Consider the following 285,799-nt stretch of genomic DNA (forward strand, 5'->3'; position numbering starts at 1 on the left):
GTAACTGCTGGGAGCTTCTACCCCAGGACAAAATCTTTTTACCAGGCTTGGTACCCCCGAGTCTGCTGGCTCAGGAGATGTCTTCATTAGTGGGACGGCACCAAACCCATTCATCCTTTTCCCTTCAATGTACTCCTCCAGCAGCAGCTTTTATGCCATCCAAATTGCAATACAATATCCAGTGTTCCATTGCAGAAGTAACTCTGTGAACCTCTAAAAGTGAATGATTTGGTGTTTACTTCTCTCTGCTATCTTCAGTCCTGCATGCATAAGCAATGCACAGCACAGTAAAGCCTCATAGCCCACAAGTGGGATGCACTGCAGACCCCTGGGTGAGCTGACTTTCCCCCAGACTCTACTGCTGCTAAAATACGGTCCCACAGGGGACCAAAAAGCATTGAAAAGAAGTTAAAAAGAAAGATAGGATGCTAGGAAACTCCCAGAGCAGACCCGAGACCACCCAGCATGAGCGGTAGGGGAACAGGAATGCAGCACGGCTGATGGGAGCACAGCAGGCAGCCCGACTCTGGCAGGGGAACTCCAGCTGCCACACGAGAGGAGCATCCTTCCCGTGCCATCAGACCATCACCCTCAGGAATTTCAACACGAGAGATCCCACTTAGACAAAAAATGCTATGAACTTCTGGTCCAAAGATTAGGCTCTGGCAAAAACAGGCTTTTAAAAAAGATTATAATTTTGAAAGTCCATTTGGATTAACCTTAACTAGCTTAACTATATATATTATTAACTATATATATGTATCTCCTCGCCACGTTCGCAACCCACACACAGCATTCTGTGGTGCCAGCGAGCTGCATCACGTGCAAGTGAGCGGAGTAAAAGGTACCACAGGCTTGGAAAAAAGCTCTGGGATGAAATTATCCTTCATTGTTGCAAGTGGCACAGGAGATGGCAACGGCAGAAGGAATCAAGAATAAAAATGGAACTCTCTTGTTTACCTTGTCGGCTTTGTCAAAACATTTTGACAACGCTTTGCATGCAGCCCGCTTCTCTGTTCTGCTACCAGAAATTCAGATCCTTTCACCTAGCTTCATATGTTACAGAAGAAAGCCAAGGAGAGTCAAACTTTTAAGGAGATAAGTGCATGTGCAAAAACTACAAAGCCCAGCATGAGATCTTAAAACTACGATAGACTCCTCTTCCAGAGAGTCCAAACACCCACATGGACAGTGACCCTTCAGTTACACAAACTGAGTTGTAACAAAGAGCATGCAGCCAGTGAAGAAGGATAGTAAGAAAATAAAAGGGAAGTTTGGGTAAGCCTGACAAAAAGCAAAGGGGGAGAGGGAGGGGGGAAGAGAAAAAAAGAAGAAAAAAGGGTGCAAATCAGTATTTTAAATTTGCAACTAAAAATAACCCCATTCTTGACAGAGTCGTTTTAGCAGAGAAACTGCAGTGCTTTAGGCAGAGCCCTGCCTCCCAGCAAGCAGTCCCAGCCAACAAGAAGCAGCAGGTTTCTGAATGAGCAAACTGCACACTTAGGGAAGAACTTGCTCTCGCTGCCTGCTTTCCAACACACCCATGAGAGACTCGCTTCCTACCCGCTGGACTAGCAAAACCCAATAAACTGGTTGGTCCTAGTTATACTTTGAGTTTTTGGGTTTCACAAGAGCCCCCTCCCAAATGTAAAGCTGTTTTAGCATTCTTGTACATTAATGTCATGATTCTCCAGTTGTAGCTCCCACAACTTCTGCCACAGACAAGTCAATCAGATTTGGTATATGCCCTGATAGGGGAAATGGGAGGTCTGGGTTTAAAGCACCTGTCAGTGCTCTGCAAGGTGTTGGATCCAACCTCGGTGGATCTGCTGAAGTCTTCAATCCAAAACACTTGGTGATTTAAATTAAGGTAAAAAAGAACAGTTTAACCTATTGAACTTAGAGAAAAGAAGGAAGTGGCAGATCTTTTAGGAAGAGAGACAACGTGTGCGGGTGCAAAAACGTGATGTGCTGTAGTTCACCACCTTAGGAGTAATTAGAGTTTTGCTTGGTTTGGGTTTGGTTTTCTTAAGCACTTCCCAAAGGGTGGCTCGAGAGTTTACGGGCACCAAGGTGGAAGCATGAAGTGAAGACATGCCAAAAACGTCAGGTTTTCATAACCCCTTCTTGAAACAGTGCACCGTGGTTCTGGTAAAAACGCATATCTACCAAATCTCCACTGACCGCGGGCCACTCGCGTACGGAACGCCAATTTGCAGCCTCAAAGCTGACGTTTTTGCCTTCTCCTTCCACCCACCTCCCCAATCTTTTCGTTCCTTGGGAGACATACAGCGCCACTGCATTAGAACGTACAAGAAATGAAAACAGTGAGTACGACTGATATAGATCCATTGACTTTTTATTACAAATGTAGTTGATCACTTGGCTTCAAAAAAGTTTAAATCAACCCCTGTTTTCTGTACGCCAGTACAAAGTAAAATCTATTTTACAAATTAAATACCTAAAAATTTGACAAAAATATTAAAGTTTGATGGAAAAAACAGTTATAAAAATCTTAAATCCCCCTTTAAGAAGGTAAGAGATAACATCCCCTCCCAACCCCCACAGTCCTGTTATACAATATTAATAATCATTTTTCTTTTTAGAATAGGTAGGTATGTTATATCTTGCTGTTAGCATACAAGTCACTCTAATAGCTTTATCTGTATATACTCCAGTTAGTGCATGAATGTCATCTGATTGAATATAATCAACTATCTTTAACTGATCCCTAATTTACATTTCATAGCTTGCATAGTTTGAAGGGACAAAGGTTATACTACAGCTAATCATAAAAAAAGGTGGTTACAGTGCTATTTGTAAAGGCAACAAAGTAATTGCTCCCCCCCCAAATAAAAGAAGATACCAGTCGGCTCTGGGCAGGGGTTCAAGTCACCGGCCGCTCTCTCCCTGCTGCATGGGACCACCTCTGCCTCGCACCCTGCCCGCACGGGCAGCCTCTCTGCACCTCACCAGAGTCCCATGGCAGGTTGCGAACCGCGTTCCCACCGAGCACATTTCAACCCCTGCGAGGGATACGCAAGAAAGTGACACTGTCAAGTATTTATTTTGTCTTTTTTTTTTTTCTTTTTCCCATTTTCCTTTTTTTATCGATTGGAATTTTCCAAAGAAGCTCTCCTCTGCATTAGGGCTACACTGTGCTGGAAGCCCAGCATCCTGCCTGTTACCCCACTGCTGAGCTGCTGACCATGGGCATTGGACCCTGGCCCCAGCGCCCAGGATGGGTCCCTGGCAGCATCCCGAGAGGGACCATGATGAAAAGGCAGGAACCAACAGCAGCTCGTTTTGGTTCTTTTTTATTTAACTTCTCAGAGACAGAGCAATTTTCCTCTTTTTTTTCTTTTTTTGTTTTTTTTTTAACAACAACCAAAAAAATACTTTAAATTCAGAGGACATTTCTCCATTAGCACAAAACCACTTAAAGGGTGGTTGTATCTCAACGGTAAATTACTTGACAGTGTCCTTTTAACTTAAAAAAATAAAATAAAATAATGTCAGTATTGCAATGAATTTCAAGTTTTCTTGCACGTAGTCATTATAAAGTAGTTTTTATCATGCTCTTGGACCTATTCTACAAGACATTTAAAAGCATATCAGCAAGGAAAATATAAGGCATACTTCTCAGGAATTAGGTATCTTGGCACATTTGAGCATACTGTCTTATTTTAAAACAACACATATGGTCAAATATACCTTTCTTCTTCTAACATTAAACAGGGTTTTCTGTACTTTGTTTTAAATACTGATATATTAGAGCCTTGGTAAAGTACCGAGCACCTCTGGGAAAAACAAATAAAAATAAGCAAAAAAAATAAATCAACCCAAAAAGAAAACCAGGAGCGAAATCCCACGAACCTTTACAGTCATTTTGTCTTTCAATTAGCATCATTCATCAAGTCCTAGAACATACATAACGTGCGTTGAAAGAAGTAACAAAAAAACCCCTACGAAACACGCAGAAGAAACCCAAAACGAGACAAAAACTGACCACAAGTTCTCGGACAGTGTTCACAGAACTGCCAGGGGGCTGTACTGGTGGGACTGGTTGGACTGGAACCGCGCGGCCCCTGCGCTGCTCGAGTCAGCCGGATCCCGGGCAGGATCCGGGCAGCGCGGGCCAGAAGACCCCCTCGGTGGCCATGGGAAGCTACGGGAGGACACTCGCTGCGCTCTCATCGCCTCCCGCTACTCATTGCTGGGCACACACCGCGGCGGCGTGGAACTACGAGCACCGGCCCGTGTCCGTCGGCAGCGCGACAACTTTAGGGAGGGCAGTGAACAGCAGGACCGAGACAATCAATCAGTCAAGTAGCAAAACCAAAGCAATTCATGTCCTAACTACGTCTAGCAGCATGGAGAATGCAGTCCCGCACACATCACAGTTGAAGTACAATTAACCGCTGGAACTGCCCATCCAGAGCCTCCGATTCAAAAGCAGGTTATCAGACAAATGTTTACATGCAATTGAGAACCATGTCAAATGTCACATTATGCACTCTGAAAGCTTATTTTACTACTGGGAAAGAGGAAAGTGCACATTAAAGCAATTTTAAACATTTCCAGTGATTGTTTAAAAGAAACAGAAACACCTCGCTACCGGCAGCTTATAGTTAACTTTCTGTGAACACCAACAGCAAAACTTCTGTCAAGGGAAATAACGCAGGGTACAATGGAGACAGCTTGTTTGGACACTTACAGTACATCTCAAAAGGAAAAAGAGAAAGGGAATTATAAAATCAAATGGGAATAAAAAGACAGCAGGAAATAAAATTCCTTAAAACAAACTTCTTTCTGTTTTTCTCCCCATCCTTCTGACACTCCATCCTTGACCACCAGTAAAGCAGCGCAGCCGCCAGGTCTACCAACTTCCAAGACCATTAAGAAAAATAATTGCATCCCAAAAAAACTTTTGAGTGGAACTAGACCCTAGTTTCTCTGAAATGCTGTCTACTGAATTCCAGCCAAGAAAAGGAAAGAAAAGAAAAGGAAAAAGAAACAAAGAAAGAAAAAAAAAAGTTTTGTTTTCACTGTTTAAGGCATCTTTTCATAACATTTTCTCTTCACTCATAACGATGATAGTCATGCAGCACTTTAATGATAAAAATATATTACTATTTTACTATACAGCAGCAAGTTAGTCAATTAAAAGCACACCGACTTTTTGAAAAGAAAAAAATAAAACAAAACCAACAAAAAAGAACAACCTGTAGAAGTCTATTATTATCATCATCATCATCATTATTATTACAAACAATTTCAATTTGGAGAACACACCTGGACAGCTCAATGTTCTGACAAATCTGCCTTTCCCTACCCTAGGCTTCGAGCAGAGCCCGCAAGCGCGCACGGAGCTGCTGGGACGGGGAGGGGAGGGCACGGCCAAGGCTCGCCAGGTATGTAGCCAGTAATAACTAGCACCAGAGCTACATGGAAATCCGTTACAGACACACACCGGCTTGGCTCCCACTTTCAAAACCCCGCGGCTCAGTGGGGTTACTCTGCGATGGCACCGCTCTGATTTCTATCAGCCTGCAGAAGTTAACAACACTGGCAGGGGGGTCCCAGCACGGGTTCAGACCTCGCACCACGTTAGGAGATAAGAGACAGTGCTCATGCCAGTGGCGACACAGAAAGACTTGCTACCTGCTGCCCAAAGACAGGTCGACTGGAAACCGCTGCACGTCAGGTTAAGTACTTTTAAGTACACAGAATAAAAAAAATATATATTATGAACAATACAAGTACATCTCATATACACAGCAATGACAATAGGCCTACTCAGCTGTAAACCAAACAGGTGCAGAAAAAAATTATTACGGGAGGAAATCCTTTCCTTTTTTTTTTTTTCTCTCTCTCTCTTTTTTGCCTTTTTTTTCCTTTTCCTTTTTTTTTTTGTTTTTTGTTTTTTGTTTTTTTTTTTTTTTTACTATTTTAATAACTTTGGTTCAAACGTAAAAATCACAAGTTAGCAAATTTCATTTAAATGCCTTTTTTAATAATTTTTCTTCATGTTCACAGAAGTTTCACTGACCATTTTTATATGTTTAAGGTCCAGATGCAATGCATATTGTATAAAAGAGAGCACTTATTGTTTACCTTGCATGAATTAAACCTACGTACCTTTTAACTCTACAAACTTCTGCATAACATTTAGACAAAGCTCAGACACACAGCATGCCTAGCCCTCATATATATATACACATCTCTAATCACAGGTATATAGGGTGTCAAATATACTATAGTAACCTCCATGTAAGGTTCGAAATTTGGTAACAAAATGAGAAGAAAAAACTAAAAATATTATTTTACGTGTTCTAAAATATCTCTTTTTTTTTTTTTGTGCTAAAGTCAAATGTTAGCTCAACATGAAAAGGACTTTTTTTTTTTTATATAATTCAGCAATATTATAATCTTGACCATTTTTGCAAACACTTTTAATAATAATAGCTTAAACGTGTACAAAAGTTCTCGGTTAATTAGGGAAATAAACACTCAGTTCTTTATATTTTTAATCAAGTAGGAAACACAGTTCATATATAATGTTATTACTTTTTTTTTTTGACTCTTTTTTTTTTTTTGTGTTTTGTTTTGTTATTTTTTTTGTTTTGTTTTTGTTTTGTTTTAGCAGCTGCTTACTGTTTGATACGGTGGGTAAAGTGGAGGAACATCCAGCGATGGGTGGCGGGTCGGAGGCGCTGCTGCCGGGCGGCGGGCGGGGGGCGCCGGGCGGGCGGCGCTGCCGGGGGGGGCTCCGGGCCGAGGGGAGGGCTTCTCGCCGCCGCCCCCCCCCCGCCCTCCCGCCGCCCCCCGCCCGCCCTCCCGCCGGCGGCGGGGCCAGTCCTCGTCCCGGGGGGCGGGCGGTCAGTCCTCCTCGGGCTCCTCGGCCTGCAGCAGGGCGCCGGGCGGCCCGGCAGCGGCGGCGGCGGCGGCCTCGGCCTCGGGGGCGGCTCGGCCCCGGCGCCCGCGGGGGGGGCGGCGGCGGCGGCGGCTCGCTTGTCCCGCTGCTTCTCCTGGATCTTCTTCATCTCGTCCGAGTACTTGCAGAAGGTGTGGCCGAACTTGGCCCAGACCTTGTAGGGGACGGTGATGGAGTTGCGGTAGGTGGGCTTCACCTCGCTCACCCGCATGAAGACGCCGTACTTGTTGGAACCCACGTCGAAGAAAAAACGCTTGTTGTCCACAGTCAAGGAGGTGCCCTCGGGCAGCTCGGCCGGCTCCTCCTCCACCCCGTAGTCGTCGATGAGCTTGGCCAGGGCGTCGCGGAACTCGATGAGGCCCTGGGCCGGCAGGGCGATGGTCTGGCCCTGCGTGGAGCCCAGCCCCGGGCCGCGGTTGACGGTCTGGCGGACGCGGAGGAAGCGCCCGCGCTGGTTCTCCTTCAGATCCATGTAGTACTTGCGGTTCTCCCGCACCAGGAACTCGCTCTTGAGCGCCCGCCGGGGCTCGTCGGCCGCCTGCGCCAGCTCGGGGGGCTGGCTGGGCCCCAGTTGGGCGTAGTGCTCGATGAAGTCGCCCAGGTAGTCGCGGAACTCGACGGCCACCGACATGGAGAGGGTCAGGCGGCTCTTGTTGCCGCCCGCCCCCACCTCGGCGATCTTGAGGAAGCGGCCCTTGGCGTTCTGCTTCACGTCCAGGTAGAAGCGCTTGTTCTGGATGTCCACCCGCTTGGAGGCCAGCTCCTGCGTCTCATGCTGCAGGCCGCCGCCCGGGCCCCCGCCGCCGCCGCCGCCGCCCGAGCCCGGCCCCCCGGCGCCCGCCGCGCCCCCGCCGCCGCCGCCGCCCTGCTCGCTGCCGCTGTCTCTGTCCGCCATGATGCCGCCGCCCGCCGCCGCCGCCGCCGCTCGGCCTCGGCCGCCGCCGCTTCTCTCCCGGCGCCCCCCCCGCGCCGCCGCCCGCGCCGCCGCCGCCGCCGCCGCCGCCTCCTCCTCCTCCTCCTCCTCCTCGGCCGCCCCCGGCCTCCGCCCGCCGCCGCCGCCGCTCCGCCCGCCGCCGCCGCCGCTGCTGCAACAGCCCCCGCGGCCACCAGCCGGCCGCTCTCGCGAGATCTGCGGGAGCGAGGAGAGGGCGCGGGAAGGCGGCAGAGAGCGGCCCCCGCCGCCGGCCGCCCCGCCGAGCCGGGCAGCAGCGCCGCGCTCCGCCACCGCCACTGCCACCGGCACCGCCGCTGCCACCGGCACCCGTGCCAGCGGCCCGCCGCGCCTCCCGCCTCCCGGGCTCCTTCGGGAGGGATGCTCCCGGGAGGAAACCGCACGGGCGACCGGGAGCAGCGGGGTCCGCCAGCCCGCCCATCCCGGTGCGGCGATGCCTGTGCCGGGGCAGCGGTCAGCCTCGGGGTACGGGGCGGAGGGGCTTCCCGGGTGGGAGCGCGGAGTGGGATGTGTATTTATTCGGGTCTGCTAATGAAATTCACTAATACATCCACGGCGGGGACCGGGAGCGCCGGACCTACCGGAGCGGAGCGGGGATGGGGACCGGCGTTGAAGGGGCAGGTCCCGGCGGGCAGGGTACCCGCAGCATCACCTCGCAGGATCCCCCCCCCAGTATTCCCTCTCAGCGACCAGTTGGCTTTTTATTAAAATGCTGCTCTCTGGGGCGGTTTGGAGATCTCTGAGCTTCCAGTCCTTATTGCCAAACCCCGGATCCCAAATCCCGGATCGCAAGGCAGCTCCAGACCAAGTGAGGATGCTTCCTCCCTGTGCTGCGGGCCACCGAGCAAACTGAGTTTGGCTGAAAGACCCTTCCCAGCCTGCTTCCGTGCCTGCTGCTTCCAGGACACCGAGCGCTGACTTGTGTGGAAGGCACTGATTTACCTTGAGCATCCCAAACCCCTGCAGGTGTTACACAAGGTAGCCCTGCTACCGGGCAGGTTTGGTGGTGGCCCGCGCAGGGCTCTTCCCATTCATCCAGGAGAAAGTCAGACACATCTCTATGTTTTAGGTGTTGCTTAGGTATCATGAGAGGAACCCTCAGTTTGCCCCATCGTAATGATTAAAGCCTTAGTTATTAGTGACTCCATGGGTAATAAAAAAAAGAAGGAAAGCAGCTTCCTTTCCGTCCAGAAGCGATGTTTCAGAGCTGCAGTGGGTTGCAGCTCACAAGCTGTCAGCAGCTGTATGTTGGCTGGTAGAAATGCCCCAAATACCTGGGGGACACTGTGCTTTTTTGCTTTTCATCCCTCCCGGACGCAAGACCTCTCCAGGTGGGTCCATGGTGTGGGAATGGTGCAGCCAGGCCAGGGCTGAGGGCTGGTGCTCTCACAGTCCCTCACTCTTGATTTCATCTTGAAGACAAATGACATTAAAGCACCTTAATTGCAGCCTCTTGCTGACGCCAGCAAGTATCCTTGTGGAGCCCAGACCGCTGCCTTATTTATACAGTAGAGCTGGGAAATATATAACTGCTGAGGAAATGCATTTGGGGAAAACCTGGCACCTAGGAAGCACTGACTGGTCTGCCTCTGACTGCAGTGGGGTGAGAATTGCTGGTGGTGACGATGTTGGTCATGTGCAGCCAGCAGCAGAGGTTATTTTCCCTCCTCAACAGCAATACCACAAGCCAGTGTTGCCGCTTTCAGAATGAATGCACTCCAGTTGGACAGTGGTGATTCCAGAAACAGACCTGCCAACATTTCTCCTTTGGTGGAATGGTGTTGGTGAGACCCTGCTCGCCCAGCGTCATTCTGTGTTGCCAGTCATGACAGCTAAGCAATACTCTGGGTTTGAGTCTGAATTTGGCTTGAATACAGGCATTTGCTTATTCAGGTAAACAGAACAAAGCAAACAATGCATTTTTTTCTTCCCAATAGGTAATCTTTTTTAATAGGAGTATCCTGGGTGTCTGGCCATGGCTGTCATGCAGCATTGGTCAGCCCAGTGCTAAAATGAGCTCCTGTGGCCAAGGAGTGTCTGCTTGAATGAGGTGAGGGGCAAAATAGGATGCATGAAGGCAATGGACAAATGCAGGAACCAGGGGAATCTCTTCATACCTTGTCCAGGTCCCAATGGCCGAAGGCTGGATAGGGATCTTGCAGGGACCTCCTGGGTCACACACTGCCCCCCCCCTTGCTTTTGCAATCATATCATATGTTTAGCGGGCTTCATACTAGGCTGCCTCTGTGGGTTCTGCTGAAACCCATCCCAGACCTCTTTGCTCTGAAAATCAGGAATGTTTTCATCCCTAGCCTACATATATCAATGTCTTTATAGCTCCACAACTTTCAGCTTGGAGCTTTCACGAAGTTTTCTCATGCTTTTTCCCCTTCCACGTGTCGCTCAGTAGCAATTATATCCCCTTCAGCCCTTGTTCTGGTAGTCTAAGTTTATCATAAGATAAATCCTCCTTTCTTTGACTGTTGTAGTCATCCTTTATCACATCAGTCTCAGTTCCTCTGAAAGACAAGGGAGAAGGATTTCAGGGTAATGGCTGGGATTTCAGGCTTAGGATCAATGGGACTTTTGTTTGGAAATCCAGTTTGGAGGGCTTTTAAGAACATATCTGATCGTTACAGCGAGCATCTCAAAGTTTGGAGCCCAAGCCTGTTATTCAGCTACAAAACAACAACTGCTGACTCCAGGAACTTGTATGAACATTTATAATCACAGGAGGGAATCTAAGAGCCATTCAAACAACAGATGCGATTAGTAACGAAAGTGGCTGGGTTGCAATTGTTATTGTGCAAGTCAAAGAAAAGGCTGTCACACATGGGGTATGCTGCCAAAAAAGATGCATTTGAGTCGCTGAGCCATTCTTCTCCCATCCGCTGTCCGAATTCTCCTGCAGCCTCTCCAGATCTATTCAGGCTAGTTGGGTGATCAGAGTTTAGACTTGCCATGGGACACAGCTTTTTGCCAGGATGTGTCAGATCTTTGCCTTGGTCCAGTTCTTGTTCAGTGCTCCCACCGTGGAAAAGGGATTATATTCTGGTTCAGAGTGTTTCCTGAGCCATGATGGAGCTTAGAGCAACAAAGCAAAGCAAAGTTGTCATTACCATCTCTTGGAGCCATAGAAATTAGAAGGCAGTTACAGCAGTGTGGGGATGTCTGAAGCTGCACAAAGGCTTAGACCAACCCCCAAACTGGAGCGTGTAATTGGATGGTGAAACCTTCCTTTTGCTTTCCATCTGGGTCCTCTTCAGAGCGTGCCTTTGGAGAGGGGAGTCCAGCATGGCTTGTGCACTGTCTGTGAGGCACCGGTTGCCCTGTGAACAAGCCTCATCGTGTGCAGTGAACAAGAAACCAGCACACCACATCTGTAAGTCATTTACGAAGATGGGAACGATGAGCTGTGCACACAATAGAGTTGCTATTGGGCCTGTCGATCCTAGTTAAAAAAATACTTCTCAATGAAAATTATTTATAAAAAGAAATCACAGTGACCCTAAATCAAATTATTTGTGAATGGTTTTTAGTCTCCCAGATCAGCTAAAACTCCTGTGTTAGTCACTGGACGTCATCCAAACTACATGCTGAATGAACAACATGTCTGCCAAATTCCATTTTTTTTTCACCCTCGCCCAGTTTGGCACAGGACAGTTAAAGCCATTTTTCTGAATATCTTTCAGAACATCAAGCAACTGTGAAATAACAATGGAAGAGCTTGGCCACAGTTAACTACAGCCCTCCAGTTGTAACCGCTTCTCTCCAAAGAAGTCACTCCAGTTCCTTTGATGCTCCGGTTGAGCACTGAGGCAAGGTGCCCCCATGGGTCACCCTTCCTGGAGCCTGGCTTCCAGGTCTTCAGCAGTGGGGCACAGCTGAATCCAGGCTGACCCTGGGTACAGGGTTTGTGTCTTTCTGGCCACCTGCTAGAGACTGGTATCCTGAGGACATACCAGCCATTCCTTGTCCACAACGGTAGTTCCTATGGTGAGCTGTACAGATGCCTCTTCTGCTTGCTCTTCAGGAAAAAAACAGGAGGGAAAAAGGGAATCAGTGACTGCACAATGGCAGAACAAGTTCTTGCTTCTTGTGTCTGCAAAGATAAAGTGCTAATTCTTCTAAGCACCACATGAAATCCCATCCAGGTGAATGAAGTTTCGGACTGTTTTCATGATGGCTTGTTCCAGTTATGCAGTGTTCTCTCTTTTCCCTTGGCTGGCCTGCAAGTCTCCTTGCTACCCTTTCCTCAGCAAGCTGGCTTCCCCCTCATCAGCTCTTTCTCTTTTTGGCCATGGAAGACTCTGTGGTGTCATCACCTTCAGGGAGCGAGGATCCTGGCCAGTTCTTGGTTCTCCAGCTCCCCACATAAACCAGTAGTGCTGGCTGCTGTTCTGTTGAAAACTAGCAACAAATGGCCACCAAATTTTAATCTTACTGGTTTTCAGTGACAAAGATTTACAAAAAAAGGGCTCTCTGCTCCTTGCCTCCTAAGGAGGAGTAAGGAGTAGAACCCAGCATCGTGTACAGTAGTTAGCAACGGTTATGCAACCTCTAAATGTTACAGTGCCCTGGTCCAACATCAGCAGACCTATTCCCAGATGGACTGGGGCTATACTCACCCTGCTTTACAGCAACTTACCTCCCACATCCAACTGGCTTTCTTTTCTCTAGTTGAAGCGGTGCAATGCCTGCTGCTGCCCTTCACTCTTCCCATACCCAGGACATTGGGGAAGGTACTCCTCCCCCAGAGGTGTCCAGGAGGAAGTGCATAGCTGGCTTGGTGGGAGAGCTGGCTCTGGCTCCTGATGCACAAGTTGGCTCATCCTTCTATTAGGATGGGGGCACTCCTGTATTTTTTGCTGTATGATTCCCATTATCCTCATGTTGCCTTCCTCGTTTCTCCAGAGCTGTGCCCAGATGGTCCTGGGATGCTGTTCCTACAGCCATGACTACAGGTCCTTGTCTTGTACAGCTGTGCAGCAAGGCAGCTGAGAGTCTTGCTCTTCCTTCTGGGCTTAGGGAGATCCTGGGGTTTGTGGGCTGTGAATCTATCCCCATCCATCCATCCATCCATGCATCCATCCATTCATCCATCCCCTCCCTGATACAGCTTCCTGCAGGCTGGTGATTCTTTCCCACTACTTTAAACTACATTTTCTTAAAAAAAGCATGGAAGGATGTTGGCAATTCCCAAATCATGGACTAGATATTTTACAGTCCTTGGAAATGTCTTGTGTGTTCTTGGGTCCAAATAACCTTCTGCAGCATTCAGACACCCTGCAGAGAGACATGCAAACCCATCATTTCACCCACCACCACTTTAATCTCTGGATGGTACCCACGTGCCAGCCCAAAACTACTGATCACATAGGGTTTCTTTCCTCCAGTTTTTCTGTCCGCAGTGTTGTCTTGGCGGGAGCATAGGGCGTTAACCTGTCATGTGTGGCAGAAGTTTCCTGTATCGGTGCATGTCCTCACGTCCTTGCTCTGCTGTGCCCAGGGCAGGTAGGGATGCCAAGGTGACACAATTTGTTTTGTAAGAACGGCTTGTGGTTGAGCTTGTTGTTCAGCTTTCTGCCTGTGTAAGTGGAATTTGACAGGTGGCTGCCCTGTGGAGACCTCTCCCTGGCTGGACCATGGTCTGTTGCTGGTAAAACCATCTCTTTAGGTACTCTATTGATGAGCCTGTTGGATGCTTTGAGGCAACTGGTGCTGGAGGACTGGTGTAGCTCTGCCACAGCTCTCAGTCAGAGCTGTCATGCTTCATTATGGCCAGGGAGGTGTGTGGAAAGGACCTTTGTGCCCTGCGGCTTACAGTGGCCAAGCTCCCCATGGGGCTACCTCATGCACCAGGAACATTGAAAAATAGACAGATTTGTTGGCCCTCTGTGGCTCTATAATGAATGCTCCAGGCACCATCCCTGCAGTGAGTTTGTGATTTCCTTGCTAGCACTTTCCAGGCCCCACCACCTTGTCCCAAGCAGTGGCATGTTTCCAGTTCAGGAGTCAGTCTTCCTCATGAAGACTGCTGTCTCCACACACTGCTTCCCATTGCCCCACTGAGAAACTGCCTCTCCCATCTCCTAGCTGGCACGTTTCCAATGTGATGCTGCGCTTGAGCAGGTAGAGATCTAGAGGCTACAACCCTTGGGGGTCCAAAGCTGAGACAGGGCTGCTTCCCCACTTCCATCCCTCCTTGCTTTTCAACAATGTGCATGTACACACAGAAAATGCAGAAGCAAGCTGTCAATAAAGACCATCATCTGGGGCCTCAGTGCTGGGGGCATTGTCCAGATCTTGCCGCTGTCCAGATCAGCAGCCCATTTATCCCTTACCCAATGGCTTCTCAAAGTACCAGCCAAAGCACTCCCTTAGAACAGCTGGGATTTATGAGGGTACAGCAGGAGGCAGAGCTGGGCAGTCACCCTGCCTGCCCTGACCTCCTCAAGTCCTTTAGCGCATGCAGCCCTGTTCACCGGGAGCAAGGTTGCTCATGGGGCTGGGGCAAATGTGTGGCCTTGGAGTTGTCTTAACTGTCTATTTCCATTTGGGGCCAAAGAAACCCCAAACATTTGCAAGTATGAGAAAGGAGATGTAGAACAAATTGCATTTTTGAACTGAGATTTATTTTTGCAATTTTCAGGAAAAGGATGCTTTGACTTGTGGGATTTTTTTGGGTTTTAGTTTTGGGGATTTTTTTTTTTTTTTTTTGGTCAGATTTTTCTTTTTGGTAGTTTTTGGGTTTTCTTTTGGTTTTTTGGGGGGTTTTTTTTTTTTTTTTTTTTTTTTTTTTTTTGGTTGATTGGTTGGTTTGTTTGTTCATTTTTTATTCCAAAATAGCAATTTAGCAGCTCTTCCCCCAAGTTCAACCAGAAGGGATGTTCCACAACTGTACAGGAGCTGTACAGCATCACAGCCCTCCCTACAGAGGCCATGCAAAGGATGCTGTAAGACGGGATGCCAGCCCCAGAGGCTTTCTTTTTCCTTTTAAAACTCTGGCTTTTAATGCATCTTTTCCTTTCCAGAGTAGCTTTGGGATATGCCCCATGTGACATGTGCCACGAAGGAGACACAGGCTCTGTTGCCTCTGTACCTGCCCTTCAGGTAGTTTTTGGCCACCATTAATTCAGCCTTTAGCACCCTCTTAGCCAGACTAAAAGAGACCACCCCATCATCCCCACTCTTAGTCCCCAACCCAGTGAGCATGTTTGTGTGACCCTTTATTCCCAGCATTCCATGACAGGACAGAGCAGGCAGTGACAGCATCGCCTGGCCAGGTAAGCGGTGCTGATGTCTGTACACCATCACTCCTGCAGCAAGCAGCGACTCCCACGGAAGCATCTCTCTTGGCAGACCTGGCTGGGCAGCTTTCCCAGGCAATGAATTTTGGATTAGGAAACACAAACTGTTGTCCCTGACTTTGCAGGGTTAATCTGTGTGTGGTGCTGCTGCCTGTGTGCTCATGCTCGGCTCCAGCCAGGACGTGCACAGCAAAGGGCTGAGGAGGGAGCTACAGACCGGGAAAGAGCCCGTGGCCATCACTCCATGGATATGTTGGGGAATGTCGTGAAGTGCCAGTGGAGGGAGGCTCTGGCACATGCACATGTGTGCCCACGGATCGTAGCAGATGAGCTGCTCTGTTTGTAACCTCCCACTGCTGTTGAACAGACTTTGAAGGGAGGAGAGGGAGCTGAAAATGGAGCTGAAAACTGAAACTTGAGGATCAGATGCTTGGAGGGGCTTAGGAGCCTGATTCAACCCATCGCTCCCCAGCACAGCAGCAGCTCATGTGTCTCTTGGGCCTATTTTGCTTTCAAATTCAGCACAGAGTGAGGCTTCCATGCTCCACCTTGGAGCCAAAATCATTTTCACTAACTCATTGAGAAAAGGAGACATAAGGACACAATTAAACTGCAGAGTGCAGGATTACATTGTGATATGAACCAAGGAAAGAAAGAGGGAGGAGAAGGAAAAGCAACTTGGTCTTTATTTTTAAATTTGCATCCTTTTACCTGTGCGAGGACAGTGGCAGTGTCATGGTGTACCCTGTGGGTAGGATCCAGCTACCTGGGCATCAGAGCAAGGAGGGTACATTCAGGACCTTACTACCTAAAAGCCTGATGTTCTGGGCTGGATAGTCCAAGGACTCCAGTGGACTCCAATGGCTCCAGCCTGGCCCTCCCTGGGCGGTGCAGGGTGAGAGGCTGGTGTACAGGGCTCAACCAGGTCTTGTCTCCAGGTTTTCCTGCCCCTTTCATGCAGCAGCCTGGGCACAACCCACCCCTCTCCTGATCCCAGCTCTCCTTGCGAAGGGCAAGATGGTGAAGTGAGGGATGAGGCTTCAGCACCCCTTCAGTCCTCTGGCTTCCTGACCAACCTGCTAATTAAAGCATCAGTTTCATCAAGTCTGTTTTCTAATGTGAAAACTTTTCCATAAGGAACTGGTCCTGAATCCACCAACTGGTGGTGTACAGGGTATAACTGTGGTAGTTATTTAATACACAGGGTGGGTGTAAGGAGGTTATGCAGACAGAAGGGGAGAGAGGGAGAAAAATCAGAGGCTGGCAGAAAAATCCCGTCCTGGGGGAGAATCACTGGTGGCCTGGAGGCTGGGGGCTGCAGTACCCAGGAGCTGAAGATGCACCCTCATGCATCCCTGGCAGTGTTCAAGGCCAGGTTGGACAGAGCTTGGAGCAACCTGGTCTAATGGAAGGTGTCCCTGCTCGTGGCAGGGTGTTGGAACTGCATGAGTTTTAAGGTCCATTCCAACCCAAACCAGTCTGGGATTCTTTGCAGGGAGCAGAGCCATTTTGCATCCATGTATCGTCTTTTTGCTGACGCACCACAGTGCCTGGCCAGCACCATCCTTACGGGGGACAAGAAGTGTTGTCTCCTGACCACCAGCTTTCTGCTGGTGTCTGTGTCTGCCTGTGTCGCACGAGGAGTCCTCTGGCCCAGGCAGGGTGGGCAGCAATGGCACTGCAATTGCTCTTCAGAGGCAGGCTCCCCTCCATCTCCTCCATCCTGAGTGGTGTGAAACCCTCCCAAAACTGGAGCTGCTGATAAATGTATTGCGTGCAGATGTACGTATCTAAGAAACAGAGTGCGTGAGAGGCACCGTGAGCCAAGGCTGCACAGGCATGCCATCAGAGTGATCAACGGGCCAAATTTGGGTGCTAAGGCATGGACTGAAACATCTGATTGGAAGGTTGGGAGGAAAAAGGCAAGGCTGAATTGTTTACATTTTGTTTTCATTCATCATTCCTGGTCGTGTGGGTGGACAAGGAGTGAATGAGTTTCTTGCGGAGGGCAGCAAATAAGAAACACGCAATTCCTCGAGAGATGAGTGGGGTTTTAATTCCTTGCACCTAGGTTAACATGGCACAAAGGGGCTGGAAGGAACTCTAATAGCTTCTCTGCCATGTGAAACCATGTGATCTTGGCTTTTCTTCCCTTTGATTGGCATATGCTGAGAGAGAGCAGGTTTCTTGGGATGGATTTCATCCCTCTAGTGAGGTACTGGGTTGTCTTCCAACAGCAAAGGGGCACAACTTTTCTTCAGGCTCTTGAGCATCTCACAGAAAGGCAGTAGGACAATGTTCTCAGAGCTCAGGGCAGGAGGGGAAGCTTAAGCATGCCTCCATGCCATCATGGTGTCTTTCTGGGAGAGGCAGCACTGGTGACTACAGCTACATCCCTCTGTCCTGCCTTCCCCAGCTGGCACTGCTCCAGGAGGTGACATGAATAGGCAGGAGATATGGCAGCACAGCAGGGCAGGGGTAAACCAAGGAAACCACTGAGACCATGGCAGCACTGCTAGTGGAGGACTCGTGGGATGGGTCTTGGTTTCCTTTGCTGTAGTCATGCTGCTTGTTGGAGCCTTTGACAGGCCAGTGGAATAGATTTCAGAGGTCTCTCTCCATCCTAGTCCTTACCTACCTGGAAGGACTGCCAGATATGGTTTATTTTGATCATGGTCCTGCTTAGTCAGTCTGCAGATTCCCTTGTAGAAGAGCTGCAGGGTTCCCTGAGGTAGGGAGGGACACTGGGACCTTTAGTGGCATCTCCTGGGACACTGCCCTTTGTGACATCTGTCACCAGGCAGGGCTCTGTGCCAGGAACTCCTTTGGCAGAGGGAAAGAGGCCTGAGAGGTGATTTGTCTTGCAAGCAAACCTGTGAAATTGGAGGAGCAAAACTACAGGAGATAAATGAAAAACCAGCCCCTGCAGCAGTCGTCTGAGGGGTATAAACCTCTTGGGGTCCTCCAGGCAGGGTGGAATCTGGGCTAAGCTCAGATGCTCCATCTTCCTTTCGTGGTATAAATATGATGGGTTTTCACAGCAGGGAGGTAGGGGAGAAACAGGCTTTGGAGAAATTAAAGCAGCCAGGGGATGAAACAGTTGTTTTCTGAAATAATGGCTCTTCATGAGGGATCCCAGCTGGTGCCTGAATGCAGAATGAACTGACTTTGCTGGTTGACAAAGGGAAAACGTGGAAGATGAAGAAATAAAATCCCAGAAGGGAAGGGGTATGGAGGGGCCAGAGACACAAATATTCAAGAACTGCATCGAGACGGTTTGGTGCAAAAAGGTCTGGCTTCTGGTTGATGACAGACACAAAGCCTCCTTACTGAAAAGCGCGGTGGATTTTGCAAAAGAGAGAAGAAGCTGGGAAGTGTTTAAATTTGACTGTCCTTAAACAGGGTGAAAATTGGAAAATATGTCAGCCTTGAGCCTAAGCAAGGATGATGTCAGATAACAACCACTATGATGGAGCTGGAGAAGACTCTGAGACCAAATGAGTAGCACAAGAGGTCACAAAGATGTGATAGCTGGTGATGCAGGCACAGTGAAATGGCATTAAGGGTCCCTACCCTGAGGAAACGACATGGGAGCTGCAGGAAATGCATCTAGAAGCAAAGGGTGAGATTTAAAAAGTTCTATTTGGCAAACTGGCTGTGGAAGCCAAAGGCTTTTGTTCACCTGCCTGTGCAGAAAAAATCAGTGCAACTCTCTGACCTACAACAAGGCACAACACTTGAACCCCAGCACTGTTGCTCATCTGAGATCTTTCTAGAAAGCTTTGAAAAGAGAGGTGGTGGATGCACCATGCCTGGAGACATTCAAGGCCAGGCTGAATGTGGTTCTGAGCAACCTGATCTAGTTGAAGATGTCCCTGCTTATTGCAAGGGGGTTGGACTAGATGAGCTTTGAAGGTCTCCAACCCAAACTGTGATTCTATGGTGATGCATGGTACAGCCCAGAGGCAAAGGAAGACCTTTTGCTGATCACTGCCTATGCCACCAGGCAATGCCAAGCCTGGGGAGAGATGTTAGGGAAGGATGTGACTCAGTGTCACCAGTCCATGGACATGCTAGATGTAAGCCATCACTCTTCACTGCGCACTTTCCTATCAGCAAAACCACACTACCTCCTGCCTGGTTTTGCTGCCCTTACTGGGTAATGGTCAGCCTTGTCCCTGCACATGTTGGGCTGCTCCCTGTGCATCCCCAGCATCCCCCCTGAAACACAGCCTGCAGCCCTGATGGATGAATTAGGACCTTCTCCCTCCAGCTGTCTCTTTGTGACCCACAGTGAACTCAAGCATGGCTTGCAGGTGAGGATCAGCCACCTGAAACCAGTATATTGAAGAAGTCCTTTGGCCCCTTGCTGGTCTTCACGCTAATAAGCAGAACCTCTCCCAGAGCCTGCAAAACCTGCTCTATGGCCAGGGCACAACAGGCAGTGTGAGGGAAGGGATCCCTCCCCTCTCTGTGGTGTTTGGAAATCCCAGCTGGAGGTTGGGTCGAGTTGGGACTTTCCAGCTAGAAAGACATTGACAGACTAGAATGAGAGCAGCAGAGGTCAGGGGATGGAAGTCGGGAGATCTGGGAAAAGGCTCATTGAGCTGGCTTTGTTCAGCTTGGAGAAGAGGAGGTGCTGGTGACCACCTCAGAGAGGGGGTAGAAGGGCAGAGCCTCTCAGATGGAGGTGGGTAAGACACGACAGGCACAAGCTGAAACACAGGGAATTTCCATTAGAGATAAGGAGAAGCATTTTTCACCATGAAGGTGGTCAAAACTGGAAGAGGTTCACTGGGAATGTTCAAGCCTGTGTTAGGCATGACCCAGAACGACCTACCCCAGCTGGCCTTGCTGTGAGCAGGGGCTTGGACCACACACCTCCTGAGGTCCCTGCTCACCTCAGTTAGCCTGTTTCTGTGAACAGGGTTAAGTCTGTGAGGCAATTGAAGAGTATGTTATTTAGGCTTCATTCTCTCAAACCAGCGTTCAGATTGGGCTGGTGACTGCACCCAGGGCCTTGCCTTATTCATTTCATATGTCAAAATACCCAAGGACCTACAGAAAAGAATGATTTTCCATTTATGTGGGAGAAGCAGCAGGGAATTGTAGAAGAAATGCAAGCATTGCCGGTGATGAAGACTAGCTGTCTTCACAAGAGCTAGGCTGAACAGCAGGAAAAATACTGCTACAAGGAGATGTGGCCAGTGTCCTTTTATGAGACCAAGTGTCCTTGGCTCCAAAATGCCCCAGAGACAGAGAAACCCCTCACTTTTCAGAATTGCCCCAGAAGCTTTGCATTTATCTTGTGCCGGATTTCTCTCAGTGATTGAACCACTGTGGTCCATTGGGATTTCAACCTGCAAACAGGGAGAGGACAAGGATTAGCAACTCAAATGCCTGGGCATTAATCCATCTTTTCTGGTGAGAGGCAGGGTAGAGCGAGAGAGCTTCAGATCCATTTGTGCTGTCGGGTATCTCCTTCCCTCTAAGACAGAACCTGTGTTGCTCTCTGAGCAGTGTTAGGGACAGGGGAATTTCCACAGGGATTTGTGTCAAAAACAGAGAGAGGTCAGGTGGTTTCCCTACTCCTTCAAGCAGCTTCCTGAATCCAAAAGGCTGTCCTTTCATCTGCCATGGGAAACACTCCTGGTCCCTTCTACCTCCACCTGTGTTCCTCTGCAGTTTTGCAATGTCACCAAACAGGGGAAGAGAGGAAGCTTTCAGAAACGTCTGAGAACAGCCATAGAGAATCACAGTCAGCAAGAGAAAATGCACACATGATATGCTCCCCAAGCCCTGCCATTAACACACTGTGCTGCTTCTGGTGCATCACAGTCCTGCAATGGCAGAGCTACTCAGAGAGCTGTTATCCCCCTTGGAGAGGAGGAAAAGCAGCTGGCTGGCAGTGCCTGTGCTGGGCACAGAGCTCTGCTCTCTTCCCATTTTTTCCTGATGATTCTGGCTGTACTATGTTAAATGGAAAGCAAACCCTGATCCTGCCTTCTGTGCTCCTCTGCTCTCCCTGATGCACTCAAAGAGCTGGTGCTTTTGGGATGTGCTGAGGGATTATCTTGAGGCTGTAACGCCACTGGGGCAGGAGCCGTGTTCCTTCTGCAGGCTGTGCCCCAACCCTCTGCCTCAGGCTAAACCCGGCCTTCTGCCTCCAGGTCACCTCCACCGCGGTGGGACTATGGCCGCTCCCTGCCAACGCAAATCCTGTGCAACAAAAACTGTGAAGTCCTCTGCTGCTAATTTAGCATCTCAGATCCCTTCCACACCGTAGCATCTGGGCGGCGAGGCTTTGTCAGTCCAGATGCTTCAGGATCAACCTCGAAAATAAACTGAAATAAGCCACTTTTTGGAGATTAAACTGACTCCTCCTGGAAATCACTGCAGGGGAAGAGCACTTGTTTATTAAAAAGAGACAGCAGGCATCAGGGCATGAAAGGAGGCTTTGTCTCCTCGGCTATTACCTTACTCCTTTTGTCTCTGTGTTAATGTCTTCAGGTGCACAGGGAATCTCAGGCACAAATCTCCCCACTCCATAAAAACATCGGGAAAATAGGACTCCCCTCTGGCTCCTGGGCCCTGCAAATCACACACCTGCAGCCGCCCCCAAAAGCCTGCATCTTTGATGGTATCTTGGGCAGGCGGCTGGGGGCTTGGCTAGGGGCTGGCTCCACGGCTGAGATGGAGGCAACACGATCTGCCTCCATCCCCGGGACCCCCTACCCTGCAGGAGGCGGGACGCAGGGATGCAGGGATGCCCTCTGCTGCAGCGGGCATCCCCAGGGCGGGGGGAGTCCCGGGCGGGGAATCACCGTTTTGAGGGGCGGGTGGGGGTCAGCATCCTGGAGGAAGGGGCGGCGGTGAGCGCATCCCACCTCCCTCGCTCGGAGGAGGATCCGCGCCGCGCCGCGCCGCGCCGCGCCGTGCCGTGCCGTACCGTGCCGCTCCGCGTCGTGCCGCTCCGCTCCGCCCCGCCGCGCCCGCCGCGCCGCAGCCCCGCAGCCCGGCCGCCGCAGGGCCGGCGGGGAGCGAGCGGTAGCCGGCGGCATGAGGCGCGACCCGGCGCCCGGCTTCTCCATGCTGCTCTTCGGCGTTTCCCTCGCCTGCTACTCGCCCAGCCTCAAGTCGGTGCAGGACCAGGCGTACACGGCGGCGGTGGTGCTGGAGGGCAAGGTGCAGTCCGTGGGCCCCCCCGCCGGCGGCGGCAATGACAGCCGCGGAGCCGCCGGTCCTGCCGGGGGGGTTTTGGTCAAGGTGCTCGACCTGTGGCCCCTCAACAGCGGCGGGCTGCAGCGGGAGCAGCTTATCAGCGTGGGCTCCAAGGCGCCCTGCTTCAAAGTGAAGCGCAACCACCGCTACATCTTCTTCCTGGAGCCCACCGAGGAGCCGCTCGTTTTCCGCACCGCCTTCGCTCCGCTCGACACCAGCGGCAAGAACCTCAAGCGGGACGTGGCGCGGATCCTCTGCGCCGACTGCGGTACGGGCCGCGCCGCGGCGGCGGGGGGCGGCGGCCGGGGGACGCGCGGGAGCGGCGGCGGGGTGCGGCCGCGGGGCGACGAGTCCGTACCCCCCGGGCTGGGAAGGGGGTGCCCGGCGATCACCCCCCGCCTCGCCGCCGGCCGGCACCGGGGGCCGAGCCTGCACCGGGGGACTATGAGCTCCGCCGCGCCCGGCCGCCGCAGCCGCGCTCCTTCCCCCGGGCTCCCGGCTCAAGGTCCTGCCCCAGCCCCCCGGCGCCGTGCCAGTAGCGCAGCCCCGAGCCCCGGGGACGGGCCCGCAGCCCGGCTGCCGCTGCGCCCGGGGCTGCCGGCTGCCCTTCGGGCGGTAGCGCGCCGGAGTCCTCGGTCTCGGCGCTTTTCTAGCGTCCCCCGCCCCGGCTGCCGCTTCCCCCGGTTCGCCCGGGTGAGGGCAGGCGGCCCTCGGTCGGAAGAGCCGGTACCGGCTTGCGGTGGTGGCTCCGTTCGCTCTGCGCGCATCGGTGCTGCCTGATGCGCTCCTCGCCCCGGGGCATGTTTACTGATGCGGAGAGAGGCCGTTTCACGGGGGTGCAGGGCCTGGGGCAGATGCTGGCTCTCGAGGTGTGCCCTGAGTGCCGGGAAGTTTTGCCTCCTTCAAAATAACGGCCTCACCGTGTGAAGTTGGGTTTCTTTTGTTCGTTCAGCGCGTTTAGATGTCTCCCGACAACGCACTGGCGCTGCTCTCCTGTTGTGTGCATGCTGTGTGCTGATCCTCCACCACCTCCGTGAACGCGGTTATGAAATGACTTCCACCGGGAAGCGTTACTCTGTTTGCGCCTGGGTTTCCCTTGCTGTCCTCCTGCACGGCGAATACCTACGATGGGCTGGGCGGTGGGGGACCGCGCGAAGACAATGACTGCATTTTCCCAGGGTTAGGATCTGAGCTGACAGAAATGCCAGGCTGGACCCTGGTCCAGCTTGAACGCTCAGATACTGTGTCACAGAATCCAGAGGAGGCTGGTGTTAACCCGGGCAGTTCCAAGCACTGCGCCATGCCATCGGAAATGGATTTGAATCTCTTGTATTTAGTGGATTGCGGGGATATGCCCCATCCCTGGCAGTGTTCAAGGCCAGGGTGGACACAGGGGCTTGGAGCAACCTGCTGTAGTGGAAGGTGTCCCTGCCCATGGCAGGGGGTTGGAACTTAATGAGCTTTAAGGTTCCTTCCAACCCAAACCAGCCTGCGATTCTGTGATTGTGTGATATACAGGGCATATCTCCAGGGAATCCAGGTCCCTCTCTCAATGACAGTGCGCTGTACTTCCTCATCAGGTTAATTGGCCTTTTGCCTCATTAAAAGCAAAGGGCCTCATCAAGTTATACTTAGCTCTGTAATGAACACACGTGTGTTGTGGTTGTTGTGTTAGTAAAGTAGGTGTTTCTGGGGTGAATACTTTGCCATCGAGACTACTGTCCCCAGATTTTGAAAGCCAGACCTGTCTCTTTTTCTAGTTATCCAAAAGATAAATTTAGAAGATTGTGTTTCCTGGGAGAAAGGTGGAACCTTGCCTATCATAATATGTTGTTGAGGAAAATGGGCTAGGACTGCATACGAGAAAACTAATTTGGGAGACACTAATTTCATGTGCATCTGTATGTGGGCCATCGTGGACATAGAGAATTTAGTGAAGTGGCCGTTGCAGAGTTACAAGAAGGGAAAATGAGGGAATTTCTTGGGACTGTGGTCTCATCATCAGGTGAAACCACAGCACAAGGTACGTGGCTTTTATTGTTTGGGGTTTTTTAAGGAAGAAGGATTCCGAACTTGCACATCTCTGAGCAGCAGGGTGCAATTTTAAGAGGAACAGAGGCTGCTCCGTTGCTTCCTGGATCAGGCCCAGAGTGTTAACATGTAGGCTGATGTAACAAGTTAAGGTATGTCGTTCTGCCTGTGACACCCTCTCGGAGTTGATGCTTTTGTCTCTGTATTGTTGATGGTCTGAGCAGGGTCCTGGGCTGAGGGGCTCTTGCAGGTTGTTGTCTCAGCAGGGCTCTATGGCAGATTGCAGAAGGTAAATAAGAGCTGGTGGTTGGGAACTGTCATAACTGTGGTTTGGTTCAGTGATGAAGATGAAACGGGAGCCTCAGCCTGCTGAACTTGTGGTTCCCTGAGCACTTCATGCTCTCGGTTCAGCTGGGAGGTTACTGCTGAAGGTGACATTCCTGGCAGGATCTTCTGATTTGTAGCACCCAAGCTGCTGGAAAGGTAGACTGGGAAACCAGGCCACGGTTGCCCTCTTGCTCCTTGGTTTCTGCTGGGAGGGGAGATCTAGAGGGGTGCAGGTGGCTGAGAACAGCTCCAGAGTTGGAAGGCGATGAAGTGTCCAGGCACAATGTGAGCTCTGAGGGACAGCCAGGCTGCAGCCTTGTGAGGGATATTGTGAAGCCAGGGGGACAGATACCCGGTGGACTTCTGGGTGGGTGGAGAGGGACCTCGTAGCTCTGATCACTCCAGTCCCCCCACTCCGAAAGATGGAGGCCTCACAGGACCATCTTCTCCCTACTCTGGCTCCGTGCCTGGGTCTGTTTTCAGTGATTCATCCCGTTCTCACAGGCTAAGATGCTGTGTGTCCTCTGCTCTAACTGCTTGCTGAGGTCCAAGATGCGTTGCAGGATTAGGCTTGTGGTCAGAGCACCTGTGTGTCCCTCCAAGAAACAGTCTCTGCTGCTTGTACACCTTACTTGGAGGGGAGAAAGAGGGTGGTGAGGCTCTTCATGGGACCCAGACCCTTGCTGGACAGAGTATGGAAGGCTGGAGAAGAGGAAAGGGCAGCATGGGGAGTGGGAGGCAGAACAGGAAAACCAGTCTGTGCAGCTGGCCTGTGCTGGTCCCACCTGGACCGCTTTGTGTCTGTCCCCCTGTGCTGAGATCCAGCCATGAGGATTCTCGCTTTGACCAGCCCACTGCTGCTGGGCAGGCTCTGGAGGCTGGAACTTCCCTACCTGCCACTCCCCGAGGCACCTCTGCCCAGCCATGGCATCCCGCTGGCACACAGGGATTCTGGGCCCTGGAACCAGGATCCTGTGGGTCTCACCACCCACTTGCCCATCTTAAAACCTCTTCTGCACTGGGAGTATTATGGGTTTTTTTCTTACCGTTATATAATGATGCCTGTTATTGCTTCTCCTCCTGTCTCTTTACATCTTTTAGCTCCCTAATTTTGGATGGTCTTTTATCTCTTTTGTGCCTACATGCACAGATCAAGGTGGAAGAAACAAGTGCAAGGCACAGCGCTGGCTCTCACTGGTGGGGTGGCTGTGTGTTGTCTGGTATCCCTGCTGGGACCCCTCCTGATTTGAGTCCAGAAAGGGAGTTATGGTCCTGACCCTCCTGGTCTTTAAAGGTCGCTTGTGTCATCATCTGCTTTCCGTGAGTCCATGCTTCCCGTGCGGAACATATACTTGCATATGTTTTGTATACAGGAGGGGCTCTCACTGGTGTGGATTTAACCTCTTTGGGCTCTGATTTCTGCTTTCACAGAGGAGCAAATGTCTTCCTGCCTCCATATGCAGGAAGTTGGAAAGTAGCTTTAATTAGAGCTTGTGCATCTCCTAGAGCACCTCACCAAAAACACTGAGGAGTTCCAGGATGGAGTATGCGACCTGCCTGTAGGATTAGCTAAGCTTAGTCTGGGCATGTAATCTGCTGGTGGCAGATCCCCAGGAGGATTTGCAGGCAGAGGACCTGTTGTTGCGGCAGGTACTTCCTGGGAGATGAGGTGTTGGGGTTTGTTTCAGTCAGAAGGTGCTGTGGTCTTGGTGGGATCTAAGAACATGCTGGGGCTGTGGCATTGAACTGGGTGGCCACAAGATGTTGGGACCTCTTTATCTGTTGATTCTGGGAGGGAGATTGCTTACAGCTGGCTTGTGAGGAGAAGAGGGAAGCTTGATTTTGAAGTGCCCACTGGAAAATACAGCCCTGTGGATTACAGTGTAGGTGTTGCTGCCTGAAATAGCGCCGGCAACTTTGGTCCAGCAGCTTATGCAGAAATATCCCTCTCCACTGCCCTACACATCACTGGGCTTGCTCCAAGCCAGGCAGGCACAGGGGAAGGGTGTGTGTGGGCTCCAGCCACCTATGCTGGTGCTCTCCCTTCATCCCAGGACAGCTGTGGAGCAGGGAGCAGCAAAGCTGGATTTTCTCACGTGCCACCCTGCTAATTGGAGCTGTCTGAAGCTATTTCTCACCACCTTCAGAAAATCACACTTCCTTAGGTTCACAGAAGAGTGAAAACTGGCTCCCTTCTTGCCTTGAGTTTCTGCAGATGGGGAACAAGCGGTCACTTTGCTGTAGAAAGCTTTTACCCCTCGCAGGGATGGCACACATCTGTACCTGGAACAACAGAGGTTGTCCACTCCCAGGCACGTGCTGTGCATGGAGCAAAGCCTGGCTAATTTCTCAGTTGCCCCTTTCAGAAATGTTTGACTAAATAAAGCATCTCCCCAAGGATCTCTATGAGTAAGAGGAGACGAAAAAGGCTTCTGTGTGATCCCAGCAGTGCTGGTTTTTATATATAGGGCCTCTCCATGCACAGCCCCTGGACACCAGCTGCTGCTCGGTTGCTGTCTTTGTGCTCTGTTAGCTAATAACTCTTAGATATGGGCCCTGAAGCATAATGCCCTTTCCAAATCAGAGGCAACACCTTGGCCTGGGTTTGGATCTGGATCAGAAACTGGCATGTACTTAGGACCATAGAGGCAATACACTTCATCATTAGGCAAAAAGGGAGCCATGTTCTCCCGCAGCCGAGCTCCTCACTTTATTTGGGCTGTGTTAAGGCAAAATGCACAATGGTCACTAGGGCCTTGAGCCTTAAAGCAGGCTTAGGTGAGACCTTATAACAGTCTTCCAATACCTAAAGGCGGCTGTCAAGAAATCTGGAGAGGGACTTTTTAGAAGGGCCTATAGGGATAGAACAAGGGGCAGTGGCTTTAAACTGACAGAGGGGACATCAGGAGATATTAGGAACAAGTTCTTTATTATAAAGATGGTGAGGCCCTGGCACCGGTTACCCAGAGAAGCTGTGGTTGCCCCCATCTACTGCGAAGTCCTGCAAGGGATCGCCTGTAAGCTGGGCTGAGGATGCCTCTCCCAGCAGGATCCAACGGGTTTGCCAGTTCCTGTGAGCATTGCAGCATCCCATGAGGAGCAGCTGCTGCTTTGCCAGGTTTAAGGCATTGGATGCTGGTGCTGGAGTTGCCTTGTCTCCATTTGTCCTCCTGAGCTATGCTGTGACGTTGCTGAGAGTCGATGAGAGCTGTACTGCCTGAGAGCAGTGTGTAGGCTTCCCCAGCGAGCTGTGACGACCTTTGGCAGGCAAGAGTGTGGATGCAATGAGCAGGGCAGAGGCGAGCGGTGTGTGCTTGGCCAAGAGGAGCTGCAGGAGGTTGATCCTTGGTGGGGAGCAGGTCTGTGAGGCTGAGAGCCTGTGAGCAAATCTAGTTGTCTGAGAAATTCTCACTGCAGAGGAGCCCGAGTGATAAAGTGCTGGGGAGTGATAAAGTGCCTCCTCTGAGCCAGGAGGTGCTGGGGGGGTCTGGTAGTTTCTGTCAGTCCTCCTGTGCCCGCTGGGTGCAGCAGCATGGTCAGTGCTGGTGGGGAGCTGAGCTGGGAGTAGCAAAGATGTCAGTAAACCCCGCCTGTCTCTGCTCTCCTGCTGATCCAACGAGGCTGCCGGGATACGAGCACACCGCCTCCCAAACTGCTGCACCGCTCTTTCATGCCCACATGGTGCTGTTTGACCGCGGAGGGTCTGCCCTGCTCCCGGGGGTGTTCTCTGCTCTGTGCTCTGTCCGGTGCAGATGGTGGAGGAGCTGGGGCGGGCGCATGCGGCGCAGGGAGGCTCTGGAGGAAGCTCATCTCCCTGGCAACTTTGGCAGCCAGGCATCTGCTCGCCTACTGAATGGGGTGTGCAGCAGCCGAGCCCCTAAAGGGTGCCAGCACCTCACAGCTCCTGTCTTCTGAGGTCTGGGGGGTGGGTGGGGAGGTCTGCCAACTGCCAGAGGTTGTAGGGATGGAGTGTTGAGTCTGCAAGGGTATGCTAAAGATCAAAAGGAAGATGAATCACTGCTGCTCCTTCTCTGCCGAATGACCGTGCTCCCAGGGCTGGGCTGCTGCAGCTCGGTGCTGGTTGTATGCTGCAAAGCCAGTGAAAACGGCTTTCCTTTAATCCCCACAGCCCAGCTCCATCCTGGATAAGAGGGTGACAGGTCTGGAGGAGGAAAAGGTTCCCCAGAGCATGGGGTACAAGAGGGGAGCAGATGATTTGCAGCTTAAATGAAAATGATTTGTGTAACTCCAGGCAGGGAAGCCTGGGATGTGGTCAGGTAGGGGGAGGATCACCTCTGTGCTCAGAGGATTTGGGGAGAAATTCCGGATGGAAGTTGCAGCAGACAGCACTGAAGCTGTTCAGGGGAGGAGGAGAGTTCATGTTAGGGAATTAAAAGGAAATGAGAAAATAAGAGATTTGGTGTGTCAGAGAGGGACAGGACATGCTGCCTTGGAGACCCAGGGCACTGGTGTTCAGCTGAGCAGAGGTTTCTTGTCTCTGTTCACATTAGGGTCAGCCAGCTTTTGCTGGGTTTGTAGCCATGTCTTGACATTGCTGGCTGACTGCCTGTGCCAGGGAATCCTCAGGTCTTTCCTGTCTTGGGGTCTTTACCCCAAGCAATTGCTTCCTTAAGGTATCTCTGCAGTCCAAACCATGACCAAAGGATGAACTCCTAGAAGTGCTCCCCAGTATGAATCAAGGATTGGAACTGGGCCAGGCCTCATGGTGGTGGCATGGGCTGAGCATGGTGCTGGTGTGGCACCTTGGGTGGGCTGATGGGAAGAAGTTGTGTGCAGAAAAGAGGCCAGAAGATGGCAACAGTTCTGACAAGGAACAGCAAATCAGAGGTACCTGCCCTTCTGCGAGGATTTATCCCCTTGTCCTTCATAGCTCCGTCTGGAGCTGGCTGAGAGCTACTAGCAGAGAGAGTGTTTTGACAGAGGGTGGGCAGACACCCATCAGGAATGACCCTGGCATGGGTGACCTCCGTGCAGGCAACAAAGTAGCCTGCTCAGAGGATCTGAGACTAGCGACTAGATAGGTGCTTAGGTCCGTTGTCTGATGTTGTAGCCCAGGGACAAGATGCTTCTACTCAAAGCATCTCTCCCTGGTCAGGACAGTCCTTCAAGGTCTCTGGGCTGGGGTTGGTGGCTGCAGTGTTCTCACTTGTCCCTCCACCTGCCCCATGACCCGTTGTCTGCAGCAGGACAGTACCATCCTTTCCTGTATTTCTGTCAGTTGTTGTTTGCTGGCCCATGGAGGGCAGCTGAGTTCATCCTTGCAGGCTGGAGCACGTGTCCTGGTTTTGCAGGAATGCTTCACAGTGGTGGCCTCCCGGAGGAGAGCTGGCTGCTGTCTCTGGGCACATCTCTCTGGGATGGGACACACATGCTCAGTGAGCGGGTTTGTGTCATGCTCATGACAAATGCCCACCTCCCACCCAGCTGACCCTCACTTTCACCTTGTCCTCATGTGAGGGAACTGTCCTTTGCCCTTTTGAGGAAGGTGAGGGCTCTGGGAAAGCCTTCCCAGTGGCATCAGGTGTTGGAAATGAGCCTGTGGGATCTATGGGTGGGAGCTGGGCCCTGGGTCTGTTGGAGAGCATATCTTGGATGTGATGGTTTTTTAGGGCAGGTCTGGATGGGCAGTGCGGTGTGTGATGGCTTGTGGAAATGCTGGGGAGGATGGGAAGGCTTTGCAGAGCCTATGGAAGGACATGCTGTACTACTTAGTGGGAGAGCTAGTCAGGTCCTGCCAATTTGGGGTCAGAAGGCAGGTATTTGCATTCATTATAATCAATCGTTGCTCATCCACTTTTCATAATGGCTCACTAGTGCTGAAGTGCTGTTCAGGATCCTCTCGGTGGTCTCAGGACAGGCAGATGGCTTGGCAGGAGGGTGGGCACTGGAATTAGGTCTTCGTTCTGGGCTGTCTCAAAGTTGGCAGCAATGCACCAGCCCTGGCTGCTGCACTTGCCAGAGCCTGTCCCCATCAGACCCTGGCTCCCTGCTGCGGCACCGTCCACTTCAGCTGTGCAGGGTGGGCTGCACTGAGGTCAAGCCAGGGGGAGGTCAGGATCAGACATGGCCTCTGCTAATATAATGTGGCCTTTCCCAGCATGCAGAAGTGTGTGGATGTGAATACATTCATTAATATGAGTGGGCTGTCAGAATGCCTTGCTTGGGGGCTGGATCTTCCTGATCCAACATTGCCTAGTAACTGCAACGATGGGAACTGGTGCTTCTGGCCCCTGTCTGGACCTGCTGCTCTGGGTGTTCCCATCTTCCCACCTCCACCCCTCTGATATTCCTCAGCTTTCCTTCTGCATGGCTTGGTGCAGAGGAGAGGAGGAGTGGGGACTTGGGTGGCTGAGTCTCCCCTAGGCTGCTGTCAGCCTCAAGCCAGGCTGGTGGTTGCTGCTGGGAGTCCAGTCATCAGCAAGTGGAGCCCAAGTCATCAGCATCCCTGAGATGATCCACTGCCATGTGGGGCCTCATCCGCCTTCTCCCTGTGTCCCTGCTGAGAGAAGGAGCTGTCTTCTCATCCTGACTGCTGGGTTGCCTCTTGTGCTGCTGGCCCTGAGCTCAGAGCTGCCTGATGAGGCTGGTACAACCTTCAGCAGTTGCACATTTATGTTCTGTGCTGGAATGAAGTGGAGATTCCTGTCCTGGCAGGATCAGGTATGGTGGGCTGTTACCTGCTGGCTTTAAGGAGACCTGGAAACCCTTTCTTACAGTGCTGGAGAGCCCCAAATCTGCAGAGCTGAGACAGCAAGGAGCTGGAGGAGTCTCCCTGACAGGTCCTTGCTGTGGCTCCTGGCTTGACTTGGCATGCTCCATATACATGGCAGGAGGAGGCAGTGCCCATTCCAGCCCTTCTCCTCCAGCCTCTGGCAGTGCTGCTAGGCCCCAAGCAGATGGGGCAGGCATCAAATGGGTGTCCCACCACCCCAGTGCTGCCCTGATCTTTAACACTCCCAGAAAGATGCCTTGATGCCAGGATGCAGCCGGAGTGGAAGTCTGTGGTACGGAGGTGTCCTTCTTCTCTCTCACACTTTCTTCCTAGGTTGGTGATTTAAGCTGGTCTTCCTGGCATGGGGGACAAGAGGCTGGGTCTGTAGGGTCTGTAGGATGACTTTTGTTTCTCAAATGTTCAGCCACAACAGCAGCTGCAAGCCATGGCAAAAGCTGTAGGAGCCCCAGGCCTGATGATGCCCTAGAGCCCAAATGGGCTCACAGGCAAGGGGGGGAAAACCTAGAGGGGGTGAGGTGTTCTCGTGGGTTTGGGGGGATCAGATGCAGCTGAGATGCTGGGAAAGACCCTGAGGTTTTGGGACACTGGGTAGGATATAGCAGTAGATGTAGAATGGTTTGGATGGAAACTAGGAATTCTTCTATACCTAAAACACTAAAGTGCTGCAAAGCAGCAGGAATAGGGTCACCCAAAGAAGCTCTTTTTTCATACAGTGCATCGCTGCAGAATCTGCTGGGGCCACAGGGAAGAAGGATCCCAGAGGCTCCCAGAGGCCATGCCTGTGTGTACAGCATGGTTGGGGTGCACTTGCTCATTCTGCATTTTCCCAGATGCCTCATTGCCAGAAGGAGCAGGGAGAGGCACCGTATGGAGCTGAGGCAGTGCTGTGGTTATAGCCCCAGGAATGTGTTGCTCTGCAGGGAGGCAATGACATGTTTCCTCATTTATTGATCTTTAATTCCTCTGTGGAGCCTGATCTCCATTGCCTGGAACATGCTCCAGAGAAGGAGTTTTGTGGAGTATCTAAGCCCACTTCTAGCATCCAGGCATTCTGCGTGGGGGTGCAGCACACAAAGCCATCTACATGGATTGGTTTCAGCCCTTTCCCTGTGCTGCTGTGCTGGGTGCATGCACTGCAGAGAGGTGTGTGTGTGGCTTCATGCTCCAGAGGGAACTGATGCAGGCAAGGGGGTTGTGCTTGGAGATTTGGTTGAGTTCCCATCTGTGCCACTGATTGTAGGAAAGCTGCTTAGCATCCCCACACTGTGATTCCCTGCCTGGCAAGCAGGAAGGATGCTGCTTTGCTAGGGAGCAGGTAGTATGCTGGGTTCATATCAGTGTATCAGTATTGGTTATCAGCAGAAGTGGTAACGAAACCCTTCCTCCCTCCAGTGCCTTTCACTGATGGACCTCGGTGGCAAGGGACCTGCCTGGTACTGCGCAGCAGCATGTGGATTCTCCTTTGGTGGCCATCTAACTCTGAACATTTCCCAGCTAAGCTTGGCTCACAGGAGTGTTAGATGCACAGAGACATAAACCTGTGGTCCCCAAACCTACCTCTGATCTGCAGTGCCATGCTCCATCTGCGCTGGGGAGCTGTGACATATGAAGAGATGATTTCTGTCAGTCCATTGACATGCAGGCTGCTGCCATCCAGGCTGTTTTTCTGGTGCTCAGAACTAGCTAGGAGTGCTGGGGGCAAACACGGATCCCCAGGGGCACTTGATGCTTCATGATGGTGTGGAGAGAGGGTTTCCCAAGCTGTTAGAAGGCTAAGCAGCTTTGTGGTGCAGGCTGTGATGGAAGGATGCTCGGGTGAGGCTGAGCGGCTGGTCTGATGCTTACAAACTTCTTCAAACCTGTAACTGCTGCATGGAGCTGAAAGATTAAGGTTGTGTTTTGTGCGGCTTGAAATGACCCTGCTCTTGGGGATGCTGTGTGTCAGTAAATGTGACTGGAGGTGATGCAAACCCAGACAGGCAGGTTCTGTGTGCATGTTTACTTCTGCAGACTCTTCCCGGTGAGAGGAAAGACAACTGCACTCCCTGCCTGTGCTGAGACAGCTAATCTGGGAGCCCTCCTGCCTTGGGTCACAGACGGTTGCAGGCCTCTCCTTCCTTCCCAAGCACTGCAGCCTGAGTTGCCTTCTGCTCCATGTCATCAGAGCAAAAGCACAGAGACCAGAGCTGTCACACCAGGACAGTGCAGGTGCAAGGAACCGGAGGAAATCCTGTTGATACACCTATAGAAAAACCAACTTAATTTGCCAAGAAAGCCCATGCTGTCAATGTAATCAGATTGGGAACTGTGGATAAAGCTATGGGCATTGCAGGAAGGAGGCTCTGCATGGTTCTTTGAGCAAGGAGAGAAAATACCTTTCTGTGGTGAACTTTGAAACTGGCTGATGGCTGATGGTTGATGGGATGAGCAAACCTCGTATTTAGATATTAAAGCATCCAGGAGAGGAGCCGGTAACTGCCAAATCATAAAGACATGAAGAAGCTTGTTCAGCCTGGAGAAGAGAAGGCTCAGAAAAGACCTTATAACAGTTTTCCAATACCTAAAGGGGCTACAAGAAAGCTATAGAGGGGGGTTTGACAAGGGCCTGTAGGGACAGGACAAGGAGGAATGGCTTTCCCCCTTAATGTGATTTTAAGGTTCTGGCTTCAGAATGGCAGATAGGCACATTGGAAGGTGCCATTAGACCTTTTGAAACCTTCCTGCTGGGAGAATAGCTGTGGTTTTCCTGCAGTGGCTGGTGCTAAGGCAGCCCTGGGTGTCTGCAGGACTGCAGCTGCCTGTTGCTGTGTTGGGTATTGGCTGGCTGCAGGAGCTGTGAGATGCTGATGCTGAGCTCTGGGCCACATTTGCCTGCAGGAGCTCCTGGGGCTGGCGGTGGCTCCTTGCGTCATGGTGCAGGGCAGCTCTGCAACTAGAGAGAGGTCTTGCTCAGCCCTTTGCTCCTGTGCACAGTGAGATGTATGGCTGTGTGTGCTCTGGTGTGGGTTGCGGTCTGAGAGAGGTCACTCAGCCCCTGTCCCTGCACAGATCCCTGCAGGGCTCATGTCTGGGAGGAGGGATGCTGACGCTTTGTGCATAGGGCTGATCTCCATCTGGGACGTTCCCTTATGTTGCACAAAATTTACCGAAAGCATCATGTGAACCTGCTGGGAAGGGATGTAGAGTTTCCTTTCCCATAATCTCTTTTGTAATTCAGTGCCCTTTCCCATCACTCTGCCTTCAGGGAGTTTCCCACCCCTCACATTTGCCTGGGGATCAGGCTGAGTCCCAGAGCCAGGAGAGCAGCACTAACCCTTTCCTCCTCTGGGTAGGCAATAAAGTCCTTGGCACTTTCCTTCCCATGAGATGCCAGGTTAAATCTGACCTGAAGCACAGCACAGATGAGCTCTGCCGAGCCTCTGATTCTGGCCCAAAGACGCTGAAGAGCACTTTAACTCTAGTATTTATTAAGCAGACTGGTCCAGGGGCCTTTCCAGAGAACCCAGCAGTGCTGCTGTCTCTATCTTCTTTGGGCTGAGGGTGTAAGGAGCAGAGTCAGTGATGCTCCATAAGGCAGCAGCTCCTGCAGCTCTGCTGCCTGTTGTTGCCAGAGGCTCAGGTCCCCAGACACTGCACCCTGGCAGCCAGATTTGAGGAGGGAAGAGTGGTCCTGGTGATGGGCAGTGCTTGCAGGGGAGAACCATGCCCTTGAGTCCTCCTGTTGAAAACTAAGGTCTGCAACCTGCCAGGCAAATGATGTTCCCAAGAGAGTTGTCAGATGGGTGGGAAGGGGGTGAGTGTGGAGCCTGTGGAAAACGCACCATGTCCCTGCAGCAGAAACCTGCCCAGCAGTGGAGGTTTGGAGATCTTTGCTGTAACAGACACACACCTTCCAGCAAGTGAGGCTGAGAACAGGATTCTACGTGGAGCAGGTTTATGCTGGGCTAAACTCATCTTTTGTTGGAGGGTAGGGGAATTACATACATAGGGGCAACTTCCTGGCTCAGTATCTGAGGGAATCCCCCCTCTTGAATTCCTGCTTTCATGGCTGATGTTCTTCAAAATAATGGGATTTTTTTTCTCTCCTTCTCTGTGTAATGGATGACACGGGAAACCCTTCTGCAAGGAAATAAATTCTGCCTGTCACAGTGGCTTTCACTTGGCAGTGTTGAATTTCCTTCCATGCTGCTGTTGTCTTTCTCTCTTCCCCTTCTCCTCTCCTCCCTCCCACATACACTCTTCTCTATTGTACATCCTCAGCTTTCAGAGAAATAATTGCAGTTCAGCTAAGAAAACCTGAACATGTTTTTAATGACGGCTTTGGCTCCTTCTTCTGCAGTGTTCTCTGAGGCTGCACTGTGTTAAAAAGCTTCAAGGTGTTTCAATGACCTTTTTTTTCCATTTAGACCAATTTTTAAAGGAAATTTCCTGGAATTTCAGTATTCAGATGAGAAGTAGGAATATGGAGTTGTCCGGTGACATGAAATACACAGAATGTGCAGGCTGGACCTCAGCATCCCTTCTAGTGCTGGGGAGGGGGGTGTACTTAAAGGAAAAAATACCCTTGGGACAACCTAGGAAACAGAGAAGCCACCAACAGCTGGAGCTCTACAGTGTTGGGTAACTGCTGTTCTCCCTCGGGCAGTCTTGCTTGGAGGGAAGCGGAGCACTCGTGCTCAACCTAGAGAGAAGGCTCCTGAAGGGGAGACCTTAGAGCAGCTCCAGTGCCTAAAGGGGCTACAGGAAACCTGGAGAGGGGCTTTGGCAAGTGCCTGTAGGGACAGGCCAAGGGGAATGGCTTTAACCTGCCAGAGGGGAGATTGAGATGAGCTCTTAGGCAGAAGCTCTTCCCTGTGAGGGTGCTGAGGCGCTGGCACAGGGTGCCCAGAGAAGCTGTGGCTGCCCCATCCCTGGCAGTGTTCAAGGCCAGGTTGGACACAGGGGCTTGGAGCAACCTGCTCTAGTGGAAGGTGTCCCTGCCCGTGGCAGTTCATTGGAACTGGATGAGCTTTAAGGTCCTTTCCAACACAAACCACTCTGATTCCATGATTCTATGTTGAGACACTGCACTGAGACACTCAGCAGCATGTGCTGTGTGCCAGAAGCTGCACACTGCATGCGTGGTTGTTTATGGCAGGGACATGAGGCAGCTTTGCCACTACCTGTTCCTAAACCATTTCTAGTTCCACCTGGCTGCTTACCCAGCCTGCAGCGAGGCAGGAACCATGCCTCCTGCCTGTGGATGTGGGGACATTTCCCTCCCCTCCCCCTGCAATCAGATGCTTGCAGAGCAAAGCTTGCAGCAAGCCAAGCATCACTTGCACTCCATCAGACGTGGGTGTCTATAAAAAGCCTCTCTGGGGTTGCGATTGGGTGGGTTGGCTGAGCCACGTGGTCCCTCGTAAGGCCTGTGTTGCTGAGCAAGTGGCATCCCACTTATTTTTGGCACTAATAGTCTTTAGTTAATACATAAATTCAGCTTAAATTCTGGATGGAAGATAAATCCCAAGTGGAGGCTCTGCTAATAGGACGACAGACGCTTCGGGGAGCCTGGGACACCTGGCAGCCAAGCGGTCGTGGCTGCTGAGATGTGAGAGCAGCAACGTGCACAGGCACAAGGTCCTTAAAAGTTACCATGAGTTGTGCGACCAAATTACAGAGGCATTAGACGTACGGCCAAGGTCAGCTCCAACTTGAACTGCTGGAGCTGAACTCATTGCAGCCAATGCCCCAGTGAGATCGCCAGTCCCATGCTGGCATGGTGAGAAAAGAGAGTTGAAGCATCAGTTTAGGCCTGACCACTGCAAAACACCCTCTCCTCTAACAGCCTGCCAAAAAGCAAGGCTGGTCTTAGGTCCTCTGTTCTGCTTCTTTCTTGCTAACCCACTGCCAGTCACCCCAGAATGCTTCCTCACATCCTGACTGATCTCAGAGAACTCCAGATCTGGGTGGGCTGAGGGCTGCATCTGAATGCCTATGTCTTTTCAGTGTATATGTGCCCGTGAGCCTGACTGGGGATACCCAGGCCATGGTGGCCAAGCCATGGAGAGTGTGAGACCTTGGAGATCTGAGCTTAGACTTCGCTCCAAGGGTTGGTGCTGTCACCCGAAGGAGGGTCTGGCTGGGAGAGGACATCCCAGCAGCCTGTCAGAGTGTTTTGTGGCAGCATGCTCTCCAGTGCTGGGTCTTGGGAAAGTGTCCTGATGACCAGGCTTCAAACCCAGTGGCTAACAGATGGATGAGGTCCTGCTTGCCGCCTCCTGACAGGGTTCTCATTGGGTTCTCATGAATTTCAACTCTTCCCAGAGTTGGTAAGGGACTGGAGGTTAGCCAGGGTTTAGGAGAACACCAGTTCATCCCAGTCTCTCCTCTGGCCTGCCTCACCTTGTGCACAAGGTCTGCCCCTATGCGCTCAACATATTAACCCCTTGTCAGGCAGCAGGCAGAATTTTAACATCATTTAGGCTTTAGATCCTTCTGGGGAGGTTCATGTCTTTCAATCATGGTCAGAAACAATGGTACACCACCAGCCTCATGAAGTAGGGACAGTCTGAGGTAATTTCTTTCCCCAGGATCCTTGCTGTGGATTTCCACCAGACCCTGCTTCTTTCCTCTTCAGTTTCCACCCAAAAGAGTGTCAAGGAAAGGCTCAATTGTTTTGTTTTTGTGGGCAGTGGTTTGCAGTCACATTGTTTTCCCATATTCTTGGTACAGGGGAACGTGTACCCTTCTGGAGCCCCTTGGGGCTGTATTTATTGCCATAGTGAAAGACCTGGCTACTGTTACCAGTGGGTATCCCTGATTCACAGCACGAGGTGGTGAAGTCCTAGCTGCAGCCTGTGGGTAAGCTGTAACAACCCTGAGGCTCTGTGTGGGAGCTGTACGTGGATGCAGCTACTCTTCTCCTCTCTGATCCCCCACATCTGTGTATCTGTGTTCTCATCTGGGACCTGCCTCGGGGACACATCATGCTGCAGTGGAAGCATGATGTGGGTGCCACCATGCTATACTCCTCTCTTGGAGCAGGGGCCTTGGGGAAGTGACTGTGTGTATGTCAGTGTGTTTGTGCCAGAGGCTTCCTTTGGAGACAACAATGATCAGTGCTGGATATTGGTGGGGCGGAGAAATCCCAGCATCTTCCTACCCAGTATCCAGCAAATAACCTCTTGGGATTGGTCGTTGCTAAGTGCGGGGCTGGCCAATGAGTGAAGAGTGGTCCACGCATGGGCCGGGACATCCCGGCTGGGACTTGCAGTTGGGTTGTGGCTGTGTCCAGAGTGGATAAGCCATGGCAAGGGAGAGCAATACACTGGAATGAGCATTTCACATGCAGTGGTGAGTCCCAGCTGCCTGAGGCTGCAGAGATTTGGCTCAGCCCTGCCAGGGTCTGTGTCCCGGCCCTTTCCCTCAGCTGCTTCTTCTCCCAACCCTTCACTTCCCTCCTGTCTTTCTGGCCTCTTTGTACTTCAGGTGTCTCCTGAAGGCCGCTGAACACTGGCCCTGTGTGCCTTGAGCCCTTGTCCTGCATGCTGCTTGTGCTCATCAGGAAAGCTCCCTGCCTCTGTTCTACGCCAGGCAGGGGGGAGCTGAGAGCCAGTGCTCAAGAGCAAAAACCCAACAACTGTCTCAATGAAACAGCAGTTTTAATAGGACAGAATAAGGAGTGTATATATACATATATATATATACAGAGAGAGAGAGAGAGAGAGAGTAAATCTTAAGTCCCATCAGATGCTGGGTACCATGCATTTGCACAGCAGCAGCAGACAGACCCTGAATGGGTTTGTCCCATGGCTCAGAGCAGTTCACATCAATGGAGAGAAGCTCTCCCCTTTGGTCACTCGAGACATTATATGATTTTCTTACAAGAAAACAGCTCTATTCCTAGAGGATGTTCCCACAGGAAATTCTTGCTGTGGTTTGGGAAAGGCAGGGCTCCTCCGTTGCAATAAGCTGGTGAAGCTTTCCCTGTGACCCAGGGATTTGTGCCCCGCCTGAAGAACACCCTGCACTCAGCACAGTGCAGGTATGAAGGTACTTGGGTCACAGATGCGTCACCAACTCCTAGATGCACAGTGGTCTCCTGGTCAGGATCAAGCTGCTCCTGTTGCTGAAGCACTCCTGAAATGTGGGGTGCCTTCCTCCAAGCACCCCTGGTCACCCTGTTGGTGCAGCTCGGTGCTCCAGGCTCCAGCCCAGTGTGATCCTGTGCTTGCCCATCACCAAACTTGGGGCTTGCCACGTAGCTTGGACTTATCCTGGCCTCAGCCTCAGCACCTCAGTTGTGTAATGCAGAGGCAGAAGCCATGGCGTGTGTCCCATGTCCCACATGCTGAGCCATGGTGCACTGGCATCGTTTCCCTCATGCACAATAAGGGATGGAGTGGAGAAGGCTAAAAACCCTCTGTCGTGTGGAAAGCCTTTCCTTGCTGCTATCCCCACAGGTGTTTGCCAGAGCTCTGCCTGGAGGTGGTCCTGTGCTCTGCTCTTAGCACTGGGAATGTCTCTGCTCTGCTTCCTGCAGCTTTTCTTTGGGAGGAGATCACGAGACAGGAGGGAAGAGGACAGCACATGTGAGGAAGTAGCAGAGAGAGGGGTGTAGGAGAGCTGGTGGAGACGTGGGGGGCGGGGAAAGACATGTGAACTCTTTGATTATCTTATTTATGCAAATGATTCCCCCTGATCCCACAGAATGGTTAGCCAAGCAGTGGCTCCCCTCAAGGTCATGAAGCAAAGGCTCCCTTGAAGGAAGGGCTGAAGCCACTGCAGTCCTAATGTGCTTCTGGGCATCTTTGGCTGAGCTCAGTGCAAATGATCCTTTGCTTTCCCCAGGCAGGCTCCACTGAAGCCTTGTGTCCAGCACAAAAAGCCTCTGACAAAGCTCCAAGGTGACAGAACAATTTGTCAGTGGCTTTGTCAGATGCTGAGGCGTCATTCCACTGAGTAAGGATTTTAGGCTGCAATGTGCATTCAGATATGCATTTAAGTGCCAGCTCCAGCCACCTGTTGTTTTCCTGCTGTTGTGAGGGATGGACTGACCTGTGTTTTATTTGATCTACTGAATTTTTTAATGCTTTATTTGCTGGAGATAAAACAAACTGAGGCAAGAATTGGGCTGCCCAGTTCCTTGTTTCTCTTGTCTGCAGCACACGTGGTTCACAGCACTGTGGGAAGATGGGGAAAACTTGGCCCTCCTTTCCCACTGGGTGCTGGACATCTCTTGCCATGGCCCATCTCTAAATCCCTTGGCTGCATTTCTGTTCTCTGTCACAGATACCAACATGCAGCCTGTGTCCATGCTACTGAACACAACCACTGAAAAAGGGTTACCTATAGGGAAGCTCTGGAACTGTGACCAGGCATTGTTTTATCCCAGATAAAACAGTGTCAAGTAGCCTGCATCAGCATGAGAGTGCAGATGCTCATGTTATCCTCATGCAGTTTAATATACTGGTATTGCTATATCTTAGTGTCTGGTTTTCAAGAGATCACAGCTAGTAGCAGCAGCAAGACTCCATGATGCTCAGTGATGTAGCTCTTCAGCCTTAGGGCTTGGATGAACATTCTTTAATGGTCAACCTTTTCTGTCCTGTTGTGCTTGTAACCCAGCAAAACCCCCAGACCCCAAAAGTATTCTTTAGGGAAGGCAGGGACACCCCATAGTGGGATGGCTGTCTCAAAAGGAGCATTTATCAAACTGTGCCCTTCTAATCCTGTCATAGGACATGATGGGTGCCGGGAAGAAGCAACAGCCTCTACCACCACCAGTCTTCTGGGCTTCCTGGGAGAGGTATGGGAAGGCTGTGGAAACTTCAGACTGGGTCTGCTCTGTTCTTCATGGCACAGGGCTGCAGGAGGTTGGGAAGCCATGGCAGGGCAAGGTGTATGGAAGGGTTTTCATAAGATGGCTTCTCCTTGGTGAAGGCCTTTAGCGTCCTTCCCTTCAGAAGAAGCATCCCTGGGAGGGACCAAGCTCTGCCAGCGGGCTCTGCAGAAGGAATGGTTTAGTGTGGCCAAGACAGAGCAGAGGCTTAAACTTGCCTTTGGTGGTGCTGTGAACTGCCCCGAGCAGGAGCGAGTTCTCCATTGCATTCAGCAAGCTCTTTGGAGCTCACAACTGGAACATGCTGTCCTAGAAAACTGCGTGTGTTAGTCCCAGAGTCTCAAAGGCTCTCACTACCATACAGTGACATCCAGTCACAGGAAAGTGGGACAGGAGAGACCTGGTGACAGCTCTGACGTGGTGCCAGCCTGGCTGGGGAGGAAGTGACGAAGTCAGCCAGCTCCCATAGAGTTGCTGGTCTGAGCCTGACGTGGCTTTTCCCCATGGGCTTGGAAAAACATGGAGGGGAAACCAAGATACAGAGGATGTTAGGTATCTTCTAACAAAGTGACTCTAAATATACAGTCCTTTCCTTGCAGGCAATTAGGCATTGCATGAAATTTTTGTTGTGTAATGAGATATTTAAAACATTTTCTACATTGAGATGAGCTTTTAGGCAGAAGTTCTTCCCTGTGAGGGTGCTGAGATGCTGGCACAGGGTGCCCGGAGAAGCTGTGGCTGCCCCATCCCCGGCAGTGTTCAAGGCCGGGTTGGACACAGGGGCTTGGAGCAACCTGCCCTAGTGGAAGGTGCCCCTGCCTGTGGCAGGGGGTTGGAACTGGATGAGCTTTAAGGGCCCCTTCAACCCAAACCAGTTTGGGATTCTATGCCTAAAATTTTTACAGATCCTAATTAAGGACTGATTAAGTGATAGCATGACCCCTGTCTTAATGAAGGTTAATAGGCAGCAGCCATTACTAATGGTGGGCCATGATGGTCTTCTGAAATGCTCCACGTCAGCTCTAACCTCCTTAGGTGAAGCCTGTACTTGCCACAGTGTTGTGGAGAAATCTGCCTGAATTGAGATATTCAGCTGCAACACAGCTACCACTTTGCATTGAAAGGGACTCTTAGATTAAAATATAATTGGAAATAATAATGCGTTCCCTTGTGTTCGTTTCTAACGGCACAGCTGATGAGGTGAAGTCAGGCAACGTTTAGAAATCAAGTGCACTTGTCCTTGTTTTCATTCCAGCCTGTGGTACTCCCTCATCTCCCAGTTTGGAGGAGGTGAGAGAAGCTGTCAGCTTTGGTGCTGCCCTGTTAGTTTCCTGCTGGTTCCTGGCTCCTGCAGAGCTGGCTGGGCATGCTGGTGCAGGATCTCCTGAGGCCCCAGTTGCATCTATGAAACTGGTCTGGGATGTAGGAGCAGCCTGGGAACAAGTCTGGGGCCTCTGACAAGTCCTGTTCCTATTCTGCATGCTGAAACAACCAGGATACATTTCGGTTGTTATACACATCTCTAACTCCTCTCATTATCAAAGGATTATTTAAGTTTTACAAATAGAAGCTGCCCTTCAGCAATTTGGATGGTGTATTTATATGCACAGTACTGTTCATTCCATCACTTTCAGCCCAGCTCTACTTTGGCAGAGCTGACACTAAGAAACCAAGGCTTTCTTTTTTGCTTTGCCGCAGGAAATGGTTGGACACGCAGCTCTCTGCTTTGTGGTCATGCCTGGGTACACACTCATGTGCAGACCCCATAAATATACATATTTTAATAATCATAAGCTATGTCTCCAGGGAAAGCTGCCGACACTTTCCTTCTAAAATCGTGTTTTTTCTCCTTGTGTGATTCCAAAGAACTTCCCATGGAGTTGTTTTCCAGGGGCAGGGAAGCCAATGACAGGCAGCTGTCACTGTGCAGCATCGGCAAGAGCTTACTGCAACTCCCAGTTGATTTCTTGCATACCTGCCATACAAAGTGGTCTTTTCTGTCTTGATCTCCAGGCTGCAGAGATATCCATGCAGCGTTGCTAATGAGTGGCTTGATAAAAGACAGTGCTCAGATAAGTTGTGACAGCAGTGGGTCTGGGCACTTCTGACAAGGCTGTAGTGACAGGGAATGGCTTTCACCTACCAGAGGGGAGACTGAGATGAGCTCTTAGGCAGAAGCTCTTCCCTGTGAGGGTGCTGAGGCGCTGGCACAGGGTGCGCAGAGAAGCTGTGGCTGCCCCATCCCTGGCAGTGTTCAAGGCCAGGTTGGACAGGGCTTGGAGCAACCTGCTCTAGTGGAAGGTGTCCTGTGCCCGTGACAGGGGGTTGGAACTGGATGAGCTTTAAGGTCTTTCCCAATCCAAATCATTCTATGATTCTATGATGAATCTTTCACAGAGGCCTTGAAGGAGGGCCATCAGAAGGCCTCAGCTGTCTGGAACTGTTTGGTCTGACCCTGGTGCTCTGTTCCAGACCTGCCCCGGGGAATGGGCTCCATCCTCCTTTCCTGTCCTTGCTGGCAGTCCCTCTCTGCCAGAGTTCCCCTGCTCTGGCTGCTCAGCACAGTCAGGAATTGCCTGGGTTTCAGGCAGCAGGACGTGGCAGCCTTCCCTGCCCTTTTCCTGCCTGGAGTTGCCAGACACAGAGCAGATGGTTTTATCCACACCCAGACAAGGCTCTGTCTACGGGTCTGACATGGGACGCAGAAGAGATGTGTGAACACTTACACATTCCCTCTGTCATTGCCTGCTTTCCCACCGCTGTGCTGTGGCTAGTTGAGACTTCTGAGGAATGAAGAGAGGGGTCAAGCTGTGGGATGGCTGAGCACACGGAGCCCCTTGGTCCTAGTCCAGGTCTTTGGAGGCCAAGCGCCGGCAGAGGAAGAAAAGGACTCAGCTGTTGTGTATGGGGACTCTTTTTGCAGGGGTTACCAGTTACACACTGACTGTGGTGTTCGCCAGCTTCCAAGGGAGGAAGCAATCTGTGTCATCTCACAGCGGGCTGCTTTAAATCTCGGCCTGATTAAGCGGTGGCAATATGGGCTGCTTGATATGAAAGAGCCTTCCCTGAAAGGGCCAATTTTTAGTGCAGAAATAGCCTGTTTGTTTGCATTGCTCTGCAGTTGAAGGCTGGTGGCACATGAAATCACCAGGTTCTGGCTCCAGCTGAGTGGGAATCTGGAGATGAATAGTGTCCATCAGCTGCTGGCGTTGGTTTGGGTACAGATTGTCTGTTTGCCATACACCTGGGAAAGCTGTGTTTGAATACTCGGGATTCCTCAAGATGTCTGAGGGATTTTGGGAATATCCACTGAGCTTTTGACCTCTTGTCTGTCCTTGAAAATGCAGCATTTTTGCTTTCCATGGTGAGGCTATGGGCTAAAATATCCATGGAGTGCACAGAGAGATGCTGAGGCTTGCAAGGTGGCAATGCTATAGAAAGAGGAGGTGGTGTGGTAGGTCCTTGGAACAGTTTCTCCTGGATTCATGTGCTAGATTTTAGACACATTTGTGAATGCAGCCAGTGGTTTTCCATCAGCACAGTTGCCAAGAGCTGTATCAGGGTACGTCTAGAAAGGGAGTTTGATACTCAAACATCTCATGAAAAATTGCTGCGTGTGGTTACGTCAGTTATTTATTCACTGCATAGAGATAAAAGCTTTTTTGATACAGTGCAGTCATCTTAGCTTGTGGCTGTTGTTTTTCTTAGTTTTTTGTGTGTTTTGGGGATCTAATTAATTACAGGGAGTGACTGATGCTCAGGAAAAACACAGTGCAAGCTGAGCTGCAGTTTTCTTCATGTTTCTTTACCCAGAAAGCAGTGAGCTGGGGCATAGCTGGGTAGCAAGTCCTCAGTATTCAACAGGCAAGAATAAAATATGGTCAACTGCAAGTTTTCTGAGGTAGTTTGTGCTAATATACAGGCAAACGCTGGTGCTTCTGTGGTTTGTGGAGCAGAGAGCTATTAAGGAGGTGTAAAGGCCAACTACTCTGCTCCCCATCTGGAGGTGGTCTACTCTTCATTTGCGGGTTACCAGAACTGCAGAGAAAAAGGTGGGACAGGTTGGCATCCTGCTTGATGCTGGTTAGAGGTAACATTAAACTTGGAGATATTTATATGCAACTTCTTGTTGAAAAGCTTTGAAGGAGGCCTCACCATCCTTTACAGGTGAGATATGAAGGGATTTCTCAGTCCCTGTTGAAAGGCAGAAGTCAGAATGTGTTCTCCTGAGCAGTGCTGTTGGACATCACAGGGCAATGACAATCTCTAGCTCTGGTGGGCTGAGGAGCAGCGTGCAGGCAGCTGGATGGGCACTGTCAGGAGTGGGATCACTCTATATTCACCTCATTTCTTATGGCCTTTGCCACATTGCCTGCCACTGCTGGGGAAGAGCACTAGTCTTGGCAGGCAGTTGCTCTGACCCTGTACAGATAGGTCCCTGCGTATGGGACAGGTACAGATGTGTTCTGGTTTTGGCTGGGATAGAGTTGCTTTTCTTCCTAGTAGCTGGTGCAGTGTTGTGGTTTGGATTTAGTATGAGAACAATGCTGATAACACACTGATGTTTTAGTTGTTGATCTGTGGTGCTTACGCTGATCAAGGTCTTTTCAGTCTCATGCTCTGCCAGTGAGGAGGGGCACAGGAAGCCAGGAGGAAGCAGCGACAGGACATCTGACCCAAACTAGCCAAAGGGGTATTCCATCCCACAGCACAGCATGCCCAGTATAGAAACTGGGGGCAGTTAGCCGAAAGGGCAGATCGCTGCTTGGGTCAGAGTGTGTATCGGTCAGTGGGTGGTGATCGACTGTATTGTGCATCACTTGTGCTTCTTGGGTTTTCTTATTCTCTCTCTTTTTCCTCTTTAGTATTATGCTTTGCGTTATCTCAGTTGTTAAACTGTTCTTATCTCAGCTCGTGGGTTTTACCTTTTTCTGATTCTCCCCCCCATCCCGTGGGGTGGGCAGGGAGTGAACAACTGGCTGTGTGGTACTTAGTTGCTGGTGGGTTAAACCATGACAAGATGCCTGAGCTTCCTTCAGTAGTGAGAACAGAGCTTCGGCAGCTACTACCAAGGGATTTTGTTCTATGAGCAGTGCCTGACTCCCACCCCACATGATGAAGAGTGGCTAAAGTCCACGGTACTTGTGGATGAGCACTTCCTGTCTGTCCCAGCTATTTGTCTGATAATCATTGCCCTGGACTGCTTGGGCAAGTAGGTCTGAGAAGACCTCAGTTTCCATGGGGAGTCTAGTTTGAGACTCAAAACTTATTTTGATGTAGGGTATAGGATCTAGAGCCACTGTCTAGCAGCTGAGAAGCTCCTTGTCCTCTCGAATCATGTTGGGGTTACCTGCTTCATTCCTCAAGACCATTAAAGCCCCTCTAGAGCCAGCTGGCAATGTTAATACCTTTCTTGGGATTTAGATGATGATATATCTTGATGAGGGACCCTTTCCTAATGCAGATGCCAGCTGTCACATGCTGAGGGAAGCAGGGCTTGTCTGAGTGTGCAGCAGGTTTACCTGGCCTGGAGGTAGTGTAAAGCCACTCTGGCCTCACATCATTGTATTTCTCATCATTCTCTCTGCCTTAGGGCCAGGCTCTGCACCAGCCAGGGCTTGATTGCTGTGATCATTTGCACTGTGCAGAATCCAATGGGTCTGACTATCCCTGGGTTCTTTTAAGATAATTGCACCCCCAAACACACCTCTCTGCAGTCTTCTCCCCTCTCCTGGTAACAGTGGTGGCCTTGCTATGTTAATGTCTCAGCCTCCTCCTTCTTTCCCCATGCTGACCATCCGCTCCTGTGCTGAGCCTGGCTGCCCTCACTGCCTGCCCAAGTCTCTCTGCAGCTCATTACCACTAGTGTGTCCTGAGAGGTTGGCAAAGTCTGCAAAACGAAAACATCATCTACTACATTTTTCAGTTTTGCCACCAAATTTTGACAGAGCCAAGAGCCTGGAGCTGCTTCTGCTGCCCTGCGTGTGCTCAGTGACCCAGAGGGGATCTAGCCAAGTCTCTCCTTAGCAGTTCTCAAGCTATTCTTTCTCTCATGTAAGTGTTCTTTAAATAATGATCTGGTCCCAAGCAGCTGGAGAAGCTCAAACTGAGAGTGATGTTTGCCCCCATCTTTTTCTTTTCTTTCAGGCTGTGCTGCTCCAGGAGGAGAGGGCAGCTCCTGGAGGACACTAGGTGTGAGGAGGCCTGTTGGACCACCACAGCTCACTTGACTACTCTGATCCCAGATTCTGCTGGTTTTAAAATAGGCAGTGGTCTGACGTGTGAGAGCAGAGGAGGTGAGTCCATGGGAAGAGGACAGCCTTCAGTTTAAGTGCTTGGGGACCAGCAAGGGTTTCACTGGGATCCTGCAGGGGTTTTGCTGTAGGTGAGAAGGGGATGTCATAGGGAGCAGGGGCTCAGGAGAGTGGGACCTCGTAGGGATGTCATTTGCCTTTCTGGACATATCTGAGCTGCTGATCTGTCTTGGCTTTGTACTGTGTTCATGTTTGGAGAGACGTGCCCAGCCCATTAGCTTGGCTAGGACTTGGATTGTACTGATGGCCTTCTTAACGACTGGACTTTGTTAGTTCCTTTCCTCCTGTTGCCTTGAACCCTGTGGCCATCTCTTTTTGAACGTATTTCCTCTCTCCCCATTTGTCTCATGGCAGAAGAGTTTGGGATCCAGCCTAGCCGAGATCCTCACCATGATGGGCCTGATTTTCTAGCCTCTCCCTTTGCCTTGATTTCAGGGTGGATCATGAGGATAATAGAGCATCTTGCAGCTGATTGAATTTTTGCAGGGATTTGAGTTCCCTGGAAAAACTCCCTGGAGAGACGCTCAGCTTAATCATGATTAAGGCCAACAAAAATCTGATAGCTGATCCTCTGAGCAAAGAGGGGCTGTGTTTGATCAGTAGGTGAACCTGGAAACTGATAGGTTTTTTGAGCCTTACTTGGTCTGTTTTCACTATTTGGGCTGTACTACACTGGGCACACCTACAGGGTGACACACCAGTATTCATGAGGGTGCCTTTATCTGGGGAAGGCTCCATCTGTTCCACAAGGTGTCATGGTTTTCTCTTTAATACCCTAGGGATTGTTTTCAGGCTGAGGATGTGTGAGGAAGGAAGAGGCTGAGGATGCAGATGGAATGGAAGAAAATGCCAAGTGATTAAACAGCTGTAGATGAGTGGAGATACGGCTTAAGAGATTGAAGGTCGCCTGCTGGGTGGAGAGATGGAAGGAAAGATTGCGTTCACGTGCACCAGGATTGCAAATCCACTCCCTCCCCCCATGTTACATTGCACTTGTTACTCTTTTTAGCATCCTCATATGTAAACTTTCACATAGCTCTGTACTGCGCTTTTATGGCAGTGTCAGCTCTTTCCATCTCTCAGAACCTCTGCTCTGTTTTGGGGGGAGAAAGCCTACAAAATAAAACTTGTGCAGTCACACAATCTGGTTGCTGTGCCAGTGTTTTCTTTGGCTGAGGTATCTGTGATGCGTTCTTGTACATGCATGACTGTGCGTCAGAGTTAATGTGCACAGATGAGGGATAATTCAGAGGTAGCTGTGCAGATAAAAAGAAATGCATCTAGCACCAGTGTGCACCTCAGAAGATGTAATACTCTTAGGGGCCTTTCTTGAAATGTCCTCTTACAAGAGTGGCTCTGATGCTTTCTGGACACTACAGCTCATGGGCAGAAGCTCTGGATCTCTGACCAGGTTTCTCTGTGCTCACCCCGTGCATGATGGACACTGCAATCAATTCCTCTGTCCCTCCCATGACAGTGCTTTAAACAATCTCCAGGACCCAGGGTGAGGAATGGTGGGAGCAGAGCTGGCAGGACATGATGGTGTGTGGGGTCCCAGGCATGGGACTGTGGTGGCTGCTGGAGGCAGGGAGGTCTGGCCTGCCTGGGGAAGGTCTGCTGTCACCCAGCTCCCGGGGATGGGTGGCCCCTGAGCCTTTCCTGTCCCCCACTAGGTGGCACTGGGTCCCTGCTATGGTGTCTCTGTCCCCCCAGCCACGCAGCCTGGCCAGACCTTGCACCCCTCCAATGCCAGCACAGCACCCATGGCTCCTCTGGAGCGGGAGCAATTGCACAGCAGCTCTTTTCCACTGGAGCTGGCATGTCATTTAGGAGCTAGTGTCTCTCACAGTGCCTGTTGTCCTAGGAGCTAGTGCTTCACATGTCAGGCCAGGAGTCTGTGCTTCACACGCTGATCTGGCCACACTGGGAGTCATTGCATTGCATGCGTCTCACTGGGAACTGGTGCACTGTGAGTGTCCTGCTGGGAGTCACTGCATCACAAGTGTCCTGCCATTGCATCACAATGTCCTGCTGAGACTTGGTGCATCACCAGCAGGCTTTGCCCTGCTGGGAGTTGGTGCATTACGTGTGTCCTGATGGGAGTCGGTGCAGCACACACACTCTGGTGAGATTCTGTGTGTCTCGAATTGGCTCTGCCTTGCTGGGATTCAGTGCATTTTGCATGTATTCTGCTGGTAGCTGGTACCTTGCACATTGGCACTGCCCTGCGAGGAGTTGTTGTGTTGCCTGTGTCCTGCTGGGAGCTGGTGTGTCCCACTGAGAGTCTTGGTGCTGCACATATTCTGCTGGGAATCAGACAGTCCCTTGTGTCCTATTGGAGCTGGTGTATCTTAGGAGGCTCAGCCGCACTGGGAGCCAGCAGTGTGCTGCTGGGGGTCAGTTCATCGCATGCATCCTACTGTCAGTCAGGGCATCAGTGGCTAGCTGGTGCATCGCTCGTTAGCCCTGGCTGGCTGGAGTTGGTGTGTCACACATGTCCTGCTGGGAGCTAACGGGACCCACGTGTCCCTCCAGAAGCGTGCACATGCCCTGCAGCCCTGTCCTGCTAGGAGCCAGTGGAGTGTATGCTGACCTTTCCTCATTAGAAGTCAGCGAGTCTCACATGTCCTGCTGAGATCTCGTGCATCACAGGTGTGCAAGGACTCTGTTTCTTGCTCTCCTGCTCTGCCTTGCTAGGAGTCAGCATTTCACATGCTGGCCCTGTCACTATAGCGGCCAGCACACGGCACACAGTGTCCCTTCCTTGTTTGGTCTCCTCTCACCTAGTCCAGTAAATGTGATCTCCTGCTCCCATGATGAATATCAAGCACACCTGGCTACAGCTTGCTCTGCTTAAGACTTCCTATCTGCAGTGGGCAGAGGGATGCCATAGGACTGTGACTGATTTAATTAATTCATTTTAAACATCTGTTGTAGTGGGAATTAAATGGCATTAAATAAGCCCACCTAGCACCCCACCATACTTTGCTGCAGTTCTCAGAAGCAGTTGTGGGTGATAGAAGTCTTTCCATCCCTGTCTCTGTGCTGGTGTCTGTTTCTCCTGTTCTCTCTGACCTGCTATGCCAGCCTTGCTGTCCCAGCCTTTCTGCCCCAGCCTTTGAGGTCCTCTTCACCTCCACTGCTGGGCCCAACACCCTGTCCTGCAGAAGCTGTGGTGGGAATGGCTGTTGGTGGCGCAGAGCTGCTGGCCTCTGTCTTATCCTCTCAGTGTGAGGGTGCACAGCTAAAGCATGATCCTGGCTATGCAGTAAGGAGGGATGCCATCGCTGAGACAAACCCTCTCAACCCAGGCTTGCTCAGAGTGCTCAGTGGGGATCTGTAGTACTGTTACCCCCCTCTGTATGCGCCATTCCAACAGAAGGCTTGGAGGTGTCCTGCCCTTCTTCTACAGCTCTCCAGGCTCCATGCCCTTCCCTTAGGGCTGTGGGACCTTCCCATGGATTCCTTCTCTTCAGCTGTTTGCTTCTTATTTATTGGAAAACAGGTATGAAGGACTTGTGCAGAGCTGTTCTGCTGCCTTCATCAGGGTCTGTGGAAGTGAGGTGCTTGCAGTCTCTGTGTACATGCTACTCCTGTTCAGCTGGAGCCCTGGGTCTCTGTGCTAACTGATGGTCTACAATTAGTAGAAAAGCAATGATTGTAACTCCATCTTCCCTTCATTTGTTTCCTTTACCCAGCTCAGTTGTTTGCCTTTATCCATGAAGGTGTCATATCTGGTTTTGTTTCTAGTTTATGGTGACTGGTCTTGGGTATATCAACCTTCTGCTGTCCCTGGAATGAATGCAGGGGCTGGAATCTGGCTTGAGCTGTGGCTGTTCTGTTGCGTAGCTGCTTCTAGTTCCAGAACTTGCCTGTATTTGATCAGCGGGTGCCAATGGCAGCGTGCACACATGATGACCCTGCCCAGGTGACCGCAGCACCCAGTGCTTTTACCTTGAGGTCATGCTCAGCTCAGACTAGACTTTAACTGAGGACTAGTGAAGCTCTGCAGATCCTGGTAGCAGCCTCTTGAGCTTGGAGAGACCTGTGCTTGCAGAGCAGCAGCCTCGGAGACAGCAACTAAGGTAGGTTCAGATATGCCAAAGGCATGAGAGAAAGACTATAGGTGGCAGAGAGTGGGTCCTGTGTAAAAAATGTTGCCTATTGTGCCTAAACCCAAGTATTGCAATAGCGCTGTGAGTAGTGGCCAGGCTGCTTAAATGTGCTCAGGTTGTCACTAGAGGGAGCAGAGCGTGATTTTTCCTTAATCTTGAAAAAATGATATGATGCAGAGACCCAGCTGCTGGAGTGGTTTGGCAGGAGGCATGTAGGAGAGATGCTGCAGTCCCTTTGGCTTCATAAACATAGGTGTTTATAAAGGGACTGCAAGGGAATCTCTTGTCCCGCTCAGCCAGTGAGGTCTGGGGGGAGAGGAAGGAGCTGAATGCCTGAAAGAGGTCAGTTTGCTAAGCAGGAGTTGCTTTCTTGACTCTCCTTTTGGCTCTTGATAGTGCAAAGTTTTGAGGAAGGACAGGCCTCTGCCGTGTGCAGGCAGTGTATGCTCTGCAGGGGAAATGGCTGGAATGGGATAGGTGTTGGACTTAGTTGGCTTTGCTACTACTGAAATTAACTGGGCTTGCTCTGTCTGTAATGGGCCTGGTTTGAGGCATGCAGCTGCTGGAGAGCTCATTCAAAAGCTCTATTATCCAGATTCTGGTACCATTACCACTTGCATGGCTGGACTGAGTAGTGCTAAGTTGCAACTCTGTTCCATGCTGTGCTGCAGTAGACACGCTCAGAGGTACCCCTCCAAGCCTAGAATCTAAACACAAGATGAGGAGCAAGGGAATAGAGACAATGCAAGGAAACAAACAGACCATAATGGTATCCTGCCTTGCCTGGAATTGGATAATTCCCCTATGACTAGTTGGTGGGCAGTGGATTACTCAGTGGGAGGAAAGGGGTCTGGAGTCAGTCCTGTGAACTTCGTTCCCTCATTTGTAAAATGATGCTGTGAACATCTGGCTCACACATGGAGTGTGACACTTGGCTCACAGAGGCATATAAATGTTTTCAGATCCTTGAATGGCTGTTGCTGAAATGCGAAGGATCATCATTAATGAAGTCTGTAATAACACTGACGGAGCATTTGTGTTTGCTGCAATTTGTAACTATGTTCTAACACTTGTTAACGAATGCTATTGTGGGTTGCAATGCGACCAAGAACACTTGAGGATAAACATGACCAAGTGGTTGTTCCTGGTTTGTGCTATTTATCACTGCAGGTGTTGAAACATATCATGTTGTGCAGCAAGGCTTTAAATGGGTGAATAGGGTAAGAGGGGAGACTTAGCTACCGCTACTTCCTTTGTGGTTTTTTCCATCTGCTCCACTTACATAGCAAACATAGGCAAATGCCACAGTTGTCTCATATAAGAAGATATGTTGTGATGCAGAGCTGAATATCCATGCGACATCAGAAAAATCTATGTGATGGGGTAGAGGTTGGTTTTAGACAGCATGGCTTGGAGTGACAAAGCTATTCGCCATCAGAATACCCAGGTGGGGACCTGAAGAAGTAGTAAATATTCATACGTAAGCCAAAGTTGAAGAGAGAATTGAGATTAATTAAGCAAAGGCCTGCATGGATGAGCAAAGAGCTCATAACTGAACTCAGACATATAAAGGAGCTATACAAGAAGCGGAAGCAGAGACAAAGTGACCTAGGAGGAGTATAGTATTGCTGTCTGGTCTTGCAGGGATAGGGTGACCTGCAGTCGAGGACTGTGCAGGGTGACAAGAAAGGATTCTGCAAATATATAAACGGCAAAAAGACTAGGGGAAATGTGGGCCTATGCTGAATGGTGCTGAGGACCTGGTAACAAAAGATATGGAAAAGGTTGAGATACTTGGTACCTTTTTTGCTTTAGTCTGGACAAAACCCCGTTTTCTGCTGTAAGAGTGGTCAAACACTGGCACAGGTTGCCAAGGGAGGATGTGGAGTTTTTTTCTATGGAGATATTTAAAACCCATGGCACACATGCTCCCTCCCTGCAATGCCTATCAGTGAGCATGGGCTCCTGTGCAGGTTGTGGCCCACAATACCTTCTAGATCCTTCTCTGCCCCTTCTGTGTCTGTGGGGCTGACTGCCCTGCTGAGCTCCGGCATGGTGTATTCACACTGACTCAGTTGTTTATTTCTTTTCTGACTGCACCTCCTAAGTTCTCGAGATTGGTTTGAATCCAAAGCCTGTCCTGTGATATACTGGCGGCCTCTTCTGTGCTGGCATCATCTGCATGATGGATAAACCTGTTTCTTTTTTCGTTATCTGGCTCTAAGTAAAAAGGCTAATTAAGATTGACCCAAACCCCATCTCTGTGAATCCTCACTTGATGCATCTTCCATCAGATAATAAGCCATTTATGACTACTCTTTGAATATGCTTTTTCTAGATCTTCTCCCATCATACTGTCATTCGAAGCTCTCTTAACTTGCTTAGGAGACTATTGACAAACAAATACCAAAAGTCTTACTAACATCAAGAGATCTCTGATGCTTTTCTGCATCTACAAGGGTCTTTTGCCTGGCTTTCCAGAGAAGGTGTGTTGGTCTGAAGAGGTTGTGTTAGTTCCTGCATCTTTTTTTGCTTGCCTCCAGTGCTTATGGTAATGAAAACTAAGCTAGTGGGTCTAATCGCCCATACATTATTTTCTCCCATTTTGTCATGCATCACTTCTTTTGCTCTCCCTGCGGCCTTCTAAGGCTACTTGGTTGTATCTGGAGCCCAGAACCCAGCAACCTGCATCAGTGCCTTGAGAGAAGGCTTATCAGGCACATCTCATTGGAACCTCTTCACATAGAAAAGTAGTCCTTAACTCTGCTCTTGTCTTACCTGAGGGTTAAATCTTATGCTTTTGTAGTTGATAATAGCTGTGCTGCATCAGCTGCTGCTTTTCTCTCACACTGGGCTTTGTGACCTTCAGCATATAGCTAAGACAGCTGATAGCTTTCAGGCTTTGAACAGTGGACATGCCATGTCTCCCTCTCAGGGTTGATGGGCTTAGAACAGTTTCTTGCCTTCACTGTTCCTGCAAAAGCTACTGTCTTGGCTCTTTAGCTTTGTCCTTTTGTGCTTGTGAGATTGCTTTTACCTGCTGCTAGGTAAAAATCTAACCTAGTCTCGGTTCCTCCTTCTGAACTCCACAAGAATCTCATGATTCAGCCGTATTGGTCCCTTCACTTTCTTCCAGCTTTTTCCCTGGCAGCAAAAGTGATTGCTCAAGGCCAGCTTCAGGAAACTAGCAGATCTGTTGCTGCTCTTTGTTTCTGTAGTTCAGCCTTCCAAGATATTCCTACCAAAGCTCAGACTTTATGGTGCCTTGTCTTTCTGAAATTGGCATTTCAAACTTTCTGGTACCTTTCTGAAGACTCCCCAACCCTTTTGGGTCAGCCACCCTCACCCATGTTGCCTTCCCTATTTGTGTTCTCCTCAGTTGTCCACACTGAGTCACTCCTGAGCGTAAAACTATCACTCGCCTGCACTGTTCTTGTCCTCAGTATGTTCCAATTGCCCTTGTGTCTCCAAAGCTGCTGCTTTGCACTGCTGGGACTTTCTGTAGGTCTGAGTTTTCCATTCTCCATGCACCCTATGTCCTTGAAGCACACAGTGTTGTTTGTTCTTCTGGAACAGGCTGATACTTTTCTGGGCTCGGTTTGAGTTCTCCCAGACAATCTGTTGCACCTAGTAAATCATAATTCTGGTCATTTATAAAGCCTTCCTGTTTATTTTAAGCTAGCATCTCCAGGGCATTTGGCAAACTGATGCAAGGTTCCTTGTGCTCCTCTTATGGCAACTGTTACTTCTCTATTAGCTTCTTCCTGGATACTGTTGTCTTGACCCGTTGTACTTTTGCTGTAGCCACCCCTGCAAAATTACCAGTCTGTTTTTTAGGAAGAAGGTTCTTAATCTCTTTTTTCTCTTATTATCAGTTGAACGTGGGATGCATGGAAGTTTTCTTCTTCCCAGTTTACCCTGTGGCATGTAGTGGCTAGCTATATAGTTGGTATACATCACAGAGCAAAGATGACCTTGCAAGTGCTCATTCCTATAGTGTTGCTAGATCTTCCAGAAGCATGGTCAAACTCAACCAAACTATGGTCCTCCCACTGTGTCGATGGATGACCTGAAGGGTACTTTGGGCTTTTTGTATGCATCTTCTTACCACCCAAGAGGCTGTTGACATCTAGTTTGTGTCACTGAAGGCTTCTCAAGGTCCCTCTAACTGAGCTGGGGGATTGCAGGGTGCTTGACATGGAGATATCTAGATCATATAGCACAAGTACCTGCTACCCCTGGCTGGCATGGAAGGGCTGTGGTGAAACCCTTTAGTCAGGAAATCTTTCTAAAGCCTTTTTCCTGCACTGGTGCTCTTGTTTTTCATTCAGTGTAACGGATATCAAGTTGGAACGAAATGTGCAGCTCTGTGGGATTAGAAAAGACACTAGCTGTTCCGCTGGTGTTAGTGGATCAGAAAGACTGCTTTATTATATGGGGAATGAGTAGAGACAATCTTCTGTTGAAGGGCTGGATGAAATCTTTCTCTTTTTCCTACCTGTATAGTTTACTTTGAAAACCTGCTGATGCTCGGCTGGGCCAGGCCAGGATACACTGTGAGGGGATATCCAGGCCAATAGATGCAGTGGTGATTATAGGGCATCTGGTAATTTGCATTGTGAATACAGTGGCAACTGAAATAGTGGTGGGGACCCTTGTGCTACCAGGATGCTACTACATGCAGTTCTTGTGTGCCAGCAACTCATTTTGGAAGTCCAATATCCATTACCATAGGAAAAGACACACAGGAGCTGGAGCTGACTGTCCCAAGGATGTCCATCTTCCTGCCACTACCTTGCTTTTGCCAGAAGGCTTTACTTCCCTTGAAGTTCTCCTGCGGACCTTGTCTGCTTGCTGTTGAGTTTCCTCTTATTTCATGATCGCTCAATATCATTCTTCTTTCTAGTATGCCAAGCGAGTTTCAAAGTATGCCCATTTTGCTTGCTATGATAACTCAATCCAGTAGATTTTTCTCTTATTCCGTTAGAGCATTTTCCCCTTCGACCTTTTCCTTTTCCTTGATTGAAAGCTTCTGCACTCCTCTTGCAGTTTTCAGTCCTTCACTTGCTTTGTCTCTGTGTTGCGTCCTGTTCACTGTGAAGGTGCTAAGTGCTAGGAAATACAGTCCTTTAGATCCATACATCATGGGCTGGTGGGTCTGACCTTGATATAAATCCAGCATAAAGAGAATTTCTGCCATGTTATTTCCTGCTCTTCCTCTGAAGCAGCTGCTTACTTTCAGTACCCCTTTGGCTGCATACAGTCACTAGCTTCCTGGGTGTGAGATCATGTACTGATGACAATGAACGTGTAAAACATGGCTAGTATTTTAGTGTTGGTGTAAGCAATGAGCAATCATTTGGCTCTCAAGACTGTTAGGAGATGTAAAGTGCTGTTCTACCACAAGCCATAGAAGTCTACATAGAAATAACTGCCCAAGGCCAGAAAGGAGACTGTATCTGATGGAAAGAGACCACCTGTAATGCCCAGGTTGGAATACAATAGAACAGGCATTCCCCAGCATGTCTGCAGCTCTTCACACTGCGTACTTGAGAGCAGATGCTCTGTGCAGCACATCTTGAGCCTGAGGGGTTAATGTGATAATGTGAGCTACCCTAAGGCAGTATGCATGGCAATACAGTCAGCTCTGCTCCTGACGTACATAACCATAGACTTGAGATCAGGGCACCTTCCCTTTAGTCAGACATAGGGATAGCTGGTACCAGTCACAAGTTATAAACTAATCTTGGCAGTTGGCCATAAAACTGCTCCTTTCAGTGAGACACAGAGGCGTCTGGTGTCAGCCTGACACAAACCATTTGACCAGGGAAAGGCCCCTCTCCTGGTGGGATTGCAGAAGGGCTGATGCTGTTAGCAAAGGTAGAAGTACAGAGAGAGGGGCTCATAACCCTGCTCTAATAAATATTAAATGCCTGTTATCAGGCCTGGAGTTTGCTTTGTGGCCCCAGCTTTTTAGCCTGCTTTGGTGGTTATCCACTGAAGGCAACAGGTTTATCAGCAAGTTCAAGCATGTTTGGACTGCAAGGTCTCTCCTGGTGTCTGGCATGTGAAATTATCCTAATCTGCCTTTAATATCCCACTCTGTACTCAGGGTGTCATGACACACAATCTCTGCCCTGCACCTCTGGTTTGGGTTACGAGCTGCTCACAAAAGGCTTTAATCCTCTCTCCATCTCTGTAAACACTGCAGCATTCTTATTTTACCCCATCAATGCAAAAGCATGGCAGGGTGCCAAAGCCTGTGGCAGAAGAGACTGGAGCAGCTTTCCTGGGAAGCAGGGTGGGCTATGCTTATACGGTGACCAGAAGTCCAGCAGCGAGCATGGTGGTTGTTCATCCCTGTGCTGCCCAGACTGCCATTCAGTGCTGGTGGCAGATACATGTGGAGCTGTGTCCTTTCAGCTTGAAGGCTCTGTATGCCTTTGGCTTTTTCCCCCGGAGGGTGGGTCACCAGTGAGGTGGGGGATCTCCATCATTGGGGATGCCTGGGTAATGGGTGCAGGAGGTGCAACAAAACCATCTCAATGGTGAGGCATTAGAATTAAATGAGCAGATCACAGAATGGAAGGGACTTTCAAAAACTCATCTAGTTCCAACCCCCTGCCATGGGCAGGGACAGCTTCTACTAGACCAGGTTGCTCCAAGCCCCATCCAACCTGGCCTTGAACACTGCCAGGGGTGTTGTAACAATCTTCTCTCAAATGGTCTCTCTTCATCTCTGAATCACCATGTGTTTGTGGATAATGATAGCATTTTTTGCTAGGACAGAAAATGGAGGATCAACCTTCTGATCTCTTGGCTTTCAAAAGATGAGTGTACACTCTGCTCAGCCTGTTCATTTAACTGTATGCTCCCAGGGAGTTCAGTTTCACTTCCCATATCCAAAGCAGGAGTTAAGAACAGGGTGGTAATTGTTGTTGGTCCACCTCATTTCAGCAGCCTTAGAAAAGGAAACCAGGGAAAAAACATCCTATTTTTGGTAAGATTTTTTTTTTTTTTCCTGTCTTGCTGGCACAGGAAGCCAAAACAAACCAGCCTGGAAAGAGGCAATGTGTCGTCTTAAAGAATCAAATCACAGAACCCCACCAAAGCTAACAGGTTGCTAATAAAGCTTCCTCTCTGAACGTGATTGTTCTTGTCTGTAGTAGGGCACCTAGAAAGTATTTTCATTGTTTTCCTTCTTTCCTCTGCCAGGTATGTTTGTTTCTCTCCATCTCAGGGCGTGAAGCTCTAGGAATGCTTGGGAGAGCTCTCCCCCTGCTGTTAACGCAGTAGTGGCCATTACCATCTCAGCTGACTTGCCCTTTTGACTGGCTGACTGGCTCCTAGGACACTTCAACAGAAGCAAATGTTTCCAGATAGGTCAGTAGCCCACTAGGAACAGACTGAGCCCGTTAAGAAATGATGCTGTTCAGTTTGGGTAATTACAGCAGGTCATTAGAGAATAATAGGAATGGAAAGCACAGATTAAGCCACTGCTATTTCTACTGTATATACCTAATGTAAGCGGGGAATATAACAGTGCCACAGGGACTTGGGTGGAAAAGACATTTCAGACTGGCTGTGGGCAGCAGAAAACTTGGACAGAACTGCTCAGATACAGTTTTGGTCCCAACAAAGGGTTATTTGGAGCCGGTGAGACTCTCTTCTCCCCAGACTGTCAGACTTTACCATTGCTGTTTATTCCAGGAGTCAAACTTCAGCTATATGAAGGATTACAGATACAGTTATGTGGTTGTTTAGCTGTACATCCATTCCCAGTCTGGTAGAACAGTGTCATATGTCTACAAGCTGGTTATCACTGTGCTCTGAATATTTGCTTTAGTCCCCTCCTATGACCTTCTCTGCTGCAGCATGTTCTGGGATCATCACTATGTAATTGGGGATGCGAGGAGGGGCTTTGGGTCCTGTGACTCTCCCTGGAGTAAAACCTGAACTGTGTGGATTAAAGAAGGATGTGGTTGTCTTGAATGGAAAACTGCAGGACCAGCATTAAGCACTTCATAGCCTTCCAGCAAGCCTTCTTGCAAGGAAGCTTAGATTTATCCCAACCTAAAGTGTAGCTCAGCCATTAAATTATATACCAGAAACACAGCCAAGGGCCTGAGGAACATGTTTATACGTGCTTTGATTGATGGTATTGGTGCTTAGGTAAAAAACTTAGGTATGTAGACTGCTGTGTGCTTCAACCCTACCAGCTCACCCTTATGCAAGACCCATGCACCTGCAATGGTGTAAAACTCTTCTATATGTCCTTAGTCCTTGTTTCCAGGCCTGTCTTTCATTTCTGGCTCCTGGACCCAGGAGCTTGGAGGAGAACACCTATCTGTTTGCCTGATGTGTCGATGTGCTCTTTCCAGAAGACCTTGTGTTCATAGAATCATAGATTTATGGAATGGTTTGTATTGGAAGGGACCTTAAAGCTCATCCAGTTCCAATGAACTGCCACGGGCAGGGACACCTTCCACTAGAGCAGGTTGCTCCAAGCCCCTGTGTCCAACCTGGCCTTGAACACTGCCAGGGATGGGGCAGCCACAGCTTCTCTGGGCACCCTGTGCCAGCACCTCAGCACTTTCACAGGGAAGAATTTCTTCCTTTATATCTAACCTAAGTCTTCCCTGGTTTGGTTTGAAGCCATTCCCCCTTGCCCTATCACTGCAGTCACTGATGAAGAGTCCCTCTCTGGCATCCTTATAAGCCCCCTTCAGAAACTGGAAGCTGCTCTGAGGTCTCCACGCAGCTTCTCTTCTCAAGGTTGAACAGCCCCAAGTTTCTCAGCCTGTCTTTGTATGGGAGATAGATAGTAAGAGGCTGCTCAGTAGCCTTCTTTCTCAGCAGTGATGTTGATTTGTTTCTGCTTCCTCAGAAATTGTTAGGTCCAAACAGTCCCCTTCTGCACAAGCCTGACTGTCTAGCAAGTGCATGCGCATGGGTGCCTGACTCCAAAATGTTACCCAAGCTGGGTAGAAAATGCAGACATCAGAGGAGATGCTCCCATTGAGTCTAGAACCAGAAAGAGGCAGAAGACTATCTCATTTGAGGATATTCCCAGGTCTTTTAATATAGTGTAGATGCTGTTACCTGTCCTGCAGGTCCTGTGAAGGCTCTCTGGAAACAGTCATGGAGAGATGATGTAATTGTTTAGTTTTCTGCTCTGTCTGGGTGCAGATCTGGCTACCAGTTCCCCAGGCCATCAACTTGTCTGGGAAGAGTAATGGAGCTTGTGTGGGCTCTGCAGAGGCCACATAGACACTGGGTTAGCACTGAAGCAAGCAGCACAGTTGTGAGCTGCTCTGTGATGTAGCGGGGTGGACTGTCTCATTTTGCTGCAGCTCTGGGCTAACAGGTTTGCACTGACCATGCTAATTTCTTTGTTGTTCCAGCTGTGAGCCCAAAACAACGTCTAAATGGCATCTCTCTTCCTTGCCTCAGCATCCCTCTCCCTGTGCCTGCAGGTCTGTCTTGTTGGTACATCTTCCAGCTGGCTGCACAGAGTTGCAGTGGTTACACCAGCAGATGAGATTGTTCTGCACAAGTCCCTTCTGTTTCTCTGACTTTGGTGTGTTGTGTAGGTGGTGGTGTGCGAAGAAAGTTACCCAGACATTTGTCTGAGAAGAATCTGTTCGTGAGTGTCCTTTGGGTTCTGCAGGTGAGGGATCACCTCTATAGGCTACTTCTGCAGCAGTGAATACCATGGTTTGGGTGCCTGGTGCTCACTGAATTTGAGGTCAGGAACCTAGAGATGAGTAAAGGTAGGCACATCATCTCCAGGGAAAACTCCTAATTAACAGCAAATCCTACTGATTTGACACAACACAGCCTTTGCCTTCAGACCCTCCAGTAAATACCATGACATGGTATGATTTGCAAAAACTCTGATTTTATTTTTTTTTTCTTACTCCCATTAAGGGTATTAAGTAACATCATAATGACTCTATACAAACTTCCAGAAATGGAAGGAATGTTTACTGCTGGCTCTCCTGTAATGGTATCTGATCCATGTTGTGGGTTCTCACCTGTAGGAGGTACAGAGAAAAGAAAACACCTCTCCTTTGGCTTCCTACACTATCTTAGAAGGTAAAAGATGGCAGAAAGGCTTTTGCCTGTGTTGCTGATTGCCTCCTAAGAGGTGAGCCTGTGTACCCGCCTTGGCTTGCTGTGTGAAGTGTCCTGAGTGACCACTCAAGTGGTCCTTGCCCAAGTGTGCTAGTGATGCTCCAGCTCACTTCCCAGGTTGCTCCCCAGGACATGGCCTATGTGAACAACATGTGGAAGAGCTGCAGTGGATGGTGGTACCGCAAGGTGGTTGTCTGAATTTGGCTGGTGGAGCCACTTTAGTTAGAGTCCCCTGTGGGTGACCTCTGGGGGCTGTTAGAGGAAGACATGAGTAAGAAAAGATAGGAAACATGCTGGAAAATATTCTGAAGTAAACTGGTGTGCAGGGAAAAAGACCTGACCTGGACAATGAGAAGCACACACTGTGTAGAAAGTGATATGCCCGCAGTTTTCTCTGGTTTCTGGGCAGTAAACGGAGCGAACTGAAGGGGGCAAGCTTAGAGCTTGGCTTCACAGTATGAAGATAAAGCAAAGTCCTGGGTAGAGAAGGGCCTGGGAAAGAGCTTTCTAGGAGGAGGGGAAAAATCTTGCCACAGTGAGTTGTGCTACGGAAGAAAGCCGAGGTTTTGAGAAGATCTTTAACTCATTTCCCGTTTGATAATTCCAAACGTCCATCTCTTTTTTCCAATCTAAATTTTAAGCTGCCCATATTTAAGTATCCAGGCTTTGGATAATCTCTTGCCTTAGTTTTGGAAAACACCAAGGCCTGTGCTGCTTTCATCAAATCTTTCTTTTATACCACTGTGGATACTTTGCTTCACAGATCTCTAGAGTTGTCTAGACTCTAGAGCATAGCCGGAGTTCTAGAGCTTCTAGTGTCTAGAACATATCTAGAGTTCTAGAAGATCTAGAGTCTAGAACATCTTCATGCTGTGTCCCTAGTGACCTGAAATCTGGCCTAGGCACTGCATAGAAGACCTCTATTCACATCAGGGAGCCACTAGCACTCTTGAGGTAACACTGAGATGGATTTTACTGCCAGGCCTAATAATTTCAGTGATAGTCATTAGTAGATATTTCTCTTTGGGGTGACCCCTTTTATGCAGGGTTCTGTTTTGCTGCAGTAGCTGCATGGGTTCCCTGCCTGGGCTGCAGAGGTCCTAGCTGTCATGGTTCTGACACTGCCAACCTAGTGATGTGCAGTTCAGCAGTGCCAAGGTGCCTTCCTCCATCAAAGCAAGTGGCTGAAGCACTCTTGGAAGTCTAACTGTGGGTTAGAGCTATGGTTCTCCCAGAATGGACCCCACAGCTGGAGGGTCTGGTGCCTGAGCAGAGATGCTGAGCAGATTTTTGGGCCTGCATCATGGGATGCTGATGTACCAAGCAGGGCTGAGATCTGATGCAGAACTGACTCAGTATGTGCCTAGGGCACCACATGAACCTTAATATTACAGTGCCACAAGATGTAAGGGGCTAATCCTGCCACCCTCACTGCAGGCGCAGGATCTTGTCGCTATGGCTGTTGACCTGAAGGAATGAGTTTTGCTGGTACCTTCATCTACCCTCATTTAGCACTGACCAGGCTTTTCAAGGCAGCTGTTGGAGAGGGTCTCTAACTCCGGAGGAATTCCTTTTGTTCATAATCCTCTCCCAAAGGAGCCCGTTAAAAAAAGGAAGAAGCTACAAACAAGTAATTAGCGCTGCTGAGCAGAGCTGTTAAAAAGGCTGGGTCTAAGCTAAACGGCTCTCCTTGATACAGCAGAATTTTGTGCCGTCAACCTCTAAAAGTCTAGTACAAGATTCCCAAACCTCTGCGAGAGAGTCTTAATGGCTAAGTAAAGCTGCTCATTTTCTGCACACAAATGCATTGATATAAAGCTAGCAAGAGGCTGTGCTTTCATTGGATTATTTGGAAAATCCAGTCCTAAGCCCTTTGAGGGCTATGAAGCGATCTTGTTTCTGCTCTCTGTATGCAGGTAACTGGAATAGAAGTAGAGGAACAAAATACAGAGAGAACCTTGCAGAGGGAAGAGGCTTTGGTGTATGAATGACCAATGAGTGCATCATAGTGCTAATGATGAATGCTTGTGTCTAACATCTATGCACACCTGGATCACGTTCAGCAACGTACTTCAGTGCAGTAAATGTATCTTGGCAACTTGCTTTATTTAGCTACAGCATGCAAATGTGAGGCTGCTCCTGCCTGTCACTCCTCATATGTCAGTGTGACTTTGAAGTGACAGATTTCCCCAAGATATGAAAGTGTCAGTGTGCCTTGAGCAAACAGCCTGGAGCTCAGATAGAGCTGGAGGTGGTGATTTTTCTCTGCATGCATTTTTCTGACTGCAGAGAAGCATTTTTTACCCTGTTCAACACATGCTTTTGAAACAGAGGTTGAATGTGATGCTTTGGGATACCCCCTCCTTAGACAGGTGTGCCTCTCCTATGCAGGTAACAGTCTCTGCCCCTTTCATTTTATATCTCCTGTGTCAAATCTTTCTTTGTCTTTCAGTGTCTCCTAATGGTGCTGCTTGCAGTTGTAAGCCATCATCTTTGCCAAATTCTGTGATTGGGGGCCTGACAAATGGAAGCAAAGAGATTTTTAGCCTTGTTGCCCTGGCTGGAGGTGGAAAGGAGCCAGAGACCTCTCCCAGGTTTAGTCTTTGGGTGGCTTCTACCAAGATGGAAGCTGGAGTTCGCCCAGCAGCACTGACACTCGTGCTGCTAAGGTGGCTTGTATGGGAGCAGCAAGACACACGTGCTCTGCTATGTTAGCAAGGTAGGCTGGATGGGACATGCGCTTCCAGGCACAAGCTCCTGCTTGCTTCAAGGCACGGGAATGTTCCTCTGTGTGGAAATGGCCCTTCTTTGATTTCCCAGCCCTCCCCTGCTGCCTGTCACGGAGGCTGCCAGCTCCTCCAGTCTGTATTGCTCCAAGGAGCCTGCTGGAGGAGGCAGCCTGGGTAGCTTGGCACCAAGGCAGTGGGGTTAGCAGTCGCCTTGCCAAGTGCTTTGCTTTGTCTCCATGGCTCGGGGAGGTGGTGTGATTTGTGCTCTCGGTCACTGACAGGTCTCAGCTGACAGCTCCCTCCTCCTTTTGTAAAAATTACTTGCAGAGCAGCTAGTTGAGACATGACAAAGTTTTGAAAGAGGGAATTTCATTTCCCATACGGTTTCATGGGAAAGGTCACTGTTCCATCCCGAGTGCCACTCTGGGTAAACTAAACACACACAGCTGTGCTTGCTGCGTGGGATAAGACTGATGCTGGTTATGGATGCCAGGGAAAGGGTTGGTACCTGGGGCTGGGAGAGAAACCTGGGGCTGGTGCTGCTGCTTTGCAGTGTGGCTTTGTGTAGCAGCTCTGGGCAGGACTGCAGCAAAGACATCAGCTCTGCAGGGCATTGTGTACCTCTGGAAAGGCTCCACGCTGTAGACTGAATTGCGCTAGATCCATGTGGTGCCCTGGCTGTGTGTAATGAAGACTTCACCTGTGCAATAGCTCAGTTCAGCAAAGAGTCTGGATGCTTCTCTCTCCTGGTTGCTTCATCATCACGCTTTGAGTTCCATAGAAGCATACCCATTATGAATGACTGTAACAAAAGAGAAGAAATGGGCTCCGATGGTGTTTGGCTCATTTAATGGTCCTTTACATCAGCAGATGTCTGCCAGTGTAAATCAGAAAGTGCCTTCAGCTTATACATGCAAACAATGCCACTTGTGGGGCTCTTAGAGGTCATCTGGTACTGCTCTGCACCACAGTGGCTCACAGTAAGCAGATCCTTGCCTTGTGCATAGCTGAAGTGGCTCCCAGAGATCAATTTGCCGTCAGTAGTGGTTACTCAGAATGACTCCGTCTGGCATGGAGTGAGTGACGGCTGCAGCTCTGGGATTCCCATTCGCTAGCAGAAGTGGTTCCAGCATGTATGCATGACATCTCCTGGGATGCAACCAGGGCATCCATCCAAGGCAGCAGAGAGACTTTGAGTCGAGGTTCTCCCTGGCCAGGAGGCCACTGCTACAGAGACCTCAGGGTTATGGCAGTAAAGTGACAACCTTGCATCTGGGAAAGACCTGTTTTAATATGCTACCCTGCTTGAGAGAGGAGGGGATTTTTGTATCAAGCTGCTGCCTCCATTGCAAACCCCCAATGGCTGCAGTGCTCTATGCTGGTTCTGGATTCATGCATGCTGCTTTTCTTGGTGGTGGCACCAAGAACAACCGCATTAACTCCAAAATGACTGCAATGTGCCTGCCTGCCTGCCAAGCCCCATCCTCTAATACTTTGCTACAAGCCTGTGGTCTCTGTGATGGTGTGGTTTTGGGCCTGTGGTGCTTTTGTGTTCATTGTGCTCAGAAGCATTTAGATTCTGTTTGGCTGGAATATAAGGAATAACATCACAGGCTTTGCTTGTGAATTTTGTTAAAATGATGGTTCTCAGATGCTCCTCTGCTCACCGCTGCTGCCTTCCTCTTGCTTCCAGTTGCTTGGTTGCCTTAAAAGGCAGAAGAAAATTCTCTGTGCTTTCCCAGTGGCACATTTTCCAGGTAAAATGTGCCCAGAGGGCTGTTAGCTTCCTGTGAATGAAAACGAAGGGAACCACTCCAATAAGAAGCAGATACTCTCTGGGAAGTCCCATTGATTCAAAAGAGGTTGGTCTGAGAAACCAGTCACTGTGAACACGTGTGTGTGTGCCCTTTGCATTGTTTGCTCTCTTGTTGAGGAGCAGGAGCTGAGATGAGCATCATGGCTTTGTTGCTTTGAGCATCAGCTGTGTTCCACAGCTGGATACTAAGGTGCTGTGATGAGAAATCTGTTCTGTGTGCTTTGATCCACGGTCAATTGAATGCAGTTATGTTTTAGTGGCTGATCCCAATGCAGATTACCCAAGGTGATTTCTGCCTCTTGGTGCATGCAGCAGGTCAGGTTCTCTTATGGGGAAGTTCTTGTAAGGAGAGGAAGGAGGTGAAATGTGAATAAAATGTTGCTTGGCTCCTTAAGCAGGACTGGAGCTCAGGGATCACATTCAGTGACAGCAAATGGCATATGTGTGAATCAGAGCACTCTGCCCAGGATGTCAGGATTAGAAGTGTTTTTTATGCGAAGAAGATGACTCAGGTGTGTTTGAATGATGCGTTCAAAATTGGTTTTCTTCCCTATTGAGTACTGGTGTTAAAACATAGCATGACTTTAATGCTGTCACCCACTTGTGAGCTGTACAAGCATGCTACCCATACGACATTATTGTCGTCTTCACTGGAAAAGCCTCTCTGGTTCTTAGAACCCCAAGGGTTGTTAGGACTCAAATGCAGGTCTGAGACTGACATTGGCTTCCTCCAGGAAGAAAAGTCTGTTAAGACTTCTGAGCTGAAGCAGCACAACTATTGTGTCTCTGGGTTGTAGAGGCAGACATCTCCCTGTTCAGAGGGGCTGCTGAGCTGCTCTGCAGCCTCTGCTGGGTGCTCTGTACTTGTGAAGCTGCTGTCATGTTGTTAGAGCTGGACAAACAAGATCAAAACCTGAGTATCTGACTTTGTGTGTCCCCCTTTCTCACTTAAACAGCTCTGTTGAGTAAAGTCCTGGGAGAGTTCTCTGCTTTGGATGGTGGAAGAGAGATCTCATTGTTTAGCAGGCTGTGCCAAAGGTACCAGCTCAGCTCAGCAGCGCAGGTTTGTGCCAGGGGGAGCTGATGCCCACTGGGAAGAGCAGGGCTTGATGCTGCAGCCTGTGTGTCCTCCTCAAACACAGCTAGTGGGCACACATGCCTCCACGAACCTGGGTGCTGAGTCAAAGACCTGCTGACCTTTGCCAGCCAAGTGGGAGCAGATGGGAGGTGGCTGGGCAGAGCTGTTGTCACTCAGGTGTGACGTTATGTGGATTGTGTGGGCATCTTCAGCTCCTGCTGGGCATGTTTAGGCAGATGGAAAAATCAACTAAAGACAAATGAAATTCCACAAGAGTGTATAAATCACAGCACGATCCTCATAAAAACAAGCTCGGCAGCAGTGCCCCCGGACCTGCTGCTGCACGGCTGGTGATGCTGAGCTTTAGCACTGGAAGCCTTGTGGAAGACAGTCTTGGAAGAGTCAGTGATCTTGAACGTGCCATGTACGCTCCATTGCACCTCGTACCTGGGGCTTGGGAAGCCTGAATGTTATTAACATAATCTGTAACTTATCATTCCTTTGGAAAGGAGAACTGTATGTGTGTCAAGGGGTGAATGCAGTGATCCTGATCAGGAGCCACTGTGCATGGAGAAGTCAGTGATCCACATCAGAGTGACCCTAAGTACACTCAGGTCTGTGCTTAGTGCTGGGCTATGCTGAGTGTCCAGCATGGCCTTCAGGCTGTGCTGCACAGATCCCATAGCTGCAGAACAGATTCTGACAGCTTCTGGTAGCAGCTCTCACTCGATACTGGCAATGACTCCACCTCCATGGCCTTGCCTTTAACTGTGCAGTGAGAAGTTCTTATGTGAACATCCTTTCTGTTTGACGTACACATGGTGAATAGAGTTGGTTTTTGGTAAGAATACAATAGCTCAGATGACCAAAAATGAGATTCTGTCCAGGGAGAGGATCTGTGCAGCCTTGTAGGAAGATTCATCTGGGGCCTGTCTGATGCCACACGAATGCAGGGCTTCCAGCATCTGAAGGGATTTGCTTGCTATCAATATTTTTCTTTAATTCTATCTTATTAATACAGCTGTTTAATTAAAGGATTTACTGTTGGGCTTTTCTTACTGAGATCAAGGAAGAGCCCTGGACTAGCTCTTCCTCTCTCACCTCATGTGGTGCAGAACTGGTTTTATAAAACCCCAAACAAGAACCCTATCTTTATATTTTCCTGTGTGATCTGAAATCTGTTTGCCAACAAGCTTAGAGGGTTAGCATGCACAAAGGGGTTGGGGATGGCTCAGCTCTGGCACTGGAAAGTATGTGTTAAGAGTCCTGGCTTTTCAGAGGATTTGGCCATGCAAATGGTGGAAAGAGAAACTAGATGAGTTTGGTTGAAATTGGGCCTGGCATTGCCCTTTGCATAGGGCATGCATAAACGTCATCTAGCTGGAAGAGCCTGTTAGGACCAAGTTATGGTCCCCCGCGGGAGGGAGAGGAGATGTTCTCCTGGCTGGCTGCCGAACTGACTGGGAGCTTCAAAACCTGGTGGGAGGGCAGATGGGACCTTTGCTATCTCTAGGAAGTTCTCATTGGAACAAGAAAGTGTTTCAGTTCCATTTAGTGAAAGGAGATGGCCTCAGGGTCTTTTTGCAGGCTGCATCCCATGTATCTCTGTGGGCCACCCAGCCTGCCCACCCTCCTGTCTGTATAAATCACTTGGGCCTCTTGTTGTGGTATCCAGAAATTCCACTGCCACTTACACAGCAAAAACTGTGCCCTGCCTCAACTGACCAGGCTGGGGTTTTTCTCTCAGTCATTTGAACTGCAGAGAGGTCATAAGCCTGCAGAGAGCTGTGATGATGATTCTGGAAGAGGTCTGATCATCAAACCATCTCTAGCTGCAACTTGCCCTGTCATTTACAAACTCTCCTCTGTGTGCCTGGGGAAATAAGGCCACAAGTGACACAGGTCCAGAGAAGCAACCTCCCAGACATACATGATGGTCATACCTCCAACTCACTACATGAATCAGAGTGTTTCAAACAGGCACCCTAGAGTCTTTTCAGGCTCTAGAGAAACCAGCCTGCAGGACCACCTGAGTCAGCATTGCCTACTCAGTCCCATCTGGAGAAAGGCTTTGGGCACAGCTGCCTAGATGATGTGCTGGGGATGGAAACTTCCTGGGGCTGCTGGTGTGAGGTCCAGTGCTGCTGTTGCTAGTTAGTTTGACTGGCTGGCTGCGCTGAGTGACTCTCCTGCTCATTAGTGGTTGCATCTCTGTGGTGGCCGGACTTCTTTGTGGAGTTTGTAGGCTGCCCTACAGAGAGAAGGTACTGGCAGGACTTTTAAGTCAAGCTTGATTTGATTTACACAAAGTTCCAGATTGGCTCTGTAGCTGGTAGGGACTGAAAATGGATTGTGCTTCCCTCATGTGCTAAACACAGATTCTCTCAGCCAAACTTTCTAACTCCTCATTTGATGTCCCTTCTACCTTCACCACCTAGTGCACTCATGCTCTCACTATGGATGAGGATGCTCGATTCCCAGCAGGTCTACAATGTACTTGCATTGTCAGGGCAGAAGACTTGGTGGGACTCAAGCATCCACATTCCATGCTGAAACAACACTGATGACCTGGGACTAGGCATACCCTGCTGCCATTCCTCCCCTCCAAAACACAGGCTGAGTCCATCTTTCTTCTGCCTTGTCTGTTTTTGCTGTAAGCACGTTGGATCTACACATGCTTAGATCCACCTGAAATCAGAGCTCCTTTGAAGCTAGATGTTCCCATGATAAACCAGTATCCTGATAACAATATAGCTCTCTTCAGAAATTATTGCTGTGTCCCAAGCTGTTTCCAGCAGGTATATTTCCAACCCCACTGATCAACTCACTTTAAATCTGTTTAAGTCTGGGTTTCTGAGTCATCTTGTGATGTAGTAAAATAGAGGTCCAGGAAAGGTACCTTCTCCCTGCTATGCTTAGGCACACATGCTGCTCTGGCATCTGAGCAGGTGCTTAAACACTATGTGAATAGAGACCAAGGGTGGCTAAAAAGATGTTTTCTACTGTCTGCTCTCAGTGGATGCAGCCCTCAAAGTCTGACCCCACGTGGCAATATTTCAACTTGTACTGATTGCTGTTACTGCTTTCTGTCACAGAGAAATATAATAGAAAAAACATCAGGCTTCTTTCTGTAACTTCTTCATAGTTTCCTCTTCATAATGCTATTGTTAAAATTAAACCCCTTGCTATGACAAATTGACATGGGTAATGAAGGGGAGCTTTGCAATGGCTTGTTGCATCTGAAATTCATTAGAAGTTCTCATCTTTTTGCACAATGAAATCACCTCGGTCGCGAGGTGCTCCAAAAGAGACAAACCCCTTAAGACTTATGAGGCATAATACAGTCCTTAATTCCTAGTGTTTTCAGAGAGCTGCAAACCATGCAAGACTGGGGAAGGGACTGGCAAATTCCCAGCGCCAGTTGAAAATCATCCATTCAAACATTCCTTCTGCCCTTTGATGCCAGGGTGAGTGCTCCAGAGGCTCTGCAGCCTTTGGCTTCATGCTGGGTGGTGAGGCAGTGGCAGAAAGGCTCTGCCTTTTTAGCATAGGGACTTGTATAACATATTCAAGTTCGTATGTGCTTCCCACCCTTTGCCCAAGTAACTGCGCTTAGAGAACAAGTGCACAAGTGCATAACCTCTAGGAAGATGCTCTGGAAGAGATTGCTGTCTTTCAAGGTTGGTCTGCACTGGGAAGCAATTAGATATGCTCTTTATTGATCTTTATTTCATAACCTTTCCTGGGATCACTGTTCTTCAAGCTTATTCTTCTGGCATCCTGCAACTGGTGTTGCAGCAAGGAATTGTGGTGTGATTTGCAATTATCACTTTTCCTCGTGTTTTTTCCTTGTTCCTGGGGTTGATGAGTTTGTGGAAAGATGGATTCTCATCCCGAGTGAATCTCAGCAATTCCCAAAGTGCTGCTTGAGAGGTGAAACCAAGTTGCATGACATTTCCTGGCAGAAAACTAGGTAGGGTTTTTTTCTTAATCTTGGCCGGAGCTGATCTTTGGCTTTGTAGGCTTAAAGCAGGAACTCAGCTTTCCAAAAGTGTTTATAAAGTACTAAATGAGCCCCACTGGGCTTTGCCTTGCACTAGCCTTCCAGAATTACCCATGCCTCCTCATGGGGATTAATGGAGATGATTGAATGATGCAGTCAATAATGGTTACAGCAGGACAATCTGGCTTAGCACCATCTGTGAAGAGACAAAGATGTAAGTCTCTGAATGCTTTTGCTAAAAGAGAAATAAATCAGCCTCTTGAATCCAGCATATGCACTTGCTGCTCTTCGTTTTGTAATACTCCGTGCTTCTTTCTGTTCTCTGTTCACTGATATCAAGAGCTGAACTCAGCTTTCCAGTTAGGAAAACTGTTTTGCTCTCATCCTAGATGATTAAGCACATGAAACTTTTGAATGTTTGTTGTCAATATCTTAATATTTAGCTACATAAATTGAAGTGGCCTGGCTGTCAAATGCTGAAAATGCTGGTTACAGCTAGTGCAGTTCAACACCTCTGAAAAACTGGTTGTATTGATCTATGTTAAAGTGAAATTGGCTTTAGATGCTTGGTCTGATGGAGACCAAAACCCAAGATGCTTGACCGCTTCCAAGTTCTTTGGGAAGGTCTGGCAGAACTGGGAGTTGAATGCAGGCACCATGGTCCTCCTCCTGTCTCTAATACTCCTGTGCACTGCAGCTTTGGGGAAAGGAGGTAATGTTTGCTCATGTTTAGATCTGCAGAACTCGTTCAATTTTACGTAAGAATAGAATAAATATTGTTTGTTTGAACAAGGCAGAATGTCTGTTATTCCGGGAATTCAACGGGGGGGAGTGAAAAGTGCTGTGGTCAGTTTAAGTGGCTGGAGCCATGTCTGGTGTATTTGTCATTGGTCTGAAACACCCTGTGACACATTTTGGCTTTACTTGTTTACCTGAATGAATTCCTGTAACTTGATTGTACTTTCTGATAGGGGCAGATTTGTAGATCTTCATCCTATCAGATCCCTTCAAGTGTTTTAGTGCTGGACTGCTCATCTTAGCCTTATCTCAGATGAGGCATTGAGAAGCAGCTGATCAAGAAATCCTTTAAGATCCATTTGTCATTGCTTCAGTTTGTGCAGGAATTTTGTGTAAGGGGGAATTTCCAGCACATTTTCCCCATAAAAGCAGATGAAGGAGATCTTAAGCTGCAATAATCAAAACCTTCCCCATAGACGAAGCAGCAAGGAAAGCCAAATTGGCTGAGAGAAAATAATGAAGTAGCTGAGCTGTGCAAGAGTCAAGTGACCCATGAACAATTTTAACCATACTTCATGTGTCATTTTGTCTAGTCTAGATTTCTTGGCTGAGACACTGTGGAGATCCCCAGAGTCCATTGAGAACTGACCTGGATTTGTTTGCATTACTCGTTTTGCAAAGGTTCCTAAGGTAATATACCATAACAAAGGAACTGAAAAATGACTAGTGATTTTTGGGTTGTTCTCCCCCAGCTTCAAGGGGAATCTGATTTTCATAACTTGGTGAGGCTGGAGCAGAACTCCTTCCAAAGCAGAGTGGTAGGATGGTGAATCTCTTTGGAAAGCCCAGCTCTAACACATAATGTAGATGAGGATGTCATTTGGATGAACATCTCTGCTTCTTTTCATTGAACTGGCCACAGTGCTTGAGATGCTGATAAAACATCACCCATCTGGTAAATGATCTCTGCCAATGGATTGCCTGCAGTTGATCTTAGCCCATGGAAACAGCTGCTTAGCAAGAGGTTGAAGGATGAACTGGAAAGGACAGATGAGATGACAGCTTCCTACAGCCAGTACAGTGGCACTCTGGGCACTTCTGTGGATACTGAGGCAGGGAGTGAAGTGTGGGCAGAGAGGCAGAGAAAGGTGATTGCTCCAATCTTGTTCTGAGCTCACTGCAGGGGAAGGAAACCAGCAGTGCTTTGATAGGCAAGTGTGTGGAAATTCAGGTATATGTAAGAGCAAAAGAGCTATAAACCCAAGAGATTAGAGACATTGCAGAGATGACAACAGAGATCCATGCCTTGTCTTGGTGTAAACTTGAGTGAATGCTAATTGGGCTAGACAGTAAAGTTGATTTAGAGGATGGGAGAGTGGGATGGAAAGGGGCCCGCTTGTCTCGAGAAAGACAGTTTTTATGAAGACACCAGATTCCTAGTTAATTGCTCTCCCACATGTTTAAGGACTGGGTGTCCTGCAGTGTTTGGTGTAGCAGCAGGGTGGGAGGGTGTTGGCTAGGAGGGTAGTTGGGCATAGGAAATGCCCATTTAGCCTTAGGGACAGGGCTGTTTACAAGCTGCCGGTGTCGGTGGATTGTTTCTTTAGGTCATGGTGTGCCAAGTATTGTTTAGTTTAATAGTCCTGTTAATAGGATTATATTTGCCTGGACTATTACGTGAAGGAAAATGATTCCTTGTTTGAAAGGAAAAGACACTTCAGTAGGGATGTTGCAAGACACACATCTGTCGTCAAATGCTGCTGCTAAGCTCAGATGTCTGTGGATCAGTGCCAAGGTTTCTTCTCATGCTTTACCACTTGGACCAGGGAGGAACACACACGAGCATGCAGACTGTCGGTAGCTCTGCATGCGGGCTGGTGCTAGGGGTGTTGAAGGTCTGTGCAACTCCATGGAGATGTCCTCGAGCAGGGGATATCAGATTGGTATAACAAGGCTACAGTCAGCAGATACTGGGGTCCATCCAAATGGCACTGGTTGCCCAGGTAAAGCTGAGCCACTCTGTACTGGTGAGCTTTGTGGATCAAGGCTTGATTATGGTGTCTGTTAGAGCTCCTCCAGGGCAAGAATTTACTAGTCCTTTTGAGAAGGTCCAAGGAGCACAGCTGGGACTTTGGTGCAGTGCACAGCTCTCTAGCTTGAAGCTGCCAGTCTTGTGTTCTTTCTCCATCTCTGCCAAGAACATCTCTGTTCCTTTAGACACTTGGCTCCACATTTCCTCTGCTTTGCTCCTGCCACCACCCAAGCAGGGTCAGACAGCTGCTGGTAAGTGTGAATTGTGGCAACTTGACATATGGGGTAGAAAGTGCAGTTAGCAGAATAAGAGCGTGAGAGAAGTGGTTTTCAAGTGTGGAGCTCTAAAAACTTGTTCCCAGTAGGACTGTAGACTCCTGAGCAGTTTAGCTGCTCAGCCACGAAGTCTGGCTCTCTGGGCTATCTGCAAAAGTTCAGAAATCAAACATGGGTAATTCCCCAAGAAGCAGCTAGAAGAATAATGCATCCTGGGACTTTGTCACTGATTTATGCCTAACCTTTAGAACCAGAGAATGTGCAGAAGTCGTTACCAGGTCTTCAGCAGAGGTGAGCCATTGAGAAATGTGACTTCCCAGCATGAGGTTGACCTGTTATTTTCTCTGTTCAGGCAGCAAAAAAAAAAAAAAAAAACACCCAAAAAAACCAGTTAGGAACCAATAATAATGATAAAATCCTACTGCAGGTTGCACTGTCCAGCCTTACTCTATAGAAAGGGACTGATGTGAAGCACTGTAAAGGCTGGCAAGCAGCTGGTATTTCTGGATGGGTGAGAGTTTGTCAGTTCCCAGAGAGGCATAGGGCATGCAAATAAAGAATGAAAAAAGACATCCATGCCCCTTTTTTACTTCTAAGGGCTTTTCCTTCTGAGAGCTGGAGAAGGGTAACCAGGCTGAGAGGATTTTAAATCCAAGCCTGTTCATCCTTCACTACTACAGTGAAAAGTCGCAGATGGAATCATCATTTCGGTGAGTGTTCAAACAGTGCTGGTGGAAGGAGACCAGATGCCTGGTATGGGCACCCAGGACTGGCTTCCGCTCTTGAAAATACTTGAACTGGACTGTGGGCATAATCAGAAATATCTATGCCACGCATAAATCCTCCATCTAGGCTAATATGTACATGGTTTTAATATCTTCCCTGCTGTCCTCCAAAAAATTCCTGAGTTTTTCCCAGCCCAGAAGTCCTTGCTACTCCTTCTGTCACTTCCAGTCGCTCTGCTTGAGCCAGTGAACGAATGCTAGGTGACTCGTGTACCTCATGCCTTCGAAGGAGGGCTCATGGCCCTGGTAGGATAATGCCACATTTGGGATTTTCTCCTAATATCACCTTGGTTCCCTGGACTATGAACTGGGCTGCTGTGGTAGAGGTGTGGGTAAGCATTGCCTGCAAAACATCTGCCTACTCCTAACCCTGCTTCTGTCTCAGAGACCATGGCTAAGCACTTTATTTTGCCACATCCTCTAAGAAGGCTGTGCCCTAGGCCCTTCCTCCCCCTAAGAGACAAGTATGTCCTGAGGATGATGTGAGTTTGAAGTGGCTTGACTTGCCCTTTGGAGTGGCCAACGTGGACTTTGTAATGAATGTCTCTGAGCTCATCTGACCTGAGGACAGTCATCATCCTTTAACTTCCCTACTAGTTTCCAGCTGCTAAGCTGTGTATTGTATGGCTTTATACAGTAAAGGCCGTTGTGATTCAAGCTGAAAGTGCAAAGCACTTCTACACAAGATCTCCTCTGAGAAAAATTCAATTGGAAAGCACAGTTCCTGGGTGTAGAGGGCTTTGTGAGGGGGCGCTGAGGTCTGGGTTCTGTGGCTCAGCCACCCTGTCCCAGGAGAAGCAAAATCAGATGCTGGGACTGAGAATGTGATAGGCAGGAAGAGTTGCTGTCTCCAAGACCAGGGTCAGTGGGAGCTGGATTTTTTTGTCAGATATTTCTGAATGCAAGAGTGCTGGGGAGGGGGAATGTCAAAGGGCTGAGGAATGCAGGGGCTGGTCTCTATGGTTCCATCTATCTACCTTGATGCATGTGACTGAAAGAGTCAAGAGGGACAGCGACTGCTGTGAGCTGTCTCCTGTCACCTCGTGCCTCTGAACGATGGGGATCTCCCTCCTGATTTGGGACACTGAGGGGAATACATGGGACTCTGTTTTATGTCTCGGAGCAGGGTGAGGTCTTGCGTTGCTTATGGACATTACTGACTCGGTCATCTGCACTGAATTTGCCTTTAAAATCACTAGCTTACCTTTGGGAAATCCAAAGGACAAGACTGAGTGGTGGGGTCACTCTAAGTTTTATGCCTTAGCCGAAAAGAGAAGCAGAACATCTTGGCCATGCTCTAAACAGAGGCAGATGGGACAAGCATTTCCATTGCTTATGGATCAAATTATTCAGGGTCAAATAATTGCCAGAGAAGATCATTATCATTTCATTATGGCACAGAAGGCAGAAAAAACACCTCATTATGTTAGACCAAAGAATTGCAGACAGAGTCCTCAAGCAAAGACTCTGATTGGGAATGTTGGAAAGGGAAAGAATTTTCTCCCCACAAGTGGGGGGAATGTATGGGATAAAAACTTGTTATTTTGCCAGAAATTCTGCCATGTCCGCTTTATAGAGGAAGATACTAATTTCTGTGTACACTTACCTGATTCAACAGAACTCTGAGATGAAGACTCTTTCATCAAGATAGGGGGCATTTAACACCATAGAAAGGTGCAATCACTGCAGCGTGCTCTCTGAATCTTCAGTGTGCCAGTCTAAGGTCCTCACTTGTCCTTATGCAGCACTTTTCCATTGCCTGAGCACTTGAATCATGCCTGTGGTACATCATAGGCTTTCACTTGAGACCCAGGCCCTTTCCCTAGGGTTCCCTCCAGCTTGCTTCAATTTTAGCTCTGCTGAAGGAGGTATATTGCAAAGGGCCTCCATCATGAAACTTCCCTTAGGGCTGAATGAGGCCACTGGAGATCAGGCAGACTAGTCAAGCGGCTCATTTCTCTGTGGTGCTACCAAAGGCTTAGTCTAAGGTAGTTTGTCGGCAAAGGCCAGACAAGGTTGGCTGGGCTCTTGGGTGCCTCCTCTGATTTCTTGAGCATTGCATTTGCCAGAATTATAGGTTATCATTAATGGGGCTGTGCTTGGTGGTTAGGGGAACTGCTGGGACTTGTGACTTCGCTTTGCCTAGCACGCAGCCATCTTGAGCAGGAGAGATGTCAAAGTGCTATGTCATATAACGCAAGTTTATGTACATGAAAATGATAGCTGCAGGGGAGTCGGTGCGAGCCTGGGTAGCACAAAAGCAGATATGTACTGTGTACTTTGGCTTCCGGCTTGTCCTGAGCTCTCTCTTAACTGATGCACTTACCTGTGCTGGTCAGATAAAAGCCCAGAGGCTTATGTGCGTGATTGCAACAACTGTATCTTTGATTGCTGTGTGGACATAATGCAGATCATAACGCATGACCTGCGTCAGCCTGACATTTCTTCCTGTAAACTATTCAGCAGATGTTTATAAATGTATTTGTAATCTTTAGCTGGTAAGATCATCTGAGAAACGGTTTACAAACAGGAAGGGATATCTAGTTCTTCAGTGGATTTATTTGCAATGTATAATTCATCCACATGTATGTGTGAATGGTCTCCTAGCCTGAGAAGCCCAAGATACAGCAGCCTTCAAACTAGTTCTAAGAAGTTCATCCTGTTAATTAACACAGCATTCCAGAAAAAAAAATCTCTTCTCTCCTTGTGGTTTGCTATGAGAAGGATTTTTCTCAGCTTTAATATCTTCAGGGGGTAGTTACAAAAGCAGTTGGTTTGTCATTAAAGGAGGATGGAGGAGTCTTGTCCGACTGAGCAGCATGTTCATTCTCCTCCATTAAGTCTCTGCTGAGGTCTACAACTGAGCTGACCAAATGGTGTCAAAGTGAGGTTTTTTTCAGTGTATTCTCCTCTTCTCTTCTTGTGAAGTCTTATCAACTCTTGGTTTACAGTGAGGAAGCCAGAACAGTAAAAGGAGAGACTGCTTTATGAAATGTCTAGACTTAATGAAAGCAGAGAGCACCAGGTCTCTCATGGGAGACCCCCTTTCAGCAATATCTAGGAGAAAGATGGTTAGAATTAAATTTTATAGGGAAATTTAAATTCTCCTGTGGATTACTATGACAGAGATAACCCTGCGTGAAGCTTAGTAACACACTTGGTCTATTATGATGATCAACAGTTGTAGCAGTTCTTTTCTTGTGGTGCTGTGTCTGTGGCACAAGCCAAATCAGCCAAAAGCTGTACTGGAAATTCAACAGGGAAATTAAGCCTGACATAAGCTTCCTCTGAATATCAGTGATAGTTAGACTGCCCAGGGTGTCCAGCTCTCAGAAAACTCCAATTTACCCTTGTAGAAACATCCCTTAGGTCTCCTCTGAGCCCTTTCCTTGGGTTGTTGCTGATAAGAGCAAGAATTGGGACTATTGCCATGAGCTCTGGCCTGCATGGTCTGCTGCCTAACTCTGGGGTGAGAAGTACAGGATATATAGGCACTGCGTCTGGCAGAGAGGAAGAGAGTACAAAGATGTATTATGTGCCAAATGACCACTTAGGCTCATTAGAGCCTGTCTGTTGCATCACCATCCCTGTCTTGCTGTGCTCTGCTAACCCACTTGTGTGATGCACAAGGTACAACTTTGCCTGTAGGTTTGCTCCCAGGACCCTCCAAGGAAGGGAGGTCATGTGTGGTGCAGAAGGAATGGAGGCAGCTGGGGCATGATGGGTGAGGGACATGAAATGAAGGAGTAGAGCAGCTGCAGGTTCACCTGATTTCATCTCTATGTGTCTGGGTGTCACTTGGCATCTTCTGGATGTGGCTTTCCAAGGATCTGTGATGGTACCTCAAGTCTCTCGAGATAACTTAGGTATTGCTGCAGCAGCTTCTGCTGGTTGCCTTGTGCAATATGTATATCTTACAGCTGAACTCTTACTCTGACCAAGGACTTTCTCAGTCTCGTGCTCTGCCAGGGAGGAGGGGAAGCTGGGAGAAAGCAGAGACAGGACACCTGACCCAAACTGGCCAAAGGGGTATTCCATACTACAGCACGTCATGCCCAGTATATAAACTGGGAGGAGCTACCTGGAAGGCCGAGATTGCTGCTTGGGTCAGGCTGGGTATCAGTCGGCGGGTGGTGAGCAGTTGTATCCTCTCCCCTTGTTATTTCCCTTATCATTATTATTAATTGTGGTAGCAGTAGTGGTTTTGTATTATACCTTAGTTACTGGACTGCTCTTATCTCAACCCGTGGGAGTTACATTCTTCTGATTCTGTTGCATTCTTTTGATTCTGTAAGTCCTTCTGGGAGACCAGGTGCACGGTGCAGATGTGCTTCTGGCAGGAGTGTGTTGGCCCTGTCTTGCCCAGCCCTCCCCAGCTCTTCCAGAAGGGTGCATGAGTCCCTAACTGCATGGATGAGTCAGTCTCATCGGAGCTGTTCTATGCCTTCAGCCTCAGTGTGTGCTCAGGGTATGGGTGTCACAGGACCAAGCTGGGTGCTTGGAGCTGGGAAGGAAAATGCAAGGGAAAAGCATCAGCAAGTTGAAAAGAAACTGACAGTCTGGTGCTGGGAAAGGGCAGAGAGGATAATGAGGGGCTGGGATAAGCCAGGAAGTGAGGCTGAACGAATGGATCAAAATTAAAGATCAACCCCACCATTACCACCAAGCCTAAGCATCATTTTGCTCATTCTAAATGTTCCTCCAACTCCCAGCTGACCTATGGCCATTAGCCTTCCTCTAGCTCAGAAAGTCCAGACTCGGAGGTCTGGCACTGACCTTGTCCAGGCATGCTGGTAGCCACATCAGGCAGATGAAAGCAGGGGATGGTGGTTGCATCCTAATGTGTGTGGGTTCCTTCTCTCTGAAGGGGGGTGTTCCGATTTCAGACCTACTGCATGCTTGTGGCAGGAAGCAGAGTCTGAAGAACAGGCCTTAGTTGGTGCTTAATTTACTGACGGAGTCTGGCACCAGGCAGAAATCCTGTGTGATGCAAAGAGCCTGCCTGTCTGCTCCTTGAGGGATGGACCGTGTAGCAAAGAGGCAGCAGTACGTACCTGCTGCAGAGGGCAAGGTGTGTGCACCCTGCATGCAGTCAGCATGAGACAGCACACTTCCCTTTGCATATTGAGGTCCTGCATGGCCAACCCTCATGGATCTGAGCACATTGTATGGGAGAGAGTCAAGAGCAAAGGCACCTTTGCTGAACTGAGGCAGCAGGGGAGCCTGACCCAGCCCCAAGACAGTGCTAGACCTGCTCCTGACAAGAAAGGAGGGAGCAGTTGAGAAAATGAATACAGTGTTTGCAAGGACTTCAGGAATTGTTCCCTTGTTAATAGAACTGCAATTTGTGGAAATATGATGGAGGGTGAAGGCCTGCAAATACTTAGAGGAATAATGAGCATTGTAAGCAACAAGCACCACAGGGGAGTATGAGAAATAGATTGTACCAGACAGGCCATTTCTGCATAATTACACAATTAGTGGACTGGGGAAGACAGTGGATAACCCTTCACAGTGTGCTGTGGTGCGGCGTAGACCTTGCTGGAGACTGGAGTGCCAATTAACTGAAATAGCTTGCAATATGGGGAAAAGATTGATGGAGGAAGGAGTGGCTGCACCAAGCACTGGTGAGGCAAGGGCGAAGGGGAGGTGCTGCCCAGACGTATAGTTACTCCCCATGCCATGTAACATACTGGTGGTAACATGGGGGATCCAGTGTGGAAAACCCCAATGTTGGGTTCTTGAAAGGCATAATGCACATGAGAGGAAAGAGCAGAGAATAAAAGGCGAGATGGAGGGTTTTGACAGTGAGCAGAAAAGGATAATCTTGGTTATGATCTGTGAGAAACACAGCTAATACCTTTGGGCAAGAACAATTATAGGCAGAATTATGTCATGAGGAGGAGCTGTTTGGGAAGCAGCAGTTCTGAGAGAGCCCCGGCTGCATGAGCAGATGATAACTTCAACACAGGCTGTAATACAAAGCAGTGCTGAGCTCTCTGCTCTCAGGCACCTGTGCGAAGAGGTGGCTGTTGGTGGTACCTCCTTGGTATCGAGAGGTACTGAGCTGTGGCCTCTAATGTTCACCTGTGCATTAGTGAACAAGGCAGAGGTGAAGTGACAGTGACCCTCCAAAGAGCATGGGCTGCTGGGTGAATGGAAAGAAGCTTTCCTTTAGCTTGAAGAAGCCAAATAGACAGTGGCTGTGAGAAGGAGGAGTGACTCGAAGTCTGGAGATGGCTCTTGTGGTTTGTGCCCTCACACCTGCACAAGAGGGAGCCTGTTTGGGAGGACAAAAATAATAACATGGATTTGCTGCTGCTTCTTCCCTGCTACGAAGGTGCAGGCCATTCCCCCAGGCTGTTTTGTCTCTGGATTAGAGAAGTTATGCAAAGAAAATGCTCACTGCATAGCCTTGATCCTAAGGCAACGTAGAGCAAGGCACAGATTAGCTCACCCATGTCCCTGTGGGATAGAGGGCTGCCTAAAATCCATGCAGACTGATCTTACCTGGCTGAGTAGCTGGTGTTGTCAATTCAGGTCTTTTCATGCTGAGCTATTTCTGGGAATCACCAGGGATCCCCCCTCCACCTTTTTCTCACACATCCTGGAGGAATCCCTTCTGCAGCCTGCTTTCTGTTCTGAGCTTTACCTGGCTGCTTGGGTCCCTGTGCAGGGAGAGTATGGAACTATTCTCAGGGCTGCCTGAGCTCCCTATTTCTTTTTTCCCATGGGCCGAGACAACAGCAAATGCTTCAACTGCCCATCTTCTCCCTGGAGCAGAGGAGCAGAGCTGGCAGCTGTGGCCTCGCTCCATTGCTGTCCCCAAAGCATGTAGCAGTGCAGATGGCTGCAGTGTCCGTGCCAGCAGACCCCCTGCACAGGAGGACCATGATCCCTAGAGTTGCACAGGCATGGGGAGGAGACATGAAAATCAATACCCTCCCCGAATGGGCTCTTTGATACTCTCCTGCACTGGGCCTCGCTAGGAAAGAGTTGATTTTCTTCATAGCAGCTCATATGATGCTGCGTTTTAGTGTTTTGGCCAAAACAATACTGATAACACATTAATGTTCTAACTCTTGCTAAACAGTTTTTGTAGAGCACCAAAGCCATCTCTGTTTCTCACTCTGCCCCTCCTGAGGATAGACTAGGGGGGTTGTTCAACAGGTTGTGAGGAGACACAACCAGGCAGGTGACCTGAACAAAGAGATATTCCATACCATGTAACATCATGCTCAGCAATGAAAGGGTTAGCCATCTTTTGCTTGGGAGTTGGGTGGGCATCAGTCTACTCATGGGAAGTGATGACTGATTGCCTTTGCATCACTGTTTTGTTTTGTTCTCTCTTCGTGTACTCATCCTTCACTTAGAAAGCAGTCAATATTTTCTAATTTTTATCTTGACCCCCAGGTTTTCATGCTTTTATTCTTCCTTTCCTCTTCCCCCATCCCACTGGGGGTGGGAGGGAATCAGCAAGTGGCTGTGTAGTACTTTGCTGCCCACCTGGGTTAACCCACAGCATCTGCCCCATTGAATCAAATGCAGCAGATGCAATTACTCAGTTGCTTCAGGCATATTTTAACCAGGCAAATACAACACAGAACAGCATCTGCCCTGCATAATGTACTTGTCCATCTGATCACATTCTCCACCCACAGCATTGCAATCAGTGATGCTGTATCTGTTGTTCTTGGTCTGTTAAGGTTCCAGAAGAGGTTTCTGGGGAAGAATCCTTCTCATTTAGCTAGAGATATAATCTCGAATTGCTTTTTTAAACATTTCTGTAAGGCAGAGTTTAGGTGTCCCAGTTGCTATCCTTGCAGAGCCTTTCCAAGTAGTGAGATCCAGTGGGTACATCGATAGGACCTGTCACATGCAGTCTTTGGTGCTTGCACAGAACCAGAGGTAAGCTGGACCCATGGTGAGATGAGCCTCCGAATCCCCTTGCTCCAGGGAGCCTTGTGAGCTCTTACACATCTGAGGTGTCCTATATGCAGCCTCTCGCCCAGGATCAGATCTCTAGAAACTACAAGGGCAGCTTCTGATTGTTCTTGTTCCAGGTGGTCTCAGTTTCTCCTGTCCAACCTTTCTTCTGTCCAAGTTCTCTTCTGAACGGGGGAACTAACACATCAAATGTGCCTTTTCTGTCCTTGGCCATGTGGCTGAGGCTTTGGATGCATTTCATCTTTGTAAAATAGCACCCGGGCCTGGGCAGCAGCCTTTAGGCTCTAGATCTGAGGCACTAATGGATATATGGGTCTTGTGACAGGAGAGGGGTAATGATGGATCATTAGGGGATGCACAAGTTAGAGTGATCACGTGTAAGCAGTACCTCCTATCAACTTCTCTGGGCTGTGCATGGGTCTGGCACAGTGCTTAGCAGAGGATCACTCTTAGACCCACTCAGATAAACAACTGAGGTGTTAAAATGCCTCTCATTACAGGGTCCGCACAGGCTCTGCCTTCACTTCCACTCCTCCAGCACAGACTGACCCTGTGTGCAGGTGAAGGGCCGAGGGGGAGAGGCTTTGTGCTATCACTTCAATATAAACATTCCTAAAAGCAACCTTCTTATTTCTTTGTAGGAGGCTCTAACCTGCTGGGGCCTTCAGCACTTCAGCAGAGTTGCATCTAGAGAAAAAAAACCATAAAAATTCATGGAATTTTCCATAAATCTTCCTGGCCTTTTCTGGTCAGATGTACTTGAAAGGCTTCGGATGTGAATGGAGGATGCTCTGTTCATGGGTTTCATGTGAAAAATGCTGTTGATTGCAGGAGGAGGGAATGGAAATAAAGAGGAAGTTTTGAAGGAAATGGCAGATGTCTCTAGCTGGTATGAAAAGTGTCCAGGAGGGTTTCAGAGACTCTGAGGGCTCAGCATGGAGCTCACTTCTGCTTTTAAAGGATCAGGGCATCTATAGGCATAGACATGATAATTAACTGGAGCTGTCCAAGACTGGTTAGTGAGTTTGGGCTGGTTCACAGCAGGGTTCTTCTGACTGGCCCCAGAGGCTCAATTTGCAAGAAGCAAAGGATAAGTCTGTGATTTAAAGCCCGTCACTGAAGACAATCAGCTGAGGCCTGTCACACACAAGCCCTCAGTGCTGCTGCTTGCAAAGCGAGGACAAAACATGTGTCCAAGCTCAGCACGTTCATGGCTGTGGTAGGCCAGGAGCACCCATGGTCACAAAGCAGCTGATGCGCCTGCTGTGTGAGGGCACCCAAACACCAAAGGGCACCAGTGTGAGGCACCCACAGAGACACCCGATATAGCACCCGTCATCTCAGCAATGGAGCTTGTCTAGCCCCAATTTGGACCAGCATGGAGCAATTGCAAACAAGGGCTGTGATTTATCAAAGGCGGCAGTGACTCTGCTACCATCAGTGTCAGGAGTGCAGAGGCCATCTTCAGGAGGCAAATCAGTGGTGGCTTCCCTGTCTTCCTGCCTGCTTTCAGAAGCTAATTTAGCTGGGTTTCAATAAGAGTGGATAACGTATGTTCAGTTCTGCGAGCAAAAATGTATATGGTTATTAGATGTAACAGCTATGTGACAAATCATGTCAAGGTGAGGATTTCATTTCTTAAGGATGAAAAGGCAAAGAAGATGTAACGTGAAATATCCCACTGGTGCTGGTGGGGTCAGGTGCCTATCAATCAACCACAAAACCTGTCCCATTTCAGAGCTGTGTTTGAATGTGCAATAGGAGATAAGGCTGGACTTGGGAGATTGCAGATGTGAAACATGAGCATGTCAATGTGCCATGTGTGCAACAGAGGGATATCAGGTGATGGTCAGATGGAACTTATTCGGGCCCTTACTGGACAAATAAATAGCTGTAGTTGTGTGTTTTTCCTGTTTTTCAACAAAAGATATGGTAAAGAAGGTGCAAAAAGAAGGATGGTGTTTTCAGTTTAAAAATATCTTTCCCAGCTTGCCAGTTCCAGCAGACAAACCTGTTGTTGAGCTGATGATCCAGCAAGTGCCAACATCTTTTCTTCCGGCACAAGATGCTTGTTGTGAGGAGATAACCCTGAAGATCTGGCTTTTACCCTGGCTCTAGAGGGGCTGTCTGAACAGCAATGACAGGAAAGATGTGCTGCTTTACAATAGTTTTGCTTCAGAGAACCTGCTGGTAGGATTCTGTGTATCTCCAGCTCATGGTGGGTCAGGAGCCTGAGCTTTGCTGCTTTCAGAATGCTGTAGTCTTCCTGTCAAACCTGCAGTGTTTTGTAGGAACAGGGTCATGGAGAAATGGTGTCTAGCAGATTACCTTGATAAGCCAAAGGGATGCTGACAGGTACAGTACTGCTGTGTCTTCTTTTATTCCACTTCTCTAGAAATAACGTGCAAGTATTTCTGGCTACCACCAATTTTGGGTTGACTCCACTGTTAAAGAGGAGCTGCCAGTTCTAAGACAGACCATATAATGTGACATAGAGGTTCCCTAGAAGCTGATGGCCACTTCCTGGTGATGCCAGTGAGAGCAGAGTTAAGCCAGTATCGAGAGCTTTTGAAAATGCCAGGATTTAAAATGGGTCATTGTGCTCCCAAGATTGCTGCCATAAATACAGCCTCGGAAGCGCATGGAGCATGCGTGCATGCCTCTGCTTCTGAAATTTGGAGGCTGGAGGAGCTGGAGTGGGCTTGCCGTCTGGGTTTCAGCGGATATCAAGTAGCACTCATAGGTCAGCGCTGGTTTTTAATCTCCATCAGGCCGGGGGATGTTGTATTAATAATTCTTTTCCAGACGCAGACCTTGCCGTTGCAAGCTACACTGCTTTCCCCTGCCAAGCGCACTGCTCTTCTGCATGGGAGTGGTGCCTTATATCCTCCCAGACAAGAAGCCAGGATGCAATGCAGCAGTGTGACTCTTAGCTGCGGACTCCGTTCTCCACCGAGCCGATCTGGGATTTTTGTTCGAAGAAGTAATTTTACAGCCGCTGACTGCAATGGATACTGTGTGGGGGAAGAGGTAGGGAGGTTCTCCTTCACCTGATCTCGGTTCTGACCTCCTGGGCATTGATTATTAAGGAGCCCAACTTGTTAGGTTGGCATATAGGCAAATCCTAACAAGGGATAAGGACACTTTGCCTCGTAAACTCACTCTGCTGCTCGCAGTGTGTTGTAAAATCAGTGTGCTGGGTTTCATTCAAGAATTAGCTGTGCTTGTGGTATGGCTCAGTCTTTTAAATAATTACATGTCTCCTTTCTTTAAGCTTAAAGCTGCACAGGAATTGTGAAGACTAGAAAAAAACACAGCTTGGTAGTGTTTTAAGTTATAACTCTCCATGAGACTGTTTAAAGCAATGAGCATTAAAAGCTATTTCAGAATGCAGTATTAAATGACTTGTGAGAGCACAGCCTTTAAAATACATGCCCCACCAGATGAGGCACCTGGGACACCAAACTGGAATATCCTTCACATTGGTAGTTTTTATTATATCAGTATTATTAGCTCCTATGTTTGCGCATCGGGTTTGTTCAGGAGAGAGCATATTCCACACATCTGTGATGCTAAAGCTGGATCTAGAGGGATGGATCCCTGCCCTGGAGAGGGGCCCGCCAGTTGGAAAATATATCAAGATGTAGGAGACATACACCTGCCAAGGCAAAAAATAATTTGCATATAATATTCTTCATCTGCCACAGGTGAGACCATGATTGCTGCCAAGGTACAGAAATACCCACATCCTGTGTTGCTAGTGCCATTTCTTCCCATCACATGTTCCAGGCTGTTTAGGACAACGTGGTCAAGCCAGATGCTACCACTTTTGCTTCTTTGACTTCGTAGTTTTAATTTTGTGATGCTGAAGCGGAGCTGTGCATTGCTGTGCTCAGCTTCACCCTCTGAGCACTGTCTAGCAGTAGGGAATGTTGATTATTTATTAGAGGGGGAAAATGCAGTAGGGCACTATCTGAGCTGCAGTTGTTAATTTTAACAAATCTCCACTAAACTCAAGCGCTTTAGACAGATGATCCCAAAACACAGACTTTGTGTCTGTAACAGGAACAAAGGCACTGATTTGCTGGAGAGGAGGAAGAGCTATAGTTCAGAAATGGGGTGGGGGGAAGCAAAATACTGCAGCCTTCATATGAGGGTACCCATGGTAAAGGTATTTCAAGATGAAAATAAAATTGCGAAAGAAAAGAGGAAGAGAAATGTGTTTTTCATGACACATCCATTTGGGAGACACATGCTGGCAAGGGAGCTATCGCTAGCAGTAAAACATCAAAGATCCTCAAAACTCTGTAGATTTAACACTACGTTAACATACTAAAGCAAGAGAACTCAGTTTGGGCCTCATTATTGATTTGGATGGCTGAATTAATCACTGGTGGTTGACATGGGGCCAGTGACCATGATGAGTTTTCATTCATATGGGCTAGCAGATGAGAGTCCTAATTATAAATAAGACACTCCTGAGTCTTCAAAGGAACTAATTTCCCAAGGCTGAGGAAAACTGAATGAAGTTGATTTGGTGTTAAAGTATTCACAGGAAAATTTGAGTAAGAACCAGGAGCTCTTTGAGCAGAGGCCAAGAAAGTTGAGATTTCATTCCACAAAGAGGACAAGGTTTAGCTAATATTCATCCTAGCTTGGTAGCAGTGAAAGCAACAACTGGAAGCAATAATAAGGTTAACATATTTAGAAAAAAGAAAAATAGGTAGCAATCCATGTGCATCTGGAGTTATGGTGTGTAGACAACAAGCTAAAGACATCTGGAGGGAAATTGCCTATCAAGTACAACTCAAGTACAGAAGTAAGAGACTCTAGAAAGATATTAGCAAAGAGGACTATGGTTATGAGCCAAGTAGTGGAATAACCATATGGAAATTGTCATTCATAATGACATAGAAGACACTAACTGGTCAGTAACTGCTATTATCATGCATTTGGAAAAGAAACAGAGTGATGGGCTACTACTGTACACAGATGGTATTAAAGCAATGTATATTAGGCTCAAACTCCAAATCAGCAGGCTTGGTAGGTTTTATCTAATAATTGAAAGCAAGTTTGCTTAGGTGCTCTCCAGTGCATGCCTCCTAGCCTTTTGTAAGGCTATGTATAAGTTATTCAGTGTGGTGATGTCCTCTGGAAACTGCCCTTAAACTGGAAAATAAGTGTTGCAAGCTCTCCAATGTACCTCATATACAGGCAAAGAACTGAGTGACTAGCACGTACTGAAAAGTCATTGCTGGCAGGCAGTTACTAGACTTTAGTGAGATTGTTGTCACCAGAAACCTGGAGGTGAATGAACATGCTCATAAAATTAACAAGGTGACACAGAGACTGATGGAGTTTTAAGCATCAGTGGGAAAAAGAAGCTGAAGTGGGTAATCTGAGTGGCTTGGCACACCATGGCTCTTTTAAAACAAAATGAACCTTCACCACAGAGAGTGGTACTATGAAAGAGCAAGAAATTCCTCCTAGTTAGAGAGCAGGGGTCTATGTCTGGCAAAGCAGGGACTCGGTAGAAGCTGCAGTAGAAACACAAAGGAACAGATTTTCCTCACGAAGCCCAAGTGTCCGAATGTTGCTCTTGGGGGCTGGGAATGGGTGGCAGTAGGGATTTTGCTTCTGTATTTGCCTCTGTATGCAAAAGACAATGGCATACTGCCTGGGTTTTGTATTCTTAGCTTAAGTAGGATATTGCAAAATGGGATAGCCACAGATAGGATCCCTGAGCTGGAGAAAATGCCATACAGCAAGCAATGGAAAAAAGCTTCTTCTGTTTAGCTTATCAAAAAACAAAAAGATTGAGGGATAACTTGATTACAGTGTGTAAGTACTTCCATGGCAGAAAATACCAGTTGCTGAAGGGCTTTTTAATCTAGGGGAGAAAACAAGAGTAAGAAACAATGGCTGGACAGTGAAGCCAGATATTCTACTTCAGAGCAGGCAGGCATTTTTAACAATGAGGGTGATTAACCACTGGGAGAAGATCCCAAGGGGACTGATAGCTCGTTTATTTCTGGATGCCCATACACCAGGCAGCAGTGCTGCTCTGGAGGACGTGCTTTACTCACAGCTGTGGAATTGGATTTGATTCATGGATAAGTGGATTGAATGAGCTAGCCAGTGCCTTATGGCTTATGGCCCCCTTGGGCCTCTGAAGTCCTTAGCTGCATCTGGGAATGATTTGGCAGTACTCTGGAGCTTTCCAGCTGGGGATCCTGATGGACTTTTGAGCATGGCTTGCCCTACAGAAGGAGATTGGGCTGAGTCACTCATCACATGTTGGACCTGTGGAAAAGGGCCTTGTTAACCCCCAAGCAGATGAGACATGGGCTTAATCAACCACCTAGAGCTCCCAGAGATGGAGGACAGATACAAGAATTGCAGGTAAGGGCTCTCCAGCTATTCCTAGCTTTTAGAAAGACCTCCTGGGACAGCAAAGAGCTGGGTGCAAGGCCAGGTGAAGTCACTCTGATTTATGGTGGGAACAACAGTATGAGGAGAAAGGCCAACTTAATCCCTCTGCAGGGCCAAAGCAGAATGAGAATGGGTTGCAAGCCTCTAGCTTTTTCTTTAGACTTCACTGCCTCTCGCATACCACTGAGATCTGACCCTCAGCAGTTCCCCAAAACACGTATTTCTGTGATACTCCAGAAGTTCAGAACTTACTTGCATCCAGAGACAGAATCAGCAAGTGGAAAACCATCTCTAGACTTCATGTGTCCAAGACACTCTTGGGAGAGCTACTCCCACCCTGTAGCGCTGCTCCCCTTGTCCTCCCACTGTAACCCAGTGCATCTTTTCAGACAACTGGGAGCAGGGAACAAATGGTTAAAGTTTTGCTTCTCCACCCAGTGGTGGGTGTTGTCTGTGTCAGAAACAATATAAGAACAGTCGGAAGTTGCAGCTGGCAAGTAACATTTGGAGTAGCAGTCGTGGGGCATATAGATCTGGTGTGGACTGTCTTTTCCTGAGACTGTAAACACTTGTGCAGAATGTCTGAGAGCAAGAAAAAAGGGAAAGGAAAGAGCAAAAAGAACAAAGAAGGGAAAAAAGGGGAAAGAGAACCTGAACCAGGAAAAGGTACTTCCCATTTTTAACAAATTTTACTTAAAGGAAGAAGAGAGAAGCCAGAAAGCCAGCAGGAAAGTACTTGTGGGTTGCATGAGGGTGCAAATGATAGGGAGTGTTTGCCAGGCAAGTGCGCAAATCTCTGCATCTCATTCATATTTCATGCTGCTATAGGTCTGCTTGCCTTTTGATCTTCTCTCTCTTCTTTTTTTCCTTTTAAATACCCAAAGCCTCAAGAACTCAGGGCAATGTACTCTTTCAAAAACCAGCAGCACTCAGTTCCTGTCACGGTGATATGGTGATTGAGGGGATTTGTGCTAATTCTCGGGGGGTTCTGGTGTGTTGTGTTTTGATGTTTGGTTGGTTGTTTTCTTGCTTCTTCCTGAGGTAAATATCAAAAACCATTATTTTGGAGGATCACAGGGACTGTTCCTTGGGAGAGCCCATCTCTCGGAGATTAGATATAAGTTACAGTCTCTTTTTCTGAGGTAACTGCATCGAGTTGTAGTCAAAGACACGCGGACTGTAAACCTTCACTCTCTGCTGACATGCTTATTAGTGAAATCAGGCTGCTCGTTAGAGGAGATCTGACTGTTCCTTGCAGAATGAGCATGGCAATATTTCAGATGTTGCCAGGATAAAATGTTTACATTGCCTTTAACTGATAAAGGTTGATTGCTGAGTAAACGGGGAGTATGAGTTGGGGCAATATGAGAACTGTCTTGGAAAGTTACAGAAGGATTGGTAATGCAGCACAGTGGTATTTCTTTCTCTGTCATGGTATCAGAGAGGGATTACCCCTGGCTGTTTCTTATCTGTGGTTTATCTGGCAATGCATTGGGAGAGAGCAGCAACTCTGTCAGACTTTGTGTTTTATCAGTGCTAAGAGAGGCTACAAGCTGGACCAGGTCCTGAAGGAGTGTGTGAGTTTACCTCTTCACTTGCCTGGATGCAGTTCTGCTCTTGGTCCTGCGACCATGACACCAGTGAGAGCTCTTGACCTGAACAGCTTTGTTTTGGTTTCACACTGGCATCGCTGGTGGCAGGATTTGCCCCTATCCTTTTCCATGCCTTTACTCTGAACACAGACCCACCACACTGCTATGCCTGGAGCTGCCAGGCTGGCAGCGGGTGCTGATGCCGTGGCAGGCTGACCTCATGCATGGTGTCCTGCTTATGACATCAGAACATTGCTGTTGCTGTGGGATCTGGGAGGAGACTTTTGGGATAGCTTCAGGACAGGGAGCTTGAAACCATCAAGCAGAGACAGCAGCTGCTTGAAGATGACCAGATCTGTCCAAGGGGCTCGCTCTGGAGTGTGCAGGGGCTGGGGCTTTCTCATTGCATTGACCCTGTCTGTATCTCAACCAAAGAAAAGAAGGGTTCTGGGTTTGGCTTGCACAGCATGAGCATAGTCCTTTTATTGCACTAATTACTAACTATATTACTTAGATCCAGGTCACTTGTTTGCCCCGTATCACTGCAGAGGTTGCCCATCGTTTGCTCTGTGGGTCAATCAGAGGAAGATGCTTGTCTGTGGTGCCTCTGAATGCAGTCCCACTTCGGGTTGGGTTGTTTAGGATCTGTGGAACCTTTTCCCACCATAGGTCACCTTTGCTGTGTGATCTGAGGGGCACAGCAATGCTTCCCTAAAGGGACTTTTAGAAGAGAAGAGTTCTTCCTCCAGTCATTTACGAGCAGATGTCCCAGTCCTGGTACACAGACACTCCCTTCAGGCCGTGGACTCTTTAGCTTGTGGCTGGACTTCAAACTGCTGCTCTGGCTGATGCAAAATGGAGCTCCGGCACAAATCAGGCAACCTGCAGGGCAGCGCAAGGCGAATTTGTGCTGTTTCTTCCAGGTTGTAGTATTTCCATGCAAGTGGGATGTGCTGACCCCTCTGAAACCAGGAGGCAGAAGAGGAACCTACAGAAATCTTACACAGGCTCCAAGGAGATCCAGACAGGAACATTTGTTTGATTGCCAGTACAAGGGAGACTCAGGGGATGATAAGAGAGTGGAAAGCCTTCCTTCTTCACACTGCATCCTTGACCACCCTCTGGCTGCTGAGAGTCAAACTTTGTTACCTATGACACTCTGAGAGTCTTGATCTACCCTTGTGCTCATAGGTTTCTGTAGGAGAAATTACCCTTAAACACCTGTGAGCTCTGTAGAGAGCCCTGGACAGCTCTGTCATGGAATAACACTCCCTGACTTCCAGAGTTGATCTCCCAGCCCTGCCTGCTGGTCTGAGGAATTGCCCCATGTAGTAAAGGTATTGATTGCCAGTGAACCAGAGCAGCAGAAAAACCCCTTAGAGGAGGAGAGAGCTGAAACAGTAGTTTCTGGAAAGAGCATCGATGTGCCATGGGGACTGCTAGATTTCCCTTGAGGTCTCTCAAACTCAGGGGAGGAGAGGGTTCTTCCACTGTGGCTTTTAACACAATTGTTTTGGCTTCTGTGAATGTGTAAAAGAGGATTGCTGATCTCATGTGAAGTGCTAGCTTTGTTCTGAGGACAAGGGCTATCTTTAACCTAAACTCACATGTTTATGCCTCTATGCAGCTGACCTAAAATGAGTGCCTTGGCTACAGATCTAGGTAGTGGAACAGCCTGTGAAGGCCTCCAGAGGGAGATGGTGTCCACCTATGAAGAAGCACCATCAGGATCCCTCTTTTAGACATTTGTAACATGCATTGAAAGGTAGACTGTCCCCCACCCAGCACACATAAAAGGCACACCCTGCAGGGACTACGTGAGCTGCAGAATGTAGCAACAGACCAGCAAATACATGTATAATGCTCCCACGATGCTGGCAAAGGTCAGGTCTGGAAGAAAACTTGCTTACTCCAAGAGGAGATGGTACTTTATCAGACACTGGATGGCTTGGGGCAGTCAAAGGCTTAACACTCAGACAAGACTGTGGGTATAAAGGAAACTGCCCTTTCACATGGAAAGATTTGGGGTAGACTTTGGAGAAGTGGGACAAATGGATTGGGAGCAGAGCAGAATGAGCACATGCCAGAGCTGTGGCAGTGGATTAGAAGGCCAGTGCATCAGCCTCACGGGGAAACGGGAAGGAGAAGAAGCAAAAGGGCTGGAGGAAACGTTGATAGTGAGGTAGGCAAGGAGTAAGTTGGAAAGGGAAAGGGTATGGGACTGGGACAGGCTGCGTTTCCTATGTACTTCCACGAGGTCACCTGGGGAGAGAAGACCAGGGAAATGTAAAGCAGTTGGTTGGTCAAATTCCCCAGCAATTCCAGGCATTCTCTCTTATTTTGACTTGGCAGTGAGGAAAACATTGCTTGTGCTTAAGGTTTCTGTTGTCAGTGCTGATAAGGTTGGCAACACAGGAATGGTACCTTTCTCTTGAACTGCCTGTGGCAAATGCTAATGCTGGAGAACTCCTCGGAGAGCATGTGAGGAGTCTCTGTAGAGGGTATCATGCTTCAGTAGGAACCAGCTTGACCTCAGTTCCCAGACAAGTCAGGCTTTGGTGGAAAGGTTGTGCATAAAGGTATTGCAATTGAAACTTGAGGTCTTTCAGAAGGAAGGTGCCTCTGGGCACGAGCCAGTGGTGGAATTGCAGCAGTACGTTAGCCAGGATCTACCAGCCTGGGATGCTTTAGAGTGCCGCCACATTGACACAGAGATGGTGAGGGACGTGGAAGTCCCTTGCAGATGCTAGGTGCAGGCTTTGTGATGGAAGCTCATGCTGTTGGAGATACTCAACAGTAATGCAACCAAAACAGTTCACTGCTGGCTAAGGTACCCTGTGTGAGCTGTGTCCATATTGCAGGGTGAATGTGCTTTTGATTCGTTCTTAGTCTTCTGTTCATAGGAAATACTTCAGTTCTAAGGAGCTCATAGAAGCATTAGCCAAAAGGTTTGTTTACCAGAGGGATAACCCACAGCGGATCTCCTACAGTAGTAGTTTTGTCCTCTATAAACACCCAGACACACGAGGTACCAGATGTCAGCTGTGTTCCAGGATCTGTACACATGCATGGTTTCACTAGATCATGTCCACTGGCTAAACTAATGGCCTGCTGCTGCCATTGCCATGTGGCTGAGAGCACACATGTGGCCAGTTACTATGGATCAGCCAACGTGCAGTAACTTGCTCACCATTGGAACGGGGGGGGGGGGATCTGACTCACAAGCTCCAGTGATTCATGCTGGGGTAAAGGAAAAGGTTATATGTCCCAACTTCTTTCTGGTCTTTTTGCTGGAGCTCGCTAGCTCTGCAGAAGGAAGGGTGGATAAATGAGCATGCAGCTCAGTTTCTCCACTGTATGTGGCTCATATCTCAGGTGATAATACAAACAGAAGGCTATGGGAGAGAGACCCATTAGGTTGAGGAATAGCCCATCTCTCCATTCAGGCAGACTAGGGGGCTAGGAACTGGCAGAGGGGCAGGATGGATCAGAATGGTACGTTAGTAAGTAATCCTACTATGGATCCAAAAGCTCATGATTCAGAACCCTGGGCATCCCATTTTCAATCCCTTTCTGGCTTCTTGGGCAAAGCAGTCTCTGGTGAGAGGAGGAACATGTCTAGAGGGGCTGAGCACAGCCTGGCTGCTGACCTTTGTAGTCATGCCTTTGGCTCACTCTCTTGCCTTTGTTAATGTTATGGGCTCTAGCTGCAAAGCCATGTTGCCATGAACTGCATGGCTCTGTCATCCTTCTTCCTGCCTCTGCACTGCCAGCCTCCTGCTCTGAGTGCCACTGATCTCCTTTCTTGGTTCAGCACTGAGCTCTAGTGGGACTGCAGCAGTGCTTGAACTCAGACTGACTGGTAAGACTAGTATGTGGGCCTACATCTTGCCTCCAGAGGCAACGAGAAGAGGAGAAAGGAGACTCTTGTTCCTCCAATCCCTCCTCTTTTTCCTTTGGATTCCAGCGAACACTTTCAGGTGCATAACGAGGGCTCAGCATGGGGGTGTTATGACCCTGTGCCTTTCTTAGTGCCTGGGAACTTTGTTACAGTGAGGTCATGCTCTTGCAATAATCAGTGAGTGGAGCCATGTGTGGGTCATGCGTGGCTCTTAGTTGGATGTGCTGCTTTTCTTCTGGGAGCAAAGCTCCATAAAAACAAAGTGTCTCTGAAGAGAACTTGAAGCATATAAGTTCAAGAGCAGCTGAGCTTGCAGCTCATGACTAGGACCATAAATCCAGGCCTTTTTATTTGGCTGAGAAGTTACAGGACTGCAATGTCCCAGGAAAGGCTGGTGATCCACTGTGGTCAAGCTATGGTTGGGGCTCCTGTGCTGTGCTCCAGGCAGAAAGCTGTGTTTTGAACTGACGTGACCTGGAGCTGTCTCCTCTCTGACAAGGGCAGTGTTATGTTGCTGCATTTTTGAGATGTTCCAAATTGCAATAATGAATACAAGTAGTAGTGGTAAAAATTAAACATTTAGGTAATTAATAACTCTGGTAATTAGGCTTGGCAGACTCAGTCGTAATGGATTTTAGTTAGGCATGTCTGGAAGGTAAGAGCTCCTAAATATGAAGGAAAGCTGCTTTGCAGAGAAGAGAAGTAAGCCCCGCAAGGCTGTCTCTGTGCAGTAGTGGTGATGATCATAGTTTTGAGCAGTCCAGTGGTCCTGGAACTCTTCTACAGCTTGTTGCATCCTTACTACCCCAGTAAACTTTTTACTACACATAGAAGTCAGAGCCCAGTTTTTCTTGCTGAATTTTCATGCCTGGTGAGGGTGGGGAGGTGAAGGGAACTGCATTTGCTCTCCAAGTCTGAGAGTCAGTGGATGCCAGCTCAGAAAGACAGCTACAGATGTGTGAGATGGGCAAAAAAAGTGTTCTTTAGGGAAGCAGTGAAACTTTAGTTTACTTTAAAACTGCACCAAACTCAGATGTTTTAGTGTTCTGGGTTTTTTTGGGGGGGGTTTTGAGAGTTTTTTAAGCCCAAAAATTTGAAGCAGATCTCCTACCTCATTGACTGATGTTTGGAAGCCCTTCAGAGAAACATCTTTTTTGGTGTCAGAATTTGCACATTTGCTTAATTTGAGGGTAAAATCAGGTTAAAATCCATCAGCCAGGCAGATGTTTCTCTGACCTACCTCCTCTGGCTTTGTTGGGGGGTGTGTGGGATCTCTCCCAGCTGAGCACCTGACCCTCTTGCTTTCAGCAGCTTTTTGATTTGAAGGCTGGGTCTTTATTCCCACTCCCAAAGCTGTGTATGTGTGCATGGGTACATATGTTTGTGCTCATGTGAACTTCTCATTCCACTTTGAAGTCCATGGCACTTTGCAGGAGTCCCCTGGTTCCTGATGCATTCCAGCCCTCTGGGGGGTGTGAGCATACAGTTTTGGCCAGTACACTACTCTGGCAAAGCCTGTACTGATCCTGTTGCTCCTTGTATGCCTCTTGTATGTCTCTTCCTCTAGTCAAACCATTGACAAATACCCATGCTCAGAAACTGTCTCTGTTTCAAAGCACCCAACTGCTCCTGGAGAGAAGCCTCCTTGCTCTGGGGGCAAACTGGTCTTGGTCCAGGAGTGGTGCATGAGCAATGTGGGCTTGTGAAGTCTTCACAGAGCACCTAGTGTTGGCCAGGTTATTGATAGCACTCCCAGATTCATGATATGACAAGTCGGATCAGCAAATGAGCTCAGGTCCCAGCATGGAACTGGCTATTGATGCTCTTGGGAGAAGACTGGCCAGGGAGCTGAGGCAAAGACACTGTCTTGAACCTGGCCATGTCCCTTGCCTGTACTGCATGGGTGTTCAGATGCCTGTCTGTTGTGCCCATTTGCAAGCTCTGGTGAGTGGGACAGGACTGGCAGAGAGCAATGCTGAGTTTGGAGCAGGCAGAGGGAGGGAGGATGTTTCAGCTGCTAGCACAGTTGTTATGCACAGCAGGGAAACCAGCTTTAGCCGTGCCCATGCTAACTTGCTGCTCTCTGCAGGGGAAAAGCCTCAGTTGCACTACAAAGAGAAAAAGGGAAATCACCTGCCTGACTGCTATTGCAGGGTTTGCAAGCAAGAGAAATGCTGATGGGGTAAGAGTGGGAGACACTCCAGTGGTTACTGCTGCTGCTACATTGCTCCCGTTTGGGTAGACAATGCAAAGCAAGGCTTTCTCAGACAGAAAGTCTTCAAAAGAACCTTCTGAAAACAAGAACCAGCCGGTGCTGCTGCTATGCCAGCTCCATGCGATCACTGATGGACACAGCAGCTTGTGCAGCAACATCAGTTCTCCATCACACAGTATCCCAGTGCTAGGCTGTGAGACTTCTGCCATGAGCAGAGTAAATTACAGATCTTGTGTTATGAATCTGGGTTGCCTGAAAGTGACTCAGGCATTAAAGTGATTCAGGTCCAGAAAGTCTTGCTAACAGGTCCTGGATCCATAGATTGAGCTGCTGGAGCTGCACAAGCTGGCTTTCCAAAAGGGCAGGAGTGTGCCTGATTGCTGCTACCCAAGCAGCAGTTTGTTTCTCTTGCAGAGATCATGCATGTTTCATCAGCTCATTCAGCCTTTTGCCTGAAGGGCAAGGACAAGGAATGCAATGAACTCCTCTTTGGCATGGCAGTGTATTTTGCTTCACATTTGTCAATAAATGAGATTAGGTTTCTGTATTTGTGCTGAGAGTTCTGCGTGAGAGGCACGTTTAATGAATGCTAAAATAAACTCTCTGGCTAGCTGTTGGGTAACAAACATAGCTAAGATTTGCATTGTAGAAGAAGTCCGAACATTGCAGAGATGCCAGTTATATGATCAAAAAAAAGAGGTTCAGCCCAAACCAGAAATTATCCTGGATCTTACCTGAAATGATGACTCAGTACTAAAACCAGCATGTATATAATAATATCTATCCTTCTCCTCTACTTGGAAAAACATTTTCCACTCAGTCCTGGGTTACCTCTCCCAGTCCTTCCAGGTATGAATACCTTTTTCCAGAATCTGAAACTTTTTCCCTAAAAAAGGTCATCTCAGGATGATAGGAGGCAGCATGAATTACCTATTTATGGGTGTCCTTCCCACTGCCCCCCACGAAGAGCCCTTGGCACCCCCTTTCTGCCCAGCAGTGCTAGTGAGACTGTTTAGGAATAAGGAAACATTTCTGCTGTTGAAGTGGACATATTTACATCAAGGGAGAGACATGATAAACTCCTGGGTATCTTGGTTTGGGACCCCCCTTGAAGAAGTATCAATGGGTGGATTTCAGGAGGGATATCTCGGCAAATAATGCTGGTATTTGGGGAGGAAATGGTAAAAATCTGGAGGAATAGTTGTGGATGATGGTTAAATGAGCACTTAAGTTTCCTGCAGGAGGTGAAGGACAGTGCCCATCCCATTCTGCGATGGTGGCTTGTAGGTATCCATGCTGCACTGCAGCAGCCCGTTCCTTAACAACAAGGCTGAGGATCTGACTCAGCTTTCCTGATTCACAGTTGTGCACTTTCAAGCATGAGGATGAAGAGATTTGTTGATAACCAAAGAAGAGCTGTCAAGGGAAAAAGGTTGCCATGGGCAAATGGTCCTTGCCCAGCCAGCGCAATGTCTGCAGTGCAGTCAGGAGAGAACACTGTTATGTGGAGACATTCTGAGCAAGCTTTTCTGTTGCTTGCTTGGATACCAGTGTTGGTAAAGCAGCAGTAAAGGTATGCTGCAACTCTGGGCTGTGTAGGCCTAGCACCTAGCCCTTATGTGCTGGTTACAGTGCATGCTTCTGCCTCTTCAGTGCTCCTCTATATCTGCTGATTTGTCAAGGCAGGGTCGTGGGTACAGATCTCTCCTGCTGATGATGGTGTAGGTGCTGCAGACCCTTCCCAGGGAAGGTGATCTCAGCTTCCACAGACCTCTCAAGCTTTAATTTCTTTCAATAATACTTCTATCTCTTCTACTGTCAAACTTCTAGGTGCAGGACTCCTGATTCTGCAGAAAGCAGCTGCAATGCTGCTGTTATTCCTTAGGGCTTTTCCTAAGCTGAATTTCAGGGAATTACTCCTTTCTGTGGTTGAGCTTATCCATTCTACCTGCTGCTGATGGGGCTGAAGAGAAAGCAGGAGTGGCAAAGAAATGTTGTGCAATGGAAATATGTTGATAACAGCTTTCTAAACCACCTCTGTCCACATAGCATGTCTTGGGTTGGTTGTTTGAATTATTAGTGCTTCTGGAGAGGTTTCCTTGTCTATCCTATATTTAAAAAATGTGGGCAGGCCATGAATTTTAAGAACAACCCTTGTGTTAACAGGGCCATTGCTCATTTCATATGTTGTAACATTTTGTGTTGGTAATGTTTTGAGGCGGTGATGGAGAGAGATGGCATGAGTCACAGCTCTGGTTTTCTTACGGGGTTAGGTAGGTGTCTTGTTCGTTTTTAGGGGGTTAGAAAGGAAGAAAAGCAGCGGTAGTAATCTGAAGCACTGCCAACAGCTTTGGTTTTATTGCCAGAACTGTGATAATCTGGTATTTCCCGTGAAGCCCCAGGTGTTGTGCTTGCTTTATTTTCTGGGTCCATCCGATTTCGCTTGTCCTTTGTCATCGCAGGGCAAAGCCAGACAGTGTGTCCCTTTGGGAGCTTAAACATTCACAATATCAAAGACAAGAACAAGCTTCCAACACATCTCTATATGGATAGCTCGTTACATTTAATCCAATAACACAATTTTCGAGAAGGAGAAGCAGCCCAATTCATGATTTCCAGGTCAGCTGAGCTGAGTGTGAGCATCTCTCTGTCCCCTCCTCCATTCTCCTCCTTCTCTTTGTGGACACCAACTGTCTCTTGTACATATCTGCTGTCTGCTCACGCTCATGGAGAACCATATGTCTCTGAGGCTGCCCCATCTCTTCTGCCACGTGCAGGCTCAGCAGCCGCCTCATCGTAATAGTCGGGGCCCTGGCCTTGAAATGTCTTGGGTGCTTCCCCCAGCAGGAGCGTTTTCTGCACTGAAGCCTCAGGGCTTGTCTGCACAGGGAGGCTCTTGCAAAACATGCTTGGCCTAGGGTGTGAATTTAAAGGGAAAGAACTATTCTGTACCAGATTCCTGCCTTAAACCCTCTTCTTCTGCAGAAAAAGACTGTTATTTTTACTGCGCTGCTGGCTGGAATTGGTTGAACCACTGCGCTTGACCTGAGCAACCAAAGGCTCTTGTGGCAGCTCTGTTCTGAGCTTGGGTTCTTGATGCTGGCTCCAGTTAGCACTATGGAGGAGGCATAGGGGTGGCAGGGAAGAGAATGGTGCCCTCAGGGTCTCAGTGTACCCAGAAGAGTGGGACCCCGTCAGAGCAGAGCCTACTTTAAAGGTTCTTGCTACCCTCTGGAGAAGCCACCCCGAATAAGGAGGCTGCGCAGACCAACCAGAGTTGACAGTCCCCCTTCCTCAGGTTTGGGCTTGGATTGTCTGCTCGAGTCCAAACCTGTCAGAGCTGCCTGGGACTCAACTTGATGAATTACCCTGAGTCAGCAGCCCTTCGTGCTGCACTCTCTGTCCACGTGAGCTGGCTGAGTAGCTGGGGCAGCGTGCTGCAGGAGTTGTGTGTAGGTATGGTATGTTGCTTTATAGACTCATGGTCTACAGACTTCATGGTCCTTGCCAAGAGCTATTGGACTGGCGATCCTAGTTGCCATCTATGGCCTTCATGTGCCAGAGCATGAAGCTTCCAAAAGCCTTCTCTTAAAGTCAACCCCTCCAGTGCTCTCTCAGCCCCACTATGCCAGACCTGAGATGGTGGGGGAATGGTCCTGTGGGGAGCTGACTGTGATCCATGCGTGGACTATGCTTGCTGAGCTGGGGTCAGAGGCATAGTGGTGGTCCCCAGCTCAGCTCCTGGAGGTGGATGGAGGTCCCGTGCCCCCAGTCACACTGGTGCAAGGCTGCTAGAGGTTTCTGTGTGAAGCATTACAGTGGCTTTTGCAAGGTTGGTGTGTGAGTAGGGAAGGACTTTTGCATTTGGGAGTCAAAGAAGAGACCCTGGAAACAGCTTTCATCCCAGAGGACTGAAACCTGAGGTCTCAGAAAGGAGAAAGGACACCGTGACAGTACAGAAGGTCACATAAATGAAGCACTCTTTTGTTATGTCTCCACTGAGGCCAGAGGTGGAAGCCCAGACATCCCTAACTGCTCCCAGCTGGTTTTCACTTGGTACATCAGTACTCCCTGGAAGTTGTCACTGAAGACAAGAGCATAGCAGGAGTGGCAGAAAGGGAGAGACATGTGAAGCATAGGCATGCTGTCAGCTGGATTAACGAGGGTAAAAATGCATGCGGGAGTTATAAGCCTCTGGGCATTAGGGTAGAAAAACAGCTCTGTCCTTGAGAGAATGCAGAAGACTTCCCTACTGGGAAGTTATTCAAAAGGAGTAAGTGATTCTTGCTGCCATGAAGTGGAGGTCTCCGTCTAGCAATGAGCATGGTCTAACCCAATACAGTACCTCTCTGCAGCATGGTGGTCTTTTCTGGCTGCTCTCTGTGCCTGTCATGAGCCCCCATGCGTCACCAAAGTCTTCCCCCGTTCTTCGCTGCTGGAGCTGCCCTGCTAACTGAGTTGGCTGCTTGAGGACTCATCAGAGCTGAAATGATTTATTCCTCAGCAGTTGATTGCAAATGAGCCATTGGAAGTCTTTCAAAAGCCATCTTCTCTTGACCTAAGCTCAGCTAAATGTTTTAGCAGCATCAGCTTTACATAACAAGTTAGAGGTAGGGGGGAATTCTGGGAGAATAAGGTTTATGTTGATAAATGGTCCTTGCTGACCAGGATGTCCCCCTCAGAGTTACCTGGTTATTCAGAGCATCACTGAGACAGGAATTACAAGCCAACTGCCCCAGAAAAATGTGATGGCTTGCTTGTTTAGTCTGGATGTCTGATAAAAGGCCAAGCTATCTGTATGAAATCAGGTAATGCTTTGCCAGCATTTAGATGATTGCAGAAAAGTCTCTTGATAAAGCCCTAGCACCCCAAATTAATTCCAGTTGGTAGGGACAGGGGAGTATCACATGGGCTGAAAGCTGGGTGGGGAGGACCATGAACAATGGATTAGGATAAACAGCAGTGTGTCAAATTGTCAAGGGAGTGAAGGGGAGCGCAGTGTTGGGAGATAAAGTCTTGCCAACTGCTGCCCCTCGTGGTGAGCCGCGCGTAGTTAACCTCTGCTGTGGTTCCTGGGGGCTCCTGCAGCAGTGAAGAGGAGTGCATGAGGGTCGTTGGGAAGTTGGATCTGTTCGTCTTTAGTTACCTGAGGAGGTTTTTGAGAGGATCCTTCAGATGGCAGGGCTGGTGTGTTATTGTCTGAGGTGTCTGTGCAGCTTTTGTTCATGTTCACAAAGACTCTCCCAGTTAATTATCTGATATTTTGACCAGACATTTATTTACTACTTAATTACAAAGGGAGGGGTGCAAGCTGAAAATGGCATGAAAAACATAATAGGGTAGGCTGTATTTGACTGTGATGTTCGCTCTTCATGATCTTTCGGCTTTGGGTGAGACCCATGTGTCCTTGCTCAGAAGCACCATTAAAAAAGCAGATCTGGGATGGATCCTTTCTCTGTATGCATTCGGGGGTCCTGTAGCTACAAACAGCAGCACTTAGGTGAGCAGGAAGGCTTTCTTCTCTTCGTGTTTCAGGCTTGACCATTGCACAGAGGAACTGTCACTGCAGGGACAGACAGGGCATGAGGGTGAAGAGCCTGGCACAGTTTGAGTACAAGTGGAAGCTCAACTTCTACATCCTGCAGCCAGGGGGAGAATGTGACCAGAGAGTGACACAGCCTTGAAACAGCACTAAAGTATTTCTGAGCTGTGTGTGACAGTGGAGCTCCTTATGCACCATCCCAAACTGGCAGGAAACCAGTACTCAGGTGCCTATCTGAGAGGATGATTCAGGCCCTCTAGATTTCATGATGAGAAGGCTGCCTGGAGCTCTTCAGTGAGATGTGGGAGGTAGTCAGCATCTCCAGAAATGAAAGGAAGATGAGGCTGGGGTTTGAGAGTGATGTTCAAGGTTTTCAAGATCATTGATTTTTGCAAAGGAAAGAAAAAACATGCATCTCGCAGCCAAGGTGAATTGAGGGAAGGACAAAGATGAGTGATTTTGGTTGCTTGTGACTGGTGGCAGCTGGTACGGGCAAGCAGAAGAAGACAGATAGAAGGGGCAGTGTAAAGAACTGGAAGACAAAAGGAGAAATGAGCTTCATCTTTGGGGATAGATGGAACATCTCTTTTACACCTGGGGACCAAAAGATCCTTGTGGATGTCAATAGTTGATAATGTGGCTGGGTTCCCCTTCACCTGATAACTATTGTGCCCTTGTACTGATGGCCTTTCTTGCAGGGACCCAGGCCTTTTCTCAGAGGGGATTTAGTGCTGCCTGTTGGAGAGGTTGGGATCAGGTATATTCTTGAAGTCAGCCGTCCCCCTGAACCCTGTCTTTGGGCCTTTCCAGGTTGATTCTGTAGATGCTGAAGATGGTAAAGGTCTCCAGGCCTCTCCAGGGCAGCTCCTCAGCACCACTGTACCTTCTACATATTTACCAGCAAGAAAGTCAGACACACAGGGTACTTAGACTGAATGTTTCCTACAGAAATGTTCCCCAGCAGAGGAGTCCCCACTCTTTCCATCATGTTTTCCATACTGTGCCTCAGACCCCTGAGCATCCCTTCCTTGGGTATCTAGATGGTTGGTGGAATTTTGCTTAAGCTGGAGGGTCTGGACAGAGAGACGCCTTCTTTCTTGTCTAGCTCAACTGCTTTCTTGATTTTCCCTGTCACTCTTGCATAGAGATGAGAACCATCCATGCTTATAATACAGTATGAATCCCACATTGTGCCCTGTCTTTTCTCAGGTCTTCCTTGGATCCCAGACTCCTCCTGCTTGCTGTCACTGCAGCTTAAAATTGGCATTTGTGGTGGCATCCAGAGGTCCTGACTGCAGCATTGTTCCCCTTGTGCTATTCACAGCACAGTCATAACAAGAGACAGTCCCTGCCCCAAATATATTAAGTGGGATCTTTGAGAGAGGAAATGGAAGTGCAGAGAAGAGTTGTGAATTGTCCCACTTTGCGCAACATTTCTGGGATAAAACCCAGCACTATTAATAGCTTTTTGCTCAATAACCATCCTTTGTTCAGAACTCTGGTTTTCACCTTAAGTTGTTTTGTTGTGAAGGATCTGTTGGCCAGTTTGGCTGAAGTTCCTCCCTTGTGATCTACAGCTAGACGTAAAGCAGGTCTAACAAACAAACCCCTGTCCATGTCAAACTCAGAAAAGTCTTTCTGCTTGGGCCACCACTATGTTGCCCATTGTCTTTTCTTCACCCACATTTTGGTGCTGCATCATTGGTCTTTGTTTCTGGTTACTTGCATTCTGCAATATCACCTACAAAACTACTTGTGTCACACCTTCTTTTGCTTCTCTTCCTTAAGTCATATGGTGGAGTAGCTGGACAACCAGCAAGTTTGCTCACATCGAAACCTCAAATTTGCTTTACCTTTATTCTTACTTGTTGCCTGTGAATGTTCTATAAGGTGAACTTTCTGCCAGAAATGTTTGTGGAAGCAGAAACTGTTGATTAAATTTAAACAAAGAGTCACAGGAAGCAAATCTTAAAATTGCAACTGTATGTTTGTGATAATAAGAGCTCTGTCATTGCTGTCAGGGACTAGAATTGACGGAGGCCACAAAATCTCTTTATCCAACCAAAATGAGCCAGAGTTACTTGATTTTTTTTCTTTTAAACACAAGCCGCAAACTGCTCATGAGCAATTTACAAGCCAAAAATTAGCCAGGATGGCTTTCCAGAGAATAGTTCTGGAGAATATTGCAATAAGCAATACTCAAGTATAAAACGGGGGAAAATAAGGATAAAAAAATTAATCAGGAAGAGCTGACATCCTTGAGACTCCTGGCAGCCGTAAAGCAGCCTGGTTGGGGGACATTTCAGTGTGAGCCACCCATCGCTGCACTTCAGTGGGGGTCCGGAGCTATTCAGAACAATGCTGGGAAGCCGCACTCTGGACAAGGCAGGAGACACGCTGTGTTAGTGTCTCCACTGGGCAGTGCCCAGAGTCCCAAATGGAATTTACAGCTAGCTGCTTCCCTGCAGCCCATGGAGGAGAGTGGCCCCTTCTCTGCAGGGCTCAGGCACTCCTTGGGCTCAGCCAGTGCTGTTGGCCCCTCTTTGCAGATTGTGTTCTCTCTTGTGCAAAGGCTTCTGCTGGTTTGAATGGAGAGGTCAATGTGTGGGGAGAGAGCAGAACTTGGCCTGATGCAGGTCATCACTCTGGCAGCAGCAGAGACCCAGGGCATCTTGTGCATTGGGAGCGCATTATAATATAGGGTGGTAATTCCATCCTCACTTGATGGGGTTTGGGCACGTATGTATCTGACTGTCTTGGAAAAGCTGTCTCAGGGATGAGCTTTATTTTCTTTCCTTTTCCTGTGTTTGGATGAAAAACAGACCTGCGGTCACTGTCTGAGGTTCTTTTGGTACCAGTGCTTTAAAGCATTTCTTGAGTTAACAGGAAAAAAAACTTTTAATCTTTCTAATATAACATTACAGAGAACAAACAAGTCTTTAACACAAGCCCCAGGGTCTCTTGTGGGGAGATCCTGATAAAAACACAGCTTTCTGTTTTGGAAATACCCTCTGGTGGATTTGTCAAAACCCTACCAGAGACAATGGTGAACTTTCAAAGTTAAGCAGAGACATGGAAAAAAAATCTTGTAATTAAGACTGCAAGTGGTTGGCTTTTGTCATGGAATGCTGGAGAACATGATTTTATAGGTTAAAAATCCTCCCACCTCAGTGTTAGAGACTGCTAATCGAATTTAGTTGTCCACATATTAAAGTGCTTTCTTCTTTGGATGGATGCCTGCTTTGTGCGGTGTGCCCACCTGGTCGTGTATGACACACTGGGATGTGTCTGGCCCAGGACTTCATGGGAGGTCAGAATGATTGCAAGTTGGACTGTCATATCTGATGTTCACTTGACCTCTGTCTGCCTCAAATTAACATCTTCCTAACTGATCCCAAGGTTTGCTGACTTTACCTGCTGATGTTTAAGCATGTTTAAAAACACTTGTTGAAAGTGACTTTTCCCTGCTGGGGCAGGGAAGGAGGCAGATCCTGCACTGGGATTTTGCTGATATGGGCTGGGTTTGAATGGAGGTGCTGCAGACTATGTTCTGTGTTTATGGTCGTCTTGACCTTAGACCTCACCTCCAGGGTCCTCATTCTATTTATATACAATATACTGAGAGAAGAGGACAGGGTGTCCAGAAGTGCTGTGCTATATAAAGCTAAGAGTGCATCCCTGGTCCTTTGCTTTCACACCTAACTTAGATGGGCACAAGACAGGGCTAGGCAGAGAAGGGTTTCCATGCTCTTGTGCCTCACACAGACTTGGTTGCATTTATGTTTGTAGTGGCCCTTCCTGCTGATTAATCTGAGGGTCTTGGTAGGTGGTGTTTGGGTTGTTCTGTACGCATGGCATTGCAGTGGCTCAGAAGTGTGTCTTCTATCCTCTTGTCACTGCAAGCCCAGACAGTCTCTGTTAAAAGAATTTCAGCTCCCCTTTAACTGAACTTTTTTTTTACCTATGTTTTTAGAAACACTCCTGTGGTTGATAGAGCTGTAAAACACCAAATAGTGTTTTTCGTCCCTTTCTGGAACTGATGATATTCCGCTGATGGCCATTTTACATCAGCAAGTCCTTCCCTATAACCTGAAAATTGCCTTTAGCTTTGCCATGGCTGTAAGGGGTCTGTATATGGTTTCATGTACAGATTTCATAAGAAAGATGTAATGAAACAAGGGGGGTTACTACCTTAGATTGTTTTATTTTCTGGGGTGAGGGTTACACTTTCGTCTGGTGATTGAAAGATAATGGATGCCACCCTGGTCTTTACCAGGATACTAAGGCAAGTCATTTGTGCTTAGTGTTCAGTGGCTGAAACGAAGAATTAATGTATTTTGAAGTTTTGGATGCTCTGGGTAATCTCTTTGTTGGCTGGGTCTTGACTGACCATCCACAGAGTATGGGTGGGCCGTTTTTCTAGCTGATTGTGAAGATAGAGATAAAGCTATATTTTATGAATTGCTGTTTTCAAGGTCATGTGGAAATTGAGCAGTTCATAAAATATATCTTTGAACAAAGATATATTTGATTATATAAAATATGATCCCAGAATCAATTGGGTATAAACAAGATGTTGCCTTTAGGGTTGAAAACACATTGTTAGAGGCATGAAGAGCAGAAATTGTCACTGCTGTCTTTGTGTGGCTATTGTTTTTGGTTTTAATAGGAACAGAATGAATGACATTTTTCCACCAGACCGCTTATGCTCAACTATACCTCCAGGACAACTTCCTGGCCAAAAATACTCAAAACAAACAAACACAATAGCAATTCTACTCCAATTACATTGTTTGCAAACCAGCTAGTGTTCATAGAGTACTAGGTTTGGCAAATCCAAGCACTTCAGTCCTGGATTTTAATATTAGATATTTGTATGTGAATTACTTGTAGCTGTTGTGCTATTCAGGTAAGTGTTGGAGTGGCCACATGGATGGGCACCTCCAGCATTTCTGCCCAATCTGTTGATAAAAGCATACCCTAGCTGTTTTAGCAATTTGTGTGAAAAGCCTGGGTATTGGAAAGGCACCCCTGCCCAATGGCCAGATGCTCATTGATTTCATCGGAGCTGAGATTTCAGCCTAGGGCTCTGGACCAAATCATACACCAATTTCAAAACTTTCCCTTGAAAGAAAAATAACTAAATATTAAGTGTGGGAAAGAGAAAGACAGAGGAGGAGGAATTTATCAATTGCTCTTTTATGTAAGTGGAGCCAGTATTTTTAAGAGGAGAGTGAACTCGCTAGCTTTGTGGAACTTTTTCCTGTGCTTTGAGCTGCCAGAGGGATCCTATAGAGAGCAAACCTAAATCAGCAAACCTGTTTGTGACTTTCCAGTTAGTTTTCTTTGGCTGTGGGAATCATCATGGAAACAGTGATTGTTGTAACTCAGTTTTAAATATACGTAGTGCTGTGGATTGGTATTGTAGTCATTACTCCTGCCTGACTTAGAGGGCTACAGGATCCTAGCAAAGGGAAAAGAACTTTTGTATGCTAGGGATGCTATGGGACATGGAGGGAAGAATAATGTGGTCATTCTGGCTCCAGCAAGGTTTCCAAGCTTCATTACGACCCCAAGTCTGCTGTTCTCAGTCTTTTCAGCATCTTCACTCTTCCAGTCGTTTGAGTCCTCTCCACATCACTGTCTGTAAGTCAGCTGGGTGGGTGTCCTCAGCAGACCCTCTAGGACCTGGGAGAATGGTTCCTTCATTGTCATACCTTGTGTCTCCAGCTGTCAAAGTCAGGCTTCTCCAGGAACACAAAGCTGTGCCTCTGACTCCTGCTGGTATACCTCTGCAGGAAGGGCACAGCAACACAGAGCGCATCTACTATGTCCTTGGAGACCTTTGGGTTATTAACCCTTGCTGAAGCCTATGCCCTTGCAGTTACTGCACAGATAGACCAATGGACATTGAAGGCAAGGCATATATGCCCCAAAGTGAGCCACATCATCTAGTGCTGGCTCCCACAGTGGTGTCCCTACCGTCACAGATGTAGTAAGAGAAACATGGCTGTGTGTTAATTAAAATGCCTAATAGTGGCTATAACAGAATGCTGCCCCTTGGAAATTTAATTTTGACATTGTGGCTTTCCTGCCCAGGATGCAGAGATTTGAGTGGGATGCTGCAGTGTGTACAGAGTCATGTTAGCACTGTAAAAAAGTTTGATCATCCTTTTTGCATTAACTGGAAACGCAAGTTGCCTAAAGCATAAAGCATATTACAGATACTGTATTATATTTTATATTCTTAATTTGAAGCCTGTAGTTAACCACTGATGGGTTGTGGCAGAGGTTGATACAGGGTGATAGGTCAGTGTGACACCAACGTTCTCTCCGATAGGCTCTGGATTGTGTGGGGTTTGTGGAGGTTGTGTCTATCCATTGAATAAAGCTGGGGTCTTTCAGTCCCTCCCGTATTTCAGATATGCCTTTAGTCAAATACAGCCCTGTTACCTTCAGGAACACTAGAGGTCTCAGAGGAGTTCTTGTGACCCTGCTACCAAAGAGTTGAACTCCATTCGGAGTCCCAGCTGCAGAAAGCATTTTTCAGCCTCTCTTTTTCATGGCCATGGGAATTCAAGCTAAGTTGCCTTCTTCCTCAGTGGCTCAGAGAGATACAGAGGGATCCTATACTCCCAGTTCTCCAGATCCACGTACCTAATTTGCCACCCACTGTGTGCCAGGCAGCGTGGTGCAGCCTCCAGTGGTTGGCACCACATCCTCTGGAGCAGACCAGGAAGATTAGTCATGTCTACTCATGACATCCATTGCCCAGAGATCCCAGATGTGTCTGTAGATTGTCCACTCTGGAGGATCTCCCACAGCGAGCAAGACACAGCTCTTGGAGCAGTGTTTGTGGCTGTTAAGGAGTTCACTGAGCACCTTTCCCAGGATGACTTGCTTCTGCTTTATGCTGCTGAGGGGTTGTGTATGTATGATGCTGTGTGGGTGGGATGTGGTTTTGTTACTGCTCTGTTGTTGGACTCTGTTTGGGCACTTTGCCCATTCATGATTAATGATGTTTTGAGTTGAGGCTTTAAGGTGCTTTCAGGCATAGTCCATATACCAGAAGTAAAAGAGGTGTTATCATCAAGGTACTTCAGTGTTATATCAAATGTAATCAGAAGTGAATTAGTTAAAGCATGTGTACATGTAAGTCCTCTTATGATGGATGTTCAAGCAACTTGTGTGTCGTAATTTAGAGCTTGATTTTTTAGACTTTTGTAAGCGTCTCCTCTCCATGAGATGGTGGTAACTTGGCAGTAGATCCCGGGACTGCTGTCAGAGGGCAAACCTCTCCTGCAAAGGCCTCTTAGTGAAACATAACTCTTGAAACAGGTTAGGGAATTGTGAGCATTTGTTGATCCTGGCTTTAGGGTTAATTCTTAGGGCTAATAAAACTGGTATAGGCTGGGATGTAGTGGTTTCTTGCATTTCATCTGACCTTGGAGTGAGCAAAAACCTGTAGAAAATCTGTATTTCTTGTTGGTCTCGGCTCTACCAGGACTAAACCTTCCTTTCTGCAGCGCAGCATAGTCTTGATGTGGTTGTCTGTTAGAAAAATTGCCTGGAGAGCAGCAGCCTCTTCTGTCCCTCACCTCAGGCTTTGTGAGACTGGTGGTTCTTCAACCCCATGGAGAGGAGACTCAAATTCTTATAGAGGAGTGGTTGACAGGATTGCAAGGTGACCAAAGGTACTGATCCTAAATGATTGCCTGAAGCTACCTGTAGCCTCAGTCTGACAAGCACAGCCAGAAACCTCCTCCCCATTACCATGAACACAGTGGCAGGTGGTGGCTGGGCAGTGTGTGTCGCTAAACTAGCTGTGGAGGAGACCCCAAGCTGGCCATGAGATTCTGTTGATGAGGAGCTGAAGTGGCAGCTTCGGTTCATCCTATGCCAGGCTGATGGAATGACTTGGGTCGCCCTGGTTAGGTGTTTTGGCTTTGACAGAAGATGTACTAGCCACATCTCAGCAGCAGTAACTCATGTAGATGAGGCTGGGAAGCTGGCAACTGGTGGAAACATGAGGAAATGGGACCTGGACTCCACGTGGTATACATCTGACTCTGTTTGCCATGGATAGTATGTTATCTTCATATATATATATGAAGCTAGTGACTTTGTTTTCCCAACATGCTTGAAAAAGTACTAAACAAGCAGGAGATTAAAATAACCAAAAATGTTCAGAGCATTAAAGAAAGGGGACACTTTTAAAATCCTCTTGTCTGTTTGAGCTAAGCTCACGACTTTCTGAGCTGCACCTCTATGATTTAGATAGGGCAGAGATAGGAAATGGGATGATATTGAAGCTGAAAATGAACCAAAATGTAAAACTTTGACATACTCCAGTATTAGCACTCTGTGTGCTGCTTTGGTCTCTCAAGCTACTTTAGTTTACTGGTGGAGGAGGTTGAAAGGTGATTCATTCATAGTGTACAAGTACCTAAAAAGGGAAGAGGTTTCTGGCTGCTAGATGGGATTCAAATCTATTAGAGAAAGGCAGAGAGATCTCTTGGCTGGAAGCCAAAGCCAGAGGAATTCAGGCTGGGAAGAAGGGCTGCTGTTTAAATGATACAAATACAAACCAGTGGAAGGTCTTTGGCTGGCATTAAGCAGACTCATCAGCAGCTAATGACTCTGAATGAGGGTTTCTGTGTCTTTCTAAGAGATGCAGGAATTATGAAGAGAGACTTTCCAGCCCAGAGCATCTGTTCCAGGAGACCAAGGCTAGGGCTTCCTTTCAACCCAAGCAGCCCGTGCATGGCTCTGGATGCTGCATCCCAGGCTTGGGGCTCTGCCTGCTCTTCCGATGCTGCTGCCCAAGCACAAGCCACTCTTGCAGGGCAGCAGTAAGGTGCACAGATGTGCTGGTGTCAGGCAGCACAGCTCTTTCTTTGTGCTCAACCATTTTCCCAGAGTCCAAAATATTTCTGGATTGGATTCCCCTTTCACTGGCCTGATTCAAGCAGGGAATTACAGTCCATGAAGTGTGGCTTGTGAGCTGAATGCACAGTCCCTTTCCCTCCTGTTATAAGATAGCCAAAGACATGCAGGGAAGCATTTCTCCTCCCTTTTTCTGAGCAGGCTCTGCTGGAGGGGTGCGATGCAAGCAGAGCCCCTGCCGTGGGTGAGTGTCCACTCCATCTCTGGTATGTGTCTCTTTGGACCTGCCCATTGAGGAGTGTCATGTAATTATCACAAAAGCACAACGTGCAAGAGGTACGTAGGTATGGGTGAGATGTGACTCACGTTGGTAGGGAGAAACTGGGGAATAGAGATCTTGGAAGCCTTCTTGCTTGTCCATGGCCCTCCACCTTCAATGTTCTCCAGGTTTTGGGGCTTTGCTGTGCTCTTGACAGGATTTTCTAGAGAGAGGGGCAAGATTGTCACATCTTTCTCCCAGGCCACGCTGCCTGCTTCATAATTCTGCAGACTGTGAACCTGGAAATAATATGAAGCAGATGTACCAGTGCCAAGGTTAGGACCTTCCTAGTATTTAAGGCATACGTATACTGTTGGCATGGTACAGGGTGACCTCAGTGCACAATAGGAGCCAACCGACACACACATTCAGATAGAATAAATATTTGACAGAGTCTATTTCTCTATTCCCCAGAATGACCCCTATAAAAGCAAGGTCCTGTTTACCTTCCTGGCTCTCTGGGCACAGTGTTCTGAGAAGAGACAAGCTCTCTTCTCCATTCATTGCCTTCCTGCTCTTCTGGGTGACCCATTTCCAGGCAAAGATCAGGGATATTGGCTTCACAAAACCCAGGACACTTGGATTTTCACAGAACTAATGAAATTTGGGGAAAGCTGAGATAATTTTTGTTCAGAAGTGCCAAAGCACAGTGACCTGGGCAGTAGAGCAAGGTGTCGGTGTGAGCCCGAAGCAATCATCTGCATTTGGCCAAGCTGGTTTTTGTGCTGTCCCTGCCCCATTAGCACATCTGCAGCCCTCCCCATCTTGCCTGTGGCACAGACTTCTAGTGAGCCTGCAGCAGGCTTCAGTGTGCAAAAATAACAGTCAGGAAGAATATTTGATGGGGTTTATTATTTTTTCCTTGGTGTGCTGAACATCCTTTGCGCTCCTGAGTCTTGTTTGCTTCTGTGCCTTGGTGCCAGTGTAGCTATGTCAGTGGAAGATCGGGTGTTGCTTGGGGCCAGAGCTGCTGTGTTACCCACCCTGTGCTGCCAGGCACCTCTCCTCTCGTGGTCTGGGTTTGCCTTTCAGTCACTGGGAGCTTTGCCTGGCCAACCCATGTTACCCCAAACTGTACATTTCTGTCCGTGTTTTTATCTATTGAATTAAGGACAGTTTAGATTCTCATGTCCTTGCACGTAAACCAAATTAATATGAGAGTCCTCAGAGCCTCCTAGCACAGTAGCATACGCATGATGATTGCTGTGCTTTTTATTTGCTATAAGATCACTTGCAGTGAAAACAGTCTTTAAATAAAACCAACCTATGATAACTTAGCTTGGCATGAAGAATGAGTGGAGACATGCAAAGGGCTATAAAATAGCGATTGCTCTAATGAAACCCATCCAGTTCCTCCTCCTTTGATTGCTCTTCCATATCGCAAGATCAGAATGCAGTAGGCAATTAAAATACGGCTTGTGCATATTAGAGAGAGGAAATACTTTATCTGTAACACATCTTAGACAAGCGGAAATCATTGTTATGAATATTCTTAAGCCAAAACCAGCAATCTGCTATTTTTTTTAAAGGTTAATGCTGAAAAGGAAAAGGAGAGCTGACAGTTGAAAGAAAAATTGCAAGCCTGCTAATGCTTCTTGTGAGCTTTAATATAAAGACTGGTAGAGATTGATAAGAAGTGTTTCCCTTTCTGCCTGATGTTTCACCTGTCTGAAACACCCAGGAAATCTCACATGCAGAGCCAAGCTTCAGACTGGAAAGGCTGCTGGCCAGCCTGACATTACAGGTCCTAAGACCATATTAAATAGAATCGCAGAATCACAGGCTGGTTTGGGTTGGAAGGAACCTTAAAGCTCATCTAGTTCCAACCCTTCTCACCCTTTATTTGTGCAGGTTTTCACTGCAGCCCCTCTCAAATGGTTATTGCTCTGCTGCTGGTGCTGTTATGCTGAATGACCATCCGCTTTAGCAGCAGGCCCAGAGCACCCATGTCACATGCTGCTGGGGGACTGGGGGCTGCTCCCCATGACCTGCCCCTGCTCCATCTGCAGTGAAACCCTCCAGCTGTGGTTGGTGAGGTGTGGGATTGGCAACACACCTGTCAGCAGTGGCAGAGATCATGTAGGTGCTGGTAATCATCACCAGCAATGGCAGGATGCAGGGAAAATAGTCTCCAAAGAGCTTGAGCTCCTGCACCCTGGCTCTGGGCTGGAGGGAGAGCCTGGAGAGCAGAGCAAACCCCTGTGCAGGCAGGAGACATGCAGGTCCTACCTGTGTGAATAAGCACAGCTACGGAGCAGTGGAGTCTGGCTATATGGAGCAGATAAAAGAGCAAACCAGACCAGGGGCTCCCTCTGCTCTCCACATGGACATTTCTGACTCCATGCCTATGTGCTGGTAAAGCCTGGGGAGCTGAGCTGGTGTGCAGCCCCTCTCCAGCCATCCCAGGTCAGTGGGCAGCAGCGCTTTTCCCAGGGAAGGGGGCTTGGTGAGCTCACATCGCTGTGTGCAGCCTCTGAAAGAGGCATGTTTCACATTGTCTGGTTTCTGTTTTTGTAGCTGTCCCTCCCAAGCTGAAGAAGCTGAAAAGCCCAAACGTTCATGTTGGTGATAAGATTTCACTGAAATGTGAGGCGACTGCTGGAAACCCTCAGCCGTCCTACAAATGGTTTAAAGATGGCAAAGAGCTGAAGAAAAGCAAAGACATCCGGATCAAGTATGGGAATGGGAAGTAAGTATGCCATGAGGCTGCTCTGCCTCTGCTCACTAGTGCTGAATTTCTGGGTTCGGGGGACCATCTGGGTAGAAGTGATGCTGTGCTCTCCATGTCACTGCTGAGCGGTACTGAGGTGCTTCCTTGGAGTCACAGGACCATGCTCATCCCATTTACCGTGCCTGGTAGAGTGAGCAGGATTCCCAGTTTCCTCAGAAAGCGGCAGAGAGAGAGGAGCAAGGCACACACAGGATAGATGTTGGGTTTGTAGATGGGGCTCTCCTTGGGTAACTGTGTCATTGGGTATCTGAGATGGGAGGTAACTCTTTCCCTGCTAGCTGTAGACTGCTTGTAGGCAGCTCAGGCTACCTGAGGTGAATCCTGCTTTGTGACCAGGGGTTTGAATGCAGAAGCTGTGCAAGCCCAGTAGTTACACCACCAGCCCACAGCAGTCATGCATAAATGTGTGAGGAATCACTCTGTTACCCTGAATTTAGATGAACTCAAAGCCATCTAAGACAACTGCAAGGATGCAAGAGCACATCATGATACTGTCTGATTAAGGCCTGTAGTCACCCAGTCGCAGGCAAGACCTTGTGTTGCTGCACCCAGGGCAAGCTCCATTGCGGCTGCCCCAAACCCCCCCTGAAGTGAAGCCCTCAGGTAGCTGCTCTCAGTGAGTGTCATCCTAGGGACCACCTCACTGGGGCAGTGCAAAAACATCAGGAGAAACAGGCCCCAGTGACTAGCTACGGGGTTCTCACTTGGAATTGATTTAAATGAATCCATGTTGCTATTTTTCAAGGCCAACTATTTACATCTGATGTAGCTTAAAATTATTCCATCATTGTGACTGTGCTTACATTCATATATCCTGACCTAGCCAGCAACAAAGTCAGCTTGCAACTGCCCAAGCCCTTGGAAAACTTGTTAGTTCTTTGTTAACATATGTTTTGTCTGAGTGCGTGAAAAATAGCTCATCTCTTCTCATTATGGACTTCAAAGAGTATTAACTTTTAAAATAAGAAGCCACTAAAAAATCACTTAGATCAGTTAGTGCTCAAATGAGTCATTGTCAATTGCTCTAATTTAACATTGATCATCTTGGTTCTGATTTCACCCAGAAATTTCACCCAGAATAGTTGACTCCCTTGGTAATAACTGTAGGGTTTGTGGCTGTTTTGGGGGGAGGCAGAGAGGTGGTCAGTGGAAGGCTTAGGCTAGAAACACCAGCAGATCCAGAATAACTGGCTTGTTTGTTGATGATTGATGCTGTCTGCTCAGGAAGGGCTGTCTGGGCTTGCAGGCAGCAGAGGTAGGGCAGAACTCTGCCCGTCTCTTTGCTCTGTTGTCCTCACTATTTCTCTGGGCCTTGTCAGCCCCACGGCCTCAGTTGTTTACTGGTGGGTACTGGAGCTGGGATGCCCTGGAGGGATGTCTACACCACCCACTGCAGCTAGGCGTGGGAATCCTGCTGGTACACCCATGTGGACACTGCATCCTGCGGGCAGGCAGCTTGTGAGACCCTGAGCTCAGTGGTGCCAGGTCTCACAAAGATGTTGGGGTGCTATCTCCCTCAGAGCTAGAGAGCAATCAGCACCAGACTAAACAACCATCAAGTCTGTCTGGTGATAGCAACAAGCGCCTCTTGCAGCATTTCCCTGCTGTGCTCCCAGACATCATAGTCCCTCTTGCCTCCTGGCACCCCCTGTCCAGCACAAAGCTGTGACAGGGTGGCATCCCACCCACAGTGGTGCGGGAGTTCACGCACTCCCTGTGTCGGGGACATAAACACATGGAAGAAGGTTGATCCTCTTTCCTCAGGACACTGCTGTCAAGTCATAATTTTGCATTTACCAGTTTCCATGGCAATGCGTTGGCTGACAGCCTGCCAGTGACAGGCCAGAGACACGCTGTGCATGCTAGAAGTGCTTCTTGCTGGCAAATAAGCCCAAGGATAAACATTTTGAGGTAAGCTGAGCACCTGCCTCCTCCAGTGCCTGAGGCTCCCTCAGCAGCAAAAGTGTAAGCCCAAAGCCCTCACAGTTCTGCCCCCAGAATCATAGAATCCCAGACTGGTTTGCATTGGAAGGGACCTTAAAGCTCATCCAGCTCCAACCCCCTGCCACGAGCAGGGACACCTTTCACTAGAGCAGGTTGCTCCAAGCCCCTGTGTCCAACCTGGCCTTGAACACTGCCAGGGATGGGGCAGCCACAGCTTCTCTGGGCACCCTGTTCCAGCACCTCAGCACCCTCACAGGGAAGAGCTTCTGCCTAAGAGCTCATCTCAATCTCTCCTCTAGCAGGTTAAAGCCATTCCCCTTGGCCTGTCCCTACAAAACCTTGTCAAAATCCCTCTCCAGATTTCTTGTAGACGCCCCTCAGTTACTGGAAGAGCTTCCCATCACTGTTTCTGCTCCCTGCTGCCATTAAAACATGACCTTAAGTGGAGAGGTTGCCTGTCTGGGGCTGGGGCCTGGCTACAGAGATTAGACTCATGCAGTTGTTGATCTGGGACAGCTCTGATAACCCCTTGTTGACCATTTGCCCCTTGATGAGCAGTCAGCAGTGAAGGAATGTTCTAAGCAGATCTGGATGGGTCTGTGCACACCCGGTCTTGCATCCTTCTCAGCTTTCAGGCTCTTCTCTCAGCTTTCAGGCTCTTCTCTTCATGGAGTTTGCTAGGTCTCAGTGCTTGAAAACACCTAGAGGTCAGAGTGCTCACTGGCAGTGGACCTGTCTCCTTCTGGTCTTGCTAGCATGCAGTAAACACTAAAAATTGATCTATGCAAGCAGTGTGAGGATTGAGGGAGTCCTCATGGCTTTGCATGTCTTCATTAAGTATCTGAGTTTAGTAGAGGAACCCAAAACTGGATGTGGGATATGGGTATACATAATTATTTCCAGCATGTTGTTAGGAGGAGGCTCCAGGGAAGGAAAAGTATCCTAAACTGTAAAACTCGGAAGGGAATTCCTACTTTATGATGATTAATTCAAGAATAATGGGGTTTATACATCTGGCTCCACTTAGAGATGACACTGGTCTCCAGATAATCCCTGCTCTTTCTTTCAGTTCAGAGTAGAGTGGGGTTTCCAGAGGGATGGAAATAGAGCACTGGGGAGGGACTTCCATAGAGAAAGTACACAAAAAGCACCACAGCATCTGGCCAGGTGCACAGGATCACTAGTTGTCTGCTGGAGCCAGGCAAATGAGCCCTGCCAGGATGTGGAGGTGGTGTCCATACTGTTTCTCTTGGTCCAGTGAATCCCAAGCAGAGCACCAGACTCTTTGTCTGCAGCTCTGTGGTCCTTCAACAACATGCAGAGGGTCAGGATGGGAGGCAAGAATAGGGTTGTCCTCTGTGACTCACTCCCACTCTGTGTCTGGCTTCCCTCCCTGTGTGTTTAAAGAGCCTTGAGATTTCTAACTAGCAACTGTGACTGAAGACTGTTCTTTGTGATGAAGTTTTCATCTGATCCCACTGGCCTTCCTAGAGTGGATCTCTGTTAAAATAAGGGAAGTATATGTTGTAATGAGGAGAAGAGCAGTTAACTGCATGTCAGCTCTTCAGCTTCTCCATCAATCCTCTTCCCTCTTGTGTTTTAAACTTACTGGCAAAACTTCTGGTACCATCAGCCAAAGGAGTCAGGTTTTTTTCAATGGATATTGCTGAAGGGAGGGGAACAATCCTGATTCCTCCTTTCTGAACTGCATGTTCCATCTGTAATTAGTAACAGGCAGGGGCAAGCCTGGCTTGCACAAAGTGGAAACTTCTCTTTAAGGTAGAAGAAATTATTGGCTGGAATTTTATCTCTGGCTCCATTTAAATAAAACACAGTTGATGGGGAACCTAGAGGAATTACCCAGAAAGAATTGCCTGCAGTAGTGGAAGTACAGCACAGTGAGTGGCTCTCCCTCTGAGCTGCCAAAGCGATATCACTTTGTGCTTAGTGCATCTGAGAATCTGGCTGAGGTTGGGTTCTGACTCTCTGATTGTCTGGCAAATGGTCAAATGGCAATTGTGGAGAAATCCAGGAGAGTTTCTGCTTGTGGAGGTGTAGAGAACCTGCTCCAGTTGAGGCTGGGCTCAGCCCTGAGACATCTAGATCCCAGCTGGAGTCAGGGGGAGTTCAGGAGCCTGGTAGTCTCCTCTCTGTGGCTGTCCTTACAGCCTCTTCTCTTTGTGTGCTCTTTTACCAAGGGAGATTGCTGTGGTGATGAAGTAGGCGCATCATTAGATTGGAGAGGGTTGTGGCAGTTCAGTTTGGGACAGGCTGACCATATGACATCCCTTGGGAGTAGTGCCCTACTTTCAGTATCACCAGGAATCCCTATTGTTAGCCTGTAAGTGGAGCCAAGGGATACCCTCCTCTCCTGTTTCTGTACAGTAGTCCCTCAGGCGTTCCTAGCTGGGGCAGATTCATTGCTGGGGTCTTCCTTGTAATGCTCCCTGCTGTAGATTATTCCCCACCCACAATGAATGGGGCTGTGGTCTTCCCTGTACAGCTCACTGCTCTGGAATGAAGGCAAAAAAAAGAGATCATAATGCCAAAGCAGCAGGGGAAAGAGAGTGCCAATAGAGATAAATGATTTCCTAATTAAGCCTGGAGACAAGGAGGGGCAAAGAGAGCTGTTGAAGCCTTGTGGGAGCCAGAGTGAACCGAAGCAGGCTATACCACCACTCTGGCAGGGGTCTTCAGGCTGACATTTTTAAACAAAGGAAAAAGCTCATTTGACAATGGGTCTTGCAAGAGCAATTCCAGATGCCTCGAAGCTAAGACTCTTCTCAAGCACCGGTGTTGTTATAATCACCAGGGGAGCTTCTGCCTTGCTAACTCTCACGATGTCATTATAAGTCTCCGATACTTGGGATTTGGTTTTAGCTGCTGAAGGCACTTTGTTGGAGGGGGGTGTGAAGGAGAGCATCTCCTTTGTTTGCCTGTCTGTTGTTTTAAAGGAGATGATGGACGTCATCTTGGCCAATGCACCTGGGACTGAACCAGGGAATTTGAGAACTGAAAGGAGAAGCAGTTGGGTCTTGAGCTAAAACAATCCAAAAGCCTTGCAAGTTGGAGCTCCAGGGAGATTCAGGGAATGGGCATTTAATGAAACTTGACTGAGTTACAGTGGCTAACAAGTTACAGTCAGATGCTGGGTTGCTTCAACTGATGGTGTGTGCAGACTTAGAGGTGGAAGGAGCTTTATGTGCCTGCAATGTTGTGTGTTTTTTCCAGTGATGTTGGCTGCTAAAAAAAAAATGGGGGAGGATAGAATCTCCCTACAGACCTTAGCTCACTGTGGTTGCAGGATGTCACAGGTAGGGTGAAGCACTTGTTGAGACATGAGCTGAAATCGCATTCATCCAGTGTGAGTTAAAATGCTTTGCCCTGCGGAAGGAGGGCTGGGATGAGAGCTGAGGCTGCAGGCAGTTCATCTGGGGCAGCACATTATATGTCTACAAGCATGAATTTTCCAGGTTCCCCTAGAATCCTAGGTTTGGAAGCATATCACAGATGAAGACTGATGTGCAACCTGCTCTAGTGGAAGGTGTCCCTGCCCATGGCAGGGAGTTGGAACTGGATGAGCTTTAAGGTCCCTTCCAACCCAAACCAGTCTGTGATACTATGGTTCTATGACAAGTCATACAAGAGACCCTGCACTGACATCTGACCTGTGCATCAGCCCTAACCCAAAACTCAGCTTTTACATAGTTATTGATTTCACACCCTGGCAGCTGCCTCAGACTGGCCTGGCACAAAGAGCAGCAGCACACACGGGTTTGCCTCTCAACAGAGTGGCCACAAAGTCCACTCCAGGGACTGGTGTGTGGTTGCATTACACTGCCTCTCTTGCCCTACACCTCTTCCCATTGCTGGAACATCTGTGGCAATTCAGCAATGTGGCCCCAGGCTGAATTTCAGGATGGAGAGGGGTTGCACAAGTGACCCTGCTCTTTGGAGTGTACTTATTGATCTTGTTCCCTTCTGTTGACATTGCATGACCCAGAAGGGACTCTAGCTCTCACTCTGAGACCAGTGTCAGTGTCAGCTCTACAGAGTGAGGACTGGTCGAGTCTTCCTTTTAAAATCAGCCTGTCCCAAGCCTGGGCACAGAGAGACAACAGCACTGCTGAGCAGAGAAGGGGCAAATCTGCTTTTCAGGTTAGAACAGCACTTTAATGTTGGGGGACAAGGGTAGGAGAGAGCAGGCAGAGGGGGACGGGGATGGCTGGTCCTGTCCTGGGCACCCGCAAGGACTTCAGCTGTGTCCCACGCCTGCTTCTCCCACAGTCCCAGCAGCTCAAACACTGAGCGGGGCAGATGATGGTGTGAGGGGAGGAGGAAGGAGGAACTTCTCCCACTGCAGAAGGGATGATGGCCAAGCTGAAAAGTCTGAACCTTCCTGTTGTTACCCCTCTTATTTGATTGCTTTGCTTGAGGGCAGTTTCGTTCCCCCCTTCCCATTTGCTGTTTCTGTAGCTAACCCTGAGTTAGCCAGATCGTGCCCTAGAGTGCCTAGTAGCCAGTGTAGAGCCACTTGTTTTCCTCAAGCACTGCAAGGCACCATTGGCTTGCCTAGTTTTGTTGTGCTTCCACCTCTGTAACTGCCTCTGAAGGGCAGGAAAGACATTGCAGTGGTTTCCATCTGTCTGTGCAGGGGAGAGGATGCTCCTGGTTGCCACTTCTGCCCTGCCAGACAGAGGTGCTTTGCCACAGCCATCCCCACTCTGCTTTGCATTGCAGGGATTTCTTCTACCTGATTTTATGCCACTGTGTGCTGGGGAAGATGAATGTGTTCCTGGAGGCCAGGGCTCTGATAGCCCTGCTCCAGCCAGTGTGGCTGCCTGAGCTTTGATGGTTGCTGGACAGCACTTCTTACTGTAGGCTGAAGAATTAGATATTCTGAATCTTCTTGCCAGTCATTCATCTGCTCTCTCAGGGCAAACGCACCACCGTGAAAAGTGCCAGGACAGCACGTAGGCTCCAATTAAATCTTTGGCAGGAGTGTGAGCAGTAGACATTACAGCAATTAGTGGCCTTTCTGTTCTCTGCCATATTGGTGTGCTTCCTGTCACCGGCTCTCTGTGCAGTCAGAGAGGAATGGAGTTAATAGGTAACCACAGCAGTGTATTCAGTGTGTCCTTTGCAAGGACCATGTTTGGGAATTTCCTTTTCCTAGGATCTCAGGTGTGTTTACTATGTGCAGTGTTCTTCATTGACAATTTAGGGGCTACATATGGTGTAGTCTTCAAATTCTCTTCATCAGCTAATTCCTTGACTTCTTTACTACTTACGTGTTAGCTACCCTATTTTTAGAAGACTAATAAAATACTACAACAGTAGTAATCCTAGAGCTATTTGTGTCCTGAATGATGCAGAAGAGGCTGAACTCACACAGGGAGTGCTGAGTTCCCAGCGAAATGTAGGTGTCTTGGTAGCAGCTTTTGGCAGCTGCATTCCTGCTCAGAGATGAATCGCTTTGCAAGGAGATGACCTGGGAAGACAGTCCTATTTCCACTTGGCAGTAGGTAAGAGGAGGAAAATGATTCAAGCTTGACCAAAGCAGAGGTGAGAACATGACTTCTGTCATGAACAATTTCTCCTTCGCTGAGATGAAGTGCCTCTTTTCTTTGACTATACTGGAGGCCCAGACTCACATTTAGATGTCTAACTGTGAGATGTCTAAATTACAGCAGATGAGGCCACCCTTCCCAGACAGAATTTACTAGGATCTTTGTGTAGGTCCCAGCCAAAGGCCAATCTCCCTGCTTCCCATTGTGGTCTGGTATTGGCATTGCAGAGGGTGATGTACTCATCACTCCAAACTGCCCTCTGGGGGACTCTTTCCTCATTGCCAGAAAGGTATTTTGGGGGATCTTCTTCTGGCCAGGCTGAAGGTCTTGTGAATGCTATCCCCCAGAGCTTGCAGACAACATGTTCCCCATGGCTTATTCCTCCACTGGCACTACAGGAGATAATTAGTGCATGGCTAAGTCATATGTGCTGAGGGTCAGAAAAGACAATGAGGCAGATTTTCCCCTGGAGTAAAGAAATGTCAACAGAGTTGCACTGCAGGGAAATAATGGGATCTGTCAGTGACCCTGGCCCTTTCACTGAGCAAACAGCCTGGGGTAGAGCCTTCCTCCAGAAGAATGGCATCCTCTGGCAGCCAGGCACCCTTGTGAACCAACACTTTAGGGCTTTCCCAGGGGCTGGTGTCCCCAAAAGACACACTGCCCACAAGGTCAGCAGGAGACTTGATGCAAAACTCCTGTGCACAACTTAATTCCTTGTATGCTGCTACTTGGTATTGCTGTAAAAACACTCCTCAGCCTTCAAATGAACAAAGTACCTGCCCTGGAGGCAGTAGGAGGAAGGATGCAGACTTGAGAAACGACAATTTCCTAGCCAGTTTTGAGGTATTTCAGTAGCTCTTGGAGATAGTAGAATAGAACAGAGACAGTGTGGTCATCTTTGCCACACACAGACCAAGGTCTAGTCTCTTTTACATCCTTCGGTTCAGTTCTTCCAGTGCTCAGGCATTATCCATGTGAATTAAAAGGCACATGACTAATGCTGTGAAACAAGTTATCTCTGGCTGTTTCAGTGCTCCCTGGAATAGGGAAATTGTCTTTACTGTGGCCATGCTCAACATTAAAACTGATCCTCACCTATACCCTCCATCTCTCTTCTCCAAGTCTGTTACCTGACATATAGCATTATATAGTGGAAACCAAGAGTAGCTACACCGTCGGTCTGGAGTATGAAAAGCAAGAAAAAGCCCTTGATTTTTCAAGGGGATCTTACAATCCAGGAGAACTTCAAACTGTGATGGAAAATAAAAATAAGCACTTTTGGTAGTACAGCAGTCTTGTGCATTAAAACAAATCAGTCCTCTTTGGTTTCACCTTGATTCTGATATGCTATAAATGCCAACATTGCTTTTTATTCTGCTCACATTCCTCTCCAGTTCCGGGTAAAAGACCAAATGCCTCTCATCCTGTTCTTGGAGATGTATCTGTCAAGTGTGCCCCCTTTCATTAGCCTTTTGTGTTACTAATAAGTTATTAATTTCTATCTTTGGGGCTTAAACCCCTTTATCTGTAGAAGATCATGTATGCAGGTGATATTCTAATGCTGTAGTGGATTTTTCCAGTTCCTACACACGGCGAAACTTGCCATGCATCTGAGATTGCAATGCAGCCAGTTATCATTAGGATATCTGTCCTCCGGCAGCTGAAGGCAGCGTGTTGGTTAGTGCTTTCAGCTCTGCTCTGGCAGATAGCCTCATCATGGTGTGCGAGGGTGGCGTGTTCTACAGGACTTGAAGTTAGAGCTCTTCCAAGCTGCTTTCAACACGTGCTGCCTGCCTTTCTGCTCTGTGTTGCAGCAATAGCTACCAGCCTGTTGTAGGGGTGGTTTATGAAACAGATGGTGTAGTCTGTCAGGAAGGGTTGAGACAGCTAATGGCTGGGTATGCTGGGGACAATGTTGTCAGAGTTGCATTACAGCCCAACAGAGCCAACCCCTTCATCAGGCACCTTCATCAGATACCTTCCCAGCAAGATGCGTGGGAAAGCTTTAGCTCAGGGGCAGACGAATTTGAGCTACTTTACCTGGGAAGTTTACATGTGGGCTCTAAATACTGTTAAGTTTTTCCATTGTGGTTTGTTTTTAAGGGGGCACAGGTCACCCATTAAGTGGTGAATGCTCCATCCCTGGCAGTGTTCAAGAGCCTTGGGCAACGTACTCTAGTGTAAGGTATCCCTGCCCATGACAGGGGGTTGGAACTGGATGATCTTAAGGTCCTTTCTAACCCAAACCATTCAATGATTCTATGCACAACCCAACTGCCACTGGGCAGCAACAGGCCCCAGAGGCGCATAAATGCTCCACTGTCTCTTGTTGCATGACTCCTAAGGCACCACAACAGCGAGGACCACGATGACCAAGACTGTCACAGGTTGCTCTAAGAGACTTGAGAAAATTCAGAGGAGTGTACCGCACTGGGAGTCAAGGCAGCTTTGCACCAGTCTGCTTGTTCAGGCTCCCGTGTTGGAACATGTTGGTCCACATAACTGGCTTGGCACAGTGGCTTAGAGGAGACCTAGGATTTAGAGATCTTTGCATACTGTCAACATTCATTTAAAAATTGCACCACATGGGGCCTAAACTTGTGCAACTGAACACTTGACCGCATCCTGTAAAACAGGGCAGAGCCTGTATCCTGGGAGCTCTACCAAGCTGTCTCCAAGTGCATTTAATTTACTAATATAACTAGTGAGATGTTCATGCTGTGTCCTTGCGCTGTGCCTCCCACGAGAATAGCATGTCAGGGTGTTAAAAAGCACAGTGTGCTCCTGTGCTTCTGTGAAGGGCTTCCTATGGACAATGATTTGCACAGCCCAAAGAAAAGTCCTTCTCAGATGACACATGTTAACATTGCAAATATGTCCAAAGCTAATGATTACTTTCCACATGTCAGAGACATAGGCCACTGGGACCTCTCTCTACAGCTGGCAGTGTTTCCAAGTCTCTAAATAAAGTGACTATATGACACAGACCTGAGATAAAAGCTTGGGGTAGAAAGCAGAGATATGTTCTCATGAGAAGAGACTACAGGGCATTTTTTGATAAGCTGGCTAACATGAAAGGAGATGTAGTAAAACAGAGGGCCTAATGCAGGAGTCCCACTATTGGCTCATGAACGTTATTCAGTGTGTGTTGAAGGCTCCTGTAGATCTTTGTTAATGTAGGCAGCAAAACATTTTGCCTATTAGTCAGAGAGGCATCCTGGAGAATGAGACATCAGCCATAGCTGGGTGATGCTTGTCATCCCCATAGCACCACAGAGCTCTGTTGCTGAGCTGCTCCCTGTCCCATGTAGCAGCACAGATTGGTAGCTGACACGGGCAATCATCCCGTACATCATCTTATGCTCTTTCTAGGTGCCTCTGGCTGGTCAGATGATTGTGTGCAGTTCAGCCCCACATGTCTGTAGTACACTGGAGTGCGTGTAATTGAGGGAGACTATGTGCTTCCCCTATTAGTTGACCTGGATGAAGCAACAAGCTAGCTGTCTGTGTTAAACCACAGGGTTTGATTTGCAGGCTGGAAAGGGACGAGTCCCCCCAGACACTGTGGGTGTTTGTGTTTGAGTGTGTGGCACTGCTAAATGCAGTGGACTGCTCAGCCTCCTTGCTGAGGAAGGTGCAGAACACACATCTCCACATCTCCATCTCACAGGCAGATCCTGCTGTCCATCAGTAAAGTGTTTTTTTCCAGTGTAGAAAGTCTATGTGCTGGGATGCTGGGGCTTTTGGGCTCAACCCCTAGCAAAGAGGGGGAGCAGGTCTCAGACCAAACCATGGCAACATGCTAAGAGCAGTGGGTTCAGAGGGAGATGTTCGTTCAGGAAATCAGGGTAGCTGCGATTCCTGGGAAGGGCCTCATCTGAATCCTGAGCAAGCTTGAGTGCTTATTCAGCTTGTGAGGTCAGGCAGGCCATCCTCTCAAGAAGGGCTGGTGTCCCAGGGCCAGGAACAGTTATCAATCCATGAGGGTGGTTAGCAATCTAGTAAGAAATGTCTGCTGTACTTTTCAACAGAAAGATTTCCAGACTGCAGTTCAACAAGGTGAAGCTGGAAGATGCTGGGGAGTACAGCTGTGAAGCGGAGAACGTTTTAGGGAAAGACACCGCAAAAGGCAGCCTGAATGTGAAAAGTGGTAAGTGAAGAAGCCAGCAAATGTCTTGTCTGCCATTCACGCAGAAAGTGGGAGGTTCTGCACATGATCTGTCCTTTATTTTGTTTCATGCTTTTCAGGAGTAAAACAGTCTTGGGAGATAAGAAAAATGTAGCTTAGCATAAATGTTTATCTTTGTTATCTGTCACTGGCAATGTGGTTAATTTACATTTTAAATAAACTTACAGTCTATGTATCTTTTTAAAAGGGGTAAAGAGGAAAGAAAGCTGGTGGGCTTGATGTTTTCTTTTTTTAAAAGAATTTCTGAGAAGCAAAACTCACCAGAAGACAAGTAATTAAACCATAGCTTTGTGATGAGTGAAGTTGCTTCTGGTTTTCATCCTAGAATGTGTGCTCCATCTCTTAGAGCTCAGCAGATGGAGTCTGAGGTTAGGTGGTTTTATTATTATCTTGGTTATAATAATTATATTGCTTAACATGATGGTTTGGTTGCACTCTCCAGCTCAGAAAGTCTCTACAGTGGTTGCCAGAAGCCAGGAGGGTGCAACTAGGGAAGGGATGACTCTGTACGAGCTCTGTTCCTAAGCTCTTCCTCCTGCCATTCACAATGGGCCACCGTGGGAGCCTGGGCTCTGTGCTCTGCAGCCCTTCTCGGTGTGATCCGGTTTCTCTCTTGTGCTCTTATTAGCATTAGTCAAATGCGAAGGAAGGTAGTTTTCTCCTGCTGCTTCTGGCGTTATTTTCTCTATTAACCTCTGCCTCAGCGGTGTTTGAAGTCCTGAATCTTTTATTCTGTGAAGCTGCAATATCACATAGCCTCCCCCTCGGTTACTGTGCCTGTAAAAACCCAGTGCTTGCAAAGCCTGCAGGAAGGCCATCCATGCTTAGACCTTCATGCCTTCATGCTTCATGTCTATGAAGTTAGCCCTGCTGCTCTGCTGTGTTTCTACCCAATCACGGTAGGAGAGGTGTCCAGAATAAGCTCGCTGAGGCAGTGGAACTTCCTTCTTTTCTGACTCGTGCTCTGGCTGTCCCACCACAAAGTAAACTGCGCCTGTTTTGACTGGGGGCTGCATGTGCCAATCCAATTCCTATGTGATACATGCGCAGGCAGCATGTGTTGGCCATCAGACCCACATCTGCCTCCTCCATGCGCAATCCTCCTCTTCCCAGGCATGAGCAATCCCCTTTCACAAGAGGAGGAGTGTGATTGAGCAGTGTCTGCTGCAAGACTCCCAACCTGCAAGCTGCTTATGGCACCAGGAATTGCACATCAGGCCACTGCAGCTTCGGACAGCCCCTTCCCACATAGAATCGTAGAATGGTTTGGGTTGGAAAGGACCTTAAGATCATCCAGTTCCAACCCCCCGCTATGGGCAGGGACACCTCACAGTAGACTAGATTGCTCAAAGCCCCATCCAGACTGGCCTTGGACACTGATAGGGATGGATGGTAATGGCAGCATTTGACAGGATTTAACTCATCTGCTGCAGGAAGGCATGCTGTCTGGCAAGGCCAGGTTCTCTTTGAGGTCCCTTCCAACCTGGTATTGTATGATTCTATGATAGGTGGCTGCTCTCAGATCACAGGGGGTGTGAGGACACGCCTGAGTTGCCCAGAAATGTGTTGGCCTGAAAAGCCACCAAAGAGACCCAAAGATCTGTCCTGTACCTTTACCTAGTGGGAGCTGCAGGGAGTAAGGTGCTGCAGATCCAGTAGATTGCCTGCTGTGCCCTGCTGGGACAGTGCCTTGATTAATCCATTTTCTAAGCTCCTTGGAAATCCACCTTTGGCTTGCCACTGTCAGCTGCATGCACCCCTTGCTGCTGTTGTTTGCAGGTCACCTGGCAGGACAGCAGCTAACTGCTAGTTATAGTCTCTTGTAAACATAAAAAAGGTGATGCTGTTCACTGTAGGCGTTTGCATCTCTGTCCATCCCCTTTGCACTCTTTTTTTCTCTTCCCCCTTGAGCTACCCAGAGCCAAGCAGCCTTCATCTGTGCCCAAGCATTTGCTGTCCTAGAGTCTCCCTCTTTCCTTTCTGCTGGGCCATCCTAGGACCTTCATAACTTTCCTCACTTCTGCAAGCTCCCTTCTTCTGTGATATCTTTCAGTAGAAAACTCCTCAGGGCATCTGCTTGTCTCTGAATCCATGTGTCCTGTCTTCTGTCCCTGCCTGCATTCTTCTCCAGGCACCTTAGCACTGATCCCGTTGTGGCTAAGTCTCAACACAGTGCTCTCTGAAGTTCTAGCACTTTATAACAATTAATCAGAACAGATGTGCAAGGTGGCCTCCCCTTGGAGTCCTTCCCGGAAGCTCACTCCAGCTATTGCTGTTTCTTATGTTCTGCTGCTTAATATTCTGCTGCTTTAGTGCTGCCCTGTCCTTTGGAACCTGGTGCATCTGCCTGTCCTGGCAGGCTGGCTGGTACCAATGCTTTGGGACCATCTGCAGGAAGCACACCTTCTGACCTGACACTTAGCAGTACTGTTGGAGGTCCTGTAATGTTGCTGTGATACAGGCAGGTGAATCTAGGCCTGAGCAAAGGTCCTGAGCTAACACTGCATCTTGTGATATAGAGAAATGAGGTTTGCAGACATCTCTGGGTGCCCCTGTAGAGAGGTGCCATGACAAGAGGTGGCCTGAGGCTTGAGATGAGTGTCATGGAGGAGTGAGGTGTCCTCAACCCAACATGCCATTGCCCTCTAGGGGTGCAGAGGCCAGAGACAGAGGCTCCTGAGCCCGCTTGAGTCCTGGCTGGCAGAGAGGGGGCTCACACATGACACCTTCAGGCCCGTGGATATGAAGATCTGAGATTCAATCTCTGCTGGCACAAATTTCTCAGCCCAATGAGGCAGCATTGCTGTTGCAAAGTACCCTTTGCTCCATTCCACTACCACTTTCGGTTTATACCAGTTTCTAAAGAGCACCTTTTCAGCTATGCAGATCTGTTGTGAATCACCAAAAACACCGCACAGAAGAGAGATTTTCTGTAGAAAGAGAGTGGCTGCAGTGCGGTGACCCTTTGTCACTTAGAAAATGTCCATCAGCCAAACCCATCACCTCATGTCTGCTCTGCAGTTCTGGTATTTCCACAAAATGCCTTGCTCAGAAATAAATGCTTTTGCCTTGAAAAGCTTTGGGAGAGTGTCAGTTTCTGAGGAAATGCTTCTGGGCTCAGCCAAAACATATTGTGCTTTAGTGCTATTTTCAGATTTTTATTACTTTGAGGTAAATTAGATGCTTTCTTAGAAAAATGTCCCATTTCCCAGCTCTCTGTATTGAGTATTCTAACATTGGTATCATCTGGGCATGAGGGCACAGCTGAAATTTGCCTGTTTCAGGCTCTTTTTTTCCTCAGAAAATTTCTAGACACCTTCTGAACTGACATCTCCCCCCTCCCCTTTTTGTTTAACACTGCAGGAAAAATCAAGTTGTCTAAAAAGTTATTTCTGCTTTTACCTTTCTATGGTGGTGTCACCCCCTGTCTCTGGCAGGGAGCTGCACACACAGCGTAGGCTCCTGGTGCTTTCTTCTTTGTGCATCTAGAGGTGGTGAGGGACTTTGATCTAGAAGGAGCTGTTGCTGCCAACGGGCTTGAGTAGAGCTTGTGACTGTGGACGTTGGACTTCCCTAGCATCCTGGTTTATAAAAAGGAAATGGCTAGATGTGTTTGGCTCCCGTATTGCCTCGGGCCATGGCCTTCATCTGTTTCACATTCCTCCATTTCTTGTACGAGCATTACTTTGTGCTGTAGAACTGCACATACTTGTGCGATGGAGGCTCTTCAGATGGTCTCACCTTTTCTTAAACTCCACATTTTTCTCACTGTCATGTTCTGTGATCCCATCTTTACACTCTCATGGCCACCAGGGTTAAGAAAACCTCCACAGTATTGCTCATCACCTGCCAGGTGAATCCTGAGCCCTTTTATCACGACAGAGATCCTAATGGCATGAAGCCCTTTACAGCAAGGGGACCAGCGAGCCCTGTGCCATCCCCTGCAGGGGCACTCCTTTACCTGCCTCTGATACCAGTTACCCATCTGAGCATTCTCTAACCAGTACTAACACGTTGACAGCCACGCCAGCCTGTGCCATCCAGCAGCACCTCCTCTTGTCCTCCCCCCTGCAGTAGCTAAGCCCACCCTTCTCTGCTCAAAATAGATATTTTGTTCACTACTTTCTTACCTTAATTTTCCCAGGAACAACGAAAGCACCACAAGTCTTACCAGCCTCAGAAACTAAAATAGTTGTTATGGAAGAAGAGTGTAAGTACCTCTCCCCCTGCTCCCCCCGTATAGTTCCTTTCCCTTTATTTGTTTTGTTTTTATGACGCATCTTGCATAAATGCTTTATTGTCTCCTGGAATCTTCTTTAATCGCTACTTCTCTTTGATTTCTCCCAAAGCCACTGATCTTCCCCTGAATCTTTCCAAGAATATGATTTATATTGCTGGTGTCTATATTAGAGAGGGAGAGCCTGATAACTATTGCAATGGCAACTTGAAGAACACGCTACTTAAAATTGCAGCTGGATCTTAAGCATTCACAACTCTTGCAGTGCAGTCCCTGCCCATGGCAGGGGGTTGGAACTAGATGATCTTAAGGTCCTTTCCAACCCTAACTACTCTATGATTCTATGATTTATTGTACTTGTAAGATGTGCTTTGATTTAGCAGGAGTTTTTGTTGGTTTGCGTTTGGGTTTGTTGGGTTGGGTTTTTTTGAGGATAGGTGAGAAAACCAAAAGAGGCTATAGAAAATACAAGAAAAAGGACATGAGTCTTCTAAGCATAAGTCATAAGAAAATTGCAGAAATACATCTGTGTTCTGCCATCACATTTTTCCTAGAGTGTCCAGAAAGCAAGAACAGATTACCCAAAATGTGTAATTTGATTTAATGATGTGGTGGAAGTGCTTTTTAGCATTCCCTCCTGTTCAGTTGTCATGAATGCAGTAGGAAATGGGCACACAAAAATACAAATCAAAGCATGTCTACAAGGGTAGGTATAGAAGGCAGGAGCCTGGCCACTGGTTCAGCTCTTCCTGGTGGAAGGCACTATTCCTGTACTGGACAGTGTCTTGATGCTGGGTGACACTGGGGAGCCCACTGGACAGCCCAGCAGGATCCCTTCCCAATGAGCAGGGACCCAGAGGGCTGAGGACCAGGCAGTTATTTGAGGTCTGTGCTGTGTTGCCATTCCAGCTGCTCACAACCAGGCCTGGCAGCACAGCTGGCTCTGCCTCTCTGTTGATGATTCCGCTTTGCAGAGTTCATGGGGATGTTTCCTCCTTGGAAAGCTCAATTGTGGATGATTTTAAAGGAAATGTGATTGCAGCCACAGCAGGGACTGGCCAAGTATCCTTTAAAAGGTTTTCTGATTAGAAAACTGTACTTGTGTTGTGCTCTTGCGTTGTGTTTAGCTTTCTAGTGCACTGGGGACATCAAGCTGAGACACAACACCATTAATGCAATGACCGTACCATCCTTCCCCAGGATTTTTCCGTTGTGTTCACCAGCATAGGTCCGCGCTGCTGACTTGCATTGCATTAGATATATGCTATTTTTACCAGAAGCCAAATTTCAGTAATAGAAAAGAAACTGGCAAAATATTGTGTGGCTTGCACAGAAGTTTCTCCTTTTGAAACACTTCTTTCCTCTGGAGGAACATCATCCTTGACTGTGGAGTTTTTTTTCCTTAATGATGTGAAGAGATGGTAAAGTCACCAGAGTCAAAATTGTAATTGACTTTTTCCTTCACATTCCTTTTCCATGATCTCTTTCAATTGTTACCTAAATAACACATAGTCCCTCTGATTTTTATGGTTACTGATGATCTATCATAGAATTGCACATGTGTATAACATATGGGAAAGTAATGAAGATGTTGTGAGGTGTGATGCTTTGGAAATCTGACAAATATCTCGTTCTTGTCCAATTCTTGCATTTCTTTTAAATATCTGTATCCAAAAGCTTGTCTGGCACCTCTAGGTTGTCCAACCTCTCATTGTTTCACTGAAAGGCTGTAAATGATCTGCTGGATTTTAAATATCACGTTGAGAAAGCACCATGCAAACTTGGTGGTAACTGCAGCTCCATGGGAAGGAAGAGACTGCCTCACACGGGCAGCTTGGTTGTGGCACTTGGTCACTTCTGTTTGGCCTGCAGTGTGAGGCAGGTATCTTAGCAGGTAGGCTGGGCAAGAGTGTTAGACCCTACACCTCAAGCTCACCATGTTCTCCCCATGGCCCAGACAGCCCCTGTGGGCAAGGGGATAGAAGCCCATCACTCCATGTAGCCCCACGTGCCTCACTCCCTTGCTCCTGGTGTATATGTTTTTAACTAGTCTTTTTCCCAAAGGTCCCAGTTCCTTCCTCAATGGTCTGAGCTTCCTTTCTACCTTTGCCTTGGGAAAAAGAGTGTGATAATAAGTATTATTTTCCCCTTGGGGCATTGTTAAAGCCTTTCTTACCACCTCTAAGTGTAGCTACTAGCAAATGCTGCTACATGCTGGGTCACCCCTGCGTTCCTCAATCTGAGGGCCAGATTCAGAAAAGAAGTCTGGTGTCTGGGAAAGTCTTTCCATGACGCTGTTTACCACAGTCTTACACCTTCCTCTGAGTATATGTTTTGGTTTGAGCATTGTCAGACTAGAGCAGCTCTAGAGATGCTTTCTTCAGAAAGCACTGGGGCCCAAAAGAGAAGAAATGCCTGCTACTCTTATCAAGTCTTTCTGTTGAGCCCAGTAAGCATGAGATAGTTGCAGTAGCCTCATCCATAGTGAAAAACTGTTAAATAAGACATGCTGTCTTGTGTTTGTCACAGGCTAAGATTGTGCAGTTGGGTGGTCACAGTGGCTCAGCTCACAGGCAGAGACTTGTAAGGATGGGGTAACTTGTTCATGTGCCCTGATGCAGAGAGAAAATTCCTTTATGCTCATTTCAACATCCAGAGAGCTCAAAATGGTAAAGTGATCCTGTCACTGTGCAGCCTGAAGCAGCTAAACAAGGTCTGGGGGTCTGTGGCTACAGACCTGCTTGGTAAATGGAATAGGAATTAGTGTCAAAGTTTAGAAACATTTTGATGGAGGCAAAAATGGAAGAAGGTTGAGAGCAATCTGAGATAGCAGCTTTATGCAGGACAAAGATACTAAAATCTTATAAAAGTTTCCTTTTTAAATGATATTTAAAGATAATGTTTGAAATCTCTGAAAAGGTCAGGTAATCTCTTTTGCTTGTTTCTGCTGTTGAGTTCTCTAGTTTATTTCCTTGATTTTAACAAGCAGGTAAAGTCTTGAGGGTAAAAAGTAATGACAGGCTCGGTGGAGAAAGCATGGTTTGGATACTGTCAGGATACAAGAGGGTCTACCAGTGATGGGCAGATGCTCTAAACCAACATGTGGATCATTGCAGCTTCTCACCTTTGTCTGGGTCTGTCTAGCAAATCTGGTTGAGTGCCTTTACCAGCCTGCATAGGGTGACAGTGCTGGTTGGGCTACAGGTGCTCTGCAGCAGAGAGAGGTTTTGGTTCAGATGAGAGATGAAAGAGAGAGAAAGAGGAGAAGAGGCAGCGCTGAGCTGAGCTGGGAACAGGAGGACTGGGAGATAATGTGAGGATGAATGAAGGCTGGTCTCTCCAGACTGATTTTGGGAGCCTTTATTTCAACTGCTGTGGACCACAAGCCCTCCCCGAAGTCCCTTTAGAGGTCCCAATAGGAGAGTAGGTGAAACAGTACTTCTTTCTCCAGTTAAGTCTAACTCTTCACACACTACAGGTCCTGGGTCCACAGATTCCGTATCTGTCATCTTGATGATATCATTGGACTAAATTTGTAGACTTATTCAGACTCTTTCCCATTTAATACATTCCCCAGTGCTCAGCATGGCTGGGTTGGAAATGTTTTCCTTACTTACTTTCTCCCAGGTGAGATAGGCTTGGTGGACTCGCATGAACACAGTGGCTCAGTGATGTCTTTACTGTGATGTGGTTTGTAAGTCACGTCTAGTTGAAGCTTCAGCATATAGCAGAGTAAGATGTGACATGTAATTCAGGTTCAGCCAATTCCTCCAAACCGTGTCTCAAGTGCAGCCTGGTATGGCCTTTACTGGGTGACCATGGCAGACCTGCATGTCATTCTCTGGTCTCTCTTAGTCAGAAACCACTGTGCTGGAGCCAGCAATGCTACAAACACGAGCATGGTGCTGTTGGTTTGGAGTTGAAGGGTATCCAGCCACCTCAGAGCATGGGTAGAACAGACAGAAGTCAGTTCACCAAGGGCCGTGCGGACAGACCAGTTTTCAATATTAGACTGAAAATAAGTCGTGGTGTGGTCTATGCTCAGATGATTCAAACCTCACGGCTGGAGGTGTGGTTTATAATGGAGTGGAGCCTGCACGCATGCAGGGACCTGAGGTGTACGTGTTGGACATCTCACCATCAGGCTGCAGGGAGAGCTGTATTGTGCTTGTCTGCTGTCAGCTCCCACAGTATTTTTTAAGTAGCCATCAGATCCACTACTCTAAAGACAGGCTGTTGTGACTCTAAAGGCAAAGATGGGCAGTATGAAATGAAGTGTAGGATGGAAGCTGATGTATTCTGGAAGAACTGAGGCTGTAAACTCAGCATTCAGAGCAGGAGGCTGTGTATCAGATTTGCTCTGTATGAATCCATCGTGTGACCCTGGCATGTTGCTTCACTTCCTGGGCTTCAGCTGTCCCACCTGCAAAGCATTCATGCTGGTTCTGACCCTGCAAAAGGCTTTTTAGGTTGTTGAACAAAATCCTTCATTGAAGTATCGTGTTGCTATTACATTTGGTGATGGATATTTGGGAAAATAAGATGCTGCAGCACTAACACATGCATTCTGGGACCCCTGTGGTAGAGAAAAGCATAGGAAGGGCTGGAGAGATCACCCTGGAAGAGCAACTAGAAGCTTTATAATAACATGCAACTGCTTTGTCCCTGCAGTAACTTCCTCTCCTGTGGAAACAAGCAGTCCCTTGGCACTTGGAAACCTTTAAACTCCCTTCTCAATGGAACACCTGAACAGTGCAGATGGAAGATGTGGGCAGTGCTGCCTGTGTTGTTTTGATCAGCACTATCTGATGCTCTTGAGATGAGTGTCCTGCAGTCTGGCATTTGTATTCTGGGATGAACTTCAAATCTGCAGCTATTGATCCTCATAATCCCCACAGGAACTGGGAACATAATTCCAGCAGGATCTATTTCAGTAAAATGCGGGGGTAAATATTGGGTCGTTTCCAAATGAATAAACACCCAGGAGCAGAATTTTTATGAGCTCCAAGGTCTCCAGACTGTTGCCAGGCGAGCCCCAGTCTGCACAGACCCCTCTGATTCTATGTGCAGATAGCAGTGAGCATCCAGCCTCTGTTCAGGTTTAAGAGAAAAGGGTGTCATGCCAGACCTACAGAAACCTGCCACAGGGAGAATGGTTAGGATCAACAGCTCCTCCGTGCATTAATCAGTGTAAATCATGGATTTAGTGTGGCTCAGGCCAGGATTACGGTGCTACAACTAAGGAATAGCTTGGCCAGACACCTTCTCATCCATGTTCTTCTGACAAGCGGTTAGATGAACTCGGTTGAGAGGAACCTTAGCAATTCTGTGTTTTATCAGTAAGTACATGAGGCATATACAGAGCAGGCAATTTGTATACACTCTCCAACCAGCTGAGTTCATCTGTCTAACTGAATGTCTAAATATTGAGAGAATGAAGTGTCTGTACTCTATGAACCCCCCAGTCAAAGTTAGTTATAACACAAAAGAGCAGCAAACCTATTGCTGTCTCCCTGCTCTCCTCGACAGTAGCTGTAGTTTGTGAAAAATTAACTATAATTTATAGTCCAAGCTGCATTAAGTAACTCTTTGCAGGGGGAGTATTTCACCCGATTTCTGAGAGCAGGCTGGTGAGCTGCCTGTAAAGGTTAAATGACGTGCATGGTAGGAATTGTGTAAGGATCCCTGCACAATCATTAATGGCCTTTCTGCATAGATGGATTGCATGAAGGGAAGTCCTGATGGGCTTCAGTGTCCATGGCTCTCCTCTTTTTTGCCCTGTCATTGATGTTAATCCCAAATAACCTTGGTGTGTGATGGAAAATAGATGCTCTGAATGACTACAGCACTCTGAATCTCTCCTGTGTTTACGCTGCACTGTCCTCACTGTCTGGGACAGCAGCAATAAAACGTGGCTTCAGGTGATTGGCAATCACATCCATCAAGAGGAAGCCCTCTTTTCCCCATCCTTACCTCCTTATTCTCTTCTGCTTTGTTCTCAGCTCTGGGACTTTGCAGGTAGGGAAGGAGGTGCTGGCTGTGCCTGTAAAGCCACAGGTGGAAATGAAAGGGGATGATGACTATTTTTTCTAATATAAGAGCCAGGAAGGGACAGGTTTAAAATCAATAGATGGAGATGTGTCTTTGCACACGGTGTACGTAACACTGGAGCTCTTGTCACAAGTAGTGTGGATGTTATAAGATTTGTTCAAACGGCAACTACACATGTTCATGGAAGAGAAATCCATCAAAGGCTATTAAATGTAAAGACACTGTGGCTGACTTAGGTTTTCTCTGAGCAGCTCATCCTAGACATCCAGAAGAAAATGATCATTGCGTGGTTGTGCTGATCTTCTTCCTTAAGCATTGCCTATTGGCCACTGTCAAAGAAAAGATAGGGCTTTGGTTTGACCAGTACTGTTCAGCTTGTAGTCTTATGAAGGCCTGTATTTCATGGCACTCTCTTCTCAAAAAGACTGCTTCTTTTTGTAGCCTTTGCTATATCTCTGCTGCTAATAAATGGACCATGGTAATACGAATCTGTGATTCAGTTTTCTTTGGGAGAAAAGGCACAGTACGTGCAGAAAACAGGATTTAAAAGATGGCAACAAGATGCTGCTAGGAGAACTGATGAACCATGTATTTTTATGACAGGCATAACTCTGTTGACAGCTCTGTTTCTAGCAGTGCACAGCATTCATGTCCCAAGCCTCATTCATGTTAGAATCTTTTGTATTTGTTTAAAAGGAACAGAATTGTTCATAGGGGATGAAAATCCCATGCAATCTCTAGCTGGTCAGCACTGTAATCCACTCTGGTATCACAACATCACACAGCACAGCATCTTACTGTCCGCCTTTTCTGGTGGAAGTGGTACCTTTTTATCTGAGGTGCTTTTTATGGGGAAGTTTCTGGGCTCTGTTTTTATTTCTCTTTCTCTACTTCCTCCTTACTGTGGGAAGGCCTGCTCCAGAATCCTTTCCTGTAGGATTTATGATGTGAGACTTTGCCAGATGGATTGTTTTGCTTGCTAGCAACCGGTACATTTGATGGTTGCAGGGGTGACAGCTTCCTGCAGGCTGTGCTTGTTCTTCATCTGTGTGCCTTTCAGTTTGCACCAGTGCTTTCGTTCATGAAGCTTCAGTGGTCCCTGATCTGATGGCACACTTGCAGCTTTGGCACAGACCTGTTCATTGTGCAATTCTAAGGTACTTCAGCAGAAGCCTGCAAGCACTCCAAACCGAAGCTTTCACAGCTCCCATGCTGTGTGCTGGCCAGGCAGCGCTCAGCGACCCTTCGAAGGGACAGTGTCTGTCTCCTGTGTCCCTGCTCCCCTCCAAGTTTCACACTTTCCTGGCAGGCTCTTGCTTGCTCTGTCACTGCTTTCGGCCCAGTCAGCCCCAAGAGAGCTGCAGGGCAAAGCAGGCAGCTCATACTAGTGTGGCAGCCTGCACAACCTGTAGCTTCCCATGCATATGCACAGTGAAGCCTGTGCACAGACCTGGCTCCGACTGCCTTTTGGAACACAGCTGCGTACTGCCAGGCTTGGTTTTATTTTCATGCTCATTTTTTAAATGGCCTTTGGTGTTAAGGCTTGGTTTAAGTGGCTGGATCAAGAATAGCTAAAGGAGACGCCTTGGAAAGAAAGTCCAGGTGCTATCACATCCCGTTAGAGCTCCTCTGTCCTGAACGTGCAGTTCTCCACTGGCCTTAGAATAAATGTGCTACAATCCTCATAAAGGTGTAAATTACGCAGACTTGTTACAAAGCCATTACGATGGCTTTGGGTTCTAGTTGCCATTAATCTTAACTGGAAGGGGGCACTGAATTTCATTACTAAAATTTGGAAGTTTTCATATTTGAGGGTTTTTTGCAAGGACTTATTTGGTGGCTTGGCCAAATTATCTGTTCTAAAACCCAGATACGCTCCAGTATGTGTACCCTGCTCTGCACATTCAGCTCCCAGCTGACTGGCATGCCCTAGGAGGGAAGCAGCTGTTTGCTGTCCCAGGGCCATGTGCATTTTCAGTCTTTACTGAAGTATTTGCCATGTCTTCTTTGCAGGACACTTTGGAACAACTTGCTCTGCCCCGGATAGCTGTGAAAAGACAACCCCAGAGGCAATGGTTGTTCAAGGCAAAGCATAGAAATAGCTCTGCTTAGTGCACAACCCTGTCTCTGTCAGACAGTGGAAGGCGTTGACTTCCCTGTGGAGACAGAAGACAATGGAGTTGGGCAATGCGTTGGTTCAAGCAAAATGAACAGTAAGCTTGGCTCTGCCTTGAGCTATGTGCAGGTAACAGTGTGGGCTACTCCTGCTGTGCACAGCCTGGTGAGCAAACTCCTCATTCGGAGAGGGATGGGCCTGATGTAGTCAGATAGTACTAAAAGCAAGAGAGCCAGAACACCCTTATTTGCGTGCTCGTGTGCCAAGCATCACCCAAATGTGAGAGGCTTCACGGGATGCTGGGAGCCCTCTTTTACCTGTGGGAGCTCGCACATCCCTGGCAGGTGCTGGGATGGAGCTTGGACTGTGAGAACAGAGACCATGGCTCTAGTGGTGTGGGCTCCAGCCTTCTTCCTCAGACTCTGTGACAATGAGCAACTGGTCTGAAGGCACCAGCCTCTCCATGAGGTTTGTTCATGCTTTGGAAAACAGGGTGCAGGAAGGTACAGCATAAAAGGCACTGGAAAGTGGGTAGCAACCACGCTGCTGGAGATGTAACCGTGTAGAGATATAAGCAAGGTGGGTAGTCCAGGAAGAAGGACTGTCTATCTTTAATGAGATTAAGTATTCAGTTGAAAAAGCAGATGCTTTTGAATGCCCATCCCTTCTTTCTATTGTGTGAAGATGGGTCTGAGTTCCCCAAAGCTGGTTGGCTTTTGTAAAGCTGTATCAGTTGCTTTAACAAAAGGTTTTTCCCTGTCTAGAAGCCTTTGTTTTCCCATGCAAACTCTCTGTTCTGGGCTGTAAATTTGTTGGAATCATTCAGACAGGAATTGCAGTGAAATTCTGCAGAGTCCTGTCGGCTTAGTTTGTGGCTTACATGGCTGGAAAGCTTTTCTCCAGAAAGCAAGCTGGATTTGGAAAAGCCTCTGTATCCCCAGGAAACTTGCTGGCTCCCTCCCTCTTAGCACAGACTGGGGCTGACTGGCTTCTACTGCTGAACTTCTGCTTGATCTGTTGAGGCAGCCCCACTGGGGCATGACAGAGAAATGCTCAGATTGGGGGGGAGGGATGGAGCTGTTGTTGCTTGAGCTGGACCTGTTATGGTGACAATGAAGGCACTTGCTTCTGGCTCTGAAAACTTACTTCCTCCCAGAGATGTAGAGCAAAGAAATGTTCCCTGCCATATCTCTGGATCTTGGTCCAGTATCATGGCACAAATCAGGCCTCAGCAGCATGCCACCATGACTCTGTGAGCCTGCAGTACTTGTTCTTCCTAACCTCCTGCCTGCTGGTGCAGGGTTGCATGCATGTATGAGGGGAGGGCAAGGAGAGATGGGAAAGGGGAGCTTGTCACTGCAGCTTGCCAAAAAGATGATCTTGTCCTGACATGCTGGCTGCTTAGGGGAAGGCATGTCCTCAACTCTTCACTCAGTTGGCCACTGTTGTTGGGAAAAGAAAGGTCAAGTCGCAGGCCCAGGATCTGGAGAGGTGAAGGTTGGTCTAAAGGCATAGGTTGAGGTTTGTATCTCTGGGCTTTTTACTTTGGCAAGTGACCTAGTTGAACATCATCTAAGAAAACAGAATTGCCCAACAAAGGAAATAACAATATGTCCTATTTGTGTGTGTTTATTTTTGTCCCTGCAGTAACCACAACTCTCTCCTCCTGGTCCGGGCATGCTAGAAAATGCAACGAAACAGCCAAGTCCTATTGTGTCAATGGTGGGGTATGCTACTACATCGAGGGGATTAATCAGCTGTCTTGCAAGTAAGTGAGTGTAGTTCTTGTGTCAATATGGAAATTACTTCACTGGGGGAGAGGAGGCCTCTGTGCAACTGCTCTGAGGTTCTTCTGGCAATTGCAGTTTGAGCCGTGCGGGTTCAGAAAGGGGGACCAGAAGTGGGGAGGAGGGGTTATAGTTTCTTTTTGTGTGCGTGCTACTGTTCACTTTTCCTGACTTTTCCTTTAAGAATGGGTTTGTCCTGGCTGTTTCCTTTCCCTTTCTCCTCTGCAGCTTCAGGGAAGGTCAGGCCCCTTTTCCTTTCCCTGAGGCGGCTTTTCCCACGGCACAGCCGCTTCCCTCCTCCATGACTGGAGGGGTCCCTTTCTGAGACCTGCCTCTGACCTCTCCTATCTGCACTTCATGGGCCCAGAAGCAGGTTTAGCACATAGCTGTTCACCGCACTGTGCCACTGTGGGTTGTTTATTTCTCCCTTTCAAATGTTAAAACCTGCAAAAAAACAAAACAACAAAAAAAAAAAAAAACAAACAAAAAAAAAACAAAAAAACAAAAAAAAAAAAAACAAAACCACAAACCAAAAACCCAACCAGGGAGACATACCAAGTTATCCTTAAAATGAAATTTCTCAGAGAGGTTGAAGTGGAGCTGCATAGTCTGAGGGATGTGGAATGGGATGTGAGACGTTTTCACCTCTGGTTCAAACCTATCACAGCCAGCAAGCCTAATAGCATCTCACAGCTCGCTCTCCAAGCCTCATGGGGACTGTGAATGACAAGTGTAGTCTGACTGTCCATGCTAGACATGTAGGTACCTGAAGCATATCTGTACCTGCTCCCAGGCTCCTGTGCAGTGAACGTGAGGTTGTGCCCTGGGTGTGCTGAGCACATGCAGTCAGCTTCTGAGCTCACCTGGGATCCAGGATCACTGTCCCAGCCTGGAGAAGCCCAGAGCTGACTCTTTTCTCTGTGCATGGCCCAAAGACCTCTTCATGGAGATGCACAGCCAAAGGTATTTACATCTGTGGATGTATGTCAACCTAGTACCACTGCGTGGTATGATGCTCACTAGACACCTCAGCTCCTCAGGCCTTGAAGGACACATCTGAACAGAACCATCATCCCTTCTGGAGGGGTTGTGAGCTGAGTTATGTTTAGCACAATTCCTCCCTTCTCCCAACTCTTGTTTTGGCAGGGAGCAGTAGGAAAGGCCATGTGGAAATGCATTCTGCTGAGCTCCTGTGCTCTCACTTTCCAATGCAGGATCAGCTGTGGTGGGAAGGACATAGGATAAACAGCATCTTCCAGTTCTGCCAGGCTTGCCCCTTCACACATGAAAAGAGCCAGGTAGGACAGAAATCAGATGCTGTGGTCCTCCACGTTTCCCATATGCGTGAAGCGAGAGCAATCTTTGCACACCACAGACTTGTGTTTTGGGATAGCTGTCTCTGCCATTGGCTTCTTGGTGGCACTGTAAGTTCATCTTGCCAGGGTTCTCCATAGGAAACATAGGGGAAGCTCCGTCTGGTGAAGCAAAGTCAGAGCCACTATTCTGGTGTAGCTGTAGCCTCAGGAAGCCTCAGCAGTTCCAGTCTTCCCATGCTAGGGAGGGCTCAACCCTTGAAGCCTGGAGGAATGTATGAATTAATATCTCTACCTCTTAAGCAACGCGGTGATGCCAAAAGCATAGATCTCAAGACTATTTCTTTTGGCAAGAACTTGAATCCCGATCAAGACTTTTCAAATTGGATAAATTTCCAATTACAGCAGGTTACCTGAACTCCTCAGCTATGATGGTAAAGCTCCATTTTTCCTAACGAAGGATACATGTGGTAGTTATCAAGTGTCTTCAGCAGACAGACTGTTTTAACCAATGTAATTCCAGCCATGCAAAGAAACAGTCTACCTTCAAACCAGGCTGCTATGATAGCTGATGAACAGAGGGGAAGCTCAATGCTGGATTCCGTTAAGATTTTAAGTAAGTGCCATACAATCCAGACCTAATTATGTCATATAATTTGAAAGCCCTAATTCCTTACTTGCAGATGGTGAAATGATTTCCTTTCTGATGAGTCCCAAGATACCAATTGCTAAAATCTGATGATAATTGAATGGGTGTGTATGGAAGGGCAGCAAAGTGTTAATCAAAAGGAGGTGCTTTGAAGGTCTACACTGTGACTATTCATCCACCAGAAAAGACAGTTCTCCCTTAACAGGAACTCAGGGGACCCAAATGCCTTCCACACAGTACAGAAACTTCTGATCTTACTGCTTGAGGAGATATCTGGATATTCAGTCTCCTTGAGTGTTTTTATCATCAAATCATAGACTGAAGATAAGAAATCCTGGCTTTTGAAGTGGTGAATTTTAGAGTTTCTGGACCCTGGAAGATAATAGTTAGTTATTGAGGAATGCAGAAGCATTTGGCATAATACTTCCCATAAAATGGCTTTTCCAGTAATATGGGGCAGGCTGATGACGGATAAACAGACTTTGCATTTGTCTGCCTGCAAACTAGCAGAATGCGGGAATGTTTTGCAGCTGCTTTTTTGCAGCAAGACAGGAGATCTGCTGCTGTGGTTTGTGAAAGATACAGTGGTACAGATTCAGAGGAGAAACTGGAGGAGGCAAAGAGGCAGGCTTTGACCTGCATTTCTGAACCCTGTAATGTGGGAGCCAGCCGTGGTCCTCCAGCCACACCATGCCTCTGAGACATGAGCATGGAGGAGATCAATAGGTCCTTCTGCACACAACCTCTTCAAATGTCTTAGAGATCAAACAAGAGCTGCATGAGCATCTCGAGCCAGGAACAACACGTATGTCCATGTGCTGTTCTCACTTTGCTATTCTGATTAGAGACAGCAGGGCCTTGGAGGTCTTCTGGTACCATGTGCCAGCTTGTAGTCCTCCTTCACTGGATGCTTAGTTGATTCTAGCAGCCAGGCACACATTCCTGTTACCAGCCTTTCCAATAGTGGCTATCAGAAACTTTTAGAGTGTTCTTTACTATGTGCCACCATCCTGTAATCAGCTTTCTGGGCTGGATTTTGTGGTTTGCAGCTGTCCACAAGCATAGGAGATCCTTCTTGACATTCTGGAGCAAAATGAGCAGTTAGATTCTCTAATGATTTCTTCTTCTGAGGTGGCTCATGCTTGATTTGTTACAGATATCACCTGAATTGGCACGTGGCCTTTTATTGTTAGGTTTTTTAACAGAAACATGTTTTTGCTGGTCTTTTAAATTCTGGGGAACAAACTGTTTGCCTGTAAAGCCACTTCCTCCATCGTCTTTCAATACACTTCAGCTGGACTTTGGACATTTTTTTCACAGGGGAAAGCCCAAACAGATTTGGAGATCTTCCAGAAATTGTCTTTTTTGGATTGTGTGCTTGCTTAATATTGTCCTTAATTTGAAGTAAATTCTACACATGCTAGTGTCAAATGAAACCTGAACATGATACAATCTGTGCTGTTATCCCAGCTCTGCAAACAGACCAGCTGGAAGTTAGATAGGAGAAGTGTGATTTGCCTCAGATATCCTGCAAATTGTCAGCATAAACCCAGGAAACGACTGAGCCACACACATACAGAATTGACTCAACAGTAAATTAAAAAGCCCCAGGCTCTTGTTGACAGGAAGAATTTCTCGATCCTTCTCCAGAACATTTTGCTCAGAGAGACCTTACGAGCTGGACTGGTTTTTCACCATAACTGTAGGGAAGTGGTGAGTTTGAGTAGAGCAAATTCCAGTGTCTGCTGAAGGGATGCACACAAGCACGTCTCGAGGTCTTCAGCTGGTCTGGGACACAGGAGAACAATGACTGGTTTGTTGTGTCCAGATCAACGTAGTGCTTGGGATGGCAAACAGCCTCTGATCTTGGGTCTGCCTTGGTCCTGCAGCCCATTGGGTTTTTGGCACAACCTAGAGCAGATTGAGGCTGCTCTAATCTTTTATTGCTGGGTGCTATGCAAAATTACTCCTTTTTCCAGTTAGGTCTTGGCACATATTATCTACAGTTGGGTCTTCCCAACCAAACAAAGAAGCAAAGCCAAGTCTCATCACTGCACAATCCTTTCTGCCCACTTAAATGCACTTCATGACTCATTTGCGGGGTGGATGTGATCGAAGTGGTTGGTACCATGGGCCAGCATCTTCTTAAATTGCATGGAATCAGAGGACTTAAAGCTTTACAGAGCAACATCCCCTCTTTGTGTTGGACTGGTTGTGCTTGCAATAGTCAGATTGAAGGATTTACAAATGCTGACAGATAAACAGACTGTCTGGGTTTGGGCTGACAGCATTGCATTACATCAGAGAGTGAGGTCAGGGGCATGGAGGACCTCATACAAAAAGTAAAAGTCAAGGAGAGAATAAAAACCAAGACCAAGTAAAGGAGAAAAGATCAATTCAATTTTAAACTAGTTGATGTATGCAAATCACCAGTTTACAAAATTACACATTCACTTCCTAGAAGCCTCCTCCATGTATTTTGTTTCCTGCAGGTTTTCCCAGGAGATAGGAAAGATCATTCTGACAGGTTAGCCATATTGCCAGGCTGCCTGTGCTTTTCCAGAACACCATTCAAAGTGGTGAACAGACTGATCCTGTCCTCCCTGCAGCACAGCTTGCTCAGCTCCCCTGCAAGCTATGCCAGCCCTCTTGATGACTCTACTGGTAGGTCAGCACAAGCTGCACATTGCACAAACACAAGGATGCCACTTTGCCATGGATATATGAGCAAACACCTGTGTGGGGAGGTGTTGCAACGTCCTTGAAAATGAAGAGCCCACAGTGTTGAGCTAGAGGTGAAAATCTCCACATCCTGTTCCAAACCTCCTGAACCAGCCAGGGCTCATTCATTGGGTTCTGCATGCTTTTTATCATGGGCGATAAGAGCAGGTTCCTTTTCAGGTTCAAGTAGCTCACCTATGCATCCCATTCAATGCATCCTTTTTAATGCACATATAACTATAGCAGACCCTTTAACACCGTCAGAGTGTGGAAGCTGATCCTGCAACAGTGAGGCTCAGAGAAGACAACAGCATAGATCCTGCTGAGCTCCCACAGCTCAGTTGGAGCTGCACTGTTGTCTTCACTGAGCTCATAGGTAGGTGTTCCTGTGGTTTGGACTCTACTGTACAGCAGACATGCCTTGATTAGCTGCTCTGGATAAGGCCTCTGCATTTGTTCTGGTTGCCTTCTTTTCTTCCCATCAGCGATTTTGTGGAATTCAGCCTTTTGTGGCTCTCCAGAGCCTGATCATCTGGGACTGGTCAGGGGACAATGACAGAACTGTCTTCTTTTTCAGCCCTTCACACAACTAAGCAACATGCTTGAAACATTTCTCCTCTTGCTTATATCAGTGCATTGTGTCCTTTTGCTACAGCTTCTCCTTATCCTGTTATTTTGAAGCACCTGCTCCTTCACATTCTTCTGTACCATGGATTGCATTATGAGAGCTACCAAATTTGGCATGCTTTAATTAAGATCTTGGGGAGCAGAGAAAATGTGCCAACTCTTGCAAGATTTAGATCAACTGCTGGGCAGAAAAAGTGTTGCTTCCAGCAGGAAACATTATGATAATGGTGTTATTAATTAATAGTAGCAAATAATAATTAACAATAATTCTTGCTGTGCCCAGATATGGGGCAAAAGGTCAAAGCATCTCAATTTTCATAAAAAAGTGCTCTGCAAACAACACAGAAATGGGTCATTCAAACCATTGTGGTTTGTACTTTTCAAGGTGCTTTATTTGGCTGATCATTTTACTGCATTTTTCTTTACCATGTAAATAAATTCATCCTGAACGCAAGAACAGAACCTTGTGGAAGTTTTTGATATGGAGCTGGAAAAAAAAAATATATTAAGGAATTGGTCAAAACTGAAAGAATTGGACATTTTCCAGTAACAACAAAATCTGGACAGAAAAACCTTGGCAGTCTTGGGGGTGTCCACACAGGCTAGAGGGGGGACAAGGTACTGTCTGCGAGAGGTTGGTGCAGCCTTGCAACTCCAAGATGGTTCTTACAGACCCAGCTTTGTCTGCTTCCCTTGGCCTTTGAGGAAAGATATATTTGGCCTCCAGGACACCAGTAAGCTGACCAGAAAGTCCAAAGATCTTCCTTTGGAATAGTCCACCATCTGTGTAGTCTCTGCAAGAGCTTTCAAAAGGAGTAGGGACTCTGTTTTGCTGGGATAGCCATCCAAAAGCTCTTGACTAGGGTCAAATGTGCAGGAAGAAGGATGCCATGATCAAAGACCATCTCGTGGCTCTCGACCTTAGTGAGCTTTAACTTTCAGATCTATCCCTCAGGACATATGCTTGGCCACTGAAGAAGAGCTGCCCAGAAGCCCTTACCACAGGTTGCAGATCCTGCATGCAGAAGGGGTCCTTTCCGTTGTTCTTCCTGTCCTGACAGGGAGATTCATGTGCCATGTACACTGGAAATTTCATGTCTAGAGCCATAGTAATGAATAACAAACCATCTTCACCAGCCTACAACTATGAGACTGCTAAAAAAAAAAGGAACCATGAGCACTGCAGGCTTTCAAAGGTCTCCTGGTCACTGTTGATGCCAGCAACCTTGTTTATGAGGAATCGGGACCCAGGGATGCCAGAGTGTTTTGACAGCTTGTATACTAGCTTGGGAGGTGACAGAAGGTGCTCGTGTTCATGAGGTTTTATTTTCTGTCACTTTTCCCACTGCTGATTCACTAGTAACTAAAGATGAAAAGCCTGAGCTGTCCTAGACGCAGACAAGACTGTTGTCTACTGCCTTCTGTCTAGCAAGATCTTCTCCCCACCCACACTAGGCTGACTGCAGAGATCTGATAAAGGGCTATATGGTAGCTGTCATGGCATCAAAGCTTCTTTGACACTTTTCTGTTTTGCTTTTACACTTCTCACCAATTTCTTTCTCTGGGTTTTTATTTCCTTCCACCATTTTGCACATAATTTTCAGTCTTTCCTTAATGGCATGCAGCTTCAATCACAGTGAAGTTCCAGCCTTGGCTGACCTCTTGCAGGTGTGCACCTGAGATAGTTTTAGCTCCTTTTAGACAAAGTGCCCTTTTTGAGGTGGGTAGGACATTCGCTTCATTCAGCAGCGCCAGAGACCCTTCAGAGCTCTCACAACATATGTGAAATCTCAGATCCAAGACAAATGGACAGCACATTGCAAGCTAAACTGGATACCTTGGAAGATTCTGTGGATAAGTTCATGACTCCCTCAGTGGTGATAAATAAACTTCAAAAAGGATTGGGAAGACACCTTCTATTTTGGATGCCTTATTGAAACCCCAACGGAATGTCTTCAAGGTTGCTCCAAAGTTGTGCTTCCCTAGGGGTGTCCTTGTGAGTGTGCGTCACCCAGCTGCCTCAGGTGTGTGCTCTTTGATTGCCAACAGGGCATCCTCTTCAATCCACTTCCCAGCACCAGCTTCCTCTGCTTCATCACGGGGAAGGTCAACAGCCCTCATGTCTGATGGTAATCCCTTGGGCTGGGCTTTCCTTGGGAGCTGTCTGGGCTCTCTGGTACTGAAACGATGTTACTGGTACGTCTCCCTTCCCTGTGCTCCAAGATGAATGTCCAAGAATGAGAAAAGAGGATGAATTTTTCAAGGATATCTGCCTGACCAGGGAGTGAAATTGCCAGTTTTGAAAGTTACTTGGATACCAAAAAACTGAAGTGGATGCCTAGGGAGTTTAGAGGCATGGCCTGATGCAGAGCCATGCCTTTAAGTTGTCCCCAGGCAGTTCAGGGTGCACAAATAGCCCAGCACACTCTTACATGGAGGTGTTAGCACAGGTCCCAAAAAACAAATGCTATGTAGCATAGAAAACAGGTTTAGTCATGGGCAGTGAGGGTGCACCAGCTTTTTTGCTCAGCACAGACCTACCAAAACTGCAGTGAAAACCTGCAAGAAATCAAGTTCCAAAGTCATGTCAGTCATGCAGAGCCTACCAAAGCTTTCTTCTGTGAGAGGCACAGCACGTGATATGTCCCCTGGACATGGGGCACCCTGCCTTGGAGAACCGGGAAATGCATTCTTTAGTGGAAAGATGGACAGGTTTGGAGCTGTGGAGGTGATGAAGTGGAGGACAGTAGATGGGATGAAGAGATTATGCAGCTTTTTATTGGCTATATCTTCTCCTGGGATCATGCTGGATTCAGAGCTGTGTCTTAAGGGGGAGGGAGTGAGTTGTGAGACAGGCAGGTAAGAGCTGCGACTTCAAGAAACCTAGGGATAACTTTGAGGGACTATCCAAATCCAAGGAGGCCAGAAGAAAAGATGTGAAGGGAGGAAGAGAGATAAGTTCCTGGTGGAAAAGCGTTGGACCACCCCTAGCTGAGCTCCCATCAGGTCCCAAGTTCACCCTCAGCTGCAGTGGGTCACAGCACAGAGGGTGCAAGTGCTGCTGCACTGAGCGTGGTCCAGCAGCTCCTGCTGCACCCCTGCCTCGTCCCCCTGCTCCCCAGACCTGGCTCAGCCTGCAGGATGCTCCAGGGACCTTACTCAGGAGCATGTGTCTGCGGGTCCTCATCCATAGGACACCATCTCCACCACTACAGCATCATGCTGAGGTACAACCGGTGCCCCATGAGCTGTTGCATCTTGGTCCATCACATAACTTTGAGAATATCCTGACAGCACCTCGCAACTGGGCAGCAAGTGAGATCTGTTGGGTTCAGCTTTCTTCTCTGTCCCTTTCTCTCTGTCAACACAGAGACTCTGCACATGCTTCCTTTCTAACTGCAACCTTTTTCCCTGGAACACCCTGTGGGTACTTCTGGGGTGATGGTGGGAAGATGCTTGCCACACGCAACGCTCACTGTCGCCTGAGTAGCTGCTCACCGCTCTGTGGTGCCTCTTGCCAGTCTTGTCTAGGTAGTAGCTCCAAGGAGAGCCTCTGAAAGTAGCATCCAGCCCATCTCGATCTTCCTGCCAACAGGTGCTTCTAGCAGGTGAGAAGGAAGCAGGCAGGCAGAGAAGGAAAGGAGGGGTTTGGCTGGCTGCTTGAAGACCCAGGCCAAAAAGTAGAGCTGGAATGCTGATGTTGCAGGTGCCTAGTTAAAGCAAAGCGAAGAATAAATGTGCTCATAAAGCCTTTATTTTTTCCATTCATCACAATGCACTTTTTATTTCTGACCTTAGCCTCGAGAATGGTGCCAGACATGTTCTGTGATTTCTCCCCTTTTCCCCTCCAGATGTCCAAATGGATTCTTCGGACAGAGATGTTTGGAGAAACTGCCTTTGCGATTGTACATGCCAGATCCTAAGCAAAGTATGTTTGAAGACAAAAAATGCACCACACTACTTAAAACCTTCGGGCACAGCAGTGGATGTAGAGTGGTCTAGTCAGGGATGGCTCTTGGTGTCAGCTTTGGGTTAGGGCTTAGGGATGCAGGTAAGGGTGAAGGCTGAGAGCAGATGGATAGGAGTAATGGAAAGGATCAGAAGGGGCCTCAGTGCGGTCTGTTTGGGTGTCATTTTGCTATCTTGTTTCTCTCTTTCTGGTTTTCTTTCTTCCGGTAGGTGTCCGATCGAATTCACAGGAGACCGGTGTCAGCATTTCGCAATGGTCAGCTTCTCCAGTATGTCTCTTTCTACTTCTCTCTCTCCCTGGTTGTTGTAGCTCTGTGTCGTGTCCTTAAAGCAGGTTCTTCTGTTCTCCAAGAGCCCTCTTCCTGTCTTGTGCACTCCCAGCTCTGCTTGGCCATAAGAGGAGCTGTGATCATGTCCAAGAGGCGAATCAGGGCTTGTTGTTACTCCCCATTTGTAAGAATGGGTTCTGCTTTCATTTCTGATTGAACTGAATGTTGCTTGCTCTTTTCACGCAAAATGCGAATAAGGCACAAGTTCATGTGGTGTGCTCTGTGAGAACAGTCTGCGTGATAAGCTGTATCTGATAGCATTGCTGTCTCAAGATGGACTGTGTTGTGCAGTGGAAGAGATGAACATCTCCCCATGACTTGCGAGGAGTTGTGTGAGTCTCTTTGTACCAACTGCGGAAATCACAGCAAGGGCTGTAATGAAATTTCCCCTGAGGTGAGGCTGTCTTTCTGTTTCCAGAAGCTAAACCAAGCATCAGTTGCTGTTCAGGTGAGATGGTTGGAGGCTGGATCCTGGAGCACACCCAGAGGTCTGGACAGGGCACATATGCATGCCTGGAGCCCCAGAGGTCACATTGGTGGTTGCCACTGTCTCAGGGCTTCCCACAGCTCAGTGCCACGCAGGGTATGGGCTAAATCTACTGACTGGGCATCTCAGGTTATATCCCTCCCATACACAGAGATGTTCCTGTCTCTCCTAGGGGTCTGGACAGCCTTGCATATGGGTTATGTCTGTCTACAGTGATTGATCCTTTAACTTCGTATTCAGTGGGTGTAAATACTCTAAAGGCCTTGTACTTAGTCCTTCCCAGTTTCTAGTTTTCAGTTCCTGTAGGCTCTAGGTGTCCAGAAGTGCCTCACCTATAGACATTCATTTTGTTCAAGATAGGTAATTTTCCTGGGTCCATATTCATGCAGTGTCCCAGCATAAGTGGGGCCCTGGTCTGGGTAAGGACTGACATGAAAGGAGGTGCAGCTACAGTGCAGGAAATCAGCCACAGTGACCCTCTGTTTGCCCTGTCCTGCCTCCGTGCTGGCTGTTTGGACCACCGCAGATGGTGGTTTTAAAAAGGCTTTTTAAAGAGAGCCACAAAAGAGGCTTTAATTAATGGGAACCAGACAAAAAATGCCTTTCCATGATGAGTCCTTGATTGCCAGTACCCCCTCTCTCACGCTATGTAAGAAAACCTGCAGTCCTTATACTGAACTGGCAATAGCAGGAGTCTCGGTAGCATGTGCTAATAGCTGGTACGTGCTGGCATTAGTCTTCCTTCTACTAGAGAGTATACAGACAAGATGCAAATGGCCTTTGCGAGGCCCTTGGGACAACTTGATGTTTTTACATTGCCTTTTGTTCCAAATTGGCTTCCAAAGTTGAAACCTCCACTGATGTATTCTTTCAGACTGAAAGATCCAAGTAAGCTCTTTTTAAAATGACGAAACAAGATGTTCTCTTTTGATCTTTAACCTGGTGCAAAAGGGTTTCCTTTCAGACAGCAGTGGGATGCCTGCCCAATGAAGCTGATGTGTTTCATGAGATGGTGTCCAACAAGCTTAAACATTATTGCCACCATGCTGCAAAACCAAAATGGGTTAAAAGAGCTTTATGTCAGGAAAATCACTTTTCAGAACATTAATGGCAAGAATAATCAGCTTGTGTTTCTTCCCCAGCCTGCAGAATCCAGCTTTTTATGGGAATGAGTTTTGTTTAAATTTTATTTTGTGTTTTAGAGGAACAATGCCAGCTTTAAAACAGACACATGGACGTTTCCTTACCTAAATTCTGCTTTAACCACAGGATAGTAAGGTAAAAACAGCTTAACAATCCAGGCTACCTGTCTGAACTTGGATAAAAAATCATCTAAGAAGATGATTCATATGTTTTTATAGCTGTTTTCACTTTCAGGTCACAGTTGGGTAACATACATAGCAGCAGCACCACAGAAAAGCATGCACTGAACTTGCTGTTCTTCTGAATAGGGGAGGCATTTCACTTGAGTCTGGACTGTGCAAATGCTTACTTTCTACTTTAATCAATAATTAGGGCACAGTAGAAGTTGCTGTTGCTCTATAATTCACTCAGTGCTTCATTCTAAATGGGTTCTGACAGGTCAAAAGCTGAAATAGATTAAACGAGGTTCAGGCATTTCCACTGAAAATAAAATAGCTCTGTCCTGATTCATGTTTTGAGAACATTGCCAGCACTTGACAGATACTTAAATAGTAAATAATGACACCTTGTTTTAAATGCATTTTGGGTATTTTAGGTTTTAAAGCCTAGATTTGAGCCTTCTGATTCTTTAACATAAATATTAAATATTACAGTGTGACTTTCGGTAGATACATCCCACGGCTCAGTGAGAGTCTCTGCAGAGTGAACTAAATTTAAGATGCTGTTCTGAAAAGATATGATGGATACCTTGCTGAATTTGGGCCACAGATGGAGATGGTGCAGCATCCCAGCATCATGCCAGATGTTGTGTATCTTCCTTCTGGGAGCAGCTTCCTATCTCACTGATTTAAACCCTTATTCAGGTTTTGCTGAGGTAAAACTCCCTATGTTCTCTAGGAGTTCAGGCTGTTTTTGTCTGATCGACAGGTAGATCTGGAGGTTTAATTTAATCTGATTTTCCAAAATACCTGCTACACCACTGCAATTGTGAATATGAAAATCAGATGCATTTAGATAGGTTTTCTTGTATGTGATGTTTCTCTATGTTGCTGTTACAACCATATGACCAACAAATAACCAGTTACTGGTTGTACCTGCCGGACATTCTGGGTATATACAGAGGAACTCAGTAGGAATTGTATCATGGGGTTTATTACTGTATTATCGGAGACCTCCCAGCCTGTCCCAGCTTAGCCCTTATTAGGTGGTTGGTGCCTATCTGCTTATAAAGAATTTACATTTTAGTTTGCTTGCACTGTAATACAAATGTGATGGGAAATGTGTTGAGATACTGCAGAAAATAAAGCGAAGCATGCTAAAACTTGTGCAAGAAAATACATACAGACAACATTGCTCTGGCTTAGCAACGTGCCACTTCTGAGCAGAGCTCTGGTACCTGTGTCAGCTCTCTAAGCCTGCCTTTACACTAAGCCTGCATTAGTCTAAGCCACCCTGATGGTCTGTTTTCTAGCAAGTCTCATACCGTAAGGAGATCTAAGGCAGCACATTTCTTTTGCTCAGCAGTGACTAGGTGTGTGTAGACAGTTGGCTACCATCAGTCAGCAGATGGGCAATAACCTGATAAGCAGCAGCAGCACAGATGAGGGGCTTGGCAACACTGGTGCATAGTAATCCCCATCCCCCAAGTATGGGCAAAGTCTCACAGGGAAACTTAAAATCTCTGTCCTGTGTATCATAGGTCAGTTTTAGGATAGTGTGACAGATGGCTTTCCCACATTCATGAAACCAGAAAACTGCTACTCCAGAGGTACTGAAGGTGATGAGTACAAACTCACAGGTTTAGCTGTCAGATGTTACTTCCAGAGCCCTGGTAACACGTACCTGCAGTCACACATTACAGAGGTCTCTGGCTGTCCATGCGCTAGTGAGAACAGAAGTTGAACACATCAAACTGTTGATCCACAGCCTGAATTAATCCATCGCATTAGTACCTTACGACCATTTTGCCTTCGCAGTCAGATCTTCATGTCTGCTGGCACACGTGTGTGAAAAGTTCAGCAATATCAGAAGAGTCAGGAACTAATATGAGATCTTCTAGTGGGTATTAGAGACTCAGTTGACAGTTATCTCCTAGGTCCAGCTTCAGAGGCACAACTATGGCTTACAGTGCTTTCCAGGAGACAGAAGCGTGTCCAAAATCATCCTTCCTTGTAAGAAACCTTGTTTTTAAAACTGTGTTGGCACCTGTATTTCATAGCTGCCTGTTCTACATAGAGCTCTAGCTTCTCTCTTCCACAAGAAAGTTTCCAGGTCTTTGTAAAACCCTGCTGGAAGTTTACTAATAAACCACCCAGCTTTGAGCTGGTTGTAAAGGTTTTGTAAATCACGTTAGCAGCTATTTCACTCTTGGTGGTGCTGAAATTCTAAAAGTTAAACATTGTGAGTGAGAACATTTATTCCTTGCCTAAGTCTGCATGTTTGGATTCTTTCCACTTGCAGTTTATGGAACAATTTAGAAATTTGGGATGAATTTTTGTGTTCATGCTTGCCTCTTGTCTGTGGAATCTGAAATTTATCTTAACTTTGCTATTTATTCATCTCCCAAAATAATTATCACTGATCTGGAGGACAAATGTCATAACCATTCATCTTCTTGTTTAGTGAAACATTTTAATTTTCTACTGTGTGACCTCATTACAGTTGAAGTCTGCAGCCTGCCTGTAAACATCCCGGAATAGAGCTGACATTCTTATGCAGTGATTTCTAGCATACTCTGCATTTTTACCCCATATTTAATTCTTGGTTTCTTTACAAATTGAATTTTAATCTGTGGTTGGGGGTCTTTCTACAGGTCTGTTTTGGAAGCACAGAGCAGCATTTTCTATCTATTGGGAGAGCAGGCTTTCTCTTCAACTTCGGGCTCTCCTAAGAGTCTGTTATTTAGGCATCAAATCCCTTTTTCAAAGGGGAGATAAAGAGCCCATTTTGTTGCAAGGTACTCAGTGTAGTCATCTGGAAATGTGGAAGAGAAGAGCTTGAGCTGAGAAACCAGTCTTGTAGTCGCAGACTATCTGGTCAATTCTGCTTGCAGTGGATGCTGATATGAAAGCAAATCCCGAGTTCCCAGCTTGATATGTCTCCCAGGACTCCTTAACTGAAGCCATCAAAAGTTGAGTGTGATGGATCTGGCTCCTGATCCATTTGCTCTGTGGCAGGACATTTCCTGTGCATAAGCATTACAGATTCCTTCCAACAACAGATGACAAGCACAGGTATTTCTGAGATGAGAACCTTCACCTGTTCTTGAGCATCCAGTGCACCATCACTGGGCGTGATCTGTGTAATGATCTCAGCAGCATGATTCCTGCCCTATCATAGCACATCTTGTGTAGATTGGATGTCTGGGTCTTCCCACCAGCCATTCTTTCCAAGGAAATTGTTCTCATGGAGCCTATCCAGCCAGAAAAGCATGAGTTTTTTCTACTTGCAATGTCTGTATCAGGCTCACTGGGCTGGAAACAGAATTGCATGTTCCCACAGTGGCTCACAAACTGGATCCAGCGCTGCTGACTAAACCACTGTGGAAGCAGAGCAGTGGAGGTTTATTGGGTGAGAGGCTTCTTATTTTTCTGAGGGATGGTCCCATTCACTCTGAAGTCACCAGGGTGCAGCCGGACGAGTGTTGGTCATCACCCTGACATGTAAAAGTGACCTTATTGGCAGGTGGGGTTTGAGCACTTGCTTCTCACACTGAGGCAAAGTATCATGTGAGCAGAGGGATAAATGTACCACTTCAAGCTCTACTGGGAAGGTCTAGATCTCAATTTCAGCTTCTCTGTTCATTTCAATTCACTTATTCAGCAGCAGTTTCCTACCTGTTGTGATATGAAAACAAGTGGAAGAATACTTTTTTTTTTACCTACTTTCCATTTCCTCCTCCACCTCTTGCTCATCTGAACCCTAAAACAATATTTAGCAGCATTTTAAATTCCACAAACATTCTGCAGCCTCTTTTCAATGACACGGTAACCACTGACCACTTAATTACAGGGCGATGGCTACGCTGTGGTGTGGCTGGGTAATTACAGGGCTTTTGTGGTTTATCATAACAGGGTTATTCCTCTCCCCTCAATGGCAGGACAGGTTATCCTTTGGGATCTTTTGAAGTTAATTGCATGCTAATCCACATCAACTTGCTAACACTCTACTATTACGTATCTGGAATCTTGAGGCCTACAGATTTCTCTATTTGTTTATTTTTATTATACAGTACTGGACAAGCTAAATGTCTATGCAGTTTATGGAAAGTTTGCTGACTTTCTGTACTTGCAGATCCCATGTATTGCACAAGCCTTAACACAAACACAGTGTCCTCTGTCCCCAGCATCGTGGGACTGTCTTGCATTGCTCCCTGTACCCCCTGGGGGAAGCCTGGAGCAGGGTCCTGCAAGTATTATTCTTGTCAGTACAATTTATTATCCAATAGTCTGTCTTGATGGTCCTCAGATGTTAATTCTCCACTTTGCTTCATGCCTTGGAACATGCTCTGTGACCCAGAGAGCACTCTGGGGGACTCAAGTGTGTTTGGGGGGAATAATGCATGCAGTAACTAAACATCTTGACAAGTTCTTGGGCAACTTCAAGTCCATGTGAGCACAGGGCCAGTTTTCACAACTGTTTGCTAAGGCTTTAATCTTTCTTACTCATCCTGTAAATCTACAGTTCAGTGCAAGCCATCTTGTCTTGAGGTGTTACTCCTATAATAGATATTTCAGATTAAGTGTTTTTGTTTGTTCATCTTTTGAAACAGGTTGTATAGAAAAACATAGATAGGGATCAGGTAAGAGTAGGGCTTTGTCTTCTGTGTGATGGTGAGAAGAAAAATCCACCACAAGGTTTGTGACACTGGTAGCTCCTAAATCCAACTGGTAGCTCCTAAATCCAACTGGATTTTCTCTTTCACTCCACTTCAGCTGACTGTCAACTTTTGGGGGGCTTGAGCGTAAGGTCCATGCATCACTTGACTCTTCAGCAAGCCCTGCTTTGAGCAGCTGGGTGGTACCAGTCCGGGTGATGGTGTCCGACCTGGATCCTACACAGATGTGCTGCAGCTGAGATGAAGAGTGTGAAAATGAAAAGGTTTTGTCACCTCTTTCATCTTTTCCCCTTTTTCCCTTCCTCAGCTGTCCCATGCATGCTGCCTTTCTGTCTTGGACAGCCTTCTGCCATACACGCAGTATTTAGGTGTTTGAACAGTTCCAAACTACTGGTCCAGTCTCCTGTAGGTTCAGCACAGAAGAGCCTATCTTAGCTTTTAGGTACAAAAAATAATGAAAACACTGCCAAGTAATGCATTAAAGAGGTCAGTAGATACTGATTCCTTAACACTGATGGCTACATTAGGAAGAATGGATTCTGTCTTAAGTCCAACTTTTTCAGAAAGGTTCAGCAGGCACATTTGGAATGAAATTTTCCAGAAAACGTGTCCTCATTACAGGTAGTCTGGGGAGTCTCACAGCAATTCAGGGTGCTCAGCCCTCGCTCCTTGCCATGACCAGGGAGCATGTGTGGAGTTCAGGCAGAGGTTGATGATGTGAGAAAAATAATACACCCATTTCCTTAGCCTAGTGCTGTCTCACTGTAGTTTATTTGTGCGATAGCCTCTGGATATATTGCTTCGAATGGAGCTTGTCCCATGGAAGTTGGAGAGTACTCTGCCAGCACGCCTGGCATGTGTCAGTTTGTCTCTACAGATGGGATTCACCCATTTAATTTTAGTTATCCCAAAGGTTTCTTCTGCCATGAGACTGGGATACAATGCACCTCCACATTGCAATCACCTCTGTCAGCATGCAGTGAATCACTGTCTGGAGGAACTGGAGGACTTTTAGCTGGACCTTATGCTTCCTTCTGCATGGTTAATAGTCATAGAGGGGGCTGTTGCCCAAAGGTTTCTAGGCATCCGCAGCAGCCAGGTAGACTGCCAGTATAACTGGGAGAGTGAGTAAAGTGCAGCTTGACTGAGCTGTTGCAGGACACAGTGCAGATACTACACAGCATGCTGAGCGTCTTCGCCACCTAGGAGCAAATATAACCCAAGGCTTTTAAAGTTGTGTTACTTTTCCTGATCAACCTCTTAAAAAGCAAAGAAGACTTCTTTCAAACGTGATAGTCAGAAATATCTCCAGACCAAAAGAAAACTGTTGTCTCTAGGAGAAATTCTGGTTTCTCAAGCGTGTTTGCTACCAAAGCAAATACATTGTATATTGTTGATATAAAATAGGCATACCCTATGCAGTAAGCCATCTTCATGAAAATGATACCCCTCTGCTGGATGCAGATGATTACACTTTGAAACAATGTTTTTACCAGAGCTGGGGTTATCTCATTAGCCTCTTGATTGTAAATCGTTGACTGATTTTGAATAGTTTCTTCTTTAGAGAAGAGACAAAGCCTCCAGATGCCAGCCTGCTCTTGAAGTGTCTCCTCCTTCACTGTCCCAGCACAGAAGGCAATACCTGCCCAGGCTGGGAGGAACTCCTAAGAAGGGGAAAGAGAGAGTGGCTCCCTGTTCAGTGTGTTCAGTTATGGGTAATACAGAAGCAATGTCCATAGCCTAAAGTGATGGTAGCTGTGGACATCAGATGCAGCAGCATAGGCTGGGGTAAGGCTTCCTCTATCTGCAAAGCTACTGTTTTCTCTCCTACTCAGGGAACCTATAGCTAAGATCCAACAAGCCAACTGGCTGTATCTGCTCCATGGGGTTGAGAAGCCAAACGAAACTGCAGCTCTGATGTGAGAGGGACAGTGGGAAGGCTGACATTCCTCAGGTTCTTCCCACCACCTCTGTTCATATTGACATTTCTGAGTTTGCAAAGAAAACCATGAAAATGTTTTAAATTGCATCCATGTGTAGCTGTAGAAGTTGCAGTAAATCCTGGAAAAGGGAGGAAACGTGGCAGTATGAGCAGTGTGCAGCTTAAGGTGGATCAATAGCGTAGCCATACTGATGAAATGTAATGTATCTTTACATGCATTTGTCATAGTGCCAGGTGAAACTGTGTATGTGTAATGGCAGCATGCCTTGGGAATAGGTCAAGGCTAGATGTGACAATCAAGAGGTTTGGGCTGGATGTATTCTGTCCAGTTCTCTGCTGCCCACCACATTGTGTCCATGTCACTGCAACTTGTACAAAGTGACTGTGAAACGCATGGTAGAGTTTGCCATTCCTTTTGCACAACTGTGAGATGTGAAGCAGAGAGCAGCAGGTTTTGTGGCCTTGAAATCATACAAAATTTTAACAAAACCCAATCCCAACCAACTCCCAACCCCAAAATCCCCCAAAGCATCAGCATTGATCTGGAGAGAAGAACCTGCTTTAGAAAACGTGTTTACATGTTCCGTAATGATTAGTGCTAATTTCCCTTCACCTAAATTTTGAACAGCATTGCAAAAGAAAGCCAATATTTCTGTGCAGCAAAAAAAAGCAATTCCTATGGAAAATATAGTAAAAAAATCTGGACATCTCCAAGCTGCAAATAATCTTGTGTATATGGTGATTGGGAACAGCAGAGCCCACTTTTGTGTACAATGGTAAGTATGGAGAACTTTAATGTTTATGTAAGAAAAACTGTCTTTAGTTGAGGCCTGTACCAGGACAATTACTAAAATTTAGGATACCTGTTTTGGATGACTGTATGTTGATTCATTATGTAAACTACTTTGCTCAGCACTGTCTCTGCAAGACGAACTGTAATCTTGTGATGAATATGAATCTGAAAGCAGATGCTCCCATTTGTGCTTTTTTCAGCATGCTGCTTGTTTCCAAAACAATGCAGAACCACAGCAGAAGTGAAATGTGGAAGATCACAGACTTGAGGGAAACTTTCAGTGCAATTTGCACTTCTAGGTCTGCAAGGGATTCATTGCCTGGCACGGGCAACTAATCACTTGCAGCATCAGTGGTTCAGCTGCAGATCTGTACCACCAAGAACAGTGCTCACACAACTGACAGGCCATCAGGTGATTTATAGGCACTGCTGCCAGATGATGCTGTGCATCCGAGACCAGGTTTGGGGTGATGGGCAGCAGAAATGTGCTGGCAGGTCTAAGGGCCCCGTGCAAGTACCCATGCATCAGTCTGCCCAGCGCCCTGCTTTGGTGCACAGGTCCCAGGCAGAGATGGGCATGTGAAACCACGCAGGGTTTATTTTGCCTGTAGAAAGTGAGTGAATGGTTTTTACCAGGTTCATGCAGTCGCTATGTGTTTTGACCTGTCAGGAGTACCTTTTTTTTTTCTCTCTTTCTTCCCCCCACCCCACCCCTCCACCCCCTCCAAAGTGTGAATTCCATATCAGGTACTAACAAACATGGCTCATCTCAGAAGAATTCATAATTAACTAAAAGTATTCATAATTAACTTCCACTGCAATTTGTTTGGGTCTTCCTTTACATAAGATAAGCTCTGATGGGAATTTGAAATGCTCTGAAGCATACACTGTCTTTTGTGTAACTGCTGCTGAGCCTACAGAAAAGCTAACCTGCTGTAACTGCACAGTGTGTGTGTTTGTATATTAGAGTTCTCTGACAGACCTGTTTTTCTTTTTCTCTTTCTCTTCCTTGTCTTCTTTCTGCATTGGCAGAGCATCTTGGATTTGAATTAAAGGGTATGGAACAACCATTCATTTATTAATCAGAAGCCATTAAAAGCTGCCACATTATATTTATGGCTTTAATGGGATGATTAAAAAATCAGCTGTTCTGTTCTCTTCCCTGGCACCAAGATAGATGTTTGGCTTGAAAAAAAACAACAAAACAACCAAAACCAAACACAAAATCTAAATGTAAACCTATAAAAACACATGTGTATCTTTAGCAGCACTCTTTTCTTTGTTTCAAGCAGCAGCTATACGTCTCCTCATTCAACATGCTTTTGTGTATTTAACTGAAAAGCTGGAGTTTGTGACCATCCCAAAGGTTGCCAGTAGGCACCACGTGGGAACAGGCAGGCATTGCAGGAATAGGAAGGAAAGTTTTAGGGCTTTCATAGAAATTGCCGCCCTGGATGCACTAGCCTCCAATGGATCCTGTAAGGGTCAGGATGAGCTTTGCTGTTCCTCCTCCCAAAGGTTAGTGGCTTATTTTGGTTCTTGACCAGGAGAAAATTGTTCCAAGAAAGATGACATGAGATGAGTTAGTATAGAAAACAGTGAGCCCAGGAAGGTCAGTAGTCTCCTGTGAGAGTGGAGGGTGTCATTTCTGAGCATTACAGTGACAATCTGAAGTTTGGAAAAACACTGCAGTAACTTAAAGGCTTTTAAAAATATCCCCTTTGGGCAATTACCTGCTCCTGCCCAATTGCTCATAATCATATTATTTTTCTTCCATTCTCCTCAGACTATTTTTAGAAATACATCAAGAATCGCTTGAGTAAGCACCTGGGAAATCAGATTATTGAGGGTAGGTTTCCCTTGAGTGTACAAGCCAACCACAGAGAGGCTGGTCAGATGAGAGCAGAGAGATTTATCTTTGTCACTTAACTTAAAAACACTGAATTACTGAACATGTGAATCTTCACATGAAGACACTAAAACTCCGTATACTAGAGCTATGGGGACACCAGTCTTTCACTTCTGGATTGTAAATTGTCTTCTCAGATCCCCAAGGTGGAGGGACATGCACTAGCTGAAGCTGGAGAAACTTGTCTCTTCTGGTCCTTGCATGCCTGATCCAGCAGGATGGGGTGTATCCACCAGGATGGGTTTCTATCCCCCAGCATCTCTTCCCTGCTGTGGAAAACATTCATTTTGTAGTCAGGTGTTTCAGAGAAAGCGGTGCTGCTAATGCTAATACACTGAAATTAACTTCAAAATTGAGGATTTTTGACATCCCTTTTTTGTTGACCTCTTGTCCTTTCCCTCATCCATTCTCAATGTCATCACAGAACCGCACACATCCTGTTCCCAGCCTGCAGTCGTCTCTTCTCTATCATTCGTCTGTCACTCTCATGTGTTGCTGTGACACCCATGGCTGGACTGTGATTTTGTTGGCATTATGTGGCACCACATGGTTTGTTCATAGTGTTTGCTGCTTAGAGTGACGATGCTGCTGATGAAGATGTGGTGTTTGTACAGCATAGAGACACAAGTGGACAAGTTCTGCTCCAGGACCTTACCTTCTCAAATACAGAATTTTAGTGTGAATTCTCTTATTTTCTTTCTATCATTGTTGAGATGGTTTTGTGCAACATGAAGATACTGTGTTATGGAATATCAGCTTTAACGAGATGTGAGAAACCAAGCTAAATTACTATCAGCAGGTCATTTAACTTGTAGCTTTGCAGCACAGCCTCACACGTCACTGCTTCACATAGCAGAGCTGTCAACTTAAGGCAGAGAGGCTAAATCTGCAGTTCTGATGAACTGAAACGTTCCCTGTGCAATTGAGGTGAAGGTTTGGAACAGTCAGACATGCCAGAGCCAGATGACATGATCATCAGAACAGCGGCTGGGACTTGAGCCTCGGGCAAAAGATTGTGTTATTTAGCTAATAGCTTTGCTTTTTGCTTTTCCTCCCTCCTCCATCATTCAAAGGGAACGATTTATGCTTGGAACAAAAGTCTTTGTAGCAAAAAACATAGCTGGTGAAGGATCTTTGGAAAAATTGGCTTGATGGATGAGTGCGTGGTGAAAACTGACCTGCTCAGGCTTTCTTTTTTTGTAAAAGTAGTTTTTGCTGGGTAGTAGCAAAGTTCTTGCCCGGTGCCATTCGTAACCAGGACATGACCCTGGCTGGTCTTCCTGATCCTGATAAAATCTCTGAAACTCCTGGCTGAAAGAAAGAGCTGGAATCCAGGTCCCAGAGGTGTGCAAGAGCAAGAAAACTTGTCTGCCATGGTTGCAGATGCCTGGAATAGGGCATCTGTGCAATGGGAACATGTCACTGAAGAAGGTGTCTTGCCTCAGAGTGAGCTTTTTCCCCATGCCAGCTCCACATGGTTCCTTGTAATAAAGCACAAGGAGTATAAGGTCAGCCAGCACCTAAATGCTTCTCCATGAGCAGGTCCCAGGCTGTACAGGCTCTGGCTCTGAGGAGGTGCAGCTAACTGGTGAAGCTAACAGTGCAGTAACTTTCAGCTTGAATGAGACCCATGACCTGTTGGTCCACACCATCATGAGTCCGAGAGAGTCTTAGCTGCCTGTAGTGAGTGATGGGATGTTGCCTTCCCGGAGACTCCACCAGCACCCTGAGCACCTCATGAAGCCAGAGGCCAATGAACAAACAAAATGGATGGAAATGTGTTGCTCTATACCGTGGCTTTGCAGCACAGGCACGAAGAAAGCTCTGCTGATTATGTTTTACATCTCCACGCCAGGGCTGTTATTCTCAGCCCTTGTTTAGCAAGTCTTTCTTCATTCCTGTTTTGAGAGTTAGAAAGAGATAAACATTTTTCCTAGCACCTTTTTTTTTTTCTTCTTCCCAAAAATGCTTTTCCCTTCCTAAAACAGCAAGCTGAAATTGGTCTAAATATCCAGTTACCTGGAATGTTTCATTGCTTGCCCCCTGCTTTTTTGCTAAAGTCCAGTCCCAGCGGTTTCTGACACCAGACCTATTTCTTTTCTGGTTTTGTATTTCATTGTCTGGGGCTACCATATAGTCCATTCAAGGTTATTTAGTGTGGCATGGTGAGCACAGCAACCATGGCAGGAGTTTTATTGCCTAATCTATATGAAAAAATATTTCAGTGAATATTAAAGAAGGCACAAATCCCTTTAACATCAACACGTATTATGGGGGCACCAGGACGTCGTTCATAGATGTTGAACTAAAATGCTCATGGCACTGAATCCTTCTCTCAGTCCTCCAGCTGCAGAGCCAGATTGCTTCTGCTGATCTCAGTGGAGATTGCTGGATGTTGCCATGAAGAGCATCTGCTCTGGTGTAGCCACAGAGTAAGAGGTGCCCTTGCCAAGCGGTTGCTGCCTAGGTGTAGTTACACAGCAAGAGGCATCCGAGCGTTGCCTTGGAGCCTTGATTAATGTGAACAATTACCTCACTTCAGCATGGTCTGTCTGGGTTTTGATGCAAGTGACTGACTTTCCTGGTTTGAAAGGCGGTCCGTGACAAATGGTGGTATTCGAGAGAAGCAGCAGTATGCTGCTTGAATTCTGTGTGTGCATCTCAGTTATCTGGTACAATGGAATTAATTGCTTCCTAGGATTTCATTAAAGATCCATAGCTGTGACCAGTTACTGTATTTTAATTACTCCACTCCCTTTTCTTTGTCTTACACACTATCACTTTTCCATCCTCATTCTGCTTTTGGACTGTTTTAGGATGTCCTCTTCAGCACCTGCATGCTTTGGAGCCTGTTGGTTGGTGGTTTCTAGCACACCACAGAGCTCCAGGGCATGCAGCCGCTGCAAGGAAAAGGCATTCTAAGTCAGAGCAGAGAGCCTGTGATGAGAGAGGGCATCACAGGGCATGGGTTTATGTGGTGAGTGGGGGATGCTCAGAGACTTCTTTGTAAGCTACTGAGTTACTGAGAAGGGGGATTTGCAGGAAGGGAGAGGGGAGTCGTGTGGCTGTTTGAGGTTAGTCACTGAGTTATGCTGTGGGAAAAGAAAGCTAGCAGCGTGTCTGAGCACAGAAAGGGTGAGCTACTGAGTAAGGGAGGGCAAAGGAGCAGAGAGGCAAAAGGAGTGAAGGTCTCCTGAGGAATGAGCAAGGTTGGGCCAGCTGGTCTCAGGTTTGGGGCAGCTATTGGAGATGGGCAGTGGATTGGCAGGAAGTCTGACCGAGCCCTATTCTCCATCTCACCCACATGCAGTGCTGGTTCCTGCGCAGCCAGGCGCACCCCTGGTGCTGGAGCCTATTTGTCATTGTGGTTTCTTCTCTCCATTTGCAGAAGCGGAAGAGCTCTACCAGAAGAGAGTTTTAACCATCACGGGAATCTGTGTTGCCTTGCTTGTGGTGGGCATCGTCTGTGTGGTAGCTTATTGTAAAACCAAGTGAGTATGGGTGGTTAAGAGACAACACTGGCCAGAGGTTATGGAAAGCTTTGTGCTTTCACAGTCTTCACCCAAATGTTACTTTAAGGAGGTGCTGTGCTGTGGTGTTCTGAGGAAGGTCTCATGAAGGAGAACAGAGAAGCCACTTACCAGGCTGTGCCTGAGCACGATGTTGTCCTGGGACCATTCGTCCCCTGAATCAGCATCATTTCACCCAGCCAGGTGACGCTCTGTTACTGGGAAAAGCTGGCCCTCAAGGCAGCAGCTCATCTCCTGTCAGCAAAAGCACACTGGGCTATTGTTCAAGAGCTGTGGGCTCAGCTGTGTCCATTTCAGGGATGTTCAGAGTTCTCTTAATGAAACAAGATGCTTGGGGACCTCTTTTATGGCCAGCTTTCCCTGCCTGGACAGCATGTTTTTCCCTAATTTGCCTGCACCTCACCTCAGTTCAGGGTGCTTCTGAGACATGGGGGGTCTTGCAGAGTGGATACCCTGCAAAATAGGCTTTGCCACTTTGTGCTTAATGCAGGACAGGTCGAGTGCCTTGCCACCAAGGCCAAGCCAGGACCTGCTTCTCCTTCTCCCTGCTTTTCTCCTCTGCTCCTAGCACCATAGTGCCCCTGGCTCCACTGCATTGTGCTGAGCCTTGTCTTGCAAGAGGGGACCTTGGACCCAGCTTCCCAAATTGCCCATGATAAGAAACGTTCACCTTTTACAGAAGCAGCAGCAGAAGGTGGTGAATGTTGAATGCCTTGTTTCTTCCTATTTGCAGCTTTCACAAACACCGTTGAAACAAGTGTGTCTGATACTTGCCTTCTCTATCATCTGCATCCCCCAGGTGTCTCTGGGGGGAGAGAGCCCCTTAAGCCTTCCTTATAGATTTTTTCCTTTCTGTTTTAAAGGAAACAAAGAAAACAAATGCATAATCATTTACGTCAGAACATGTGCCCTGCCCATCAGAACAGGAGCCTTGCGAACGGACCGAGCCATCCACGTTTGGATCCCGAGGAAATCCAAATGGCCGATGTAAGACTTTTTGTCTCCATCTCCCTGCTTGTTACTGAGTGCCTGCTTTCTGCCAGAGATTTGACATGGATGTGTGTGCTTACACACCTGTGTGCGTGTGTGTAAGGAGCGAAACACTAACAAACTTGAAAAAAAAGATGAGATTCTTCATAGAAACATTTCCAAAAATGACACCTGAAGTGAAAAGCGATTTTACTTTGAAGCACAGGATGAAAATAGGGCACTTGGAACAGACTTATTTTGATGAATCAAGTGTGATCCTGTTTTTTTTGAGAGAGGTGTTCCTGATGGTGCCTGTTTATTGAGCTATCCCAGCTGCATGCCCAGACCGTGAGCAGCAGGTTGAGGGAGGGGATTCTCTCCCTCTGCTGCACTCTGGGGAGACCCCCCCTGCAGTCCTGATCCAGCTCTGGGGCAACAGCACAAGAGGGACGTGGAGCTGCTGGAGCGAGGCCAGAGGAGGCCCCGGAGCTGCTGCAAGGGCTGGAGCAGCTCTGCTCTGGAGCCAGGCTGAGAGAGCTGGGCTGGGGCAGCCTGGAGAAGAGAAGGCTCCTGAAGGGGAGACCTTAGAGCAGCTCCAGTGCCTAAAGGGGCTCCAGGAAACCTGGAGAGGGGCTTTGGACAAGGGCCTGTAGGGACAGGACAAGGGGAATGGCTTTAACCTGACAGAGGGGAGATTGAGATGAGCTCTGAGGCAGAAGCTCTTCCCTGTGAGGGTGCTGAGGTGCTGGCACAGGGTGCCCAGAGAAGCTGTGGCTGCCCCATCCCTGGCAGTGTTCAAGGCCAGGTTGGACACAGGGGCTTGGAGCAACCTGCTCTAGTGGAAGGTGTCCCTGCCCATGGCAGGAGTTGGAACTGCATGAGATTTAAGGTCCCTTCCAACCCAAACCATGCTTTGATTTTGTGATTGTATGATCAAAATTGGTACAGTGACTCAGTTACAAGCTTTGCTGGGTCAGCCTTTGGATGTTAAAATTTAGCTTGGTTGAATCCCAGACATGAAGGGAAAGGGAATTTCTAAGAACCACATCCCTCTGCCCCCAAAGTACTGACTCCCCCAGAGATCTCAGTGTACCCGTGAAAAGCAGAGCTTGTTGTTAGATGAAGGAATATCTCAGCATAAATATTTGGCTGACACCTGGCATTTCTGTAGGACTCATATGTCTCACTGATCTCGTGTGGTTGTCTTTTTGTTGGTACTCTGTTGGGTGCATAACCTCCATGAGCAGAGATGTTTTTCTGCTCAATAGCTACATGTGGTACCACAGCCCTCTGAGGAGCCCCTTGGCTCTTCTTACCCTTTTGCAGTCCAGATGACACTCTGTGCAAAGTGCAGGGGCAGAGAAGAGCCTCCAGCCTCCTTGTCTCTTTCCAAGGGGTGTGGAGCTATTGGGTTCTCTCAGTCCTCGTCTAATTTCACCAGAAATAATTAAGCCAGCCAAATTTGGCTGTGGCAGCATTTCCGAGCTGATCTGTGTGATTCTTCATCTTTTACAGTATATCTCCAAGAATGTTTCTGCCACCGAGCATGTGATTCGAAGGGAAACAGAGACAACCTTTTCAGGAAGTCACTCCTGCTCCCCATCTCATCACTGCTCCACAGCCACTCCAACGTCCAGCCAGAGGTGATGTATACCATCTTCCCCTGAACTTTCTCCTACTGTTTGCCTTAGGGTGCTATAAGATTCATAGCCAGCAAAAGGTTTTTCTTTCACCTCCCTTTCTTGTTTTCACTTGCTTTTTGGCACTACATTGGTATACAGGCCATGGTGACACTGGCAGTCTTTTCTGGCACAGCTAGTTAGTGAGAGGTGTGGAACGGTGTGGTCCTTGACCTGCAGCGAGGTGCCATCAGGAACCTGCAGCACTGACATAGCTGTGAAGCAGGAGGAAACGAAGTTGTGCTTTCATGCTTTGCACAAACACGAATGGGAGGCTGCATCTAGGAAAGGTTTTGCAAATTGGATTTGCAACCACACTGTATACCTGCAATAATTCATTAAGCTCACACAGGTTGTTTCATGCTTGATATATTTAGAATGTATTTGCCTTGTGGAAAGCAAAGTACACAAACTATCACAAAATGTTTTGGGCAGTTCCTCCAACTTAGGATTTGAGTTGGGAGCCACAGTTTTTCACCAGAAAAAACCCCACTCCTGTGCAATTTATCACAGTCCAGAAAGTTGCATTAGAATTGTAACCTAGAGATTGCCCTAGAGAAAGTCCTGTGCTGGTTTGAGTTTGGATGTCCAGGTTCTTCCTCTTACGTAGCTCCTGTGCTTCTTCCAGTAAGTGACAATGTTTCCGCAGGAGAGCACTTGCCTTTCACAAGTAACTGGAGGTGCAGCGGGGTCAGTGATGTACAGATCACATTGCATTGACTTTTTATAAAGCAAAATGTGTCCTGGCTTGTTTACTTCTTTAGCTCGATGTGTTTGTCTCTGTTTTCCAGGAAGCAATGAATCTTTTCAGCTGAAGCTCAAAGATAGCTCCCAGCAGGTTTCTTCAGGGTTCAGGCATTCATCAGGGATGAGCAAGTACTCTCACAGTACAATGTGTCAGATCAATTTCAGATATTGAACTTAGATTTTCAGGTGAATTCCTCCCCAGAATCCCCTGGCTAGACCTCCAGCAAGTAGAAAGGGAGCCAAGAATGACTTGGTGGGCTGGAAACGGCTGCCTTTGTCCAGAGAAATCCTATTCCTGGTGTGTTTTCTAGGGTTTTTTCAATTTGTGTGCTGCAGCCCAACCCTGAGTAGGTGTGTGCAAGCTTGAGCCAGTTGCACAGAGGCTCCTGTGCCTGCAGAGCTGCACCTTGCTGGCTTCCCGTGCTCACTTCAAAGCCCTGGGAACCTGGGGCCACCTCTGGGAACCTCCTGAAGATGCTAAGATTGTGTCTGGGGGGCAGCATTAACCCACCACAGCTATGGGGAGGCACCTACCTCGCATAGCCTCTGGTCCTGGCTACCTGACACCTAATCTTCCTGAGTCAAGTGCAGCAAGCAGGTGTTTCTTGAAGTCATGCCAGAGGCAAAATACTGGCATAATCAGGCTCCATTTTACTCGATGCACGCCTCTAATGAGGATGCCGTTTGAAGTTATAAATGTGTGGTGGTTGCAGCCAAGCGTGTGCCTGGAGCCATCAATAATTAACAAGTTCTTGGGAAGTCTTAATGAGGGCTGCTGTCCTCTGCAACCCCCCACCCCAAATCCTCTGCCAGCACAGCTCCATCTGCTGCAGTTTGGGAGTTCAGAGCTTTTGCTGTAACAGGCAACATATTTCTGCTATGGAGGAGGGTCAGCCTGTGGCCATAGTGTGAGTGGACCGGTGTGCACATGGCCCCTGGCATCCCCAGAGAGCCCTTGTGGAATGTCTTCTTTTTACCAAGACTAGGGCAGATGGAGCTCCAAGTGCTCAGCAAGGTCTATCCAATGTATCATAGCTTTTGCCTAGCACATTGCTGCCAAATCTTGTATAAACCAGTGGAAACTGAACATCCAGACCTACCTTTGGTATGCTTTTCTCTGCTGATAGAGAAGCAATTTTGAGTGGGGTTTTTGTTTTTTTCTGGCTCCTTTCTGGTAGCATTTCTGAAGGGGCTGTCACTTGGCAATGCAGATGGCACATCTGAAGATCCTTTGCAGACTTGCCTTGGCACGGCCAGTGCATTGCTCCACACCCAGAATACTTCACAAGCACAAAGCAGAATTGCCCTGGCCGCCATCCAGAGGCTGCCCCATCCTATCACCAGCTGTCAGGAGGTGGTGTGATAAATACCTAGAATGCACTGGTTTGCCTTTACTCTCTAATCATATCTCCAGGAAGTAGGAAAAGCAGCTCAAAGGCAGGGTTAGGAAGCTGGGCAGCCCTGCCCAAATGTATCCTAGTGAGAGAGATAAAGGGGGTGCCAGTGCAGAGCAAAGTGTGAGCTGTACCTGCATGCAGCTCTTTGGAGAAGACCTCAATGGGGATTCCTTGCTCACTGTCCATTTCGGGTTTGGTCCACAGACATGAAAGCCACACCTGGAGCTTGGAGCGGACGGAGAGTCTGACTTCAGATTCCCAGTCTGGGATAATGCTGTCCTCGGTGGGAACCAGTAAATGCAACAGCCCTGCGTGCGTGGAGGCACGGGCTCGCCGCGGGGCCACCTTCTGCATTGAGGACTCACGGAGGCCCATGACACAGTATCGTGACTCGGTGGATTCTCTGCGGGACTCACCACACAGCGAGAGGTCAGACCCCACTGCTTGGTGCTGCTCTGGCACGGCAGAGGCGAGTTGTGCCTGTGTGCCACACACAAAAATGACTGCCCAGCAGTGGTAGCATTGGCGAAATGCCAGCTCTGGTCCTACCAGAGGAAGCCACTACCCCAGGAGGCCACTCTGGTAGGGGAGCAGCAAACACTGCACCCTGCCCACATGGTGACAAAGTAGGTTTGGAGCACAGGGGTGGCAGGAGCAGAAAATACCTGTCTGCAGTCTGCAACTGGTGAAGAAAACCTGGCTGAGAGCAGCTCAGTGGGCTGCCAGCTCAAGCAGGGTCTGGCCTTCAGGTATATCATAGAATCATAGAATCATAGAACCGTAAGGGTTGGAAAGGACCTTAAGATCATCTAGTTCCAACCCCCCTGCCATGGGCAGGGACACCTTGCCCTAAACCACGTGGTTCAAGGCTCTGTCCAACCTGGCCTTGAACACCGCCAGGGATGGAGCATCCACAACCTCCCTGGGCAACCCATTCCAGTGCTTCACCACCCTCACTGTAAAGAACTTCTTCCTTATATCTAGTCTAAACTTCCCCTGTTTAAGTTTGAACCCATTACCCCTTGTCCTACCACTACAGTCCCTAAGGAAGAGTGCCTCCCCAGCATCCTTGTAGACCCCCTTCAGATACTGAAAGGCTGCTATGAGGTCACCATGCACCCTTCTCTTCTCCAGGCTGAACAGCCCCAACTCTCTCAGCCTGTCTTCATACGGGAGGTGCTCCAGCCCTCTATGGGGGAGAGATGCGCATCCTCAGTGTAGTTCTGGATGGCCTGATGAGCAGGGGTGCTGAATGTGGGCACGGCCTTGGGACAGGGCTCTGTACGACCCAGCCTTCGGGGGAATGCAACTGCAGAGCTGAGACACCATCAGCCAGTAAAAGGCAGCAACCGTCATCCTCTTCCTGGGTCTGGTTCCTCATGGTGCAGAAGTGCATCTCCACCCTTGCTCCGGCCCTTTGCGGGTAGCCATGGGCAACCCTGGGTGGCCACATGGACACTTCCAGACAGTGGGACTTGTCCATGGGGCAGAGGAGAAAGGCAGCACCTACTTCTCTCTCATTCCTCTCCCTGGTCCATTCAGGTGGGCTGAACCAGCTTCTACAGGCATCTTGTACTTCACAGGACACATGGGAAAAAGGCACAGGATGAGCCAGGGAGCCTGGGCAGCCTGAAGTGAGCAGAGACACCCACTGGCACTATAGAGAGGAAATGACAGTGCTCCTTAGAAAGAGGTAATGCCGAAGGAAGTGCTGTTTGGAGAGGGGCTGGACCAGGCCTGAGCTGCCACACTGATGTTATCACTAGAGTAGATGAAAGCAGTAGATGCCTTTTAGAGACACAAGGTTTTTGCTAAGCCAGAGGAAACAATGCCCAGGCTTTCCCCATCTGTGGCCTGAACAGGGGGAGGGAATTTTGGGGACCTTCCTCAGTGCAAGCCTGACAGCTCCAGGGGGAACAGAAAGCAGCCGTCAGGCAGATGAGAAGCAGGGAAGTCTGCTGGGAGATGGTACAAGGTTTGAAGTGATGCAGGGTGGGAATTGCGCACCAGATCCCTTGGGAGAGGCAGTCCTGGGATGCATGGTGCATGGTGCCCAAGCACCCACCGAAGCCATCCTCCCTCAGCACAGCAGTTCAAGGTCTCTCTATCTGGTTCTGCAGGAGATGCCAAGCTCCAGGATCATGTGCACTGGAGCCCACATGGGTGTTCAGCAGAGCACAGGCTCAGCTGGAGGCTTTGGGCGTTGTTTGGTGTCTAAACGGAGGTGTTACTTCTCTCAGGTACGTGTCGGCGCTGACCACACCAGCACGCCTGTCGCCTGTCGACTTCCACTACTCAATGGCCGCGCAGGTGCCCACCTTCGAGATCACGTCCCCCAACTCGGCGCACGCTGTCTCCCTGCCGCCGGCGGCCCCCATCAGCTTCCGCGTGGAGGAGCAGCAGCCCCTGCTGCGGCGGTACCAGCTCCCCTTCCAGGACACGCAGCGGTACGACAGCTACTACCAAAGGAAGACCTACCTAAACGACAGCATGGGGAGCCTGCCCTCCAGCCCCTTCCGCATCACAGAGGACGATGAGTACGAGACGACGCAGGAGTACGTCACAGCGCTAGAGCAGCCAAAGAAAACAGCCAGCAGCAACAGGCGGTGGAAAAAATCCAAACTGAACGGGCACATCCCTCACAGAGCCAGAGCCGTCCGGGACTCCTTCTCCTTGAGCAGCGCCTCTTACAGTGAGTCTGACGAGGAGCTGGTGGCCGAGAGCACGCCATTCCTAAGCACTCAGAACAATGAGGTGGTGCACACAGGGTCGCCGCCGCTGCACCGGCCGGGTGACAGCCGGACTCACTACTCCTGCAGCAGGCACAGCGCGCCCGGGGAGAGCGGGCGCAGCAGCCTGGCGCACACGACGCCCAAACCCGACCCGGATCCTCTCTAGGCACCTCTCAGACTTGTGCACCCGCAGACGTGAGCTGTACGGAGGAGGCCAAGGAGGGGAGATGAGACAAAACAAAGATAAATATTTTTATTTTATATAAAAGAAGGGGGAAAAAAAAAATTATAACAAATAAAATGTTTTATTTTCATTTTAGCAAAGTTGTCTTATAATAGCTAACGACAATGACTTTTTTATAAGGAATCTCTATTTATATGTAATGTCTTGATTTACAGCTTCCAATAAAAAAAAAAAAAGTTTAAAAAAAAAAAAAAGAAAACAATAAAGTTAAAAAAAAAGTGGGCCAATTTTTGACTACTTAAAAATAGAAAAACAAAACTATCGTGGTGCCTTTTGCTGTATGCTAGTGCTGGGATTCATGCCGAGGATTCTGTTTCAGTAGCATTTTCTAAGATCATAGATTTTTGTTTGGGAGACAACCTGTCACAAGGGCGCTCTTCCGTTGGAAGAAAGCAGCCTCGCCACTTTGCCCTGTACCCTGCTATTAATGATCTTATTCTTTAAGGTATTGTTTAAACACACATCAAGGACATGAGTGGGAGCATTGCCATTATCATGTCTAATGGGGATCTGTCTTGCCCTGTAAAATACTTGTATTTTCACTTAAATCAGGAGAAAAAGAAAGCCAACAGCACCATACTGGAATGGAGAAGTGATGCTTCTTTTGCCACACAGGTAGGGAGAGAAAATACAGTCGCGCAGCAGCAGCAGCCCTTACAGGATATCTCTCAGCCTTTGGCCATTTCACCTGTGGGTCTCAAGTTGGGTTGGCACAGGTTTGTAGTCAGACAAGGCAGATGCCCATGTGAACATGGTGAGATAATGCCCCGTCGTGTAAGGTTGAGCCCAGTTCACTGCCCTGGCAGGCAGACGGCACGGTGTGGTGATCCCAACAGAGCGGTGGTGCTGTACTGGTGCCGTGCCGACCACAGCATTGCCTTCATGGAGTGGTGTAGCTGCAGCGTGGTGTTGCCATAGGGCTGCCAAGGCTGTGGTGTCCCAGACACCATGGTTCAGGTGGTTCTGGGAGGATACGTGGAAGTGGCCCCATGGTGCAGCACGGCCAAGGCTCGCCCTGGTTGCCATGCCAGCCCACTGCCAGCCGTGCTGCCTGGGGTTTGGCAGGAGCCAAAGCTCTGCTTGTCACCCCTGTGCTGGCCGGATGGGCCCCGCATGGGGCAGCCCAGCAAGCGGATTCCTCTGTGCTGTGTGCTGTAAAGACAGTTGTTATCGTCACATCTTGCCACCAGTGATGGACGTCGTGTTTCCAAGCTTGGAGCAGCTCTGGCCATCGGCTCTGTGGTGCAAAGAGACAGTCCTGCGTGTCCAGGCAGCAGAGCATCCCCATGGAAGTGCCCCTCTCTCCTCAGTTCTCTGCAGCAAACCTGTTTACATTGTAGCCTGACTTTTTTCTTTTTATATTTTTACTTCTGCATGTCCTTTGCATTTCAGATACTGTAGATTGGATGCATGGTGAAGCTGTGACTGAGAAGATAATACAACAACTGACAGTGTATTATTTCATTTAACTTTTAGCAATAAAGTAACTAAACCCTCTATTCCTCACCCATGATGAGGTCAGATATAGAAAACTCTGCTAATTTGTCATAAGATGATAGTCAAAGTTTGCTCTGGATTGTCTGAATGTCAGAACTCTCGACTGTTTAACACTTGAACATTTTTTATATTATAAATAAAATAAGAAATAACAAGCTGTGGGCTGCATTAATCGCAGGCAATTTGGGGAAGCAAATGGGGAGCTGGTACCATACACACAGTCTTGAGGTTGGAAGGGACTTCTGGACGTCATCTGCTCTAATTCCCCTTCTCAACCAGCTCACCCACATCTAGTTGCCCAGGACTGTGTCAGGTCAGGTTTTGAGAATCTCCAGGGGTGGTGACACCACAACTTCTTCGGGAAATCTCTGCCAGTGCTTGGTAACCCTCAAAGCAAAAAAGTGTCGTCTTGCGTTCAGACTGAATTTCCTGGGTTTTTAATTTGTGTGCCCATTGCCTCTGGTCCTGTCACTGGACACTAGCGAGAAGAGTCCAGCTCCTTCTTCTTCATTGCCTCCCATCAGGTATTTATACACATAGATAGGAGCCCCCTGAGCCTCCTGTTCTCCAGGCTGAACAGTCCCAGCTCTCTCAGCCTCTCCTCACACAAGCATCTTTAAGCCTGTAGAGACCCAGAGGCTGGTATTTTTCTACCTGGCATGGACATTTTACCTGTGTCTGCTCTGGAGCCAGGCTGAGAGAGCTGGGCTGGTTGAGCCTGGAGAAGAGAAGGCTCCGGGGAGCCCTTATTGTGGCCTTTTGGTACTTTAAGGGGGCTTATAAGAAAGCAGGAACAGACTTTTTAGTAGTGCCTGTTGCAATAGGACAGGGGGTAATAGTCTTAAACTAGATTCAGACTAAATATATGTGGAAGAAATATTTTTTTTATGATAAGGCTGTAGAAACACTGGCACAGGTTGCCTAAGAGAAGTGGGAGATGCCCCATTCCTGGCAGTGTTCAAGGCCAGATAGGATGGTGCTCTGCGCAGCCGGATATAGCTGAAGATGTCCCCACAGATGGGTTGGACTAGATGAGCTTTAAAAGTCCCTTCCAACCCACACCATCCTATAAGTCTACCTAGGGCTGGCACAGCAGCATCTGCATTACAAGAAGGCTGGAGCTCCTGGGCCTCCTGCTGAGCTGCAGAGCTGTGGGGTGTGCTCAGCGCTCAGTGCGGCTGATCCACACCAGGCATCACCATCACAATCAGCTCACAAGGTCCCTTGGAAAGGCACTGTGGGTTTGCCCAGCGCTGCCCCATGCAGAGGGATGCTCTGTGGTTCGCAGGGATCTGTGATGCTTTGCATCTGCTGAGACACAGCGAGCTTTAAGCCATGGCAGCCTCGTGATTTCTTGTAGTGATTTCTTGTTCAACATGCCCCTTGATTCCCATAATTATGTTCTATATTTGGAGGGACTTACACTACTTCAATTTTCTCTCCAATTGCCTCTGAAGGAAGCCTGTACCTCTCTCCTTTTTCCCTGACTGGTTTATTTTTAGACCCCTCATTTCCATCCATGTGTATTCCTAGGTTTTGGCTGTAAACATTTTGCAGCAATTTTCACAGGTGGGGGCAGCCTCTTGCCAGCTCTGTTCCACACGTATGATGCCTTTGCCACCCTTCCCAGAGGGGAAGGAATTGCTCTGCTGACACAGATGGGGTGATGCAAGCAGGAGAGGAGCATCAGATCCTGACTTTGGGATTGCAAAGCCTCCAAAATGTACCTGTAAAGTGAATTTGGTGTCAGGTTGTGGCCGGGAGAAGGGGCTTGGCAGGAAGGTCAGGCTGCACCAGCACTGCCAGGGGATGCTGTCCGAGCCCCACAGCTGCCTGCTGGAGGGGCTGGCACAAGCTGGGGCATTTGGGTACTTCAGTGAGGAGAGAAACATGCGGCTGCTTAATTCCTCTGAGATGCTGCTCTTCTCTCTTGTGGGTGGCTGAGTCCTTCACCTCCAGGGAGGGAAAGAAGGAGAAAAAAAGCATTTTCTTCCTGGTCACAACCTGAGGCTGCAGGTTGGTCAAACAAGGTAATTTGGCTGCTCAGCACATCTCCACATGCGTATGCATCCCGATCAGTACTTGCACATCAGGGCAAACTGCTGGTTGTCAATCAGTGCAAGTTTAACTCTCCTATCTCTCTTGCCAAGGGCTGTTTAACACCATCTGCCACCCCTTTCCACATCCATTGTGTGGTGAGTCTCATAGGTCTGAGACCCTTTCCTGGTGCCCAGATGAGAGTTCACAAGATCCTGCTTTTCCCTGCAACTTACTCCCAGCTGAGAATGGCAGCCTGGCACCTTCAGCATGAAGAACTGAGCTGCCCTTGGTGGTTTCTTCAAGCACACTGGAGATGTTGCTGCCTGCTGGAGGGGACAGTCAGAAAGGACAGGCTGAGGTACAACATATTACCTGGGATTTTGGTGAGGATTTGGCTTTCTCCCAGGCTTTCGTGGTGTGAGTCTGGGCACTAGATGCTTCATGGGTGTAGCAGCATCTTAGAGATCTTCAGTGCAAGGGATGTCTGCAAGGTACCTGACACAGCAAAGCACATGATGCCTCAGAGAAACAGCCATGACACTCAGTGTAGTCCTGGGCTCCTCTGGGAACAGTTCCCAGGACATCCCCCCCCCCAATGCAGATGTTGGTATCTTTCTCCTCCCATAAACCTCTAGGTTGCATGTGGACAGACAGATGTGGGATGCACCAGGCAGAGTGAAATGTTACCTGAATGTGTTCTCAAAGCAGCCCATCTGTCCAGGCTTGCTCCATGGGTGAGCCATCCATCCAGAGCATGGGCAGGCACCCAGGAGGATGGGTGAGCTGGTACCCACTCGTGGAAAGGCATTGTGATTTTCCAGCACTGTCTGTCCATAGGAACCTGATTTCCATGTGGCACTGGTGGAGATGTGTGCCAGCCCAGCCATTCAGTGCCGGGAAGTCTGGGACCAATCCAGTGCATGGTGGAACTGTACTTCAGATCAGTTCTCTTTACCAACAGATTCAGCTTTATTGTTATTCTTTTTTACATGATTCTTAGTGCATCATTTCAAATAAACTATCAAACTGTACAAAGAAACAGAGATAAAAGAAGAGGTGACAAAGCTGGGCAGAGGTTTTTAGTGTCATGAACCATCATGGAAAACAGTAGTCCATAGGCTCTCAAACACTAAAGGTCCAAATAAATCTTATTTGTTTGTTTAAAAGAAAGCTGCAAAATATAAATCATGAATGACTGTAATTAGCAGCTACAAGATCCTTCAAAACTGGAACTTGATTACTGTGAATGCACCTAAGGGAAAGAAAAGCAATCTGAGATAAAGGACCAAAGCAAACAGTGAAATAAATAAATAAAGTGTGGGAGGACAGTCGTGGCGTGGAAATGCAGAGAAATCACTTCTAGCACAACAGTAAATCATTAGACCACAGACAGCAGAAAGGAACAGAAATACAATTCCCCGCTTAAAAGAGTATAGCATGTGCATCGCAAATGTAGGCAGCACGACAGTGATGAGCAGGTGGAATCACTCCTGCACATAAAGGTTCGGCTGGATCCGAAGCACGGCTCCAATTGTGCCTCGAACCCGAAGGGGCAGATGCCATGGATGCTAAATAAGCAGCCACTTGGGCAGTCTGTCTGAGCGAGCAGGAACAGGAGAGCGATGTTTCACAGCAAAGCCAGGTGGGATTTCCATTCCAGTAAAAAAAGGAGAAAAAAAAGGAAAAAGGATACATAGGCTACTGCATTTCTTAAAACATCTCGGTGGGCTGGTCAGACCCTCCACGGTCCCTTGTGTCTTCCCCAGGCAGCTAGCCTTCACTGGCACACTGAGGTTAAAAACCCACGTTAAAGTTTCCTTATATATATATATATTTATTTATATATATTCATATGTATATATATTTATATATATATATATAAAAAAAGGATAAGGTGACAGAGGGCACTTCAGGCCTCTCCTGCCGCGGGCAGATGACGTGCCCACACGCGGTGCTGAAGACGCCTCTCGCTCGGTTGGTGGGTGGCTTGTGACACCCATGCTGTCACCCTGCTGACCGGTGCTCCTCTCATGGGAGGGACCTGCTCCCTGCCATGCTGTGCCCTTCTCTGGGAGCGCTGCTGGTGCCACAGACCGACATCTCGGCTCAGTTTCCTGCACTGCCGAGCACTGTGGACATGAACTGGTGGGGACTGCAGGGAGAGAAGGAGGAGGAGGAGAGGGCTGGTGGAGAAAAGAGCAACCTGGCCCTTGGAGAACCAGCATATCCATTTGTTGTACAGGCTGTGGTAGGTAGAAGGGAAATAAAAGCCACTGGTGCTGTTGGAGATGAGGAAGAGATGGTGTGTCTATGATGCTGAAATGCCAGAGCATTGCCAGAGAGTGTCAACTAAAGCTTCTTTGATTTCTTTCGCTAGAGCAATCACCGTGTCATAAACGTCTACAGTTTTGCTCATGTAATTTCCTAGGTAAAATTGTGCTCATCAATCTGTTCCAGGAGCAAAGCATCGCCGGTTCATCCCGCTGTGCACATGTTCCTTGTTAAGTGTTCTGCTCTAAAATGTCCTTTCCCACCTTACAGCTGATGGACATGTGCCCTTGGCTCAAGGAAGGGCTGGAATGTGTCTTCCGCAAAGCAATGTCGTCAGCTTCCACCTTGAAGAAACTGGTTTCAATTCTCTCTAGGTCATCTGTCCCGACTTTTATCTTCATGCACAGCAGGTTTATGTATGTCTCATAGCGGCTCTTCTGCAGGGAAAGAGGGTACAGAAAGCCTGGGAACAGGGACAAGCCATGGCATATGTGGAAAGCAGAGGCAGTGCATCTGCTACTGCAGGAAAATCCATCCTATATCACCAGGATCCCACTATTCACACCCAAAAAGTACTGTTTAACCACAGCACAATGCAAAGCCTGCAAAGACTGATCGACCCATCATTGAAGGGGTTGAGGAGAAAGGGGAGGGCTGTGCAAGCCTCTCTGATTGCTTTTAGGGGTCTTGACTGCCACTCTGATTGTACAAGGTGGATACCGGCAGCAAAACGAGATCAACAGATCTGTTCCTTCCTTATTTAGGAGTTCCCCTCAATTGATTCAAATACTTCTACTTGCCATTGTTTCCATCTAGTGATCCACTTGTTACTGCTGAGTTGTGCCCCCATTGCTCTTCATAGAGCACACACAAAGGGAGGCACCTCATCTTTATTCCAAGGCTAGATGGGATTTCTTTTCATGGACTTGTGTAACAGTCCTCCTTTCCCCTAACCTCTCTGAGGCAGCCTATACTCAGTTTTTTGTCTGCACAGAGAAACAAGCATTTCCAGAACACATCTCATAGGAGAGATGAGATGAATTATGCTCTGGAAGTGCCAGCTTCTCCTTGCAGATTGAAAAGCCAACCTAGAGAAAAAGCTCAGATGGAGACTTCTCTGCAGGCATCCAAAACAAGGTGTCTGTAAAACATGAGGCAGCAGCAGGCAACTATTTGAAAGACTGGTACTAAGACAAGGGAACCAGCAGCCAGAAACTGGCTTTGGAGAGTTAGGCTGGGTGTTATACAAAAGGCTGGTACAGCCCTGGTATGAGGGAGGTGGAACATTTCCATCCTTGGAGATTCCTGAGACTTAACCACAAAATGGCACGCTCAGCCTGGGCTAATACTGAGAACAATCCAAGCTGCTGCTGGAATCAGGACTAGAGGCCTCCAGAAGTCCCTTCCCACTGACACCTATGTGGCAGGAATCACACCTTCTGCTCAGCTCTCACTGGAACAAAATATCCCATTTCTTCCCCAGTTAAATGCTGCTTAGACTTCTCAGAGTTTCAACTTAGCTACATGCATCCTCAACGAGCAATCAGCTGTAATGCTGGTTTTGGCTTTATTTACAGAAATGATTAAAGCAAAACAAGATTAATTCTCCCAGGGATTCCCTTAGCTTTTCATTAATGTTGCTGAAGAAGACTGATTCACACTGAGAACTGAACCACTTTCTTACTTGGGACCTGAGGAAATGTCAAGTTTCGCACAGTAAAGGAAGATTTTCTTTCTCTCATCAATTTTCCTCTCCTCTGGTTAGACATGACAGAGGGGAGGAAATGTCTGTTATTTCTTTTTTTAGCTTCAGTGCAAAACAATGAGGCATGCTGCTGCCCCAAGACACCCATCCAGCTTGTGAGCCCTCATCCTTCTCCCTCCTTCCACAGCATCCACTCCGGAGTTCTTAGTTCTCCTCAGTCAAGATATCATTTATCACAGAAAAGATGAAAGTTCCTTTACCTCGAATATTAGGTAATGTTCTTTGAGTCTGTATTCCTCAGCCTCCTTTGACTTGAGGCTCTTCTCTACAGGATGTAATTTATGCTCTGCTAATTCGTCTGCAATCTGCTTCATTTTATTTTCATGAGACCTCAGCTGTTCCTCCTGCCGAGAGAAGCGTGTCAGGTATTAAAACATAGGAGAGCAACACCCAAGTGCACCGCCTGCCTCTTGATGTGGGATCTGTCTCTGCAAGGACAGAAGCTCAGCTACTGTGCTGGAGCCAAAGATGTGCACTACATTTGCAAATTCATCTGATAAGGAGCAGCTGAAACACAGGTATTTGGGTAAGATCAAGCCTCAGGTATTGCAAGTGCCAAGAGTGGATTTCTCTGGCACCTGGGCTTCTTTAGCATCATAAACACAAAATGCTCTACATCCTTTAACAGCCAGGCAGAACCAGCAGTGTCCCAGGAGAGCTCATCCAGCTCTTTTTGCAGATAAAAGTACCCTCCCTGGGCTCTGGGAAAGGCAACATCTAGCCACATCTGGTTGAGAAAAAAGGAGCTGTGCCTCTACCCTGACATTCAGCCTGTTCTCCCTTTTGCTTGGGGACCAGTAGCAGTTTGTCCCTACTTTTTGGAGGTGCTAAGGCATGTTGGGCTTTCCTTGGACAGTGCAAACAGAAGCTACTCCTTGGATGGCAGATGCCATCCACAATAAACCAAGGCTATAATCAGCTGGTGGGCTGAGCAGCACCAGCTGCATCAATCTCAGCAACAGAAAGGTGCTGGGATGCGATGGGCAAAGAGCAATAAACAAGCCAGAATCAACAGCCATACAGGCAGGTGTATATGCATGGGGCTGCTCCACAGCCATTACCAGGGAAATATTGGCCAGACACCACAGATTTGTCACGGTCTGTCCCAGTTGCCCACTCCACTTCCCTGCTCCTGGCCTGAGCACCTGAATCAGGCAGGAGTTGGGGATGCTGCAGACAGGCACAGACTGAGCTGTGTGCTGAAGGGCTGGCTGAGCTCTGGGCACCCTTCCATCACTCCTTCTCTCACACCTTACCTGGCACAGCTTGGTCATGGATGAAGGCAGGAGCGGGCGGCAGAACTTCTTCATGGAGCAGATTGCAGCTGGGAAGGCTGGGGCAGAGAAAATGGCAGCAACAAGGTTGATTCGCAGGATCCAGGAGAGCATTTCTTCCTTACTTCTGTTTATGGAGGAGGGGAGAAGAGAGGAGGTTTCTGTAAATGCTCCTGACCCAGGACAGCCAGCTCAGAACAGCCCTGGTGCTCCACTGGCCCTCAGGAGGGCCATTGGTGGCCTTGCTTTGAAGGCACTCCTGTGCCACCCTGGGTTGTGAACAGTGAAAACACTAGCTAACTGGCTCCTCACAGTGCCCTAATGATTTCAGGGCTGTTGTGGTCTTCTGGAAGCCCTGGCAGACCTCCCTTCCTCCTCAACTGATCTCATTCCCTGAGGAGCTGGGGAGAGGTGGCATGGTGTCAATGGCCAAAGATATCCTGCTCTTTGGAGAGTTAGAGCCACACAGCAGAGGTCCCATGGAGCAAGGTGGACGCCTCATTTGTGTCATTTGTGGAAGGCTGCCCAGGATCCCTCATCAGATGTGTTCAGGTACTGTTCCCCCCGGCCTTCAGGTGGGTTTTCACTGCACAATTTCAGATGTCAAGCTTTAGCTTGACATTAGTACCCCAGCCCAACTTACAGACAATGTCACCTATCTCAGTACAAGACAAAAAACCCCATCAGGCAGAAGATGCCTCAATCACACTTGACACTTCTTAGCAGAGCAACTTTCCTCTGCAATGGACTAAAGAAAAAAATGGTATAGCCTGGCTGGGGAGGCTCCTTCAATGAGCTTTAGACAGTTTCCCCATCAAAATCTGAGGAGGGGAACCATCAGATCCTTAGTTCAGTGCGCCATATAGATTTTCTCTCTTCCACGGACTGACAAGAGAAGTTAGTAAGGGGAGCCCTTTACTCAGCCCTTTACATCCTAGCCCATCCTGCTCAACACACCTTGGTGACACATGAGAAAGGACCTCCAGGACTGACAAACAAGCTATCAGGAGTGACAGGTAGGAACTGTGCAGTCCTTTGCACAGCCCTGTAGACTTCACCTTTATCCCCCCTGCTCAGCACCTTCCTCCCCACAGGTTTGTCTGCTAATGCATGTGTTGATTTGGTCAGGTCAGAGGGAGTCTGGTGGTGGCTGGAGGTCAGGATGCCCATCCAGGCTCTGTGGGAAGAGCTGGTACTTACGGGGCCTGGAAGAGGAAGACTCTCCAGTCAGCTGTCTTCAGCTTGAGCACGTTGGACTTCTTGCTGTAGTCAGAGGCTTTGGTGGCTAAGGCGTGGTGCACACGGATGGCGTTTTTCAGATCCACTTCAGAGAGGTCTTTGTCAGGTTTATATTCATCCTATAGAGAGGAATGTTAATTGGATAATGACACCACCACCATTTATAGGCTATTTTAATGAACCTGCCTTTCTCTGTGTGCTATAATCACAGAGTGCCGAGAGCAGGAAAAGCGCTGCTTTGTACCATAACTGCGAGGAGCTGATAATGATAATAATTAACATCTGGCAAATTCTTCTGTCATCAAGTTCACTGGGAAGATGTGAAGAAGGGGATGAAACTCTTAAATGTAATTATCAATAGTTCTCTCTAACATGGCACATGCCTGAGGCTTTGGGGAAAGGTTTCTGCAGAGCTTCCCCCAGTGCAGAGCAGGTATCAGCGACCTGCCCTGGTGCTGCAGCTCTGTGTGGTGGAGCATCTGGGCTTGGGTTCTGCATCATCTCAGGCACATCTGGAACAGCAGCATTCCTGCAGCCAGTGCACTTCTGTGCAGGTATGGGGATGGCTGAGCAATTGTCAGGCTAAGCATGACCCACCTAAACCATGCTTGGCCTCTCTGTAGTATGTGTGCCCCTTTGGCAATGTCTGTCATACAATTCATCAGACTTGCACTTGCAAATTGCAGCAGCATTCCCCATATTCCTGCTTTATTTTCTGCACTGAAGGACAATTTCACGCAAGTAGGGAATGTAGCAATAACTATATATATTTTATAAACAGAAAGGAAATACCAAACATGGGATTCTGAAAGGATGACCTTGGCATATCACTTTTTAGGGAAAAAAAGGAGTTCAATCAGTCCTGTGTTTACTCTTTGCTTTCCCAGTGACTGAGCTCCTGGCCACTTATCATATTATTATAATATATACAGATGTAATATAGCCACAATAGCCACCCTCCCACTCTGCACCTTTTCCAGCTCAACGTCTGGTCCAGCTGGGTGGTGGGATGGAAGTATGGACAGATGGATGGATCCAGGCATGGATAGGTGGATGTAAGAAAACTGGGTCCTGGCTAAAGCAAACCACCACCCCACCACCCCTGACCATGTTAGAGACCATGTCAGGACAGGGTGCCTCTGGAAGGGCCTGGCTTGCCCTGCTGATTGCAGTGCAAACCTACAAGACTAATTCGCTCTTATGTTTTGCTTTCCTTGACTGTCAGCACAGGGATGGCTCTGTCTGAAGGTGATGGTCTATGTGTCCCAGCCCTTCCTTAGCTTTCATTTTCCTTAGCTAGGCCTTGGTCTGTTCTGCAGATTTGTGAAAAGATGCTTTTTTCCCCTGTGTCCTGGTGGTACAAATCCAGGGAAAAGCCATGCTGCAGTGTCCTGGTTGCCAACCTCACTAAGGCTGTTCTCTGGTCAGAAAGATCTCCCTCTGTTGCCCTTCTGAACACCAGGAACCAGCACTCCCCAGCCCACGGTTGTGGTTCACCCAGATCCTTGCTCCTGATGAGAAAAAAGCTGCTGAAGCCTTTCCTTCCCTCCTTTTTTTAAGCAGACATCCCACCTGGGAGGGTGGTTGCCATACTATGTTCACCGGCACGTGATACTTGCCCTTGTGCAAAGAAACGCCATGGGGGCCAGAGATGTCTGGCATGGGCTCCTGCCTCATGCAACTGCCTTTTTAAGGTTGAACCCCAAAGAAAAGCCCTGGATTTCCTGCAGAGGAAGGGGTAGGTGCTGCTGGCACCCTGTGTTCAGGCTGACAGACCTGACCAGGCTGACCCCTAGAAGGGCTGCACTGCATGGCAGTATAGATGACCTTTCCACAGTGGGGATTTCAGGAGCCAGAGGAAAGGGCTATTAGCATTTTAACAAAGAAAAACAAATGCTTTGCCCTATGAAAACCTAATGTTACCCCATTTGGAGAGAAATAGTTTTTTGAGGAAGACATTGCTGCTCAGGCTTCATATATTGTAAAGAGATTTTCAATTCTGGATGTTTTTCCAAGGCGGAAGCTCTTTGCATCTGAATAAATCTGGCTGTGATGCCCCTGATCTCTCATTTCAAGATAAGCTTTCTGAAAATACAAGTGCAAATTGCTAGGCTTAATTGCATGTGACAAGGAGAAACTGCCACCGCTGCCAACTGGTTTGACTAATGCAAATCTTCACCTCGAATGGTATCATCATGTATTGCCTCTACTGATTTCAGGCACACAGGCATCAATACAGATGTAAGGAAAAGCCAAATCCTCTTTTTTCTAACACTGGGCCTAGTAAATCAGCATAAGGTCGAATCAAGCAGGTTTCTCTGCCTTCTGCCTCCCTGCTGGTGGAAACAGGCTGTGTTTGCAAGCGGACATGATGCTGGAGGCTCACTTATGCACTTAATGCCTGTGCTGCAACAGTTGTAATTATACGTATGGCTGTTGCTGCTGGGAGACCTCTGTGTGCTCTTAAACAGGTACCCCCCACACACAGCTCCAGTGCTGTACAGTGCCTCACACACACAGCTGGAGCCCACCATGGTGCTCAGCACTGACACCGTAGTGTAGGCTACACCATGTAGCCTTTCCCTGGAGAATAATCCCATGCCCTCCAGCAAAGCATGTCAGCTCTGCTCCAAAGCCTCAAGCAGCTTCTCTGCATTTTGCCTCACTCCCTTTCCGAGCTTTGATGTCAGTTTAAGTGCATGCACAAACTGCTGCTGAGGAAGAGACATGTCCAAAACCATAACAGTAACTCAGACGCTTTCAGTGAAGGGATTAACTCTCAAAGAAACCAATTCATACTAAAACATAAGCAGTATCATATTTGGAGTAACTTCAGGCAATGTCTTATCCACGCTATAGTACCGCTAACCTCACTCTCACCTTTTTCATGGTGTTATTATCCTGCCATACAATTCCTCGCAAAGGAGTTAATTTGGTATCACAGGGATGCTGAATTTGTGTCTTACATGTCCTGCACTGCTCACACAGATACTTCTCACTGGGAAACGGGCAAGGTATGCTGTGCCTCACCATTCCAGTTACCCTTAGCCCCCAGCCCTTGAATGGTGATATGTTTATTTCCCCATAGATTCAGCAATTTTCTGAGTCTGTTTTGGTGATATCTTATGCATAAATTGAGCCCAGATGTGGATGCTTTGTTTCGGAATCCCTCTAAATTAATTTCATTCTCTTTCAGCTTTTAATGTTGATGGTGTAGACAGACTGCATTCATGTGCCTCTCCTGCCTGCACAAAGGCTCTGCTTAAACATGCATGACCACCCCCTTGCCTGGGATTAGTTTCTGCCATGGCAATACTCCATGCTGTCTTCAGTTCACTTTTCTCATGCCAGCTCTCCCCTGTTGCCCACCGCTGCGAGTGAGTGGTAGGAGATCCACAAGTAATTTGAATTCCCCAGCTTAAAACTTGTTTTGTCAAGAAAATGTGCCTATCTTTTGTGCCTGCCCCTATACGGAACCTGGATGGGATGAGAGAGCCCAGTATCTTTGTCCTGCTGCCCTCTCCTCTGTACTCAGCACTACTCAGCACTAGCCCTGAGCAGTGGTGGACATGGAACTACAGAGATTTCTCATGCTCTGGCTTGTGAGTGGGTTTTCCTGCTTTTCACGTTCTTCAGCCCACATCTACCAGCCTAGAAGAACCATTTAATGAGGAAAACCAACCACTGTTCCCTTTTCGGTCTGGTCATGAAATTGGCTCTCCAAATAGCACTACCATGTCAAGGGCCTGCCTGCATGGGGTAGCATCTGTGGCTCGGGGCTGCAGTGGGAACTCCTTCATGGTTCGGGGCTGGAAGACCTGCACCCTTTCCAGTACTTCCATATAAAAGCTCTTCATGCTTTATAGCTCTCCATCATGCCTCTCAATACCCCTCTATGTGTGGTGATTAAGGGTTATTATCCCCATTTCACAAAGGTGAAGTAAGTTGCCAAAGGCCATGGAGTGAGTCAGTGCCCAGTGCAGATTAGAGCACAGGAGAGGTGTGCCTGCTCCCTACATTTCTTCCCCCAGACTGTGCTGCATCCCTTTAGGGGATCAAGCAATTGCTTCAACAGACTATGCTAGAACACGCTAATCCAGCAATTAACACTGGCGAGTCAGTGATATGTGACATCTCCCCATCAGCAGGTTTATGGCTGCTGCCCAAATTGCTTCAAACAAACTTCTACCTGCCCACCCACCTACTCTTCTGCCTATTTTATGTCCACCTCTCTCTGCATCTGCCCATTCCTCCCTTCTATACATCTATCACCCCAGGCCCTCCTTCCTGCCTCCCCCCTCCCTTCCTTCTCTCTCACTCTTATTTCTACTCAACTTGCTCCCCAAAACAAAATTGAGTATAGTTTCTTATTAAACTTATGTGAATTTCCTGTTAAAGCCTAGATTCTCAGTTTGGCCTGAGCAAAAAACTGGAACAGGCTGAACCTGTGGTCCATGGCATCAGGTGGGTCTGGAAGCAGGTACTTTCTCCTCTACCTTCATATCAGAAAAGCTTTTCCCAGTGATTTGTGATCAAGCCGTGTTCTACTCATGTTTATCTGCAGGCATCTTCCACTGAGAGTTAAGGAGGCTGGCCCACTTTTCCTTCCCTCATTGTGCAACTCTTTCATTCTGCAAACTACCCCATAAGCAAGAAATTGTACTAGGAATCCACAGGGCAGGTGGATGTTTAACACCTTCTTGTAGTGATGGGAATGCTTGGAAGTGGCAGGGCAAGGATTTTGTCTTCATGGTCTCATGCTCCTTTCCTGCCTCTTCAAGCATGATAGACACTGTCTACAGCCCAGCCCAAGGAATCCTTTGAAGGGGACCATATAGTCTGGCAGCATCTCAAGACTAAGAAACCCCTCTTTGCCCAAATCCTTTGTCCAGACATTCCTCAGGTTAACTTTTGTTGTTGTTCAAAATTATACTTCCTTGGGGGCACCCTTGACAATTCTGGTCCCTCCTGCTGATTACACATCAGTCATAGCTGTTATTTATCAGACAGTTTTATAATCTAGCCATATCTCAGATGTTTTGCTTCTTCAGTCCTTGTCTGCAAAGCCCTCAATCTCTTAACCATTTACTCCTGAAGGTCATCTAGATAAGAACATGTCTTCTGACTGACATGTTGGTCTCATCCTCACTCTCTTTTTAAATTTAAACCTAGTACTAACATAAGGAACGGTGTTAATACAACAGTCTGGATGGTTATGCTCCTAGCCTTGCACAGCAAAGAAAACCCAACCCCTTTGCCCCATCAGCAGCAATGACACTCAGTGTTGGCTTCATGGCTGTTTCTACTACGGTCCAAGCAGTGAAGAAAACCTTCAGTAAACTGAAGTAAACAGCATGGGAAGAAAATCCTGTCCTGAAAGTGTATTTCATTCTGAATATACACCCTCAACAGACTCATCCCAAGAGGCATGGGTCTTGGTGAAAAACTCATTTAGTTCCAAATGGTTCCTGTGATTTTGATGAAATTGCATTCTTCTCCCCCTCCCCCAATAAAACTGTCATAAAATTAATTGCTGATGGTAAGTCCTCATGTATAACCCATGGTCAAAATGAGGATCTCTTCACTGGACTCCATGTGGAGGCTTGTAATGAGACAAGAGACTGAGATATAAGAAGAATGCCACTGACTTGAACGACACACTTTGAGAGATGGAGAAGATCTATATGCTGCAGCTTCCCTCAGCTGCAGAAGACAGTGGCAAGGCTCTAAAAACACCACTTGGCTAAGAGCAACCCATACTGTAAATTACAACTGGCTGCTGCCAGACGTCTGTTGGCTTTATGATATGTGCCATAGGATCTGGCAAAACATGAGAACCATTGGGGTGTGTTACGAGCTCTGAGTCATAATACTGTGCTGCCCGGAGGATCTTTCTGCCTTCCTTATATAATCCAGTGTTTGTTTACTCTCATTGCTTTGGAGATAATGCTGCAATGCCTAGGAACCTCTACTCACAGGGAGTGCTCTTCCAGCAAGGTGAGTTCAACGGGTTACTGCATAGCATGTGCTACCTACTAAGGTAGTTCAGTCTTAGTTCAGTGGGTTATGCCATGCATGATGAACAGGTATTTGGCATCCCTGGCTGGCTCACACTGACATTCAAGTGAGCCCCTATCCAGGCTTCTTGGATTTTCCCACAGAAAAGACTATCCATGGAAATCCTCCTAGCATCCAAGTGTCTCGAAAGGCAGAGATAGGAATGCTATAGCACGCAAGGAAGCTCTTCCATGGTGACTTTGCCTCCAGTGAGGACCTGAGATTTACACTTGCATTGACTAGAGGCTGCTACAGAATGAACAGAGATGAAGAGAGGCAGAAAGTGTCACTTGGCAACCCTTGGATGTACCCAGTTCAGCGAGGTCCTGGTGGAGAAGATAAACTTTAAGCATGGTCTGCACCAGGCTCAGTGAAGCTGCTCATAATCAAATCTATGCCAGGAAATAAAATAATAGGCAGGATAAGACTGGTCTGATGCTTTGCCTCTTCAGCTTCCTATTGCGTGCCTCACCTTATTTCACCAACTCCATATCATCTGTTCATTCATCCTCCCCAACAACTCCTACTTACTGGGACATTTCTGCAGAAATCTTGCTTCAGTGTTCCCTCTTTCACACTTATTCCTGTATTGCCCTGTTCTGAGCCTGTGAATAGTGCCCTTAGCATGAACACCACCATCAAAGATGACAGCATCCTCCAGTTCTGTATACTGGTCTCTAGAGGAGCTCTGTAGCTGTCCATGCATGCATTAGGACACGGATTCACTCTACTTGCATCTCTGGGTCTCCTTTTTAGGGCAGTATGACTGCTTTGGAGACAGCATGAAACATCAAACGGGATAGTCCACCACAGTTACCTTTTGTAAATAAAGGACGGTCCCTTTAAGCACAGCATAAAATTTCTTCCAACCTCTTCTTCCTCTGGGAGCTAAAAAAGGAAGAACATTGAATTATACATGTCTTCTTCTGCCAGTGCTGTTTGACCTTCATATTTCTGACAAAACAAACCCTTCTCCTGACCCACCACTGGCATGCATTGATGCCCAGACATTATATACCTCCAAGCTATTGCTTTTATGGGTCGCTTGTCTCTAGGGACACATTGTTGAGAGATATGGGCTGGGAGATACAGCCTTCCAGCAGGAACACAAGCAGGTCAAAAACTGAGATGAGCTGCTATAGGGCTACCGGTGGACATGTTCAGGAAGTCTCTGCTCCTCCAAACCCAGGTTCATGTTCCTTGGACTAAGTGCTAAGAGCATCTGAGCTCTTCTGCTTCAGATGAGTTAGGCAGATAGACCCTGGACGAGGCAGCTTCTGTTCCACTGACAAGGGAGCATTACCACCAACTGTCTTGATGGACTTGGGGACAGACAGCTTGCTGGAAGCTGGAAAGGGACAGGAGGTGAGGGGAGCCATCTACATCACCCCAAGACAGCTGATCCTCCAAGAATGGGCTATTAAGAAAGTGCTGGAAGCAAGGAAGGTCTTCGGTGGTAATCTCTCCTCAGGAGTGCAGTGACTGGGCCAATCATATCACTAGCAAAAGGGGTTATTCAAGGTTTTATTAATCTCTGCTCACTGACAGTGCCCAAATATATTTTCCTTTACCTTTCCTGTCATTCCATATGCTGTCAGCAGAGCTGTGATGCATCCTGCTGCCCAGCCAGCACACAGCAGCTGTTCCCAGCACATGGCAGGATACGGACAGAAACAAAGCTTCAAAAACCAGACCAACACCAAGGTTGGGGTTGAGGTGGGCAACTGCTGTGGAACCAGCCTCACCCCGTTGCTTAGAGTATGGGATTCAGGGTTATGTCCATGAACAGGACAGAAGACTAGGTCTGTCTGTGGGACAGGCTCCTTGGCAGCGAGAAGGGAAGAATGAGGCCTCCTGAAAACATTCATGTCTACAAATGCCTCAGAACACCCTCCTGTCCCTGTGTCCTGGCACTCATGGACCTGGGGATCTCTCCTGTGTTCCTCAGGAAGTGGTGAGGAGATGCAGGACAGCCAGGGAGGAGGCTAGTGCAAGGCTCTGCTACTACCTGGGACACATCTCCTCCCATCCCATTAACACGTACTTCTCTTCCCATCCATGTCCGCATGGGTTTTCCGCGTGAGGACACCATGCTTGTAGGTGACTGCATTCAGCGCCAGGGGGATGTCCAGGAAGGGGTTGCTGCTGTCAACAATCCTTGTCACTTTCTTCGCACTGGCTCCGAATTTGTCATCTACCAGCTCCGACAGCGACTTCCTCAGCTCGTCCTCATCGCTTGGAAACAAAGTCAGAGAAGAGATTGAGTGGAGGAGACACAGTTTGGGTCACAGTGTGCCCCATCTGCTCTGGTTTCAAAGATGGTTCTTTGTTACAAGGCTAGTCCAAGAAAAACAATGGAGATAGAGGGACTGTAGCACTCAGTGTGCCAATGATGGTGATCTGGACATAGCTGGGAGCAGTGTGGGTGGCAAGTACCTGTCCCAGTGAGGCTACTCAAAGCAGGTAATGAATGGGTGCTTGTCTGAACACCAGGAAACTGCAGACACACCACTGCTGAGGACTGCAAGCATCTCACAGGGACAGTCTCCAATTCTGTGCCCTAAAATGCTGAATGCCTTTTGCTGAAGATTAGCTATCACCCAAGTTTCTCAACCTCTAAAAGGCAGCCACTAGATACTGAAGGAGCTTGAGGAATGTTCTCTGCATCTCTGTGAAACAAAAGTCCTGCAGACATCAGGGAGAGGGGCCACTTTATTGAAAATCACAAACCCTGGAATGGGTTATACATCAGCTCCCCATTTGTGTCCTCAGGGTGGGCCAGCAGAGAGAAAGAAATGTTGGTCATTTCCATAAAAATTGCTTCTCCTCACAGATCTCCTGGTCCTGGACCCTGGACAGTAAGGGCTGAGCAGCTTCAAGAAGTGTCCATTGACTCCACTGAGCCTGTTTGGAGTAAAATCTACTCTGGCACATAGCAACTAGAATTTGTATGGGAAGTGATATTTCCCAGTGTCCCTGGGACACTGAGGAGGAAACGCAAACAGGGAATTTCTGCTCAGTGTGATACATGCCAATGTCTAACTGGTATCTGCAAACTTGGGTTGCAGATTACATCAGAACCAAACCTCAGCTGAGGAGTGACCTAGGGCTGAATCCACTATCTGGGATGAAGCCAAGGATGACTTCTCAGCCCTCAGCGCTCACAGGAGACCTAGGGCTTAGGCAGAACCCAGGCAATATGTCTAGGTAGGGAGTTGGTGGGACTCAGTTACCTGAGCTGCACCAGAGAAATCCTTCTGAGCTCCTGCTCTCTGCTGTGATGATGGTCATATACCTGCCTGTCTGCTTGAGCTGTGAGCAAGGGTATTTAATTCCCTGCTATGACAAGGACAGAAGGCAGAGGCAAGCAGGGAGATGAGGGTCTTGCCTGTGCAAGTTACAACTCAATGCCATGTAGCAGGTACGCCACATCCAGGAGCGTCTGTCCCGCAACAGAGGAGCTGAGTGGTCTCTCATGTTGCAGCCTGTCCATCTGCAACCAAGCAGGGCACCCTGCAGCAAGGCAGATCCCAGGCCAGTGTGGGGTGAATGGTGGGGTGCAAAGATACAAACAAGGTGGGTAGAGGAGGGCAGAAGCTGGGTGGATGCTGCTGAGTGGAGCTGCAGCTCTGCAGCGGGAACCCGGGGTGCTGACACCCCTCGGCTGTGCCCAGCCATGCAGCGTGTGCTGGCAGGCGTTGTGTAACCACAGCCTGCATCCAGCGAGCAGATGCACTTCTGCTGAACTCCCCTTACATAAACCATCCCACCAGCACCTTCTGCGGAGCTACAGAGCTCCCTCTCATGACCACGTCCACCGGCCAACCTGCTGCAAAGCTGTCGCCCCTGCTTTCCTCTCGCAGATGGCATGCAAGATGACATGCAAGATGACATTTCTGGACTGAAATTGATGCTGCATTACCTGCTAAGAAACCACTGACCCTCTAGGGACACTGCTGGCTGTGTCCATCCCAAAGGAGACACCAGCCCACAGTGAGCACTGCTGCCATCAGGGCATGGCTGGCAATGGAGGCTCCTGCTCTGCAAAGCTTGACCCAGGTAGCTGGGGAGGGAGGTAGTATCAAACCATCTCCAGACACGTCTCTGGCCAGGACAACAAGAGAAGAGCAGGTGATGGAGATAACGGCCTAGAAGGTCCTCCTCAGTACCATGACCCTCTGGAGACAGAGTGGTCTGAGGCTAAGGAGGAGAAGAGGGAGAGGGAGAGATGTCCACTGTGTTAGCTTAAAGCCCTGGGTCTGTCATGGGATTGCCCGTGGCAGCAGTGGGGAGGCATTTGGGCTGGGGGCACAGTGCACTCCTCGCTGAGGGTCCTGCCCTGTGCTCTGGCAGGGAGTGTGTAGCAGAGCAGGGGAAGCACGGCCGAGGAAGATGCTGTGTGAACCTCTGATAGAGGCCATCATGCCGTTCCCCAACTTGTTTCAGGGTAACAAATGATGATCTGGAGGAGCAGACAGTGTATCTCATTGAGTTTGTGGACAACATAAAAGTGAGCGGTACAGGGCTACCACTCAGAGGGACAAGAGCCTCACTACATGCAGCACCCCAGTACGGCACTGGTGTGGAGTGGTCCTGCAGAAGGGTCAGATAGGGCTGACTGGCTGGGCAGCACCTCTGCAGAAACGGCCCTGGGGTTCCTGGAGAACAGCAGGATGAACAGGAGCAGCCAGTGGGCTGTGTAACAGCGGCACTGTGAGGAGGCGAAGAGAAGTGATCCTCCTCTGCTATGCGTTCATCACATCGTATCTTGATACAGCAAACAGTATTGGGCCCCCAGTACAGGAAAGGGCATCAACAAGGTGCAGAGAGTTCAGCTGAGGTTCTCTATCCTTGGGCGTTTTCAGGATCAAACTGAACAAAGACCTGAGCACCCTGGTCTGAATTCAATGTTGATCATACTTAGAGGAGGAAGCTGGACTGGAGATCTCACAAGGTCCCTTCCTGCCTGATTGATTCTCTAATACTATTTCCAAAAGAAACTATGTGGAAGAGATGGAAAGTCTCAGCGACCAAAAGAACACCAGATCTCAAGCTCCTTGTGCAAAGACCTCTAAAGCACCTGAAGAGGGACCAGCATTTATAGATGTAAGAGCAAACAAAAGAGGGCATTCCCTTCATGCAGATCATGCCTGTGGACCCTGTGCCCGCAGACTGCCACCAGCCTCCCCGAATGCTTTGTGTCTAAGCCATAAATAAAGCCTACAGAAGGGACTTCAGTGTTTATGGGCTTGGCAGGACATGTTCTGGGAGCTTCTGGGGCTAAAAACATGACTCAAGACCTCTCAGCTACTTTAAAAGACACATTCTCTCTCAAATGCTTAACATATACTTACATGGCCCACTCCAGCTTCTCATTCTTGATGGAGTTATATAGTGTCTGAAATGAGAACATGGTATTAGCTGTGTCTCTCATGGAAGACATGTCTGGGTTGTGGAGACCATCTCTTCCACACCCTGTTTGTGTTCTTGGAGAGATATCTTCCTTGCTGAACTGTCCTGGAGAAGTATTCACCAGTGAGCAGGACAACTGCTGTCCTGCTAGGCCCCTTTCTGTCTATGTGCCATGCGAGGTATTGGGCTGGACACATTATCAGCAGAGGGTTTGGCAGCCAGCCCTGCTCAGAAGCTTGTGTATGACATTTGGACTAATTCTGGGTGCTGCACCTAGTTCTGAGTAAATCCTGGCCTACATAAGTATGGTAGAAGACTCGGGGGTATGCCCAGACACCTCCAATGTCTCAGTTAGGGGAAAGAGACAGTAAAGGCTTGAACACTGCCCTGAGAAGCAGGGGAGGCATGAATGACTTCGGGGATCAGCTTTTCCAGTTCCTCCTGTGCATAATTCCTGCAGCTTCCCTGAGGCATTGGAAAGAAGCAGGAATGGGCTGGGAAAACAGAATGTGGAGGTGGCCCTGACCATGCTGAGGGGTGGGGTAGAGTGAGGTCTGCTGTTATCTAAAGCACGCTGTGACACCCTTATGCAGCACTGGTCATTTCAACCTCCTTCCACACAGCAAAATCCAGGTGATGTTAAACCACACAGAAGGAGAAAATGCTCACTTTGGGGGTTTTACCAGTATCCTATAGTAATGAACTAGTTGTGTTGGAGCACTGCATCTAATTATATGGAAGTGAAGGCAAAGAAAAGTATCAGTGCCAGATGGTCATATTTGGGGGTGGGGGGTACCTTTTTCTGTTCATGATCTGGTGCATCACAGAGCTACCATGGGGAAGAGGGACCCTGGTATGTTCTGAGGGCAGATGTGCCACAAATCTGGATAAAACACCACCAGGGATCAGACGTCTGGTGTCTCACTGCTTGGCAAAGCTATCTATGTGGGTTGCATTCTTCTAATGAAAGATCGATGCACTGGAAAACGCTGATTCAAGGACTCAGCGACCCAGCAGGACTAGGTGGCACTACAATAACAATGACAGCATCCCACTGTCTATTTATATCACATTACCTTCAGCAAATCCTTTGCAAAGTCTTTCCCATCATTCAGCCCATCCAGGTTTGCTATGAACTGTTGACACGACATCTTCTTGCCAATATTCTGTAAGGCAAAGAAGCAGCTCATTAAACTTCTGCAGAGTTTTGACTTTTAACCAGAGTGTCTTTTAAAGAACAGTTTTATATGCAGTGGTGAAGTCTAAGTTTGCCTCAAGAGCTCAAAGCTGAAAGGTCTTCTACTCCGGTTTTCTATTGGGCTCTTTGTTTTATTTGCTAATGCCAGCATCAGACATTTCAAATGACCTCTTTTTTAATGGTGGAGATGAAAAAGATGAAAATAATCTCTTCAGCTCTTGCTCCAAGCTTTCTAAGTGATCTCACCACTGGTCTCCAACTACAGGTCTTGGTCTTGGTACAGGGTCTGCATCTCAAAACTCAAACCAAACACTCAGACTGCCTTGAAACTGCAATACCTGATGGCTAACCAAGCCTGCCATGTGAGGAATTGTGTGAGCATGCAGCATGAGCATCTGAAGACAGCCAGCAATGGCTCGTCCTTCACAGAAACTATTTTTGATTGTCATTGTGAAAAGAGATGATCCAGCTACCGGTACCGTATGAACCTGAATGCTGTGGCATGTGAGGGCAATACAGGTACAGTGGGAGAATCTCACAACCTGGAACACACCCATCACCAACTAATGCCAAGACTATTTGGTGCTGATGCTGCCAAGTCATCTGGCATCCCTCATATCAGGCTGTGTCATCTGTCTTCCCAAACCCCTGAGCATAGCCAGTGGAGTCACTTTCTCAGCCTGCAAGGGCCAAGGGCTGGAGGCAGGCAGCCTTTTTCCAAGCCTCCCCTTGAAATCATACCTCTCCAGAGGACTGGAGCAGAGATGGAAGAGTCAGTGGGAATTGTATGGGAGTTTGATACCACAAAGGAAAGATAGATGTCTCCAGTGCTATGTCATATTGCAGCCTTCATACCCTGGAGTGAAGTCCCCAAGGACAGACCCTGTGGTGACACCACATGGAGTGAACATTGGAGTTAGTGAGGGAAGAGCACGAGCTGACACCAGCAGCCCTAAAGCACCCTGACACTGGGTGGGCTTTGCATGAAGGTATTGACAAGATGCCCATCCAGGAGGACCTGAGAGGGTGGCCAAGAACAGAGCCAGGACCCTGCTTAGGGACTCAGTGAGGAAGAAGGGCCTCACTGAGTCCCTGGGAGGAAGGGGATGAAGCTGCACATGATGATTTAGCACATGCCCTGCAGGGCAAGATGTCCTCTGTGCAAGAAAATAACTTCTTGAAAGAGTCTGACATCAGAAACCCCCGCTCACAAACATGCACAACAGCTCACCTGGAGGCTTCTCCCCAAGGGAAAGCATCAGCAAAGAGCGAGGCCTTGGGATTAGCTCACAGTGTGTGTCCCCCACCTCCATCTGTATGTGCAGACACACTCTTTGGCTACACAGGGAGCCGGCGCTGCGTCTGAGCACCTCTGTCTCATAATTATGCCTTCTGTCGGTGCCAGCTCCAGATGAGCTGGCACCCTTGAGAGAGGAGGAAAAAGAGGAATAATGCACTGCTACAAACCTGCATTGCCTGGGGACGTGGTGCAGCAGAAGTCAAGACTCAGACATCTTTGCTTTCTTACAGGGAAGCTGCACGGTTGATGCCCACAGCTGCACCCCATAGCTAGAAACTACTGCCAGCTTAGAGAGCTGCAGGGAAACCTGCAGACATGCTGTGTTCTCAGCAGAAGGAAGAGAGATTTGTGTACTTGATGGCCAGTGAATAACAGAAATAAAGCCAGCAGGACAATGCATTTGGATGCAGGAAGGAAGGAGGGTGAGGGAGCAGGTACAAAATGCAGTAATGAGCTTCCACGAGGGCAGGAGTTTGGAGGTCAGACAGGTATGCTGCCCGAGACCTTGAGGCACCACATTACTTTGTACAGAGAGAAGGTGACTACTTTTACCCCTACCTTGAGGCAGGAGAGCAGAGTGCACAGCACAGGTCTTTCTGCCTGCAGAGATCCTTCTGCAGTGAACCAGCAATGAACGCAGAGGCCAACACATTTGAAGAATGAGTGGATACAGTGAGGTAGAGTGGCACAAGCTACCAGCCTCGAGGCCCTTTTTTGGGTTTCTACGTACTGCATCCAGGGTATATATTAATCCTAGGGCATGGCTTCTTTTTTATCCTGTGTCTCTTTCTCTTGTGCAAGATCTCTGGGCTCAAACTGAGACAGCAGCCATACTGTGGAGAAACAGCTAATTGGTGAGCAATTGAGAAGGAAGAAAACATACCCTTTGTCTGACAACCAGAAGAGGTGATGAGAAAGCTCCAGCAAGGATGCTAATACTGTGAATCAGCTTGTTGGACAAGGTTGTCGAACACCGCAGAGTCAGGAGCAGGATTCACGCTGGCTGTCAGTAGGATTGATAACAGGATGCTGGGGTGGCTCGGATGAAGTGCAACTTCAAGTCAACAATATCTTAACACTTCAGCTTTCTGCTTTGAGAAACAGGCTGCAGCCAGCCACGCAAATACAAAGCCTTGCAAGTGCCTCCAAATCAACACCAGCTGAATAGAGGAAATGAAAAACCACTGCAGCTTCACTTGACCAACACTTGCAAAGAAATAGTTCTGCGATCACAAGTGACTCATGATCAACAGAACCAGCACCAGGCACTGCCTGAGCTTTTGCTCAGTATTTAGCAAGTATGGGGAAACCCAGGAACAACTCTGGAAAGAGGCACTCTGACAGCACCTTCTTACACCATTGGTCATTTTGCTGATTCAGCAACATCATCACATGCAGACATAATCTTCAGGTGAATGTATCTGCACACCTCAAAGCTCAGGTGTTCTCTATCCCCTGCTGAACTGAGACCTCTGGGTAGGGAGATGCATCTTCAGCCACACAGACAGGAATATTTTGCTTTTTTTATGGTGCATCAGTCACTTACCAGCAATAGAAAAAGCCAGTGAGGTTGCTTCACAGCTATACAGAGCTACTATTCCTGATATATCCCCCCTGGCAGAAAGGAACTTCATCCCATCTTGCTCCAGGCCATGCAGCAAAGCATGAGAAATCACTACCAGACAATCAGCTAGCACCATGGTGTGCTTGGATGGAGAGCAACTGAGTGAACAGTGGATTAAACAGAGGAGAAGGAATGGTTAGGTAAATGGGTGGACAGAGTATAGGAATGGAGGGACAGAGGTGGGTGGGTGCAGAGAGTGTATGAGAATGGAGAGATGCAGAGATAAGGTGCACGACAGTGCTTAGAGTGCATTAGAATAAATTAGGAAGGATAAGATTGATCTGATGGTGGATAGACAGGGCTGATCCTGCCATCCCATTATTTCAACCCAGTGTAACTCCCCTGTTTACAGTTCCTGGGGTTCTTTCCTCCTCTGAGCCTCAGCAGCTGAGCTGACTCACCCAAGATGATTGCAGGGCATCTCCTGAAGTGTCCAGGATGGCTCTGTCCACCTCCAGAAGATTCTGGGCAGTAGCCTGGCATTCCTTGGCTGCTACCAAGTCCCAGCATTAAGAGGCTGGGCAGGTGAGTATGGAGCTGGGTGCTCAGTGGGAAAAGCAGGTACTGTGTGAAAGACCAAGGAAGAGCATTCCTGGGGCCCAAAGGCTGTGAAGGGTTGCTCTCCCCAGCACTCCCTCTGTGAGGTGTTAAACCACTTCAGCTTCTGGGCGAGAGGCCTCAGGCATCGAACAGCTCAGTTGCAAAGTGGTGTACATCCCTGAGCTCCCCAGCACAAGCATCTTGCCCCTAGCAGGCCCTGCTTTTACCCAGGCTCTTCTGATCTCTCCCAAATAATCATCTTTAGGGGGAAAACCCCAGACAACTACATTTAAGCATGAGCATGAAGTGAGGGTCATTGGTCTGACCGGACCAAGGGATCTGGTAGTAGATGTGATCTAGGCTGCAGGAACAGAACCACCCGGCAGCAGAAAACGAACCTGCAAATACTGGGTATCAATGGACCCTCGGCCAGGCAAAGCTGCTGTGGGCAGACTGGTCACTCTGCAGATGATGCTAACCATTGCTCACATCTCAAGGCTCTTCAGCTCTCCAAATGGTATTTACACAGCCGCGCTAACACCAAACCATATGCTTGGCTTAAGGACAATATGAGAAGGTTTGTAAGATTAATAGCAATGGACATTTACAGTTAGGAGCTCTCAGGGATCCCATCTCAAGCTTTGTTTAGTGGCCATGAGAGCTGCTGGCCTGCTTTCAAACAAATGCTAAAGCTTGTCACATTACAATGTGACTTCAGCAGCTGGGCTTTGCTGAAGTACCAAAATGCAACCACAAGTGCTGGTGATGCCTTGGTGTTGATCTGTCACAGTCCTTCCATGGCCAGCAGTTCTGAACAAGGAGGGATAACACTGGCAGCTGAAAAGGAGACATCCCAAAGCTTTGTCTCCAAGTGGCAGAGATGGAGCAGAGGAGCACTTACTTTGCCATAAGATCTCCTGGAGCTCAAAGAGCACCAGCAGAGCAAGGTAAAGAGCTGCAACAACCTGGATTATACTACAAGCCTTGTAATGTTTGATGGTGACTGCTGGCTTTTAAACACCAACTCTGGGTGGTTCTATGAAAATGAAAATGTCATTTTAAAGACAGTAAGTTTTCTGGACAGTTTGGACACAGCGTTTGAGTCTACCTGCTGTAGAAAATCAACAATACTAAGGTAATATTCCAGTGTGGCCAGTATCATGTTTTAAATACTATATTTTAAAGCCAGTCTTGCCACTTTTAAGCCTGGACTCAGTATATGCTGAATGCTGCTGGAACAGTGAACTAGCCCATTTTAAAGACACTGCTGTAGGGAACTGCCCCTTTACAGAAACACCTCAACCACCCTTTCCTAACCAAAGAAATTTCCCACTCCACAGCAATGCACAGGAAAACACTGAGACACAGACACAATATAAAAATAGGAAATTAAATAGTGATGTTCAATATCATGACAGCATCTTTAACAAAAAGAGGTGAGAGATCAAGTGACACCATCCCAGGTACACCACAGTTTATGGAGGTTTCTTTACAGAAGGAGAATTTCATGTGATGCATATCAGCGGTGAATGGGTTGCTAAGTAGTGAAGGACACTGCATAACCACTGAGGGATCCAGACAAACAAACAAAAGTCTTTCTTTAACACAGAAAAAACAAGTCAAATGCCAGTGCTTTAAAGCAAAACACTAGAATGACTGCACTTACCACCTGGTAAAGGGTTAAAGAGCAGAAAGAGAGGTTCCAGGAGCAGAAGGAAGAAAACAAAAAAGGAGGAGAAGGAGAAGAAGAAATTAATGTTGCACATGCGGAAAAATAAAGAGAAGATTTTTCACAGAAAAGCTCAGGCATTTCTACGCCTGCCCAAAGGAAAGCTGCTTTTCCTTTGCCTAGATAGCAGGACATCATTTCTTCTTACCAGGCCTCTTAGCCAGCTTGTCAATGAAAATAGAAATAGTGAGGTTTTAGAGGTTTAGGGTTGGGGGTTTTTTTGGCTTTTTCAGTAATTTCTATCTTCCAGAGACATATTTCAGATTTTTCAATTAAAAAACTAGACAAAATAAGATGATTTTGGAGTGAGGTTGCATACTTTGCCTTCTGCCACAATGCTGCTTGTTGCAGGAAGTGCTTTGCTGGAAATATTTTCTTGGCTCCAACCATTCCAGATGAAGGATGAATGCTTTGTGATAGCTTCCCAGCAGCCGGCCCCTCTGACATCCCACCACATGCAGGGGCAGTTTGCCTAGACATGTTACTGGCAGCATTATGGGTGGGAATGAAACCAGTGGCCAGTGTACCACAGGTCACAGGCTGTCTGGTCCCCAAAGGATGAGGGGGATCATACAGCAGCTCTAGCCAGCTTGGTGCAGGCCACAGTTCACATCTGGAAAAGATGGTCTCGTAGGCACCAGTAATTCCCTTCATTGAGTGCTGTGTTCAAACCTTGCCACTATCATGAGGGCAGTATCTGTGCTGTAATGATGGGGAGCGTCTCCCCAGGTGGACTGTCAGGATGGCACTGGTGAAGCTGGTGGCCTTTGCATCTTTGCCATAATAGGCAAAGAGCAGTCCTGTAGTGTTTTCACCCCCACAGAAGGCTCCTGTTGAAGCTGATTGCAAACCAGTATACAAAAAAAGAGCTGGGCTATGACCTACTGTTCCCTCCTTAACAGGCAAAATCAGGGCAAGCCTCTGCAGATGCACAACCAATTGTTACCAGCTGGAGGCAGAAGAGGACACTGATAATACAGCTTGGAAATCATGGGCTTGTGGGGCAGAAAAAGGGTGTGTGGGTTTCACACGCACAAGCTGCTAAAAAAAAAAACCCCAAAAAGAAAAAAAAGACACACACACCCCCCCATCCCATCCACTGCTATTCCCCCTCCAACTTCACATAACTTCTGGGGAGCCTGTGGCTCCAGGTCTGAGCTCTCAGAGGGGCTATGAAAGAAGGTACTTCAGTAACCTGAGACTTGATGAGCCCCTCTACCCCTGGGAATGGGGCACAGACCCTGAGGCTCACAGCCATGCTTTATGCACCATAAGGCTGGAGAGCAGGAAGGAGTTCTGCATGAGTGGATCCTATAGCCTTCCACAGCACTGAGCAGTGTGCAGTCCATGCATACGCCATGTATGCCACAGCAAGTATCTCCAAGGGCAGACAATACCCCAGTGCTGTCACCTGTGCCCAGTCTCCCCTCTGCAGTTAGTTTTCTGAATTTTGACTTCTATTTTTCTGTTGTTCCCTATTATTATCATCAGTCTTGTTATTGTTGGTATTATTTCCATTATCACTGTATTTCAGTTATTAAACTGCTCTTATCTCAACCTGCCGGTTATACATTCTTCCAAGGGTACACAACATCCCAGTGCTGTCCCCTATGCCCAAGCACATCTCCCAACCCCCGTCCCACCATTATTTTTCTTCCCACTCTGTTCTTTACACTTTGGTTGATCTTTTAGGAAAGAAACAACCTGTGCCACCTGAAAAAGCCTCTAAAAGGCAGTGAGAGATCTTCTAACAGCCTCTGCTGTTCTCTAACCATACCTTTGGGCACTGAGCTCTGCTCATCCTGCTCTTTGTCCAGAGGCCTCTCTGATACAAAACTCTCCAGTGGCTGTGTGTTATGTCTTAAGGAAAATGAGCAGCTGCGACTTACTTCATGTTTTGGAAAGGAAAGCTCAAATCCAGACCTGTATGAAACCACTGTCTCCCTTGCAGCAGTTTCTGGGATGAGGGGAGGCTTCTGATGTTTGCACCGCAAGAAATTGCAGCACAAGTGGTGCTGCTGCTTGCCAGCCTCACAGGGACTGGTGGTGAAGAGCTCTCCATGAGAGCTCCTGGGACAGGGCTGATGCATGCAACAGGTCCTGGGAAGAAAGCTGCATTGCCTGTGCGTATATAAGAGCTGATGTGAGCAGGAGACGTGCCTTTGGCTTGAGTGTGGAGTGACACTCAGAGGACTGTCCCCCAGGTCTGGACCTGGAACCCAAAACTTCCCACATGGAGCTGGTCAGAGTGCTGACACCTATCTCAATTTTCCAGCAACACATCCTGCAGAAGGACAGACCTCTACACCAGGAAGGAAAACAGAGAGGATACATCTCCAAGTGCTACTTACATGGCCATGAAGGTCTGTGTTTAGCAGCATCAGGGCACAGGTGAGCGTATGAATCCCATCTGGAACACACAGATCAGATGTCTGTGATTACTCCCCTTCCCATACAGTTTCAGTGTTTGCTGTCTTGGCAGCCCACCCATTGCTAAACCAAGGGTGGTTGCTATATCTGGGGACTTTAACAAATACTCATTTCCTTCCACTGCATAAGATAGTTTAAAAAAATTATATATCCTCTTTTCCTTCAAACTTTACCCTTACCTGAAATGATCACCAGAGAACTGGCTTTAAAGCAGTTTTGTCAGTGGCTTTCTAAAGACCAGACTTTCCCTTGAGTCTTCCTCCATACCCATTTTGTGCTGATGCCATTGTAGAATGGGGCAGACACCCTGGCAAACAGAGCTAGTTTGTCCCCAGTTGATCACAGTCACCTCAGGGTTTTGTCCTGAGATCTTCAGCCACCATTCCCAGGCAGCCTGTAAACTCCTGAGCTATTCGACAAACATTATTACTACAAATGAGTGCAGCATTTCTGGCTCTCTGACTTCATAAAACTCACATGAACTTTTCCTTCTGTTTGAGACAGCACAATACCCTCTCCTGTACCAGGTAGCCTGGTGGCTTGCTGTCATTTCAAAGCCATGCTATGTCCTGAAGCTGTTCAACGTCAAGAGGCTAGTCTCCACGCACCACCTCACAGCAGTGAGATGCAAATGCACTGTGGCACATCAACTGGCTCTTGTAAGGATCTCATAAAAGGGCTAGAGAGCACCAGGGAGGAGGCAGGGGCAGAAATACTACAGCCTTGGTCTTTGGCCCTGATCTTGGCATGTCTTGGTGTGCTCACAGGGATGGGCTGCTCCACAGAGCAAGCCAGACATGACATGGTGCTCCTGGCTTATTTCCCTCGTGCATGCTGCTCTGTGAACTGCTGCCCAAGGGCCAGGCTGTGACTTCTCCCAGGCCTGGCTGGGGAGGTAGCGCTGGTGGCTTCTTGTGGGTGCAGATGTGCAGCCACAGAGAGCCAGCCATGGCCTGTGCCCATCCAGGTCAGCCACCAAGCTCTACACACTGCCAGCTAAAGGCAACAAAACGCATGAGCCCCGGATGAAGGCAACTGAGCACATGAGCTTCTCCCTTGCTTAGAAGAACCATGGTCTGAGGAAGGAAGGGTTTCTCATGTGAACATCATGTATTTCTCTATGAGGGCTGACAGCCCTGGGGAGATGGTGTGATGGACATTGCCCTTCAAGAGAATCACTTCCTAAGAAAGATTCTTCCTTCACTTTCCTAAGGAGCAGCTTCAGGTTTAGGACAAAATGCCCACCCAGTGTGTATATATCTTAGTCTCTGTGAGAGGTTCTGGACCTACATCTTCACCTGGCTTTACTGTATCACTCTGGTTAGGTAAATCATGTCCCATATGGCCCCAAGATGGAGCTGGTGTCCCAAAACCTGCTATTCTTTCACTCTTCCTTGACTCAGTTGCATTTGCTTTTTCCCTCTGCTCAGTGTCACAACACAATCACATAGTTCTTCCATGTCTGGGATTCAGCAATACAGGAAAGCATTAATAATGTGCCCAAGACACTACTTTCTGGGAATGAAACCAGCCACACCACTCAGTGGTCAGCAAGTCAGAGCTGCTGCCACTTTTGTTTGCAGCATCCCAACATGCAAGGCTAAAGTGACCCTCGGTGCTGCAACAACCACATCTCCATCAGTGGAGGAGTTACCAAATAAGCATGTAGCAACACCCCGAAATATCTTAGAGGGCTGTAGAACCTTCTCAGCTGCCTGATCATCTCCAGACAAAACTGTCCTGACTATACCATGCCTCTATGCCAATAGACCATCACAGCCAGAAGTGATTCTTCAGAAATTTAGATAATACACAATTGCTCAAACTTCTTGTTGCTGGAACATCCTTTGCAAGTTTAGGCTGGAGGCAACAAGGAACTGCTTCCTGAAGGAAGAAGCTGCAATAGCTTTCCCAAATTACCGTGCATCTAGTGCCTGCTTTTGCAGTATCTGGTTAATGGCATGCAGCAAAGGTTAATGGTCATAGCAGCAGCAGCAATGTGTTTCAGATACAGTTTTCCTCATTCTTATTAGTTTTGTGCTGTTTAGGAGTGTAACATTTTCAAAACAGACCCCACCAGCAGCAGTGACATCTCCATAGAGGGCCATGCAGTATGGAAGAGTTTAATTTTCTGGCTTCATTCACATTTGCATTAGCAGGCACCTTCTTGCAGAGGCTTCAGAACTGGGATCTAATTCCAGTTCTGAACCATGGCCACAGTGTGGCTCCATCCCCAGCTTTGTAACCCATGTTGCCCACATGGCAAAGCTGGCATTTTGCTTAACTAGTCACTGCCCTCCAAACACCCTCATGCTGAAGGGTCAGACCCTGATCTGGCTCCCTTGGGGGGGTCTGTACAGCACCCACTGTCCACAGACCCTCCCAGCACAAGGAGCATCAGCAGGGCAGGATCAGCCTCACCTGACCAATGGGTGCCACTCAGGCCTGGCTGTGGATGGGTGGTTTCACACTCAGGCTGTGACACACGTGCACTGTGAGTGTGCAATGGGCACTAGAGCCAGGGAAAGAAAGGGCTACCTTCGGACGTGCTCTCCTCTGGGTTGCACTGGCAGTACCGCCGGGAGAAATGGATGAGCACCCGCTCCCGCTCCTGTGTCTCTCCCATCAGTGGGAAAGCTTTCAAGAATGTCCTGCAGAGAGAAAGGGATACTTAAAGATGTTACGGATCAATCTGCTGGGCAGCATCCATGCTAAGGCAGGAGATGGAAAGGGGGTCCTCAGAGCAGCTAGGAAGGCTTTTGTCCTGCCCCCAGCTTGGGCACCCCTGGGCCCCTGCAGGTACAATGCAAAGGGTGTCTATGGAGCCAGCTCTGAGCTGTGTAGGGAAACATGCTGCCAGCTGAGATCTGACCCACCTCTGGCTTGATGGCACCAGGATGGGTTGTCCGTCCCAAGGGAAGAAGTTGCTCCCACTTGCTCTGATTTTGTACAGGATGGGATTCCTGGGAAAGCTGCTCTCCACCATGGGGAAGCAGGCTGTGGGCCCTCCTGTCGAAGCCCACTTTTGGTGGCAGTACCTTGTGCCAAATGTGACACCAAAGCAAAGATTAAACGACAACCTGGAGCTCCCCCCAGTCCCTGCTCCTATCACATGGCATCAGGAAGCCTGGAGGAGAAACCCACCGCGCTGCTCTGCCCACCCCAGTGCCAGAGACCAGCTCACCTGAGTGCTTTGTCAAGGGTCAGGCCAGTGAAGTCAAAGAAGCTGAGATACTCCTCTGCTACCAACTTGCTAAACTCGTTACTGCAATTAAAGAGGGAGCAGTCAGCCCTTTCATCAGGGAAGAAGACACTATCTACAAGTCTACAGCAGACTGCTGCCTCCCGGCCAGCGCAACTCCCAGGGAGACACTGCAGATGTGATCCCAAACCCAAGGAGACTTTCTTTCTTTTGAAATGCTGCTGAAGACCTCCAAAAGGCCCTGACGTGCCCACAGCCTAGCACTGCGGCTGCCAGCCCTAGACAGCTCACAGTGAGAGATACCTGCACCCCTCTGCCGTGCTGCTGGCCAGGCAGAGCCTCCTCCCAAACCAGGCAGGAGGAGGCGGCCACCAGGATGTTTCGTGCTAAGCAAGCACCTTCTCTCTTATCTAGTCCTCTCCCGTTGCTGGACATGTCCCCTCCTCCTACTGCAATATTCCTGCTCTGCACCCCACATCGGCTCCTATCCCACCCTCTCAACCACAGCATCTTGCTCACATGTTAGATGGGTGCCACTAGGAATGGAGCAGGAGAGCTCAGCCAAGATCCTGTCCCTGCTCATCCGTGAACGCTTCTCCAGAAGCCATTCCCCTGCCATGTTTTTGAAGGATGCTTGGAGACATGTTGGCTTTAAAGCCAGAATGCGTGCTGTTAAGTTCCTCTATCTACATAACTCAGGTAGTGGAAGTGCAAGAATAATCAATGAATGCTGGCAAGAAATGGAAGATTATCTCACTATGGCTTTGCCATATACAATTTCTTTTCCCTCTCCACACAAAATGAAGAGCATAATGCATAACATAATATTGAAAATATAATATATATTATACAAAATATCATATATAACATATATATAATAGATATTATTAAAAAAATATACTATACAATTATATGACAGTGAGCTGTGACGGCAAATTTGAAGGGAGAAGGACATTAGACCTGAGGCAGCAGCAACCAGCAGTGCACCTGCTACAAGAACCTCGGCAAATGAGAAGAACAGGGATGCTGCCAGCTGATGCAAAGAGCCTCTAGAAGATCATTCATGGGCTCCTTTTTCCCAGGACTAAGCTGGGAGTCACAGATGATCCTTGGTACTGAAAGGCTAGGTATTTGCTGAGGGACAGTTGTGTTCTGATGTGGACAGGAGTGAGGCATTGCAAAGACATAAAAAAACCACCCCAGCAACACAGATTATATCTGATCCAGGAGAAGGATGATGGGGATTGGTGTCTTCACACCCACAGCCATCCTAAAATAATCTGTTACTGCTACACTCGTTACTCTGTCTCTTAGAAATCTCTGTAACTCTCTCACTTACCCAGGCAAATCTAACAGCAGAGGTGCTTGGACCCCCAGTGTGTACCTGGCTCCCCATCAAACCCTTCATGCCACCTGCACAGACTGGGTCAGATGATGTTGGGGTACAGACATGAAAAGCCTGGGGACTGGCAGGGAGCCCAGTGCAATCCAGGTCGGGATCCCAAACCCTTCAGCCTGGGGATTGCTTTAGGGGATGTCTTGCTGGGCCCTTTCCCAATGCAGGAAACTTGGTTCTGGTGGACAGCAGCATGTGGCAGTTGATGCCCAATGCACACAGGCGACTTGCAGGATTCAGATTGCCAGGGCATTGTGCTTGGACCAGTTTCAACTGGAAGGATCTCCAACAGCCCCAACTCCATCCAACAAGCCCTTGTAACGACAGTTGCAAGTCCCTTCCTGCTTCGTCCCATCCTCCCAGCATGACCAGTGCCCGCCAGGCCCTCCCCACCACATCCCCACTTACTTCTTCCCGAGCTGGCGTGCCACATCACAGCGCTTGAAGCCTTCGAGGTTGTAAAGGCGCTTGGCCAGCCTCTTGGCAGCCTCGCTATCTGCCCTGCAGCCATTGGCCAAGGTGTCCGTGCTGCCCTGGTCAAGCTGCTCCGTGCTGCCCAAGTCGGAGTCAGAGTCTGACAGTGCATCTTTCAAGCTGGCATCACTACACAGAAACAAGAAACAATTCAAGGAGCAGCAATGTGACTTGAAGAGGACACAGAAAAGGACACATTTTGATTTCTTCTTGTCCTAAACCAAGAATACATCTGTGAATTTGGCATTGGACAAACCCTCTTTCATTGCAGGTCAAAGGAAACAGTACAATTTAATTTCAAATTTGTAGAAAATAATTGAAGACAAAGTGACTTCTCCCTGAGAAATAAGGATGTATCCATTCAGAGCAAGCAGCCCCAACACCTTTTTAAGCTTTCTGTCTCTCCACTGGTATGGAAAGGGATACCAAGCTCTTTCAGAGCTCTGGGCTTTCAGGAAATCTTAGGGATAGATGGTATCAGTTCAGATTACTTGCTGAGGATGAGAAACTGCACTTGTACAAATCGTGCCACAGGTCTGGGACTAGTACCAGGCCTACTGTCACTGATGGGCTGCTCCTCTTCGAGCTACTTGTTGGTGTTGTGGCCAGCAGTTCCCACAGATAACACACCTAGCAGCCCCACTGGCACCATGTAGGTGCTGCTGCATCCCTTTATTTTCTTGCCCAAGGCCAGTTCTGGCACCTACTCACATGTTTTCGGGCAGTGTGGCTCACTGAAGGCCGATAAGCTAGCTGGACATCCAGCCTCACTCCTGCTCTCCCATGACCTGCCTATTCATCACCAGCCTTCCTCATGCAAGAAAGTGTCCTGCAGGTAAGCTGCTGCCTCCCAGGGGTGAATGTTTGGGTCTGAGCTGGTCCAGAGGATGAAGCCTCTGCTGATCTCACTGCCTGCAGAAGAACCTTTGGGGAGGTCTCTACAGGGGCACCCAGTCCTATGTGAAACCTTGAAGCTTCCCTGCCCTTCAGAGCACATCTGTGACTGTGCTTGACTGCCTCCAACTTGCGAAGGGCTGTTGCAGATGTCGGGCAGACCAGGCAGTGGTGTACCCAGAGGAGCCCCAGCTTTGCCTGTTGCAAGAACAGACAGGACTTGTGAATGCCCTCCAGAGCAAACATCAACACCAAGTGCTAAGCCTTAGCTTTTCCTGGGCTGGCAGGGCTCCTACAGGACCCTGCAGCTCACTGCAGTTTGGGGTCCTGTGTTTGAGAACAGCAAGGACTCAGACGCAGGTCCACTGAGGGCTGCCTGGTTTAATGCCATGAGACCTTGGTCCCCAGCTGCAGTCCTAATCTACACGTAGGAAAGGTATTCCCATTGGTGTTTGGCCTCTCTGCCATGAAAGCACATGAAAGGAAGCACAAGGGGGAAAAAAGCAGCTCCATCTCTATCATGTCCTCTGAGCCTTGCTCTTAGACTGGCATCCCATAAGACAAAGAGCCCTTACCCAAAGAATTTCCAGCCTGTCTTACCTGATGGAGTTAATGATCTTGGTGGCATCTTCCTCTGACCCTTCCACATGGAACCCATTTGGGATACTCTTCAAGGACAACCGGCTTAGTACGTTCTCCGACCTGCTGCTGGTGATTGAGTGCCTGAGAGGGCTCCCAAAATCCCCCTCTGTTGGCTTTGCTGCTGCCTGCTCTTGCTTATCAGCAGCCGTGTGGTGAAGGGCTTCTCTCTGCTGGGCTACCAATTTCTGCTCCAAGAGCTCTGGGCTGTCCTTGACTCTTTGCTGGATCAATGGGGTGAGTGGGGCCTCAAAACTGACACAGCTGTCTGTCTCATCTGTGAGAGAGAGGACATCCAAAGAGTCCAAGCTGCTGTAGTATGTACCCTTCATGAGGTCAGACTCAACGATCTTCTCAAAGGTTGAGCTGAACCCATCCCTGATGTCTTTGAATTGAAAATGTTCCTTGTCATCCTCACTGCAGCTCAGCTTGGCATCTCCAGAAGCAAACCTGGACCAAAAGGGGAAACATAGAAAATACTGTCAAGACAATTGCTTGCATTGTTCCACCTTAAAAGCACGAAAATCCTTAAGATCAAGGCCATTTCATCTAACTTTGGATGTGGGCAGCAAATGCCCTTGATCCCTTTTATAGCAGAGAAAAAGCAGAAGCTTTTAGGGAGCAATTTATATGCTGTAACTTAAACCTTTTTTCCTGGATGAGGCACTCCGGAAGTGCAAGGCACCCTACAAATACTTTCCACTAGGAGAGATGTACAAGGTGATGAACACACACCCAGACAAAGGAGGCTCCATGTAGCTTCACAGGTAGCCTGTGGGATTCAGGCACAGCATTACAGGCATGAACCTACAATGAAATGCATGACCCTACAAGTAGACTGGGGTATGCAAGATGCTGGGAGGGGACACAGCTGGTACAGCTGACCTGAATGGTCCAAAGAGATATTCCATGCCATAGAATGTCATTCTCAGAAAAAAAGGAGGAGAAAAGGGGTGCGAGAGGTGGCCTTTCAAAGTAGCCATTGCTCAGAGTCTGGCTGGGCACTGGTTTGCTGGTGGGACATGTTGAGTGATTGCTTTTGCACCACTTCCCCCCAGTTTTCACTTATTAAACTGCTTTTATCTCAACCCACAAGTCTGCTCACTTTCCTCTTCTGATTCTCTCCTCATCCCACAATGAGGAGCGATGAGCAAGTGGCTGGATAGGTGTTTAGGTAGTGGTTGGAGTCAACACGCTGCACCTCCTCAGTGGTTGTCTCAGTTTGGAAACCCCGTGTCAGCACCATGGCTGTGCCTCATGTCCCTGCTCATGAGCATGGTCTCACTCTGCAGCAGAACATGCTGCCCTGATGAATCCTGGGGGTGGATCAGGGATGAGCAGGTCTCCTGTGCCAGTGAACAAGATGCTGAACCTGTGCATGCCTCAACCCAGCTACTGTCAGTAATGTTTCTCCTAGGCATGCCTTTTTCAAACCTAGCTCTACACCCTCATGGGTAAAAACTTACATGAATCTGTAGACTCACATAATCCCTTGATTCCAAGAGCTCAGAGCTTAAGAAAACTGTCACTCAGTTCATCAGATCTGGCCATGCAGCAAACCAGACATAAGCAAAAATGAGACAGCAGCAGTTCCAGCCCAAAGAGCCCTCATCCTTGGGACTGCTTGTCTTTCCAAATCCATCCATCCCTGCAGGGTTGGACGTTGTGGACAGAAAAGATGTGCTTTCACAGAGCAGGAGGAACTTTACAAGTTTCATCCCCTTGAGACAGGAAGGACTTTACAGCCTCCATTACACCCAGCAGTGGGAATTACAGACCTGCGTTGGCAGCTCACCCTATTGCCAAACTTCTTGCAACAGCTTCCATCTCCAGTGAGCTTCCACGTCCTCTCCCCTACAGAGGGTCTGCATCCTCCCCACACCAAGAGAAAAAAACCTTTGTAGTGTTCCCAGGTCCTCCAAGAGAGCCATCACACCACCATTAATTGTTCAGATCACAGAATTTGTATTCTCCAGACTTTTCATTATCTCTTGAACCCAAACTTATACAGCGGGCAAAAAAGTGGGAAGGCTGCATGAGACAAACCACAGAGACCAGGACAGGAGCCATGGTCCTGAATGGGTCAGTGGGCACCAATAAGTGAGGCACATTGCATCTCTCCTTGCTTGGTCCCAGAGAAAAAGAGACCGTCTACGGCTTACAGCAGTTCAGGTGCACTGTCTGTATCTAACCCAAGAAAAGCTAGGCTAAGGTGGAAGACAGTAAAAGACCTTGCTCATGTGAATGAACCTGACATAGCCTCCCCACAGAGAAGTGTGCCTACTTATTACACAGCAGGGAAGGCAATTGCTTTCTTTAAATAAGGAGCCATATATTTATTTGCATTGTAATCACAAGCTTTTGTCAGCCTATTGAAGTAATGCTGTATCTAATTGCCTGCGCTGCCTTTCCCAGTCAGCTCTGAAATGCTGTTTTATTGCTCATGGCAAGGCATGCAGAGCAATGCACTGGGTTCCTGTTGCAGCCAAACTGTACTGGGTTTTTATGCACTGAGCTGTTTACATGTCATTTCTCACTGGTTAATTAGTTGTAATAAAGTACAACCTACTTCACCATGCTGGTGGAGTGGGGAGTCCTGTCAGAGAGGGACATGATGGAAAGAGGGCTTTCCCAAATGTGCTGCAGGCTTTCTGCAAAGCTTTTCTGAAACTTTATTTAATGGAATTGGACTTGCTCGATGCTATAGGATGCCATGGGAGGACACGTGTGGGCAAAGGCAGCAGTCCCAAACCTGCAGGTACTAAATGCATCTACAAGCCAAAGGTGGGGATTCCTCTATTAAAAAGTTTGACTTTTTGTATGAGTTCATGAGGCTGAAAGCAGAGAATATCATTCCCTGGTGAAGCTCACAGTTTGGCTGCAGATCTGAGACCTCCCTGATCAACAAGGCCAATGTTGGAGGCTTCTAGGAAGGTGTAAGAACTCTAGGCAACACAGCCACAATGATAGGAAAATAGGGCTTTAACAACTGGTATATTGGAATGCTAATGGGTGCCATGGGATAAACTGGAAAGGGGTAAAAGGGATTCAGTTAATGCAAACTGCAGCACAAGCAGTTTAGCTTTAGTTGTGCTTTAGCTTTAACACAAGCTTTAGCTTTATTTCCTTGACTTTTTTAGCAACCATTTCCTGCATAGCTGCACTAACCTACCTTCAGCCTGGCAAGCATGGTTTCTTTCTCCAGCTCCACCACGGAGTCAGTGACCTTGGATGACTTTTCCCCCCTTTAATTCTCCATTGGTTCAGTGGGAAGAGCAAGACTCAGCCCCTTCTTGTAAAGTACTTCAGGATCCAGGGACAAAATGCATCATACATATGCACCGACACACAGATGCTTGCAGCATCTCTCCTCTGCCAAGGTAGGTACATAGGCAGGGCTGAGAGATTCACAGCAGCATCGACCCCAGGTGGCTACAGTACAGACCTCTGGATGATTTCTGTTGGCAAAGGGAAGCATCCATACTCCTCCCACAGGAATGGCATGGGAAGCACGCCATCTCATCAGTGACCAGACATTTCCCCTCTGCCCCCAACCTGCAGAGCCCCAGGGAGGTCTAGGTGCTTTAGAGTAATAAGATCAGCAGTGGCCACTGCACTGGTGTGTCCCCCCCAGCCTGGAGATTTCTCCTGTGCAGTCAGGCTGCCAGCACAGAGAACAGAGACTGAGGGGCACTGCACACACACTGGTTTGTGTCAGCCACTTAAGAACAGGAGGACACTCATATCTCATCTCACACTGCTGTCTCTGCCAGCTCAGGGACTGCCAGAACAAGCCATGCTGCCAGGGACTTCAGGGTGAACCAGCCTCTCAGGCAAGCCTGGCTCTCCATCATCCTCAGTACTTGTCCTAAGTACTACAAGAAACCTGGAGTGGGGCTTTGGACAAGGGCCTGTAGGGACAGGACAAGGGGAATGGCTTCAACCTGCCAGAGGGGAGATTGAGATGAGCTCTGAGGCAGAAGCTCTTCCCTGTGAGGGTGCTGAGGCGCTGGCACAGGGTGCCCAGAGAAGCTGTGGCTGCCCCATCCCTGGCAGTGTTCAAGAGCAGGTTGGACACAGGGGCTTGGAGCAACCTGCTCTAGTGGAAGGTGTCCCTGCCCGTGGCAGGGGGTTGGAACTGGGTGAGCCAGGATTCTACAGCAAGTTATTTCAGGCAACTGCTGTAAGGGCTGCAACTGAATCTCCAGCTTGCAAGTGGGACACCCCAAAGCGAGCACAACCAGCACCCTTGAGACCCTTAGAGCTTCTCCTTCACTTTAGTGACTCTGTGGGCAGACACTGGCTCTAACCACAGCTTCTCTACATTTGTAACAGGAAAAAGCAGTGTGAGAAGCCCAGAGAGAAAAAGAGTGAAAAGCCACATTCAGCCATGAGAGCAGCTGCAGCTTTTAAAGCTGATGAGTTACACATGGAGCAGAGTAACCTAAACCAGGGAGGCTTAAGAACCAGCACACATAAACCAGCTCTGAGCCAGCATTAGGATCACTTCACACTCACCCGAGCTCCTCCTCCGGCTCATCAACGCTCAGAGCTCCTGAGGACCCCAGGACACTGTGCCACCGCTCCTTGCTGAGGGTCTCACCAGGGTCCTCCTGCCCAGGGGAGCCCCGATGCTCCAGACCCGCACTGCTGGGGCTGCCTGTGCCGCCATCCTGCTCCGCACCATTCGCCAGGCGCTGGTCCCCATCTGGCTCCAGTGGCGGCTCGTCCCCATTGCTGCAGGCTGAGGAATGCTGCTCGCAGCCGCCTGCGGCCGGCCATGGGACATGGCTGTTCTCGCTCATATTCCACTCGTCGTCCCAGTGCTTACGGGCTCCCTCCCCGCGCTTAGCTCAGGCTCGGCACTACCTACAGCGGAGAAGAAACACGTCATGGAAGGCACGGCCTGCCGATCACGGCTCAAAGGGGTGGCAAGTTTGAAGCAGAGCACAGGAAAATTCCCCCCACCCCTCTCAACTCCTCAGTGCAAAAGCAAAAACCCTAAACTGGGGTTTGCCACTTTGGCAAAGACTGGTGCTCATTGCTCAGCAGTGAGATCTGGAGAGGAAAACCTGCCAGCATGGTCCCGAGCCATCAAGGACCCAGGCACCTTCTCCCGCTGCTCCCATAACCCCCAGACAGCCCCAGCATCAAGCGCAGGGGACCTGCACCACACAGGCTGTTAGTGCCTCAGCTATGGCAGGGTTCAGGACAGGACCATGGCACTGCTGATTTTCCCGGACTGGCTACCATGGTGCTATTCCCAACCATTCCCTGCCCACCAGAAATAGGAGCGCTAGGGGAAGTAGGAGATAGGTGTGATTTATTCTTTTTTAACGCTTCTAAGCAGCTGTTATGTGATTCAGCCTGTGTGATTCTCTCTGCTGACTCTGCATTTCTGCAGATCTTGCCTGCCAGAGTAACACTTCTCTTTTCCCAACACACAAGTACTGCTGAAGGGTGTCGTGAGTTGCCAGCTAAGACTGGCAAAAGTATCCTTACTGAATACACCCTGGGATGCTCTCTAGAGGACAAGGGAAGGACACTATATTGCATCAAATGAGACCACCTTATTGGCAAACATGCCCATTGACACGAAGTTTGCAAGTCTTACAAGCACCATCCTTAGCCATGGGCTGTAGCTCCACAGTGCCATGCAGGGGGTTGGAAATAGATGACCTTTAAGGTCCCTTCCAACCGAAGGTGTTCTGTGATTCTCCATCGCAGCCCCAATCAAGTGCCACCTGAAATGATCTCTTGTAGTTCTGTATGGTGCTCAGGCTGGCCATGATAACAGCTGATTTTGCACAGTATCTATCTTCACCTGCACAGGAACCATGGCTAATCAATTACAGCAGGCAGATGTTCTCCCCTTAATACTATTCCTAACTCACATCTCAAGCAGATCATTTCAACTTCCCTGTAAACCAAGGATTATACATCACTTCTAAGAAGCCATGAGGGTGCCCAGATGTCAGCAATGGGCTCTGGGTGCTCCAACTTGCTGAGCTGCAGCTCTTGTTAGTGGTAAAATCACTAATTGCTTAGCCAGTGCAGGGTTCTATTACTTCTTGGCAAAAAGAGGTGCTGGGTGGCAGCTGCCTCTGCTCTTACAACCTACCACCCTGTGGAGGTGCCAGCAGCCTCCTCCCTGCTGATGATTCCTCTGCATTTGGTCAAGGAGCAAGAGAGAAGTGGGATTCAAACCCAAACATCCCTCTACAGCTTGGGTATGGGCAGATCCACATGGATATGTGCTGAGTTGCTGGCTGAGCAGGATCCCAAGGTTAACCCCAATCCCTGGCTGACTTTGCTCCAGTCCCACAGCTCAAGAAAAACTGGACCCAGCATCTGGCCTGCCCCCCGTATTAGGAGACATGGTGGGCTGGGGAGTTCAGAGCCTCACATGGGATGGGTTTCAAGAAAAGCATTCCTCAAGGGTCACACACACCGCAGTCATGAGATAGGGCACGTCCCTCCTTGAGGTGACACTGACAGTTATACCTCTTCTCCAGGTGCATCCGTGTGCATCCCCCGCTGTCACAGCGCACACAGCATCGCCGCTCCTATCGCACTAGGCACAGCCAGGCGCTTCCGACCCCTGCAGGATCACTGCCTGTAACAAGGGATCAGAAAGTGAGATCCAGCCAGAGAAGAGAATCCCACCGATCTCCTGCACCCTGCCACTGCTCCACAGCCTGTTCTTCATAAAGCACTGCAAGTAGCCTTCCCTCCGCACACCCTGGTCCTCCCTGGCTTTCAGCAACAGCCAAGTGCAGGAACAATCCTTAGACTGAGACCCTGCTTTCTTTCTTTATAAAGTCCCCCCGACCAATTAAAGCAGAGCAAATTAAAGCAGAGCAGAGCAACCTGTGCTTGCAGGTTGCAGGAAGAAACTTGATGAGCCCATAGAATATCTAATTTCACCCACCAGATCCATACCAGTCTTGCAGATGGATCCCCTCAATGGTCCTCCCTAGCCCCACCAACAAACCAAGACCCAGGTTAGAGGTCTTTGAGCAAATCTTGGTAAGCAAATCAACAACACTGATCATGATGTTGTATTGTACAATGCAGACTGGCAGGGATATCAATGCATTTCCATGAGGTGACCCCAAGCTGGAGGAGCAGGTCTGGTTGCCACAGGTGGTGTGTCATCTATAGACAATTGCCTGAGCCAGCAGGCCAGGATTGCTAGAGTTGATGGAGGCAGACAGACAAGGGTACCATGGCCTGGGAGCTGTTAGGGGTCTAGGCTGGGTGGATCAGGCCCTAGAAGTGACACCTGCTTTCCCTTGGCAGCAGATATCTGTGTCAAGTCCCTGTGGAGGGATCTGCTTTCACCCTCTGTTGGGCTTGTCCTCATGGGCCTTCAGCCTCTCAGCCAGCCCACCTCCCCCTGACCAGAGAAAGGCTAGCCTACACGTCCTGGGACACCAGCACATTGGCCTCCTATGGCCCAGAATCCCACCTACAGGACCTGAGACCTCCCAAGGGAGATCAACCTGGGACAGTCCGCAGGTTTCACACATGTGGGCCAGGTCTCCTCTACCTTGCTCTTCTGCCATCTCAAATGAAGATGAAAGATCTGCAAATCTCTGTCCCACCAAATCCAGGGCAGAAAATCAGTCCCAGGCACTTGGTCTTCTCATGTACTGACAGCAGGGCTGAGCCAATGCAGCATCTTCAAGGAATTCACCTGCCAAACCTCCAAGACTCTCCTGAGCATGACCACACTGAAATCTCCAGTAACACTGAAAACCTAACATGGGACAGATTCTGACTTTCCCATAGTGAAGGCATAATACAGACATGCAACACAGAGCCAGTGTTCAAATTTTTGGAGGAATCTTTCCAGCAAAGCTTTGCTGGCCTTTTTCTTAACATGAGATGAATAATGCAGCTTTTTTGAGTCCAGTGTTTTAAAACCAGCCAAAGGGTTTAGGCTGAAATTCCCCACCTCCTTGCCGTCCATCCAAAAACACCAGACACTCCTGAAGCCAAATTCCAGTCCAATAGCTAAAGCTTGGCACAGCTATATGCATCCAGAAAACAGGAAGCTAAATGTGGTTAGAAGACAGGCCTGAGTAAAAAATGTTGGCAAACCTTAGCAAGCGTGGTGGCCCATCCAGCTGTCCTAACTTTAACCAACTTATATTATTAATATAAAAAAAAAATAACATTCTGATATTGCGTATAAACTGCATTATGCCTACTCTGTTTTAGCCTCTGTGAAGTGTAATCGGGGTGTTCATAGTCTGGAAGAAGGGCTGAGGAGTCAACAGTTAAACCCTTAGGCATGCTTCTCCTTGGCCTGGCTTCCTGCTGGAGAAGAGGCACTGCAAAAGCCCTAGGAGGATGCATTCACAGACTATTGTTGAGCCAGGAAGACCAACAGCTCCCAGCTTCCAGTGTACTGGTCTGAGCAGAGTCAGGAGGAGAGTCCAGGCCTCCTGACCCCTTTGGGATTTGTATGTCTCTTGTTGGATCTGCGCTCCATTGCATACACATGGAGGGAGGCTGTGATGAGCACCTGAAGCCTGCAGGTAAGCTGAGTGTATATCAACCCATGACAAATTACCCAGCGAGTCACTAGCTACTTGATTTCTGCTTGCGGTGACAGTCACTTGAAGCACACCCAGGTTATGGGTGGCTAAGGCTTCTCAGAAGCTCCAGAGGAAATGGGAGGTTGGGGGTACATGGACAAAGGAAAGATGATATAGGCTGCGATGCCACAAATTGGACTCAAAGGAAGACATGAAGGGTGGAACAGCTGGTTGCAACTGTCCACATCTGCCTCCAGCAGGTATCTGGCAGGTTACCAATGCTGGACAGAGTCCAAAGGGCACTGGGGGATTCTCAGCGCCCTTCTGTTAGCTCTGACTAAGCACGAAGGTGAGACTCCAGCAGCCACAGCTTCCACCAGGCCATTGGGAGAGGACGCACTGCAGCAATGAGGGAAGAGACAAGGGGGGAGCTGGTGTTTAGAGGTCTCCTTCCGGGGCTCCTTTCCCTTGCCCCGGAGCAGTACAGCCTGGCAGACAGGAGGCTGAGCTGGACTGCAGGCTGATATTCCCCGCGTCCCTGCTGGTTTCTTTTCGTTTCGTCTTTGCAAAGTGCTCTCCAGCACTCCCACTTCAGGGCTGGGAGGTGGTATCTGGGTTCCCACCAATGGATTTTCACACAACCACAAGTCTTGCCCTTTCTGCAGGCTCAGGCATCCTCTCAAGTCACTGCTGCTCCCCTAGATCCTGTGGGTAGGGTGGGCATCCCTTGCATGTCTACTGCTCCCAGCCTCCTGCAAATATAACATGGGTTAGCATATGAAAAAGGGTTCAGCAAGAAAAGGGACAGACTTGGCATATGTCCTGGCCAGGACTGTTCACACTGATGGCTACCGTGGCCCTGCTGAGTTGTAGACAGTTGTGAAGCTGCAGTTACATGATTGGAGTCAGACCAGCTCTGTAAGGCCCACATGAGCAGAACATGGATTCATGCTGGGAAGAAGCTATTACTGCTGTAGGAAAGGCTAAGGGAAGCCAAGGCATCCATGATCCAGCGCTAGTCGAAGCCTTTCCACATCCTCTCCAGTGCTGGGACTTGGTGCTTCCACTGCAAGGTGGGAGAGAGGCAGAAGGGACCGAGGATCCCATTCCCTGTGGACTTTGGGATGGTGGCTGGTTTTGCAATGGGGACAGCAAAGCCGGGCTGGCATCCACTGCAGGAAAGGTCCAGTCCCAAAGAGGCTGCTCAAAGACACAGCAAAGTTTGCCTTGATTGTGTGAGGGGTTGGAAACCACACAGCAGCTCTTTCAGAGACTGGCTCTGGAAGAATCCCAGCTTTTGTTGAAGCTGAATGGCTGGTGGGAAATGATTTATTTTTAATTTTCTTCCCTGTGTTAGGAACTGGAAAGGCTCCCACTTCAGTTTTGTGTAACCACTTGGCTGCTGCAACACAGGAAAGTGAAGGATCCTGCTGCTTAGTCGAGCATGAGCTTTTCCTCAAGCTCATGCTGAGCTGGGCTGCTTCATGCTGCAGCCTTACTTTGCCTTGCTGCTCTGCATCCTGTTTCCTCAGGCTTGAGATGGGGCAGCAGCCCCTTCATGAGGGCTCTGTCCTCACCCTGGCGCTGCAAGGGCATCCAGGGGTGAGCAGGAGGCACAAGGATGACATGAAGGAGAAAAGTGCATTGGGATGTGGATCCCATGGAGGTGAAGGAGAAAGAGAGCAGATCCTGTGCTCATCCAACAACCTCAGAGTCAAGCTCAGGAAGCAGGGAGATGGGGGGGGTGCCAGGAAGGGAAGGTTTGCACAAAGCAGGCTGCCCTGCTCTGAGTTATGCTGGGTGCAGACCCCAGGGGAAGGAGGATGCTGGGACCTTGCACCCCTTGTGTGCAGCTGGGCCATGTCCCCATCTGCTTTACAGCCAGCCTGCTCTGCCTGCTTTCTGCCTTACTTGGAGAGGGAAGCACTAATGTGCCAAACCTGGTTTTCTGGGCATCTGGCTTGGGTTTTATAACAGCTTAAAAATTCCCTTGGTCACTCCTGTTGGAGAGAGCCCTTGAACTCCTTGGGCTAAAATGCCTGCGGTAACATCCTCTGCTGTGATAAACCATGTGCTCTGAGTTCCCATTCCCTTGGAGCAGGAATGAAACGTGCCATATGGCTATTTGATCTACACGATGTTGATCCCACCCATGACGTGGCTGGTGAACAGGAAGAGATGGGCTTTTATGACCCAACTCACCAATGAATTTACAAAATGCAGGTGCAACACATCAGCCCTGGCCAGAGGCTGTGTGCTTGGGCACAAGAGGTTTCTTTGAGGAGGCAAACCCACAGAGAGATGGAGAGATCATAGCCATGGTTCTTCCTTTTGAAGTACGTCTCTTTCCTCTTATATCTCTGCTTTGACCTTTGCCCTTTCAACACAGCTGAAACTAAAAACCTTTTACCATTCTTATTGTGAAAATCCTCATTTATTTCTCCCATGGGCTGGAGGCCTGGTTTTATCTGACTTTTAAGACCTCAATCATATCACCTCTCACCTCTTCTGTCTAGATTGAAGTCCCTGCCTTCTTAGCCTGTTTTCATATGACAGCTTCTCCACCCCCTTGAGCATTTTGACTACCTTTCTTTGGATTTTCTCTAACTTTATTACTCCTATTGCTGTATTACAGTGTGGAGATGGGGAAAGCAGCACTGGCCAGTGAACTCAAGATGTGGGCACAGCAAAGATTTGTACAGCACCAGTTTTGGTTACTTGTGACTTGAAAAACCCATCCTATCCTTCAGTTCCCTGCTTTGCAACAGCCTTTCTGAGACAAGGCAAACCACTCAATCTCTTGCTCCTGGAAACCTGGTAGAGGAGCACTGCTCTGTGCCCTGGGAGGGCTGTAAGGAGTGAGAGATGCTCTCCAGATGGGGAGGGACTGGACACCCACCAGGGGGTCAGGTCTGTGTACTCTCCACTCCTAACCCACCTTAGGTTGGGACTTAGGGTGGACAAGGGCCAGTGCAGTGCTGTGGGAGCCCCAGGCTGGGTTTCTGGGACCCACCAGGGTGACAGTCACCAGGGCCAGCCTGGGTACCACTGCCTGCCAGCACTCACCTGGGCTGCAAGGAAACGTGGTTCAACAAAGAAATATGAGCACTCACTGATGCTACTATTACGCTTTCCAGAGCCCCTGGGGTACTGAGGGTCATTGCTCATGGGCAATATACTGTCTGATGAGTATAAACTGTCCATCACTGACAGTTTAAGCTGCAGGTCCTACATCCTTTACTTGCAGTGCAGAAAAGAGGCCATGGATAAAACATATCCCACAGACTAAAATAAACCAGCTACATGCTAAAAAAAGGAGCCTTTGGGTAATCAGAAATCACTGTGCATGGAACATACTTTTCCTTGAAGCCAAATCCTACAGCTCCTTATTTTGAATTTTTATTAGGAGCCCCCAGAGCAATTAGTTCACTTCCAGAGCCCAATGACTCCTGCAAAACTTCAGCTTGGGGAAACAATGGCAGATTTTTGCTTATAGAAAACAATAAAACTGAGTCTTAAACCCCTTAACAGCTTTCCTGTTTGCACTCTTCTGCAGTTACTCAAAGAGGGGAAATAAAAGAATACACTGAGTATTTTTCACATGTCCTTTTCTTTGTGCTGACACCTTGGCTACACAGCACTTTGTACACCGAGCCTTCCTCCAGCCCTGGGCATGCATCATTCAGACCTGACTGTTCTTTTCACAGGGGAAACACAGTCACGGTCTCAAGCCTATGGTGAAAGCCTGGACTGCACCACCACATTATGTCTTGGTGAGGTGGTAGGAGTTGCTTAAGCTTCTGCAACAAAATGGGACAAAGCATAAGGACAGTGAGCTTATGTGTTACCCAGGAGAAGCTAAGCTTGAGATGGAAGGTTCAGGAGGCTGACAAACATGGACCTGAGTTGTCCCTCTATTCTAGATAGCATGTTGGGTCTGTAATCTTCCTGGAATAGGCTCCTTTAAAACCCCATCCAGGGCTTCCAGGTTTGAGTATGGAAGGACAAAAGTCCTATCACTGTTAGAGCAGCCAGTGAGGTCTGTCTGACCTTTAGATCCCCACTCCTGCAGAAGCAATCCTTGACCCCCTCAGAGACCTTGCATGGCTCCCCATGGGCAGAAAGCTGCTGTGATTCACCGGAATCCTCCTGTGGTTCAGAGAGAAGCAGGAATCCAGAGAGGGAGCAGCAAAGGAGGGCAAACTTTTACTGCATCCTGGGGGAAGGAGAAGAGCAGCTGCCTATATAGCTCTTAAAACAGCTCTTATGGGAGCTTCATATCTATATAGCAGCAGCTACAGCTCCTGCCTCCCCAAGACCATGCTTCCCACTAGTGGATCTGGCCAAGGTGGCTGGTTGCTGCAGGAGCTCAAGGCCATGAGCCTGCAGTGCAGGTATAAAGACTTCAGCTGTAAAGGCAGGCAGGACACCAAAAGACTCCCATATGTGCAAGGATCTCTACCACCCCTTCCCTGGTGTGCAGGCAAAGGCAGATGGAAAGGGGCAGAGGCTTTCTGTGCCCTGGCATCCCATCTTCAGGCAGATCCCAAGCTAAGAGCTCAAGTGCAGAGTGCCTGTCCGGGCAGCAGGTGGGTGCCAATGGCTCAAACCCTGCCATGGTGCAGAGCAAACAGCTCATAATGAGCCCATGTTGTTCAAGATAGGAGTTTTCAAAGGGTACTTCCAGAATAACCTTATCTCTCTGTGGCTTTGAATAGCAGCGTTCCTTAGCTCAGCTCAGACCTGGCTCCATCCTCACCTCTGCCTATTTGCTCTGGTGCTCACCTTCTCTTCAGGGAGGGGGCTTTACAGTTCAGGTGGCTGTAAACTGGGCTTCTGTCCTGGTTGTCTGTATGTTTTATTATGGAAACAGACTGTTTATGGGGCCTCTCCACTCCGTGCAGCATAGTAATTGAATTCATTAAATCCAGCTTTCCCTACAGCCAGGGTTACCTTCCATAAAAGTCCACAAGAGCTGTAACTGCTTCTCATAACCGTAAATGGAAACAGCCTTCTTCCCCCCCTTTTATCCTCCCTTTGCTTTGATCCTCCCTCCCCACATTCTCCCTGTACCCAAATTAATAAAACAGGGCTGGCAGCTGACTCAGACCCAGAAAATGAAATTCCTGCCATGCCATCTACACTAAACCTGTGCAATGCCTTGCTGCAAGACCTTAGCAAGGTTGCAGGAGGCAGGAAGCAGCCCATCCTTTTTGCCCACTAGGAGAAACATCCAGTATGATAGAGACCAGCATTGCAGAATGAAACAGGAGGGAGGTAAACTTCCCTTCATACTGCAACACATCGGTAAACCTCTTATTTGGGGATACAGGAGAAACCATTTCCTGATAGAGGACTAGTAAGACACCAGATCTTTACAGAGATGCTCTGTCCAAAGAAGTTGGTAGACAAGCTGTTTGAAGACAAATGGACCCCAGCCCAAGGGACATGGAATTCAGCAGCACCAGATGCACAGAAATCTGCAGAGATGGCTGGGTGCTGGCTTTGGGTTGCTTGGGAGCTCAGTGTGATCTGGAGAGCACTGCAGGGAACAAGGTCTTCCTGAGCACCTCCCAAACCTGTCAGGAAAGCGGGAAGAGAGCAGTCAGACTTCTGTGGGTGCTAACATCAGAGACAGCTACTTTGAGTCCAGCTGCTGGTGCCCAAAGCTCATGTGCAGCACCCTGTAACACCTCACTTGTTGGTGAGAGTGTGAAATCTCTCTTCTCTCCACATAGAGCTCATCTGTGAAGGGCAAGGTCTATATTCATGCAGGCAGACTGCCAAGTCCTTCATCCATAGGGAACCACCAGGAACAACCTGATGGCACTAGTGTCAATGGGACAGCCACTATGAAAGCTGCAGGAGCAGGGAGAGGATCCTCCTTTGAGAAAGAGAACAGCAAACACTGGGGATTATATACATCTACAGACATCTCTACAGACATCTCAAAAGGTCTGCCTTTCCATCCTGGACCATCTCCAGAGAAAAAGGAATAACCTTTAGTCTCTTCTTTATGAGGAGGGGAGCTAGGCTCCTTTGGCAGAGAACAGTCCTTGTTTCATCCAGCAGAAACTCAGCCCTGCTCTATCCATCAGGTGTGCTTTCATCTTGCCAACACTGCTCTGCACTCTCCAGCCACAGCAGCACACCACTTTGGTCCCCATGTCCTTGAGACTCCCATGTAGACAACCAACTGGTTCAAGACTCTTGGATGCTACTGAGCACCACCGTGTCAACCTGGCCAACTTGCATTTCGAGCTGGCCTCCAAACCAAGAGCACTGATGCCAAGGCACCCATGACCAGGTAACACATACCTTGACTGCTGAAGATGTTCAGGCCCAGAAATAATCAAGTCTAGAAAAGACTGCTGGAGAAGGCCAGGAGATTGTCCAGACAGGACTAAACCCTCCAGCAAGCAAAACCTAAAATGGGATCAACTAGTGTCCACTTTGGACATAAGGTGAGACAACCAAGCCCAACTGTGAGGGAAACAGTTGGGTATCTCTCACACAAGTGGGGATTTTCTATTTGCATCCCTGTGAAGGAAAGGCAGAACAGGTTCCCTCATCCAAATCAGGCTGAGATGCACCTAATTTGGCTTGAGAACACAGGCTTGTCCAGGATTTGCCAACAGTGAACAGGGCTAAAACTTCACTGCCCAACATTGCAGGGTGTCAGGGCATGAAATGTGGCATTTCCACCAAAGTCAGGAGCTCAGCCTGGGCATAACGCTGTTTGCCCAGAGTGCCTCAGGAGCAGCCTGAGAAAATAAGATCTAATATGAAGGGATTTTATACACCATCAGGACCAAATAAAGACATCTGGGAGGCAAACTGAAGAGAGCAAGCCACTACAGAGGAACAGATAGGACAGTGGTCTAGGAAAACCACCTACATTTTTGGTTGGTACATCACACCTCTGTAGTCATATACTGAGTGTCTAGCTCAGGCTCCCAGACTGCAGCCTGCAGGGTGCAGACAGTCAACGAAATGACTGAAAAGGTAATTGCATATTTATTTCCAGATCTTACATTCTGGAATGCACCCGCTAAAAGAAAAGCAGGATTTCACTGCTCCGTTAGGATGTGGTAAGTTATCATTGTCTTTAACATGGCAATAGGAACTTGACTATACCTGAACTTGGTGTAACACATGGGAAAGCTCTTTGACTGAGACTCATCTCTCTCAAATGCAGACACCTCCAGCTGAGCTCAGCCCCCAGGCTCTCTTAGGAATCAGCAGAAAGACTGCATCTGAGATGTATTTTAAGTCTGAGTTACAACCAGAAAAACACACTCTGGTATTCACTGATGAGACCTCCACAGCCTGGGATTGCTGAGGTTTATGATGCAGACACCTCCTTTTAGACAACAGGCCTCCTGCCCAGCACTGCTGGCCACATTCAAGCTGCAAATGGTTCCTCTGTGCAGGGCTCTCCACAGACAGGCTTCTGCTTTCACTGCACAGCTAATGAGTACTGAACAGCCCTTCCTGAGACCTGCAAGTCTTTTTTCCTCCCCCAGGCAGATGAAAGCAGCTCCAGCTTGCATTGCTGTGTGCTCAGTTTGAGAAAACAGATGCTTCACAAAGAACCGGTGAGGTTTTCTGAGTAGGTTTCTGTGTTTTGGAAGGGCTGCTGTTGTGAGGACCCTGTGAGCGACAGCCCCCAGGAACATCATTTTCTGACACGACCAAAACTCCCTTCCCCAAGCATGGACGTCTTTGAGCAGCATCAACTGTTGAAGCTGACTTGTTCTGAAATCTGAGCAAGTCGCCCAGAAGGTACTACTGCAAACCTGATGGAGCCATTTTGCAGCTCCTGTGCGGAGGCTTGGTCTGCCCTTAATGGATGTGCTGGATAACCATGCTGATAGGAGTGTGATTTTCCTCATAAAGGAATATAGCTCTAACAGGCATGCTCCTACACTGATGTAAAGGTTCTTTATAGAGACAGGGCCTTTTCTTCTCCTCAGGGGAATTATAGGAGCAAAAAGCACCATCAGGTTGACATAATTGCATCAGGGCAGTGCACTGCTTTAACTATACCTGCTCTAGGACCCGGAGGCTCTCTCAGTCTCCCAACACGCGAAATGCCTTGCACCAGATCTTGTGACAGGGCTACAGGGGAGCTGCTACCCCAGACTGCAGTATGTCATTTTGCCTCTTAGCAGGTTTTTTTTAAAGCAGAGCTCTTGGGGCTTCTTAGACTTCATTGCATTTAGGCATCAGAAAATAACTTTGGGAACTGATGAATTACATCCTGGACTGAGTCCTCACTGATGCAGAGAGAGGCCAGAGGGGTCTGCCAGAAATAAGTGTGTTGTAAAGATGAAATAAAGGTTCAGGAGATGAACGCCGTTCAGCCTGGTTCATCGAGTGACCCAATGACACAGTGGCACAGGAGGAGTGGAACTTGGGCTTGCTGTGAGAGCATGCAGCCCGAGACAACGGTGCAAGCTGTGCATCCTACAGCTGAGACTGGGAACCTCTGACTTTTATAGCGTGCAAAATTAAAGGCACAGGGCCACTAAGGTCCTTACAGTTTGCTGTTATATGGAGAGCAGTGGGTTCCCTGCCATTCTGCTTGTGCTTACAAAAAACATCTAGGTCATTAAAGCACAGGTTTCTGCTACAGGATCATTCCCCACATCTACCAGGAGGTGCCACAATTTGTGGCGACTTCTCTCTTAGTCTGATGGCAGTAGTAGTAACACATCTGCATTTTAGGTATTGCTATCACGTTGTGATTGTGCTGTGATGCTGCACATCCAAATCCCCTGTGTTTCACCTGGGGCTGTTACTGTGCTCCAGACTGTTACTGGTCACCAGACAGCTCTGGTCCAACTCTCTCACCAGGCATTCCATTCTCCTCCTTCTTCCATGCAAAAATGAAAGAACTGCAGAGGAAGCTTGGAGAATACCAGAGCTCCAAGCGGCAAAAGCAGGCAGCTCCAAAAGCTTGGGATAAAAATCTCTTGCTCCTTTAAGACAGTGTTATGATTTGGGGGTGAGGGATAACGCCCATGCTACTGACCCATGCCTCACACTGCAAGGTGCCATGCCAGCAGCGGGTGCCATGCCAGAAGCAGAAGCAGGCACCACCCCAGATAGAAGTGGTACAAGGCAAGCTCCATGGCTGCAGTGGGCACGGATGCTGCTCGAGGGGCTGGCAGCTGCCCGTGAGGAGCAGCCAACAGCAACAATCACCCAAAGAAGGGGAGGGAGAGGGTGCAAATGAGAAGGTCATGCTTTATTATAAAGCATAAAAGTATATAGTTTGTAAAGGGTTAATAAATGATGAGCAGAGGCTTTCAGCTCCTTGCAGACAGGCACTTCTGAGCACCTCAGAAATACTGCCTGTACCACGGGGTGAGCTGAAAGTGCTCATTACCTGCCTTAATCCTTTCAAAACAACTCCTAATTAGACAGAGCCTAAAACTAAGGGCTGGCCTGACAGGCAGGCAGAGTGCTTTTCTGTTCTGAAAGACAGTTGCAAGCTCTCCTTTCCTGCACTGCTGGGATCGAGACATCCCAGATGAGGGCATCGGTGTGCCCCAGCTCCTGCCAGGCTCCTCGGCTGGGATAAGCCTGGTGGCTTAATGACAAGTAGAGGCAGCAGGGGTGGGAGAGGGAAGGCTTCATTTCTCAGGGTCAGAAGGAACAGAGTGGCAGGTCACCCAGCACTCCAAAGTCAAGGCAAGGGGGTGGCTGAGGGTCTGTCAGCCCAGCAGCTCCCACATCCCATCTTGGTTCAGGGAATCAGACCAGATGGGGGCCAGGGACCCCCCATTTCTACTGCCATGTGTGTGACAGGCTCTGGGTGGCTGCCTGGGGTGAAGATGGCCGGCAGAACTAGGCAAGGGTCAAGGCAGCACAGGGCCAGCCAGGCTGTCTCTCTGCATGTTCACCCAGCAAAGGCTGCAGGGATGCCATGGTCCAACAGTGCCATGCACCCATCACACCAGCCCCTAGGGATGAGCTATCCGAAGGGAACTGCATCAGCTGCTGCAGCAAAATAATTCTCTCTCCTTCTGGGAGAAAAACCAACCCTGTGGTTATCTGCTGCCTCAGTTTCCACACCTAAGCAATAGAGAAAGCTGCCTCCTGGGACCTAGGGAAGAAAGTGAGCTTAAATGGTGAGAGAATACCAAGGGTCCTGGATAAAGACCCTTGAAAGAACACAGGATGTCCTTTCCACTCCCAGCTGCAGGCACCCAACTCCTTCTTCAGCAAGCTCAGGGCTCTGGTGAGGGGTGGCTCGAATAGCTGCCTTGGCTGGCGTTGCTAACTTATGAGAGGAAACCTAAATACTCATTAAAACAGCACTTGGCAAAAACCCCATCCTCAATTACAAAAATAATTTCATTTTTTATGAGTCTGAAGCCTTTGGGGCCTCATAATCTAATTAAATAAAGCTTCCTCACTTTCCTTTTGCCTGCTCCCCTCGCTTCTGTGGTACCAGCAAAGACAAATACGTGTTTTTAATTTAAAAGAATCCCCCTGCATTGTGTATCCCCTTCTGGCCAGAAACCACCTCTGCTCCCCACCATGCCCGTGTCCTGCTTGGGCAGGCTGTGTCCATAGCTTGGTTGCTTTTGTTCCTAGAACATGCCAGAAGTACCGGGGCCTCAGTCTGCCTCCATCCACTTCCACTGCTGGGGCACCCAGTGCCCTTTTGAGGAGCAAACATGCAGAGCTTGGGAGGAGCAGAGCCTCACCTCAGGGGAGCTCTGCTTTGGGAGCCTCATGCCACACACATCTCATCCAGCTCTGCAAGACTCATCTGCCGGGAAGCACGGTGGGAAAACGATGCTGCTTCAGGCCATGCAATAGGCAAAGGCTGTGGGTGAACTGGATAACGTGCCATCTTCTTCTGCACGTGTCCAACATCAAATGGCCATGCACAGAGTGGGCAGAAGCCTCTGCAAGTGGGACCAGGGCTTGCTGTGGGGGACACTACAGTCAGACAGTGCTGCTTTACGTAGAGCAGCACGTGAATGTTTCTCTGAGCTGGCCTCTACCCATCCAGCTCCAGGGAGGTGGGGAAGGTACCACAGGGAACTCCCTCTCCGCTTCCATGAGGCTCTTTCCCAGAACGATGTGTAATTTTTTGGAAAAATTGTTCACTGGCTGAAAATTGCAATTCTAGTTCAGCCAAATCTCGCCCACATTTGTGATGCTCTTGTGCTGAGGCCACTGAAGAGATGGATTTAAATTAAAATCCCCAAAGCGTTAAGTAAAAAGGTCATAAGAATTGAGCTTTATGCTTTGACTTTGAGCATGTAAACAAATACAGATCACAAAAACTGGAAGCAAAAATTGAAACCCTTCCATTTAGTTCATTATTACACTTCCCTACAACCTTACCAGTTTTTAAGGACTTAAAAGAAAAAAAAATTTGGGTCAAATTTGTCTTTTTCATATCAAGGAAATAACAGAGAGAAGTGACACAGAGAGGAGGAGAAACGAGAGAGGCAGCTGAGCTCACATCATTTGCTCTGGGGTTTTCAGTGTGGTTGGTGAACCAGAAGTGTATCAGTCACCTGGGTCTCATGTAAGTTTTCCTGCTCGATGCAGATCAGGAGAGCTCAGAGGAACATGCTCCAGCCCCTGAACAGGGAGCAGCACTGAGATTTACTCCCTTAATGCAGACCTTCAGGTTTTATCTGCCGGGGGAGCATTCGGCTGTCCATCACAGAGCCACAGAATGGCCACAGAGAGATGAGGAGCTCAGCTGCACTGCCTGGAAGGGAGATACAGGATGGGAAGTGACTGCACGAGGCACCAAATCCAGCTGTAAGCCCCTCAGTTGAGAAAACACTTCATCCAGAAGATCACAGAGTGATCCAGTCCCCAACGTGCTCCCTGCCACGCTCACAACATGATTAAAGCTCCAGGAGAGACCACAATGCTAAGCTGCCTCAGGAGCAGGAGATACAAAACCAGTTGTAAGCCACGACACCAGTGGACTAAAGCTTTGCCATAGTAGGGCCTTTGGGAGATGATCCTAGGAACCAAACCATGTCCCATGCTGTATAGCAAGGCACAAAATTCTGGGATGAATCCCTTGCCCATCATGCTCGAAAGGAAACATTGCCCCTTCTCTGAGCCCTCCAGGCTCTCTCTCAAGGCAAATAGCAACAACAGGGCATCCCACCAACATTACCTTTATTGAGAGCTGCTTAGGATGCCTCAGATAACACTAGGACCTAGGAGGAGATGAAGCAAGGCCCTTCAAGAATGGTTCACATACCACCGAGCTCAAAAACCATGAGGCAAGGGTGTGGGGAGATGAGAAGGAGGAAAAGGAAAGAGTGGAGGGCATGTAAGCAGTGGTGGTGAAGGGAGAGGTAGGTGTCAAACCATGGTCCCAGAGCCAGGCTGAAGCCCAGAGCCTAGAAAAAGCATGGAAAGCACAAGAAGGGGCTTGGGTTCAGCTGCACTGTCTCTGTTCAGGCTGCCTACAGCTCCTTTTGTTCTCTGGCCCTGCCTGGTGCAAGTAAGGGAGTACTGGGGCTGCTCCAGTGACAGGAGCAGTGTTTGCTCTACGTAAGGAATCACTAGTGTCTCTACCTGGGACTTGAGCAGAGCTAGGTGCTGCCCAGGGTCAGGAAAGCCAGGTTATGGACTGCAGAGAAGGACTTCCCTGAGCATCTCAGCCACCCATCTCCTGGAGCTCCTGCAGGAAGACAAAGGGACAGCAGTGAGGATGAAGGGTGAGGTGGTTACTGTCCAGATGGGACGAGTGCCTCTCCACCAGTGAGCCCATCCTGTCAGCCACCTCCCATGGGTAACAGAGGAGGGAGCCAGAACTGACCCTGTCCCTCTCACCTATGATTCCTGCACCGTAAACTCCACAAACATCATGAGCCTCATGTGCAGAAGGTACCACTCCTTTGGACCCATCTGACCACTAAGAGCCTGGATGCACTGAGCCTCACATAGACCCTGTTGCAGCACATCCCTGTGAAAGGCATCTCCCTGTGGAAAGGGCAAGGAGGACGTTTTCACCCTCAGCAAATCTGGCAAGATGTCTCCACAACAAAGACTATTGTCAAGTAGCAGAGCAAGCAGCAACTTCAAGAGATGTGGCCGTTTGGAGCAGCAGATCACCCACTCCAGTGACTGCCCATATACAGTGTCCAAGCAGGCATTTCCCTCAGCAGGAATCACTCAGCCCATAGCCAACACTTTGGTATCAGTAGCAACAGCTCCCTCCCAGCCCTGAAAGCATCCTCTGGCAACACCATCAACCTGTGCAAGTCAGCAGATGTTTGAGCTGAGCAGGCCTTTCCATTTCCTTCTAGCAACCAGTACCAACTCCAGCTCTGGGCAGAACTACCACCACCACAAGGAGCAACTCTGTAGATGGAGAAGGCACTCCAGACTTCAGAGGAGACTTTTCACTTCAGTCCCCTTAACGCAGTGGACTGACATACACTGTGTGCCTTGTGGTGGTCACAGCACATAAAAATCACAGCATGGGCTGAAACTTGTGGCAACACTGGATGGAGGGATCTTCATTGGTGGAAAATCCCATGGAGGAAGGGGACAAAAAGGTGTTGGATGATAGAACAGAGGGAAGAGAATGGATTGGGGCTATAGGTTGAAGTCAAGAAGAGCAATACAGGGTATTACAGCATGTGAGCAGCACCAGTGGAGAGAGCAGAAAGCCAAGACACCTGTAAAGGCTTCACGCTCAGAGCTGGGTGCAACCATAAAGAGAAATAAGGCAGATACTTCCTGCCAAGCACTAAGTATTCACCTCCATGTGAAGAGCCATATAATGGGTCACATAACGAGGACACCAAGGGGGGCTTCCTTTCAGTTACCCTGTAGGTGCGGTCTGAAAAGCACATCCTCATCTTGGACATCACAGAAGCTGGTGTAAATCTGCTCAACTTCCTCTTGCCATGCAGCCCTAACAAGTGGCCTCCACAAAGAGCACCCTTACTCCATCCACCCAGTCTCCATGGACCAGTACTGCTTCCCACTTCACCTACAAACAAGACCAAGCCATCTGGATACTGAACGGGTCTGGTGGCTAGAGAAAGCGGTTTGCTGGCAGAGCTCCTGCATCCTCTGCCCAACGCTGCTGCTGTCACTTTGGCAAAGTCACTTGACCACCCCACACCTCAGTTTCCCCAGAGGATAATACAGCCATGTCCCAGGGTGGACTGAAGGTGATAGTGCACTGAGACAGGAGGAAACTCAGTATTAATTCAGAACTATTTGGCTTCCAGCCTCATAAATCCAAGGGGATCTCCAGGGAAAACCACTCACCTCAACTACACTTGTGCCTAACTTTTAGGGGGAAAGAAGAGACAAAATGAGAACCATCCATTTTGTGAATCAGCCATCTCCCCCACTTCCCCCCTGCACTCGGCCGCCCACTTTCAGACTTTATCCATTGTTTGCTTGGACTTGGACTGGAAAAATCATGTTAAAGAAAATCCTAGCTGAATCCCACCCTTTGGAGCAGTTGCAATGGACAATTTGATGAGGACATGGGGATTTAGAGTATTTTTAATGCAAAAATACCTAATGATAATACACTACACTCCTGGCTAAAAACATTATCTACTGGCATCAGGGGAATTTAAGCCATAATACTAGCTACTGTAGTGCAGGCCTGGAACTCCATGTAAATATCACCCTGATCCAACAGCTACAAAGATCTGTTTATTCTAGTAATTAATTCTCTCTTATGCTTAGTGATACAATTAGAGAAACCCTGCCATTCTGATGGGCTTGTTTCCACCAGTGCCTTCTCCTATATTTACATCCTTACAATAGGCTTGGTCTTACAGAAAGAGGGTGAAATTGCATTTATGGAGACAATGCCACACGCACTTCCCAAAGCATTTTATAGGTGTAAAGTTAGGCTCCAAATTGCACGTTTATTATGTGAGCATACAATGAACTCAGATTAAATGTTGACTAAAGCCAGCCTAACACCCCAAAATAATGAAGATGAGCACAATAGTGTGATTTACTCCCAGCCGCTACAGAAATCCACATCTGTAACATATAACATGCCCTTCCCACAGATATACTCTTTGTATTCTAGCTAGCCCTAGGCAGGAAAATTTTATTCTCATAAATTATGGATTTTCTTTCCCAACTGCCAACACATTCATATGACCAGTTGCAAAGGAAACAAATATAATAATAAAAAAAAAATACACGCCATTCCCTTGATACAGAGATGAGCAGGTGAACGGCTTCTTGTATGCTCAAAGTTGAGGCAGGAAAATGGAAGAAAAACATGGCTAAAATCAGAGAACCCTTTCCCTTTTGTCCGCCAAGATGCTGGAGCCAGCAGGGAGGTGTGGGCAGGGCAGGTATCCTTTGGAAAGTACTCCCAGCCCTGGCTGTGCTCAGGAAACTCTCTGTCCTTCTCACGCCTTCCTCCTCCCCAGACTTGTAGAAGAAATTCAGGGAGACACAGATGCTAATATAACAATTACCGTAATAACACAGTGCTGAACGGGGGCAACGCACACCCTTCACAGCAGCTCGACCTCTAAATCCTCTAATATGGTACTGCTTCATTGAAGATTAAAAGAAATTGTAACCTAGCACAGACAAAAAGACACAGGAGGCAAGGCAGGATCTCACTCGGCGGTGAAGCCCCACTCCAGTCCAGATGCAGTCATATCACTTCAGCTTCTCTGTACCATCTCCATGACAACCATGTAATTTGGATGCAATAACCACTGCCGAATTGATCTTTAAATGTAGCTTTGTTATAAAACATAATACTGAACATGTCAGGCTCAGGATAAAGAAGAGGAGCCCCCTACCAACGAGCACTGGGATTTAAGAGCCCCCCCTTTAATTTTCAGCTGCCGAAAACAGTCTTGCTGTTTCAATCACTGCACGGATGAGCAGATTTTAAAAGCAGTAACAGCAAACACCATTAGTGTGTGTGTGTGTGCAGCATGCTGTAGTATAACATCCTCGACGAGACACCACACTGAGAGCTAGAAAAATGTGTCAATGTATATTCAGAGAACAAGCATCTTTACCCATGCACGCGCATGCACGCACACACACACACACGTATCAGGGAGATTCAATCTCCAGCAACTGAAGCATACAGCTGATGCATCAAATAATCCTAATAGGAACCAAACCCACTATAACTAAGCAAAATCAGATTTGGGGGGGGGGGAGGGGATCAATGCACTGCATGACAATGAGAGCAGAGGAGCTCACATCTGCACTTACCGAGCAATGAGCTGTTTGGGTTTTTAGGTCCCTTCACAAATGCAGCTCCCTTTTCTCTTCAACAATCCATGCAAAATAATCTGCAGTCCCACCGATGGAGGAGTGGCCCCGTCCCTCCCCCTCCGCCGCCTTCCTGGACCTCCTTGCTACTGGCTTCCTTCTCCCTTCCCTCCCTCTCTCCCGCTGGCGATGGTTACACCTCCCAGCCTTCCCCCAAGGTGTCAAGGGACTGCCGGGGATCCAGCAGGCAGGGTGGGAGGGGACAGGGAGAAGGGGAGGAGGCAGGGAGTGATGGTGAATGGACCCAGTGAAATGATGGAATAAAGCCCTTGCTGGAGAAGCGCCTGGAGAGCACACGGCAGGAGCAGCCCTGCCGATGGCTGGGAGGCTCCACTTGAGGCTCAGGCTGTGCAGGAGCTGCCAACAGTGTCCCCAGGGGTGATGGGGCTTGTCACCCCATGTGCACCTGCAAAGCACTGAGAACAGGTCTGCATCCTGCCAGGAAACCGTTGCCCTTCAAGCTGAGACTGGATTGAAGTTTTGGGTTGAAATCCTGCCATGTACTCACGCTGTCTTTAACAACTGATGCATTTCCACACACAGGCATGCAGCACTGGAAATGCTTCAAGGACCCACCTTCGAGCAGACCCCAGCACTGCAGGTCGGCTTGCTCTGTGCCTCTGGGCACTCCCACCTGCTGCAGCCCCATCCCATCACCTCCCTTCACATCGCATCCTATAGCATCCCATCGCATTGCATCCCATCGCATCACATCCTATAACATCCCATCCCACAGAATCACATCCCATCCTATAATATCCTATCTCATTGCATCACATCACATCACATCACATCCCATCCCATCCTCCCTTCTAACAGCTTGCAGGGAACAGAGGGCTCGCTCAGCAGCACACAGAAAGAGCAGCCCCAGTTTGGTGTCTGCCCCAGACACATGTTCCAAGACATCCAATGGATTCCTGATTCCCTGGAGAAAAGCTCTCTCTACATCTCTGTGCTTCTTGGAAAGCTTGTTCCAGACGATGCACAGTGCTGAATGAGCGGATAAATCCCCAGCATCCCAAATGAAAAATATTACAATGTATAGCCATTAGATGAAATAATGTCCTGGAGCAGCTCAGCAGAACACAGCCGTATATTCTTCCAGAAGGGATACCCCACAGCACAGCACACGGGGTTGTTTGCCAGGGATAGTATCGGTAATGAACCATGTAATGAGCCACCCTGCAGCTATACTCAGGAGTTATCCAACAAATGCAAGTGTGAATGAAGGTTACTGTGCTGGAGAGACACATAAAATGGATCTCATGGCCATGGACAATGGCAGTGAGAAGCTGGACAAATCCAGGTGTGGGACTGGATTAACCTCCCTCGGGATTCCTTCATCTGAGAGACAGGATTCACCTTACGCCGTCACAAAAGCCTGTCCTGCTCCTCTCTCTGATCAATTCTAATGTATTTGTAATCAACCAGTTATCAGGTTAGGGTGCTTTAACAACAACAACAACAAAAATAAAAAGCACAATCAATATTCATCAGTCTATTGTACTGTTCAGGTCTGAAGGCAAGTAACAAAATCCAATTTCTGCACAGCCAGTCCTAGGAAATGACATTTTGCAGCATGAGAAAATGAGGTTCTCGTTTCTAAGAATACTTCCACTAGTGGGTTCCAAATAACTGGGTTATCAATCATTCTGCTCCTGGGAATGAGCGGCTCAACAGCTGGATTCAGGGAGAAACCTCCTCTCATCCCTGGAGCAGGGTAGTGGTGTTGTCCTTACCATTTATGAGACACTCCTCTAACAGTAGCACAGTACTAAGGTTGTTCCTGGGTTGATGGTAAGTCTTTGTTAGATGCCCTGTGTATGTGATAACATTTTGCTTTGTTTTAATTAAGAAATCTCTTAAACTATAGCAAGTTTGGACAAGCAGTTTTACTGCCAGGATTAACATCTGCAACAAGGAGTTCTCTGGAGAAGCAACCTAAGGAAAGGTCACCCTCCCTCCATACCGATATCAGGGGAGCCACCCCTCAAAGCCCCAAATAAATGAAAACACGCATCTGGGAGCCTTCAGGCAGCAGGGAACTGCAGGCACCAGATCCAGACACTGCAACAGGCACGAAAGTTCATCAGCTACACTATACAGACCATGGAAACGCTCCAGTTAGGCTGATGGGAGACACCTGGAAAAAGATGGGAGCTTGTGGTCCTATTCATGGTTATGTACCCCCATGGGATGCACTGATAAACCTGAGCTCTGAGGCTGCTCCAACCCTGGCTCTGCTCCCCCTTCACTCTGAGTAGAGAAGCCAGAACCACTTATACTACAACCTCACAGGGTTTATTGACTTCACCTTACAATTTTACAAGTGCCTTAACTGCAGCTTAGTGCCTGTTTGAAATGCTGCAGCCCTGTTACAAGCAGTTTTCCAACCGTGCCCTGCTCATGGTACTTAGTGTGGCACACAAGGATGCTCCTGGGTGCTGCTCAGCCTTCTCCTCATTTTTCCTATGAAAACATCGCAAGCGTTCTCATGCATCCAGGAATGATTTTGCTTCCATGTCTTCCCACAGCTGTTTTTCTCAGGAAATCCCTTGGAATTCCCAGCTGGGACTCACTAACTTCCAGTACAAGTCACTTTGATGGAAGCCAGAATTAGGAGAAAGCTCTACAAGGACCTTGCCACATGCTCTTTGCAGGTAGTGTGGATAGGGGGATGTGGAGGGGAATAACAGTCCTCTGAAGAAGGAGGGACAATCCTTCTAAGCCTTTGTCTGCATTCCTCTTGACGCTTAACACTTAAATTGTCTCTTTGTTCTGGATAACGGCTGTCCTTCAGGACAATTCTATCCTGGAGCTCCTTGAGCTGGCTCTGAGCTGTGAAAATGGTGGTTCACATCAGGGGCACAAGGGCTGGTGGGGAGATGGTTCCTCATGGCTATTCTGGGGGCTGGGAGAGCTGAGATTTGTCCATCTCACCTTCGGTGGCTGGATGACAGGCAGAAATGATGCTTTAAAAATAATCGTGAGAAAAAGGGTGCATGCAAAGAGCTCCTTTAGAGCCCTGAGGCAGAAGGGCTGCTAACAGGTTTGTAAGTCTGAGAAGATGTAAAGGGGAGAGGGAATAGGAGAGCCTCTCAGGAGAGGGTCCAAGGAAAGCACACACCTTTGTGTCTGTGTGCATCAGTGCACGTGAGTGCATGCACTTGGACAGGCCCCACAGAGCGCAATGCTTTGCTGGATTGATGCTGAAGCCTCAGACACTGAACATGAGACCCACAGCTGGCTCCTCTTCTCCAGTCACATTGGTTCCTGCTCCACAATGGCTTGTTCTGGGGTGGCTTATGCTTGGTGTGGGGTCACAGAGCCACTGGGGGACCACGGTGCCATGATGGTTTAGAAGATGGTGGGAGAGAGATGCTATGAACGGGAAATTGCCCAGAGCCTCTGCTTTAACAGCCAGCTGAAAACTCTTTGGCCTGCAAGGTTTGGAAAGCCCAGATGCAATGTGTCCTCCAAGAAAGACGCTGCCATTTATGTACAGGAGAAAGCCTCCCAGCCTGAAGGTGATATTGCTTATGGCAGGTACTGCCAGATCCAGAGGCCATGGCCCACACTGGCAGCTGCTCCTGCAGGAGGATGAGGAGGGGAATAAAGTGTCCTTGGAGACAAGACGTGGTCGGAAAGCCCGCACCAAGCATTTCTGCACCAGAGCAGGCTGTTGTCCGAGTTACAGGCACAGAGGGGAAGACAGCCAAGCACTGAGCTGCACCAAGCAGCTCACCCTGAGACAAACTGTCCAGCAGCTCATTATCTCACGAGGGAAATTACTCTAATCCCAATCCCAGGGTTTGCATTTAAGCACCGTCTGGTGTCACACTGCAACCATTGGCTCTTCTGAGATGACAAAGCCCAGCTACTGCAAGTAGGTTTCCCCTAAAAGGTTTTTTCCTCGTAGACTCTGACCAATTCCCCTTTTAACCTCCTCCTGGATATACATTCAAGAGGAACTTGTTTAGTAGCTCCACAGGGGTCTGGTTTTCTACACCACAGTTCATTCTTTCAGTTCCTTGATAGCTTTCTGGGTGCTGGGTCAGGACTCAGACTTGACTGAGACTATACCAGCCTGGTCAGTGCCCAGCACAGCCACCACAATCTCCAATGCCCTCTGGGAGTCCTGAGACAACACTGCACAGCATGAATCTCCTGTGCGAGGACTGGTCACCCCATGCGAAAGAAATCTTGATGTGCTCTGGAGATTTTTGATCCCCTGCCCAGTGCAGGCATTTCTGCCTGGGAAATCCCAGCCTGGAATATGGGAGACATCATTCTTGGCATTTCAGGTTTTGGCAGAAAGCAAGATTGATGCTGCTGGATGATCATTCTCTTTGCTCTCTATCTTCCTGCATGCCAACTTCCAGTTGAGTCACTGTCCTCCAAAACACCATCTTCTCTCTGCTCATTCCTGAGTGTATGAATTTGCATTTCTCCTCCTGAGAGCCCATCGTTGACATAAATCACCTCCCCAAGCAGACCTGGCCACTCTCAGCATCTGACTTGTCCTAATTCTACTAACTTCTAGTGTATGAAAACTGTACCCTTGGCAAACTCCGGGAGGTCCAGCAGGGACTCTGCTGTTCTTCTGGCTACAGAATGCAGCATCTCTTCCATATTTGGTTATATCCCAGTGCAACGAGTCTCCCCCTCTCTGCCATTCATCATCTCACCTAAACAAACACCACCCCATTTCGTCTAACTTGAGGTACAAATACACCTTTCCACACATGAAGTATCAACACCCTAAAAGGATTTCTCAGCCATGTCTTATGAAACAGTTCAATGCAGTTTCCTCCTAGTCCCAGGTATGTACAAACATTTCAGTTTACCAGTTGCCATTTAACATGCTGCCTGGTTACTACTGGAGCAAGCAGCTTCCCATCATCTCTGTAAGACATGAACCCATCAGACTACATTTCTCCAGAGCTATGTATCTTTGGCTGGACACTTTTTTGTAGTATCAGAGCAGACTCTTTCACCACCTTGATCTAAAACCAACACACAGCATGTATTTTCTTCCTGACATATATGCATCTAAATACACATACACTCTCTTACAGTCTTTAACGTCAGTAAACATCATTTTCATTGACTGCTCTTTCACATTAGCCTTCCAGGTCTCTGCAGAACATAACAGTTAATTCATAGCTTTTGTTGCCAAATCCCTTCTTTTTCTATTTGGTTTTTTTATTACCGTTATTATTTCTGCTTTCTCTTCCTTAACAATGATAGATCCGCACCTAAGAATACCTTTGATGACTGCAAAACTGTGTGCATGCTGTGGAGGAGACAGCATCTATCAAAGTTTTCTTAAACAACCCTCATGCATAACACACGTTATTTTATCTCCATTTTTCCTCCATTTCTTGCTTGTAATTGTTCTCAACTTACTAAAATTGACCACTTTAAAGTGCCTTGCATATGTATTATCAATTGAGGGTTACATTCTGCTCGTAACAAATGCAATTAGGTCATTTAAGTAACCATTAATTCTGAGTTCAGGAATCAATTCACCTTTATCTATCGAATTGAGGTCTGATACAGAATCACACCAAATTCACTGCAATACTTTTGGTAACAGAAAATTATCATCTGTCATTTTTAGAAACTCTGAGGCTGTGTTATTGGCAGCAGCACGAATCCTTCAGCATCTATCCCTGAGGCTGAAAAGCTGTTCTGGGAACATGGATTTTCTTTCACTTTGTTATGAAGCTGTTTAGGGAAGCTATTTGTCCAGCCCCCTAGTTTAATCTGGTAGTATGTATCTGCAGGGATACATCAGTGCTGGGGCAGATCAACTTGAACCTAAATGGAAGAGTAGCCCTTGGCTGTGTCTTAGGACAAGCATGTGGACAGTGTCACAGGAAAGGCTGATGATTCGGAGGCAAAAAGGCTATGACTCTGTTAGCAAATCCACTCCCTATAGCCAAGGGAAATCAACTTCCAGAGATGCCCACAGCCCCACTGCTGCTGTCTGGAGTTATCCCTAAGGCACTGTCTGCCCCATTGCCATCTCACAGGGAGGCAAAGCTCTGCTGCATCTCCAGTGGAACAGTGGAACCTCCCCAGCTCACCACGATCTTTAGCACTGTCTCCACCAGCCAGACAGGGGATGTGACAGGCAGAGCATGGCTTTCTCCCGGCACTGCTTGGCTCTTGGATTACTATGAAGGTCCCATTTCCAGCTCTCTGTCCTGCCAGCCCGGGGTGTCTAGGGTGTCCTGTGATTCAGGCCTGTGTCACTGTGTTTCAGTACCACCAAGGATGTCCTATTTACTTTTGGAAATGAGATTTCTGATGTCTGTTTATTGTCCAGGCAAATGGCACTGATTTATGGGACAACTGCACAACCTCCTTTCTACCCACTTCCCTGCATTTCAACCTCAGATGTTTGTAAAGGTGCTTACCAATAACTTTGTTCATACAATTCTACAGAGCTCATTGTTTACAGTGACAGCCAAATCTGACTCATGGTTCAGAGGAGTCACTTTCCTTCTTTAACCACAGGCATTTGCCAGGTCATAGAATCATAGAATCATAAAGATCTACCTCTGCTAGGGGCTCCTGCCAGCCCCCGCACTCCACTGGGATAGGGGAAGAGGGATTAAAGACAAACTGATTTGTATTATATTGTCTATAAATATTGAAAGGGACACCTAAATGATCTGACATTTCAGTTAGGGCCTGGCTTGGAGATATGGGGAACAGATGCACAGAGAGCATGGGGCTTCCACATTTGGGAAGGCGTCAGGTTGCAGTGGGACAATTAGCAACGATAAGGCTTGCAGCTACAGGAACCTCTGAGAGGAGGGTCCCAGCATCTTCTCTGCTCTGCGTGCCCCTGGGTTGCTAAAGTGGATTCAATAAAAGGACATTTTGGGATGCTGATGGAGAGATGGCACAGATGCCAATGAATTACCATTAGCTATGGGTGCCCTTAGGACTACTGTAGCTGTAGCATTTAATCTTGTTGAAATGACCACTGGAACTGGGACAGGGAGTACAAAACTGCATGGCTGAAGCCATTACAGACACCAAACATCACTACAGCTAATGGCACTGGAAGGGGCAAAGAACAAATTATTCAGTGGCTGGACTGAGAGACTAAACCAATACTTTCTCTGATAAAGCAATTAGTTGTAGCCCAATGTTTCATCTCTTTTGAGCTGGAAGTCAGGGGACGATAGTGATCTTCTGCTAGTAGGGAGATGAGGAGCAGTTAAACAATTTAGGAAAAAATCTATTTCAGTAAACTATCAGAATAAGAGCATTTGCAATGAAGAACTACAACTGTAACCTTTCTGACGTGATTTTTTCCCTGTGTGAAACTCCCATGGGAAGCTGTGAACTGGCTGAGCTGACAAAATGCGTTTCATCTGCAAAGAAACTTTCTTTTAATTGTATTTTTCCCATTCATTTCACTTCCAGATATTTTGCGTATGTTCTAGCAGAGCTGGAGTTCTGTAAAGCATTGGGAAGGGACAATTCATTATATGGAGACTGGGAAGGAAGCCGAGATAGGTCTGGAAAGGCTGTTACTGTCTCTCATGCCTTAACACATCTGCCATTGCCATCACTGACGGCATTAAGGGCACAGCCATAATCAAGCTTCCTTTCTCCATCCTTCCAACCATGTATAGATAATCTCACTGGGGTTCATGTTCTTCAGAAATCTCCATCACAGGACACGTTCCCATGGAGCTGGCATCCCTGGGGCTACTCCACACCATGAGTACATGTCTGTAGCACAGAGAATGGGAATCGTGTATTCAACAGGAGAGTTTATCATTCCTCAGCCACGGGTCGGTAAGGGACTAGGATGCGGTTGAGTAGTTCCTCACCCTGCACTACCTTTTAACTCATTTTCCATTTCCTAAACCACTGTTGATGCCTGTCTAAATAATCATTATCTCCACAACCACGCTGAGTGTCAGCTTTTGCTGAGTATCATGCAGCAGATTTGGAGCTTTTGAAAGGATGCTGAGCTTAAGAAGCGGCTCTAGGTGTTTGCCGCATTTCACTGGCTGTTTTTCCCCATGCACACACAAATACACACCTTATATGCATGCGTGCTCCCTTCCATGTGAGTTGCCTACATGAACACTTGCCATCAGGTCTTTTGAGCTACAGTACATCTTTAATCAGTCAGCTAATTCAATCACTCATCTCAGACCTGCTCCACACAGCCATCATTTGCAAGCATCAAAGCTTCTCTGTCAAAAACCACGCAGGCTGGGGGTTCATTCAGGCATTGCTGTTCCAGGGGATGCACAGGAAAAGAACTAATGGGATGGATGAAATGAACTTCTTATGAACAGTTCTGAAGCTACCAGCCAACCATCCTCAGCAGGGAATGATGACACAAGGGCAACTCAGGCACCTGCAGGATTTGTGAGGTATTTGCAAAATCTCACTCTTAAATTGCAGAGTGGGGAGAATTAAGGGGGGAAGTGTCAGACGAAGCTTCTTCCCTGAGATGCTCAAAGCCACCAAAGGGGATTTAGATGCCTGGTTCTCATTAAAATTAACAGAAATTGGGTGCCCAGACCTACAGGCAGCTTTCGAAAGCTTTGCCTCTATTTATAATTAATGTTCCCAACAGAGCGACTAAATATTTATACAATAGGTCATGTTATATGCAAAACTGAAGAGATGCCTATTGGTGGGTCAGGGACCAAGAGAAGGAAGAGCCTGAAGGGGTGTCAGGTTCAACCCACACTATCCCTTGTTTAAAGCTCTTCTACTTGCAAATCTCCAGAAGCTCCCATTAGCTGAGCAGCTTGGGTAGCAGCTCCAGCGATGATGATGTTCTCAGGGCACAATACAGCAAACTGAAATGGCAGCTTTACAGCTTTCCTGGGTTCTTTTCCTCTCCCTCCCCACAGCTCTGACTTCCTTCACCTCTGCAAATCTCCATTTCCAGTATGAAAATACACATTATCACTGTAGGAGGAGTGCAGTGGAGCTTAATCCATGAACACTCCTCTGCTTTGGTCAAAGATGCCACAGATGGCAGATGCCAAGTAAAAGACTGACACTAATCTGCCTCCAGGCTTTAGCAAAGCAGTGACTGGATCTGTACCACTGCATTTGCTCTGTAGCAATGGAGCGGTTCAGTGTACAAAGCTGGTGGGTTGAACCCTGAGAGCATCTAAGGGGTCTATGATCTGGGGTGAAAGCTTTGCAGTCCTGCAGGGGAAGTCCAGAGTCCTGTCCTGGTTTGTCTGTTCCCAAGGGAAACTCTTTCTCAGAGAGGCAATGCCTTAAACCCTGCCCCAGCTGATCCACTGGGTAGTACAAAGCAGAAAGAAGGCATCATTCCACTCTGACCCCATGGCCAGTCTGCTTGACATGGGACATTCACTGTTCCATGGCTTTGTTCCCAATTAAAACAACCAGCTTTGCAAAACAAGAATTCAGATTCAAGGCTTAGAGTTGTTGTCCCCAGACACGATGTCAGGAAAGCATCGAGGACACATAAAGAATAAAACAGCTGCATTTTCCTTGTGAATATCTGTCTGCTTACTGTTTAATTAAACAACAGCTGGGTGCAGGCTTGTGAGGCAGCAGAAGGATCCTAAGGCAGAGGAGATCAGGCGATCTATGTGATGCAAGGATGTAAACCCTTCCCACCACTGCCAGTGTGGCAGCTGACACCAGCACAAATCTGCGCCATCACTGAACTCATCACTGCAAAGGGCCTCTTGCATTTCAAGCATTTAATCCCAGAATCAATTATGTACCCCAATTCACAGCCAATTCACTCCCCATCTTGCACAAGAGATAGGGGTCACAGGCAGGGATTTTAGGAGCAGGTTGGAGAAGCCTCTGTTGGCAGCAACCTACATAAGAATTGGTCCTGCCTTGGACTAGGCCACCTCTCAAAGCTCCTGCCAGCCCAGCAGATCTATCACTTGTTGATACACATGTAGGAGAGAGTCAGAAGGTCTGTGTTTTCCTATCACATAGACCCAGGGACAAGGTAAGCTTCCCCCTCTGGAGATCTCTCAGGGCTTGGCCATGGAAGAAGAGCTGTGAACCCTGGCAGAATGTCTTGGCCTTGCTGCCAAAGAGCCAAGCCTGCACCCCCTGACATGTGTGTGGTTATGAAGACATCATTGGGACCAAGGACTCACATAGCTCAAGCCCAGCAATGCCCCTTCTCAGCCCCTGAGCCACTAATCCAACTGTCATCCCCAGCCACAGATGTGACCCCACTTGCCTCTGAGCAGCACCCATGCTGGGAACACAACCCTGCTCCCAGCGAGAGCTGTGCAGGCTGCTGCGCTGCCAAACTGCCCTAGATTGGAGCAAATAAGCTCCTTTCTGAAGGAAGATAATTGCTCTATTTTAAAACTAGGTGGTTCAAGGAGAAAAACACAGGCAACAGGGCCTGATGCTCTGAGCTTGGGGTGGGAAACAGGAGTTGCAGGGCAGAACTGCACAGCTGCTTTGCTAGATGGTCAAACTGATGGATGAAGAACATGAGTCTGGCTACTACTGTGTCCCCAGCCCAGCCACATCTCCTCCCCAGGCAGGAGGAGTGGGTGCCCCTTCTCAGGGTACTGAGGTAGAGACTGGGCACCCTTAAAAGCCAGAGGGGAAAAGCTCCTGGTGGAACAGAGCCACTGCCTCCTCTCACCTATGCCCCCTAGACCCACAAGTTCAGGTGTTGTGGCCCTAAAGGAGGTCCCCAGAGCATCCTGTTAGTCCAGCATCACTCCACAGGCTGGTCCAAGAGCCAGAGCTGTGAACCCAGCCACAAAGAGGAACAGCTCCTGCCATAGGGACAGCTCACAAGGGAGCTTCTCTGGATAAAACAGTTGCTGCTTTGGCAAAGCAAAGACCAACAAACTAGAGCAGACAACAACAGAGTCATTAATAAGGCCAAGCCTGGCATCTTCCTGGGCTCCCCCCATCACTGCGATCAGTGGTTTCACTGAGCAAGCACAGAAGAAAGCTCTTCAGCAGAGTTTTGTCTTTGCTGCTTAAAATTCAATAGCTCCACTTTCCAAGCAGGCAGGAAAGAAACAGTTTTTGTATGTTAACAGCCAGCCCCCCTCATCCCCATTTGTATGGGGGAAGCTCTCTGGTTTGAACTTGGCAGGGAAGGACACCGAGGCCTCAAGCTGCTTCCTAGCCCTGCTAGACCCACACTGGCCCTGGCAGAGACAGGTTCTGTTTCAACATTTCTCGGATGGAGGTCAGAGAGGTGTATTTGACTGCTTGAGAGAGTCCAGAGGAGGCCCCGGAGCTGCTGCGAGGGCTGGAGCAGCTCTGCTCTGGAGCCAGGCTGAGAGAGCTGGGCTGGGGCAGCCTGGAGAAGAGAAGGCTCCTGAAGGGGAGACCTTAGAGCAGCTCCAGGGCCTAAAGGGGCTACAGGAAACCTGGAGAGGGGCTTTGGACAAGGGCCTGTAGGGACAGGACAAGGGGAATGGCTTTAACCTGCCAGAGGGGAGATTGAGATGAGATCTTAGGATCTTAGGCCAGGTTGGACGGAGCTTTGAGCAACCTGCTCTAGTGGAAGGTGTCCCTGCCCGTGGCAGGGGGTTGGAACTGGATGAGCTTTAAGGTCCCTTCAATCCAAACCACTCTGTGATTTTATGATTCAGTGCTCCAGCAACCTGGGTCCCACCAGGGATGCCTGTGAGCAGCTCGCAGCTTCCCCCAAGATGGGCACTCTTGCTGATTCTCCCCTTCCTCTCAGGCTCAGGCAGAGCCATGGCACTGACAGGGTCTGCTGCACGACTGGCCTCATGCGTCCACACAAAGAGGAAACATGCACGTGGTGAGCAAAGCTGTGCTTGCTTCTGGCAGCATCTCAAGATGGTGATGTAAACCCCATTTCTGAGGGACCCTGTGACCTGTAAACACTGGTGGGAGCCCTCAGCTGACCCCTGATACAGGAGCTGAATATTATTTATGTTAAATTTTGCTTTAAAACCAAGCCTGGCTCCCCTGCCTCATCCGAGAGCTATTAGCTGTCGTTTTAGGTCAGAGTTAAGGTTACTAAGAACATAAATGACACATTTTCTCTCGCAGACAGCTGAGACTCCTCTTTTGCACAATGAGCGCCCAGAATCAGTGGGAGGATGCCATAAGTGCCCTGAAAAGCTTTTTCACCTTAAAATAGTTTCACCATTGAGAATCCACAGCTGTAACTTAGTACCTATGTCTGGGGAAAAAGAAGTCCTCGGTCCTCGCTTGTGTAACCCCACCTCAGAAGCCAAGCCGCAACAGCGCTGTTGGCTTGGCCAAGCATTAAAGACCCAGCTTCTGTCCCAGACGGGGGGGGGCATTGCCCCAGGACAATCACCTCCATCAGTCTGATATGCTGCAGAGCCAACTGGGTGAACCAGGCACAGACAAGCAGCAAGAAGGGTTTGGGGCTGACACACTGGGGCCAGACACACTGTGTCATTCACACAGGTAAGGTGCCCTTCTGGAGAGCTGGCAACAGCAAAGGCTGCAGAGAACAGGCAGAGCAAGGGGACGGTTTGCTGTCCCTGAGCCCTGAGCACTCTCCTGGCAGCAGAGCTTCAAAGGAAGGAATGAAACGTGGGAATATGTGACCTGGTCTGGAGGTAGATATTGCACTCAGCGAGGGACGTGACTGCCTTGCACAGATACAAGGGACCTTCTGCTTTCAAATCCTTTCTGACAGCCACCCCGCTCCCTCCCCATGGTCTGCAGCATCTCCATCCAGCTCTCCCACTGCAGCAATTCATCCCGTGAGCCTTATCTTGGTCACACAAAATCTCAGTCCTTTGTCTCTCTGGACAGGGCTTAGAACACTTTCCAAAGTTAACGACGCAGGTCCAGCCCCTCATTAACTCACAGGGCCTGTCCCCTTTGATTAGGTTGTGCTGACTCTGCTCACACATCACACTTGCTGCTCTAGATGCAGGGACACTGGGGCATTTCCAGCTGGGACACAGACAAAAGGAGGAGATAGCAGAGCCTTGGTTACCACTGGAGCAATTCAGGACAAATAATTAGAGGCTTTCATGGCTAATTGGATCTGTACTGTCAATCCAGGACAGGAGATGCCTTAACCCACACTGCCTGCCTGAGATTGCTAAGCAGGCCATAAATAAACTGCAGCACTGGTCCAAAGCTCATTGGCCTTCAGTTTCCACCCCTTGTGTTCTCTTCCCAGCACAGCACAGCCTACCTGGCAGGGGAGCCCAGCTCACTTGCCTTTTTCCATGACCACAGCCTTGCAGCCATGCCAGGACTCTTAGCGTCCATCTCAGGCAGCTCAGAGACCATTCACGCATGCAGACCTTAGTATGTCCAAGCTACCTTAAACAAGAATCTACTGTCTTCAAACTAAATTTAAAGGGTAAACAAACTAGTGGTTAGGAATAGCTAGTGTCAGAGATCAGGATCAGCAGGCGCTGGCAAGCCAAAGACAAGGTATTTGCAGAGGAAGGCTTGGGAGTTGGAAGTCGGTTCCCTGCAGTACCTAGGCTTCAACCTGCCTTTTGCTTTCAGTTACAGGACAAGGCTCCAGCCTCATCCTCAGCTCACTCTCAGCCCTGAAAATCCATCTTCCCTTCTCTGTTCAGACATCTCTTCCACTTCCTGGGAGTGCTTGAAGACAAGACATGCAAACAAGAACTACCTTCACATGACTGCCAGCCAGTGCAAGGACATCCAGACCCTTACAGCAAGCTGGAAGTCTGACCCTTCCCTCTGAGGTCCTTCAGCATCTCATCATCTTTAAGGAGGCAGGCTCAAACCCATGCACTGGGCCGTGGAGCCCACACCCTGTCTGTAAGACTGATTGGTATCAAGTACCAACTGCTGCCCCCAGGAATCAGATCAAAGAGAAACAGCTCGTGCTGCTTGGGACCACAACCTGCAGATCTCCTACCTCTGCCACAGGAAAGCCATGCAGAGGACATGTAGCAAGACAAAGTCACAACAAAGGACAGTCCAACACTCTGGGCCGGGCAAAAATAGATTAACCTACTTGAAAGTAGGACAACATCACTAAAGAGTAGGACATCTGGTCACCACAGCAGGAGGAGCAGATACAGGAGAGGCAGTTTGTCCATGCACACGTGTAACCTGACAGGAGACAGCTCAGCACAGACATGTACCATGTTCAGGTGAGCAGCTGGGACGAGTGGTCCCCAGTCAAAGCAGAGCAGCTCTCCGTTGCTCGGATGGAGACGCGCTGCTGACAGGCAGTGTACCTGCCTACCAGAAGCAATATCCTGCCCCCAGGAGCCTATGGGATATGCGTGCCCAAACCCAACAGCTGATCCCTTCTACCTGATCTGCTAAACCCAAAAAGGGAAAACATAAGAAGATTCCTGGTGTGCCTGACTGCTGAAGTGCCAGAACAAGTTCAATGCTTGTAAACTGCTTCTGAGGCTCCCTGCTGCTGAGGCCACCTCGTCCACTGGCTCAAGCTCACCTAGCCCGGCTCAGCTCCTTGCACCTCAGCACCTTTCACCCAGCCAGGTTTTCAGCCCATTGGCAGAACACTGTCCAGAGAGGACATGATAAAGAAGTGAATATGGATCATCACTGAGCTTGCATTAGCATCTCCAGAAGCTCCACAGCCCAACAGCCAGCCAGCAGGCTGCAGCTAAGCCCGGCATGAGGGGCCTTTCAAAAAGAAACAGGGAAAATAAATGCTGCAGATAGCATCCTCCTCAGAGGAGCCTCACTCTGTCCGCAGAGAGGAGTTAATGCCATGCTGCTGACCGGCTGCTCCAGGGCCCAGTTTCTTACCCAGCCTTGGCAGGACAGGCAGTTTTCTTGGCTTAGCACCCTGTGCTGGAACGGAAACCCAGAGCACCAGGTCTCAGGACACCATTCAAAACCCTGTTCCCTGTTGTTGCTGCTCTCAAAGGAGGGAGCAGGAAACCATCCAGGTCCCTTTGCAGAACGCTTTCAACCCCTCCAGAGAACAGTCTCTCTGCTATGTATGGTTTTTCTTAGACTCAGACTTGCAAAAAGCAGCCTGGGGCAGCAATGAACTCAGGTATGAACCCTGGCAGCCCCCTCACAGACCCTGAACTGAGGGTTTCTGGTCTGACCTGACAGCTGAGCCCATCCTGAGAAAAGCCATTGAGATAATTTTGTGAGTATCCCCACATCAGCTTCCTTTTAATCTCAGAGTTTTCATCACCCACAGTGTCCTTTTAACTGCCTGGCATTGAATTCAGCTGCTCAGGCACTTGCTCTGGGCTGGGGGAGCTCATTCACCTGCATACGACGAAGGTGAGAGGTGGAGAAAGGTTTCTCTCGTCTTTGCTAGGGCTGGTACAGTGGCTGCTCGCTAGCACTTGTCTTCAGGAGGGACAAGGCTTTTGGGGCAGAAGAAGTCACTACATTGTGCATCAGGCAGGGCAGATTCAGGCAGCAGTCCAGGAGGGTGATCGACGCTGCTGGATGGGGAAAGCCCATCACCATGGGGTGACAAGAAGCACTGGGACAGAAAAGACCATCATCTCCACCCCAGAGCTGCCCGAGTCCACTCCTGGTGACAGCAGGAGCGATGGGACGATCGATGCCTTTGGCCTCACAACAGTGAAATTCACTTTGCCGACAGCAGGGTGCAGGCTGACGCCGTCTCTGAGCTGCACAAGCTGACTTCAGGTGCACAAGCTGCCTGTTCAAAGGCCACCCCATCACACACCACCTCTGCCAGCCCAGGCAACAGCCCCAGCGCTGTTCAGCCCCTCACGCTGAACCCAGGAACCATATCTGCCCTTTTCCTGCCCCACTGGTGCCGATTTTTGCTGGGCAGAAAGAACCAGAAGCACTCGCTTTGGGACAGTGATTATTTTACTCCAGAGTGTCTTTCATTCTATGCAAAGGCATTTCTAACTAAAGGAATCATCTTAAATCCGCAAACAAGAATTTAGTTCTGAACGTGTGATAAACATTTTCCTTTAGTTAAAAATAAAGATATTTCAGAAAAGCAACCTAATTTAGCAAATATTCTGATACTCTTAAACCTGGCCTTTATCTCCCCCAAAGTGTGTGGAGAAAGGTAAAAGCAGATGTACTCTAACCAACAGGCAAGGTCTGCTTTCCTCCTACGAGCACTACCCAGAGGGACTGACAGTGAACTTGAAGCTGAATACATTCAATAGCACTAGAAGACTGCTGCTCATAGCAAGAGCTCCCTGTCCCAACCAGACAACTTTGCTGGGACAAGCAAGAAGTTACAAACTTTGCTTGCCAAGAAAAGCCTGAAACCTTCACAGTGCAATTCTTGTCCATCAGACCAAGATGACCTGCAAGTGAGCTTGAATGGGGCTGTCCATGTCACACCTTTTTAGTTCTGCTTGTCAGCCTTCCCTCTATGTCGGGGAACTCCAGCAAGCCCAGTGCCTCTGCCCATGTCCGAGCAAAGGAGCACTGCTTAGAGCCTGGCAGGAGTGCTGCTTCTATGGTTCGTGTGTTACACACCACTGGATGGTGGTTGAAAGGATTTATGCCACAGAGTTGAGCCTGCTCTGTTACACAGAAGAAAGCTAGAGAGGCACTGGACAAGGAAGCAGCTGGCAGGAACCAGATAGCACAAAAACCCTTGTGGCAAACCCCCTGCCAGGCCTCAGATCCTCCAAAATCCACACACCAAGTCCTCCCCTGAACAGCCTGACAAGCATCACAGCCCTTTGAGACAGCACAACGCCGCTTGAGCACAAGCTTAATCTCCCAGTGCTCCTTCCGGGAGGCTCTCCAGGGAAAGACAGCCTTCTTTAAACTCAGCAGTGTTTAAGAAATCATCTTCAAGTCATTTGAAGCAACAGGATTTATAAGAGGATGGTGTTCCTGGGGGTGGTCACACCTCTTGGGGCACTGCTTGGCTTGCAGAGATGTGCGTGCATCACACCGAGCACCCCATCCCACATCCTACAGCAGATACACGTGGAGACACCCCATCCCTCCAGCCCAGGGGACAACACAGCCCCGGTACAACCAATCCTGGGGGGATTTTGGGGACGAACCACCCTCCCCACCCCACCGTTCCCTGAAGATGCTTTTCCCTTTGTGGGGGGTCATGCTCGCACTCACCGCTGTTCTCCTTGCCCTGCCCACCTCCGCTTCCACGTCCCTGCCGCTCCGGGACACGCGTGTGGCCATAGGGAAGCCGCTTCCGCTGGGTGAATCCACCGGGATATCGGGAACCGGCCTCGGTTACCGGGCGCAGTGTTGAGCTTTGGCCAGAAGAGGGCGGCAAAGGGCAGAGGCGACGGCCGCCGCGCCGCTTTGCCGCCCCCTGCCGGCGCAAGCCCAACACTGCGCCCTGCTCCGGTGGGGGGGGACCCACCTCCATCCTGCATCATCCTTTGGGATACAGCGTTGCTAAGAGACAGGATCTCCCCCATCCCGGGAGGTTGTGGTGCCACCAGGCGCTGAACCCGGCATAGGAGAGGATGCAGCCGCCGGGGAACGTTTGGATGAGGGAAGGGGTGATGTGGGAGGTGACATAAAAGGCACCATGAGCGACACCCCCCCACACCTCACAAGGAAACCTCTAAAGTGGGGAGAAAGAGGTCATAGAACCATAGAATCATAGAATAAACCAGGTTGGAAAAGAACTTTGAATTCATCAAGCCCAACCTTTACCGCAGGACTGCCAAGTCCACCCCTAAACCATGTCACTAAGATCAAGACAATCACTAAGATCAAGACAAGGAGGAAGAGTTCGGCATCAGCAAGATGAGGTTGGTCTGGATTGAAGTCTCTGGAGGGTTTCAGGTCAGAGAGATCATGCTGAAGAGAGGCATTTCAGTAATTAGCTCATTCCCCCTCCTGGAGACATGGGCGGGGTCTTACTTGGCTCATGGGGGACAAGCAGTTGATGTGGTCCTTCTCTAGTTCATTGAAGCTTGGCCCCAAATTCTGCTAGTTTTGATGTGGTCATTAGTGGTAATGTAAAACTATGGACTCCTTTTAATACCAGACTGCCTCAGAGAGGTGTCCAGATAAGTGAAAAAGCCTTACTCTGCTTGTAACTCTTCCCAGGTGACAGCTCCTTCCCCTCCTCATTACCCTTCTTCTGTGCCCCCCACCCACATGGGCCATGTTTTCCTTTCTCTGGGTGTCGCTCTTGCCCACCCTATTGCAATGGGAAGTACTCCTGAAAACACAGGACTCCATGTCCCAGTCATCTTGAACTGAGGCCCAGTTGGGTTAACAATGAGGTTCAAAGTTTCTTCCAACTAGTGGGACCTTCTGAGAGACAAAAGGCTCTTGCTGGCAGATCAGCACAGGAGCAGCAGTTGTTTTCCCTAGTTTGATGGGAAACTGTAAACAGCAGCTGTCTATCTCAGTGACTTCAGGAACCTTTTGTCACCCAGAGCTGGCTTTTCTGGGCTGAAAACTCAGGGAATGTGACCTGGCTTTCCTGGGATGCAGAGCCAGGTACCCCAGGGGATGCGCTAGAGGCCAGAAGGTGCTGTTTAGAGGAAGTCTTTCTCTTCTGTAAATTCATAGCAGGTCCCAGCCTGACCTTGAGGTGAGCAAACCTGTCCCACCTGCTGGGCACAACACTGGTCCCTGGTTTCTGCCCCACACTGCCCTGTTCTGACCCATGTTTTCATTGTCACCTTCTCCCATCCCCTCCTTTCTGGTGTGTGGGACCCTAGATGGGAAGAGCTAACAGCACAGCCCTGCTGAAGGGCACTGAGCAGAGCCAGCACCACCACAGCCCTGCATCACCTGCCAGGAGAGGAGTCTCTGGCACATCCAAGGTGCTGACTTTCTCTGGAGAAGTATCACTGAACATGCCTGAGGGACCAAAGAGGAACCGTCCTGCCTGGACAGGGGGGATGCTCCATCCCCCAAACACTGCTGTATGAGAAACGCACTCAGCCGTTCCCATCACCTCCAGCCTCATGTGAAGAAGCTTTTCCACCCATTTGGAAAAGGATGCTTCAAATCTCCCAATAAAGGGACTTCCCTCTTCCCAGAAGCATGCACTGAGCTGCACTTGGAGGGCTCTCAGTCACTGCCAGAGACAGCCCTGTTCTTGGGTTCCCTCGCTCTCTGCCGTGACTCTAAGTATATGGCAAACGGGGCCATTTGCCAATGTTTGTGTCTCGACAAACAGTCTGTCAGCATTTTAGTGTATGGCTTCAGCTGGGATCAGCTCTGCCTTCTCTCCCCATTAAATGGCAGAGCTGTGTGCAAACACCCTGGCATTAAACCATCTGGGGCACGCTCGGGGCCAAGTGCTGCTCTCCCAGTAGCATGTGTCAGGCACCCTCTCGCACCAAGGCGAGGGACGGCTGCAGGGTTGGTACTTCTGTGCTACTGCCTGCACGGCAGTCAGCCCCATCCTGCCCATGCCACCAGTCACCTCTTTCACTACAACTGCCTTCTTGGGTCCCCTTTGCCCCAGCCTGGCTCACAAGGGACCTGGCACAAGCAGGCTGCAGCAGATAGCAGTCCTGAATCATGGAATCATAGAACAGTTAGGGTTGGAAGGGACCTTCAAAGCTCATCAGCTCATCTAGTCCAACCCTCCTGCAGTGAGAAGGGACATCTTCAACTAGATCAGGACTACTAATGGTAGCAGAGGCGAGTGGAAACAATTTCTGGTTGCTGATAACACACACGCCCTCCACTCCCACTAGCATGGTAGCAAGTTTCCATGGCCTTCATTCATGGAGCTACTGAGCATTCACCTTCCTCTCTGGTTCATTGGGGGACTGTGGCCTGGGAGGCTGGGAACAGGACAGAGTTCGTCCTAAGACTGCACCCTGACAGGGTGCCTTGCTTACACAGACACTGTTGGAGTTCAGTAGCAAGACACCTTGGATATACAGCCTGGGTTCTGTCCAGACTCGAAGGTTCTGGAAATTGGTTCTGGCCCAGAGACCTGGGACTCAGGTACCTTTAACTTCAGCCTCACCTCTGCCATGTCCTCCAGCCTCAGCAGCCTGCACCAAGAGCACAGTCTGGCTTTTTGGACAAGGTCACAGAATCATAGAATCACAGAATGGTTTGGGTTGGAAGGGACCTTAAACATCATTCAATTCCAACCCCGCCCAGGGTTGGAAGTTCACAGACTGCAGTGGGATATATCTCTATTGTGTTTTACTCTGTGGATTTGTAGGTAATGCTGTTTGAAAGCTGGTGTGACCGAGAGCAGGTCTGCAGTGGGTCTCAGTGCCCAGACTGAGCTGTAGGTTCAGAGCTGCGTACTGATCACGCAGGCTCCAATGAAAGCAAGGTGCTCACCTCCTTGCTGAGCAGACCCCAGGCTCATGGTTGGTATTGTGGGGCACAATCTCAATCTAGGGTTTCATCCTGGTGGTACTGCTGGTGATGCGTCCACATACAAGTTCTGTTTCTTTTCAAAACTGCACATAAATGTTTCCCGAGAACACAAGGACAGAGCAATCAGCATCACCACAATGAGAGGCCGTCAAGAACTGCAGATGACAAACTCATAACTGAACAAAGATCAGGGTTACATCAATTATTTCACATATCTGCCACCGAAGGCAATGCATGTTGCACCTGCAGTTACCATTAAACTACAGCCAAAATAAAGATCGAAACACTGAGCCAGAGCAAACACCAAGCAGCCATGGCTAGCACCCATCATAGAAGCCTTATCTGCTTGCCATACTGTCTCCAGCCCTGAGCCAAGTGCTTAACAGGGAAGCTAGTGCTCGTCTCCACAATGCAGCCTGTGCCAGAAGAGCAGCCATGGCTTGCCTCTGTATCTGCTGCTCTTCAGAGGGCCACGAGCATCCCTAAAAATCCATTTCCTGGGGCTCACCAGGAACAGCAGCCAGTGACTGGATCATGTCCAGCACATGCTGGGTCCCATGAAGGAAGGTGGTGGCAAAAGGATGCACGGAGTCTAGCACTGGGATGCACGGGGCAGGAGCTGCCTGCCCCCCACACGGGCTGGCTGGGAACCATGGCACGTGGCACCCAGGTCCCCCTCTATGGCCCTGCTCTGCTCCATGGGCTGGCACCGGCTGCACCGGATCCCACAGCGCGCACGGAGCCTGCATGTTCATGCTCCGTGTTCATCAACGTGACAGTCTGATCACAGCTGTGCTCCGGAGGGCAGGGAGCACGGAGATGGGATGTGTCCATGAGGGGTGCATGTAGCCAGGGCGGTTCCTACCCCCCACACAAGGAAGGAGGGACAGGAATAGGGTCGGGGGGACACACACATGGAATGGGGGAGGGGGTGGCGGGCAGGAAGAGCGGCAGGAGGATAAATCAGTTTGGGATTAGAAGGTGGCACTGGCAACCTGCCATGTGACAGCCCAGCTCGCGCAGCCAGAACCCCAGCTGTCAGCCTGGTGGCAGCAATTAAATGAGGTATCGATTGAGGAATTGTTGTCTGCAGGGTTTAAAGATAAGATCGATGGGGACCAAAAGGTTTAGGCTCCGTTTACTAATTAGTCGAGCACGCTTGGGAGAGAAACCTTTGGAGACATGGAGAGCCGAGCTGTGCTCTGCCAATATTGCGGGGTTACCCCTCCCCAGCATCCAGCCTTCACGGCTCCAGACTCGCTGGTGCCAAAGGGTGGCCAGGCACCGGGGTGCCCGTGCCAGGGATTTAAATCAGGAAGGAGGCAATCAGCCCCGAGAGCTGGTGGGGGCCACAGGATGGAGCGTTCTGTCTGTGCTGGGGCCGTGAGCTGCTTTGCTCCCAAGGCAGGGATGTGGGAAAGAGGGGCTGTGCATGTGTCTGTGCGTGGGGAGGAGTAAACCAAGAAGAGAGCTGCTCCCTTTGCATTGCAAATTGTTTGGGGGTGAATTGATCCATCTCTTAGGCTCTGGCATTAGTTACAGCCTGAACACATTTCTCTTCCCCCTGCTCCTTGTGCAGCAAGCCCAGCAACACAAAGGAGACAAATGTGGCACAGACTTTTTGTGGCTTACGTGATGATTCTGCCTACACTTCATGGAGCTAAATCAGGGGAGAGCAAGGCGATGGCTTTATGCCCTTTCTGCTTTGTTCCCTGACTTCCAGACGATGTCCAGGACATGGTCAAATGGGGACAAGCAGGCAATGGCCTTGCCTGGATGTGGTTTGGGCAGCCTTTGAGTCTGCCTCCTTGCTTGCTGTTGCGGGAGGGGGGTCTGTGGCTTCAAAGCACAGCCACTTTTAAGGCAGCTGGGGAGTCGGGCTAGGTCATGCCTCCCCAGGGGACATCTCGGTGTCAGCTCTGCATTGGGAAGAGGCATCGACGTGGCTCACCCTTCCCAGAACCACTCTGTTCATCTCCACTTACAAGGGAAATCCAAGCCCAGCAAACAAAGGAGGGTCAGGAGCAGTCGCATGGGTCCTGTGACCCGCAGCCAGCCTGGGGCAGTGCTCCATGCCCACCGCAGCCACGGGTCACGCATGGCCACAGACCCGCTCCCCACCATGTGATGGGATGCGCTGTCAGCCTCATGACCCAACATGGGCCCCGGGGGGAGAACAGCCACAGTTTGCATTCCCTGCACAGGTCAGGGCTCCCGGTACCTCCCAGACGGGACACAGGGAGCAGGGGATCCAGCTCTGTCCTGCTGCAGTGGGGCTTCATTCCCCCTTGTCCTTCATGGGGCTGCTCTCCCTCTGCGCCAGGCTTGGCGAGTGCTATTAGCAACTGCAACCTGACCCAGCCTGCTATAAAACACAGCAGGACGGGAGAGAGCAGTGTTGGAGCAGGCTGAGAAACTCGTAGTCACCGAGAGACTGAACATGCCTCCGGGGGTGGCGGGGATGAAAGGAAGGGGATGGAAGAGAAAACAGAGATCAAGGACACTGTGACGCCATGTGGCTGTTCCAGGGTGTCTCATGCTTTCACAGCAGGGCTAGGCAGATTTATGGCTTTGTCTTGACGGGCTGGAGCCAGCCTCCAGTTATTTCACATTTAGGAGGCAGTTTCCTTTGCCTTTCCTCTTTTCTCTAGCTTGTAAAGCTGCAAGCCCCACGCTGGACCAGACCCATGTCCTTGTTCTCTGCACACAGCATCAGGGCCTGAGACGGATACTGCATCTTTGCCCATGCAGGACAGAACTGACTAGGGTCTAAGGGATCATTGTTTTCCTTCTGCTGTTATACAGCTCCATGCCACTGAAGCGTCCAGAAACAGTGAATTTAACAGTTTTTCTCTATGGGAGACATGGACCAGGCAGCTGGCCTGGGCTGCCAAAGCTATAATGTTCTTCCCATTTGGGAACGTGGATTTCACGTTCCCTATTCTCCGCATCAGTCAGGTTGACCATGGCCCATGGCCACCTGTGTGCTAAGAGGGAACAGGAGACCCTGCGGTTGCAGAGCCAGCAAGCCTCCTCTAGATTCCCTGCTCCAAAAGCCATTCCAACCCATGCCATCTCCTACACATGGCTGCAATGGACAAGCAGTGCAAGAGACTTCTCCCTGTCTCTGGGGGCTGGCATGGCTCAGAGAACACATGCAGGACTCTGGCTTCTGATGTGACTCTGCATGTTGGGTGCTGTTTCCTAGATGTTCCCTGGGGAGGTTACAAGAACTACCTGAGCTGACCCACTTGTCTTCCGATCATTTGCCTTCCAGCATCTGCCTCTGCCAGGAGTGAGGTTGGTGGGTGGCTGATGATGGCTACCCCAGTACCACCCTGACCCCATAAGCAGTTCTGGGGGACCCATAGCTATCTTCTGGGCCTACTGGCCATGATAAGACACTTGAATTGTCCCCACAAGTGACTTGCCCAGCTTGGTGGCTGTCACAAACACCAATCTGCTCTCCATCCGTTCCCATCTGTGTGGGGACAGGCAGACATGGTTCACTCTTGCAGGCAAGGGGAGCTGTTTGCCTGCTTAGCTGCAGGCTCCATGTATGGGCCAGAGCCATCACATGCAGGAAACTTCACCTACTCCCTCCATGCCAGGAGGAACATGCAGGCTGGGAGCTCCCACACAGCCCACGAGTTGACCTCAGCCCCTCCAGCACTGGTACTGACGTGGGCCTGGCCAAGGATGTGTTAGAGGTGGACTCTGCACAGAGCACAGGCTGCCCCGGGAGGCATCCCATGCCAGGCTGTTCCTGCTGCCCGGGCTTCCTCCCACCCAGACTTCCCTTCCTCAGATCCAGGTCACTGCCTCCTGCCCTCCCACCATTAGAGATGGTGAATAATTCACTCCATTTATGTCATTACCTTGAAGGTATTTATAGTGCGTGAGCAGTGCCTCCAGAGAATTCCCACTCCTGAACTCCATAAATTGCATTGTCTCAGTGTCTCCTCCCCACTCGCCTGTGCTAATTGCTGCACTGTGTTTTCTGACCTCTTGCATTCTGTTTGGTTCCCTCCATTCTTAGACTTTTAGGGGGCAAATGGATCCACAGGTAGCAGGGACACAGCAAGTATTGTGAGACTGCAGGGTCATCTCTCTGCTTGCTGGGCGTATGATATGTTCTCGCTCAATGGGCACATCCCACACAGAGGAGAGGCTCAGCCAGAACAGGAGGATGTGTTCCTTTGCAGAACAAGGGCAGCTGGAGCATGTGGTGAACTGGCAAAACATGGCAATCCCAAACACAAACACAGGCTGGGGGAGACTGGCTGGAGCAGGTCTGAGGAGAAGGACTTGGGGGTGTTGGTCAACAACAAGCTCCCCATGACTCGGCTTCAGTGTGCGCTTGAGCCCAGAACCCCCCCGTGTGCTGGGCTGCACCCCCAGAGCGGGAGCAGCAGGTCAAGGGGGGGATTCTGCCCCTCTGCTGCGCTCTGGGGAAACCCACCCTGCAGTCCTGATCCAGCTCTGGGGCAACAGCACAAGAGGGACGTGGAGCTGCTGGAGCGAGGCCAGAGGAGGCCCCGGAGCTGCTGCGAGGGCTGGAGCAGCTCTGCTCTGGAGCCAGGCTGAGAGAGCTGGGCTGGGGCAGCCTCGAGAAGAGAAGGCTCCTGAAGGGGAGACCTTAGAGCAGCTCCAGGGCCTAAAGGGGCTACAGGAAACCTGGAGAGGGGCTTTGGACAAGGGCCTGTAGGAACAGGACAAGGGGAATGGCTTTAACCTGCCAGAGAGGAGACTGAGATGAGCTCTGAGGCAGAAGCTCTTCCCTGTGAGGGTGCTGAGGCGCTGGCACAGGGTGCCCAGAGAAGCTGTGGCTGCCCCATCCCTGGCAGTGTTCAAGGCCAGGTTGGACACAGGGGCTTGGAGCAACCCGCTCTAGTGGAAGGTGTCCCTGCCCATGGCAGGGGTTTGGAACTGGATGAGCTCCAGCTCTGCCCCTACAGGTTTTGGAGACAGGAAAGACCTAAACTGATCTATGGCTTAGGATGAGGACAAATTTCTCCCATCAGTTTCTGGTTTGGGCTATACTACCATACAGGGACATACACTTTAGAGCTGCCTCACCTTCCAGTATGAAACCGTCCAATCCTCATCCTTATGGCAGGACTCATTCAGAAACAGGCTGAGTAGCACATGGTGTCCCAAACTCTCAAGGTCTGCTACCAGAGTAGTTCCAGAGGAACACATAGTTTTGAGCCATCCCCCATGCTCAGGGAACACCATGGCAGAGTGCAGAGTGCTTCTTCCAGGAAACCCACACTCAGTGATGCCTCTCTGCCACAGAGATTCTAAGATTTGCCTGGACAAGGTGCTGGGACATCTAGTTTGGGTCATACTTTGCCAAGAAAGGTTGTGCCAGATGATCCTTGAGGTCCTTCCAATCTGGGATTCTAGGATTCTATGATAAGCACTGCAATCTAAGCTGATGGCATTTCCCTGGTCAATACTAGACAGCCTATAGGACACTGTGTGATGAGAAACACGAGACAAAGGTACTAGGCACATAGTAGCATGATGCCTGTTTTTCTCAGTGATGCAGTTAGTCCTCATCAGTTGTATTAAGTCTTTATTTCTGTATCCGTGGCTCTTACCACTGCTTGTTCCTCACGGCAGGGAGTCCCATGGATTAGACTTTCGGGAAACAGCCTCCACAGCTCGATGTTAATGTGGTTACTTTCAGAGCTGCTCAGGGTCACTTTGTCCCTCCCATTGGAGGGAGAATTATGAGCGGAGCTGTGCTGAGCCTGGCTGGTCTGAACACTGCCAATGGGGCAGGATCCAAAGCTGGCCTCAGCCAGACTCCCATGGGGCAGCTGCTGGTCCCCATGGGGTCCCTGGGGCAGTTGTGGGGTCCCAAGGGAGGGCTCCACTGCCCTCAGGTGTGCTGAAACTGGAGAGAAGCATTCACAGGATGGGCTTTGGCACAGCACTGCGCAGGGAGCAAAGAGCAGATCGGGGCAGTTCGGGGCTGAAGCAGGTCAGGGAGGACACCCCTGCCCAGACCCACAGCACCGGCTGAGCTCCAGCCTCCCTCTGCCCACACCAGCTCAATGGGCATCCTGGGAACCTGCTCACTGAGGACCGCACACACAAGTGATGCTGGTCCAGCGCTGCCATACTCCCTTCTCGGGGGTGCCCCCACTGCAGGGAGTGGGGAGCATCACCACCCATCCACAGCTCTCCCCAGACTCAGACCAGATGGCCTGCCCTGCTATGCACTGCTTTGCGGGGACCAGGCGCGCAGTGAGGCAGGCTGTGCTGCTGTGTAAATGCTAAACTAGGCCAGCATATGGTGCTGTAGGTCCATGGTATAGCTTGCAACACATCATACTGACCTGGGCTCCGGGAATTACTAGAAGTCAGCCCAGCAGCACCGGGGAAACTTGTGGGGGCTGTCTCTGATTCCGCTTGTTTTTTGGGAGGGCGGATGTTTAAATCCTCAGAAGTCCTACCCCCAAACCCTACTAAGCAGCAGATGAAATGTGGCCAGTGTGTTTCTGCAGTAATGCTGCTGCACTTGGGAGCCCATCCTGGGTACCAGCACTGGGTTGTGCACCTCCAGGCTGCGCATCCCGTGGGGGCTGGTGGTGAGGAGCCGATGCACCCAGCCTGTGCCTGCAAGCCTGAACTGCGGGAGATGCTCTGGGCACAGGCCAGTGGGAGAGGAGATGGGTACAGTGAGAAATCTCACTTCCCATGAGGTGCTGTGCAGCATTTCCTGGCTGTTTCCAGTTTTAGAGGATTTCTTCCCAAGGAGAAAAAGGAGGAGTCCCATTTTCCCAGGGACAGCAGGCACTGTTTGCCTCATCCCACGAATCTCCTGAAAAAGAGTTTTGCTGAGCAGTTTTCAGCTAGTCACACCCGAGGACCACTGTACCCTTGCTGTTGTGGGGAAACCCAGATACTGCCTTCACTCCAGCCACAGCAACGGGCAGTTTCTCACGCTGCTACCATTTATACTTATACCCCATAGATGCAGATTTGGGCAAAAAGCTCATCTGACCCTGTCAGCACCCCCTCTGCTTTTACTGGTGCCCAAGGACACATCGCCAATCCCATCAGTGCCTCAGGAGCATCAGAGGAGCCTGTGTGCTTTGGGGATCGTGATGGCTCCGAGGTGGCTGAGCGGAAGGACCAGCTGCTGGAGGCAGTAATGAGGCCCGGCTCCACACCCCTGCAGCTCCATGGCCAGCATGAAAGGAGATGCCGAGAAGTGGAGTCCTTGTCCATGCTGGGTCCTTGGAGTACAGCCAGGCATCCAGGCACCATGCTCACTCCAGGCATCATGCTCACCCCAGGCATCACTGAGAGCTTCTTCCCAGGCCAGGGGCCGCGGGTGCCTGGAGAGCATCCCCGCACAGTGCTGAGTGAGGGTCTAACCTCAGGCTGGGACCACTCACAGCCCCAGGCCAGCGCAATGCATCAGCACAGTGCAAGGCCACCCAAATCACCCCTCCCTCCCTTCCTTCCTTCCTCCCTCCTTCCTCCCTCCCACGGTCTGCTGGCTTCCCAGCCCAGGGCCCTTCCTCCCAGCATCCAAGGGGCACCGATGTGAGATTAACCCCGTGCTCTCCACAGCCTCGCTGTTATTAACAGCCCTCCAATTGGGAAGAGTGCTGGGATGGGGGTTGCGTCCAGCCTCTTCCAGCAATGGGCAGCGTTGGGTTGATACCCTGGGTGGCTGGGACAGCTCTAGACGCCCTCAGCTCTCTGCTTTCTCCTCTCCAGCAGCCCTGTTGCTGATGCTCTGGTCCCAGGACTGCCCCCAGTGTCCAGCCCATGGCTGGAAATGGTGTCTCCTCTCCAGGAAATCCTGCTCCGTGCACCCTGGGTGGAGGCTGGACCAGAGCTGGCCCAAGCCCTGGCAGCTCAGCTCCTTTGGGTACTCTGCACCACATGGGGTGATTTAGGACTGTGGCTGGAGCCTTCAGCGTTTCCCCCTTTGACAGTGCAAACACCATGTTTAATGTCGTCGTCCTTTGTGTTTCTCAGGCAGGAAGAGCTGCATGTACAAATAATTAAAGGGAAGAATCGGAGTGATTAGGGCAGATGATTATTGTCAAATTATGATTTATCTCAGAGGGAAATTAGTACCCCCCCTCCCCCAAGGGGCTCAGCCTAGCACGGTGAATGGGCACTGGTTTTTTGATTAATAGATGCCTTTAGAAGGTCACCTACATCCATTGCAGATTAACTCAGTGGGAAAAGTTCTTTCAGTAATTCAAGCTGTTGTTCTCACAAGCTGTCAGCTAGCTGCGAATCAGGAAGGTCCATCCGTTACTGGGCTGCTGGGTTGGAGGGGATCTTTCTTTCCTCCGGACACACAGGCGTGATATATGATGCACAGAGCCATGGATGACCGAGAAAACAAGCTGTGGAAAGAAAACAAAAACAGCAGTAAAGGGAAGAGAGGAAGCTGAGTGGGCAGAGAGCTGGGCCAGGCAGTGTGGGGCCTGGGGCTGGAGGGGCAGAGCTTGAGGCTGATGCTGGAGCAGTGGTCCTAGATCTGGTGTGCTCAGTGTGGTGGAGGAAGTGTTCAGATGCCCTCCTTTGCAACTGTCATGAGCTCCTCATGCAATGGAGACTGTAACTCATCTTGAGTTTGCTTCATCCATGCCTGTATCTGGACATCTCCATGGAAGTGCTGGGCAGGATGAAGCAAGCATCCCACAGGATCTGAGAGTGCATTGCTAGTAAAGATCTCTCAGTGTCATGGCTCTTCCACACTGCGAACACCTCCCGGTTGGCTGCTGAGGAAGAACGACCACTCCATGATCTAACTGCCACTCAGACTTCTTGGGGAAGGCAGGAGCTAATGATGGCAAAGTGGAAACAGGACCAGCAGGGCAGGAATGAGGAGAGGCTGGGACTTGCACCACTGCAGAGAGAAATGTACAACAACATCAGTCCACAAACTTTTGAGTAGTGTCAGAGATGTTCATGCCAGTACAAGCTGCTTTTCATACTGACTTTCTGTAGATGCTCTATTTCTCTATAACCACTCTGCTGAACAAAGGCTGCAGGTGGGATGCTCCTCTTCTCTCCTCATGTATCCTTCCCTGCATGGAGACAAGCAGGTGATCTCACTGATGTGACTTTGCGCCATTAGGTTCTGAACACAGGCCAAGGCCCAACACCTCTAATTGTGTTGGAAATGATGTGATGATGACAAACTCTTGCCACAATGCTGGGTGTACAGACACCCATTTTTAACTCTCATGCATTCATGGGAAAAGGAGAGACAGGAGAGCTCAGATATGTTAAAGTGGACAACAAAGAGACAAAGATGACTCAATTCCCTGATAAATAAGTATGATGATTCTATTTAGCTTTCTTTTCACAAATGAATGGTATTTCAGCACAGTCATCAAAACTTCCCACTAACAACCATTTCTTTTGCATTCATTTAGCCTTCATCATAAATCTATGTGCCAGGCATTAATACTATTTTCAGCCACAGATTGATTGACTAGAACATAGCTTGGTTGTCTCTAAACACTAAGGGGTCCTCAACTGATTTATCGCTTACTGAAGTCTGCACGTATTTTTATATATGTACCATATTCCTTTTTATATATGTACCACTCCTTTACCCAAGCTTTCTCCGGCCAATCCATCATGGTGGTGTCAATGACTACTGTAAATTTGGACATCTTGTTGCCAAATCTATAATAGAGGCTTTGCTGGCACAGTACAAAGTCAGCGTATTACTGATAAATGAGGTTTAAGTGCAGAAGAAACAGTTAGGTCATTTTGACGGGCAGAGTCCAGATGCTTTTACCCAGTTGTCCCTGCACAATGTACAGTAACGTGAAGAGATCCAAGGCTTCTCTTGCAGAAAAGCCTTCTGTTTGAGGCATTGAGAGGTTGCTGGTTTGGCTGATTTTAATGAAAGGTTTTGGATTAGATGAGCTCCTAGGCAGAAGTTCTTCCCTGTGAGGGTGCTGAGGCACTGACACAGGGTGCCCAGAGAAGCTGTGGCTGCCCCATCCCTGGCAGCGTTCAAGGCCAGGCTGGACACAGGGGTTTGGAGCAACCTGCTCTAGTGGAAGGTGTCCCTGCCCGTGGCAGGGGGTTGGAACTGGGTGAGCATTAAGGTCTCTTCCAACTCAAACAATTCTGTAATTATGTGATTCTATGATATTTTGCAGGCTTGGATTATGTAAGAATCTTGCTTTAATTATTTGTATTTTATTTAGTTTGAGACTTGCTGAGAAGAGTTTAAGCCTGTGGGCAACACTCTTCAGAGGGCTTCAGGCTGGAGGAGAAATAAAACTATATCTCCTGATGTGGTTTTCTAGAGCTGTCTGTGTTCAGATTTTGAGGGATTTGCTACAGAGTGCATCTTCTCTGGAACCAAGAGGTAACTGTGGAGCTGGTCCATGTTCCATCCCTCTAAGGACAGGACACAGCATAAATGGAAGAGGAAAGAGAAACAGGAGAGTGCTGCATAAAAGCAAGGGCCAGTTTGCCCTGGATAGCCAGACTCCCTCCGTTGGATCTCCATGACAGCATCAGTCGTCACAGGACTTAAGAAGGCCTATGGCAGTGACAGAGATAGAGACTCCTGCCTTCAGCACAACCTGCAGTCTGATTTTGGTTTTGTATGGAAAGGGTACTGATGAGCTGATGAGAGGTGAGGCTTCAGATAGGGGCTGAGCACCAGCTGGAAGGGACACTCTGCCATGGGCATCCTCAAGATGCTGTATGGCTACCAGCAGGAAGAAGAGGCAGCCAGAAGGGAGACTAGGTTGAGCATTTTATTTTTACCCCTTTAGTATCCTTTGATCCCTTGGTAGGCACAGGGGGGACCTGCTGGTCCACTGCTGTGCCCAGCTCTGGTGGAGAAGCATCCGCTGGCGTAGGTACCATTATAGTGATCACTGATGTGATTGACTGGCTGTCTAATGGGTTGTTACAGCACTGCAGAGTCTGTCTTGCTCTACAGGTTAACTGTGAGGAGCTGGGGAGATGAAGCAACGCTCTTCTAAATTGGGCTGTGCATTGGGAGCAGCAAGAAGAATCTCAAAAAAAACCCCTCTCCTTTGCAAAAATTTCTGTTATGGTCTTTCACAAGGGAGGCCACAGAGAAGCGGATGAGATGCCAGCAGTCAAAAGACAGTTTTCAGGTGTTTGGTTTGGGTTTTTTATTATTTCTTGAAATGGCCTGAGATGTTCAAGGCAGGTTTACTGCTCCTGGAGGTCATGTTAGTGCAGATATGCCCAGCTTTTGCCTTGTTGTCCTTCGTGTGCTGGAAGGAAGCCAATGACTTGGGGCTTTTGCACCCCTGCATGTGAAGTTAGGGGCTAGGTGTTTTCTTCTGCACAGCTCTGCAGAAGCCCCATGCTGGTTACACCCCTGCAGATCTGCTCCAGCTAATTAAAACTACAGACATTCCTCACCAGGTACGTAAATACACTACCCTGCATGTTTGATGTGAATCACAAGTGCTTGCTATCTATTTCTCATGTGCACTTATGTTCTGCACAGATTCATGGATGTCACCAACTCAAGAGCTCCTGGGCAGGGTGTCTATGTCCTTGGCTACAAAACCAGCTCTCAAATGCATTGTCACAGTGTGCCTGGCTCATGGCACCAGTTGCTGAGCTAACCCACAGCGCGATGCCCCAGCAGATCAAGGGACAGGAGGATCTTTTCTTCCCTTCCCAAGTCTTCACACAAGTCCCACCTCATGGAGCCAATCTGGGAGCCACAAGCTGCTGCAGCCCTTGCACCTGGTGACCAAACCCACAAACCATGCTGGGTGAGGGATGAATGATCTCCCTCCCTTGTGATGCGAAGGGATAGAGTTTTGGCTGCAGGATGGCTTTGGATGAGCAGCCCCCTGACCTCCCTCTAGCAGTGTGCGGCCGAGGGCAGCCCTTCCTGGAGAAGGTGGGAGGGATGATGAAGGATCCTGCACTGAGCCTGGAAGCAGCCAGCCTCCGGGTGGCTCCTGGAGGGACGTGGAGCACCACGCAGCTCCTGCTGTCAGTGCCATGTGTGGCAGGAGCACACTTGCCGTTTGTTCTGGCTTTCGAAAACAGCAGGCTTTTGATTCCCTTGGTAGAGCTCATCTGCGCTTCTTTCTGGCCTCCTCCTTTCTCTGTGCCAACCACGTGCCCCCAGCCCGTGGGCTCTGCTGTCATTGTTGGCTGCTGGTTCCACTGGCCTCAGCTTATTGCATCTGTTTTTGCTAGGGCTCGCATTCAGCCATCCGTTCAGCTTTTATTGTACGTTTCTAAGCGTCAGCTCCGGGTGGTCATCGTCGGCTCCTTTCACTCCAGCCCGTGCACCAGCTGCATATTAATTGCTCTCCTTTCTCCTCCCGCTTGCTCCCTCCCCGTCTCGCCGCATGACATTTGCGGTTTGCAAACTTTGTGCGAACACATTGCGATCCAAGCCCGGCTCTTCACTGGGTGAAGGTGTGAGGAGGGCTTGGCACACCACCTCTCGCAAAGAGGCTGGCGAGCTGAGGATTACACCGGAGGCAAATCTGGCCCCTCTCCTGCAAATCTGCACTGGGAAAGCCTTCCCCTGAGCACTCTGTGTCTGCGGATTACTCACCATTGTCTACTGGTTGGTGCTTTGTTCTGGTCTAACTTCAGTGTCCTGACTCTCTTTGGCTGATCATCGCCATGCCAAGCTAATTCCAGCTTCTAGATGGTCTCCCTCATGCTAAGCCTGAGGTTTACTTTCCCTGGTGCCCCTGTGGCACTGCCTAGTGCCAAGCAGAATTTCACTTCTTAATATGAGATGCCGAGGGGGAAAAGAATATGTTCGTGCTCACATGTGTGAACGGGCTTCTTCTACCTGGCCTTGCACTGCTCCTTTGGGCTACAGCACTTTGGAGACTGGGCTGTCTTGAACCATGTGCCTGCCCTAGCTCTGAATTATCGTGTCACTTAATGACTGATGATAATGTCTCCGTATATAGGCTTGTAGCCTGGCTATCCATCTTTAAATTTCTAAACCTTTCCTCCCCAGCCATTACCTCCACCCCTGTAATCATTCCTGTTGCTCTTCTCTGAATTCCACCTCATTTGTCCCTCTTGGAAGGCAGAGCACAACCAAACCAGCCAGTCTGGGAGCCTGGATGGGGGCTGAGGTCCGAGAGGGGTCCATCTCTACCCCTTGGTCCTGAGCTGTCCTGAAGTCAAGAAGACTCGTCGACCTGGGTGGATCTGAGCTGCTATCTGACACCCACCCAGCAGTGGTAACCTCAGCTGACCTGGGAAGAACAGTACTTCTCCAAAGCTTTGTGAGGACAGAGGCTGTTTCCAGCATCTAACCTGCCTTTGCCTCTGTGTGTTCACCTTCCCCAAACAAATCATTGCACATCAATGGCTCAGTGTTTTCCCAAGGTCTGTCTGCTCACAAGAGCCCTTTACTGAGGATGCTACACCTGAGCTCAGTGAAACAGATAATGGCACAATCTGCCAGACTGAGACATGAAATAAAACCTGCAAGAGTGCCAGTCTCTTGGAACGTCTCTAGTCCAGCCTCCCGCTTGGAGCAGGACTGTTGTCAGTCAGATGGGGCTTTGTTTGGCCAGGACTTGAAAAATCCCACCTCTGTGACCCGACCCAGGGCTGCATCACCCATTTGGGAAGAAATGATCTCTGATGTCCGATTTGAGGAATCAACCCATACCCGTTGCCTCTCGTTATCTCCTCCACCACTGTTGAAACCTTGCGGGTTAATCACACCGGCCTCTGCTCTAGGGAAATAACGTTCTGTCTTAAGGTGAAATAAAGTTGGACTGACTCCCCAGCATGTAAAAAATGCCTCCTCCTGCCCATTCTTAACTTGCTGTTATGTGTCTGAGCCGATACCTGCTGCTGCAACCGTGACTGCTATAGACCATGGCATTGCTCCTGTGGCAAGATGGGGCCTGGCAGCTCTGCTAAGCCCCAAGTTTTTCTTTGCCTGAAGTAAGACTGGCACTTTTTCCTCATAGCAGGAGAACCGTGGTATCCAAATTAAGCACAAGCTGTAGTGTTTAAAGTCTGAGCAATGAGCTTTCCTCAGCAGTGGGTGGGATTTTATCATGGGGGTAGGGAATTCCTCATCTGTCCTTGATATCATTTGCAAGCAATTTCTGTGCTGTGCCCTCACCTCTGCCATTTGATGGACACCAGTAGGTTAAATAGATCACAATTAAAGCCGCTCTTAGGGAAGCTGGTCAAAGTATTTGATGGGACCTTATTTAAATGGAAAGATTGACACTTTTTAATAAATAAGTGGAAGTTGACATGAATTCAATTTGACATTTGCCACTTGCTGCAGAATTATGAGTATTCACTTTTTTTTTCAGAAACCATATTTAAAGAGAATGCTTTTGGTCTATGACAAATTTTGAGCAGTTTTGTAGAGGGTTTCAGTAAAAATAGACAATGTGTTAGCAAATGAAAATCAGGTCTTTCATGAACTTTCTGGGAGACCTTTGCAACTTCAGTGTGTTCACGGGCAACCATTCAATGCAGTTTTCGACTTGGGGAAGTTGATTTGAAGAAGCTGCTGAACTCCTTGTGGACATCACTGAGAGAACCCCCAGTTCAACCGAGCACCCGTGGACAGAAACGATGTTGTGCCTGCCAATAGGTAAGAAAGAATGTGCGTTTTCTGAGTCTCCCCAGCTCCAAATAATGGCTACTAGCACATGGCTTCGATTATCCAGCACAAAGAAGCTTCTTGCCAGCTTTTGCCATGGGCAAGGAAGCCCAGCGGGAGGGGAAATTTTGATGTATGGTGCTATAAGCAAAGGGGACATGTCTGGAGCCACTTCTGTCTGTACATGTGTGTCCAGCCCCAGACACTCAGTTCCTCCCCTGCACCCCACTCTTGTCTCCTCTGTGTTCTGAATGAAGGACTTCTGTCATTTCAAGTGGGGTATCTTAATCTCTCAACTTTCAAAATCAATTAGTTTTATGCATCAATGCTCCTTGAAATGTTTGGGGTAATGCCATTTGCGGAACCTCCTGTCCTTGGTCCCAGCAGCATCAGAACTCTTCCAGCTGCAGCGAACTGGGAGATCTTGCTTAGCAGCTGCACTTGGTTTTGACAATTTCTTCACACATACAGGCAAACTGGACAGGACTCAAGTGGCCCTGCCATACTGTCAGGTCCTGCCAGGAACAATCTGCTTAACACTGCCTCTTGGATCCTCTCCCATTCAATGTTTGAACATATCTTATTTCTGCAGTCAGGGCAGGACTCCTGGCTGCCTGCTTGGTGAGGCTGTCAGTGCAGGGTTTTTCTGATAGCTTCCCAATGCACGTAGAAAGACCCCATTGAAACCTTCCTCCTGTGCACACACTGACAGGGGCACACGCAGACTGGTATCTTTGCCAACATCTGCCTTTCCATCACTGTGTGGTATAGTGCTGTGGTGATGAGGAGCTAGTCAATCGGTGACAAGTAAAACAAAGGAGAATGGGCACAAGTTGTGCTTAAGACATTCTGGTTGGAAAATGTCTTCTCGATGTGGGTATTTCTACCCCAGGACAGAAGAAGTGGTGCTTTCAACAGGCAATTAGAACAAACTACAGGTGACCTGGAGTATCATTGGCCATAGTCCAGCTCTGAGCAGAAATCTTCAGAGGTTCCTTCCCATCAACATTTCTTTGTATCTGTGATGGATGTGGGTGGAGAAGGCATTGGTTTCCCTTTTGCTCAGTAACAAAGCTTGGATGCATCCTTTTTCTTTATTGTCTGCTCTCCTTGGTCCACTCTTAGATTTCAGCTCTTGTAGAAACCTCATTTGTGCAAAATGCAAAATGTAGAAATTATATACACAGATCACAGAGCAATCGATGTACCCTGATTTAGGCAGGGCCTCAGTCAGTGTGAGAATCTCTCAACACTGGGCCCCAAAAATGGGCTGGTCCCCCACTCTGACCAAGTTTGACCAGGAAAGGGCATTTGAGTGTTTCTGAGTGTTTAGGGTAGAAACCCTTCAAGAAGCTTTAAGCCACTAAATTTGCTCAACAGATACATTTTTCCCCTTCCTTCTTGAGTAAAGTATGCCCAGACAGCTAGGTCAGGGACAGAAAGAGCATGGAGCAGCTCACAGATGCAAAGGGAGATTAGTCTTTCCCACACACCACAAAGCCATGAGTTATTCCAGGTATCTTCTCACACCTGATAGCTCCTTACCTAAATCACAGCTTGATGTCTGATCTCCCTTTACAGCCAGAGAAACAACCACTACTGTTTTCCTCTGCCTGGGACAAAATGGTCTGTGAGGTGAGAGGTCTCCCTTCCTTATCAAGGAGATCGGATGAGTCCCTTAGGCAAGAAATACTTAGTTTTCTAAAGTCAGGAGAGTGATCCACATGGTAAGGGCAGGAGACCAAGCCTTCCTGGCTGTTGGAAAAGATCAAGGTGTGATCCTTCTTTGACAATGTCATTACCCATTGGAGAATGGGTAGATTTGAATGAGCAGATGGTGAATACTTACTTCTCCCAACTTCCCTGGGAACTCTGGTTGTGTCTTGTCAAAGGCCAGTGATTATGCACAGCTTTCCAAATTCACCTTCCATCCAACAGTCCCTTTGTGGTGTTCCATCTCCTCTGGTGACAGTTCAAGGAGTTCTCCTGCTCTGTGCTGGCTTGTGTGTCTTTCTGGAGAACTCCGCAGCAAGACATGTCAGTGTAGAGGTCCAGGCAGCGGATAGCAGGAGATGAGAGGATGCAGGACTGTTTTATTTCTAGTGTATACCCCCCTCACCAATAGGCAGTGTGTCCTGACCCTCTGTGCTCAGTTTTATTTGCCGAGATGCTGTGAAAAATACATTGAGAACAGTCCAGCTGCTGGCTGGAATGTGCACATAAAAATGGCACCTCCTTACCCAACCCACCAGCTCCCTTGTGCACCAGGCTGAACTGATGTGGTAGTGACAGGAACGAAATCTTGCTGCTCTGCATGACTCACAGCTCTGCAGAGCTCGGCTGGCAACAGGGGACGTTGCTGGGACGATGCATTTTGTGGTGAATCATCAAAAAGAGCAACCTGACCTTAACATAAGTGCAGACCCTGGTAAGGGCCATGGAGCAGCCACACTCTTATGAGGACAGAAAAGCAACTTTTTCCTTTATACCTGTCCTTTCTTTCTTGAATATGGAGGTGCAGTGGCAGGGGTGGGAAGCAAGGCAGTGAGGATGTTAGCTGGGACACCCAAGGAAGGACTGGCCCAGTTTGGCTAACTGATGCTCGTAAGCCATGAAGGCAAGTTTTCCTCCACAGCAAGTCCAACACTGCTATGCATATAGGAAGGTCTTAGTGCCCTGGAACTGCACAAAGCCTTGTCCTTCCTTTGTATAGCTGTGCAGTTAGGAAAGACTCACGGCTCCCCTCTGATAAAATTACAGTGGTTCTTCATGAGTGTGCCTGTTCTTTCCAGCTGTCTGAGCTAAGGTATAAAAATGAACACTAGCTCTTTAGTAAACTGGAATGCAGGCAGTAATCAGTTTCAGTTAGAAATCCCTCCAATAGACCTGGAGAATCATAGAAACATCATAGAATCCCAGCCTGGTTTGGGTTGGAAGGGACCTTAAAGCTCATCCAGTCCCAACCCCCTGCCACGGGCAGGGACACCTTCCACTAGAGCAGGTTGCTCCAAGCCCCTGTGTCCAACCTGACCTTGAACACTGCCAGGGATGGGGCAGCCACAGCTTCTCTGGGCACCCTGTGCCAGCGCCTCAGCACCCTCACAGGGAAGAACTTCTGCCTAAGAGCTCACCTCAATCTCCCCTCTGGCAGCTTAAAGCCATTCCCCTTGGCCTGTCCCTACAGGCCCTTGTCCAAAGCCCGTCTCCAGGTTTCCTGGAGCCCCTTTAGGCACTGGAGCTGCTCTAAGGTCTCCCCTTCAGGAGCCTTCTCTTCTCCAGGCTGCCCCAGCCCAGCTCTCTCAGCCTGGCTCCAGAGCAGAGCTGCTCCAGCCCTCGCAGCAGCTCCGGGGCCTCCTCTGGCCTCGCTCCAACAGCTCCACGTCCCTCTTGTGCTGTTGCCCCAGAGCTGGATCAGGACTGCAGGGGGGGTTTCCCCAGAGTGCAGCAGAGGGGCAGGATCCCCTCCCTGAGCTGCTGCTCACGCTCTGAGGGTACAGCCCAGCACATGGGGCGGTTCTGGGCTGCAGGGACTAGAGAGTCCTGTAATCAGCCAAATATGTGATACGCAGGACTGTTACTTATTTTCAACTCGGCATCCTAAGAGGGCATCTGCAGGAAAATGTCATGACTAGACCTTCACAGAAGGACCACAGGGTGAAGGGCTGAGCAAGTGTTCAGTGAAGCCAGCTTTTATCCAAGGGAACCTTTTGTACAGTGGAACAAGCGATGGTAAAAATCTGAATCTTAGTTTCCTACTGAGCTGATGGGCTGGAAGGATATCTGTTAGCTTTAGGCTGCATGCATTTGATGTGGGATCCTTGCAAACAGAAAGTGGGAGGCACCTTGGGTGAGAGCAGCTGTGAGAGTTCACAGTTCTGAGTGGCAGGAGAGTGGCAGGAGAGTGGCAAGAGAAAGACAATGGGCTTGAAAGACATCTCCTACAGCCTCCGAGAGCCAGGAGGTGAGCTCCCAGGGGGTCAAGAGGGACAGAGACCACGGCTGCTGGCAGTTCCTTAGAGAAATGATCTTAAGGATGCAGGTACAATGTAAGGAAACACAGCAAATAACCAAAGCAGCTGAATCCTGAACTCTTCACTGGTCCGAAACTCAAGAAGGGAAAAAAAAACCTGAATAACTACATCTGAGTAACGGATAAAAGAAAAGCAGAAAAGCCTGGGTCAAACTCAGATAGGCTAAGGCTCAAAAAGAGTTACAGCAGCCAGAGAGTAAACGACAGCAAAGTATCTCTTGCCTGCCTGGGCGTATGCACTTTACCCACACTGAGAAGCCCTTATGGGCAAGTTTATGATCCAAAGCCGTGTTCCATGCTGCTGGCTGGACACAGGGAGAGGATTTGTCACCCACCCTTGCCAACACAAGGTCAATAGTGCCACTGGCTGCTCACTTCAGAGCTCTTTCAGGACCCCAAAGCTGAGAAAGACCCTGCATCATGCAGACCTGCATGGCAGCATAACCCAGCACAGAAGCTGCAGCGCAAGACAAGGTCTGCCTAAGGCTACTGGGTACACCTCCTGGAAGTGGTTCAGTTAAAACCTGACTCAGTCCCCATCTGGATGCTTGGAAATGAGCTTTGGTGGGTGAGACTGGCTGATTGCTGAACGCTTGTGCAGAGATGTGTGTAAGTCAATGCCGACCCAGAAAACTGGCAGGAGAGTGGCAGTGATGCTCCCTTCTGGCTCTGCTTGTATCTCTTTCTGTTTAGTTCAGGATTTATGGAGATAAGTCCCATTTTACATGAAATAAGGAGATCTGAACCATATGTTGTGCAGGTTCACATCACATCTTGTGGCACAGATCTGCAGGGAAACTTCCGCGAGTCTTAAACCAAATCGTTTGGAGGTGGAGGTTACGTCTTATGGAAGAGGCAGCTCAAAGATAAACAAGGACAGAGGGTAGATGACACAATATCTGTGCAACAGAGCCAGCACCAAGTGATTTTACATCTCCCTCCCTGACATCCCTGCATCACCACCAACCCCTGGGACACAAGCACTGCTAGCTTCTGTTCCGGGCACTGTGAAATGAGGCACAGGGAAGAGAGATGACTCAACCCTTCTTCAGGACATCCAAGTGGGATGAAGGTCTCCTGGTTTCCTAAACTGAACTTTAGCCACTAGATCTTTCCTCTGACCCCTGTGTCCCTTTGGATCAATAGAAGATTTGCAGGGGAAAATGGTCTTGATGGACCTATTTCTGTATATGGCATCTTCAGAGCCCTGGGGAGCTTTTGTCCATGGCAGGCAGAAATTGATGTTCCAGGCACAGCACTTTGTGGGGGTGCTGGGTCTGGTGGGATGAAGTTAATTGTCCTCACAGCAGCCCGTATGGTGCCATGTTTTGGATTTGTGACTAAACAAGTGTTGATATCACAGCGGTGCTCTGGCTGTTTCTGAGCAGAATTTGTGTTGCATTGAGGATTTCTCTGTTTCCCATCCTTCCCCTTGGGCATGGGTGGGAAAGAGCCTGGGAGGCGGAAGAGCCAGGACAGCTCACCCCAACTGACCAAAGGGATGTTCTATACTCTGTGATGTCAGCAATAAAAGCTGAGGGGAAGGAGGATGAAGCAGGGATGTTCATGGTTATGGTGTTTGTCTCTCCAAGTAACTGTCACGTGTAGCAAGCCCTGCTCTCCAGGAAGCAGCTGGACATCCAGCTGGAGTGAATGAATGCCTCACTTCCCTTCGCTACCCCACAGCTTTGTTTCATTTCTAAACTGCCTTTACCTTGACCCACGAGTTTTCTCACTTTTGCTCTTCCTATTCTCTCCCCCATCCTGCTGTGGGGAGGGAGCAAGCAAACAGCTGTGTGGGTGCTTAGCTGATGGCCAGGGTCAACCCACCACAGTGGGCCTAAAATACACAGCCTTCAGGCTGAAAAAGCATCCTTACATGCTGAGACCACAGTGAGTGCTGCCATCCCTCTTTGAAAGATGGGGAGCTATGGAGTAATGATCAGAGGCAGAGCAGACAGGGTGAGCTCCTTGGGTGTCTACTGGGCTCATGAACCACCAGGTGCACGCCAACTTCCAGCTGTCCATGAAGCATCATCTGCATCAATACCATGTGTTTAGATAATTGGTATCATTTCCTAAAAGCCTGGGAGCTATTGAAATAGAAACATAGAACACAGAAACATAAAACGGTTTGAGTTAGAAAGGACCTTCAAGCTCATCCAGTTCCAACCCCCTGCCATGGGCAGGGACACCTTCCACTAGAGCAGGTTGCTCCAAGCCCCTGTGTCCAACCTGGCCTTGAACACTGCCAGGGATGGGGCAGCCACAGCTTCTCTGGGCACCCTGTGCCAGCGCCTCAGCACCCTCACAGGGAAGAGCTTCTGCCTCAGAGCTCATCTCAATCTCTCCTCTGGCAGGTTAAAGCCATTCCCCTTGTCCTGTCCCTACAGGCCCTTGTCCAAAGCCCCTCTCCAGGTTTCCTGGAGCCCCTTTAGGCCCTGGAGCTGCTCTAAGGTCTCCCCTTCAGGAGCCTTCTCTTCTCCAGGCTGCCCCAGCCCAGCTCTCTCAGCCTGGCTCCAGAGCAGAGCTGCTCCAGCCCTCGCAGCAGCTCCGGGGCCTCCTCTGGCCTCGCTCCAGCAGCTCCACGTCCCTCTTGTGCTGTTGCCCCAGAGCTGGATCAGGACTGCAGGGGGGGTCTCCCCAGAGCACAACAGAGGGGGAGAATCCCCCCCTTGGCCTGCTGCTCACGCTCTGGGGGTGCAGCCCAGCACACGGGGGGCTCAAGTGCACACTGAAGCTGGGTCATGTTCAATTTTTGCAGCTCCAATAGCACCAGGGACGGGTGACACGTGGTTGGAGTGCATTTCACCAGGATGGGCCTGGGAGCTACTTTGACTTGAGGACACAGATTGGGTCTGTTGTCCCTACTTTAAAAATCACCCTGTGCCTTCCTTACCCTCCTCCTCACAGAAGAACAATACTGATGAAAAACAAAAGCAATTGGTGTGTTACCTGAGAACATGACTTGCTTAAAGTCATGAATGCATGGGCTTTTGGGTTATGGATTTTCACATGCAAAGTCCCATCGATTTCCTATGGATCAATGGGAAGAAGCCAAGCAAAGAGGAGAAAATCCAGAGAATGATTTGTCAGCCTTTGTCACTCAAACAATGTCTCCCTATATGAACATCTCCTGTGTGGAGTATTCATTCAGCTTTAATAAAGTCACGGTGTCTGCTTTTACGTGTACCAGGGGAGCACAGGTCCCTCACAGGGGGCAAGAAGGTGTCCAAGACCTCGGAGAACTCCTCTGGGAATAGGGAAAGGTTTTGTTTTCCAGCTCTTGTGATGTGTTGCAGCTGCCCACCGACTTTTTTGTTTCCATCCTTGGCACACAGAAGAATTTCATCACCACACTCTTTATCATGGAAACATGTCATTCAGTGGCATTCGTACATACTGTTCACATCAAATCAGAAGGTTGGCTCGAAACCCCTGCAGAGATGGGACCCTTCCAATTGAACCTGCCTCCATAGGTTTGGTGCCGGGCTGAATGCAAAGCCAGAAGGAGACCAGTTTTTTTCAGACAGGTTTTCAGAGCCGACAGAAGATGCATGGAAGCCTCCCAAGAACCGCCTACCCCATGAGATGCTCACCATTCAGGATGTTGGCAAACTTGTCAGATCAGAAGGTTTTGCAAGATGCCAGCCGCTCAGGGCCAGAAGTGTTCGTGAAGTTTTGGGGACTGTCAGCTTTGCACTGAAGAGCTACCTGAGGCAGCCGTATGGCCGAACACCAAGCGCTGAATTGAATCTAGGTCTTCCTCAGGCTCTGACGCCCGCTGCTCTCTTTCCCTGCTTGGGATTTGGAAAGCCAGACCTGGAACAGGATGTGATTTGCTCATGTTGGTCTGCGTGATGCCAGCTGAGGCTACTGGCAAATTCTGCTCACTGAAAAATCATCTCATGTAGATGAGGGTCAGATGATTAACTTTGATGAATCTTGCCACAGCTGAAATTACTGCCAGTGCTAGGTATGAGAAGGAAACATTGGCAGAGCTGTCTCCCTGCCATGGGAAGGATCTCTTCTCCTCCTGGAAAGTAAAGCAGGGGTGCTATAGCAGCTTTAGCTGGACTCCTCAGCAGTGATGAGAGAGCAGGGTTTAGTTTCAGTGCTGCTTGCCTTTCCTTCTGAAGTACTTATACAAATGAAGTATTCTGCCTAGGGAGAGGGGCCCTAGAGAGGAGACTTTCATCTGGAATAAACAGGGCAGTGCATGGCATTTCACAACGAGCTGCCATGTATAAGGCAAGGGCAGTGGGGATGGTTGCATTTGATCACAGTTCTTTTCATCTGGTCAGCCACACAAAAAGTGCCTTGGCACAGGAACACCCTCTGAGGCGGATATCAGCAGTGAGGGATGGATAAGGCTCGGAGATGTGCCTCATCTGCCAGACTCCAAAGCCCATGCCTGTCACCAGCTCTATGGAGGTAGGCATGCCTCTCTGGGAGGTCCTTTGGGAGGCCAGAACAAGGGTGGATGTGTGTGATGCTTGGTTAAGGTGGAAACCCTATGCAGATATCCCAGGTGAGGTTGAAGAGGATAAAGGAGGCTCCCTGGCTGTTAATCAAGTAGTGTCTGAAAGATGCAAACAGAAGAGATGAAGAAAAAGATGTGCAAGACAACCAGTGCAGCGCAGTCACTGCAGTGTGCCACCATGCACAGACCCATGGAAGCCTATGAAGCTGTTTTCAGGATGCCTGAACTGCAGCCACACAAGGGCTGCTGGTTGTGGTGCAGCAGCAAGCATTGGCTTGTTGTGACTATCAGGAGCACTACCCCAAAGGGCTTCAGCTGACAACAAGTTTCTGGAGGGCAGCCACGTGCAGTTATACCAGCGGTAGATGTCACAGGGCCCTGTAGGAAGTCCTAATGCATTGGATGCCTGGAGAACCAGCACAGATGGGCAAGCCTGCCTGTGGGACCATGAGAAGAGCAGGGACCCTGCTCTAGGGCAGCACAGCAAGGCAGCATGTACCCACTGCAGCCAAGCGCAGCTGGGCTCTCGCAGCCTTTTGTTAAACATCAACCACTTTTTGTGATGACACCAATCACATTTCCAGCCGGTTATCTCACTAGGGGGACCCAGAGCAGAGAGACAGATGAATCAACTCTAGATTTGCTTGCTGTACCATGCCTCTTGCCAGTAGATTTCCATGGTTCCAAGAGCAAGCTAAAAGCTTAGTTCGTTTGCTGAATAGAGGGATGCTCTACCAGATTGTCTGTGGTTGGAAATAGACTCATCCAAAACTTCTAGGCTGGGCAGTTACCAAAAAGCCATGCTTTAGCTCAACTACAAGTTTACTGGGCATCAGGTGTGAAATTGGGGGTGAGATTTTTTGCCCTGTTAAGCAAGAAGACTGGCGAGACAAGGAGAACAATCTTCCCAAGAGTGTGTATAGGCTCTCTAACAGAAACTGTGGCTTTACAATTGCAGAATGAGGTTTTGTGAAAGCAAAGTGGAAATATAATCTACTAGTATGTTTATTTCTAATGGATCCATACTTCGTGAAAGCAGTATCCCATCTACAGCCTGTGCTATAGCTGTTACAACCAAACCGTCTAGATGAGGAAAGAAATTCATGAGCAGCCACCCTTCGCCAAGTTCATGTGCCAGATATTGAAAAGGATAGGGACACTGCTGCACAAACATCCCTGGTAGAAATGATCTGCTGGGGAACAAAGAGCAACCTGCTGAAATCAAGTCAGAGACAGGCAGAGACAAGGCACTGATGGTGTCACCAGTGGTGGTAGGAGACAGTCATCGAGAAAGAACAGCCCACTTAGTTTGGGAGAATAGCACACAAAGGACTCAGAGGAAGCTGAAGGTGTGAATAGTTCACAACTTGTAATTTCAGAAATCATACAGAGAGGGAGAGTGTGTTAAAGAAAGGAGAAGCATAAATACTATGAGTTTCCTGGTGCTGCTCTGTCATTAAGATAACTGATAAAAGTGCATTTACATCAGCCACAGCTTCTCTGGGCACCCTGTGCCAGCACCTCAGCACCCTCACAGGGAAGAACTTCTGCCTCAGAGCTCATCTCAATCTCCCCTCTGGCAGCTTAAAGCCATTCCCCCTTGTCCTGTCCCTACATCCCACTCTGCTGAGGGGATGCGACAACAAACATTCAGGCAAGATCTTACATCGTTTGCACGCCCACTGTGAAGACAACACAACTAATGACCAGACACATCATCTTGACTCAGCCATTCATCAGGGTGGAACTGTGAGATCGTTTCCTTGCTAGGTTTCATCTCTCACCCCGCCTTTAGTCCCTCCTCTGTTTACAGTGACCATTCTCCAAGGTAAGGGAGCTGAGCCACTCAGCCCTCACCACTTCCTGTGCTGTTGCTGTCAGTGCTGAGGTTCTCCTGGGGCTCTCCATATCACATGTGCCAACTGCACTGGCGACAAGCCTGCTCTTTCATTACATGTAGGTATTGTGCTGTCAGAGTGCAGCCTAGATCTCAGCCGAGGCCTTTATGTGATACTAAAAATAATAATGGAACAAATCTTGGAACAGAAAATAATACAGAAAGTGAGAAAACGCTGTGGAAAGTGAGACCCGGTGGAAAAAATCCTGAAGGAACCTTCTTCTAGAAGGAACTGTGACCCAGTGTCACTGGGGAGGCAGAATTTCTCATAAGCTTTCCGGGGCAGTGGACGCATCTGTCCCAGCCTGCTATTGGCTTTATGGAAATGCACAATCATTAATAACAACCGGTAAGGAGGAATCTGGAGAGCCTCCTCCTGCACAGCTGCGTCTGCGGCACACACACGTCAGCACTCGCCTCACACAGAAGCGAAAGCAGCGTCTGATGGATCGGTGAGAGCAAGTCCAGGCTGGAGTATCGGCAACTATTTAATCACTCAGGTGGTAAATGGGAAGTGGATGCTGTGGAGCGTATGACAAACACAGACCATCCACTCACCTCTACCTGTAGTGGTGAAGACGGGGGAGAGCAGACAAGTCTCCATGGAGTTGCAGCGAGACAGGAGAAGAGCAGTGAGTTGCACATCGTTCAGAGCAGCAAGGACAAGAGAGAGGATGAGGAAGCTACAGCTGTGACCACAGAAAGGCCTGGCACAAAGTCCCACGATCTGGGAGGGGAAATGCTGCTGGACCTTGTGCTTCATCTCTCTCCCACTGGGGCAGCACCACGGTGAGCAAATATAGTGTTGCCAAAGGATGGAGACACATTGAGAGGAGAGAGTGTGACCCCCAGGAAAGGCAAAACCAGCACGTTTGGGATGAATCAGTATTTCTTCACCACTTTGCCCAGTGCAAAGAGGTCCTGCTGCTATGGCAGGAAGAGACCAGCAGCCATGTGAATGTGCAGTGCTCTAGTACAATCCTGGTAGGAGCCCAGTGACTCCTGGACCACAGTGGTCCACACTCACCCCACGAGGATGCAATGCCCTGTGGTGCTGATAGGATTACAAGCACTGTGGTGGTGGGACCACGGGAACACAAGCTTGCATGGCCACGCTGGAGACACAGCCAAGTCACCCACCCGGGCTGGCCGCAGCCATGGCCAGGAGGTCGCCTACTACAGACTGCAGCTTTGTCACTCTCCGTTATTTAATTGATCATTTATCATGCCATTCCAGACAGAGAAGAGTTCCTGTTCACGCCACTGTTTGTTCCCTGTCACATAGTCAATTCCCCAATCCAATACACCAGTTGTACTCTTATTTTATGAACCATACCTTAGGGCCTAATTAATGCAATTAATCAAACTTTTACTTAGGCAGGCATATCTTCATTTCTCCACTGACTGTCTGCTTGGACAGCTGGGTGCGTTGTTTGCATAGTATTCATCATCTTAAGCCATTACAATGCTCAGGAGTGCACTGAAGAGTATGGGGAGGGGACTGTTGGTAACTGAGCATTTGTGATCAGGTTTCAAGTAGAGATGCTGAGGGCAGATTCTGCTCTGTCTGAAGCCAGTCACCATCAGGAGAAAATCCAGCAACTCAGCACCAGGGAACTGGGGTAACGGAGAAGTGAGAATGGAGAACCAGGCTCTGGGAACCAGGTCCCTGTTCCACCTGGAGGGTGCCTGCAGTCCCCACACAACGTGCTCATCCATCAGCCCAGCCTCCATCTGCCCGGGGAGCCACTGGCCAGCGGCGTGCCTGCAGCCAGATTGCACGCAGGGCATGTCACAGAACTGGGGATCCTGCTGGGGTCACACAAGCTAGGCAGGAAGATGATGTTTGGTCTAGTGAAAGGTGTCCCTGCACACAGCAGGGGGTTAGAACTGGGTGAGCTTTGAGGTCCCTTCAAACCCGAACCATTCTGTGACTGTATGATACTTCAAGACCCCTACTCCTCCACCATCAGTGCTCCGTATAGGAGACCTCTACACCCATGGGCTGTGGAGGGAGGTGAAGGTAACTAGCTTACAGCAAAGATGGGCCCCCATAGGGTCTGTGTGCTGACTTCCTGGTGTATCTTTCTGGAGAATAGGATATACTGTTGACCACAGCTTTAAAGTGGTGTTTCAAAGGAACTTCTGACACATTGCTCATAGTAAACTTGAGCAAATCTTCACTTATCAGGAAAAGCTCCTTGGAAATATTTCTCCATTAATATTATTGAAGAACATAGAGATTTGCAGGTCACTCTCCACAGCAGATGAAAATCTAATGACACATAACAGTGATTTTGCGACTAAGAGACCCATGAAATGGAGTAAACTGTCAATTGGGGCAATTCTCAAAGAAGCCATTTCACATCTGATATCCCAAAAGATCATTTACAAAAGACCCAAGTAACCTTTCTTAAAAACCAAATGGCTTTATTCGCTTTAATTATCTGTCAGAATCTAGAAAGTGACTTATAAGGGGGGTTTACCACCAAATCCATGTGTTATCCTCCATCCCCTCCTAAAAATAATTAATAGATGAATCTGAAGAAGATAATCTAAAGCATCCTGGAAATGAAATGAACACTTGGCTGAGTTGTGACTCACTGATATGGTGGACCTTGATGCAGTCATGGTTATCAATAAACTATATGTCCAGCCCTCAATCTGACATTCCAAGATGACAAGGTTATCTCTCACATCTGTGAAGACTTAAAAATGTGCCAGGATTCACTATTATGTTGAGTGCTTATCAATCAGATACTCCTGAAAGCACCGATAAAATATTAACACCAGGGATCACAGAAAGTACTCAAGGATATTTATAGTGTTTCCCCAAAACTGGCATCCATTCCATTGTCAAAACAAGAGTAAAAGGAACTCTTTCCATATCTGGCAGGTTTTATAAGGGAGAACTTTAAAGAGCCAAGCAAAATAGAGTCATAGCTAAAACCAGTCAAAATGTGTTGCGTCACTGCTTCACAGCATCTCAGGGATTGAGCTCTGTAATGCGGCAGACCAGACAGGAGGACACTTCAGACAAGAAACAGCAGCTACAGGCCCAGAACGTCTGCTCTGTTAGTGTCTGATCATGAAAAAGCCACTGGTCCACACATTAACTGGTTGTGACATAGCTGTGCTCTTTGCAAAACAGGGTAGGCGTGCAGGGTGTGTTTGACAACATCACAGCCGCCTCAATAAACCTGATGAGCCATTGGTGGAAACCCTTCAATGACTAAAAATATACCTCCAGGATTTTTCCCGTAATACTACAATCACAGAATCCCAGACTGGTTTCTGTTGGAAGGGACCTTAAAGCTCACCCAGTTCCAAGCCCCTGCCACGGGCAGGGACACCTTCCACTAGAGCAGGTTGCTCCAAGCCCCTGTGTCCAACCTGGCCTTGAACACTGCCAGGGATGGGGCAGCCACAGCTTCTCTGGGCACCCTGTGCCAGCGCCTCAGCACCCTCACACTGAAAAGCTTCTTCCAGTGGTCACAGGATTGTTCACACTATCCCCTGTGGCTGGATGAGACCTGCTGCTCATGGACAGGAACATCCGTCTGCTCATGCAACAAAGTGTGTGCTCACCAAGCAGCCCTACCTGTAACCATTTGCTAGCATCTCTGAAATACAGGCATCAGACAACTAGAACTGGGAGGATAAGGGGAGATGGAAGAACTATGCCCATGGACTAAGAAGAGGTGGTTCCTAAGACATCACTTGCCGGAGCTTTAAGAAGATCTTTCAAGTTTTAAAAGGAATCTTTGCAACTGTCAGTCCACTGTGGCAAAATGTCACTACATGTCCAGCATAAGAATCACCTACAAACTTTGACAGCCATGGTATGTGTGACACCGGGAGTTTGTGAGGTATACTGCAAATACACAGTTATCCCTGAGAGGTGGCAGAAGGACCAGCTGCTGTGTAGTTGTGGGATGCAGATGAAAAAGCAGCCTGAGCTGATAGGTGAAGCCACACATGCACATTATTTTACAAAGTTCATAACAAGCCAAAGCAATTATTGCTTGTATTTAGCATTAATAAACTTACTATGACATGCATTTATCTAAGCCTAATTTTAAAAGATATACTACCATCTGGAAATTCAGCTTCTGCTCAGACCAAAACCAACATATGTGACAGCAGTATGATATAATAATGATGTCATAGTGCATAGTTTTAAAGGAGCTTAAATCAGCCACTCTATGGGCTTGGTCCATCACTGTGCCAGACTCCATGTTATCAGCAACCAGGCCCCCATAATGCTCTTGGAGCACTCGGGCTGAAGCACCAGAATGGAGAGAGAGGTTCTACGATATTTCAGTACTCCACTGTGGAGGAAAAACTATGTAGTTCCCACCAGTCATGGGGTGGATGTTAAGACTAGTTATGGATTAGGGAAATATATCCATTTCTTAGAATACAGACATGGAGGAGCATCCATACCCAGACCTAGGCTTTTGGTGAACCCACTGCTTGGCATCTTAATGAAAACAGGAGCTGGGAGACAAACACTTGATGTGGCCAAGTACAGCCTAACACAGATGTCGTACAGGAAGAGAGCAGAAGAATACACACCATGCTGCTCTGTTGTTGTATTTGAGGCTACACTATTTCTGCCTCTTCCTGTTCTTGCCCTTCACCTCCTGCCTTCAGTTGGACCTGAAACCTGGCAGAAAACAGTTGGGTTTCCCTAGAGATGATGGCTGTGATAGTTAAGGTCAAATTCCAGTTCTGGAGTGCAGAACTAAAGGTTCTCCCCCTCACACTGTCTTTTTTTCCAGGGATATAAATTTGATCACCTTACCTAGGGCAGAAGTAGAAATGAAAGTGATGGATGTGGAAGGTGAGGAGATCACAATGCCAGTGGGGACATTGCCTAAAAGCCCGTAGGAAGAGACTTTTTGGGTGTCCTCTCTGTGGAGCCATAACCATCTAGACAAAAGCCATGTAATGGTGACATGTCTTTTGTAGACTTCAGCGTATGTCCTTCCCTGGGAGGACTAAGACGAAGAACAGTCAGGCTGCCACGAATGCTTTGGGAAAGGAATCTAGCTATTCCTGAGATCCTGGTACTATTAACACAGGATCTTATCTATCCCATAAACATCATGTCTCCAAGTAAATAAGCACTTCAGTAGTTTATACTCAGCAAGCAGTCAGTGCTGAATCTGTGTCCCAGATGTGCCATGTGCCACCTAGCACCTTTCAGGTAAGGCCCTGAGCACTAAAATCACCAGGATCCTATTTGCCTCATTTGCATTATCCCAGGCCAGATACCTTTGCCTAGGCTACTCATATGGAGTTAGAAACCAAAGCACTGATGTGCTTCAAGGCAGAGGCTGGAATCTCCCCATAGTGTTCTCACTGGTGGGCAAAATGGGGTTTTGTGAGTAGTTCCTATTTGGCAGGTATCTCCTTACAGGAACACCCCCACTGCAATCCAAGCACCAGGACTCTCAGGCAGCAGATGCTCCCTGCAGGGCTGGGGCAAAGGATGTACCAGGGTACATGGGAGTCTCTAGAATAACCAGCACCACCTAACTATGAGGTGTGGGGGGCGAATGTCAAGAAGTAGAGCTCTGCAGAAAGGGAGTTTTGCCTTTTCCTTGTTACTGCCAGTAAATAAGCTGTCTTTTCAGCTGCTTATTACCAGGCACCCGGAAAACATCTGCATAGCATAAGTAATTACACGATAGCAAGAGCCCAGCCCCACCTTGGGAAGCCTTGCCATAGCTGCCAGTTACAAAGGGTGGGCAGAGATATTTCCAGCTCATGTGTTCAGATGCTCTGGAAGAAGTGAG

The 285,799-nt window shown here is 48.5% G+C and overlaps 3 protein-coding genes and 1 long non-coding RNA gene across 10 annotated transcripts in view; 2 read left to right on the plus strand and 2 right to left on the minus strand.

Moving 5' to 3' along the window:
- The window catches only part of PURA (purine rich element binding protein A), a 21,590-nt gene extending 12,971 nt beyond the window's left edge, over positions 1–8,619 (minus strand). For all 4 annotated transcript variants that reach the window (XM_030503838.1, XM_030503839.1, XM_030503836.1 and 1 more), the window contains exons 1-2: positions 6,856–8,619; positions 6,658–6,739 (exon numbers count right to left, since the gene is read on the minus strand). In XM_030503838.1, coding sequence (XP_030359698.1) covers positions 6,658–6,739; positions 6,856–7,832 — 1,059 coding nt within the window. In that variant the 5' untranslated portion in view covers positions 7,833–8,619. The remainder of the gene's footprint in view (positions 1–6,657; positions 6,740–6,855) is intronic.
- A 13,496-nt stretch (positions 8,620–22,115) lies between these two features.
- Positions 22,116–174,510, plus strand: NRG2 (neuregulin 2). Of its 2 annotated transcripts, XM_030503834.1 has the most exons (12): positions 22,233–22,688; positions 114,729–114,900; positions 126,491–126,609; positions 130,793–130,858; positions 140,700–140,820; positions 150,329–150,387; positions 160,682–160,705; positions 164,947–165,049; positions 165,952–166,075; positions 167,573–167,700; positions 170,085–170,309; positions 172,121–174,510. In XM_030503834.1, the coding sequence occupies exons 1-12, from the start codon at positions 22,259–22,261 to the stop codon at positions 172,776–172,778; spliced, it is 2,229 nt and encodes a 742-aa protein (XP_030359694.1). In that variant the 5' UTR covers positions 22,233–22,258; the 3' UTR covers positions 172,779–174,510. The 2 variants fall into 2 exon arrangements, with proteins under 2 accessions (XP_030359695.1, XP_030359694.1); XM_030503835.1 differs by lacking the exon at positions 130,793–130,858 and having other exon boundaries at positions 22,116–22,688.
- LOC115615560 lies at positions 46,958–48,812 on the plus strand. Its single transcript, XR_003994090.1, has 3 exons — positions 46,958–47,409; positions 47,503–47,651; positions 48,449–48,812. It is a non-coding gene; the product is annotated as an uncharacterized LOC115615560 (long non-coding RNA).
- A 2,828-nt stretch (positions 174,511–177,338) lies between the features above and the next one.
- PSD2 (pleckstrin and Sec7 domain containing 2) lies at positions 177,339–251,864 on the minus strand. Of its 3 annotated transcripts, none has more exons than XM_030504739.1 (16): positions 251,744–251,864; positions 216,342–216,453; positions 214,356–214,706; positions 209,799–210,287; positions 208,239–208,433; positions 206,417–206,497; positions 205,771–205,883; positions 203,152–203,212; positions 195,488–195,578; positions 194,354–194,397; positions 191,044–191,234; positions 189,817–189,887; positions 182,904–183,061; positions 181,686–181,830; positions 180,630–180,773; positions 177,339–179,101 (listed from the first exon to the last, which is right to left on the minus strand). In XM_030504739.1, the coding sequence occupies exons 3-16, from the start codon at positions 214,640–214,642 to the stop codon at positions 178,895–178,897; spliced, it is 2,277 nt and encodes a 758-aa protein (XP_030360599.1). In that variant the 5' UTR covers positions 214,643–214,706; positions 216,342–216,453; positions 251,744–251,864; the 3' UTR covers positions 177,339–178,894. The 3 variants fall into 3 exon arrangements, with proteins under 3 accessions (XP_030360599.1, XP_030360601.1, XP_030360600.1); XM_030504741.1 differs by lacking the exon at positions 251,744–251,864 and adding an exon at positions 234,620–234,834 and having other exon boundaries at positions 195,488–195,577; positions 203,154–203,212; XM_030504740.2 differs by lacking the exon at positions 251,744–251,864 and adding an exon at positions 230,960–231,065.
- Positions 251,865–285,799: the final 33,935 nt, after the last annotated feature.

This window comes from Strigops habroptila, chromosome 12 (genome assembly GCF_004027225.2).
Source record: "Strigops habroptila isolate Jane chromosome 12, bStrHab1.2.pri, whole genome shotgun sequence".
Classification (NCBI taxonomy): Eukaryota; Metazoa; Chordata; class Aves; order Psittaciformes; family Psittacidae; genus Strigops; species Strigops habroptila.

What these genes read in the sequence shown, in the direction of transcription:
- NRG2 (XM_030503834.1), top strand. Translation starts at nt 22,259, where the DNA reads ATGAGGCGCGACCCGGCGCCCGGCTTCTCCATGCTGCTCTTCGGCGTT. An exon ending in ACTCCAACGTCCAGCCAGAG is followed by an intron (nt 167,701 to 170,084) that starts GTGATGTATACC and finishes TTTGGTCCACAG; the next exon opens with ACATGAAAGCCACACCTGGA. An exon ending in GACTCACCACACAGCGAGAG is followed by an intron (nt 170,310 to 172,120) that starts GTCAGACCCCAC and finishes TACTTCTCTCAG; the next exon opens with GTACGTGTCGGCGCTGACCA.
- PSD2 (XM_030504739.1), bottom strand. Translation starts at nt 214,642, where the DNA reads ATGAGCGAGAACAGCCATGTCCCATGGCCGGCCGCAGGCGGCTGCGAG. An exon ending in GCACGCCAGCTCGGGAAGAA is followed by an intron (nt 206,498 to 208,238) that starts GTAAGTGGGGAT and finishes CTTTAATTGCAG; the next exon opens with TAACGAGTTTAGCAAGTTGG. An exon ending in ACAGACCTTCATGGCCATGT is followed by an intron (nt 195,579 to 203,151) that starts AAGTAGCACTTG and finishes CTTTGCCTTACA; the next exon opens with GAATATTGGCAAGAAGATGT.